Source organism: Cavia porcellus, unplaced genomic scaffold, assembly GCF_034190915.1.
Source record: "Cavia porcellus strain 051 isolate PalLab524CR breed Dunkin Hartley unplaced genomic scaffold, mCavPor4.1 scaffold_1, whole genome shotgun sequence".
In the NCBI taxonomy this organism is placed as follows: Eukaryota; Metazoa; Chordata; class Mammalia; order Rodentia; family Caviidae; genus Cavia; species Cavia porcellus.
The window spans coordinates 113977112-114265469 of NW_026947484.1; the positions used below are offsets into that span (position 1 = coordinate 113977112).

The following is a 288358-nucleotide window of genomic DNA, read 5'->3' on the forward strand; positions in this document are numbered from 1 at the left end:
TACAAAAGCTACTCACAGAAATAATCCAGGAGAATTTTCCTAATTTAGCAAAAGGTAAAGATACTCAGATGTATGAGGCATACAGGACCCCAGCTACCTACAACCCAAACAGAGCAACACCCAGGCATATAATTATAAAAATTCCAGAAATTCAATACAAGAACAGAATATTCAAAGCTGTCAGAGACAAGAAACAGACCACTTACAAGGGAACACCCATCAGAATTACAGCAGATTTCTCTGCACAAACCATCAAATCACGAAGAGCGTGGGGGGAAATAATTCAAGCTTTGAAAGATAATAATCTCCAGCCAAGATTGAGATATCCTGCACAACTGTCCCTGGAAATTGATGGAAAAACGAGGTGCTTCCAGGATAAAGAGGAACTGGGGGAATTTGCAACCACCAATTCAACCCTACAGAAAGTATTGCAGGATATTCTAAAAAAAGAAAAATACAAAGAATCCAGAAATAGTGGCAGAGAGGCCACAACGAATGGAGCAGAGAACAAAATGAAGAAGACAAACTGACAGCTACTGACAGAAAAAGAGCTCAACAGAAATGAGGCAGAGAAGATTGGATGATAGGAACAGCTATTTTGGAGAAAATGACATCTTAATAGGTAATACTGATTTAGTATCATCTTGGTTTGAAGTCTCATCTAGCTTTTGTCCTTCTGTCTCCAATGGTCTAAATAGGCTATATCTTATTGGATTTTATTATGTACGATAGTATAAGCAAAAACCTTTTAAAGACAAGGAGATTATACAGAAACCATTGTTTATTTTCTGTTAGTCAATTCTAAATACTCTATAATGCTGTCACTCTCTTGAATGGTTTTACATTGTTTTGATATACTTAATGCTACAGTATACGAAGTTGTACTCAAGGATTTCAAAGAAAGAGACAATATGGTAACTACTTTTAGGTTAGGATTATCTGGTGGTGAAACACTATTCTGCTTAAATGGTTATATTTTGATCTGCGCTGTTTCGTTGTTATGCCCTCTTTTATCTCATTCTCCACTCCATTATTTACTTTTTTATCTTTATCCTTTTAATTAAAGGAAAAAAAATAGCAGGATATATTATAGTGACCCACTTTGACTTTTCATTACCTTGATTTAAAGCCCTGTATTACTCTCACCATCTGGTTTTTAACTGATGTTCCCCTATTCTGTTTTGTTGGATAGTATCAGGTTCGAAAGTTTAGGCATCAGCTGTGAAGATAATGAGATTCATTATGACGCCCATTCTCGTTGACTTTTATCTACTTTTGAGGACCTACAATGTCTCCAATGTTTTGGTTTTGTCGGTTTTATTCTTTACTGTTTTATTCAATTGTATTATAACTAACGATATAGGCAATTCATTAGAGATAGCGGGAGGCATTATGGTAACCATTGTGGATCACCTTGTATTATGTTTTTACATTATCTATTATGCCCACCCTTTTGACTTGACCGATTCTGTTCTGTTATGTCACATTTGGTTTTACTCTCTTCCAAAAAAGTAATAAGAACCGTGGGAGCAATGAAACCCAAAATGTGTAATAGTCATGGTACAAAAGAGAGGAAAAGAAAGTGCTCCAAACTATATAACTGCATGTATATTTAAGTGTATAAGATAGAAAATGATATCACAGAGTTTTATTGGATCAATGAACAGAACTGTTTGCAGTATCATTGATGGAATGTCCACTTTACAAGCTTTAATTTTGTGACTTGAACAATTATTTCTAAGATGACAATATGTAATCCATTAACTAGTGATTTCCTACTGTTCATTTTTTTTCTGTAAATCTGTATAACTTGTACCCTTTCCCTGCTTTTTTTTTCTTTTCTCCTAAAATAAAATTAAAAAAAAAAAAAGGTGAAAAAAAAAAAAAAAAAAAAAAAAAAAAAAAAAAAAAAAGAAGTTAGAAATAAATGACAAAAGAAAACTATGCAAATGCAAGGAAACTAAACAATATTCTTTTAAATAAGCAGTGGGTACAGAAGAAATCAAGGAAGACTATTTTTAGAATAAAATAAGAATGCCAGTACAACATACTAGAACTTACAGGACACAATGAATGCAGTCTTAAGAGTGAAGTTTACCTTAAAAAAAGAAAATTAGAATACACTTAAAGAAGATGCAATCCCAAACCAGTTCACCAGAGGCAAATCCAGGGGCAATGAGGTAGGGCTATCTGAAAGCCACTCACCTGAGCACTACAAAGTGGTAACAACAAAGCAATTAAATGAGGCTCTAGAAAAAATCAAATCAGAAATAATTTCTCAGATAACTGCAGAGATGGTGTCCACAATGAAAACATGCTTAGTAACTCTAGAGCAAATACAGGCAAAAAATTAGAGGGGATTAAGAAAATTATGGAAGCCATGAATGCTCAGCATAGAGAAAAAATGGATAAGACAGAGTCAAGCAGATATCCAGGAGAATAAAAATTCTATTGAAAGTATCTGCAGCAGATTAAGCCAATGTGAGGACAGAAATGCAGATGTTGGGGCCTGGGGATTTAGCTCAATGGCCTAAGTGGTTGCCTAGCAAGTTTGAAGTTGTGAGTTCAATCCCCAGTACCAAAAAAAAAAAAAAAAAAAAAGAAAGAAAGAAAGAAATGCAGAATAGAATATAGACTTGCAGTTAGCAATCATGAAAACAAGACATTTTAATATAGCAAGGGACCATAAGAAATCGATCCAGCAGCTACTAGTTGAAGCAAAGAAGAATAATTTAAGATTAATTGGAGTCAGTGAAAAGCAGGATATACCACAAATGATATAAATATTCACAAATATGGCAAAAAACTTCTCTGGGAGAAAAAAAATTTCATATAAGTGAGGTATATAGAACTTCAGTTAGACACAATTTTTAAAAATTTATGACCAGGCATATCGTAGTCAAGATTCCAGAAATTCAACACAGGAATAAAATCCTAAAGTTGTTAGAGAAAAGAAACAAATCACCTAGAAAGAAAAGCTCATTAGAATCACAGCTGACTTTTCAACATAAACCCTCAAGAAAAGCTTAGAGAGAAGTATTCCAAGTTCTAAAAGAAAACAACCTTCAATCCTGAATGATGTACCCTAAAAAAGTATTTTTCAAAATGGATGGAAAAATAAGATACTCCCATGACAAAGAACATCTGAGGAAACTTATGACCACCAAAACAGCACTCCAAAATATTTTGAAGGACATTCTAAAAAAGATAACAAGGAGTACCACTCCATGAACCCCAACAGAAGGAATCCACAAAGCAAGGCAAACAGAGGGAGGGAAAAAGGAGTGAGAGATAACAATAGAAAAATAATATAACAAAGATAAGTCGATACATATCAGTCATAATCATCAATGTTGATGGTTTCAATCTACCAATCAAAAGACACAAACTGGCAGAATGGGTCAAGAAACAAGATTCAACAATATGCTGCACACAAGAAACACATTTAATTCAAAAAGAAATCCATAGACTCCAAGAATCCAAAGTCAAAGGATGTAAAACATTACTCCATGTGACAGGAACCCAAAAAAAGCAGGGGTAGATATTCTATTTGCATACAATGCAAATTTCAAGCCAAATCTCTGATTAAGAGAGATAAAGAAGCTCACTACACTCTCATAATGGGAACAATCCAAGAAGAATAGTAAACAATCATAAATTTATATGCAACAAAGACCAATGCACCCAACTATATAGTCTGTCAGACCACAATTGAAAATCTATGCCAAAGAAAACTACAAGAAATTCATAAACACATGGAAATTAAATAGCACCTTACTGAATAACCAGTGGGTCACAGATGAAACTAAAGAAGAAATTAGACAGTTTTTACACTTGAATGATAATGACAGTACAACATACCAGAACTTGTGGGACACAATGAAAGCAGTCTTAAGAGGGAAATTTATAGCAGTAAATACCCATATTAGGAAAACAGAACAAGTGCATATGAACAACTTAATGTTGAAACTCAAAGTTCTAAAAAAAGAAGAGCAAGCTAAACCAAAAGCTCCTGCAAGGCAGGAAATTATAAAGCTCAGAGTAGAAATTAACACAATGGAGATGAAAAATCAATACCAAAATCAATGAATCAAAGAGCTAATTCTTTGAAAGATTAAATAAAATTGACAAACTTTTAGCCAATCTTATCAAAAAAAGGAAAGAAAAAACTCAAGTCCACATAATTAGATACAAAAAGGTTGAAAAAGTCCCTGCAGAAATCCAGAAGTTCATCTCTACCTACTTTGAAACTCTTCTCAAAACTCTTTAATGAAATTGAAAGAGAAGCAGTACTTCCAAATTCATTCTTGGAAGCAAGTATTACTCTGATACAAAACCAGAGAAGAACCCAGCTAAGAAAGAGAAAGGCCAGGCTTCCTAATGAACACTGATGCAAAAATCCTCAATAACATACTAGCTAACAGACTGCAGCAAATCATCAAGAAGACTGTACCCCATGGTCAAGTGAGATTCATCCCAGGGATGCAGGAGTGGCTCAATAGATGCAAATCCATAGATGTAATACACCCTATTAACAGAGCCAAGGACAAAAATCATATGATCATCTTAATGGATGCAGAAAAGCTTTTGACAAAGTCCAGCACCCATTCATGATTTTTAAAAAGGCCTTACAGAAAGTAGGAATAGATAATCTTTATCTCAATCTCATAAAAGCCATCAACAAGAAACCAATAGCCAACATCATACTAAATGGATAAAAATTGAAAGCTTTCTCTCTAAAATCAGGACTAAGACAAGGTTGTTCACTGTCATCACTCCTATTCAACATAGTCCTGGAAACTTTAACCACAGCAATTAGGAGAGAGAGAGACAGAGACAGAGACAGAGACAGAGAGAAATGGAATAATGATAGAAAAGGAAGAAGTTAAATTATCATTATTTGTGGATGACTCTACATAAAAGACCCCAAAAACTCCACTAAAAACTTCTAGATTTAATAGGTAAATTCAATAATGTAGCTGGATACAAAGTCAACACTGAAATATGAGTAAGTTTCCTATACACAAATAACAAACTCATGGAGAGAAATGTTAGAGAAATAACACCTTTCACAATAGTATCAAAAAGAGAAATGCATAAGAGTCAATCTAACAAAGGATGTAAAAGACCTCTATATTGAAAACTTCATTACTCTGATAAAATAGATTGAAGAGTATATCACAACATGGAAAGATACATCCTGTTCTTGGGTAGAAAGAACCAATATAATGAAAATGCCATACTCCCAAAACTGTTATACAAATTTAATGCAATTCTGATCAAAATCCCAGTAGCATATCTCATAGAAGAGGGGGAAACCATCCTAAAATTCATTGAGAGCAAAAGAGACCTAGAAATAGCAAAGGCAATTCTAGGAAACAAAGGCAAGGCAGGAGGCATCACAATCCCTGACTTGAAATTATACTGTAAAGCTACTCTGATAAAATCAGCATGGCACTGGCATAAAAACAGACCTGAGCATCCATGGAACAGATTAGAAGATGCACAAACAACTCCAGACATATTCAGTCACTTTACCTTTGATAAAGGTGCAAAACACATTCTCCAGAAGAAAGATAGCCTCTTTAATAAATAGCACTGAGAAAACTGGCTCTGTATATGCTAAAGGTTAAAGTTGAACCCATATCTTTCATCATGCACTAAACTAAATTTTAAATTAGACAAAGATCTAAATATTAAAACAGAAACTTTAAATTTACTGGGAGATAGAATAGGTAAAACTCTTAAAGACATCAGTATATATATGGCAAAGACTTTATTAACAAAACCCTGATTGTACAGGAACTATCACAAAGAATCAATACTGGGATCTCATCTTATTAAAGATGAGCAAAAGAAACTACCAACAGAGTGAAGAGACAACTCACAATGTGGGAAAACAATGTTTGCCAGCTGTTCCTCAGACAAAGAATTACTATTGAGAACATATAAAGAACCCAAAACATCAGCCCTCCCAAATTTAAAAACAGAATCCAAAAATGGGCATCTTTGGTGAATACATGTTTCTCAGATAAAGAAATACAAACATCAAATAAATATATGAAAAATGTTCAACTTCACTGGTTCTTTGAGAGATGCAAATTAAAACAACACTGGCATTCCATATCACCCCAGAAAGAATGGCGAGCATCAAGAAATCAGCCAATAACAAATGCTGAAAGGGACCTAGGGAAAAAGGAACCCTTCTCCACTATTGGTAGCAGTGTAGAGTGGTTCAATCAACGTGGAAATCATTATGGGGATTCTTTAAAAAGCCAGAATTAGAGGTCCCATTCAGCCCAACTATTTCCCTTCTGGGTATCTTCCCAGAAGAATTAAAAACATTATACCACAGTGATATATGTGCACCGATGTTTATAGAAGCACAATTTGTAAAATCTAAATCCTGGAAATAAACCAAATGCCAATCCACTGATGAGTGGACAAAAAAAGGTATGGTTTTTTAATACAATAGAGTCCAAGTCAGCCATAAAGAAGAATAAACTCAAGACATTTCTAGGTAAATGGATGTAACTTGAGACCATACTCTTAAGTGAAATAAATTAGACTCACATGTGTAAACATTGTATTTTCTCACTGGTGTGAGAAATTGAAAGGGTAAATAAGTTCTAAAATACACACTAGATATTATGAAAAGGAAAGAAATTGTTAAAAAAATGAAAAAGGACCTAGGATGGGGGAAAAAGGAACTGAAGGGAGGGAAAAGAGAAAAACTGCAAGTTAATTACACTATTAGTGTCTCTTAATTCATAGAAAAGGTTTGTGCTTATATCAAGTGGAGACTTTTTTATGCTCATATCTTGTACTCTGAGTAACTACTTTAAAAATAATAATATGCAATGCATTAACTGTTGTTATTCTCCTATCATATTTTAAAATTTTATTTTTTCTTTTTTGCATAAAAAAATCCAATGGCTTTTTGTGCTTCTGGGGCTAAAAGTGAGTTCCCATTCATTTTTCATTCTCCAACAACTGTTGTCTTTAGAGAAACCAAATTTTTCGGACATGGGGTAGGCAGAGAATTCATGAACAAAACACAGACTGCACAGGAAACACTTCAAAGAATCAACAAGTCATATTATTGAAATAAAATCTCATATTATTGAGAAGTTTCTGCACTTTTCAAGTGCAGAAAATCACCAACAGAGTAAAAAGAAAACCCACAGAATGGGAAAGAATTATAGCCAGTAACCCTTCAGACAAAGGACTTATATCCAAAACCTATAAAGAATTGAAAAACATCAAGCCCCCCAAATTCAGACCCTCTCCAAAAATGAGCCTCTGAGATCCCAAATGAAGATATAAATGGCAAATTAATACATGAAGAAATGTTCACCATCACTGGTAATTCGAGAAATGCAAATTAAAACAGCACTGATATTTCATCTCACTCTGGAAAGAATGGCTGCCATCAAGAAATCAATTGATAACAAATGTTGCCACAGCTGTGGGGGGGAAAAAGGAACACTGCTCCACTGTTGGTGGAGGTGTAGACTGGTGCAACCACTATGGAAATCAGTATGGAGAATTCTCAGAAGACTAGAATTGGAAGTTCCATTCAACCCAGCTATTCCCCTCCTGGGTATTTTCCCAGAAAAACTGAAAAGGTCATATCACAGTGATATATGTGCACTCATGTTCATGGCAGCACAATTTGTAGTAACTAAATCTTGGAAACAACCAAGATGCCCATCAACCACAGAGTAGATGAAAAAGATGTGGTATTTTTATACAATAGAATATTACTCAGCTATAAAAAGGATGGTCTTGAGGCCTTCATAGGCAAATGGAGACAATTTGAGGCTATCCTCATTAATGAAATAAACAATAATCATATTTATAAATATCACATTGTATCTCTAGTGTAAAAAGTAATAAGTAATGTAGGAGTAATAAAACTGAAAATGTGCAATTGCTATTGTAAAAAAGAGAGGACTAGAAAGTGCTCTAAAGGATATAACTGCATGTGTGTTTAAGCGTATAGGATTGATAACCATATTACTAAGTTTTTGTTGGATAGTTGAACAGAACTGTTTGCAGTCTCGCTGTTTGAATGTCTACTTTGTATGCTTCACTTTTGTAACCTGAACAACTATTTGTAAGAGGACAATATGTAATTATCAACTAGTGATTTCTTACTGTTTCTTTAATTATGTATTTTTCTACCCTTTTATGTTTTGTTTTGTTTTTCTTTAAATAAAAAATAGGCAGGTAAAATGAATAAATACTTCACACAAGTATAAATACATGAGAAACTGCTCAACATGGCTGGCCATTACAAAAATGCAAATTAACAGCTGAGATTCCAACTTACCTCAGAAAGAATGGCCGTCATCAAGAAATCAAATAGTAACAAATGCTGACAAGGCTTCAAAGAAAAAGAAACCCTTCTATACTATTGATGGGAACATAAACTAATATAACCACTTTGGAAATCTTCCCAAAAGAATTAAAGGTATCATATTACAGTGATACATGCATATCCAAGTTTATAGCAGCAATAACTCATTATGACTAAATCTTGAAAGTGACCTATCTGTCTACTAACAGACAAATGGATACAGAAAATGTAGTATTTAACACAATAGAGTATTACTTTGCCAAAAAGAAAGATAAACTTGAGTTATATGTATGAGCATAGATTCACCTTGAAACCATAATATTAACTGAATGAATCAATCATACAAACTTAAATACTGCATAGCCTCTCTTGTATGAGAAACTCAAAGTATAAATTAAAACCAAATAGGACATAGGTATGGTTGGGTGTGGTGGCACATGCCTGTAAATCCAGCTCTCAGGAGGTAGAGGTGGGAGGCTGGCTGTAAATTTGAGACCAGCCTAGGTTACAAATAAGTTCAAGTCTAGCCTAAACTATATAGCAAGATCCTGTCTCAAAAAAAAAAATGTAAAGAGATCTTTCTCATAGAAAGGAGAGAAGGGAAAGAAGATGGGAAAAGGAATTAAGGTGTATCATGTACATCTTAATGATAGTTCCCACAATGAAAGTAAACATGTACATCAAACATGTACTAATAAAAATAATTTCAAATCGATAAGACAATATAAATATGTGTATGTAAAATTTTGTAAGGGAGCCAGGTAAGGTAGCACATACCTGTAATCCAGTGTAATCCAGCACTTGGGATATAAGCAGGAGGCTTGCCATGAGTTCAAGGCCAACATGAGCTACATAGTGAGTTCAAGCACAGCCTGAAGTACACAGTGAGACCCTGTCTAAAAGAAACAATTATCCCAAAGGATTTATTTACAGGATCAGAGGCAGGATAGTCCACAATGTCTGTCTCAATACTAGAGAGCCAGAGGACTAAGTAGCTACTCAATCCAAGAAGCTGGAAGGTGTGGAACAAGAGGGATTAAAGATGCAACACAAGTCTGAAGCAAAGTCTGGAAGCTCCTGGGAGAGATATAGCATGAGTCCACAATGCAAGGCTGAGAAAGTTGGAATCTATATCTACAGGAAATAGCAGATGCATCTTCTTAAGCAAAGTGGAACTTTTTAAACATAGGCCAACTTCTTCCAAAATCCTTAAGGTAGTTCTATTTCCAATTCCTTTAGTTTCCTTTCACCCATATTTTTATCAAGAATTGCTAATTTCTTTTTATTAGACGGGGCCTCACTCTATTGCCAGACGACTTTTTCTTAGATCCTCCTACCTTGGTCTTCTGAGTAGCTTGGATTACAGGCATGTGCATTACAGGCATTCAGAATAATGCATAGTTTAGCTTTCTTTTCTGATAGTGGCAATTGAACCCAGGGACTTTGTACTGAGTTATATCCACAAGTCTTTTTATATTTTTAATTTTTGATACAGGATCTCACTACATTGCTAAATTGCTCAGGCTGTGCTTGAATTCACTATCCCCACGCGTCAGCCTCCCAGTGTTGAGACCACAGGTATACACAACTATACACATTATATTTTGACATTTTGATAATACTCATTCTAATTGAGTGAGGCGTTATCTCATCGTGGTATTGACTTTCATGTCCTTGATAATTAGTGATATCAAACATTTTTTGTTTGAAATTCTATTTCATTCTTTTTTATTTTAAAGAGGGAAAAATTAAACAGAACAAAGCAGATTATAAGAAAATAATTTAAGAAACAGAGATTTCAAAGCAAGACCACCAGAGATCTTCACTGTCTATCATCTCTTGTTTTCTTCCAAATAGTTGTCCACATCTTCACACACAATGAATTCATACTGAACAAAATAGTACTAAACTGATCAGAACAAGATGATAAAAGCTTTTTAGGTCTTCAAGTCTTGACAATAGGGAAGTCACCAATGGCTACCATCATGTCTCTCATTCTCTTCAAAATAGCTGTCCATATCTTTACATATGTTGAATTAAACAAAAGAAAACAGACTAATATCACTCTGGACAGAGAATAGTAGTATTGCTAGATTTTATATTATGACGCTACAGAATTAGCACTAGGTATCTTAGTGTCTCTTCTTCAGAGTATCTGTTCATTACATTGTGCATTATTGTCTTAGTTACTTTTTATTCATTGCTGAGACAAAATACCTGATGTCCAAAGCTGGGAAAGGAAAGGTTTATTTCTGACAGATTTTGGAGGTTTCTAAAATCAGTTGGCTCCAAGGCAGGGTGGCATGGCAGGGCTGCAGTTCATGGCAGCTGCAAACAGCAAGGCAGAAACCAGCAAAAGAGCAAGATACGCCTTCTTCCTGCCGTACATCACATCGTAGCTCCACCCCTATGTGGAGCCATCAATCCAAGCACTATACAATGAACCAATCACAGATAATGTAAATGTATGAGGCCTGGGGGCCACCGACATAAACCATGACAATTATATAATCTATTCTTGTAAACTGTTTAGAAGTTCTACACATGCGTGAATCTCTACACGTATACCTATTCTTTCTGTATTAAAGGGAAAAACAAGACAACAAAACAAATTCCTAGAAAAACATGAAATGAAAAAGGCATATAAAACCACAATACTAAGTGATCTACAGTAGTTACTATGACGTGTATTGTTATTTTCAATAGAATTGTCTATATCATCAGGCACAATATAATTGAACATAGCACTACATAGCAATATTATTAAAAACAAAACATTGGAGACATTATAGGACTTCAAAAGCAGTTAGTAATCAAACTGAAACTCTGCTCTTAGACTTGATACTATCAAGCGTACCAAATTCAAATAAATTCAGTCAAGACAAAACAGCAATCTAACAAACCAGATTCAAATAAGATCATTAATAGTAAGACAGTGTAAGTAATACAGGGCTTCAGGTTAAGTTAATAGGAAATTAAGGAGCGTTACCATGGTATATCCTGCTATTTTTAGGATAGCTGTCTGTGCCCTCAAATCTAGTATGAGTAAACCGACTGGAACAGAATAAAATCAAACTAAGCAGAATGATATGACTAATATCATTTAAATCCTGATACACTATTAACAGTGTCCTCTGCCTTCCTTTTTTAGACAGTTTCTCCCCTTTCCCTTTCTTAGGGTGCTTTGCACATTTTGGGTCCCACTAACTCCTTTAGTTTTTAGATTAGGGGGGCAACCTGCTATCTACCTAAGTGGTTCTGAACCTTTTTACCCCTGAGCTTGATCTTGAGCTGTATTCCTTTACCTAGTAAATCCTCAAGGTTTTTCTTCCTTTTAGCTGAGTAGTTCTCCACTGCACAAAAGTGTCATGATTTTCCAGCTGCTGGACAAGCTACCCTTATTTCTCTCTGGTTCCCTATCACATAGAGCATTTCTTTCTCATCTTTGACTTCTGGTTCATTAACCCTCTTTCAGGTTGATTATATTCAGAGCATCTTGATGGACCCTATCTCCTGATCTACTCTGCCTGTGTTTCATTTTATTAGTGTATCAAGGCCATCTATGTTAGAAATTATAGCCACTCTTCTCTGCCTCATCTCTGCTATGCTATTTTTCTGCTGTTGGTTGTCTACTTTTCTCATTCATTCCACTGTCTGCCCCATTCATTGAAGCCTCTCTGCCACTGTTGCTGAAATCCTAGTGATTTTTTTCTTTCTAGAATGCCCTTCAGTATTTTTTGTGGGGTTGAATTGGTGGTCAAGAACTCCCACAGTTCCTCTTTGTAACGGAAACATCTTTTTCCCCATTAATTCTGAGAGACAATTTTTCAGGGTGCACCAATCTGGGTTGGAGGTTATTTTCTTTCAGGGCTTGGAATACTTCACTCCAAGCTCTTCGTGATTTGCTAGGTTGTGTTCAGAAGCCTGTCGTGATTTTGATGGGTTTTCCTTTATAGGTTACCTGTTTCTTTTCTCTGATAGCTTTCTTTTTTTTTTTTTTTTTGTCCTTTTCCTTTTTACCGGTACCACGGATTGAACTCACGACTGCCTGCTTGCAAAGCAGGCACTTATGCCGCTGAGCTAAATCCCCAGCCCCTCTGATAGCTTTTAATATTCTGTTCTTGTGATGAATTTCTGGGATCTTGATTATTATATGTCTGGATGTAGATCAGTTTTGGTTATAGCTGGCTGGAGTTCTGTATGCCTCATACATCTGAATATCCTTTCCTTTTCCTATGCTTGGGTAGTTTTCCTTAATTATTTCTGTGAATAGCCTTAGTATTTCATTTGTGTTTACTCTTGCTTCTTTGCTCATGTTTTTTATTCTTAGTTTATAGATCCTCTTGTCATCTTCTAGCCTTTGTATTGTTACTTCCTGGTTCCTTGTTATTTTTAAGAGATCTTTCCTTTCACAATCACACATTACAAATCTATCTCCAAGTTTTGAAAGTCTGACTTTAGTTTCTGTAAAGGAATTTTGCCAGCTTTCAATGGAGTTTTTAATATCCTGGTAATCTATTTGGATCTGTTTCATGTATTCTAGATTTTATTTATATTCTTCATCAAAGGTTTCTCTCCTTTTTCTGGGTTGCTCCATTCTTCCATCTGTGTTTTCTTGAGAGGTGCTTAGCATTTCTTTTATTAATGTTTATATCTTGCCTCACTTGAATTAGAATTTCAGTTTTAAGTTCATTATGAGGTCATGAAGGTATTTCTTATGTCTGATGTTGTGTCCAATACTGCATGTTTGCTGCTCTTGATCTCTTCTGTATTTACCTCTCCTGGACTTATTTTCCCTGGGTCAGTGGCTGGAGGCTTTTTCTTGTTTCTTTCTCTTGTCATGTTTCTGGTTTCTTTCAGACAGATGTATGGTAGAGGTCTTAGGACCTTTCCATATTGCGTATGGTTTTTCTGAAGTATGCTGGCTAGAGGATTGCTAGGTTGTTCCTTCTCCAGTTTACTGTTTATCTGTGAGGTGCATGCAGAGACAGTGTGGACTGGCCCCTCTCCTCTGAGCCAGTCAACCAGAGAGTGCCTTCAGCATGTTGTCTGTGCCATGTGGACATGATGGGTTTGGGATAGTTTCATCCCTGGCTATTGGGTCCTGACCAGGGGTGTGACCCAGCCCAACAGATCCCACCAGTCCTCTTTGAGCCAGGAGTGGCTGACTGATGCCACTGCAGTTCCAGGTTCAGGCTCATCCTGCCCAACTCCAATACGTTGTCCAGGCAGTCACCTCCTCCACGGGACCCAATTCCTAGCACTCACCACAAGTTATTGTGGCTCTCCATGTTGGTTCCATTCCCCACTGAACCACATCCACCCACCAAGGGCCTTGGGCTCATCAAACCCCATTTCGGTGCTACCACAACTCAATATCAAACATTTAAAAAATATCTTTTACCCATACATATACCTCCTTTTGAGAAATGCTTATTCAAGTCTTTTACCCATTTTTAAATCAGGGTTTTATTGTTGTTATTTGGTTTTGGGTTTTTTGGGGGGGGTTAGCATTGAGTTTTTTCAGTTGCTTATGTATTTTGGATATTAACTACTTGCTGTGGTTTTTACAAGTGTCCCCTCTGTGGCACTATTGGAAGATGGTTGAGGTCTAGTAGAAAGAAATTAGATCTTTGGGAATATGCCCAGCTCCTTCCTGTGTCTTTTGTTTTACATGCTGCCATGTGCTGAACTTGCCACTTCTACCATGCAGTGTTGCTATGATATACTGGCTGCCACAGGTTCAAAACACAAGGCCAAATAACTGTGGACTAAAACTGGGTCACAGACTAAATCTGAATCTGTGAGTCAAAATAATCTTTCTTCCAAGTTTGTTATCTCAGTTATTTTGTCCTAGTGATGGAAAACTGATGATGCATTATTTATCAGATGTATAATTTGCAAATATATTTTCTCATTTGTAGATTGTCTCTTAATTCTGTTGATTGTTTCCTTTGTAGTGTGAAACATTTTTGATGATTAGACATTTTAAAATTAGCTTTTGACCATATATATACCTCCTTTTGAGAAATGCTTATTCAGTTCTTTTACTCATTTTTATATCAGTGTTTTGTGTTTGTCTTTTTGGTTCTGGGTTTTTGGGGGGTTGGTATTGAGTTGATGAAATCCCATTATCTATTTTTAATTTTGATGCCTATGCTTTGGAAGACATCCCACTAAATATTTTTCCCAGACCAAAGTCATGAAATGTTTCTCCTATGTTGTCTTCTAGAAATTTCATGATTTTAAGTATTACATTTAAGTCTTTTATTCATTTAAGTTGATTTTTATATGTTCTTCTGCATATGGACATTCAGTTTTTCACACACTGTAAAACGAACTAGCTTTTTTCATCATCTGTTCTTGATTACTTTGTAGAAGACAGTTGATTTTAAGTACATAGACTTATTTCTGTGTTTTTCTTCTCTTTTATTGGTCTATTACACATTTTTATGCCAAAATTGTGCTGTTTAGTTATCATAGTTTTGTAGTGTATTCTAATGCCTGGTTTTGTGCTGCCTCTAGATTTATTCTTTTTTCTTGAGATTGCTTTGGCTATCAGGATCTTTTGTGGTTTCATTCAAACTTTAGAATTTTTAAATTTCTGTAATAAATATCATTGGTAACTTGATAGGTATTGCATTGAATCTATATATTCTTTTGTGAAACATGGACATTTTAACAATATTAATCTTTCCAATCATAAACACAGGCTATCTTTTCACTTATTTATATTTACATTATTTCTTCCATAAATGCTTTATAGTTTTCATTATAAAGATTTTATACCTCTTTGGTTAAGTTTATTTATAGATTTCTTATTTAGTTATTTGATATTTATAGCTATTATTAAAGATATTATTTTACTGATTTATTTTTCAGGTAATTATCAGCGTTCAGAAACACTGCTGATTTTTGCATATTGATTTTGTATCTTGCAACTGTACTAACTTTGCTTATTAGTTCTAACAGATTTTTGGTACAATCATTAAGGTTCCTATGTATAAGATCATATCATCTTATAGATGATACTCTTTATAAAAAGAGTAAAAATTTCACTCCTGTGAAGTTTGGGTACATTTTATTTTTTTTTTCTTCTGTGTAGTTTCTCTGGCTGGAAATTCTAGCATCATGCTGAATAAAAGTGGTATGTGTGGTATCCTTGTTTTATGCAGATCTTAAAGAAAAATTTCCAACTTTTCCTTATTTCATATGTTAATTGTATAGATTTGTTTAAAATAACATTTAGTCTGTTGTAAATTCCCATTCCTTTTATACATAAAAGATTTTTATCATGATGAAATATTGAAATGCCTTTTCTGCAGCTATTAAAATATGATTTCTTATTCTTTCTGTTAACATGGCATATCATGCTAGTGATTTGCACATGTTGAACCATTCTATGTCACTGGATGATCTTGTAGTATGCTATTGAATTTCAATTGTTTCATCTTGTATTTATAAAGTATATTGGCTTGTATTTTACATTTTTATGGAAAAAATATTTCATAACAGAACAATAGAGAATAACAATGCTTGGTACCTTGAACATTTTTATTTTCAAAGTAGTTACTCGAATATAAAACATGGGCATAAAAAAATTCTACATTTCATAAACTAAGAGACACTGGTAGTATAACTGACATATATTTTTCCCTTTCCTTTTCTTCCTTTTCTCTTTCCTGCACCCTAGTTCCTCTTTCCTTTTGAGCAGTTTCTTCCTATTTCACAATATCTATTTCACATTTTGGTCTTTATTTACTCTTTCAGTTTCTCACACCAAGGAGATAATATAATGATTACAAATGTAAGTCTAATTTATTTTGCTAATGAGTATGACCTCAAGTTGCATTGAATTACTATAAAAGTCTCAAATTCATCCTTCTTTATGGCTGAATACTACCCCATTGTATAAAAAGACCACTTTTATCCATTCATTAGTTTATGGGCATTTGGAATGTTTCCAGGATTTAGATATTACAAATTGTGCTCCTATAAACATTGGTGCACATATATCACTGTGATATTATGTTTTTCATTCTTCCAAGAAAATACCCACAAGAGGAATATCTGCGTCAAATAAATGTAGCCTCTAATTCTAGTTTTTTGAGGAATCTCCATACTGATTTCCACATTGGTTGCACCAGTCTACATTGCTACCAACAATGGATCCCCTCCCGCCCTTGTCATTGGTTAATTTCTTGAAGAAAGCCCTTCTTTCTGGAGTGAGCTGGCATCTCAGTGTTATTTTAATTTGCATCTCTCAAATGATCAATCACGTTGAACATTTTTTTCGTATATATGTATTTGCCATTTGTATCTCTTCATCTGAGAAACATGTATTCATCTTAGATGCCCATTTTTAGATTGGATCTTTGAATTTGGAAGGTCTGATTTTTTTTCAATTCTTTCTATGTTTTAAATAGAAGTCCTTCATCTGAATAACAACTGACTAAAAACTTTTCCCATTTTTGGGTTGTCTTGTTCTGTGCAACAAGTTTTTAATAGGATGTAATCTCAGTTGTTGATTCTTTGTAGTATTTTCTGTGAGATCTGGGTTTTGTTCATGAAGCTTCCTCTTATACCTATGTCTTCAAAATTTCTACCTATTTTCTCTTCCAGAGATTTAATGTTTCTATTTTAATATTTAGATCTTTATCCATTTTTATTTTAGTTTAGTGCATGGTGATAGATATGATTCTAGTTTTAGCCTTTGAATATGGAAAGTCAATTTTTCCAGCACCTTTTATTAAAAGAGGCTATCTTTCTTCCAGTGAACATGTTTGGCTCTTTTGTCAGAGATAAAATGGCTGAGTGTATTTTGAGTTACGTCTGCATCTTCTAATCTGTTCCACTGATCCTTAGGTCCATTTTGGGGGGGGGGCAGTACTCTGCTAATTGTATCACAGTAGCTTTGTAATATAATTTCAAGTCAGAGATTGCAGTGCCCTCTGCCTTGCCTTTGCTGCCAATAACTGTTTTTGCTATTCTGGGTCCTCCTAATTCCAATGAATTTTAGCGATGTGACATACACTAATGGTATTTTGATTGGGATTGCATGAAATACATATGACAATTTTGGGAGCATGTCCATTTTCACTATGTTGATTATTACTATCCATTAACAAGGATTATTGTCCCATTTTCTTATACTCTTTAAGATCTCCTTTTTCAGAGAGTACTGTAATTTTCAATGTACACACCTTTACATTAGATTGATTTCTAAGTATTTCATTATTTTGATACTATTGTGAAGTGTATAGCCTCCCCAATTTCTCTGACAGTAGGTTTGTTGTTTGTGTACAGGAATACCATTGATTTTTGTATGTTGACTTATACCCAGCTACATTGCTGAATGTGGTTATTAAATATAGAAGTTTGTTGGTGGAGTTCTGAGGGTCTTCTATGTAGAGTATTATGTCATCTACAGGTAATGATAATTTAACTTCTTCCTTTCCTATTTTTATTTTTTCTATGTCTTTCTCTTATCTAATTGCTCTGGTAATGTTTCCATAATGATATTGAATAAGAATAGTGATAGTGGACATCCTTGTCTTCCTGCTGACTTTAGAGTGAAATTTTTCAGTTTTTGACCATTTAAGATATGTTAGCTCTTGGGGCTGGGGATTTAGCTCAGCGGCATAAGTGCCTGTCTTGCAAGCAGGCAGTTGTGAGTTTGATCCCTCGTACCGATAAAAACAAACCAACAACAAAAAAAGATATGTTAGCTCTTGTTTTGTCATAGATAGCTTTTACCAGATTGAGATAAACAGCATCTATTCTAATTTTTTGTAGGGTTTTTATCATGAATGGATATTGGACTTTGTCAAACATTTTTTTCTGCATCTATTGAGATGATCATGTGATTTTTGTCTTTTGCTCTGTTGATATGGTGTATTACATTGTTGATTTGCCTATGTTGAACCATCCCTGCATCCCTGGGACAAATTCTATTTGGTAATGATATATAATCCTTTTGATTTACTGTTTTCTATTTGCCAATATATAATTGAGGATTTTTGAATCTATGTTCAATAAGGAGATTGGCCTTTAATTTTCTTTTTTGGTTGGATTCTTCTCTGGTTTTGGTATCAGGTTAATACTTGCTTTTAGGAATGATTTTGGAAGTATTGCTTCTGTTTCAGTTTCACTAAAAAGTTCCAGCAGTAGCAGAATTCTCTAAATTTCTTGTGGAATTCAACAGTGAATCCATCAGGACCTGGGCTTTTATTTTTTGGTAAGTTTAATTACATTTTCAGTTTCATTGACATAACAGGTTATTTAGAATTTTTATATCTTCTTGATCCACCTTTGGCAATTCATGTGTATTCATGTATCTGTCCATTTCTTTTGTGTTTTTCATCTTACTAGAGTGCAGTTTCTCAAAGTAGATGTTGATGCAGGATCTGTTGTGCGTTCCCCCTTTATAACCTTTCTTGCTTGAATTTGAGCTTTTTCTTTTCTCTTTTTGATGAGATTGGCTAGGTTTCATTGATTTTGCTTAATCTCTCAAAGAACTAACTCTTTGTCATTGACTCTTTGTATTGTTTTCTTAGTCTCAATTGCATTAATTTCTGTTCTTATCTTGATAATTTCCTTCTCATGTGAGCTTTGGGTTTGAATTATTCTTCTTTTTCTGGAAGTTTGAGGTTTGATATTAGGCTGTTTGAACTCATACTGTTTTCCTGATGTGATAATTTACTGTTAAAGATTTCCCTTGTAGGACTGCCTTCATTGTGTCCCATAAAATCTGATATGTTATATTGGCATTATTGTTTAATTGTAATACTCTAATTCTTTAATTTTCTCTGTGCTCATTGGAGTTTGTTGTTTAATTCCTATGTGTTTATGTAACTTTTGTGGTTTCTTTTGCCAATGACTTCTGATTTCATCACACCGTCATCAGGTAATATGCATGGAATAATTTAAGTTACTCTGCATTTACTTAAACATGTTTTATGAATTAATATGTGATTTATTTTGGAGAATGCCCAATGTGCATCTGAGAAAAATATGTATTCTAATGTTATAGAGTGACACACTCTATAGACTTCTATTAAGCCCATTTGCTCACAGTTTTGGTTTAATTCTGATATTTATTTGTTGATTTCATGTTTAGTTGATCTACTTAATTGTGAGAGTAGGGTATTAAGTTTCCCCACTACAGTTGTGTTAATGCCTATTTGATTTTTTGTGTTTGTTACTACTTGTTTTATATGGTTTGGTGCACCAATATTTGGTGCATATGTATTTATGATTATTATCTCCTCTTGGAGTTTTCCCTTAACAAGTATGTAGTCACCTTCTTTGTCTCTTTTATCAATCTTGGCTTGAAGTTACCAATGTCTGCAAATAGAATAGCTACCCCTGCTTTTTTCTGGGTTCATGGGATATGGAGTATTGTTTTCTATCCTTTTACTTCTAGTCTATATATTTCTTTTTCAGCTAAATGTGTTTCTTGAATGCAGCATATTGTTGGATCTTGCTATCTGATGTATTCTGCTAGTCCATTTCTTTTGATTGGCAAGTTGAGATCACTTTCATTGAGGATTATAACTGATATGTATTGGTTTATCTTTCTCGTGTTATTTTCCTGGAACATGGTGAGACTACTGCCATTCTGGAACATGGTGCTTTGCAGCTTTCACTTCAAAGCAAAGTCTTTCACTTTTATAGTTTTGAGGCAGTAGAGAGTCCAGAATGGTGCTTTCTGTGATGCCTCTCTGTTTAATTGCTTACTCTGCCTGGTAGTTTCTTCTATTGTTGTTCTTGTGCTTGTGTTCTTTATATTTTCTTTCTAATATAGCCTTTAGAGCATTCTACAGAGCTGGATCAGTGGTCATGAATTTCTTCAGTTATTCTTTGTTATCTTATTTCTCTTGATTTGGAAAGATGGTTTTTCAGGGTATATCAATTTGGGTTGAAGGTTGTTTTCTTTTAGGGATACAAGCTCTCCTTGATTTGAGGGCTTGTGTTAAGAAGCCTGCTGTGATTCTGATGAGATTTGCTTTCTAAGTGATTTGTTTCTTTTTTCTACCCACTTTTAATATTTTGCTCTTGTGCTGAATTTATGGAATCTTGATTATTATTTGCCTGGGTGGAGATTTATTTTGGTCATGGCTATTTGGATTTCTGTATGCTTCATTTATTTATATGTCAAATTTTTTATCCATATTTGGGAAGCTTTAATCATTATTTCTGTGAACAAGTTTCTTAAGGTTTTGTGCTATCTCCAGCTTTCTCACTGACTCCAGTCAATCTTATGTTGTTCTTCTTTGCTTCAATTTACTGCTGTTGCATTAGCTTCTGTTATAGTTGATACACAGTATCAACTTGAGAAGTTTAGAAATTTAACTAAGAGACTCAGCAGGGAGCTGGGATCCTTCCTTTGTAAATATTCTCAGCCTGTGCAAGTGAAGGGCACAGAGGCGGTATGAGTGCTACACCTGCCCAGAGAGGGGAGAAGTGTAGCCTGTTTACAATGTAAGGGAGGAAAAGAGGCTTGCCAGAAAAGAAGCTCCAGTAAAGCTGTAGACAGTAAAGATAGAGCTGAGATCTCCATTGCTGAGAAGGAGCAGAATAGAAAAGATGGCCTGCAGGTGTCACAGAAAGCACCATTCTGGACTCTCTACTGCCTCAAAACTATAAAAGTGAAAGGCTTTGCTTTGAAGTGAAAGCTGCAAAGCACCATGTTCCAGGATGGTGGCAACATAGAAAATTTGTTCCCCAGAATTGGATTCAGAGTGCTCAGTGATCCAAGAGAGAGGAAAGCCTGGCTACTACTCCAATTGGCAGCAGACCTCAGCATCATCTACATGGTGCTGGTTTTAGGTGCATACAAAATGCAAGAGTTCTGAGGTTAAAAAGGCTTCTATCCCAATTTCAGAAGGCCTGGGAAGCCAGGCAGTGTGCCCCTAAGTGGGCAATGAGTGAAGCTGTGAATGTGAGGCCAAAGCTGCAGTGGGGAACCCAGAAGTTTACAAAAGCCAGGAGCATGGGTCATCCAAGGAAAGCCACAAGAAGGGAACAAAGCTAGTCCAAGAGAGAAGCTTGGGAGCTACAACCACCAGAAGAGCCATAAGGGGGGGATCACTTAAATCCTTTGGAGTGCACAGTTTTCTCCAGCTTACTTCAGATGCTGGACATGGAACTATAGGACTTAATGTTTGCCCTGCTGGATTTTGGACTTGCTTTGGTCCCAATCCTTTGTATCCTCCTGCCTGTAACTTTTGGAGTGGAAATGTTTATCTTATGCCATTGAATGTTGGAAGTGTTTAACTATTTTTTCATTTGTATAGGGGCTTGCAGCTAAGAATCTGTCATACAATTTGGAGGAGATTTGGCACTTGGACTTTTCAACAATGCTGAAACTACTAAGACTTTGGCAACTTTTAGAGATAGACTAAATCTCTCATTTTACATAAAAGGATTGCATGAGTCTGTGGAGGGAAAGGATAGAAGTTCTAATGTGATATAATGTTGATAGACTTGATGCTGGTTCTTCAGAGGAGCTTCAGTGTTCATCTTCAGCTTGGAAATCTCTCCTGGCTTCTGCCTGGAACTCTTAAACCTTAATCATAGATTCTTCAGTCTTCCACCATAGATTCTTCAGCATCCCATTGTAGAACCTTAGGCCTGCTGATATGGACTTGCACGGGACATTGCAGTAAGTTTCAGCCATTGGACTGGACCCTTCAACTCCTAGCATGCAGACAGCCTCTGCACACTCCCTCATCTGACTTTATGGCTGACCATTGTAAGCCAATCTTGTAATTTCTGATACATTTGTATATCTTGTGTTATGTCTGTTTCTCTAGTAAACCCTGACTGATACAGATGTGAAGAGGTTTTTATGACTTTTATACTGTCTCTAGCTTTCTCACTGACTCCAATGAATCTTATGTTATCCTTTTTTGCTTCATCTTGTTGTTGTTTGGTTAGTTTCTCATGGTCTGTTGCTATTTTTAAGATATTTTCTTTTCATGGTCATTAGCTACAATACTATTTTCTAGATCTGAAAGTCTATCCTTGTCTTCGTTCAATGTGTTGTGCATACTTTCAATGGAAAATTTATTTATTTATTTGTTTGTTTATTTATTTATTTATTTTTGTACCAGGGGTCAGTGGAGTTTTTAATCTTCTGTATTTATAAGTGGATGTGTTAAATAATGGATTACATTTCTTTCCTATGTTGGACATTGACAGTTTCCATCATTATCCTGAGCACCTATAATTTTTTGTCTGTATCCACTTTAATGTCTTTCATTTCAATCATTATTTATTTTTGTACCTTAGAGATTATTTTTTCTGTAGCCTCTTTTATTATTTTTTCACTTCTGTTGTTATCAGTTCAGAGTTTTAGTGTTTGGCTTCTGATTTTGTCTGTGTACTGTGAAGTTTTCCTTAGTAGACTGGAGGTCTAGAGTTGCATTTTGTTTCTGTGTCTTGCCATTTTCTATTTTTTACTTCATTTTATTTTGTGTGGATGCTTGTAGATATCTTATGATAGATAGCTTTATTCTTAGTATCAAGGCTATGAAATGTCTATTCCTCAGGGATGTCTTCTAGATGTTGGTAGTTCTTGGTCTTTATGTCTATCCCAAGAACCTACAATCCCAGTGTATTCAGGGTAAAAAGTTGCTATTTGATTCAGCTTCTCGTCGTTTGGTACTGGACTACAGTGACAGTTATAACCCCATGCATTCACAGTGTTGTCATACCAAGGAGAAGAAATTATATCAGGTATGACATCCTAGCTAAAGTAGTACAGTTAACAATAACAATAGTCTCAAGCACAGTTTGACTATTGAAAAACAGTGATAACTATTACACTGATACCTTTAACCATAAGAGCAAATTCTACAATTAAATAACAAAATCCAACATATATCAAGAACTTGTACACAATGACTTTTCTCTTTACTGGAGTAATTTTACCTTGTTGTGGGGAGGGGTTAGGGGACAATATAGAGAGATAAATAAGGTCAAATACAGTAAGAATAAGTCCGGAGGGCAAAGTACGATCACCCAATTCTTAGGAAACTAGAAGCCACAGGAGGGAAATAATGGAAGAGAAAGCAAAGGAATATTGAAGTGAACCGGAAAGGGAACAGACAATGTTTACTTACATGAAAGTATCAAAAAATCAAGTGACATAATTGAGGACAGAGAGAAGGATGAGAAGAAATAAAAAATAAAGTTAAGAAATCTAAGTCATGAAAGAAAAAGAAAACAAACAAAAAATAACAACAAAAAACAAAATAACCCAACCAGGCAGGAAAAGAAAAACCAACCAAATAAACAGAGAAAAATAAAAGTATTTAAATTACTGTGGTATCTGAAATTCTGTGGTAGGTCCAAGTTGACTCCCAGAAATGTGTTGTGTACTCCAGCCAAGTTTGCAATGGGATTTGTGCTGGGTAAGGCACTGATCCTGGTCTGTGGATGTGGGGCTGGGAATGGTCTTTTACTGCTGGTGTTCTCCGTGAACCTTTTGATAAAATATCATGGCCTCTCCCACCCGATTCTATTCTTCCTACTTGTATGCCAAGCACAATGCTGGTTCACCTAACTTACCGACTACTGGCTTGTACTCTCACTGCTATTTCAGACTTTTCCCCTACCCTGATCCTGCCTACCCACTGTGTGCACCCCCACTGGGCCTTGCTAGGTCACTGGGGTCCCAGTTGGCTTATGCTGGTATACTTTTTTTTGTGTGTGGTTACTTCCTTATCTTTTAATATCAAGACCTTGCTGGTCTTGAGTATTCGCTCTTCAATTTCTTGGAACAGTTTGAGAATTGGCATTAGTTCTTTGAAAGTTTGGTTGAATTCATCAAGTCCTAGAATTTCTTTGATAGGAGGCTTTTTATTACTGATACAATCTTGTCACTAATGTTTAGATTTTTTGTTTTATAATACTTCCTTCATTTAATGTACATTTCTAGAAATGTATCCATTTCTTGTAGGTTTTATAATCTACTGATGTATAATTGCTCATAATAGTCACCTGTGATCCTTTATATCTCTATGGTACCAGTTGTAATGTCTCTCTTTTCATCTCTGCTTTGTATGCTTTCTATTTTTTCTTAGCCTAGCTGAGGTTTTGTTGAATTTTGAAAATCTTATTGAAAAGCCCAGCTTTTCATTTTGTTGATCTTTTGTATTTTTAAATGTCTACATGTTTATTTCTGTTCTTATTTCCTTCCCTCTACTAACTTTGGGATTAGTTTGTCCTTTTTCTTTATTTCCTTGAAGCATAACATTAGATTGCTTAAGGTTTTTCTCCCTTTCTTTAAAAAAAGTTTTATTTCTACACATATACCCCTTAAAACTATTTTTGCTTTATCTCATAAGTTTGGAGGTATTATGTTTCCATTTTCATTTGTCTGTCTTTTGTGTATAAATAAAACTGTTTCAGCCTGTATTCCAAGAAAACAGAGCCTAAGGCATATTTGTGGAACTAATACTCTTGGAGGGTTCAGTCTCAGAAAGTAATACTGAGAGAAAAGTAAAGTAAAACAGGAAGGACAAAAGTGAATGCAAGCTGTTCTCAATCATTATAAAAATGCTAGTTTCTTAGTTACACTAGCCATTTCTGGACAGGGTAAAGGAAACGTTGATCTTGGAACAGTCCACCAGGGGAGGAAAGGCAGACAATTTACTCACTCCATTCTCCAGCTATCCCTTTTCTCTTATTGCTCAAAGGTTCCCCCGTAGGTGTTAACTCTTGCTGAGTGTAACAGCCATTTCATGGCAGCTACAGGAGGATCCAGAGCTTCCATGGATCTCAGTGAACCAATATGGAATCTGTTGTGGCATGTGTAATTATAGTATGTATGATGCGCCCCATGGCAAAGTTAGCCTTTAATACTCACCTGGAAATCTTGAGCCAGCTGATGGTATGAAATAGCAGTTGAGGGGCTGGGGATGTAGCTCAGCAGCATAAGCGCCTGCCTTGCAAGAGGCAGTCGTGAGTTCAATCCCTGGTACTGATTTAAAAAAAAAGAAAGAAAGAAATAGCAGTTGAAGCATCAAGTAGGATTTATTGTTGCAGGAGCAGCATGAGCCCTTAATAGTGCTACTTAGGCTAAAAAGCACACCAAGAGCTTAGACATGGGACATGAAAGGACAAAACAATTTGGAGAGGTGAAAACACATTTTATTTAGCATTGTGGCCATAGTTAGAATTCTTTAGGCTTATGTCTTCAGTTAATTTAACATTCACTACTGGTTCTTCCTAGTGCTAGTTGGCAGAAAAGTAGCTTCAAAAAATTACTTCCTATCATTTGGTTTGGCAGCAAAGAAATCTCAGAAAAAAAAAGTTTAAGGCTAACATGGTATTTTTTGCTCTTTCTAGGTGCTAGATAATGGGACACTACATTTCTCTATAAGCAATTTGCTGTCTATTTCCAGTTTATCTATTTTATTAGAGCTCTTTTTTGTATGGATGTAGAAAAAATAGGAGAATGATGACAGAGGTAGGGAAAAGACAAGAGAAAGAGTGAATAATACAACTCTGGCTTCCTCAGATAACACAGTCTACCACATAAAGTAATAACTACAAAGTTTTTAGCTAGTACAGACCCTTTTTTAAAAATTTTATTTAAGGAGGAAAAAAAACAGAAAAAGGGTACAAGTTATACAGAATTTCAGAAAAAATAAACAGTAGGAAATCACTATTTAATTACATATTGTCATCTTAGAAATAGTTGTTGAAGTTACAAAATTAAAGCATATAGAGGGGACTTTCAAACAGTGAGACTGCAAACAGTTTTGTTCAATGATCCAACAAAATTCAGTAATATGGTTATCTATCTTATACACTTAAATATATATGCAGTTATATCTTTTAGAAAACTTTCTTTTCCTTTCTTTTGTACAATGACAATTACACATTTTGGGTTTTATTACTCCCACATTTCTTATTACTTTTTTTTTTTTTTTTTTTTTTTTTTTGGAGAAAGTAAAACCAAATGTGACATACCAGGACAGAGTCAGTCAAATCAAAAGGATGGACATAATACATAATGTAAAAACAAAATACAAGGTGATCAACAATGGTTACCATAATGCCTCTTGTTATCTTAAAAAGAATTGCCTATATCATCAGTTATAATAAAATGAAACAAAACAGTAAAGAATAAAACCAATAAAATCAAAACATTGGAGACATTAGAGGACTTCAAAAGAAGATAATAGTCAACCTGAATGGGCATCACAATGAATCTTATTGTCTCCATAGTTGTTGCCTATACTTTCAAACTTGGTACTATCAAGCATAACAGAATAGAGGAAAATCAGTCAAAACAAGATGGTGAGAGCAATACAGAGTTTCAAATCAAGTTAATAGGAAATCAAAGTGGGTTACTATAATATATCCTGCTATTTTTTATTTATTTTTCCCTTAATTAAAAGGATAAAAATGAAAAAGTAGATAATAAAAAGGAGATTGAGATAAAAAAGAGGGCGTAACAACAAAACAGTGCAGGTCAAAACATAGCCATTTAAGCAAAATAGTGTTTCACCACAAGATAATCTCGACATAATAGTAGTTACCATAGTGTCTCTTCCCTTAAAATCTTTGGGTATAACTTCGTATACTATAGCATCAAACATATCAAGACAATGTAAAACCATTCAAGAGAATGACAGTATTACAGGGTATTTAGAATCAACTAACAGAAAATGAACAATGGTTTCTGTATAATCTCCTTGTCTATAAAAGTTTTTGTTTATATTATCACATATAATAAAATCCAATAAGATACAACAAGTTAAAACCAATGGAGACGAAGAACAAAAGCTTGATGGGACTTCAAAACAAAAGGATATTAAATCAGCACTACCTATTATGATGTCTTGTTTTCTCCAAAATGGCTGTTCCTAACATCCAACCTTCTCTGCCTCATTTCTGTTGAGCTCTTTTTCTGTCATTAGTTGTCAGTTTGTCTTCTTCATTTCGTTTTCTGCTCCATTCATTGTGGCCTCTCTGCCACTGTTTCTGGAATCTTGGTATTTTTCATTTTTAGAACATCCTGCAGTAATCTCTGTAGAGTTGAATTGGTGGTTGCAAGTTTCCCTAGTTCCTCTTTATCCTAGAAGCATCTTATTTTTCCATCAATTTCTAGGGACAGTTGTGCAGGATATATCAATCTTGGCTGGAGGTTATTATCTTTCAAAGCTTGAATTATTTCCTCCCATGCTCTTCGTGATTTGATGGTTTGTGCCGAAAAGTCTGCTGTAATTCTGATGGGTGTCCCCTTGTAAATGATCTGTTTCCTGTCTTTGACGCCTTTTAATATTCTGTTCTTATATTGGATTTCTGGAATTTTGATTATTATATGCCTGGGTTTAGCTCTGTTTGGGTTGTAGGTGGCTGGGGTCCTGTATGCCTCATACATCTGAGTATATTTACCTTTTGCTAAATTAGGGAAATTTTCCTGGATTATTTCTGTGAATAGCTTTTGTGGTTCATTTGTTTGAGTCCCTACTTCTTCTTTTATGTTCTTAATTCTTAAGTTATAGATCCTCTTATCATCTTCTAGTCTTTGAATTATTGCTGTTTGTTTTCTTGTTTTTTTTAAGAAGTTTTTCATTTCATGTTCCCACCTTACAAATCTGTCTTCCAGTTCTGATAATCTATCCTTAATTTCTTTAAGCTGTTATGCCAGCTTTCGATAGAGTTTTTAGTTTCCTGGTAATCTCTTTGAACCTGCTTCATGTATTCTATGTTTTCTCTATTTTCTCCATCAAACAATTCTCCCCTTTTTTTCTGTTCTTCCATTCCACCATCTGTTTTTTTCTTAGGTGGTGCTTAGCATTTCTCTAACTATTCTACTTATTTCTTGCTTTATTTCATTAAATACTTCATTTTTGAACTCATCTATTTGGCTCTGGAAATACCGCTTTATGTCTATAGGTGCCATGTTTGATATTGCATATTTTCTGTCTTCATTCTCTTTTGCATTTACCTTTCCTGATTCAGTGTTCTCAGAATTGGGGACTGAGAACCCTTTCTTGTTGCTCCCTTTTCCCATACTTTTTGTTCCTTCCATACAAGTGTATGTAGGAGGCCTAGTTTTTTTTTTCTCTTTGTCTGTTATAGTTTGTTTGAACCCGCCGGCTAGGTATTCCTGCCCACTACAGTGTATTAGGGAGACACAGACCTGGGCTGCCTCTGCTGGGCCCACCCTCCAGGTCAACCTACTGAATGCTTCACTGCTAGGGTGCACCACCAGGCGCAGGGACCTGATTTGAGCTAGCCTACTGGGTCTTAGTCCGCAGCATCACCAGGCCAAGCGCTCCCCACCACTCCCACTTGAGAGGGGAATATGCGACTAAAGTCACTGCCTGTCCCTGTTCCGGCTCGTCTGCTCATTCCCAGAATGTCCTCTGTTGGAGCCTCCTAGTCTATGAAAGGGTCCCCATTTATCTCATTCACCACAGGTCGATGCAGGGCTCCCTGCCAGTCCCGCTCTCAACACAGTTTTCTAGTACAGATCCTTAACATGAGGCAGTGTGCAAAGAGGTAGATATCAGTTACCTTTGTCCTTTCTTCAGACAGTAATCTGAATCATATAATAAATCTGGACTAGCTTTGAAGTGAAGGTTGACTAGATTGTTTATCTAGCTCTATATGTCTTAAATATAAGAAGTTTTATGCTCAGACTTAATCATTTTTGGTATGTTGAATTTACATGCTAGCTGTTTTAAGAGCATGACAAGTTAGCTGTTTTAAGACCATGAAGACTAAAGGCAATTTCAAAATTAAGAATATGTCAAAGTATTTAAACTCTCAGAAATTCACTTGAATTCATGCTAATTACATTATACCAATAGTTGCTGAAGCACAGAGATTATCACAGCTAAGAACCTGGAGAGATTTAAGGCAAAGAAAGTAACCAGAGTGGAAAATTAAATGTATTTTCCTTTGATCATGTAATATTTGTATATAATCAAACCTAAATGGAAATAGAAAAGCCATTAATGCCAAACAACCAGCTATTTTGAAAATAACCTAAAGTTTAATTAAACTAAGCCTTTATTTTCAAAAATAATTGCTTAAATACAAACTTTTACAATTAAGAATTTATATATTGCTATAGTCTAAAATCATGAATGTCTCCTAAATGCTAATGCATTGAAGGAGTGGTTCACAGCCTGCAGCATTATTGGGAAGTAGTAGAACTTTTAAGAAATGGAGCTAGTAAAAATAAGTTAGGCCAGTGGGGGTTTGTCCTTGGGTGGGACATTGGGACTCTGATCCTCTTCTTGTTTCTTTCTTGGCTTCCTGGATGGCATCAGACAAATAGGTCTACCCTGCCATGTATTTCCACCATGATGTATTACACTGCAACAGGCCCGAAGCTACAAAGACCAAACAACCACGGACTGAAACCTCTGAATCCATGAGCCAAAATAAACCTTTTGTAATAAACCTTAAATTGATTACCCAGGTATTTTTCAATAACAGTAGAAAACTGAATTATATATATTCATAATTAAAAATACAGTATTGTGTCAGTTTTCTATATCAAAGAAAGAAAACTGATAAAAGGTTAGGTTTGAAATCAACCACTTTCCTTTCATCAGATTTCCTCAATAGTCTCCTTAGTCTTGGAGAGCTTATGTGTGTTTCCTTTTGACAGTTTACATTGTCGAGGTCAAAACACCAAGGATGAAATAGAAAATGAAACATGCATTAGAGCTCCAAAAGACTTTTTTTTAAGTATTTGCAACTGACTAACAAAAGGAAAATACAATATGTTCATTATCACAGATCTGTTGAAGCATTCAAAGCACTAAGTAGGTAAGAGACTTTACTGCTGCTTATGAAGCAGAGTCATTCACAAAAATCATTAAGCTATTCTTTTCCAAGTAGCATAATGACTTGTCATTCTGCAGCTCATGTGGAAATATAGCAGTGTGAAATTTATGAAATATATATATTTTTATTGATTCTATGCTTTCAGGTTGAAGTATACATTTCAATCCAAGAATCAATGATTTATGGAATTAATTTTTCATTAAAACTTTCTCACAGCTGCTGAATTTTGAATGTTCTGATTCTAAGAAGACTGTAAATTCAACACATTTCTGTCTAAGAATTCTAGGCAATAGTGAATTAAGTACTTGGGCATTATAGAGTTGCCAGCAAATATATTCAATTTTAATATGTCTGGGACTGAATCATATAGGCACCTTTAAAAGCACAATTCAAACAGCCTTCCTTGTTTGTTCTAGTAACAAATGAATCATAGTAATACATAAGCCTCCCGAATGAAAACTTGTTAGTGGAATTAGCTGTGAAACATTTCTAGCAAATATTGCTGACAGACTAATTAGCTTATACTAAAAAGACTAAAGTTTGAAAGAAAAGGGTAAGAATTTAATTAGAATAGACATCTCCATTTGTATTATGGATTACGGGATGGGGATAGGCAGGTTCTTGTTATGGAGTTCAGACAGACCTTTAACTCACTTTGTAGCCCTGACCTCAAACTCATGGCAATTCTCCTACGTCAGCCTCCTGAGAGCTTGGATTATAGGCATGCACCACCATACCTGGCTGGTATTATGAATCTCCTAGCTACCAATATTCAATAAAGTCTGACATGAATATCACTAAGACATGAGCCAGAAAGCATTTTACATATAAGTATAAATGACATTTCAACATTTGTGGATATTATTAGTATTTAATGGATACTAGAAACCATTCTACACGCTGGAGACTTATCAATGAACCAAAAACAAAATCCTTGTTCTTGTGGACTTTACCTTCAAATGAGAAGCAAAAGACCATAGATGATAAATAAAAGGTGACAATTATTGTGGGAACAAAAAGCTCAACTGGTTAAGAAGAATTAAGAATGGTTCTACTTTTAGCTGAAGAAGGCAGGTTAGCTTTATTAGAAAGGTGGTGATCGAGCTAAGATTTGAAAGAGGAGAGATAGGAGCTATGAAGGTGGGAAAGGTACTTCAGATAGAAAAACTGGTGCAAATGCCCTCAAGCAGGGGCATGCTGGTAGGTATAGAGAGCAGAGAGGGGTCAGGGGACTGAAACTGAGGAAGAAAGAGATAATAGAAGAGAACAAAAAGGGAACTGGATCGCATAGAGCTTTGCAGGTCTTTATACAAATTGTAGCTTTAATTGTGAGAGACCTGAGAGCCATTAGAGGGTTTTATACAACTGGAAAGTCATGATCTGACTTGCATTTTAACCAGATTAACCTGGTTCTTGTATTTATAAGGACTTCGGGGGCAAGGCATAAACAGGGAAACTCTAAAGAGGCTGTTGCAATAATTCAAGTGAAAGCTGATAATAGCTCAGACCAGGTAGATGTTTGGACTCTGAATGTTGTTGTTCGGTTGGTAGGTTTGGTTTTTGGAGGTTTGGGGATATTTGTTTGTTTGTTTGTTTTTGTCTTTTGAGTCAGGGTTATGCTAGGCAGTTCAGGCTGGACTTGAACTCACTTTGTAGCCCAGCATGGCCTCGAACTTGCAGTGATTCTCCTACCTCCCAAATGCTGGGATTACAGGCATTTGCCACCATGCTTGTCTGCCCTTTGAAATATTTTTAAATATTTAAATTTTAAAGTATTTTTAAAGTATAGGCATTGTTCTAAAAGTTTATATATTCACCTTGTGAGCTGGTATAAGTTATCCTTATGTTAAGAAAACTAAGAAACTGTCATTCATTTGTAGTCACATAGCAAAGCAGTGCTGTCAGGCTATTGAAGTTAGGCTGTTTGGCTTCAGAGACTGGGCTTTTTCTGCTACTCAGTCAAATGTTCGTTGACTGAAAGAATAAATTAAAGAAAGCAAACACAATCAACATGATCTCCATAGTCTGTGGCTTTCTGTTAAGTCATTTTGTTACTCGTGTGACTTAAATTGTGTGTCCCAGAACTTACAAATGGTTCCATATGTGGAGGAGGAGCTATAGAAGTAGGAACTGGCCTAGACATATGATAAACTTAAGCTTCAGTCCTAGCACTTATCTCACCAGCTATGTTATCCTAGCCAAGTAACTTCATCTTTGTAAGCTCCAGTTTTCTCACCTTTAAAATTAAAAGCATATATCTTACAGCATTTATGAAGATTAATGAAATCATTATGTAAACTAGTTGGTATAGTGCCTAGTACAAAGTTCTCAATAAAATTAAGTTTTCCTCTTCCTCCCCACTCTAGTGAATTGCCTAGGACTTCTGTACTTTTCTCAGAATAGACTCTACTTTGCACTTAACAGTTTCACTCCCAGGACTGGAGGATTTGCTCTCAACAAATCCAAATCTCCTTATCATATCGTGGGTAGAGAGTGAACCTACCTTGCCATCTAATTAGGGATACCTTCCTTACCCCTCCGCTGTTAGCCAGGATGTGAAGGCCCTCTAAACAAAGTCTGTGGTAACACCAAATCTCCCCTGCCCACATCAATGCTGAGTGACCCGTGAGTTCCCACAGCGAAGGATCTTTATCCTTAAGATTTATTCAGTCCTGTCTTAATACACTGTGCAACAGAGGCAGCAAAAGAGTGCATCTAATTTTGGATTAGAATTTATAGAAAATTTATAGAAAATGCCAAACTCACAAAATGGTTACTTCATAAGAAAAAAAATTTTTACATTACAAATATATGGCATATGATTTTTCCTGGAGCATTTTTTCCTTTCTTCCAGAAACATATGCTTTGCAAAGTTTTATATTTCAAAAAGTAGGTTCTAGGCAAGAGGTGACTTTCCTTTTTCTCTTTCTTTTCTTTTCTTTTCTTTCTTTCTTTCTTTCTTTCTTTCTGTTTTGTCCTTTTTCATTCTTTTAAAAATTTCACTTGAGCACCAGTGCTTAATAACTTTGTAGACTTCGGACAGTTCTCAAAATAATGGAGTTTTGAAAACCAAACACACAGATTTCCATGTTACATTTACAGCCATTAATGAAAATCTGAGTCTTTTTCATAATTTGAGTCAACTGGAGGCTACTTTGATTTTATATTTCTAATAGTACAAGAACTGTTTCTAAATTTTATAAAATTGAAATAAAACAAATCAATTCCATATAACGGAGTCTAAGATAAAAAAAATCAACAGATTGCTCGATTTATTGATTTTAAAAACAAAAAACACACAAACAAACAAACAAAACCTTGTTCTTCTTACTCGCCTAATGCATAGCAGAAATCTCTGACCTGGGGAGGCAGAAACGCGCAGCCCCGGTTAGCAAAACCTGCAGGATTTAGCTTAGCGGCATAAACGCCTGCCTTGCAAGCAGGCAGTTGTGAATTCGATCCCCGGTACCGATAAAAAAAAAAAAAAAAAACCTGCAGCTGCGCAGAAGCTCAGCGTCGGTCAAAATTAGCGGAACCTTCCAGAAGTTCGGGCCCTCGTGCAGCGCGGAGGCCCCGGATTTGGTACGTTTGAGGCTCTGGAGCTGAAGCCACCAAAAATCTATCTCTTTACAATTTTCTGTATTGTTCTGCCATTTTCCCCCTCAGACCTGCCTAGGTAAAGTCTTTTTCCTCGGACTGTGACGGCCGGCTGAGGGTTTCCTCAGGCTTCGCCTCAGCTGTTGAGCCGCCTTTTTTCGAGGCTGTGCCGCCCACTCTGGGAATTAGTGTTTGCTTCATTGTAGGCCTTGCTCGCCACCTAGAACATAAGGAATAGAAAAGGCCAGGTAGAGACTTCTCACGCATGAGGGGACTGAGCCAGGAATGTGATTTACTGGAGACTATTGGGCGATTTTGAATTTAAGTGTGAAAACAGAAAAAAAAAAAAAATCATAATAGCAAAACCCGGATCCCAGTTCCTTTTTTAGAGTGCACAAAATTACACGTTTTACTTCTGGTTAGTTAAAATGGTTTAGAAAACTTGTGTATAGGCTATGAAGATTTAAATGAGTATGTGTATTACACTGGTTCCTGATACGCGAACATACGGATAACTGCTCCAAAAAGCAATTACAACCTTTGCATATTTGGCATTTTACGGATGTAAAAGGTGACCTGTCATAAACTAGACAGTCAAATTGTGTGTAAAGAGTGGGTGGGAGGGATAAGAGTAGCAAGCTCTTCACCCACCTGGGTCAACTGATTTGCTCTCGAGAAAACAATTTTTGGCTAGTTGATTTGCTCACTCAGGAAGAAATAATTTTGAATTTCAATGGCCTGTCAAGCACAGGTTTAGGTAAACCAGGCATCTGTGCTTTCATGGAGAAAGCTAGTTAACTTGTTATTCATTCATGCAGTAAAGTAAATAAAAAAGTATGACAGCCAGAAGGAGGAAATTTACTGGTTTCAACCCAGCAGGAAGAAATTTAATTATTAGAGTTGTTCAAAAGTAGAATGAAACTGTCCCCTGAGATACTAACTTATTATCACTGAAAGTGACTTTCACTTGTAGTTTCTAAATTTTGCTTTGAACTATTTTGTGTTAAGTAGTATGGGAATATAAATTTGATTGACATTAAGAAGTTTTTGATTTAGAATGTTAAATGAAATATGTTTATATACAAATATGTTGCTCAGAATATCAAGTGCTCAACAAGAATGCTGAGGCAAATTATGATTAAGAAATTTCGTTTAATTTGAGAGAATCAGTAATAGTTTATTGAAGGAGACAGAATTTTTAATGGGGTTTGAAGGAAAAGTAGTGTTTTTTTTTTTTAAGTTTTTCAGAACAGTTTTAGATTTGCACAAAAATTGAGAATGTGGAACAATTCCCACACACCTTACACTCAACTTCTATTAACATCTTAAACACAGTTTCCCCTATTTATTAACATCTTTGTATGGTATATTTGTTACAGTTACTAAGCCAATGTTACTACATTCTTACTAACTGAATTCTATAATTTATTCAGATGTTCTTAGTTTTTACTTAGTATCTTTTAATGTACTCTAAGCTCCTTCTTGGCTATCATACTTTTTTATTTACTTTATTGGATGATGACCCCAACTGATTTAAAGAATGTTGTTCAGATAATTTGTGGTATTCCTTCCTATTGGAATTTTTAAAATGTTTTTCTTATGATAGGACTGGGTTATGGTTTATTGAGGGGAATTTTTTATCAATAATATGTAACACTGATGGCAAATCTTTTAGAGCTTTCAGTGTTACAAACAACCCGCTGTGGCATATGTGCCATGGTTTGCAACCACTGGTATATAATATCAAATTGCACTGGGTTTGGTGACAAATGCCTATAACTGTAGCACTATAGGGCCTGAGGCAGGAGGATTGCAAATTCAAGCCCATCCTCGGGAATTAGTCTTAAAATAAAAAGGTCTGGTGATGTAACTCAGTGTGAAGCCCTAGGTTAGATTCTCAGTACCACCAAAAAAACCCCTCAAAAATGTAACATTATTTGTCAATATAGACTCTGACTACCTTGGTCAGATATCATTTGTCAGGTTTCTCAAAGGTAATTTCTTTTTTCCCTTTTCACACTGTACTCCTAGAAAGAGGGTCATTACTATGTTCAGCCTCACCCAAGGAATGGGGAATTATACTCTTCATGGGGAGTTATATTCTTCTACCCAGAGGCTGGAGTATCTGTATAAATTACATGGAAATCTGCAGAAGAGATTTATCTCTTCTTCTGTTTACTTATTCAAACACTTATTTGCTTATATAATGTGAATTTATATTTACTTTATACTTTGTATTATAATATAGTACTGGTTTATTTATTTTGCTGCTCAAATTGTTCCAGTTTTATTCATTTTAATTGGGTTCCTCTGCTTTTTGTTCTATTAATGTGGTTTGCGGATTTGTGTTTTAACCCTTTCTTTCCTTTTTAACACTACAAAATTCTCTGGCCTCATCTTCTATATTTCTTGTCCCAAACCTAGAATGAGCCATATTTTCTCTCCAAAGAACCTTGGCTTCTTTTATTGGAGACTGCTACTGGAAACCAGTCTCTTTTTTTTTAAAATCAAAGTCTCAAGCGCTAGATGTATATATTGCAGTGGTGGCGAACCTATGGCATGCATGCTGCAGCAGACTATTTGTATCATGGAAAGCTCTAAAAGGTTCATTATCACTGTTCTGGGGTGCCTATTAGACCCTTTCAGCTGACAGAACAAAGAAATCTCTCTCTATATATATACATACCTATAAATATTTCACTGTGTGATCATTTAAATCTATTTTAAGCTTAGTGTAATTTCATACTGATGTCTTTAACTCTCTTCCATTCCCACAGGGTCATTTTATGAAAAATAGGATTAAAAAGAAAAGTTAAAGGTATGAGGCATAAAGTTTTAAAATGCTGTTGTTAACATTCTTGTACAAGTCTCTTGGCACACGTTGTGTATGTTTCTGTTGAGATATGAGTAAAATTGTTGATTATTGGTTATAGCTACTGTTATGGCTCATCTCTGGATGTCTCCCTCAAAGCTTTATGTTCTCACAAATGGAGCTTTGAGAAACTTCTGGATCATTGGGGCATGATATGCATCAGTGGGTTAGCCCACTGATGGGTTAATAGCTAACTGTGATTTGGGAGGTGAAATCTGGTTGGACGAGGTGGGTCACAGGGGAACTATCACCCTCTCTCCTCCCTTGATCTTTCTCTCTGATTCCTGCTACCATGTCAAGAGCAGTTTCTCCTCTGCCATGTCACCCTACCTTGGAGCTAGCCAATTATGGACTGAAACTTCTACATAAATCAGTTCGTAAATTGACACTATAACACTGTTTAATATAACACTGTTAAGGGTTTGGGACTATAACTCAGTGATAGAGCAGAATTTAATACTTACCAGCTCCAAAAAAAGGCAAAAAAAAAAAAGAACTTAGGATAACGTCTGCAGTATTTCCAACCCATAGGGCTATTAAGAAGTTCATGTATTAATATTTATAAAATGTTTGAAAGAATGAGGACACACAAGAAACAAAGTGGTAGCCATTATTAAAATGTACTTTGCAAAATGAAAATGGTGATATAAGCCTGTAGTCTCAGCTATTTGGGAGCTAAATCAGGAAGATTTTTTTAAATCTCAAAGTTTGAAACCAGCCTGGTGTGGGCAATACAGCAAGATTCACATTTTTAAAAAAAGCTTTGCAAATAGTAAGCCTCAGTAAATACTAATTAATGGTATGTAGAAGATTGAAACTTGACTTTTATCTCTCACCATATGCTAAATTAAAATAAAAATAGACCAAGGATCCAAACATTATGCCTACTGAAGGATATCCCGTCTTATGATTATTATGAAAAGGGGCGAAGATTTCTCTCTTTAACTACTTCCTGCTGGCTGAGGGCGCTGTAGGGGTCTAGGGGAGTTGACGGGATGACGGTTGATGTCTAGGTAGAAGCTGGTGTCAGGTGTTTTAGCCAGGACAACTTCACTGGTGAATGCACGTATGGTAGACTGAAAAAACAAAGATACAAGATGTTATGAGGAGACATGGCACTGTCATATTTAAGGACCCAAGTGAGGTAGAGCAAAAGGTGCCTTTGATTTAGACATGTCATTTTATCAGGACCATGTTGAGGTAGAAACATTTCCATGATAAGGCAGAATTCTGAAAATTAAACGTGGGATTAGGAGGAGTGAAGTTATGAGAGGTGCTTACTCCCCCATATGAAAGCATAAAAGTTAAAAGGTAGGTCAGTAAGGCTTGTCTCTGGTATACATAACGTTGGAGTCTGTAGGCAATACTGTTAAAAGAGTCCTGCTGTAAAATTGATCATTAGTAGAATGTAAGAAATTAGGAACCAAAGTGGATAACAAAACATGACAACCTGTGAGTCGTGGCGGTGAGGCCTTGGTAAGGCAGAGATGAGTACGAAAAAGGTAGTTAGATCTAGGACCTAAGTGATGTGAAACCAGAATGGCAGTCTAGCAACTTAGTCCTTGGAATGATTTGGTGTAACAGAACTTTGGCAAATATATCAGCAGTTTAACTGGTTGTGGGAAAGGTTTTTATGTATCCTGAAAAAGTATAAACAAAGTGAGAAGACAAAAATGTATCTGTCAGTCTGTATAAAAGGGAATAAAAGCATTTTAAGATTTAGGACTGGGACCTGCACAAAATAGGCCCTGTTTGTAAATGGCATAGGTTGACCTTTAATACTCTGTCAGATATTGAGGATTTATTATAATAGCCTGAAAACTCAGTAAGAACTCTGTATATATGGCCTCTATGTCCACAAATATAGAGAACGTCTTACCTTGAGAGTTTTAATGTGACTTGGACTCTGAGACAGATACCCACAAAGGCGGCTGTTGTTGGCCCTTTGCCCCTCTCAGTCTTCAGCAGCAATTTTTGTCAGTGATGAATCTGGCAGTGTCCTGTGAGGGCTAGAAGTTAGCCCACCCACTCTCTGGTGGCCAGGACAGCCCAGCAGCCCTGGAGTAAGGTCTCAAAGAACGCCAGGATGGGCATTTTCTTGCCCAATGTCTTCTGCTGCATTTGAGTGTGGTCCATGGGAGGGGGCAGGTAGCTCTACCTTGTGTAGATTTGTCTGTCTCAGAACTGCAAGTGTTGTAAGTGTTAAAATATGAAAAACCATATCAAGGTCTCTGAGGAGCTTGAAGGTCAAGTTTTGCCTTGTTGCTTGAGATCTGGACTACAGTAAAAGGTATCTGTAGAATTAAGTAAGTATGTAGGAGCTTAATATTGTCCTTTTAGATTAGGAAGCAGGCTTTATCTGGATGTTTTACCACTTTTTATAGGGTGCCATGTGGAATTAACAAAAAAGGCTTTAATGGAAACATTTTGCAGTAAAGGTTTACCAATCTTATGAATTAACTTAGTATATACTCTCAAGTTATCAGCCTCTCAAGCTTTTAAAAATTACATCTTTTTGAGCCTTATATAACTTTTTACATACCCTCAAGTCTTAACTAAGACAAATATACCCACAAGTTATTATAACTTAGTATTTACTCTCAAGTTATTAAACAGGAGATTGGCGACAACACAGTACAGTAGAGGCAATAAATTTAACAGAGAACATTACTGGTGGTGGACAACATTAGAATTTTTAACAAAACCCTTGTCTTGGAACAGTACTAGTGGTTTCCAGCAAAAAGGAATTTATAACTTTAGTTGTTAAACAGGTGATTGGTTGACAACACAGTATAGTAGAGGCAATAAATTTAGAACATTACTGGTGGTCCACAGCAAAAAGGAATTGATAAATATCTCTTAATTTTAGTGGTTAAAACAGGAGATTAGTGTAGACTTTAATTGATAAGCAAGGCTGGTAAAATTACCAGGTGGCCACTAACCTTGAATAAATGGTTTGAAAAATTGTAATAAAAATAGCCTCTCTTGAGTGGAACTGAATTATAAAAAAAGTATGTTTGAGTGGAGCCGCCAACGTGTTATATGTGTTTGTGTTTAAAGAAGCGCTTATATTTGGGAGGAGCCTGTCTAGGAAATGCAGTGTCCAAGACAGTTTGGAACTCTGAGACAGACAGAGTGCACCTGTAGAGAGGGCATAGTAGCGCTTGGGGGGGGGGAGATTATCTGGCATGTAGCGCATAGGTGGAACATGAAGAGTGGGCGGGGGGAGTGCCGCGACACAGTGCGCAGGGGCCGGCTGAGATCGCACCCGGAGCTGGGGGGGGGGAGCGCGGTGCCAACCACAAATGGCAGGTGGGCTCACGGTGGCTGCTGTGGTGGGCCCAAGGTGCAGGGGCTGGCCCGCTGTTGGTGATAGAGCCAGTGGCAAAAAGGGTGGCAGGAGGGCGGCAGGGTGACGGCAGCAGTGGCAGCGGAGGTGGGGTTGGCGGTAGTGGCTGCAGCAGCGGCCATGGGGCAGCGGCAGTGGGACTGGGAGACGTGTCACAGCTTGTAGCCAAGTGTCGCTCTGCTCCCAGAGGCATGTGGCCAGCAGCCGGCGAACCATCACCTGTAGGAACTGCTGGCAGGGTGCACGGCCCAGGGCACAGCATCAAAAGCTGAACCTGTGGCGCGGACCAGGGCACGGGACCTGGCCGTGTGAGAGCCGAAACACGGTGTGCGGAGCTGGGGGCTGCAGCGCAGGAGAGCCAAAAGCTGTTTGAAAAGCAGTCCTGCGGGTATCTCTCAATGGCGGAATGGGGCAGCACCAGCACCAATGGGCCGGCGCGGTAGAGAACGGGTTGGATGTGGAGCTGAGTCACCACGTGGAGTTGAAACTGTTTGTGGGGTGCACAGAAATGTCAACCCCGCGTGGACCTGGAGCACCACATGAGAGCCCAGATACTGCACAGAATTGGATCGCGGTGTGAGAGCCAAAAGCTGTTTAAAATCTAAAGCAGTTTTATGTGAATCTCTTAACATTGTTTGGTCTCTTTTTTTTTAATCTCGGTGGCCGGGGATGGATTGGTGCACACGGGAAACAAAGGGATGCTGGCAGCGCGGTGGGGGGGGGGAGGGTGGAGGGCGGAAGGAAAGGAGGCACTGAGAAAACCCTGAAAGGCTGCAAGAGAAGACGCTGTTATCTCTTTAAGTGCGGGGAGGGGGAGGGATCCTGGAGGAGACAAAGGGACAGGGACACTGGTAGGAAAGGGGCACATTCCCAAAACAAAGATAGAGAGTTTTGTAAGCTTGTCCGCAGTGTGATAAGCCATAAATAGGTATGGTTTCGGGGGGGGGGGGGAGGGTAAGTGGTCCCCGAGATAAAATCTGGTGTGGGGTCTAGCCCATGGGGCTATAATCAGATGAGACAATGGACCGTGGTCTGTCAGGATTAGAGTCGTCACACTGCACCCCAGACTGACAGGTTGGCTGTATGGCTCCAAACTCCTAATAATTGGCCGTCACCAATATTATGGGTGAACTTTGCATGGGCGGAATAACCGCTCTGCCTTGAGAACTTATAAAGCTCTAAAGTGAGGGTCTCTCAGTGTGGGCGGTCCAAGAACGGACACAGGCTTGCCCAGAAAGCCCCTAGTTTGGGCTGTCTGCCCGTGAGAACTTAAAAAGCTCTGGAAAAACGTGAGGACCTCTCAGTGTGGGCGGTCCAAGAGTGGACACCGGCTTGCCCAGAAAGGCCTTGGTCTGGGCTGTCTAAAAGATGTGAAAGTGTCATGAACCCACGCAAAGGGGGGAGAAAATCCACCTGAGCCTGGCCCAGTGGCTGTCTCTGGGGAGTTGCTCACCTCTGGTAAATTGGTGGGTGTTTTTTGCGAACCAGCAGCCAAGCTTACAGTTCCTGAGTGTAGACGTGAGGAATTAATGCAGGATGCAGTCCGGTCAGTCCTGAACAGCAGAGGACTCAAAACTGGGAACCAGCCCCAGGAGTCTCTTGCCTGCTGTTCCCGATCAGGGAACCTTCTGATAGAACTGTGGGGGGAGGAGGACTGGTGGTGGCTGAAAAGATAAGAAATATAAAATATAAATAACCTTTATTTTGGGAGTGTGGGGAGAGACACCCCTGACCCCCTGGGGCATGGCATCTCCACCTCAGGGCCGGCAATCTCTCCATGGAACATGTGGAGTGAGGCACATAAGTAGCCTCGGCTTGGGGTGGAACCTAAGGGGGGCATTAAGGATGCACATGTAGCCCATTGGTCTTAGTTTGGTGCCAGAAGTAATTCCTAAGTGTGGGGGGAGATAGGAGCTCCTGGCTTTACTGGCTACAGTATCCGGCCTGGGCCAAAACCCTTTCACTGACCAGAAATCTTTTAAAAATAATCTCAAATAATGGATTCTTTGGCCTTTTAAAATGTAAATATAGTACTTTTTCTTTCTCAATACTTTTTTTTTCCTTTTTTTTTTTTTTTTTTGAGGTAGGTTCTTGCTAAGTAGCCAAATTGCCCTAGCTGGACTTGAAGTTACAAATCCTCCTGACTTAGCCTCTGATAATACTGAGATTCAAGTGTGTATCATAAAAATCTAAATATCCTTGATCACATTTACTTTAGGTTTTGATCTAATGATTAAGAATTCCCTGTATCTGTGTTCCCAGAGGTATGCTCACTAGATCTTTAAGCCAGACAAACATTGTCATTTCCTTAGCTCACCTCCCGTTCCCAATCCAGAAAGGCAGAGTTAGCAGCAGCTTCCCTGGCTCTGCTAAAAACTCCATCTGGGCAAGGTGTGATATGTGTGAAGTTCTTGTTACTTTGGGAGGCTGAGGAAGGAAGTTCATATGAGCCCTCGGGTTTAAGGTCAACCTAGACAACATAGCAAAACTGTCTCAAGAAACTAAACAATCAGACCAACCCAACTCAGATAGTGGTGCCCTTTCCTTTTCTCCAAAAACTCTTTAATATATCCCAACTGTGGTAATTTTTGTGTTCTGAAATAATGAAAATGACTACTCCTGGAAAATATGTGGGAAATTTCTGTTTTGGTAATCAGAGCTCTTCTGTTTTACACTGTTTTAAAAAGTCTTGCCTCTAAAAGAAGATGCTGTAATAGTAAGAGATGGTATTTTTCTAGATAATCATAACTAATTATATCTGTTATAGCCTAGTTTTAACCCTTGTGCCTCATTTCTGTTTTATATGTGCCACTCAGCACCCCCCCTTCCCTTCCTATCTTTCTAGGTTAAGTTTCAATTTCCTGAGAAAGCTGTAAAAGCCTTAGGTATCAGTTTCCTGTAACCCCCTCCCCTACCCCTCATCCAGCTATCTGTAATAAAATGGGCTGTTCTTTAAGAAATGCTCTCCTCTGTAAAAATTGTAAAATCTTACCTAATTGATATGTTAACCATTATTGCCCTCTACAAATAACAGATGTGGTGCTAAAATAAGCTAACAAGGGTTGTTAATTGCTGCTAGACTTCTCTATTCTCTGCTGAGGAAACCAGGATGTCTTCTGGTCTAATTTAAACTTGTTTAAAGGCTAACTTGCTTGTATGCAGGGAGACTTGCATGTTAGCCCAACCCTTATCTAAGAATCTTATGAACTGTGAAGTAAATAAACCTGTCTTACTGTAGATTATGGGTATTGGGTACTGTGTCCAGCAGTGAGAAAGCTGATTAATATATACGCTTTGCAAATTTTTTTTAAAAAAACTTTATTTTTAAGAGAATAAAACCAAACAAAATAAAACAGAATAAAGCCAATCAAAACAAAACAGTACAAGTGATACAGAACTTCAAAACAAGGTAATAGGAAATCAACAATGGCTGCCACAATATCTCTTGTTGTCTTCAAAATAGCTGCCCATACCATCAGAATTAATAAGATAAAATAAAACAAAAGAATAAAACCAATCAAAAACAAAACAGTAGAAGTGATATAGGACTTTAAAACAAAATAATAAGGAATTAACAATGGCTACCACTTCCCCTTTTTAAACGTTTTCTCCCTTTTCATTTTCACAATATCTATGGTACATTTTGGATTCCACTAACTCCTTTAGTTTTTTATACTAGGAAGTCAACATGACATTCACCTATGTGAGTCCAAAACCATTTCACCCAAGAGCATAATCACAAGTTGCATCCAGAGAGAGGCTAAGAAGATGGCACACTGATAAGTAGCAAGGTAAAGAGCCTCTCTGAGAGAAATAGCTCAGACATTAGAATTTAATACCATGGAGAAGACCAGATGAAAGGAGAGGGATTCTCACGACCCTGGAAGAAACTAAAGAAAAAGAAAAACACATGGATGGAAGGTTGGAACCAGATACGTTCCCACCAGAGCTGGTCCCACAGTGTGCTAGGCGCTGCTGGAATCCAGCGGCTCATGGTCATGGGATTAGCAAGCTCAAGGACCTTGGCAAGAGGATGCATCAAAATGGAGAACAGAGCCAGCATGGAGATCTGCACTGACCCATGGTGAGTGCTTGGAATTTGGTCCTCCCACAGGAGGGGGTGACCAGCTTGGCAACATTTTGGCATCAGGCAGGATAGGCCTGAAACTGGAACCATAGTGGCTTCAGTTGGTCACTCCTGGTGCAGAGCAGATTGTTGGAAACTTCTTGGACTGGGTCCTGCCCCTTTGTAGGACCCAACAGCCAGAGGCAAAGTTGCCCCTGAGCTCTCCCATACCGGTTCCATCCACATGGCACACATTAACGTGACTGGCCTGGAGGGAAAGGACCAGCCTGCACCATCCCTGCTTGTACCTCAGTGATCAACAGCAAACTGGAGAGGGCAGAAATCCCTAACCAGCACACTTCAGAGTAATCATAACCAATACAGAAAGGGTATGGGACCTCCACTATACACTGGTCTGGAAGAAACCAGAAACATGACAAGACAAAGAAACTAAAGAAAGTCTTCAGCCACCAACCCAAATAATATGGGTCCAGAAGAGGTAAACATAGAAGAGATCTATGGTAACATACCTGCAGTATCAGAAGCACCATCAGCAGACATAAAGAAATATCTTTGTGACATTATAGAAGAACTCGAAACAAATACTAATACAAGTAAAGCAAGATATAACAATATTAATAAAAGAAATGCTAAGCACCTCTCAAGAAGACACAGATGGAAGAATGGACAAACACAGAAAAAGGAGGGAAACTTTTGATGAAGAATATAAAAAAATCTAGAATACATGAAACAGATTCAAAGAGATTACTAGGAAATTAAAAACTCCACTGAAAGCTGGCAAAACTGCTTGAAAGAAACTAAAGATAGGGGCCCTGGGGCTTAGCTCAGCAGCGTAAGGGCCTGCTTGACAAATGTGAGGTCATGAGTTTGATCCCTAGCACCAAAAAGAAAAAAGAAAAAAAGAAACTAAAGATAGACTATAAAGACAGGTTTGCAATGTGTGACTGTGAAGGAAAGATTTCTTAAAAATAACAAGGAACCAGGAAGTAACAATACAAAGGCTAGAAGATGACAAGAGGATCTATAACTTAAGAATAAAAAATCTGAGTGAAGAAGCAGGGGTAAACACAAATGAAATAAAAAGGCTGTTCACAGAAATAATTAAGGAAAACTTCCCAAGCATAGGAAAAGGAAATGATATTCAGATATATGAGGCATACAGAACTCCAGCCAGCTACAACCAAAACAGATCTACACCTATACATATAATAATCAAGATCCCAGAAATTCAACACAAGAACAGAATATTAAAAGCTGTCAGAGAAAAGAAACAGATAACCTATAAAGGAAGACCCATCAAAATCATGACAGACTGCTTGACACAAACCATCAATTCAAGAAGAGCTTGGAGCAAAGTATTCCAAGCACTGAAAGAAAATAACCTCCAACCCAGATTGATGTACTCTGAAAAACTATCAAAGTTAATGGAGAAACAAGATGCTTCTATGACAAAGAGGAACTGGTGGAACTCATGACCACCAATCCAACCCTACAAAAAATTACTGAAGGGCATTCTAGAGAGAAAGAAAAAAACCCCAAGGTTTCAGAAACAGTAGCAGAGAGGCCTCAATAAACAAGGCAGATAATGGAATCAAGGGGGAAAAGAAGACAACCAATGGCAGGAAAATATCATAGCAAAGATAAGGCAGAGAAGGTTGGCTATAATCTCTAACATAGATGGCCTTGATACTCTAACAAAAAGAAACACAGGCAGAGTAGATCAGGAGATAGGGGCCATCCAGATGCTATGTATAGGAAATATAATCAACCTGAAAGAAAGTTTATTGACTGAAAGTCAAAGATGAGAAAATAATGCTCTATGTGATAGGGAACCAGAGAGAAACAGGTGTAGCTCGTCCAGCAGCTGCAGATAGGTTGGAAAGACATGACACTTTTGTGTAGTAGACAACTACTCAGCTTTAAGGAAGGAAAACCTTGAGGTTTTTGTATGAAAAGGAATACAACTTAAGATCAAGCTCAAGGGTAAAAAGGTTCAGAACCACTTAGGTAAATAGCAGGTTGCCTCCCTAATCTAAAAACTAAAGGAGTTAGTAGGATACAAAATGTACAATGCATCCTGTGAAAGTGAAAGGAGAGGAACTGTCTAAAAAAGGAAGGCAGAGGACATTGTTAATATTGTATCATGATTTAAAACCCACATTGTTCTCATCATTCTGTTTCATTTGGTTATATTTTATTTCATCCTGTCTACTTGTACTAGATTTGAGAACACAGATAGCTATTCCAAAAATAGCAGGATATACTACAGTAACCATCTTTAATTTCCTATTAACTTAATCTGAAGCCTTGTATTACATACACTGTCTTATTATGACTGATCTTATTTGAATCTGGATTGTTAGATTGCTGTCTTTGTCTTGACTGATTTTATTCGAATTTGGTATGCTTGATAGTATCAAGTCTGAGAGTATAGGCAACTACTCTGAAGACAATAAGATTCACTAAGATACCCATTGTGGTTTGACTATTACCTGCTTTTGAAGTCTTACACTGTCTCCAATGTTTTTTATTTATATTATTCTGTACTGCTATGTTCAATTTTACTATGCCTGATGATATAGAAAATTTTATTGAAGTTAACAAGAGACAAACATAGTAACCATAGTAACCATAAAACAGGGTCATTCAAAACAAAAGGATGGACATATCACATGATTAAAACCACTTGTATTGTGGTTTTAATCATGTGATATGTCCATCCTTTTGTTTTGAATGACCCTGTTTTATTTTCTTTCTCATTTGGTTTTGTTCTTTTCAAAATTAAAAAAAAAGTTGCATCCGTTTACCTACAAGAACCTTGTGATTATCCTTCTTTATGATTGAGTAGCTTTCCATTGTAGAAAAGTTCTGTATCTTTCTTATCCATTCTACCGTTGATGGAAAAGCTGGTGCCCTTTTTTCTGGTGCCCTGTCACATGGAACATTGTTTTCTCTCCTTTTACTTTCAGCCTATGAATGTCCTTTTGAGTTAATCTGTTTCTTGTATACTGCATATTGATGGATCTTGTTTCTTGATCCACTCTGCCTGTGCTTTTTTTTTTTTTTCAAAAAATTGAAGCCATCTGCATGAGTGATTATGGCCAATGTCCACTGGTTCATCGCTGTCATTGGTTCCCTACTTTGCCCTTCCATTCAGTTGTCTTCCCTACTTGGTGATCTTACTCCGCTGCTGTTCCTGGTACTGTGGTCATTTTTATCTCTCTAGACTATCCTTCAGTACTCTTTGTAGGATTGGTTTGGTGGTCATGAATTCCTTCAGTTGTTCTTTGTCATGGAAGTATCTGATTTCTCCATTAATTTTGAAAGACAGTTTTGCAGTCAGTCTAGGGGAAGTTGTTTTCTTTCAGGACTTGAAATACTTCACTCCAAACTCAACTCAACTTGATGGTTTTTGTTGAGAAGTCTGTCGTGATTATGATGCGTTTTTCTTCATAGGTGATGTTTCTTTCTCTAACAGTCTTTAATAGTTTGTTCTTATGCTAATTTCAGGAATCTTGATTATTACATGTCTGAGTGTAGATTTATTTTGGTTATGACTAGTTAAAGTTCTGTATGCCTCACGTATCTGTATGACAAGTCCTTTTCCCACACTTGGGAAGTTCTGTGCTATTACTTATGTAAACAATATCATTATGTCATTTGTGTTTACTCCTGCTTTTTTACTGACACCTGTCATTCTTAAATTACTTGTTTTTGTGTCATTTTGCAGCCAGTTAATTATTATTTCCTGATTCCTTGTTATTTCTAAGAGATCTTTAGCTGCCATCCTGTCTTCAAGGTCTGAAAGTCTGTCTTCAGTTTCTTCATTGACAGCTTTCAATGGAGTTTTTAATTTCCTGCATATCTCTCTGAGTCTGTTTCATGCATTTCAGTTCTCTGTATTGTTCTCCTATGCTTGTCTTTTTTAAATGTCTTCTTTAGATATGCTCAGCAACCTTTTTATTATCTTTGTCATTTTTTTCTTTTGCCTGAGATATTATTTTTGATCTGACTTTTTTTTTTACAGCTTCATGAAGTAGTTTCTTTACTTCAGTTGCCATCATCCCAGAAATTTCAAGTGTGTGACCTTCACTTTCTTCCTTGTCTGTCTCCTGGATTTGTTGTGTTTGGGCTGGAGACCAGAAACTGCCTTTTGCTCCTTAGTCTTGACATTTTCCTGGGTACTTCCAGAGGAGTACATTGTGGGGTCCTAGATGCTTTCCACATTGTCTGTCTGTCTACATTATAAGGGGATGGATCAGGAATCTTGGTTTCTACTAATCCAGATTCCTCAGGAGGCTGTGGGGTGCATGGAAGCCTTCTCCAGACACTCACAGCTTCTCCAAGGCATGGCTGGCTGGTTCTCCAGTACTCACTGGCTACCTACAAGAGAGTCCCTATGACAATCTGCATGCATGCAGAGGCTGTACTGGCTTCTCCCCGTCATTGCTCGATTCCTGTGGGAGAGTCCTGGTGACTGCCAAATACGTTCTTCTAGTCTGTATCTTGTCTTTTAATTCTCCTGTATTTTGAAGGGATAAATTTTTAACTTTAAGGGAATTCAGCTTATTAATTTTTTCTTAATGTCACATTTAAAAACTCTTTGCCTACCCCAAAACCACAATGATTTTTCCTGTTTCCTTCTAAAATATTTATAATTTTATGTTTCATTATGAGTTTGCTTGTGTATGATGTGAAGTACAGGTCTAACTTTATCTTTAAAAAAGTAGGTATTGTCCCAACATGTTTTATTAAAAAGACTATTCTTTATCCATTCAGTTCCCTGAGAAATTAAAATGATTATATTAATAGTAATACATACATACCTATTTTTATAGGAGCACAATTCATAATAGCTAACTTATAGAACCAGCATATATGCCCACCAACAGATAAGTTAATACAGAAAATATGGTGTATGTATATACAGTGGAATACTACTCAGCCATAAAAGAGGGATAAATTTGACTCATTTATAAGAAAATGGGTAGATCTTGAGACCATCATGCTGAGTGAAATAATTAGACATAGAAGGTCATATAAGAGAACCTTGTTTCTCTTACATGAGAAACCCAAAATATAAATAATTTAAAGAGCAAAGTAAAGGAGTGCAAGTAGGAAAATGGAGTACACATTTTGGAGATGGGAAAGAAGTAGGGACAGGGAGGATAGGGAGAAGAGGAACTAAAAATGTTCAAGATGCAATATGTGTATGTACCCATTTCCCAAAATGAATGTAATTATTATGTATCACAAACATATACTAATAAAAAATTGGAAAATAATGTCTGCCTCCACAGATTACTTTATTCTTTGGGAAGGTTGGTTTAGTTTGGTTTTTTGAGACAGGGTCTTGCTATGTAGCCCAGGCTGACCTTGAACTCACTATGTAGCCAAGCTAATCTCATAATCATGGTACTCCTCCTGCCTCAGCCTCTCAAGTGCACCACATCCACAAGTTACTTTGATATTTAATGTGTACTAACTGCAGTTTTAGATTCATATCATAGGTTTTGAAATCATATTCAGTGTCTAATGGATTCGTATATACTTGTCACCTTCCACTAACCAACAACATCAACTAAATGATGGTAGAATACTTTGGTTTTCTCACTTATATTGAAAATGGTTAATCCATTTATATACCAAATACATATATTTGCCTATAAAATGCTGTAAATTCTTTTATACCCAGGCTCCATATCAATTCAACCTGATATGGAAAATTAGAATGCATTATAGATGTCTGATACTGGTTAATGCTTGTGCTAGTTCCAAGGCTTTCTCAGGTAAACTTAGAAAACATGGTTTGATTTTCCTGAAAGAAAATGACATAGTGAGTGATGGTGTCTTTTAAGTTAGGTTGGTCATCTATGAAGAAGACTTACAACATAAAAAGAAAAGGAGATGACAGACTTCCTCTAATGTCTATGGTAGTCAACCAAAACTGTCTCATTCCCAACTTGTGATCTTTATTTTGTGCCTGACTCTACTTTTTTTTTCTGTCCTGGTAATTGAACCCAGAGCCTTTGAACTGAGCCATTATTTCTCAACCCTTTCTGTATTTTGAAACAAATTCTCACTAAGTTCCCTTGGTGGAACATGAATTTGAGATATTTCTACCTCAGCCTCCCAGAGTGCTGTAATTACAGATGTGCATCATCATGCCTGCCTTGCAGACTAAGTATAATTAGCGTAAGAGTAAGGCACTGGAAATACAAAGGTGAGTAAAACATATTTCTTTTCTTTGAGGAGCCTCCAATGAGAAGTCTTTTGATTGAAAATACAGCTACATGACTGTATTAATGAGTGATATGATACAGATATATTTGGGATGCTACAGGACCACAGAGGAGCAAGGTCCTAATTATCTGTGGAGGAACAGGAAAGCTTTTTGGAGGAGGTAAATGCAAACTGCTTATTATTAAAAGTAACAGATGGCCGGGGATTTAGCTCAGGGCCAGGGATTCAGTTCAGCGGCATAAGCACCTCCCTTGCAAGCGCGCAGTAGTGATTTCGATCCCCGGTACCAAAAAACAAAACAAAACAAAAAAGTAACAGAAGAGGAAGAAAATTTTAGACTACATAAAAGTCCTATGTGTGAAAAAGCATATCATGGTTAAGGATTAAAAATTGTTCAGAATAGATATTACATATGTAATATGTAAAAGAATAGCATGATATGAGGCAAAAAAAAATATGTATCCCTTGAGTTTGGATTTTGTTTTATAGGCCATAGTGAATCACTAAAAATTAATTAGGGAAGACTGATGTTTATGGCTTTGATGGATAATGCTATTCTATTGCAAAGTCATTTATTACTAGAAAATTTGGAGGCCCAGTCATATGTCCAGTAAATTACTGGTTGTACAGTTGAATTAAGTGTGGCATATCCATATGAGAGAAAGTTATGTAGCCATTACATAGCTGAAAAATATATAAGATATATTCTTGTGACCCTAATGTTAAATGGAAATGTTAGGTTATAAGTTCTAAATATATGGAGAGATATACTATATACATAGATTAAAAGCTCAGCTACATAAATATTTTTCCCAAATTGTTTTATAATGATAAGACTAATTTTAACAAATTTGTTGATAAATTTTTTTAAAACAACTTACAAGATTCTAAAATTTTTGGAGAAGAAAACAAGCATGTCTATAGCAGTACAACAAGAATAAGGTAGAGGAATTTTCTATGTAAATAAACTTCTTGTAAAGCTGCCATAATTAAAAAGTGTGGCACTGGCTTAGAAATAATTGAAACAAAAGAGTAAAGAATCTCAATAGATCTGTGCATATATGGAAACAATATGTGTCCAAGGTGGTACCACAGATGACCAGAGGAAGCAGAGATTATTACTCAATGCACAATAGTGTTGTGGCAAGTAAGTTATCATTTTTAAAAAATAAAGTTGGACATGTATTTTAGATTCTATTTTTAAAATGTCGATGGATTAAAGACTTAAATGTGAAAGGAAAAGCTAAAAATTTAGATGACTATTAAAAATATATTCTATGACTGCAGTAAAGAAGGATTTTTAAATTGTTTTTAAACAAAGGATTTTTAAACAAATCATATTTGTTCATTCTGGGGAATTGGTATACATCTAAAACACACCTTGGTCATTTATATCTACTTTCTTTCCCTCCTTGCATTTATCCTCTTCTTACCCTGCTCCAAAAAAATCTAACCTTATTTTACTCTTTATGTATAATTGGATTTCTTGTGTAAATTATGTGCTATTTAATTTTCTGTGTCTGACTTATTTTCCTGCAAATAACTTGAATTCATTCTTCCTTATGGCTGAATAAAATTCCTTTGCATATAATACTACATTTTCTGTATCACTTCATCCATTAGTGGGCATCTACACTGTTTCCAGAACTTAACTATTGTGAATTGCACTGCTATAAACACGTATATGTATGTATCATTATAGCATGATATCTCTAGTTCTTTTGGGAATATGCTCAGAATAAGTATAGCTGGAACAAACAGGATTTTTAGTTTTAGTTTTTTGAGTGTGCATCCTGAATTCTTTTGCTGTTGTAACTAGTTTACACTCACTAACCATAAATGAAAAGATTGATAATCTGAGCATGTTAGAGATAATAATTTTCATATATCAAAATTACTCTAAAGATGAGGATAGGACACTGAACTGATAATGAGATGATGTCTGGACTATATAAAAGACTCCTGTAAACAAGGGGGAAAAAAGAAAATGTAATAGAAAAATGAGCAAAAGACACATATTTCACAGAAGTGAAAACTTGGCCTAAAGGTGTTCAATGTCAATCAGAATATTTAGAGCACAGTGATAATTTTATGCTACTATATTTGTAGCAATTCATTTTTATTTTATTTCTACCTATCTCAGCTATGTAGTGTAGAGACTTTAGCCCACCAACTTCTTGAAATTCTCTTAGTACATAATTTTCTTTTATCTTTGGTTTCTATTGTATAGTGCTTTATTTCTGTTTCCTGAAAGCTCTTCCTTCCCTAGAAACAGTGGTTCTTTTTAAAAATATTTGTACAAGGTGGGGTCCCTAGACCAGCATCATCAGTATTGCCTGTGTGCTTGTTAGAACTGGAACTATTCAGCCCTCAATGTCTGGACTATCTTTTCAAAGATATTTGTAAAGCAAATAGCTTTGTAGGATACAGTATTTCCTTCCAGAGTAGAAGGCAGATTTATTTATAATATTTGGGCCTTGTACTCTGATTCCTTTCCCACATTACAACCCACTGTGTGTGCAGATGTCACCTGACCTTTATCCCATCACACTGTAGAAACTCAGCTTGGGAGACTGGTATAAAAAAAATGATGATACTGTAGTTGTACTGCTATTGCTGTGAGTAAAATCTGTCCTTTTGTTTTTGAGTCATCTTTTTTCTGTATCCATGAAAACCTAGCAGGCTAACTTTTTAGGTTGCAAGTAAGATAAAAACTCAAACTGTTCAGTTCTTGACATAAGAACCTTATCTTTGTATTTCTTGTAAATGTATTGCAAGATACTCTTTTTGTATTGTCAAATGGTGATATTCAAATGTTGATATTACTATAAGTTTTATTTCTGCCTTAGTCATCAAACAGACATTTTCATACATCTATTTTGCTTTTAATTTTCTCAGATTCTGACATCATTAGAAACTTGGCTGAGCCAAAGACATACAGATGGCTGAAAGTGGTGAACAAGAAAGAATAAAGTGGACAACGACTGTTATTATTAGTTCATCTCTTAAGGTAAAAGGGCTTTTAAGCCAGTGACCTTTAAAAATTAATGTCAATTTTCATAGAAAATAGAATTCATAAAGCCCCTTGGCTCACTTATCCATAGTTAGTTGTGTAACAGAAAGTACATAAGCTAAATTATAACTCTTCCTAGATTTCCTAAATCATTGAAGGATAGAAATATTCTGAAGTTCTTTTTTTTTCTAGAAACTGCTGTTACAGCAATGAGCAATGGTAGAGACTGTAGAAACAGTAAGGCACCCACACACACATATATTACATCACATTTTTGAAAGACAAAAAAACAACCAGAAATTAATATGCCAACTGACTTTGTAATATAGTTTGGAGAGGAAGGAGATGAAATGTTGAAAGTCAGTCCACAACTGTTTTTTACTGTTTCCTCCCCAGTATTTATCTTGTGTTTAGGGTAAAAGGGCAAGAAATGATTGTTCTATAATAAGGAAAGAGACAATAAGACTTAAAATAAGATTTTTTCCCCTATGCTCTCATTGCTGCCTCCAGCTGCACTCCTTTTGTTGACTTTAGGCATCTAGCTCCATAACACATCCTGTATTAGCTTACTTTAACCTTAAGTCTTGCCAGAATTTTGCATGCTTCTGTCATTTTGTAGGTTCCTGGAATCCACGTTTCTCTCATGTTTAGCTTTTCTGGACTTACTCTGAGAGAGGGAGCCAGCAATCCATGCTAATTTTATCAATAGCATTATTTCTATTTCATTTACTATGTTTACTCATTTTGTTTTGTGCCTATTTGTCCCACTGTTTTCATGTTTCTTTATTCTCTCCTTTCTCATCTCATTTATAATGAATTGGATAGGTTATTTTTTCTAATTTCTTTTTTAATACTAGCTTTTAAAATTATGTATTCTATTTCTATCTTTTAATAGGTATCCTAGAAATTTTGTTATGTATACTCAGCTCCACAAAATGCAAAGTAAATTACTTTTAGCATTCTCTTAAACAAAATACCTTAGAATAATTTAATGTCAACAACCTTTTTCTATATTATGTCCCATTATCATAAATCTTGATTTTTAAATATAACACAATATTGTTATAATTTTTTAAGTTAGCATTTGTGTAGTTTTACCATATTTAAGGGGAGTTTTTTTGTACTTTTTAATTTTTTTAATTTTTTAAAATTTTATTTAAAGAAAGACTAAACAAAACAAAATAGGTAGAAATCATACATTCAGAGAAAAAAAATAAACAGTAAGAAATCACTAGTTGATGTTTACATATTGTTGTTTTAAAATAGTTGTTCAAGATACAAAAATGGAACATGTAAAGTGGGAATTCAAACAGTGAGACTGCAAACAATTCTGTTCAACTGTCCAACAAAAAATTAGTAATATGGTTGTCAATCGTATACACTTAAACATACATGTAGTTATCCACATCTTCATTTATGTTGAGATTAAACAAACTAAAGCAGGTTAAAATCATTCTGAACAAAGAATAATAGTATTGCTGGATTTCACTTCATGACACTGTGATCAGCACTGGGTGCTGTAGTATCTCTTTTTTTATAAATCTAATTTAAAGAAAGACTAAACAAAACAGAAAACGGGTAGAAATAATGCATAATTTCAAAGAAAAAAATAAATAGTAAGAAATCACTAGTTGATGATAATAGGTTGTCTTCTTAAAAATAGTTATTCAGGATACTAAAGTGGAACATATAAAGTGGGGATTCAAACAGTGAGATTGCAATCAGTTCTGTTCAACTATCCAACAAAAACTTAGAAATATGGTTATCATTCCTATACACTTAAACATACATGCAGTTATCCATATCTTCAATTATGTTGAGATTGAGTAAACCCAAGCAGACTAATATCACTCTGAACAAAGAAAAATACTATTTCTGGGTTTCACATTGTGACACTCCAGGATCAGCACTGGGTATTTTAGTGTCTCTTTTTCTTCAAAGTATCTGTTCATCTCATCATGTGTCATAAGATCAGTTTTCGTAAACTATTTATAGATTCTACACATTCATGAGTCTTAAGATGTATTTCTATACTTTCTGTATTAGAGAGAGAAACAAAACAAAGCAAGACAAAACAAAACATATTCCTATAAACACATGAAACAAAATAAACATATAGGACCATTGTACAAAGAGTTCTATCATGGTTCCTGTTGTGTCTCTTGTTATCTCCAATGCAATTGGCTGTATCATCAGACATAGTATACTTGAATATATCAGTACATAAGAGTATTAATAAAAACACAACTTTATATGTAGTATAGAACTTCAAAAATTGGCAGTTATCAAACCAGAATGTGTATTGTAGAGTCTTGTCATCTCGAGTGTAGTTGCCTATACTCTCAGACTTGATACTATCAATCATATCAGTTTTGAAGAAAATCTTCTCTGCCTCATTTCTATTATGATGTTTTGCCATCAGTTGTCTGCTTATCTTCTTCATTCTGTTTTCTGCTCCATTCATTGAGCCCACTCTGCCACTGTTCCTGGAATCCTAGTACATTTCTCTCTCTCTAGAATGCCCTGCAGTATTCTCTGTAGAGTTGGATTGGTGGTTGGAAATTTCCCAAGTTCCTCTTTGTCTTGAAAGCATCTTGTTTCTCCATTAATTTCTAGAGATAGTTTAGCAGGGTATATCAATCTGGGCTGGAGGTTATTTTCTTTCAGGGCTTGGAATATTTTGCTCCAGGCTCTTTTTGACTTGATGGTTTGTGTCAAGAAGTCTGCCGCTATTTGGATGGGCCTTCCTTTATAGGTTATGTGTTTCTTGTCTCTAGCAGCTTTTAATATTCTGTTCTTATATTGAATTTCTGGGATCTTGATTATTGCATGCCTAGGTGTAGCTTTGTTTTGGTTATAGGTGGCTGGAGTGCTGTATGCCTCATATATCAGAATAGTTAAACTGATTTTAAGTCATATTTTAGTGATTTTTGGGTAATTTATGCCTTGTAACTATCACTTCAATCAAAATATGTAGCCCTGCAAGTTCCTTTATGGCCTTTTGTAGTCAGTTCCACCCCTGCGCTCTACCTCAGTCATTAATCTTATATTCATCACTATAAGACAATTTTGCCTGTTTTAGAACTTAATATAAATGGAATTATACAACTTGTACCTTTTTGTGTCTAACTTCTTTCATTGAACATAATGCATTCAAGATTCATTAGTATTGTTGCATATGCTAATGATTTGTTCCCTTTTAACTCAGACTACTAATCCATTGTATGGATATTTGTTGATTTATTTAGCCTTTCTCCAATATGAATATTTTGATTGTTTCTAGATTTGGGCTATAATGAATTAAGATTTTCTGTATATTTATGCATAAGTCTTCATGTACATATATTTTCATTTATCTTGTGTGTACTTAGGAACTAATTTCTGGTGAGTGTGTGTCTATCTTTATAAGAAACTGCTGAGACAGAAGTGCCTAACTCTGCCCTTTTTCTTGTGACGATCTGAGGGGGGAATAGTTTGGCTGACAGCTGTCATGCCTTTCCACTCACTTCCCTTCATTCCCCCATGGTTCCTTGAGGATTGACTGGAACAACTCACATCGGTACCCTCCCATCGGGCCTAAAATAGTCTCATAGCTACTCTCCAGTCTGCCCTAACAGTAGACACTGCGTGGCTATGGGCTGTGGTGCCCCTTTTTCTGGCCTTGCCATTCCAGATGCTGCTACTGTCTCTCTAAAGAAGCAGCAAGGAAACTGTCCCCAGTGCATCAGTGATCAAAGGCAGACCCACTATTAACATCCCAAACATCTCCAAACCCCAGTAAACTGTGATCAACACAGCTAGGCCTCCTAAAGATTTCCTGATTTTATCTCTATCAATCTCATGAAAACCAAATGACTGGACCTCCTGACATTCTATGAAACTGCCTCCACGATGTGGTCTATTCTGTAGTGTCTATTCTGGAAACTCTGCACCTGCTCTGGGAGATGTCTGCCCTGACTATGGCAAGCTTGAATTTGAATTAAGTAGAATTGAATTCAAACCAATCATTAGGCTCAGATCAGAGAGATGAGTTAGACCAATTTAGCTCATTTAGCATACTCATATTCAGACCAAACAGCGGGTCAAATTTCAACCAATCAGTTTTGATTCAGTAATGCTATAAATCTTCTCATGATTTATATCTTGGACTGTAAGGGATTGGAAGGTCCTATAAACCTCAGGATTTTTATACTCCGAATTCTTATTCTGAGTAGTGTAGACAGAGCAGTTGCTTTACCAGAAATCTATAAAAACTAGAAGCTATTAGCCCTGGATAGTTTCAGAGACTTCCAGCTAGTGAAAATCTGACAGACCACAAATTGATAGTGAACAGACCACACTCAGCATTTACTGACAATGAATAGCAGTGGCTGGCAACTGTAGGGATCACCACCCAGCATTAGCCAGCAGTGGCAGAGATCTGCAACCAGGAGAGTTGGCCAGTGGTGTCTGGCATTGACCAGTAGCATCAGGGCCCAAGCTGTAAGACTAAGGTCTGAAAACCATTGGCATGTAAAGCTCTGATACGCTAGTAGAGCTACACTTTTCTGATTAATAATTTCTATCTGAATTAAGAAAAAGAACGCATAACTGATTGGTGACACTGGCAAATTGTTTTCCAAAGTTTATTAGAAGTAAGCATTGGGGATATCTCAGCAAGCAGGGGAGGATCGCAGGTTCCAGAGGCAATGCGGCCTGTGGTGAGTGCTCAGCGCACTCTGCCCAAAGCCCAGACTGTTTGGGACCCTCCAGGCTTCTGGGTGCAGTGAAGTAGAGAAGTGGGTTTGAGGCCTCTACATCCACCTCCCCATCCCAGCTGCACTTGGAGAATTGTGGAGCTTCCAACGGGTGGGTGGGCACACGCTATCCCCGGAGACCAGCCTGTTTGGGACTCTGGCACCTCACCATCGGTGTGCAGAGGAGGGGCTAGGCAGATCTGGGGCACCCCCATCAGCCTCCCCATGTGTCTGGAGGACTGTGGATGTCTCAGCAGACAGTGGAGCACTGCAGGTTCCAGAGGCCCTGCAGCCTGTGGTGAGTGCTCAGCGCACTCTGCCCAAAGCCCAGACTGTTTGGGTCCCTCCAGGCTTCCGGGTGCAGTGAAGTGGAGAGGTGGGTTTGAGGCCTCTACGTCTGCCTCTGCATCCTGGCTGCGCTTAGAGAGCTGTGGAGCTTCCAACGGGCAGGTGGGCACACAGTGTCCCTGAGGCCCAGCTTATCTGGAACTGCAGAGTTCTGAACAGGCAGAGGAGGCCATTGGTTCTGCAGGCCCAGTGGCTTTGGGTAATGGGGTGCCAGAGTCTCAGGAGCTGCAAACATAGAAGGGGATTTCCAACAGACCCCGAGGAAGCTTTCAAATAACACTTGAAACCCAGAAATATAGGAAAATGACAAAACGAAAGACCAAATTACAACCTCAAACCTCCAGCCCATCTCAAGAAACCCTAGGAGCAATGTATATAGAAGAAAATATATGCCATTCACCTCAAATATTGGACACAATAGCTACTGAAATTAACAAGCAAATCCAGGAAGCTTTAAAGAAATTCAAACTCGAAATAATCTCCCAGGTAAAAGAAGAAATGATAAAAGAAATGAAAGAGATTCTGAATATATCTAAAGAAAACACAGATAAAAAAATTGGAGGAACTAAACAAAAAGATAGAATCCCTAGACGAGCAATATAAGAAACAAACAGAATACATAATGCAGATGCACGGAGATATACAGGAAATAAAAAACTCCACTGAAAGTGATAAAAACCACCTTAATAAAAAAAAAAAACCACCTTAATGAAAGTGAAGATAGAATTTCAGACCTTGAAGACAGGATTGCAGTTAGTGAACAGGAAAGGAAAAATCTTTTAAAAGTAACAAGGAATCAGGAAACAACAATTCAACAACTGCAAGATGATGCAAAGAAAAATAACATAAGAATGATAGGGATTAATGAAAAAGAAGGAGACAACATAAAGGATGTCAAGAGGATATTTAGAGAAGTAATAGCTGAAAATTTCCCAAGCATGAGATCAGAAACCGACATCAGGATCAGTGAAGCATATAGAACTCCAAATAGTCATAACCAAAATAAAACTACACCCAGGCATATAATAATCACCATCCCAGAAATCCAACACAAGAATAGATTATTAAAAGCTGTCAGAGAGAAAAGACAGATCACTTATAAAGGAAAACCTATCAGAATCACAGCAGACTTCTCAGCACAAACAATAAAGTCAAGAAGAGCATGGAGTGAAGTATTCCAGATCCTAAAGCAAAATGATTTCCAACCTAGACTGATGTATCCTGCAAAACTATCATTCAAAATTGGTAGTGAAATACGATACTTCCATGACAAAGAACAGCTGAAGAACTTCATGAACACCAAACCAACCCTGCAAAAAATATTGAAAGACAGTTTAGATACACAAAGGAAAAAACCACTAAACAAAGCAGATAATTAAACAGAACAGAAAGATAAAGATGCAACAGCAGAGAGATAACATGTCAACAATAAACCAGCATTTAACAGTAATAACCATTAATGTAAATGGTCTCAATGCACCAATCAAAAGAAACAGACTAGCAGAATGGATCAAGAAACAAAATCCAACCATATTCTGTTTACAGGAAACCCATCTAACCCAGAAGGATACTCACAGACTGAAAGTCAAAGGGTGGAAAACAATACTTCATGAAACAGGAATCCAAAAAAAGGCAGGAGTAGCCATTCTGTTTGCAGACAACGTGAACTTTAAACCAACAAGGACCATAAAGGACAAAGAAGGTCACTACATACTCATAAGGGGAAAACTCCAAGAGGAAGAGATAACTATCTTAAATATATACACACCAAACTCCAGAGCACCCAGTTATATAAAACAACTATTAACAGAAATGAAAACTCAAATTATCAGGAACACAATTGTAACAGGAGACCTTAATAGGCCATTGACACCAAGGGACAGATCAACCAGACAGAAAATGAGCAAAGAAATAACAGAACTGAATCACACCTGCGAACAAATGGATTTGATAGACATATACAGAATGTTCCACCCAACAACATCAGAATACACATTCTTCTCATCAGTAGATGGATCATTCTCTAAAATAGACCATATATTAGCTCACAGAACATATTTAAACAAATGCAAAAGAGTTGAAATCATCCCTTGCATGTTATCAGATCATAGTGCTCTGAAATTAAAAATTAATGATAAAAGATACTGCAAAAATCCCACAAACACATGTAAACTGAATAACACACTCTTGAGTAATCAGTGGGTCACAGAAGAAATTAAAGAAGAAATTAAACAATACCTAAAAGAAAATGAAAATGCAGATACAACTTACCGGAATATGTGGGATGCAATGAAAGCCGTCCTCAGAGGAAAATTTATTGCACTGAGTTCCCACATCATGAAAACAGAACGAATACAAATAAATAACTTGATGCTACACCTCAAACAGCTAGAAAAAGAAGAGCAAGTCAAGCCCAAAGCCAAAAGAAGAGAGGAAATTATAAAAATCAGAGCAGAAATCAATGCAATAGAGACTAAGAAAACAATCCAAAGAACCAACAAATCAAAGAGTTTATTCTTTGAAAGAATAAATAAAATCTATAAGCCCCTAGCCAGCCTTATTTTAAAAAGGGAAGAAAAAGCTCAAATTCATGCAATAAGAAATGAAAAACATGAAATCACTACAGACCCAATAGAAATACAGAAGATCATCAACACCTATTTCGAAAACCTCTACTCTCAAAAGTTTGATAACACAGAAGAAACAGACAGATTCTTAGAAACATATGAAGTACCAAAGCTAGATCAAGAGGATGTAAAACTGTTGAATAACCAAATCTCTGTTAATGAAATTGAAAATGTAATTAAGTCCTTACCTACAAAGAAGAACCCAGGCCCAGATGGATTCACTGCAGAATTCTACAAGAAATACAAAGAAGACCTAATGCCGACACTCCTCAAACTATTCAATGAAATTGAAAGGGAAGCAATCCTTCCTAAGTCATTCCTGGAAGCAAATATTACTCTAGTACCAAAACCTGAGAAAGACCCAACTAAAAAAGAGAACTATAGACCGATCTCCCTAATGAACACAGATGCAAAAATCCTCAATAAAATATTGGCAAATAGGATGCAGCAAATCATCAAGAAAATTACACACCATGACCAAGTGGGATTCATCCCAGGAATGCAAGGATGGTTCAACATACGTAAATCAATAAATGTAATCCACCATATCAATAAAGCCAAAAGTAAGAATCACATGATCATTTCTATAGATGCAGAAAAAGCCTTCGATAAGGTGCAACATTTATTCATGATAAGAACTTTACAGAAAATTGGAATAGATGGTCTTTACCTCAATATAATAAAGGCCATTTATGACAAACCAACAGCCAGCATCATACTAAATGGCCAAAAATTGAAAGCCTTTACTTTAAAATCAGGCACAAGACAAGGATGTTCTTTATCACCACTCCTATTTAATATAGTACTGGAAGTACTAACCAGAGCAATTAGGCAAGAGAGAGAAATAAAAGGGGTAAAGATAGGAAAAGAAGAAGTTAAATTATCATTGTTTGCAGATGACATGATACTCTACATAGAAGACCCCCTAAACTCCATTGAAAGACTCTTAGATACAATAAATAAATTCAGTAATGTGGCTGGATATAAAATCAATACTCAGAAATCAATAGCATTCCTATACACGAACAACAAAATCACAGAGAGGGAAATAAGAGAAACTGCACTCTTCACATTAGCAAGCAAAAAAATGAAATATTTAGGAATTACTCTTATGAAAGAAGTGAAAGACTTACACAGTGAAAATTATAATACACTGAAAAAAGAAATTGAAGATGATCTCAGAAAATGGAAAGACATCCCTTGCTCATGGATAGGAAGAACAAACATTGTGAAAATGGCCATTCTCCCAAAACTGTTATACAGATTCAATGCAATCCCAATAGAAATACCATCAACATACCTTATAGATCTAGAGAAATCACTCCTAAATTTCATCTGGAACCAGAAGAGACCTAGAATAGCAAAGGCAATTCTAAGCAACAAAGACAAAGCAGGAGGCATCACAATCCCTGACTTGAAGTTATACTACAAAGCAACAGTACTAAATCAACATGGTATTGGAATCAAAACAGAGCCGAAGATCAATGGAATAGATTAGAAGATACAACTACAAACACACTCAACCACCTTATCTTTGATAAAAGAGCCAAGCAGGTTCACTGGAAGAACGACAGTCTCTTTAATAAATGGTGCTGGAAAAACTGGCTCTCCATTTGCCGAAAACTAAAGCTAGACCCATGTCTATCACCATGTACTAAATTTGTATGCTTTGATACTGTGATTTGAGCAACTATCTCTAAGATGATAATATGTAATCTATTAACTGGTGATTTCTTACTGGGGTTTTGTTTTGTTTTGTTTTGGGTTTTTTTGGTAGTTCTGTATTACTTGTACCCTTACACCGCTTTGTTTTGTTTTGTTTTTTCTCTTTTTCCTTTTAAATAAAATTTTAAAAAAAGAAGTAAGCATTGGATCCATTTAACTGTGTAACTAAAATTTTAATAAATGTGAAGGTTGTGTTTTGTACTCTATCAGTAATGCGTGGCATTTCCAAATGCTTAAAATTGAAAGGTATTTTTCACTAGGTTTACAACTGTTTTCTCTTAGCATGTTGAAAATCTTATTTCACTGATTCTAGCTTCCAGTGATACTATTAATGAGATAGTAGGCAGTTTGTCCCTCTCTTGAAGATTATCTGTCTTTCCATGGCTACTTTTTGATTTTGGAATTCTATACTTTTAAGATGTAGATTTCTTTTTAACTTCTGTGGCTTCACCAATATGAGTTGGTGTTATTTATCAGGTTCTTATCCATCATCTCCTTACTGCTTTTGTCCTATTTTCTGTCTTTTCCCCCTCTGAAATCATATTAGATCTTCTCATATTATCTTCTGCACATTTTGGGTGGGGTACCAGGATTGAACTCACGACTTTGTACTTGCCAACCTGGCGTTTGTGCTGCTGAGCTACTCCCCAATCCCCTCTGCACATTTTTGATTTCTTATTCTTCTCTGTCTTTTGAGGCAGCAATTATCAATTCTGTCTCCTTGAAATAATTCTCTCTTTACTACTATGAATCTTATCTGTTTAGTGTTTTGTTTTTTTGTTTTATTTTTTCAAATTGTAAAATATACATAGAGGATATATATATGAGAATATATATATATATGTATATATCTTTATAAACTTTTAACAGATTTATTATAAAGAGACTTCTCATATAGCCAGTTAAGTCATATAGGTCATTGCCAATTTTCCTTTACCCCCAGGACCATAATTATGTCACTGCTGAAATAAGTTTATGTTAAATGTTAAAACTTTTATTAGTTACGTTACTACAGTTTATTCACTTACCTACTGAAAGGTATCTTAGTTGTCTATAAAATTTGGTAGTTATGAGTAAATCTGTTGTAAAATTCTGTGTGCAATTTGTATGGATATCAGTTTTTTATCCCTTTGGTTTAATACAAAGTAGTGTCATTGTTAGGAAGACTTATTTTAATTTTATTTTATTTGTTTACTTTGCAGTAGTGGAATTAAACCCAGGGCATTTAAATTGTGCTACATTCTCAGTCCTTTTGTTAGTGTTTTGTTCTGAGATAAGGACATGACAAGTTGCTAAGTTGCCCAGACTGGACTTGCACTTTTGACCCTCTTGTTCAGCCTCCCATGGTGCTGGAATTATGAGCATGTACCACCATACCTGGTTGAGTATTTTTAGTTTATAGAAAAAAATCAACAAGTGAATTGAAAAAAGTCAGACCCCCAAATTCAAAGACCCAATCAAAACATGGGCATCTGAGATGAATATACACTTCTCACGTGAATAAATACAAATGGCAAATAAATAGATGAAGAAATGTTCAACATCACTAGTTATTTGAGAGATGCAAATTAAAACAACATCAAGATTCCATCTCACCCCAGAAACAATGGCTATCATCAGAAAATTAACCAATGACAAATGCTGGCAGGGATGTGAGAAAAAGGAGCCCTTCTCTACTATTAGTGGGAGTGTAGACTGGTACAAATACAGTGAAAATCAGTGTGGAGATTCCTTTAAAAACTATTTGACCCAGCTATTCCCTTCTGGGTATCTTCCCATAAAAATTAAAAACATCGTACCACAGTGATATATGTGTACTCATGTTTATAGCATCAGCGGTGGCTAAATCTTGGAAACAACCTAAATGACCATCAACTGATGAATGGATAAAAAAGATGTGACATTTTTATACAATGGAGTACTACTCATCCATAAATAAGGGTAAACTGGAGACTTTTATAGGTAAATGAATGTAACTGGAAATAATTTTCATAAGTGAAATGAATTAGACCCATATGAATAAACATCATATTGTCTCACTAGTGTGAGAAACTGAATAAGTAATAAGATCCAAAATGTACAATAGATATTGTGAATTGGGAAGCAACTGTTCAAAAGAAAATACAAACTGTTATATAGGAAAGAAGAAAGGAAAAACGGTAAAAAGAAAAATACATATTTATACACAAGATAGTCAACAGAGTTTTGCAGCTTGTTTCTCTGAGTTCATTTAAAAGAAAGATTTCTGCTAATATTGTTTGGAGAAGATATCATGCCCATATCTTGTACTCTACTACCAAGAAAATAATATGCAATGTATTAATTATTGTAACTCTCCTACTAACCTGTTTTGAAACTGTTTTATTGTTTTTTTATTTTTTCTCTTTAAAATTAAAAACAATCATGTGATCTTCCAAAGTGGCTGTACTCCTTTACTTTCTGAGGTGAGGACAGACTTAGGGCATGGGCACAGGGCTACTGCTACTTCCATAGCCATGCGTGGCTTCCTCAGTTGATTTTTTTACATTTTCTATAAAAAGTATTTTTCATTTTCTGCAAAAACCATCATGCCATCTGGAAAAAAGACCATTTTCTTTCTTTTCAATTTGTATTCCTTTGCCTCTTTTATCTTGTGATATTGCTTTAGCTAGGACTTTCAGGGCAATGTTGAAAAGCAAGAGTAAGTTGGGACATTTTCACCTTGTTTCTTATCTTAGTGGGAGAACTTGAAATTTCTTGCTATGCATAGTGTAGCTGTAGGTTTTTCCTACATACTCTTCAAGTTGAAGTAGTAGTCCCCCTTCCTAGTTTACAGAGTTTTTATTGTATATGAATGTTGGATTTTACCAGGATTAGATGTCATTTTTTTTTATCTCATTGACATGATGGATTGCATTAAATGCTTTTCAGATGTTGAACCAACCATGCAAACCAGGACGAAATCCCATTCAATTGTGTTATGTAATCATTTGTACATTGTTTGGTTGGATTGGCTTTCTTTGGATTATTTCCTTCAGAATTTTTGTAACCATGCCCATGGTTTGTAATTTTATCATAATGTCTTTGGTTTGGGTGTTCTGGAGTGCCAATATTATGATTTATATCTAGATATCCACCAAGAGCTTCTTGTGTTCATAGGTGGGCTTTGGGAAGGTGATTGGGTTATGGGGGCAGTATAACTGACTTGCTGTTAGAAGGTGGGGTTTGGTAGGAAGAGGCAGGTCCCTGAGGGTATAGTCTGGAAGGGTTTATCTCCTGTCCTAGCACTTCATTTCATTCTCTGCTTCCTGTTTACTATGCACTAAACAGCTCTTCTTCACCAGGCTGTCCTGTTTAGAAGATACTATGGACTGAAACCTCTACACAGCTGGGCCAAAATGCACTTCTCCTCCTTTATTGTATGTGTCAGATATTCTGTCCGAGCAATGAGGGAAGTGACTAAGGCAGATTTTGGTACTGGAGAAGTAGTGCATTACTGTGACACTACTTGACCATACAGTAAAGAAGCCTTTGGAACTGGTCTGTGGGAGGAATTTGGAAAGGTTAAGAGATACTGACTAGAGAAACAACCCTACAATGAGGTGGAGCTGAGTTTCATAGAAGGTTTTAGTCAGAACTCAGATCAAAATGTTGATAAAAAGGTAGAGGATTCAGACTGGGCTCAAGAGGATTGAGTTAAAAACCAGAATCCCATTGGCAGTTGGACTTGATATCACATGTGTTACACTCTGGCAGAAAATTTTTCTTCATTTTATTCATGTTCCAATACTTTTCTGAAGGCTGAGAGTGGCTCTTGAAGCATAAGGCTAATTGTCATCAGGGTGCATAAACATGGATCTGTCAGACCCTATTTTTATTCTTTAGAATACGTTTATTAATGAATTATTCATTTCAATTATATGAATTTTAGTAATAAATACATAACAGGAAAAATATGGAAATAAATTAGTAAGTTTTTAATATTGTTTATTAAAAAGCATCAAAGTTTTCAACACTGACTGGTTTTTGGTTTATGCCAGTACCATATGAACTACAATGAAAATATCAATATATTTTCAATTTTTTTTCAATATTTTTCAATTTCAATCTTTCCTTCAATTATCACATCTGAGGCAGTCTTCAAACATGAGAACAGCACATTCCATTCACAGACATCACTTACACTGACAGCACATGTCTTTTGCTTTCCTGTCCTTTGTGTAGAACATACTTGATATCTCAGTGGTGATGCTATTTTGTCAGGAGGTTCTTATTATATTATACAGTGTGTAGTTAACAGAAACATAAAAATCAGTAAAATAAGTTACTAAGTTCTTTTTTAAATTCAAAAGCAAAACAAAAAGATACAGAATTTCAAAAAATAGTAGGAAATTAACATAGTTAATGTATTGCATATTTTATCTTAGAAGTAGTTTTTCAGGTTACAAGATTTAGACATAAAAATTATCAAACAACAACAAAAAAAATGATCAGATGGCGGACAGATAGCAGCAGCTACGGAGGCTCTCTGAAAGACTTGGCTTAGAATTCAGGAATGGTGCGGACTAAGGAGTCATAAGCAGGTGGAGATATGCTCTGCTGACCCAGGAACGAACTGGGCTGAGAGAAACCAACTTGGAATGCAGTCCTGGTGCTAGAACAGGAACAGAGGGGCCTCAGTGTGGAGGGTGGAACCCGCACCATTGGAAGCCGCGATTTGGGTTTCCCGCCGCGCGGTAGCTGCATCTACATTGGCTCGGCAGGGAGAGAGACCTGAGAACGGGAATCAGCGAACGGAGTTGAAAACAGAACGGGCGGGGAGCCGTGCTTTGACTTGCGGTGAGTGAGAGAAACTGACACTCTCCCACAGTTCAATGAGACTCCAGCGGAAGACATTTTGGGACTGGGCAGACTTGTGGGAGCGGGGCGCTGCAGCGACTTCAGCCACCTATCCCCCTCTCAAGCAGGATTGGTGAGAAGTGCCTAGCCTACGTGACACTGCTGGCGGAGACCCAGCAGGCTAGCATAGCCCAGATCCCAGAGCCTGAGGGTGGCCTGGAGGGGCAGGCCCTGAATAGGCTGGCTGGTCTACAATTTCCTGGTGTGCTGCGGTGGGCGGGAACACCTAGCCAGCGCAATTCAATCAGGCTATGGCTGACAGGGAGGGAAGCTGGGCCTCCTATATAAGCTTGCATATATAAGGAACAAAGAATATGGGAAGAGGCAGCAACAAGAAAGGCTCCTCGGCCCCCAATCCTGAGAAACAGGCAATAGCGGACACCGCACCAATAGACATAAAGCACCATCTAGAGAGCCTCATAGATCAGTTCAGGAATGAAGTTATTAATGACCTGAAGCTAGAAATAAGCAGAATAGTTAGAGAAATGCTAAGCACCACCCAAGAAAAAAACAGATGGTGGAATGGAAGAACAGAAAAAGAGGGGAGAATTGTTTGATAGAGAAAATAGAGAAAGCATAGAATACATGAAGCAGGTTCAAAGAGACTACCAGGAAACTAAAAACTCTATCAAAAACTGGCATAACAGCTTGAAAGAAACTAAGGACAGACTATCTGAGCTGGAGGGCAGATTTGTAATATGGGAGCATGAAATGAAAAACTTCTTAAAAGTAACAAAGAAACAATCAGCAATAATACAAAGACTAGAAGATGATAAGAGGATCCATAACTTAAGAATTAAGAACATAAAAGAAGAAGTAGGGACACAAACAAATGAGCTACAAAAGCTACTCACAGAAATAATCCAGGAGAATTTTCCTAATTTAGCAAAAGGTAAATATACTCAGATGTATGAGGCATACAGGACCCCAGCTACCTACAACCCAAACAGAGCAACACCCAGGCATATAATAATAAAAATTCCAGAAATTCAATACAACAACAGAATATTAAAAGCTGTCAGAGACAAGAAACAGACCACTTACAAGGGAACACCCATCAGAATTACAGCAGATTTCTCAGCACAAACCATCAAATCATGAAGAGCGTGGGGGGAAATAATTCAAGCTTTGAAAGATAATAATCTCCAGCCAAGATTGATATATCCTGCACAACTATCCCTGGAAATTGATGGAAAAACAAGGTGCTTCCAGGATAAAGAGGAACTAGGGGAATTTGTAACCACCAATTCAACTCTACAGAGAATACCGCAGAATATTCTAAAAAAGAAAAATACAAAGAATCCAGAAATAGTGGCAGAGAGGCCACAATGAATGGAGCAGAAAACAAAATGAAGAAGACAAACTGACAACTAATGACAGAAAAAGAGCTCAACAGAAATGAGGCAGAAAAGATTGGATGATAGGAACAGCTATTTTGGAGAAAATGACGTCTTAATAGGTAATACTGATTTAGTATCATCTTGTTTTGAAGTCTCATCAAGCTTTTGTTCTTCTGTCTCCATTGGTCTAAACAGGTTGTATCTTATTGGATTTTATTATGTACGACAGTATAAGCAAAAACTTTCAAAGACAAGGAGATTATACAGAAACCATTGTTCATTTTCTTTTTTTTTTATTTTTCTTTCTTTTTTTTTTTTTTTTTTTTGTCTTTTTCCTTTTTATCGGTACCGGGGATCGAACTCACGACTGCCTGCTTGCAAGGCAGGCGCTTATGCCACTGAGCTAAATCCCCAGCGCCATTGTTCATTTTCTGTTAGTTGATTCTAAATATCCTGTAATGCTGTCATTCTCTTAAATGGTTTTACATTGTTTTGATATACTTGATACTACAGTATACGAAGTTATACTCAAAGATTTTAAGGAAAGAGACAATATGGTAACTACTTTTATGTCAGGATTATCTTGTGGTGAAACACTAGTCTGCTTAAATGGTTATGTTTTGATCTGCGCTGTTTTGCTGTTATGCCCTCGTTTATCTCAATCTCCACTTCATTATTTACTTTTTTATTTTTATCCTTTTAATTAAGGGAAAAATAAATAAAAAAATAGCAGGACTCCCACTTTGACTTTCCATTATCTTGATTTAAAGCCCTGTATTACTCTCACCATCTTGTTTTTGACTGATGTCCCCCTATTCTGTTTTGCTTGATAGTACCAGGTTCGATAGTTTAGGCAACAGCTGTGAAGATAGTGAGATTTATTATGACGCCCATTCTCGTTGACTTTTATCTACTTTTGAAGACCTATAATGTCTCCAATGTTTTGGTTTTGTCAGTTTTATTCTTTACTGTTTTGTTCAATTTTATTATAACTGATGATATAGGCAATTCTATTAGAGATAGTGGGAGGCATTATGGTAACCATTATTGATCACCTTGTATTATGCTTTTACATTATCTATTATGTCCACCCTTTTGATTTGATTGACTCTGTTCTGTTAGGTCACATTTGGTTCTACTCCCTTCCAAAAAAGTAATAAGAACTGTGGAGCAACAAAACCCAAAATGTGTAATTGTCATTGTACAAAAGAGAGGAAAAGAAAGTGCTCTAAATGATATAACTGCATGTATATTTAAGTGTATAAGATAGAAAATGATATCACTGAGTTTTATTGGATCATTGAACAGAACTGTTTGCAGTCTCACTGTTGGAATGTCCACTTTACAAGCTTTAATTTTGTGACTTGAACAATTATTTCTAAGATGACAATATGTAATCCATTAACTAGTAATTTCTTACTGTTTATTTTTTCTGTAAATCTGTATAACTTGTACCTTTTCTCTGCTTTTTTTTCTCCTTAAATAAAAATTTAAAAAATGATCAAACAATCAAATGATAAAAGCACAAACTGTTCTTTTTGACAAACTTACAGAGATTAGTAGCACAGTTATCTATTATATTTATAATATAATATAAAGACACACACTTATATATGTATACCTATATACATATAATCTTTTCCTTTTCTCTTTTCTCCATCCCAGTTGTTCTTTCCCTTGAGCACTTTCTTTCCCTTTCATTTTCACAATATCTATTGTACATTCTGGATCTTATCACTCTGTTTGTTTGTTTTTTTACACTAGGGAGACAGTAAGATCTTTATACATATAAGTCTGATCTGTTTCATTTATGAGCATGATCTCAAGTTGCATCCATCTACCCACAAAAGCCTCGAGTTTTTCCTTCTTTATAACTGAGTAAAACTGCATTGTATAAAACAACCACATCTTTTATATTCCTTCTGCTGTTAGTAGATATTTCAGTTGTTGCCAAGATTTAGCTATTACCAATTATGCTGCTGTAAACAAATTATGTTGCACATATATTTCTGTGGAACAATATTTTTAATTCTTCCTGGAAGACACCCAAAAGGAAAACAGCCAGGTCAAATGGGACCTCCAATCCTAGTTTTCTGAGGATCTCCACACTGATTTCCACAGTGGTTGTACCAATCTACACTCCCACTAACGGTGGAGAAGCATTCGTTTTTCCCCCTGGTCCTGCCAACATTTCTTTTTGGTTGATTTCTTGATGGCAGCCATTCTTTCTGGAGTAAGACAGAATTTCAATGTTGTCTTAATTTGCATTTGTCGAGTGACCAGTGATGTTGAACATTTCCTCATGTATTTATTTGCCATTTGTATTTCTTTGTCTGAGAAGTACATGTTCATCTCAGATGCCCATTTTTGGATTTCAATCTTTGAATTTGAGGTGGGCTGATGTTGTTCATTTATTTATATGTTCTACATATAAGTCCTTTGTTTCAGGGACAGTTGGCTAAAATTTTTTCCCATCCTGTGGATTTTATTTTTACTCTGTTGATGATTTCTTTTGAAGTATAAAAACATTTTAATATGATATCCCAGTTGTTGATTCTTTGAAGTACTTCCCATGAAATTTGTGTTTTGTTCATGAACTCTTTATCTATCCCTATGTCTTCAAGATTTATACTTGTCTTCCAGTAGATTTAGTGTTTCTATTTTAATATTTAGATCTTTGATCCATTTTGACTTTAGTTTGGTACATGGTGATAGACATGGGTCTAATTTTAGTCTTTGGTATGCGGAAAGCCAATTTTTCCAGCACCATTAATAAATAAAAAAGAGGTTTTATTTCAGTGAACATGTTTGACCCTTTTGTCAAAGATAAGGTGGCTGAGTGTTCTTTGTAGTTATGTCTGCATCTTCTAATCTATTCCATTGATGCACAGGTCTGGTCTTATGCCATTACCATGCTGATTTTTATCGTAGTAGCTTTGTAGTATAATTTTAAGTCAGGGATTGTGATGCCTCCTGCCTTGCCTTTGTTGTCCAGGATTACTTTTGCTATTGTAGGTCTCTTCTGTTTCCGAATGAATTTTAGGAATGTTTTCTCTAGATCTGTGAGTTATATTAGTGGTAGTTTAATCAAGATTGCATTAAATCTGTATGACAGTTTTGGGAGTATATCCATTTTGATAATGTTGGTTCTTCATATCTAAGATCAAGGGATATCTTTCAATTTTCTGATATCCTCTTCAATCACCTTTTTTAGAGTAATATAGTTTTCAATTTATAAATCTTTTACATCCTTTGTTAGATTAATTCCTAAAAATTTTATTTTTGGAGGGTGCTACTGTGAAAGGTGTTATTTCCATAACTTCTCTCCCATAGAGTTTGTCATTTGTGTACATGAACACAATTGACTTTTGAGTGTTGATTTTGTATCCAGGTACACAGTTGAATTTGATTAACTCTCGTAGTCTTTGATGGAGTTTTTGGGATTTTCTATGTAGAGTATCATGCAATCAGCAAATAATGATAATTTAACTTATTTCTTTCCTATCCCTATTCTTTTTATTTTTTTCCTCTGTCTAATGTTTCTAGAACTATATTGAATAGGAATAGTGATAGTGAACATATTTGTCTTGTTCCTGATTTTAAAGTTTTCAGTTTTTTTCCATTTAGCTGTTGGTTTAACATAGATGAATTTTAAAGTAGAGACCATCTATTCTGATTTTCTGTAGGGCTTTATCATGAATTAGTGGACTTTATCAAAATTTTTTCTGCATCTATTGAGGTGATCATGTGATTTTTGTCTTTGGCTCTATTGATATGGCATATTACATTTATTGATTTGCATATGTTGAACCATTCTTGCATTCCTGGGATGAATCTCACTTGGTCATGGTATATAATCTTGATGATTTGCTGCATTCTGTTTGCTAGTATTTTATTGAGGATTTTTGCATCAGCATTCATTAGGGAGATTGGCCTATAGTTCTTCTTTTTTGTTTGGATCTTTCTCTGGTTTTGGGGTCAGAAGAATACTTGCTTCCAGGAGTGAGTTGGGAAAAACTGATTCTCTTTAAATTTCATTAAGAATTTGAGGGGTATTGGTATTAAATCTTCTGTAAATTTCTTGTAGAATTCAGCTGTGAATCCATCAGGACCTGGGCTTTTCTTTGTCAGTAAGTTTTTTATTACATTTTCAATTTCAGTCTGTCTGTTTCCTCTATTTTCCAGCCTATGCAAGTAAAAATTTTCAAAGCAGGTGTTTATGATCTTCTGAATTGCAACAGGATCTGTAGAAATTTCACCATTTTCATTCCTCATTGCATAAATTTGCATTTTTTTCTTTCCTTTTCTTGAGAGGATTGTCAAGGAGTTTATCAATTTTGTTTATTCTTTCAAAGAACCAATTCTTCAATTCATTAATTCTTTGTATTGTTTTCTTAGGCTCAGTTGCATTAATCTGTGCTCTGATCTTTATAATTTCCTCCCTTCTATGAGCTTTGTCTTGACTTGCTCTTCTTTTTCTAGGAGCTTGAGGTGCAGCATTAAGTTATTCTGTTTTCCTGATGTGAGAATTCATTGCTGTGTATTTCCCTCTTAAGACTGCTTTCATTGCATCCCACAGATTCTAGTATGTTGTATCTGCATTTCAGTTGAATTGTAGATAGTTTAATTTCTTCTTTAATTTCATCTGCAACCCATTGGTTTCTCAGGAGGGTGTTATTTAATTTCCATGTGTTTAGGTTTTGCAATTTCTTTTGCCATTAATTTCCAATTTCAATGCACTATGGTCAGATACTATGCGTGGGATAAGTTCAATCGCTTTGCATTTAATTAGTCATGTTCTGTGGGCGAATATATGGTCTATTTTAGAGCATGTCTCATGTGCACCTGAGAAGAATGTGTATTCTGATGTTGTTGAGTGGAACACTCAGTAAACATCCAGTAAACCCATTTGTTTACAGGTTTGCTTCAGTTCTGTTATTTCTTTGCTGACTTTTGTATAGTTGACCTATCTCTTTGTGACAGTAGGGTATTAAGGTCCCCCTTTACAACTGTATTATTGCATATTTGATTTTTCATGTCTATTATCATTTGCCTTATATAGTTGAATGCTCCTGTATTTAGTACATATATATTTATGATTGTTTTCCTCTTTAAGTTTTATTTTTCCCCTAACAAGCGTGAGTGACCTTCTTTATCTCTTTTGATCATTTTTGGTTTGAAGTTTACATTGTCTGCAAGTAGAATAACTATGCCTACTTTTTTCTGGGTTCCTATTGCATGGAATATTGTTTTCCATCCTTTGACTTTCAGTCTATCAATTTATTTTTGAATGAGATGTGTTTCTTGTGTACAGCATACTGTTAGACCTGTTTCTTGATCCATTCTGCCAATCCATTTCTTTTAACTGGTGAATTGAGGTCATTTACATGGATGATTATAACTGATATGTTTTGGCTTAACTTTGTCATGTTATTTTTCTGTGGTTGGTTTCCTATTCCCTACCCCCACTTGCCTTGTTTAATTGCTTACCTTGCCTCATGGTTCCTTTCTGTTGTTGTTCTGGGAATCATGGTCATTTTTTATTTCTGTCTCGTATGCCTTTTAATGCACCTTGTAGGGTTGGTTTGGTGGACATAAATTTTTTCAGTTGTTCTTTATCATGGAATTATCTTATTTCTCCATTAAGCTTGAAAGAAAGTTTTGTAGGGTACATCAATCTGGGCTGAAAATTGTTTTCTTTCAGGCCTTGAAATATTTGACTCGTCTTGACTTGATGGTTTGTGTTAAGAAGTTAGGCATGATTTCAATGGGCTTTCCTTGATAGGTGAGCTGTTTCTTTTCTCTAATAGCTTTTAGTATTCTGTTTTTATGCTGAATTTCTGGGATCTTGATTATTATATGCCTGGGTACAGATTTATTTTGATTATGGCTGAAGTACTATATGCCTCATTATGTATATATCAGATTCTTTTCCCATGGTTGGGAAATTTTCTGCTATGACTTCTGCAAATAGTTTTTATGTTATTTGTGTTGACTCCTCCATTTTCATTGACACCTATCAAATTTATATTGCTTTTCTTTACATTGTCTTGGAGCTGTTCAATTTTTATTTCACAGTTCCTTGTGATTTTTAAGAGATTTTTCCTTTTGTGATTGCTAGTTGTGATCCTGTCTTCAAGGTCTGAAAATCTATCTTCAGTTTCACTCAAGTGGGTTAGCTAGCTTTCAATGGAATTTTTAATTTCCTGGATAGCTCTTTGAATTTGTTTCATGCATTTTGTTTCTTTCCTATTGTTCATTCAAGGTTTCTATCATTTTTCATGCTCTTATATTTTTTTAATCTATGTAATCTGTAGCTATGCCGAGCAACTGTTTCATTAAGGTTGTCGTTTCTTTCTTTACCTTCGAGTTTATTTTTTATCTGATTTCCTTTGTAGCCTCAAGGATTGGTTTCTTTATTTCACTTGCTATCTTTTCAGAAATTTCAGATTATGACTTCAAATAGCCTCTATTTTGATGTCTTCTGTACTTTTGCCAAATGAGCTGGGTGTTTGAGATTGCATTTTGCTTTTTTATTTTGTCATTTTCACCTATTGGGTTAATATTTTGGTCTTTTCAATCCTGCTAGTCTTGACTGTCTGTTGTGTGTGTCTTAGGGTCCTATTGTGTGGTTGATGTTCACCCAGTTGCTGGGTTCTACAGTGTAGGAGAAGGACCAGTCGCCAAATTCCTTAGGTGAGTCAGTTGTGTGAGTCCTATATTCTTCCTAGGCTGACTAGTCTAGGAGTACTGATGTGGACCAACTCTTAGCTTGTGTTGTTACTGTGGCTTCAGGCTGTTCCAGGCTGCCAGACCCACCTTTCCACAGTGTTCATCCCAGCCAGGACCCTACTGTGTCACTGGGGATTTTACAGGGCCAGTTAGGTTTCTCTGGGTTGGAGGAGGCCTCTCTAGTGCTCTCATCAGCTTACCTGGGGTTTTCTGTACAGAAGAATGACCCACCCACACTCTTATTGGCCTGCCAAGGTCCTCTGGGTAGAGGGAAGGGTTGCTGAGGCTCCCACCAGTCAACTGAGGTACTGCAGGTAGAAGAAGGGATTGCTGATGGTCCCATGGACTGCTGAGGTTGTCCAAGTGCATGGAGAGGTGACTGAGGGTTCTCTTGGCTGCCTAGGTCATCCAGTTGTGGGAGAGGGATGGCAAACAATCCCATTGACTGCTAAGGTCATCTGGGTGTGAGGGAAGGGTACAAATTGTTTAATTCTTTATATGTATTGTGTGTTTAGAATAGACATCAACATTTTCACATCAGCTGTGTAGTTGCTTACACAACATAAAAGATAACATCAGAAATAAATTCCTATATGAACTAAAATGAAAATAATAATAGAACTCTACCCCAAAAATAATTGTGTTTCAACTGTCACACCCAAGGCAGACTTCACACATGACAAACAAAGGTCTACCACAGAAATAAGCTTTGCTTCAGCTGTCAAGCCCAAGGTAAGTGACAACTGCATGTTCGGTATTAAGTATTGCTTACTGTAATAGATCAGCTTCATCATCCATCCATAAGCAATCTGATGATTCACATTTGACATCCTCCAAAACTTGCAGATCTGTTTTTCATGAGCCATTGTACTAAATTGGGCTATTTCTACCAGAAAAATCAAAAGGACACTTTTTTTTGGTATTTAATTTTTCTTTTATTCCTTTTTTTAGTTTTAAAGAGAATAAAACAAAACAAAATAAATCAAAGCACAGTAAAACAATGCAAATAACATGGAATTTCAGAAAAAGACAGCAAGAAATCAATAGTGGCTACCATAATATCTTATTTTCTTCAAAATAATTGTCATACCTTCACACACAATACGTTAATACAAATCAAAATAGTATAAAAGCAATCAAAACAAAAGAATGAGAGCCTTAACTGCTTTCAAGACCAGACACTAGGAAATCAATAAGGGCCATCATAATGTCTCTTGTTTTCTTCAAAATAATTGTCCATACTTTCATACATATTGAATACATAATTGAAAACAGACTAAAACCAATCAAAACCAAGAATAAAAGCATTATTGGACTTCAAAACAAAATGATAGGAAATCATCAATGGCTAACATGATGTCTCATTTTCTTCATATTATCACATATAATAAAATCATATTATCACACATAATAAAATCAATTCTTGTAAATACTTTAGCTGTAGTTCTAGGCATATAAGAACCTATACATGTACATTTATCTTTTCTGTATTAGAAGGAAAAACAAAACAACAAATAAGTAGCTATAAGAGCCCGAAACAGTAACAATGTAGGCTTTCAAAACAAAGTGGTAGAAACATAAAAAAAGTTTTTTTTTTTAACATACGTACCTTCAAAAGTCTTACTTGTATTACCAGATACAGTCATATAAAAATTGATCTAATCCTACAGATGTAACTGTTTTGTTCCAAGAACTAATAGAATTAGTAGTACAATCATCCTAGTAATCTTAAGTGTATATATACAAATTTGTATCTTATTTCTTTTCCTTCTTTTCTCCTTTTTACTGGGTTTTTTTTTCTCTTCGAGCATTTTCTTACCCTTTCACAATATTTGTTGAAGATTTTGTATCTTATTTACCCTTTCAGTTTCTTACACTAGGGATACAGCATGGTATTTACACATGTGAATTTGATTTATTTCACTTAGGAGTATGGTCTCAAGTCACTTCCATTTACCTATAAAAGCTTCAATGTGGTCTTTCTTTATAGCTGAGTAGTATTCCATTGTATTAAAATACCACATCTTTTTTATCCATTCCTCAGTTGATGGGCATTTGGGTTGTTTCCAAGATTTAGCTATTACAAATTGTGCTGCTATAAACATGGATGTACATATATCACTGTCTGATGTTTTCAGTTCTGGGAATATGCCCAGAAGTGGAATAGCTGGGTCAAATAGGGCCTCCAACCCCAGCTTTTTGAGAAACCTCCACACTGATTTCCATGGTGGTTGCGCCATTCTACACTCCCACCAGCAGTGCAGAACTTTTTAAGAAATAAATCCTAGAGTTGTGTGGGTCTGTTTGTCCCTCTGTGATACTTAGGAAAGCATACACAAAAACTGTTTCATTCAGGATAAAGGTGGATCCAATTTCCAATTTTCTACTTTTGCACACATGCATGCTCCTTGCTGTTCCATCATACAAAGTGAGTAAACACCTAGATTACTTCCTGGTTCCTTCAGGGAAAGGTGCTGAGACACATAGTTGGCTACTATAGTGCTAAAGTACAAATTTAAAGTAGAAAAGTAAGGGATGGGTCTGCTGGACCCAAGATTATGCTTCAAAGGTTAAGGGTGGCAAACTAATCTAGAAAAGCAAATTTTAAGGCAGCCCGACATTTCAGGCTGTGACCTGGGTATTAATGGGCAACTTTTAACCAGTTCTCCATTGAGAATCAGAAGTGAGTAACACAGTTGGGTGATTTCAGAAGTTTTGAATTTCACCAGAAATGAAGTTCCTATAGAGTTGGGCCTTGTAAAGTTGGAATAGAGGATTTCTTGGTTGCTGAAAAAAATTATTATTATTTTGTATATATATATATATATATATTGGGTTGGTTTTTTTTTTTTTTTTGTCTTTTTCCTTTTTAATCAGTACCAGGGATCAAACTCACGACTGCCTGCTTGCAAGGCAGGTGCTTATGCCGCTGAGCTAAATCCCCAGCCCCCTATTTTGTCTTTTTGAGACAGGGTTTCTATGCAGTTCAGGCTGGCCTTGAACTCACTTTGTAGCCCAGGCTGCTCTCTAACTCGCAATGATCCTCCTGCCTTAGCCTCCCGAGTGCTGAGATTACAGACATGAGCTACCACGCCCGGCTTGAAAAAAATTATTATTAAAAAGAATACAAGATTATGCTTCAAGGGTTAAGGGTGGCAAACTAGAATACAAAGGATGTTTTGAAGGTCTGCCCTGAGGATTGCTTCTCAAAGTCTTCGCTTTTCCACCCTTTAGTTTGCAAAGACCCTCTTGTACTCAAAATAGGACTTTTGGAAGATGGCTAGATTATGGGGGGCAAGATATCTAACTTGCTGTTAGAAAAATAGCATCTGGTTGGAAGAGATAGGTCACTGTAGGCATGGCCTACAAGGGTTTATCTAACCATCTCAAATCTTCCCATCTGTCTGCTTCCCTACTGCCAGGTGGTAGAGCAGCTCTCCTCAGCCATGCTCCTCTGCGATTCTGTCTTGCCTTGGAGATGGCCTGTTATGGACTGCAATTTCTACAAACTAGTAAAAATAACCCTCTCTCCTTTGAAGTAGCAGTTGTTGGATATTTTGTTCTAGCAGTAAGGAAAGTGACTGTGATAGCTGTCCTCTTAGAATGAGTTAGGTAGTATCCTCCCTACTTCTGTCTTCTGAAAGAAATTGGAGAAAATTGCTGTGATGTATTCCTCAAATGTTTGAAACAAATCACCAGTGAGCTCAGAGTGGTGGCATATATAATCTCATCTTTATGGAAGGCTGAGGCAAGAAGATCACAGTTTTAAGGCCAGCTTTTGGAATTTTGTGAGACTCCTCAAAAAGTTAAAAGGGCTAGGTTCAACGATATGTATAGAAAAAGAAAAAGAAGGAGAAGAAGAAGGGGAAGGAAAGAGGAGTGGAGAGAAGAGGAAAGGAGAGAGAAGGGGAGGGGAGAAGAGAAGAAAGGAGAGGAGAGAGGAGAGGAGAGGAGAGGAGAGGAGAGGAGAGGAGAGGAGAGGAGAGGAGAGGAGAGGAGAGGAAGAGACGAGACGAGACGAGACGAGACGAGACGAGACGAGACGAGACGAGACGAGACGAGACGAGACGAGACGAGACGAGACGAGACGAGACGAGACGAGACGAGAAATCCACAAGCTCGCCAGTATACTTCCCTAGACCTGGTACTTAATGTTTTGAAAAGCTATTACTGATTTATCCTTAGTAGATGCATGGGTGTTTAGTTTGTCTATGTCTTCTTGTGTGAGTTTTTATGCACTGTGCCTTTCAAGAAATCTGTGCATTTTACATAGATTATGAAGCCTGAATTAGAGTCGTTCATTGTCTTCCTTTATTATCCTTTTAATTTTGATGATATGTGTAGTGATATCCTTTTTCATTTCTTTTATTAGTAATTGCTGCTGTTTCTCTTTGCCTGGCTAGAGTCATTGATTTTAAAAAATTCTTTTTAAAGCCTTTGATTTTATTGATTTTTCTCCATTTCTTGTTTTTAGTTTCATTGATCTATAGTCTAATTCTTATTTTTTCCTTTTTGTCTGCTTAGTTTGGATTAAATTTGTTCTTTTTCTAATTTCCAAGATAGAAACTTAAATTATCACTATTAGATCTTTTCTCATCTCTAATATATGCATTAAATGCTACACATTTTCTTCTTAGCACTAATTTCTTTGTATTGTAGATCTTTCGATAAATTGTGTTTTTGTATATTTCAAAATCTTTTAAAATACATCTTGAGCTATTTCCTTTTTTGTATACATGTTTTGGAATTTTTCCAGGTATGCTAACTGATTTCTAGTTTAATTTCATTGTGGTCTGAGAGCAAAAATGTTTTAAGATGTGTTTTATGAACCCATATGTAGTCTGTACCAAAAAAAAACCCACTGCGGCTCTATAAATAAGTTGTACAGAACTGTACAAAAAAAAGATGCATCATAATTCTGAATGGCATGTTTTAAGTTCAAACTTTGCATCTTGGTTGTAAGTCTGAACAGCTGTTAAACAAATAGATCGTTAAATGAGGAATATTTGTATTGCTGATTGGTGATTTTCTGCTTGTCAGAACTGTCCATTTCTCACAGAGGGATGTGGAAATGCCCCACTGGAACAGCAAACTCACCTTTCTCTATGTGGTTCTATTGCTTTTTGTCTCACATAACTTACGCTTTGTTATTATACGCATACACATTATGGATTGTTTCTTCTTGGAGAACTGACCTCTTTATCATTATTTAATGACCTTTTTGTCTTTTATAATCTTCTTTGAAGTCCACTGAAATACATATAGCTACTCTTGGTTTTTTGGGGGAGGTAGTACTGGGAATTGAACTCACGACCTTGGATTTACGAGGCAGGTGTTTATGCCACTGAGCTGTGTCTTCGGCCCCTCATGCTTTTTTGATTAGTGTACAGTATATTTTTTCTTTATCTGTTTATTTCTAGTCTATGTGTGCCTTTTTAGTTAAAATAAATATCTATATAATTACTGCACATTAACTGATTATGCCACTAGAGCTCCTAAATTTATTATAGGCAACATACAGTTGGGCTTTATTTTTTAATCCATTCTGACAATTTCTTTTAGTTATCGTATTTAGACCAGTGATGTTCAATGCAATAACTGATATATCTATCATGTTTATTACAGTTTTACATTTTTGGCTTTGTTGCTTGTTTCCATTGTTGTCTTTCAGCTCTTCTTCCCTTTTGTAGTTTTGCTTGAGCATTTTATGTATTCAATTCTCTATCTGTGTGTGTGTGTGTGTGTGTATGTGTGTGTGTGAATGTGTGTGTGTGTCTTTCTCTTTTTGGTCATTTTGAGACAGGGTTTCACTATGCAGTTTAGGCTGGTGTTGAACTCACTTTGTAGTCTGCTCTGGCCTTTAATTCACAGCAATCCTCTGGCCTCAGCCTCCTGATTACTAGGGTTAAGAGATGTACCACCATGCCCAGCTTCCCCTTCTTAGCATTCCACTATATTTTTTTCTAGAATTTGCAGTGTCCATTTGCAGATATTCCATATCTACTTTTAGATAACTGTCCTGCTTCATGGGTAATGCAAGTATCTTAACAAAATATGTATCTATAACAAAATATGTGACAAAAGGTATCTATCTGATTAGCTTTACCATATCTTTTATGGACCTGTTTCTATTACTAAACTTCTGCCTTTTGTATCATTTCTGTCATTCATTTTACTTATATATAAGCATATGTACATTCTTGCATAAAATATATAGTCATTTAAGCTTAATTTATGAAGTTTTTTCTTTTTATCAGAAACAACTATACAATTTTTAAATGCATGTTTTGTGTTACTTGTTGAGAATAAATTAAATAATCTTTGCATTTCTTCACTAAAGTAGTTGGTTCTTGTTTGTTTTTTCTTTTTCCTGTTCTTAATGAGCTTGTCTGGCTAGTATTTTAATTTTGCATTGTTTTTTATTAAAGACAAGTTTATAGTTTTTCTGTGATGTTTTTGTGTGGAATACAATAGTTTCCTTTGCACTATTTCCCTTCACTTCTTGTATACTTTAGAAATTATTTATACTTTGATATATAAAGGAATTTTCCTGGGCTGCATTTGCAGTTTAGTTGTAGAGCCCTTGCCTTGTATATGGAAGGCCCAGAGTTCAATCCCCATCACTTCAAAAAACATTTGGCAGAGATTTCTTTTATATTGCCTATCCTGATAATCTATTTAGAAAAGTAAAAAAGTAAGGTTTCTGCTCTGCTAGGTTTTAGACTCTACTATGAGTCTATTTTCATAAGTAACATATTTGCAAATATTTACTCACTTCATAGAGACTGTTGAATTAGCTTGAACTATGAAATTCATTATTTCTGTGGTGAAAATTTCCATATTGACATCCTTTAAATTTCCTAGTAAATTCTGTATGTTATTAAGTGCCCTTTTCCATATCTATTTTATGTGAAAAAATCTAGATACTATACCAATTTTAAAGGAATAGACACTACATGTGTAAGAAGGATTATTATATAGATTTTATCTGGAATGCTGGTATAAACAGTTAAACAAATTTTTTTTACTATATTATACTTCAGAGCCTTTAATAGGCTCAAAAACATCCAAAGGAAACAAAATAATATTCAGTTTTTCCCAGTGTTACCTGAATAAGGAACATCTTTTCAACTTTCAAAGGACTATAATATTCCATATTTTGGACAATCTAGTTTTAACTTTTTGGTTATTTTGACGAGTCAATGCTTAAGGTCCTATTTTCTCAATTTCATACTTCCTAATTATATTATTTTCTTCTATAATTTCTATGAAAATTATTTTTAGTTGACTCCCCTATAGGAAATGACTGAAATTCATTAGCATAGGATATTTGAGTTGTTATACATCTTCAATTATTCTCAACACTGTTTCCAAATTAGCTTCCTTACATACATCTTCTACTCTCATAAGAATTATACTTTCAAATCTGAATGCAAAAATTTTCCCTGTTATTTTTTGTCAATGCTTTGCTTATCCTCCTCCGTTAACTTGCTTGCATGGAATACAGCTTTTCCTAGTTCACAAGTTTGACTCAAATTTAGGGAGCTTTCCAACCCTTTCATATCCTTTTATATATTTTCTGGTACCTTGCCAAAATTCTCAACATTGTTGGACATGACGGCTAATGCTTGTAATCCCAGCACTTGGGAGGCAGAGTCAGGAGACCTGCTGTGAATTCAAGGCTAGTGTGGGTTATATCGTGAGTTCAAGAATAGACTAAACTACATTGTAAGACTTTACCTCAAAAAAAAGATCTCTCATTTCTCTGAACATAGTAAGCATAGCTATTTTAAGATATGTATCTGATTAGCTTTATCATATGGATTAAGGACCTGTTTCTATTACTTATTATTTCTGATGATTTTCTTTCATCTTCCATGTAATCTTATCTCTTTGTGTGTTTTTTATAATTGTGTTAGAATTTGTATTTGAAAAATTGTAGAAATAACCAAGGCCTACAATAATGTTACATTCTCCTTCAGAATCCTTAATTCTGTAAGAGAATTAAACCCCTGATTCTCTATTTTCCAGGTAAAACACAGAATTTGAATTTCAAATACTAAATGATATATCCTTATACCAAAAAGTACATTATTATTTGTACTTCAAGTGCAAGTGTGCATTCTGTATTTTTATTTGCTAAATATGGCAACCCAAGCCTAAATTGCTTATTATATGTGATGAATTACTTCCTATACATGCAGAATGGCAGTAGTTATAGAATTGAGAAGATAGTCACTTAAATCCTTTTCTTTTTTCTGTAATTCAACAGACCTGATTATGAGGACCTAATTCCTAAAGTTTGCTCTAGGGAGTCCTGCTAGATGCTTAGAATACTAGTAATTTACTACCACCTTAATACAATTTCAGGGATTGAAATGGCTTGAAGCTGAACTACATTCCCTGTGAGAGCTGCTCTACTTTTGTCAGAAACTCTATTTACCCTCTCTTTTGCCTCTTCCTGAATTGGCAAATGCCCTCAGGGAAGGAATGGCCTAAATGCTAAGATCAGATCTTTGTATTTCTATATAGATTTTAGCCTTACGTGTTTTTTTTTATCCTGCTAGCTCTATGATGCATTGAAGCAGATTTTCTTTTCATTTTTGTAAAAAATTGTCCATCCAATCTTTCAAGAGGAAAGTTGGCCTAAGTTACTAAATCTGCCATTGGTGGAAACAGAGTATGATTTTGAAACCATAGACAAAAAACCATTGTTGAACTCTAGATCAGGACCTAAGTAACACAAAATACTCTCATTATAATAGAAAGAAAATATGTATTTTATGTTCACTTCTGATTATGAGTTTAAAATATACATGTTCAGGAAAAAATAAAATTAGTCTGCTTAAGGGATTTTAATCTACTTGTAACTAACAAGTTTGAGTTTTAACCACTTAGGAAATATTATTAACCACTTAAACTTTGTGTCTTAGGTAATGTGATCAATTGCTTGGCTAGAATAGTAAATTAAGTGAACTTTTGAAATGGTTAGTTTTAATTTTTAAGTTTTATTTTTTGAGATGTTAGTTTTTAAACCAGAAAGTAACTAATCTAAACAAATGAATTGCAAAATTATTTGTCTCTTGTGTATTGTGTGTCTGGCTCATTGTGGTTATAGCCACCATCTGAGAAACACAACTCATCTTGTACTTGTTCACTAGCGCATGTCAGAATCGCTTCCAAAGTGGTTATTTTTAAAAGTTTGCATTTGCCCTCATTCTCTTAGTTTGGTTGTTTAGTACTGTTAATTTCTGTCCTCAGATAACGTAGCTTTAGTATACCAACTTATTTCCAAACCTACAGACTAAATTTTTTTGCTCTCCTTTTAAAATTTTTTTCTCCATTAGAGATTTTCTCTTTTGAAGATCAAATCTTTAAGTGGTATAGTTATAAAATAAGCTATGAAATTTCTTTTAATTTTTTCAGTGTCTGAAATAAAGATTGTTGTTATCATCTCTTATGTTTGTATTTCTGAAATTCTTTTAAAGAATTATGAAATTGCAGCTGCTCTGGAAAATCAAAGCCATAAAGTTCGATATTCAGATTCAGTGGAAAATGGATCAATTATATTTTCTGTTTCTGGTACAGTATATTTGCTAACTGCCTTTGTTTAAATTTCTTATAGAGATATGAAGACAAATAATTTTAATAATTTTTGCAATTCAGTTATTTTATAACTTAAGATGTTATCTTTTGAGAGAGATAAATGTGTTAAAGTTCACTGCTGCTGTAAAAACAGTACATTTGCCCAATTAAAGAAAATACAGCATTCCTTTTTAAGTTAAAACTATTAAAATAAAATGGAACCAGTGGAGATGGGGAAAATTAGCTTTGGAACTAAGATGAAAACAGAAAAAGCCACTTTCTCAACAATCAAAGATATTAGCTAGGAATGATAATGCACCCCTGTAATCTGAGCACTGAAGAAAACTAAAGCATGAGGATGGCAATGTCAGGTCCTCTCTGGGCAACTGAGCAAGACTGTCTTAATAAATAAATAAATAAATAAATAAATAAATAAATAGGCATGGGGTATAGGTCAGCAGTAGAGTGCCCCTGTGTTCAATCTTGAAATACTTCACACACAAAAAAGTATGTTATAAAATATTAACTATATTGAGTACCCCAAATCACATCATTGACCAAAATTTATAGACAAAAATGTACACATGAATTGTTTTTCACAATTTTGTATGAGTTTACTGACTAGATACAAATACTGACTTAAAGAACTATCAGTCAACAAATAAATTTTTCTGAAATCCTAAAACTATGAGTTATGAGCAAAGCACAGGAATTAGATTAGGGTAGGAGAAAACTGAGGCAATGGGAAGAGGGCAGTTCTTCCTGTGGTTAGGAAATAATAGGATAAAAATGTTGTTATGGTCTAGAATCTCCTCCCAAAGCCTCATGTATTCAGAGGTAGAGTATGGAAGGTGATCGGATTATGGGGGTGCTTTAGTCATCAGTGGAGTCATTCACTAATGTGTTCAGTAGCTGAGTACATACTGTTAAGAGTTAGGACCTGATTAGTGCCAGTTCAGTAAGGTGTGACCGGAAAGGATAGTTCTCCTTCCCTGGCTCTGTTTTTCAATGCTTCCTGGGCACAAGGAAGTGAGCAACTTTCCTTCACCTGACCCTTCTACCATGCCCTTTCTAACTTAAAACCAGCAGCTTATGGCTGAATTCTCTAAAACAAAACAAAACAAAACGACAAAAAAAAAAAAAAAAAAAAAAAAACTATGAACCAAAATACACCTCTCCCTTTTAAAATTATGGATGTCAGATATTCTGTCCCAGTGACAAGTGACTAAGGCAGAAGTAGAGGTAAAGCAGTTTAATGGCTGCAAATAGAGTTCTACTGTGGCAGAGATTTTGGGAGATAAATGCTTTCAAAACTTCTTTGAAATACACCTCATCTGAAAATGGTCCAGCCTCAAAGCTCATCCTTTCTGGTTTAACAGAGTCCTCCAGGGGAAATTAAATCATCTTTGGTGACCTACTATATATTTTGGCTGCTTTATATTTTTCATTATTTGACCCTTCTGAAAAGCTAACAGTTCTTATCCCCATGTTATAGAGGGAGCTTGGATTTTATTGATTTTTGTTTGCAAAATTGCTATGTATGAAAAACTGACTTAAACATTCACCTTTCTAGGAGTTGCATTTTTATTGATGGATGCTAAAGAATGCATTATGTCAGCCAAAGAACTATTTGTAACCAAAATTGAGAAGTTTCTTAATATTCACCAAAATAGTTTTTTGGTTCTGTTTGCTGCTCTTTATGGGCATGAAGAATGGAAACTGATATTCAGGATTCAGCAAAGGTATGGAAAAATACAACTACAAACATTTTTATTATACTGTGTTATATTTACTTCAGTTCTTCATGCAGGTAGTTTTGTTTTGCTAGATTAATTTTATAATGTCAACTTGCCATATTTAATAACAATTAGGACAAATAGCTTTTGTATGATTTAGGGTGGTCAGAGTTCATGCTGCTTTTTCCTGCAAGACCAAAAGTAAAGCTCTGGCTGTAAAGCTACCTCTACGACATAAGGCAGGGCATGAATGAACACACACATAGTAAACAACAGAGTTGTCTCTTCTTTATACCTTTTTAAGAGAAAAAAATGTCAGTTAAGGTATATAGTCTGTGTAACCTAGGATTTTACTTTTTCAGATTCCTGGGGAGTAAATTACGGATACTTCCAGTACACAACACAGCAAATGCTGTCAATCTTATGTGCACTATAGCTAAGGTAAATCACTGAGGGGAAAACATACATGATATGTTTTCAAGTGTTTGGTTTCAGACTGCACACCCTCTTGAGCAGGAATGACAAACACTCTGTTTCTGTTCATCTCAGAGAGGTTGCTTTTTCACATATACAATCTTTCGCAATCCTGAACTCAACCTCTCAATTTACTTTTGGTAACCACTATCCATTTATGAATCACTTTGGACCACAAGAGTATTTGAGCATATATACATTGTGTTGAGCCCATAGGTTACTTATCTCTTCCTTTGAATTCTGAGGAGAGAACTGGTCAGATGGCACTCATGATGGTCTGGGTGCAAACATGTTTTTAAATGAAATGTTTTTATTAGCTATCTTTTCATGCTTGTCTTCCTCTATAAAATGTGCCTAGACTCCTCCTAACTCCTCTTGGCAGAATTAGGTCTTCCTTATTCTTACACTTGGAACATAGCCCCATTAAAGTAATTATTGTACTATTCATTTTGGCTTATATGTTTGAAATTCCTTCAAGAGACAGATCAGGTGCTTGTTACTTTAACAACTTGTATACTGTCTATTTTTTAGTGCAAAGGTGATCATGAGATATTTGCTGAATGAATTTAAAGTTAGATTTACTTTTTTATGATCCTGAAAAAAAGACTATGTAATAATGCTGCACATTTATATCTTCTTGCAGACTACCTCTAAACCATATATGGATAGCATCTGCTACAGAATGATAACAACTAAAGCTTATATTATAGAACAAAGTCCTGTTTGGAAAACACTTCAAAAGATAAAGCTGATTGGTGGTTCAATTAATCCAAATTAGAGAACTAGTTACAAATTTTCTTTTGGAAGAACAGAAAAATAATCAGACTTGTTAAGTTATAATATTTACTTTAAAGATGTTTATATTAACTTAAAATAACATGGATTCAATTAAAGGCTATTTTATTTCTGATGACTGATTTTCCTTTTATAATGTTCAAAAATTAGCAGATGTAAATTATAAAACTCAGTTTCTTGATACAAATTAAGCTGGATGGACAAATAAGAACAAATAAAATACAGAATTTTCTAATTAGCTCCCTGTATAAAAGGAAACACACAAACAAACACACACACACACACACACACACACGCAATTTAAGGTTTTCCACAGGGCAGCCTTTAATCTAAAGCTAATATTAGCAGGTACTTTCATATTAACTGCTAGAGAGGTTGTAAAAGGACTTTATTCCATAAGACTGTTTTTGAGGCACATGAAGGGAAGCCAAGTGAGGCACATCACTTTTATAGTGGTGTGATATCTAAACTGACACTAGGATTTCTAAACTGTTACACAGCACTTAAGCAGAAAGTGTATCCGTCTCTTTATAAATTCACAACTTTATTGATGAGTAAAGCCTTTCAACTCCATTTATGAAATACAAAATATTAATTTGTATCAAATTTTCAAATGTAGTATTTTTACCTTTTTAAAACCATAATCTATGACCCATAATGTATTTCTATACAATTTGACTACTGAAAAGGGTACATTAACTTTTCTAGTGATATCTCTTTTGCAGAAAAAAATTTATACAGGTACTAAATAAAGCATAATGGAAAACAGTGTTTTATCAATTTTTATTTAGGAAGGAAAACTTTTACTTTATTCCAACATTTTACATTCAGAGGTAGACTTTGTTTTTATTTCAATGAGTTCTTCTACTCGAGCTAGAACACTTTCAATCAAATCAAATGTGAAAAGAGCTGAATGTAGGACCTGTAATGCCAAGAAAAAACAGTATTATTAATGCTGCCTTTAAAAGAAGACATAGAAAAGACTAGCCAGATATAGCTTAAGAAAATACCAGATCACCTTAAGCTGCATTTCAGGAGGCATATTAGGAATCTCTTCTCTGCCTACAGTTACAGAACAAAGGTCCTTAGACTTCTGGACTGCTGTCAGAGAAGAAAAATCACATCAAACTCATCCATTAAAACAACTCTCAGATTTTAATAATACATATAATTTAATAGTATAAGTTACTTCCATCATTTAGTAACTTAAATGTTTTAGTTATTTGTATGAATTAACAAATCTTATTTAAATGCTCAGGAAATAATTAAATCAAAATATAAGCAAATACTAGATTCTGCAATGCATGAACTAATTCTTTTGTAGATAAGAACATTTTTATATTAAATATAGCCCTTTAAAAAAGATAAGATTTTTAATAATGCCTATAAAAATATCACCAAAGATATATGGAAAAGATCACATTATTATAGCAGAATTGCTGACTTAAAATAAGTCTGCATTAAGATTCTTTTTAATAATTTGTATAGATTTATTTAAGGATAAAACAAGAGTGGACCTGGCAATACAAAAGAAAGTGTAATGGCACAAAAGGAAAATGCTTATAACACAACTATATTCTTTTTTTGTTTTTGGTACCGGGGATTTAACTCACAACCTTGAGCTTGCCAGGCAGGCGCTTATGCCACTGAGCTAAATCCCTGGCCCATATAACTACATTCTTAAAAAAATTTTTTTTCACTTCGGGAGATTGTACCCAAGGCCGTGCACATATTAGACAAGTGCTCCACCCACAAACCATTTATATTTTGGGACAGGTTCTAAGTTGTTTAGACTGGCCTTGAACTTGTGATTCTTCTGCCTTAACTTCCCATACAACTACATTCTTAATCAGAATTTAAAACTTTGAAACATTATGTTTCAGTTTGGTGTAAATCTTTATTAACCCCATTTCAGTGTTAATTGGCTTAGAGATCTGCTAAGAATCAGTTTAATTATAGTGAAATGATTTAGCCCTTGTGGTTCTTCATTTGGCATAAATAATGCTTGTCTGGCATAAACTGAACATGAATTAAAGTGTTCTTTATCTTGAATGTAACAGTTCCAAAATCTGAGTAATTTTAGACATAACTAAAAAGAAAATTGCATATTACCAACCTTGGTTATTTTCTTGTCTATTTTTAATTTCTGCTTCATAATGTGCTTTTGACATATTAAGTCCTGTATGAAGTGGCTTTAAGAAATTATTTTCAATCTTTCCAAGTTCCGTCCACAATCCAGTCTGTCAGAAGAATTAATGAAAGAATTAGTTGTTTCAGTACATACTGATAGCCTACCATTATTCATGCATAGAGAGTAAAGAGACAGAATGAATGAAACACTATCCTTGCTTTTCAAGACAGTTTACTTTTAGTATATCTAGTTGAGTATCAAGCAAAACAAAAATACCAATTAAAAGAAAATGTACTTGGGGCACTGGATAGTTCCTCATTTTGAAATCTGTAACATACATCCTTGAGGAAATTATTTGATGATAATCCACACATTTTGAAACATTTCTCTTTCCCTATATACAATGACTGTACCTTAAATAGGCCTTCAATTCTGAACTTGTTTTTATGGCACTGGGAATCAAACTAGGAGCCTCACCCTTGCCCTGTAGGTGCTGTGCTGCTGGCCCTCTAGACTTTTCTGTATCATTACCATGCTTACTTCCATATGATTGGCTCTTTCCTAGTAGGAAATTTACTATACAATACTAATTTGAACTTCCCTTGTGACCAATGAATGTTAAGGGAGACTTTGCTTAGGGAAGCTTATTCTGTTACATTATTTCATTTCAATGTTTTCATTTCAAAATCATTTCCTCCTACAGTACTAAAGAAGGGATGTAATGAAATCTTAATTTAATTAAAAAATTTTAAAAGGAAAGAAAACAGGAAGAAAATCTACTAGGATTAAGTTTCTAGGTACTCTCACTGGAAAATGTCTTGGGTAAAAAAACATAATTATCCTTAACTGTAACAACAAAACAGATAAAAAGCAGCCAGATTTCCCTTTTATTTTTTATTGGTGTGTATTAATGATACAGCTTGAGATTCATGTGCTATACTGGTATATACATATAACAGTTTTAATTATTTTCATCTTGTTATCCCTTTTTGCTCTCTCTTCTGTGCTTCCCCTAATCCCATGCTCCATATCTATAAGACTATGTTCTAGTTTCCTGTTTTCTTGCCTTTGTTATTTTATTGCTTACATAAGGAGAAGCATTCCATTTTTAACTTTGAGATTGGCTTTTTATTTACAAAATAACCTTGCAAAATATCTATCACTTGTAATATAAAGGAGCTTCTATAACCTGAAGCATTCACCTCTACAGATACTACTCAAGGGATAAATTTTATTTATTTTCTGTGGTGCTAGAGTTTGAACCTAGGTCCTTGCACGTGGTAGGCAAGTACTCCACCACTGAATCACCTCCAGCCAGGACATGTTTTAATATTGGTGAAAAATAAAATGTACACATTTATGGCATATGTGTATGTGCATATGCAAGATATTTGTAGTTTTCTTCCTAGATGAACAAAATGTATGAATACATTACACAATTTAGTTTCAAAATTTTCTGATGTTTACTTGTGGATTTATAATTTCATTGTTTCCCTTGACTGTTTTTGCTGAACATTTTATAATTAGAGACTATTTATGGGGCTAGGATTTTGACTCAGCAGTGTAAGTGTCTGCCTGGCAAGCGCAAGATTGTTTGATCCCCAGTACCAAAAAAAAAAAAAAAAAAAATTTACAAAACAATGGGTAAGGAAATGGACAGGAAAGGATTATGCATACACAGAATAGAAGGTAAGAAATAACAATTATAATTGTACATCTGTGCACTAGAATAGATTATTGTAATTCAAAACAAGAAAATCCTGGGCATAGTGGTACATGCCTATAATCTCACTACCCTGAGGCTGAGGCTAGGTAGGATGACTGCCATGAGCTTGAGGCCAGCTTGAGCTACACAGTGAGGCAAGGCCCACCTGAAGTACATAGTGAAACCCTGTTTCAAAGAACCAACCAAACCAAATCAAAGCAAACTAAAGATATCCACAAACAAACAAAATTAGATATAAAAATTTAAATTGGTTTTAGTAACAGCATGGTTTACACTATCAGATTCAGAAAAAGTTGTGTGAAATGGAAATGTGGGAGAAAGTATATATAACTTATGTAGGGTAATAAAGAGCTATGTATGACATAGGGAGAGAAAGGAAATGGCTTATGAAAAGAGTAAGTCAGGTGACAGTAACGCAAAACAGTAGGAGTGAAACTTATTATTTAAATATGAATCACTTTATTGTTTTGGTATTTGAATGATTCTGTTATTATTTAAATTTCCTATGTACCTTTCTGACTGCTTTTCAGCTTTTCATCTGAGGCGTTACCCTTAGTATATTTAACTGATCAAAAATAGGAACTCGTAGAGGGTGGGGATTTAGCTCAGCAGCATAAGTGCCTGCCTTGCAAGTGTGTGGTCGTGAGTTCGATCCCTGGTACCGATAAAAATGAAAAAGACAAAAAAAAAAAAAAGGAACTCATTCTTTTGAATAAAATGTCCCCCAACTAAGTATCATTTTGTAGAGTATCATTTATTTCCTCTTTTAACTAAATTTCAAAAACAATGCCCCACTCAAAAGTTACTTTTTTTGGTCACCATGGACTGAACCCAAGGTTTTGCCCATACTAAGCAAGCACTGTACCACTGAAATAAACCCACAGTCCCAGAAGCTGACATTTTTTTATTACATTTGCCTCTCATTCAGATATATGATCTACTATAATTGTACTTGAGAGAATGTTTCCATGATAGACAGGCTCTTAAGCTGCCTTAAAGGTGTCAGGCTGCCATTTGGCCAAGATTTTTCAGGTAATTAATATGGCAAAGATTTGAAATGTTTGAAGCTTGAGAAAAAACATGGAAAACCATTAAATAAGGAAGTCCTATCACTTGGTTGTATCCTTTTCTTTACCACAGAATGTTTACGTCAAATAAAAGTGAGGAATTGCCTGTGGATATAAAAGCAGATATACAATGCTGAACTCACAGGTGTTCCCTCTCTTGTCAGAGGCCCTTCTCTGCCTCTATGTCCCACACTTCCTAAGTTTATCAGGTCTAATCAACAATTCAGGTTATCTGTTATGTAGGTACAGCTTTTTCTGATTACTAAAAAAGTAAAAACTCATTCCTTACCTAAGGACACCTTCCTGAAGGGGCAGGGCCTCTAATAATGCTGAATCTTACATTGTCCTTTGTTTTTACTACTCCTTTAGGAGTCAGAATTTGTGATGTCAGAAGTTCTGGCCACTGCCTAGAATCATAGCTATTTCTACATCTTTCTAGATATGGGTTCTTATGGAACTTAATGATCCTTTCCTGTGCTTATATTACCAGAAGAAGGGAAAAGAAAAGTGCTTTTCTTTCAGCTTTGTGATATACAATGATATACAAAACCTGGCCAGAATAGTGGTTGCCTCTTGGCAGGGCTGGCAATGGGCAATCAAGTCAGAATTAAGTAGGAAAAAGCAGGAGGATGCATTTTTTGATGATGGTAATGGTCTGTGTTTGATATGGTTTAGGATAAAATACATCTATGTATTTATTAAAACAGTGATTGCAGACTTAAAATTTGTATATTTTGGTGGCTGGAGATTTAGCTCAGCGGCATTAGCACCTGCCTTGTAAGCAGGCAGTCATGAGTTAGATCCCGATTTAAAACAAAAAATTTGTATATTTTATATCAACTTTACTTCACAAAAAACTGACAAATATTTTAAGTCTACTTAATGAAATAAGTGCTGAAATATTCTGGGCAAACTACGCTGACTTCTGCAGCTTTGAAAGGTATCAAAAAATAAGAACAATAAATGGAGAATGGATGGATACCTAATAAAGCAAGTAGAGTAAAATAATAGGAGCTACGTGGTAAGCAAATCAATGATCTGTAAAATTCTTTAAGCTTACTTGTGTATTTGAAATTTTTCACAATAAAATGTTGAAAAGAAAGAAATTAACATCTGGTACAGAGTAAGCATCAGTCTGAGAGCAATTAGTGATTAGCTAAAGAGGGATAAACAAGAGGTCAAATAACTCGCTATACTAAATCGGTAGAGAGAGAAGGAAATCGCTACTTTTCCCATTAACTTTTCATCCCAAATCATGATTCACAGTGTTAAAAAATTTCTTTTGGGGCTGGGATTTAGCTCAGCGGCATAAGTGCCTGCCTTGCATGCAAGCAGTCGTGAGTTCGATCCCTGGTACCGATAAAAAAAAAGAAAAAGACAAAAAAAAAATTTCTTTGGCACCTTTATATAGAATCAATTGCTTTCATTCTATTACTTTCTTTTAAGAAACCAGAATAACAACACATGATTCAGATGGTTACAGTTAACAGGGATGACACACATAGGGAAAGCAATTATTAGAATAGAGTAGGTAGAAAGAAGATAAAAAGCAAATTAATTTTACAGTATGACAAATCTCCTTCAAATAGTTTTCTATTTAAATACTTCTAATGAAATGCTAGTTGAAAAAATCAACTTCCTACACATTATACAAAAGATCTTATTAACAAATTCAATTTCAGTACTGAAAATGCTTCTTCAATCTGTCATGATTGATGAAGTGATATTAAATATCAGGTAGTTTTATATAGTTCAGACTTAAATCATGAAATATGGATAGAAGAAAATTAACAAGTCACCCAAATATATATCGAGTTCCACGAGATTAGTTAATTTGGGGCCTGCAACAGAGCTAGTCCACTACAGCTAAGCAATGAGACAAGAGAGGCAAAACAGGAAAAGGAAGTTGGATACAGAATGGTAAGTGCTTCTGAGAATGTAGGAGTCAGAATAACTGTTGGCACCTTTCCCAGCCTTTGTAGCTGAGTAAAACATTAAACACTGACTTACACAGATACTAAGAAAATGTGAAACATTCTTATGCATTTTAAATATACTCACAGTTTCTTTTTCAAATAATTAACTTACTTGATTGTCATTTTCATTATCTTTGATAATCAAATACCTCAATAAATTTAATGAAGCCATAATCCTGTTAATTAAAAGTATGTAATTTGTTACAGTTGTTTTATATAATCAACTGCTATTTCAATGCATGAAGAAAGTGAAAACATTAGGAATATTTGTATAATTACATTTGACATTAGAAAATTCCTGTCACCTTCTAGAATAGTAATAGTTTACTACTCTTTTTAGCATTTAAGTTTATAGAATACAATGGTGAAGATTACTATTTTTCCCCCCTCAAAAAAACCCTGTTATTCTTAATATTTGAGAGTATCACCACTTGTTTTCTGTATTTTAAGATTCTTTTCTTTTTATAAGTGCTTATAAACATTTCTCAACATCCATTCCAGTATAACAAAAGTGAAACTATATGTTCTATCTGGGGGAAAAAAACCCTGGAAAACAAAATAAAACAACAAACTCAAATACCTAAGTTTCTTATAATTATATATGAGATCTATAATTTTTAGTCTTATATGCTATAGTTACAAATTTCGGAATTCTGAGCACATTAAGGATACAAAATTTGTGTTGGTGATTCTTCTCGAAAATTTTTACTTTGTTTCTATACATTGACAAACAAATATGAAAGTTAAAATTTTATGAAGTAACTGTAGATTATATAAACCACAGAAAAGTATGTTTTATTATTTTAGGTGGTTTACTGTTTGAACCTTAGTGATAATCACCTCACCTATCTGAGTTTTGCAGTAAATCTGTTTCAGCACCTTCTGAGAGAAACAGTACCAAATCTAAAAGAGAAATCAACTGTGGTCCTGTAAACCATTTGTTAGGCGTTTTCTGAAAAGCAAAGAAAAATTGGGCAATGTTTAATTAATAGTATAAGTAATGCTTTCTAACACTTCATACTACAAAAGTAAACTCTTACATATTAAAATTTTTTAAACTTAAAATCTATACTTTATCTTCCAGACATCTAGAGTAAATCCCGTCAATCGGAGAACAAAGTAGTTGCTGTCTGTTTTCTATATGAAATTACTAAGTATTCACAAATAGATGAAGCTTTACCAAATTTTTACTTATTTTTCAAAAACACATACAAAACAAAAAGTCACTGTTGGGGCCAGGGGTTTAGCCCAGTAGCACAAGCGCCTGCCTGGTAAGCACTAAGTCGCAAGTTTGATCCCCAGAACACATAGGGAAATTATCAGAATAATTCCCCACCAAAAAACCCAAAAAACAAAAAGTCATTGTTATCAGCTCAATGACTACAACTTAAAATACAGTTAAAATTTTCTAATTCAATTTAAATAGTAGAAATAAGAATATACTTTCACACTAAATTATATTATATATTCCACATATAATTAAAATAAATTGTTAATCAGTACTTTTGCTATGCTCTTACCTTAAATGATATGTCAATTTGATTTTTGATATTTTGAATAATAAAGGCCTCCACACCTGAGTGATTACTTGTATTCAATAAGCACCTTGAAAACAAAATTACAGTACATGAAAATACACTGAACTGCATTACAACTAAATGGTGATACAAGTTTTATAAATTCAAATGGGCCATGTGTTGTTACTTCCAGGAATATAAATCCACAGTGAAGACAGTGATTAATCAAACACAAACTCAGATCTTTCAAAAAGAAATTTCTATTAATCCAATTTGAATCTGTTTGTGCATAGTTATAACTTAATAATAAAACCTTCCAAAATTATTGTTTGAAGTAGATGCATGCTGGTTAGCTTAACTGCAAAAGAAGACTCCACGTATGACTAAGGTTATAGTTTGGATCTTTAATGTTCCCTAAAGGTTCATGTGTTGAAAAAGCCTGATCACAAGATGATGACACTGTTGGGAAGTGACGGGACTTGCAGGAGGTGGGACCTATTGGAAGGAAGCCAGGTCACTGGGGTATGCCCTTGTAGAGGATTTTGGGATCCCAATCATTCCTCTATCTTTCTCTGCTTACTGGCCTGCATGAGGTGAGCAACTCCTCTGCCACTTGCTTGCAGCCATGATGTTCTGATTCTCCACAGATCCAGAAGCAAAACTTTAGAGTATTTCAATTAATTGAATTGAGATATATACTATTATTCATTATAATATGTATATATATTGTACAAAATATTTGATAAACTCCTTCTCTACTTGTCACAGGTAACTTACAATATTGCCTCCAACTATGGTAGCATTACATGTAAAATTTGCTGAAATACTGTAATGCTGGCATTTGGTTTCCCATCAGCTACATACTTAGCCATTAGTCATGCTGGATACATACCTAAATAATGTATATTTGCCTTGTGAATCCAACTTGTTAATATACAATTGAAGCATGGCTAAGCCTTTTTTCCTCTAAAATGGAACACATAATATTGTTACATAAAATGAATAAAGATTAAACTGTCAAAATTTTTCACTGTAACATTATTATTTAATCCCCCAATTTACATACCAGTGTCTCAATGGGGCAAAGTGTCATTACTTTGACTAAGCTCTGGAAATAAAAAAAGTTTAAATTGAGAATATAAACATTATATTGACTGTAAACAACTAGGTTATCAATGGTGGATACTAAAAATTCAAAGATGTGGTAGGAAATTATAGGGGTGGGAGACTGACAAAAAAGGTACATTTATTTTTCCCTGAAGTTTTCATTCTACCATTACATCTACAGACACTAACTACAACCAATTTTGCAAGTAACAAAGTGATTTTGAAAGTGAATCATAATTTTCAGTTATGTTTAGAGTGGCAAGAAAATCAAATCAAATATGCATAATATGCATTCATTAAAAATAAGCTTAATAACAAAACCTATGTTTTAGGAAATTTCTCCACTCACAACTAAGGATATACCTCAATATAATAACCAACCAAGAGTACTAATAAACCACAGGAGGGGAAAAGTATATGGTAGTCTTTCTAGTAATGAGTCAATGCATGCTTCAGATGGAATTCTAAGAACGTGAGTTATGGGTACAGTAAAGGAGCATAATTTTCCAAGATCCCTACAGATACAAAGTATTAACAAAATTATGTTTGTCACTAGATGTGATGACATAAATTATGGTAGCTACTAATAGTTAAATTTAAATTAAATTAAATTTAAAATTTAGTTCCACATTTCAACTATTCAATAAAGGCATTGGCTTTCTTACTGTGTAGCACATATAAGAGAACACTTCTATCATCACAAAAAGTTTTACTTGATAAAATGACACTAGAGTTTTCAGAAGTAGAAAAGTAGGACAGGAATTGTGACCTTACTTAAAGTTCACAATAGGCAAGGAACTATTTTTAAGATTAGAATACACATTTTATTTACCTGAGGTACAGTAAGAAAACTCTTGATTTCTAAGTACTGGTAAAGTAGACTGTTATCTTCTATTCTCAATAAACCACTCTCCAGAAGTTCCTACAAATTAAAATATATGCAGACAGGTAGGAGGCAAAATCAACAGTCATATTTCTCAACATGACTATGTATTTAAAATATAATGAGGGCCAGTCACATAGTACATGCCTGTAACCTAGCTCTACAGAGGATGAAGCATGAGGATCATTGCAAATTCAAGGTCAGCCTGGACTATATGAGTTCAAGGCCAGCCTGAACTACATTAGGAGCTCAAAGTTAGCCTAAACTACATCATAAGGCCCTGTCTCAAAAAGAAAAAAACAATAAATAAGTTAAAATGGGAGAAAACAAATCTTACCAATCCTTTGGACAAAATAGACTCTTCTGTTCTGGAAGAGAATGTTAAAATTTATCAATGACTTTATAAATTTAGAATGATTATTTAGGAAAACAAAATGAAATGTAAAGACTAAAAATACATTAATATGAAGGAAAAATTCTATTGAAGAATGAATTAAAATTCTTAATTACTTTTATCTGTGTTGATTTTTATCACATCTAATCAAATTACCCTGTACAGAGTTTATTTCTGTACTTCAAATCAATACATCTTTAATAGCAAGTACAAAAAAATAAATTACATCTGACATTATTTTATAGTTGACTTTTTAGTTCAATAACAAAATATTTTGCAAATCTCAAAAATACTAGATTTAAAACTATGTACTTTCACTGTATGAATTATACAAAGTATATGAAATTAATATACAATCATTAAAACATATATAGTGAAACAAATTTACAGAGTTAATAACTACTTGTGCCAAGAGACACCTAGAAAATTCTGCTTTGTAGGCTGAGGTTTTGGATTTGCCAAGTTACAAATTTTTCTTCACCTAGGAAAACATGGGACTGATAAACCATGACTAATGTTTCTAGTGTATAATACTGCAAGGTCCTGACTACTCTCAAGAGATAATTTAAACACAGTATAGGCCAAAAAAGAAGAGAGAGCTGTGCACTATTCTTAAATCTGAAGAAATTACAAATGCCTGTTACCTTGTCATTTTTTTTTTTTTTCCTTTCTTGGCACCTCTGATGAAAAAGCTATAATTAAATGACATCACTGCTAGTTATCTAAGTTATAAAATGTGAACTCAAGCTGCCTCTTCCTCTTGATGCAGTTCAGACTATGTCCATGCAGTGAAAACATGGACTTCTTACTCAGATGGAAGAAGTTACAGTGAGGTAAAGGTGTTTCAACACCTTTTGTTGTTGTTTTTCAGACAGGGTCTTGGTACGTAGTTTAGGGTGGCCTTGAACTCACTCTGTAGCCCAGGTTGGCCTCAACTTGCAGTGACTCTCTTGCCTCAGCCTCTCAAGTGCTGAGATTATAGGCATGTACCACCATGCCCAGCAATTTACCATCTTTTGAAACAAGGCTAACCTTAGAAAGGGACACCTAGAAAACCCCTGAGGAAAAAAAGGTATACTCAATTATTTTATAAAATAATTAGTTAATTAAGGCCTAGCAAAGAGAAGGCAGTCTCCCCTGATCTTGAGAAAAACTATTTTAATACTATTGTTTAAACCATACATACTGTGTAAATGATCTTCTCACCTTTGCAAAAAGACTTCAGTATGACCCATATTAAACTGCAAAATGTATGAAGGACTAAAATAGAAAAAAATGCATAAAATATGTGTATACACAGACAGAAGCATTTATTCAAGCATTATTGCAGTACTAGGAATTGAACACAAGGTCTTCACCCTGAGCTATACCTCAACCCCTTCTTTTATTTCTTATTTTGAGACAGGGTCTTGCTAAGTCACTCAGTTGTTCATTCTTAGCTTGAATTTACAAACCTCCTGACTCAGCCTTCCAGAGTGCTGGGATTTCAAGCAGGAATCATCAAATAGCTCACACATGTTTTTTAAAGCTTTATATATATACATAATGTTATGGGTTGAATTATGTCATAAACTCCAGTATTCAAAATATTACTTGGTTTTTAGAGAGATAATATACAGTGAACCTTTGGGGTAACTCAGTATGACTGATGTCTATTAAAAAAGGAAGTTTGGATAGACATGCATACAAAAATACCATTTTACATATGAAGTAGAAAACAGGACAAGGTATAAGCTAAAAGAACATCAAAAACTGGATGTTAAGGGACAGACATATGAGTTTTTCACAGTAGAGTAAGGAATCAGCCTTCTAAAGCAGTTTCTCTCAGACTTCTAGGCTCTAGAACAATGAGATAAGAACATTTCTTACTTTAACCATCTACTTTGTAATACTCTGTTACAGGAAGCTTAGCAAATTAATAGGTATGTAAGTTATTCTGGTGATAGGAAGGCATAACATTGGGTTCCACAAACACATCCCTTATGTAAATTTTTGGATACAGGAAGCAATCTTTGCATTTATCTACTTGATATGATGAAAGCAAGGAGTGTAGCATGTACAAAAGTGTCAAATTAGGATTTTCACACATTGCGGTCTAATAGGATTGGCATATGTTTACCTGAACATCATAGAGGGTGCCATACACCCACATCACTCTAGGATTTGTTTGTTTGTTTTTTAAAGTTTTCTTTTGATTTTGCTGGTAGAAGAAGCCTAACAAAATAAAATGGCACATGAAAAATCCAATTTGCAAGTTTTAGAGGTCAAAAGGGAATCATTATATTATTTACGCATAGATGATGGAGATGATCCACTATGTTAAAATACATGCTTTCATAACAGAAAAGTAGTGTGGATGTATGATGATCATGACAGATATATATATTATCTTAATCATTTTTTTTGTCCCTATCCTCCTCTCCCAAATCCCAAAAGTTTACCATTTTTCTTCAGTTCTGCCCTTTACATTTTTATTTTCAGTTTAAGAAAAATCATGTGATATTGAACTTTCCAATGTTTTATTTCACTTAACATTATAGACTTATCCACTTTCCTAAAAATGACTCATATTTTTCCTCTTTATGGCTGAATGAATACCATTCTCTCTCTCTCTCTCTCTCGCTCTCTCTCTCTCTCTCTCTCTCTCTCTCTCTGTGTGTATCACTTTTTTTATCTGTTCATCTGCTGATGGGAGTATATGTAGTTTCCATAATTTAACTATTGTAAATAGCACTGCTATAAACACTGGTGTATGTGGAACACTGTAACATGATGATTATAATTCTTTCAGGAAGATTTCCAGGAGAGATAGCTATGTCAAGTAGAATTTCTATTTGTAGTTTTTTGAGGAATCTATACTGATGCCCCTAGTGGCTATACTAGTTTACATTCCTGCTAACCCTATGGATGGGTTTCTTTTCTTCCTCACCAGCATTTGTTTCTTTTCTTTTCTTTTTTCTTTCTTTCTTTTTTTTTTTTTTTTTTGAGTTCTTGATGATAGAAATTTATATTGGACTAACATGGAATCTAACTGTTGTTCTGATTTGCATTCCATAACAGCCAAAGATGCTGAACAGTTTTTCATGTTTTTATTGGTCCCTGTATTCCTTTTTTGAGAAGTATACATTCATTTCAATTGTCCATTTTTTTGGGGGGGGGGACTGGGCCTTTTGTAGGGGGAGTCCTGATTTTTTTGAGTTGTTTATATATTCTACATATTAGTCCTGGCTCCTGTTATTTTTATCTGCACTTGTGCTCTATTCACAGGGTTTTATAAAGATTAGATTAACTGCATTAAAGCAGTTACATAGTAAACAAGCAAATAGTAACCTTTACTGCAATAGTTACTTAAAAATACCTCTAGATGTATTCAGAAATACATCAATTTATACAAATATACCCAATACCTGTGAGACAAATACGTAATACATATTATCGTAGATCTTAAACTCCAGAAGGCATTATATACAAAAGTATTTGTTTTTTAAATAACTTGATAAACTATGGAAAAAAGAGGTCAAGGTCAAAGTAATTCTAATGGGAGAATTCCAGCTAAATTGAGTAAGAGCAGGCTTCACTGAGAAAGTGACATTTAAGGATAAAGACAGTTAGCATTTACAACGGCCCCATAATAGGAAAGTTCACAACACATTTGAATAAGACACCAGAAGGTCTGTTATGGAAGCATACTAAACAAGAGGAAAGGTGCCAGGAGATGAATAAGGACAATCAAACAGGGACCAGATCCTGAAGAAGTTTGTCTCAGGAGTCACATGAAGGCAATGAGGAAACATTTTTAATAAATTACTTCACTTAAAGCTTCACTTGCTAATGTGCTGAGAATAGGCTGGATTAAATAGGAGTGAGAATGGATATATAAATATGTATACAAGTCATTCAGTAACGTGATGAAGGTAAACATGAATACCTAGACAGTTCCCCTGCTTATTAGTACTATCGACAGTGGCCCCAGGTTTCAAAACCAAGAATGTCTTAACACTTACCTTCCCTCCCACCCACGTATTAGGTATTGAAACTAGGATCTTCACACTGAACTACATCCCAGACCTTCTTTTATTTTTTATTTTGACAGGGTCTCACTGAGCTACTTAAGCTAGGCTTGAACTTGAGATCATTCTGCCTCAGCCTCCCAGCATGCCGGAATTACAGGGGTACACTACCACTCCTAGACATGTCCACCATCCCCTAACATATATTTTAAAAGTCATCCCTTTTCATTACTTGACTACTACCAGATTTAGTATTATTTAGAATAAAAATAGCCTTTTTTTAATACTTCATTTTAAAGGTATTATGTCTATAGTGGGCAATAGATAAATGAAAGTGTGATGCTCCTTTTAGAATTCATGAATAAACCAACACTTAACTCTTACCTTAAAACCATTGGCAGCTGATCAATTCTGATGCCCTGAACAAATACTAGATATGCCAGAGAGGCCATAGAGTCTGCTAATTGTTTGTCTTCTTCTTCCTCAAATTCAAGGTAATTCCATATCCTCTTTTTCCTTCCATGATTAAAAATGATTTTTGGAAAAGGGTGTCCAATTGCTGATAAAAAACCCTGTGAAATAGGTTTAAAAAAAAAAAGTTACCACAGACAGATTCTAAGAGGCTCCTTCACCCTATATGAGTGTGGGTTAGATCTGTGAAACTGGCTTTTAACCAATAAAATATGGATGTCATTTCTATGATTAGAAGGGACTTTTGCCAGTGTAATTTAGGTCTCTAATGAGTTGATTTTGCAGATAGTTTTTAGAGAAAGTCTAGGTTTTCCTTAAAAGCCAGAAACTCTCTTGCTGGCTTTGAAGAACTACGTTACACTATTATAAGAGGAACTATGGAGAGGACTGTGTGGCAAGGGACTGCGGGTTAGCCTTCAGGAGCTCCAAGTGGACCTGGAAGGCAATACCAAGAAAATAGGAACAGCAGTCATGTAACTTCAAGAAGATTAATTATGCCAGCAGCCTCAGGGAACTGGAAGAGGATCTTTCCCATGAAGGTTCTGATAAGAGTGCCTGATAAGACACTTAAGCAGAAGAACCAAACTGTGGCTGGACTTCAGGGCCATAGAAACTGTGAGAGAATAAAAGCCTAAACTGCTGGGTTTGTAGGAATTCATTACATAGCAGCAGAAAACGAATACAGAGGTATTTATATGGTTTCTAAATTAATTCAGAATCATAATTTAAGATACACACAGAAATGAATTTTATTGACTGTCAAATGACCTGACTTCTGGGTAAAGGCTTTGAAAAGAACAGAAGAAAATCATTTCACGTTAAAAAAAATAAATGTTCAGATATAGAGACAGAAGGAGTGGTGGTTGCCAAGTGAGAGAAAAGAGAGAAAGAGAAGTGAGTGTTTAATGGAAACAGAGTTTTAGGTGGAAGATTAAAATGTTCTTTTAGACAGATAATAATGACAGTTGCATAGCAATGTAGACTTAATGCCACTGAACTGTATGTTTAAAAATGGTTTGCTTAATTTTATGTTATGCATATTTTACAATTTTTTTTAAAAGTGCTTCCAGGATATTCAAGAGTAACACAAAAATGTGAACTATATCATGAAATGACAGTAAACCAGCTTCTTAGATAAAATCTAGTCTAAGAACAGTGAGTGCCCCACTGACCACTGCCTGCCTCAACATTAAGTGGGCTAAAAAGAATGCTGATCAGCAGCACAGGGCCTCAGGAAATAGTATAATAACAGATACAAAACAATCTTGTTATTTAATAATATAATACATTTTAATATGCAACTAAGACAATTCTTCATTTAGTGCCACTCAGGCAAGCCAAAACACCCACGTGACATCTCAAGTCATGTAGGTTCTCAAGTCGTATAGCATCAAAACTTTCTTATGAAACACCAAGTGAGTCCTGTGCTCTTCTACTATTTCTAATTCTCGTATATTACAAAGCATTTGACTTTCATTATCTATTGGAATTAAAACAAATTTTTGTGTGTGTGGTGATTCAGTGTCTCACTATGTCGTCTTTGATCCTGAACCTCTGATCCTCCTGCTTCAATCTGTTAGGCAGCTAGGAGTATCAATATGTACCACTATACCTGGCTCACTGGAAAGGACTTTTGAGTTTGGGCTCTACCACTCATTAGCTGGATGAGTTACTTAATCTCTCTAAGCTTTATTTATCTTAGCCAGAAAATAACACAATACCTGTATCAAATATTAATTGAGCAGTCCCAAAAAGTTTTAAGTTCATAACAAATTACCCTAAAATAGCTAAACAGAAATGAATGGCAGCAACAGCTAAAACAGAATGAATACTGACCTTCTCTATATTCACTTTTACTCAGTTAACCCTTTAGTCATAGATACTGGGTCTGACATTGCAGAGAAGTATAAAGCCAAATAATACTTTCCCAACTTTAGGGAGTAGAAATCGCTGATCTCAGATGATTCCATTAGTCACTTTAGAACACAAATAAGAACCATGGAAAATCATCTTCGGTGATAAGAGACTGCTATTGAGTTACCAGCTGCTAAATATATAGTGTTACACTGATTTTCAAAGCCATATACTCTTGTTACAGCTACAATACAAAAGTGTATAACACTCAAATTCTAAACGTCCCCTTAATCATGAAGCTCCATTTCTTCAGTCAGTGCTACTGGACAGAATGCTTTTTGCCAGAGGAAACTTTTAGATTCTACAGTGCTGCTATGGATATCTGAGATCTCCACAGCTATGGTCTTCGACCACACTCAAATGCTAACATTACTAACACACAATCTTCCACCATCTCCTTCCTCTCCCCTCAGTACTCTAAACCTTTCCCAGTTTCCTGAAAACTTACTTAATCCTCACTCCTATCTCTTTATTTTCTATGTGTGGTAATAGGTTGGAACCCAGGATGCTCTATCACTGCGATATATCTCTAACCTAATAACTTTTTAAATTTTGAGATAGGGTCTTGTCAAGTTGTCTAGGCGGGACTTAACTTGCAATTCTCCTGCCTCAGCCCTTTTCAGTGTTGAAATTATAGGGTGTACTACTATACTGGGCTTCTCCTCCTATCCCTTGATCCCATGACTAATTATCTGCTCTTGGGCCATATTACCATATTTCAGTTATCCCGTAAATCACTTTTCTAATAGTTTATACCCCATCAGCCTATAAATATACTCAAGCCTCCTCATCTCTCTTGTTATGTTGCTTCTGTTGCCCATGTTTTCTGGCTACAGCCAGTTTCCTTTCTTACACATCCAAGTTTTCATTTTATTTTGCTTTTGTGTTTTGAGAAAAGGTCTCACTATGTACAACTGGCCTCAAACTGGCCTCAAACTCACAATCTTCCTGCCTTAGTTTCCCAAGTACTGGGATTTCATCCAAACTCTTTTAAAAAGAATTGCATATATGAACCAGGCATGGTAGCATACCCTGTAATCCTAGCTACTCAGGAGGCTGAGGCAGGAGAATCACAAGTATGATACTGGCCTGGATAATTTAGTGGGACCCTGTCTCAACATAAAGAACCTAGGATATAACTCAGTGGTAGAGAGCTTGTCTAGCATGTTCAAGGCCCTACATCCAATCCCTAGTGCCAGGGGCAATGAGTGTGTGTATACTTGTTTTTGTGTGTATATACAATTCATTTCTATTTTCTTTTGTGTCATTCCTTCATTCACATGTCTCTAACATGCAGTGGCATTCAAACTAGTGTTGTCAAGATTATCACTGCCATCTTCCTAAATCCAGTAGGTGCTTTCAACTCTTACCTTTTCAGTTTTTTCTGCTATATTTAACAGTACTGATCACTACTTCCTGAAACTATTACTCTAATTTCTATTCTATTTCTGCCACTTCTTTGACTCTTTCCCTGGTCTCTTGGGGTGTCCTATTAGTAATGACAGTTTCTAGAGTTCATTTGTAAACCCTTTTGGTGGTCTCATTTTCTCTTATTAAAACACTTCTCCTTAAACCTTGTTCCTTTGGGGTATTAGATAAAGATGGTCCCCACCTTACAAGGTTCAATCCTCAAATATTTTGCCTTATGGTATGAAATGGGAAGTGTTAATAGTATTTGTCTTTAGATAATGAAAATTACTGCTGTCTTATTTTCCACCTTTTTGTTTATATCTGTTGTACAAAACCACATACTGCTTTATTAGTAAGTTATCAATTTACATGTCCATTTAAAGTACACAAGTAAGAAATAATAGGGTAGAAGATTAAATCTAGCTGTACTTACTATTATTTCAGATGCAAAACACCTTAAAGGATCATTTCCTGCTTCAGATTGTTCAAGGAATTGCGCTGCCAGTAAAGGGCATTTCAAGCTTTTGAAACAACTAAGACATAAGAAATAGGTTAACTATGAAACCAATACTTTTCAAGTATAAAATGCCTAGTCATCATGTACAATATTACATTAAAAAACAAAATAAGGACTACTGGTTTGAATGTTTATCCCCTCCAAAACACATGCTGAAATTAAGTTGCCACTGTAATAGTAACAAGTAGGAACTTTGATAGGTGTTTAGGCCAGGTGGGCTTCACCCTCCCAGGAGGAATTAATAAAAGAGTAAATTCACCCCTCCTTCTGTCTTTCTACCATTCCACATTGTGCCAAGTGATAATACAGAAAAGCCTACACCACATGTTGGCACCTTCATCTTACATTTCTCATTCTCTACAACTGTGAGCCAATTTATTTCCATCCATTATAAATTACCCAGTTTCACATATTCTATTACAACAGCACAAATGGACTAAGATAAGCACCAGTAATTCAATGCCTATAAAACCAAAGATGTAAATGTCCCAACCTGACAGAATAGAAAGTTTACAATAGCTTTAGACTTCAAAATAAAGTTATTAGTTCATGTAATGCAATAATCTAGTCCAGCATTTCCCAATAGATATATAATGCAAGCTCTCTATATATGATTTCTTAATTGTCATATAAACAGCAGAAATTATTTTTCATAATTTATTTTAACCCAATATAGCTGAACTATTTTAACATGTTATCAATATAAAAAACTAACGTATTCTACTATTTTTTTAAATCAAGTTTTCAAGTCTAGAGGGTATTTTATACTAAATTAGACAATTCAGGTATTAAGTGCTTGACAGTCATAGTGAACACTGTACGTTTAGTCCATAGTACCTTGAGAGTGAATGCTATTGAATAAGTGCTTTGCTGTTTTTGTGCTGAATGTTCAACTGTATGGTGATTCTCTTGCTCTTTTCATAAGAACAGTAAAAACACAATTTTATCACCAAACAGATTCTTTGAATTACCTGTATCAAGTTCCCCCGCTCCCATTAAGATACTTTCTATTGGTGAGTAAATGCAATATAAAGAAAACGTAGTGAAGTAAGTTAAATGAAGTAAGTTAAATGAATGGATTTGGTTTTCTGATTTTTAAAAATATCAATGCTTCACTAAAAGCCTTTTCTATATCAGGTGACCTCTAGTCTTCTAAAATTCAAAGTTCGAAACTAATTTGTGAAACAGATAACAAAATCACTGAACTACCAATTACTTAAATCCATTGTGAAATGTCCTTTGAAATATACTTACAATTTCAGTAATTCATCTTTTAATTTTTTGTTTTCATCTTCCTTGTTTTCTTTATTAACAATAAATTCTTCCACAAAAGGTTTAGTGAACTCTATTAAGGCCTTGCAACACTGACAAAGGCCATAGTCATCTGTTTGTATTTGTTCTTTTGAGTAAGGAACAGGAAGAAGAGACAGTTGATTCCAAAGGGTAGACAATGCTAATCCAACTGAATATGCCTTGTTGTTAGGAAGTTTCTGAATCACTAAAACATAGACCAAATTGTTACTTGAGGAAGCTTCATCAAGTTTGCTAAATGTAGGACAAAAAATTCATCACGTAGAATTACATGAAACATTTTTCCCTCACATTTTAGTAACTCTGAGATGACATAGCTTAATTGAGAGTATTTTTTTTCCTTCTTGGTGGTATAGAAATTAATGAACCACCTTATAACAGAAGCTATGATGTTTCTGTGTTTTTATAACTGGTTATATACTTAAAGCACAAACACATTCTTTTCATATTTTTTGGTCTTAAGCACAAACTGTAAGTGGTAAACTGTAAGGCACTGAACAAATGGGCAGCAATTTTATTCTGCATAAGATTTTGAATATTTTAAGTGGCACAAACTTATAAGCTTGTAACCATTCATATTTAAAATGAATTTGCTCTAATTTCTAATTCTGATTCATTCTATCAGAGTCTGATATGCGTATTTCCTTAAATGAAAATTAGCTTCTACTCATCAATACTGTCCATCTTTATTGCCAAGACCTATTACTTACCAATATTATTATACTCTGCCATTGTGCCTTAACTCCATGTATTTCCTAATTTCAGTCATAAAATGTACCTTCACTATTTTCAATCCCAGTTTCCCAACGTAGAGATTTGGCCGTACCCTGCTTGGTACTCTTCTTAATCAACATATAGGCCTACCACAATGCTATCAGACTGAACATGTTACATACTACAGAGGTAACCTTTTAAATATGTTTAGAGGGAAATTTTAAAATATAAACTGCAGATAGGAGTGTTAACCAAAAAAGCTATAGGTTACAACACAGCACAAGAAAAATAAAAAGTGAGGTAATTCTTGTATCTAGCATAATATTCACTGGGTAGCCATTTTGTCAGGTACACTGTACAAAATTCAAATTGGCACTGTTATTACTACTATAAGCACAGTGCTCAATAATTTATCCAGAACTTTACTTTGGTGTCCTGTTGACATTTTGGGGTAAACATTAAGACACATGAGTAAAGCAGGTACTCTGATATAAAAATGTTCATTACCTGTTTGTAATGGCTGAAGTAAAAGAAGAATAATTTGGGATATCTGTTTTCCAGAGGGCTCTTCAATCAGTTCAAGCAAGCCCAACAATAATTCCTTTGGATTACATAACTATAAAAATATTCACAATTGAACCTGTTTAATACAAGTTTTATTTAAAGCCATGTGATTACTATTTTTAAGAAAATATGCTAAGAAAATACAGTTCTTTTTATTTAACAGTAAAATGTCTCATAGAATTCTTCAAAAGAAAAGTTAAGAGTACAGAAAGGGAGAATGTGATCATCAGAGCTGAAGTTTCCTTTGAGTTTCACCTACTCTGCAAGCTGAGTTAGCTACTCAGAGTTTCCAGCAGGGTATCCCATATTGGGGTACTTAGACTAGTCCAGAGTGTCTTCTGTATTTTATGAACTTTGCATGCTGATTGGCCATATTTGATTACTTCTCTTGCTTTGTCTTCTGTTTGGCTTTGTTTTTGAAGTGCTGAAGGTTGAACCACAGCTTTACACATACTAGGCAAGCACTTCTACCACTACCTCCCCAGCTTGTCTGCTGCCTTCTTCTTCTTTTTGGGAGGGAAGTATCAGGAACAGAACTTAGGCTCTCACATTTGCCAGGCAGGCACTGAGGCACTGAGCTAAACCCCTGGCCCCTGTCTTCTTATTAAATTTACTTTTTGTTAGTTTTTTTTGAGTCAGGGTTCCACTATGTAATTCAGACTGGCCTTAGACTCATGGCCACCCCACCTCAGCCTCCTGAGTGTTGGGATTATAGATATACATTATGATAGTATTAAGAGACAGGACTTCTGAAGGACATGGCTAGCTTTATTTGTCTTCTTTGTTAAAAGCCTTCACAGTCATATCTAGAAGTTTAGTCTGTGTGAGTGTGTGTGTGTGTGTGTGTGTGTGTGTGTGTATTTGCACTGACTTCTAAACAGTTTCCTACAATGTTTTTTTCTCAGAATTTATCCAAGCCATTATATATTTACAAAATTCTACTATCCTGGGGCTGGGAATTTAGCTCAGCGGCATAAGCGCCTGCCTTGCAAGCACATAGTCGTGAGTTCGATGCCTGGTACTGATAAAAATAAATAAATAAATAAAAATTAAAAAAAAAAAAAATTCTACTATCCTTTTTACCAGTGGTCTCTTTCTAAGGTTTAAAGGCACAACTAATCTGTGTTCAACTTCTTCTTCATACTTCCTTGTGATAATTTGCATTCTAAACTTAGGCCTTCCAGACGACAGAGCACTGACTTGTTTTTTTTTTTTTTGTCTTCCTTTTTATCGGTACCAGGGATCGAACTTATGACTGCCTGCTTGCAAGGGAGGTGCTTATGCCGCTGAGCTAAATCCCTAGCCCCTACTTTTTATTTTAATGAATGTTGCAAAAAGATCCATGTGGCCTTGAACTACCTCTCTGAAAACTGAATTCTATGACTATACAATAATGCTACTTGTTAAAATACAGCTTCGTTGGTCTCTCCCTGGAGACTGAATCTTAGGTCAAACATAAAACTAGGTAAAAATATCTAGAAAATTGGAGAAGCCTGGGCATGGTGGCACATGACTATAATCCCAGCACAGGGCATGCTGAGGCAGGACTGCCATGAGTTTGAGGCCCATCCTGGGCTAAATAGTGAGTTCAAGGCCAGCCTGAACTACACAGCAGGATCCTGTCTCAAAAAAAAAGAAAAAAAATTGAGGAATGTTACAATGGAATTGCTCATTCAATTAAGCAAGATTATGCTCTTCTCCAGAGTTTTCTTTTGCATGTATTTTCATAAGTTAAAAATTTTCTTACTAAACTATAAAAAGTAAACATTAAAGGAAATTGTAATATAACCGTATGTTATGACAAAGTGAACTTAGTTTTATTAACTTACCTTGACCAGTAAATCAAGCATTAGAAAATAACTTTTTCTTTCATCATTTTCTTTATCATTCCTTAAAAGGCACCGAACAACAGGACCAATAAGATTCCAGCCCATAGTCTTGATGATAACCTGTAAAACCATTTATTGTAAAACACTGACACCTAGAGGACTCTGACAGTATATTTCTCTAATTTAGAAGAACAGAATTTTCTGTGAAACAAGGAACATGAGACAAGTGATACCTATTAATATTTCACCACTGACTTTCTAGGGTTGGCTGCTAACAGACACCAACATTTTAAAACTGTTTAACACTTCCACTGAAGAAACACAAAAGAATCTTTGCTTTTTATCAGGTAACTTAAGTGTTTTCTGGGATTCAAACAGTTTCTCTATTTCTTACAAGAGAGTTAATTTGTTTAAGATGAATAAGCACTTAACAGAATTCTGTTCTTCTGATTCATATAGAGACCAATGCTTGTGCATCTTTAGAGACTCTTTGGGGAGTCTCTAATATAATCATTATAACATATAAAAGGAGATTCGACTTCATTAATTTTCCTTCCTACACACAGTTTGTTTCAATTTTCAAAACTATTTCAGAATACTTACCATACAAATAAAAATGTATAATTAGTGATTCACTTCCATTACCAAAACCTCTGATTTTGAAAATTACAAATAATATACTTCAGATGTCTGGTCTTTCTTTTTCAACTCATTAATATTTACCAAGTATGTAATATATAATATTCTAGGTGCTAGAAGTAAAGTGAAGAACATATCAAGATCTCCATTCTCAGAATTTACATTTTAGGATGATTCTTTCAAAAAAAGATCAAAGAAGATGAACAAATGACACCTACAATACCTCCTCTTGATCCCAGTCTTATAATAAAGGTACAGTATGAGGAAGAATAGTCATCTGTGTCTAGGAAAGGCAAGAGAGGTTTCCCAAAAGCTAAGTTAAGCATTCTTGGAGAAACAGAAAAATCTAAGGCACAGCTCTGTGGGAAAAACATTCAAGCTTCTGAAACAGCAATGTGTAAAGGTACAAAGATTAACAATTCCTGGAGAACTATATTAGGGTATGTGAACAGATACTGCAGTTGGTCATTCAACAGTAAGTTTCTAAAGAGGCATGGCAGACTTACCAAGATTTCTGAATATTGCATTCAAAAATTTTTTTGTTTTGTTTTTTGAGACACAGTCTCAGACTGTCCTTGACCTTGCTGCATAGCCCAAACTGGCCTTGAACTCACAGTAATCCTCCTGCCTCAGCCTCCCAGTGCTAGGATTACAAGTATGCACTTTGGTGTCAAAAATTTTTTTTAGGGGCTGAGGATTTAGCTCAGCGGCATAAGCGCCTGCCTTGCAAGCAGGCAGTTGCGAGTTCAATCCCCGGAACCGATAAAAAAGAAAAAGACAAAAAAAAAAAAAAATTTTTTTTAAAAATTATTTTATAAATACAATTATCAGCTGCAGTATAGCCAATCACTCACTACATAAATGGCTTTAGTTAGTGGGAAGGAAGAGTAGTGAATAGCTATGAAGGCAAAATACTGACTTCTGTTAAGGGAGCTTATATTACTCTTTAATACTAACTACTACACAGAGTAAGATTGTTATCTCCAATTTACAAATGAGAATGCCAAACTTCAGAGGGTAACAACATCCCTCATGTTCAAGAACTAAAATGTGGCAGAGTCAGGACTTAAGTCTGTCTAGCTCCTATGCTCATGCTTTTATCAGTATTCCAGTGGTATTGCACTGAGGGTAATTTTGCTCCCTACCTCCCAGGAGACATTTGGCAAGGTCTGGAGACAAGTTTTATAGTTATTACTTAAATGGGGTTGGGAAGGGTTATCACTGGTATCTAACAGGTAGAGACCAAGGTTGTTGCTGGATACCCTGCATATCCTATCTAAAATATTATACATTAGGTAGGTGATTTTCAAGCTATTGAGCTTAAGATTTACTATGCTTAAATCCTATCAGTTATTTAGAACATGCTAAATATAAAGCACTGAAGCCTTTAATGCCTGCAGAACAGTTGGTTACACTTCTCATCTCCCCCTCATTGATACCTTCCTGACCCTCACCTCTTTGGTAGCCTCTTCTTCCCCAGCTGTTCCTTAATTCCTCAAGGAGAGACTCTCAGCCTCTCCTCTCCCTTTTTGTGGACTCAAGTAAACTCTTTTTTAAGTCCCCAAATGCTTCAATTACCTAATCTTGAAATAAACATCCATCTAAATCTTCTCTTTTTTCTGAGTTTAAAACCTTACTAAGTGTATGCTACATCTTAAACATAAAATTTGTAAAAATCAACTCATTTTCTTTCATACTTGTCTTGTCTTTTTCTGTTCAGAACATCATATACTATATTGTCCTTTCTGAGGCTGGAAACCCAGGCATCCTTGATACCCCAACCCTCTCTTACCCTGACCATCTCAAGTGTCTTTTATTCTACCCTAAAAATTCCTTTTAAGTGCTACTGGGTGCTAACCAGAGTGGTTAAGAGATCCAAACCAAGCCTTGGGAGTCTGAACTGTACATGTCACATAAAAGTTGAGTATATTTAGGGAACGTCACTTAATCATTCAGTGATTATTTTTTATTTACAAAATGAAAAGAAAAAATTTCTTTGAGATAGGGATCTCACTGTGTTACTCAGGAAGATGCTAGACAAAGTGACCCTCTTGTTGCAGCCCCAGGAAGCTTGAATTACAGATGTTACAAAGTGTTACCTGTCTTATAGGATTTTGGAGGCTAAATAAGTTAATAGATGTGCACTTAAAAGAGCACGTATTACATAGTAAACTTAATTGTTATTATTAATTGTATTAGCTAAAAGCTAGGTAATCTCAAAAAAATTGTCTTTTGAAAATGCAATTGGAAAAAATGGAGAAATGAAAAACATGAAATTTACTATATTTGAAACTACGAAGGTATTTAAAAATTTAAAAAGGGATAAACTATTCGAACTAAGAAAATCTACAACAATGTGTGATTGTTGTAGTAGTCATCAGCTAGGGGTGTCAAGCTCAGTGGTAAAGTGCTTGCTGCCTTGGGTTCCATTCCCAGCATTACAAGAGAAAAAAGAAAAAAAGAAAAGGAAAAACAATTTAGGAATCCTCCACAACACAGCACGACTAGACTATAACGTCACAAACAAAATAAATACCACTATAAAAAAATATTCAGGGGAGGAGGAGTCTTTCCAATGCTATTAAGGAGAGTCCAAAGACAAAATTTGGCAGTGTTGTGGCCAGGGATTTAGATCAGTGGCTCAAGCACTTGCCTGGTAAGCACAAGGTCATGAGTTTGAACCCTAGCACAAAACAAAACACCACAAAACAAAAAATTGGCACTGTCACTAACATTGTGTCCCAGGAAAAAGTTCTTCACGATCCACAATAGGTCCTTTCCCATGGTAGAATGATTTCTCCTACTTGTATACTTTGATGATATTGGTCAACTCTCCCCATTCTGATTCTGTATACATAAAATACTGTTTGAATTAAAATGTGATTTCCTATATACCTCTGGCTAGAAGTGGGCTGATTACAAGAAATGGGTAACTAGTAATCTACTTATATTTCTCAATGTAATTTGATTTACACACTATTTTTTTGATCTCCTTAACCAGAAATAGTCCTGTTTCTTCTAGCCTTTTACTTATTCTGTAAGTACAGTACTTATTTACTCGGCCTCCTGATAGCTAGTTGTTTGCATAATTATCTCTTCCACAAGACTGTATGTACCTGAACATATATGAATATTACTAATTCCTTTTTTTGTTTTCTACTGTAGAAATTTAAGTAGATTCTTAAATGGTTGATGGATAAGTGAAAGGATGAATAACAGCGACACATACTTACTCTCTTCCCAAGTAAACAGAAAAACACAAAAATTGTACTTACCTTATTATTTTCATTTTTAATAATTTCTAATAGCTGGTTTATATGCCCTTCTTCTATGCATTTTTGGCCTGCTAATTGGAACAGGCCAAAATCTTCTTCTTTGAAGTCATCCTCATCTAAGATTTGCTAGTAAACACACACATAAAAAAAGCACATACACAAATAAAAACTCAATTTGGCAACTGAAATTTTAAAAATTTGTTTAAAGTCTAGATAATTTACACATAAATACATGTATGAAAATTAGGAGTACCACAATAAGTTCTTTAATGAATAACCTGGAAATCCACTATACTGAAGAAATCCATTAAAAAGATCAGCATTAAAATTATTATCATTTGGTGTTTTGGTGTTTGTTTTGTTTTGTCTTTTTGAGACAGGGTCTCACTATGCAGCTCAGCCTGGCCTTGAGCTCATTTTGTAGCCTTGGCTGATCTCAAACTTGGAATGATCCTCTTGCCTCAGCCTCCTGAGTGCTGGGATTACAGGCGTGTACCACCAGGCCCGGCCCTATCATTTAGTTTTTTGAGACAAGATCTCACTATACACTTTAGGCTGGTCCTGAACTCGAAGTAAGCCTCTTGCCTCAGCCTCCCAAGGACAAGGATTATAGGTATGCCCCCACCACACCAATCATAACTCTTTTAATTTTAATGCTAATTAAACCCGTTTTAGTGGCTCATTCTTGTAATCCTAGCACACCAGAATCTGAGGCAGGAGGATCTGAGACAAAAGAATCACTGCTAGTCTGTGCTACATAGTTGAGTTCAAGGCCAACCTGAACTACATAGTGAGATTGCCTCAAAAAACAAACAAATGAAAAAAACCCCAGGGACTGAAGATAAATAATTTGAGTGATCACAAAAGTAACAGAAACTAACTTCCTGTTCATAGTTTGAAAGATACTTAATTTTACCAACAAAACATAACAACACACACACACAAATACCCACTCTACTTACACATTTCTTTATTATGGACAGGAGTTCCTCCACAGCCATTCTTAATTATTTTTCCTAGCTTTGATTCTGAAATACTATACAAACACAATTAAACTGTGACAGTACATAACGTTTCATTCTGGTTATGTAAAAATACAATAAAGAAAATGTTAAGTTTTAATTGAAAGTAAAGTTATGACTGGCTTTATTGCACCTTTTTTTCTTTCGCAATTTTAAAGGGTATACGGTAGTTTTGAAAGGTACCAGAAGTTAAGAACCATCTAGAGTACTCCCTAGGGAAAAGACAAATATTGAGCAAAGGGCTTTAAAAAGTTAAAAGTATCTCTTTTCTGAACACTTCTTCCAAAAAGCAGACTTAAAATTCAAATTCTAATCATTCGGGAAATTTTTAATGTTCCACTGGACTAAAACTGGAATCCAACAGAATCAGGTCAGCCAAAGGGGATGAAGATTCATAAGTCCTCCACTCCACTTCTCTGTTGAAGCTATGGATCCCAGTAAAATCCGCGCCTTACACCGAGACCCGGCAATCAGCTGTCCTCAAGCGGTCACCGCCCGCGCCCGCCGACCATCATTTCCCCCCGGAGTGTTACGCAGCGCCTCGCGCTCGCAGGCAATCGGACACCCTAGCCGCAAGTGAGCGGCATCCAGAGGAAGCCATTTCTCCCAGATTCTCGTTTCAAGGCGATCGGGCCGCACCGTTTGCAGGGGGGCTAGCCGACCCTCGGCGCCGAGTTCTCCGCAGCTCACAGGCAACCTCTAGGTGAGCCTGCCCTAGACCTATCCGCGTCTACTTACCTGCCGGACCTCGCGGCTCTCTCCGTGGCCTTCGGCACCACTGGCAGAAGAGGCCGGCCCCGCCCCCTGCGCGCCCGGCCACGCCCTCGCCTGAGAGGCGCACGGAGGCGGAGCCCGACCGTCTGACGACGCTTCCCATGGCTGACAGTGCTGTGCGTAGTTCTGTGGGCCTCGGTCCCCCGCTTGCCCGTGCCTCCCGGAAGGCTACAGGTATGAACAAGGACATCCTCCCAGGTTTGGACCCTGCGAACTGGACCCCCGACCAAGTTCCACACCGAGGAGCACGCCGTCCCAGAGGAAGCTCCCCGGGGCTGTGAGCCCGAGCGCTTCTGGGAAAGACTTCCTGGCCCGACCCCTATGCCTTTTTACTGCAGTATCGGGGTTTCCTTCTACTTGGGCCGCAGCCACAGGGAAGAGGGAGTGGAGCTGCTGGGGACCCCCACGTGACCAGGGCACCGTCAGCGGGCCGTGTGCCTCTGACCCGAAACCTCAGTAGCCCCCAGTCCGGGCAGCTTCGGTGTGGAAGGACTCCCCTAACCCAGGGAGCCAACATTTGGGAGACTAAAGAGACGCAGTACCCAGATCACAGATTTTTTTAATTAAGTAACTGCGATAAAAATTCAAGCCCAAATCCTATCATTTTTTAATCAAGGAAAAATCAATTTACTGAAACAAATCAGATATTTGTATTTCATTTTGATTTGTGCACAGGGTTGAAAAATGTATAGCAGTCTAGAGTTTGTTATTTATGCAGGAATGTATGTAACCTGTACTTAACGCATTTGGGTAAGCTTGACCTTTTTATAAAAGTATGTTTGAGGTAGGGTCTCACTTGGTAGTTCAGGCTGACCTGGAACTCCCTGTGTAGCCCAGGCTGGCCTGTCACTCAGGGCAGTCCTCCTGCCTCAGCTTCCCAGAGTGCTGGGATTACAGGCTTGGACCACCACACCCAGACTGACCAATTTTTTTTGTTCATTTGTAGGTATTAAACAAACAAGTGTCTTGAAAAAAGAAGATGCTTCCAAAAGGTATGAGAACCACTTGCACAAATGTATCCACTTATCTTTTAACTCATGGCAGTAATTGAATCTTTTTAAAACAGTTATGTCATGTTTTGGAAGAAAATTATGAGAGACAAAATCAAAATTGGGGCTGGGGATTTAGCTCAGCGGCATAAGCGCCTGCCTTGCAAGCAGGCAGTCGTGAGTTCGATCCCTGGTACCGGTAAAAACGAAAAAGACAAAAAAAAAAAAAAAAAAAAGAAAGAAAATCAAAATTAGGAACTACTGGTGAAGGTATATCTGTAGCAAGGTGACCATGGGAACACTCGAATTAACTAGGTACTCCTTTGCCACCTATTCAGATACACTCTTTATTACTGTGTATGTCAGATTCACAGTCCAAGTTTTTCTCTTTAGCATTCCAAGAAACCATTTCTTTTTGTTACATCAAATCCAGGTTTTTATTTAAAAAAATAAAAGGTATTCTATACTGTCCTTTGGCTCCTAAAGAGGCAAAATATTATGTCAGAAAAGGTTTCTAGAATAGCAGTCTATAAAGAAGATCAAGATATGTGTATGTGTGACATCACTTTATTGAAGACAATTTTTTATTGGCTTTCGTCTTAATTTATTAATTTTTTTAAAAAATTATTGTCTTAATTTTTTTGTTGCTGAGACAAAATGTTACACCCAAAGTTAAAGAAGGAAAGATTTATTTTGCTCAGTTTAAAGGGGCCATAATCCACCAGCTCCAAGGCAGGATGATACATGGTAGAGGGGCAACAGGTCATGGCTGCAGAAGACAACAAAAGCGGGGCTGGGGATTTAGCTCAGCGGCATAAGCGCCTGCCTTGCAAGCAGGCAGTCGTGAGTTCAATCCCTGGTACAGATAAAAACAAAAAAGACAAAAAAAAAAAAGCAACAAGGAAGATAGTCATAAAGACTCTTTTTGTCTCTTACATTATATGCAGGGTATCTTCCTAGGGCAAGTGTAGCACTCACACCCTAATTGCAGCATCACACTCTGTAGTTTCAGTCACCTCTAAACCCTGCCCTCCCCCTATGAAACTTGGTAGAGACATACACAAACTACAACAATTATTTACTGGTCATAGGATATTCCAGACTTGGGTTAGGCCGTGTGACTATGATGTTGCTCAAAACTGATACAGTTCTTGCCTAGTGGAACAGAGAACTATCAAATAAATGCATAATTACAAATCATAATGAGTGCTATAAAAAAACCGTGATATTAGGAGGAACTAATAAGCTCAATTTAGATGAAAGTTGACTGGGTTTTCAGGGAAAGACTTCTCTAAGAAAGTAAGTAACAAACTGAGACCTGAAGGCTAAGTAAATGTTCACCAGGCAGTTAGTGATGAAAGACTTCTAGCCACAGGTGACAGCATGTGTGCAGACCCTGAAATAAGAAAAGGCTTGGCAGCTTCAAAGAATGCCTAGGCTGCTATGTGACATTCTGAGGAAGGGAAGAAAAGAGGTTAGGAGATTAGAGAGACAAAATTCTGTTCACATAGTACTATATCTAGTAGAAATGGTGAGAAGTTTAGAGTATCTAAGTGTAAATGGCAAAACTTTAAGAAACTGAATGATGAGATTGAAATTTGAAAAGTTTTAAGACATTAGAACTGGTGATCACCCAGTAATAGAGAAACTGGATAAATTTGAGAATCTATTTTAGAAAATACTGTGTGATTAACTTGGCTTTAGGAATTGCTGTAAGAATATAGTTAATATTGATTCCAACAGTGATTTGCAACTGCCCTCAACACTAATTAACCACAACATGTGAAGATTACATTTTGTACAACTTGAGAAATACTGTTAAACCAAATGTTTGGGGTTGTGGGGGTTGTTTGTTTTTCAAGACAGGGTCTTGCCATGTAGTTCAGGGTGGCCTTGAATTCACAGTGTAGCCCAGGCTGTTCTTGAACTCATGGTGATCCTCTGCCTCAGACTCCTGAGTGTTGGGATTACAAGAGTACAAACCACACCTGGCCAAACCAAATGTTTTTTGGTATGTTTCTTATTTTGTGTAGTGCTGGTGATTGAACCCAGGATCCTAGGTATGGTAGCCACAGTGCTCTACCACTGAGCTCAAGCCCCAATAAACACTTTTGGGTAGATAACTCAGGATAATGAAACAATCTGTAGGACAGCAAATTGTTGAGGGGAGTGACTATAAATTTATTTAAACTGAAATATAGTACTTTCAATCCAGCTAATTACTATTAAGACAGACATTGAGGAGATTTGCACAAATATAAAACAATTCAATTCTGTAAGGGTCAATTTGGACGTGACTCTCCCAGTACCTAACCTGTCTGCCAGTGGAGGCATTGTTCTCAGCTTAGCACTGGTGCCCTCGGCACACATAGGATGTCTTAAAGAGGTAAGATGGAACACAGACTCTTGTAAGGATTGATAACCATATTTCTAAGTTTTTGTTGTGTAGTTGAACAGAACTGGTTGCAGTCTCACTGTTTGAATCCCCACTTTATATGCTCCACTTTAGTATCTTAAGTAACTATTTGTAAGAGGACAATCTATAATCATCAACTAGTGATTTTTTACTGTTTATTTTTTTCTTTGAAAGTATATATTATTTCTACTCCTTTTGTGTTTTGTTTAGTCTCTCTTTAAATAAAATTAAAAAAAAAAAAAGACACCACAGTACCCATTGCTGATCCCGGAGTGTCATGATATGAAATCTAGCAATACTATTGCTCTTTGTTCAGAATGATTTTAGCCTGCTTTAGTTTGTTTAATCTCAACATAAATGAAGATACGGATAACTGCATGTATGTTTAAGTGTATAGGTTTGATAACCATATTACTAAGTTTTTGTTGGATAGTTGAACAGGACTGTTGACAGTCTCGCTGTTTGAATTCCCACTTTGTATGTTCCACTTTTGTATCTTGAACAACTATTTGTAAAAGGACAGTATGTAAACATCAACTAGTGATTTCTTATTGTTTATTTTTTCTCTGAACATCTATATTATTTCTACCCGTTTTCTGTTTTGTTTAGTCTTTCTTTAAATAAAATTAAAAAAAAAAACAGTGAACCAATCACAGATGCATAGTGTAAACCCATGAGGCCTGGGGCCACTGACATAAACCACAACAAACAGCATTAAAAGCTATAAACTTACAAGATAGTGGGTTAGGTTATTGTTGGATTTTTTTTTTTTTTTTTTTTTTTTGTCTTTTTGAGACAGGGTCTCGCTGTGCAGTTCAGACTGGCCTTGAACTCACTTTGTAGCCCAGGCTGGTCTCAAACTCGCAACGATCCTCCCACCCCAGCCTCCCAAGTGTTGGGATTACAGGCATGAGCCACCACGCCCAGCTTATTGTTGGATTTTAAAGCATGGAATGTTGGAGAAATAAAATTTATACAATAAACATACATAAAGGTATGTATTTATATGCAAGATAACTGTAATATCCACCTTCATCAGAAAGAAGTTTGTGCTCTCATTGTTTATTTTTATGCCTAGACTTTGTAATTGTAATCTGAACAACTACTTCTAAGATAACAATATTCAATTATTAATTAGTGTATATTATAGTGTATAGTATACATTATAGTGTTTAGTGTATATTATAATATACAATATATTAATTGGTGTTAATTTCCTTTTAAAAAATTCTGTATCATTTGTATTCTTTTTTTTCTGTTATGCTTTTAAAATAAAAAATTTGTACAGTTAAATACATTAATGTTTTATTAAAATTTTAGGAAAGCAGAACTGGAAGCAGCTGTGAAAAAGAAGATTGAGTTTGAGAGAAAAGCTCTGCATATTGTCGAACAGCTATTAGAAGAGAACATTACAGAGGAATTCCTAGTGGAATGTGTATGTGTTGAAAAATTATTAGTGTTATAGTATAATACCTTTAAATCTCTGCAAAATGACACATCTTTTATTGAAATCTTAAATTTGTTCTCGGTCATTAGATGCTGGTACATACATTATAAATCATGCATTTTAGCTGTCTTCATTTTTTCATTTTTTGAGACAGGGTCTTGCTTGTAGTTCAGTCTGGACTTGAACTCACTATGTATTCCAGGCTAGTCTTGAACTCATTCTTGGCAATCCTCCTGCCTCAGCCTTCTATGTGCTGGGAGTACAGGTATGAGCCACCAGCCTGGCTTTAAATCATGCATTTTAAGATAAGCAACTACTTGTGTCATAACTTTGAAATGCATTAAGAAAAGAAACAATTACACTACAAAATGACTATATTTGAAAGTAATGTATGTGTTAAAATTACTGAGAATGAATTTTAAATGTTCTCACCTGAAGGAAATAAGTATGTGAGATAATATGCATGTTATATCCTGATTTGCTCATTCCACGATGTAGATATGTATCAAGATATTATATTGTGTCTCCTTAATATATATAATTATGAATCAAAGTAAATTTTTAATTTAAAAAATTAAGAAAATTTACATTTTATTTCTAATTTATAGTTCTTGTAGTCTGCTATATCCTTAGATTTCTCTCTATAGTAATGATTACAAGTGTCAGTTTTCTAATATTCTGTTTTATACTATGTTAAGTAACAGATTTTTCTTAATTATTTCATTGATTTTGATTTTTTTATTTTGATATTTTAAATACTCAAAATATACTTTGACTTAACTCACAACAGAATTAACTTTTGTTTTCTTGAAAAGCTTTATTAAAATTTTAAATGAATAGCAAAATTTCTTTTATATTCTCAGTCCTTAAGAGAAAAATTAAAACTCAGAGATTTTTTTTTAAGAATAGAAAGAATTTGAGAGAAAAAAACTTCTGTCTGAGAGGGGCAGAATGGGGCCCAGAAAGTGGATTGAAAGTAGCTTAGGTAATATGGATCCAAGGACAAATCATCATCATAAAAAAATCTTGAATACCAAAAAAAAATATTTTTTTAATTACCTCAACAAGTTACAATCTAGGACCTGTGATACAAAAGCAAACTCTTACCTCCATCCAATTATCAGCTGCTTATTGGTCTCTTTGCTTTCTCTCCTTGGCATTCTCCAAGTGTTGATTATATCTTTTGTGACTTTTTTTTTTTTTTTTTTTTTGATGGTTGGAAGGAAGTCCAGGATTGAAAAGAAAGGCCAAAATACATGTGAACAATGCAAGTCAAGAGTAGGAAGAATTTATTGAGAGAAAGGAAACTTCTGTCAAAGAGAGACAGAAGGAGGCCCAGAAAGTGGGATGCCCTCAGAGATTTTTCTAAACAAGAAGAATATGAACATAAACATGTTGAAGTAGATAGTGATAACTGCATCTGAATCTATATATGTTAAAGAGACAAACCAAAACTGTTTCATTTGAAACGTAAAACTCTTATTCTCAATAGAGTACTTCAATCCCTGTAAAAACAGAAAGATACCTTGTTGAAAAATATTTGAAAGTTAGAAGGATTGAGATTAAACATAAAGTCAAAAAGAAAATATTTGGTATTAATTTATCACAACTTCATATTCTCCTACAGTTTTTTAAAAAGCAGAAAGATTTTTGCACAAAATTTTGTTTAGGAGTCATAACACCACCTTTTATATGCTTTTTAAAAAATTATACTTTAAAAAGATAAAATTACATTTTATTACTTGATGTGGTTTAGGTGAATTTCTAGAATAGTGCTTTTTTTAAAAAATAGTACTTACTTTAAAATAAAAGATACTGTCATCATTTAGTTTTAGTATAGTTATGACCCTACCTTTTCCTGCTGCCCCAGATTTATTTCAATTGTGTACTGTACAAAGATGTTTAATCTGGTATGACAGTTTAATAGTAATTATCATTTTATAATGTTTATTATATGTCAAACACATCTTTGAAAACTTTTCCTTCATTTTCTCTAATTTTAACTTCAGACTTATGAAGTAGGCACCTTTTTTTTTTTTTTTTTTTTTTTTAAGAGAGTTCTCACTATGTAGTTCAGACAGACCTTCAACTCACTGTGTAGTCCAGGGTAACCTTGAACTCAAAGCAGTCCTCCTGCCTCAGCCTCCTTAGTGCTAGGATCACAAGCAGGTACCACCACACCCAGCGAGATAGATACTGTTATTATCCGTGTATTTTCAGTTGAGATTCTTAAGAACTAGAGACCCAAGAAATGCCTTTTTCCATAAATCTGAGAGTAAATGCCCTTCTGATTTCATTATAGGGGAAGTTTATCACACCTGCTCACTACAGTGATGTTGTGGTTGAACGTTCAATTATCAAATTCTGTGGTTATCCTTTATGTCAGAAGAAGCTGGGCATCGTAAGTACTACTTTTTTTAAAAAGGCTTTTTTTTTATTTACCATAATACTTTGTAGAAGGAACAGGAAAAGAAATGTAAGGTCATTAATAACTTGGGTAAGCCAAAAATATGTCATGTAGATGACTTAATCTTATAATTTAAATTCTTGTTTATTACTCAGATTCTTTTGTAAGCTAAACTTTCTTTTCTTTAGGTACCAAAACAGAAATACAAAATTTCTACCAAAACCAATAAAGTCTATGATATTACTGAAAGAAAGGTAAGTTTAAAGGCTTCTTTCAATGTGTCAGTTAATTTTTAATATAATGTTGACTAGAATTTAAAAATAAAACTTGCCTGTTAAAAAAGAATCATGTCAAAAATTTGTTGTTGTTTAAAAGTACTTGAATTAAAGTAGTACTAAAAATCATTCCTTGTGTAAGCTTTAATTAAAACTTGAATACTTAAAAATCTAAAGTGCATATTGGCAAAAATCTGGGAAAGTAAATCATAGAACAAGATCCAGTAGCAGACTCGCCACATATGTGGATACATTTGATACATGACGGTAGAAATATTGGATAGTCATTGGGGAGAGGAAGGGCTTTTCAGTAATCCTGATACAGTTGTTATCCAGATGGAAAAAATGAAAATGACCCCATCTGTCATTCAAAGCAGATAGATTAAAGAACTAAATGTAAAAGTAGATCTTTTTTGAAAGTAGTATGAAAGATCATAAACTCAGAGAAGAATATCTTAATATAGAAAATTATAATCCATGGAAGAAGAACCGATATACTTTCTACATTAAAGCTTAAAACTTTCATTTATTAGAGGTTTCCAAAAAGTGAAAAGCCAGAGGTAAATATTTCCCACCTATAATAGACCATAGATTCATATTGAGAGTATATAATAAATAAACTGATAGGAAACTTTTATATAATACATTTGAATGACTAGTATGACTATATTAAGTACATTTTTTGGTGATGCTAGAGATTGAACCCAGACCCTTAAGCATGCTAGGCAAGTTCTCTTCCACTGAGCTACATCCCCAGCCACTTGGCATAATGTTTATGAGCACATCTTTCTATTTCTTTGTACATACCCTAAAGCAACTTTAATTTTTGCCTGTGTACACCAGTATAGTATGTTTATGAGAGAATGTTCATAGCTGGGTTAGCCAATGTGGTATATGCATACATTGAAATATTTAGTCTTAAAAGGAAGGAAAGTCTGACATGTTACAATATGGTTGAGCCTAAAGGACATATTAAATGAAGTAAGCCAGGGTAAAAAGACAAATGTTACTTGATTCCACTTAAATGAGGTATGTATTATAATCAGATTCATAAATAGAAAGCAGAATAGTGCTTTTCAGTGAATGGGAAATGTGGAGTTACTGTTTAATGGGGATAGTGTTCAGTTTTGTAAGGTGCAAAGACTTCCAAAGATGAATGCCAGTGATGATGCAACAGAATGAATTTAATGGCACTGAACTATACAATTAATGGCTCATATGGTACATTTCACATTATGTATATTTTACCAAAATTTTAATAAACTGTCACTAAAAACTTCATAAATAAGGGGCTGAGGATTTAGCTCAGCAGCATAAGCACCTGCCTTGCAAGCAGGCAGTCGTGAGTTAGATCCCCGGTACTGATAAAAAGGAAAAAGACAAAAAAAAAAAACTTCATAAATAACACTGAAGTGATAGCAAGAAATTAGAAACAACTCAGTGTCCATAAACAGTAAAGTGTAATACACTAATATAGTTCAATGTAATATATGACGAAAAAGCTATAACTACAAATTTTAAAAACAAAATTTGAACAAAAGAAAAGAATAACAATACTATTTCATTCAGATAAAGTTGCTGTATAACCAAAGTTGAATGCTGTTCTACAGGGATATACAATAGGTAATGAAGCTAAAGAAAAGCAAAAGAATGATTAATACCAAACGTATTATCTCTGGGAAATGTGGAGAGCTATACTGTTAGGGAGGAACACATAAAAACCTTCAAAGGTACTGTACCTTATTTCTGACCAAAGGTAATAGAAGATTCATGTGTTTTTGTTTTGCTCTTTCAACTATACATTTGTGTTTTATTCTTTCTTCTTTATATTGGTTGTTAACATATACTCTTCAGTCTTTTTGCAGCAATTTTTGTTACAAAGCATCTAAGTATTTTGAAGCACAAATTCCCAAAACTCCAGTATGGGTTCGAGAAGAAGACAGGTAATTTAAATCATTATTAATATACATTCATTCATTTTTCTAATAATTTCTTTTTTTTTTGAGCTAAGTTGAGAATAGGTTTAGTTTTCAGTAGTGTTATTTTTCACACATTTTTTGGGGAAATGTTTCCATTTTTAGAATAATTATTAAGAATTTTTGCCTCAGCCCATGTAGCTCTTGAGGTTCTTGGGGTGAAGGACCCCAAGAGGGTGAGAAAATAAAGAGACAAAAGCTAGGGTCAGGTGGAGCCCTTCCTCTCCTGATAGAAGAAACTGCTCAACCAGTGTAGCATGTTTATTTAAATACTTAGAAGAATGATGTCAATTTTAACCCCTCTGTAACCCACTGCTGGTATTATCTAGGGGCTTGGTGTTTTTCTGGATGGAAGCAATTTCTTCAGGTGGCTTTCCCTGGGTACTCTTTGTTTTTAGGATGACCATGCCACAACCACGTGGAAGCCCTGCATGTGTGGTCAGTTTCCAGCTTCAACAGCTCTCAACGTATTTTACACTTAAAATCCGAATACATGCAAATTCTATTTGTTTACTGTTTTAGCTTTAATCACCAAACTGGAGCTTTAACTTTAACTTTCTACTGTGCCAGAAATGTGTATGAACCTTGATCATCTCATAGTTCTGAATTAAGAATAGTAAATGTTTTTAGAAGATACTAGGTCTTGGAATCCAAGTGAACTCACTTAGAAACTGTGTATACTAAAGTTAAAAAGTTTTACTAATTCATTTCATTTTTATTAAAATTAGCACACTGTCAGCAGCACAAGCACTTGCCTGGCAAGTGCAAAGTTGTGAGTTCAATGCCTGGTACAAAAAAAAAAACAGCACAATGTTTTATAGATTTAAAGAGACCCAGTTTTTTTTTTAAAAAATAGAGTTTTGTTTGTTTGTTTGTTTGCTTGCTTGTTTTTACAAAAAAAAAGTTTATGGTCATTGCAGAGGTTTTGCCTCTTGGGGGATACTTAAACATCTGCAGTATTTTGCTAGATGCCAAATTTGAAAAAATTTGTCATAAAGAATGAAGCAATGTGATTCTATATAAAGGTAGCAAAAATCATTATGGTAATTGGACTATATTGTCTAGAAAGTTCAAAGGCTAAATGAGATTAAATAATACCCCATATAATTCATAGCTAAGTGTTACAACAACTCATTGTGGGAATAGAGTGAAGATCTATACTAACTAACCAAAATGTAATGAGATGCAATTAACTAAAGCACTTTGCCTCAAATTAAGAAAGCTTGAAGTCTTACCTGATGGCTATTATATTGTACCCCACTCTTAAATTCAACTGTGGTGATGACAGTGCCTCTGATAACAGATCTTTGCCTGTCAATCCAATCCTGTGTAGTTTCAAATATGTAAAATTTACCCATGGCCTTAATTGAATTAAACATAATGAGGACTAAATTGTTCATTGTTTCACAAATAACTGTCAAATTTCTCATCTGGGGATTATAAGATTATTGCGTTGTCCAAGATAACTGGAAAATTGCCCTTTTTTTACTTTTCACTCTCTTTTTCTCCTGTTTCAATATTTCTTTCACCAGACACCCATTTCAACCTTACAACAGTGATATATTCCATTCCCCAAGACCAGTGTTTTCTTAAATTATTGTTAACTTTGTTTCCAAAAGGCTCCTATATGCATTAAATTTAACCCTGTGTGCGTGCCGTCTTACATATGCCCCAAACTGTTTACCAAACCACCTTTTATGCTATCTCTTATTTTTTTCCTCATACTTACTTTAAACATAGTTATTGGTACTTCTTTTAGCTAATTTCTTTCCTTTAATCTTTTCCTAATATCATGCCATATTATGTTCAGAAGCCTACTTTCCCCCAGAAATTAAAACCCTGTCACTTTGTTCTTAAAATTCTTACTTATATGTCCTTGGCTACCTCACTAAAAAAAATGAAAATGGAATATGTTTGCCTAATCTAAACTAGTAATTTAAATCCAGAATGTGCATTATGTGCTTAGTTCCTGGCAGGAGCTACACATGGACGAGTACATACACACGCAAATGTATAAAAATCAACCTGTTTCCAGGCACTGTGGTGCACACATTAGTCTTAGGAGGTTGAGCTAGTAACATTGTTGTGAGTTCAAGGCCAGCCTGGGTTGTATAGTAAACTTGAGGTCAGCCTGAACTGTATGGTAAGATCTTGTCTTAAAAACAAACAAACAAATGAAAAACTTGTGAGTTTAATAATTAATTGAGATCGCAGAACAATTTTTTACCAACTGTATTGGGTATATGCAATGTAAGTGACTAAGATTAGGAAGTCGCCTAATGAAAAATAGTAAACAAAAGTAAGAAAAATTAATGGCGGTGGATTGGGGTATTGAACACAAACTCACTTGAAATAAGGAGTACATAGTAGTCCTCTCTTGGCCATGGTTTCACTTTCTGTTTCAGTTAACCCACTGTCAACTGTAGTCTGAAAATGTTAGATGGAAATTTCCAAAAATAAACAAAACTTGATATAAGTTTTACATTTCACAGCATTCTGAGTGATAAAAAATCTCCTATTTCTGTCCTGCCAGAATATGAATCACTTCTTTTTCCATTGTATCCATATTGTATACACTACTCACCTGTTAGTGACTATTAAAAAACAAACAAACACACACATATATGCCGTGTATGGTTTGGTACTATCCACAGTTTTAGGCATCCTCAGCGGGGTGGAATCTTGTAATGTATCTCTCATAGATTAAAGGAAATTTCTGTATATTGGGACAAGAAAAGGATAATGATAGCCAGTAATAAGAGGCCAAGTTAAGTTTGGTTTATTCTCAAGTACTGGGAAACCAGCAAAACTTTTTTGAGCAGAATTTAATATGGTGTTGGTTTAAAAGAAGAATTCTTCTTTAAGAAAGAATTACAATTAAAGAGCTTAAGGAAGGAATCCCTAGACTTAACCTAACAGCTTCATTAAACAATCTCAAAAAGGCTAAATTTTTTTAAGCTAGTGATAGATTCTGAATAAGACCAGGATTCTGTTCATTTTCCACATGATTAGAAGAAACCAATAAGTAATCTATAAATATATATTTGTCCCATTGTACATACTATAACAGTAACCCTTAATTTTATATTTTATTTTTCAGTTTTATAACCGTATCAGTTTATTTTTTATCTAGATGTAGCAGTGTTACTTTCACTTTACATTGTTAGGGACAAGATTTATTCCAATATCATTTAATGAGTCCACTAGAGGTCACTGTTTTTTGCACAAACTTTTTAGGGATTGTTTTTTGGTGTGTTGTTTTTTTGTTTTGTTTCATTTGGTCTTTCTTTTCCTTTTTTAAATTTTTATTTATTTATTTATTTGGTTTATTTCAATGTTTGTTAAAGATCAGAATCCTAGAATTCGCTATTTGGAAAAATTTGTTTAGCATATAAAAGTTGTTGAGACATATAAGTTCTGTGGAATGTGACACTTAAAAGAAGATCTCTCTGTTCATAGATGGTAAAGGGAATAATATTCAGAACTAGTCTTTTTTCTTTAAAGGGAAAATGTGACCCATTTTAAATAGGTATCATTTAGTATTTAATGCAGAAATATATTATTAGCTTAGTCATTGTACTAAGTAAAATTATTACCATAGTAGTAAATTAACAAATTTTAAAATAAAAGTAAAAATTTAAATCTACTGAAAGAATTAGATACCTTGTTGCAATGACTTCTAAATTGACTACTATCATGAATGCATTTTACACTGTGACCTGATGTATGCATATAACTGGGGGGAAAAGTTATTGAAATATCCATGTTATTTTCTACTCTTGCTTTTGTAAAATGCTGGTGGCAGTTCCCTTCGTCTGAAATTTGTTAACTGTTGCTTAGGTTTTTAAGTGTTTTATTGTAGAAGAGCTGCTTATCAGCATTAGACCTCATTCTGTCTCCTCATTTGGAAAAGTAGAAAGTTGCACTTAACCTATTCCTTTTAGTTCTATTATTTAAAAGTTCTGAGTCATTGTGTCTTTAGTCACTGCTACTGTCGTGAAGTTTTTTAGATAAGGAAATGTCTTATTTATAAATGAAAATTATCAGCGTAAGACTAGATAAACATACTATCTTATAACGAAGTCTGATTAAAGAATAAAAGTTACTGGCTTTAATAATTTGAATTCTTTAGTCTATAAAGATAAAGGTGATAAAGGATGGGACCAGTTTTTAAATTACAAAGAAAAGTCAGAAATATTTTAGTTTATATCCTGAACAATCTAAAGTTGACCTCTTTGGGGACACCCTGGTCTTATACACCTTTTGGAAATAGAATATCAATTTTGATCCTTCATTATTATGAACACACACCAGTATAAGTTTATTTTTCAGATTCTAAATTACTAAAATCTAGTAGTGTCCCTTAAAATTTATGAGCCATAGCATAGTATGTTTATTTTCTTATCAATACAGATGTGTACGTGACTACAAGAACAATTTAGACAAATTCATAGTAAATTTTAGTACCATACTTAGATCAAGACTTTGGAATCAGAAAGGCTTTGAAGTCCTTCATTTTTAAGATCTGAGAAAATATCTGAAATTTATCCTTAAAAGACAGGGAGAGCAACAGAACCTTTCACAAAATGAGTCTTAATCTCCTGTTAAAAACAAAGCATTGACCTGGAATGGTTTAGGTTATAAAGCAGTATGATGTTTCTCCTTGTGTCAATTAGTAATTTTTTACCCATTTAATGGCCAAAAATAGACTACATACAGTTTTGATACACTGAGGCTGTGTGCTGATTTAGGGAGTGATATGTTTATGTTTATAAGTCATCTTTGGTTCAGTTTAGGCTCAGAAAAGTTTTTGAAGGAGGAAATTTTCATGAATTGTGAGCCAGAAGCTATAAAGGAAGAACAAACAATGAAAAACAAATGTGATTTTGTAGACCAAATTGGAGTGAATGGTTAATGCTGACAGAGCTAAAAGCGCCATCATGTGGTCCAGAGTAGGGGATTTTCACACATCATTTCTTGGCAATAAACATAGTATAATCTCAGAGATGCGGAAGCCAAAAACCTCTGCAGAACTAACTTTTGTAACCTCTTCCTGAAGAGCCACCTCTGTTGCTCATTGTGCAAAATAAAAGCTTTCCAAAACAGATTTTAATATCTCAAAATATTTTTTGGAAAGTTCCCACTATGGGGGAGTTATAATATGCTGCTTCCATTGATTGTACGTTTTATATACATACATATATATCTCCAATAATAAAGACTGTACAAAAAATGTATATATACCTACACACACACTTTAGGAAAAGAAAAACTTGTGTGAATACTTTAATATTAAATGCCTTAAGACATTTGAGATTAATGGTCAAAAGCTACCTTTGACCTCTACAGTTACAGGAGGTGCTCAAGTGGTGGCCATTAGCTTCCAACATTTATTAGCACAGTGAGCTGCTGCTTGGGTAACCTGGATCATTGAAATTGCTCCACATGGTTTTTCAGTTTCTTCTCTAAGGACTGGTGGTATAGTGGGTTTTTTGCAATATACAATATTCCCTAGAGTCTCCCATATAAGGGTAATACCATCTGCTGAAAAAACATCATACTATATTTCTTTTCCTGAAGTGTGTATACATTTTTTGGCAGACTCTCTATATGTACACACATGCATGTGTATATGTACATATTTTAAGTAACATGCATATACATTCATATATACATACATACTCAAGTTATTCCTAGTTTTAGGTTTACTTTGGTAAACTTAATCATTTAATTTATGTCTTAGTAGAAATAAAATGAAACATGAAGGAAGTTTTAACTGAGCTGGCTACTTGTTTTTTTAGTTGACCTCCCAGAACCAGATGCAGGGCAGTTTGAATTGTGAAAAAGGGAATGGAAGATATTTAGCATAAAAGAGGAAGAACGATTTTAACAAAAAGTTAAAAGTTCATCCAAGAAGTACAGAAAAGAAAGCTAGGTAATTTAGAGCCTTTAACAAATTGAGATTATATATTGAACCTTTCCTCTTAATTCCTGAGTAAACTCAAATTTATTTTAATATCTGGTACCATTCTCTATTTTATACATTGGGAATCAGGAGTAGTAGTGTCAGTTAAACAGTTAACATCAAGAAATGGGGGTTGGGGATTTAGCTCAGCGGCATAAGCGCCTGCCTTGCAAGCAGGCAGTCGTGAGTTCAATCCCCGGTACCGATAAAAAGGAAAAAGACCAAAAAAAAAGATTCTACTAAACATCAAGAAATGACAATGAGTGTTTTCTTTGCCGGAAGTCAGAAAAATTAAACAAAAGAGAATTAAAGTACAGAAAATTCCTATGAGAGGGATTAAGCAAAGGCGGTGTCCTCACAACCTTTTTTGTGGTATCCTTTTTAGGAATCTTTTTTCTGACATTAATCGCAACATGCTGAGGAAAGATTGAAGACTTAAAAATCCAGCTTGAGTTTTGAAACTAGATTTATTAATTGTTAGCTATGTGATCTGAGGAAGTCAGTTAACCTCTCAAAGCTTCAGTTTCCTTACCTGTAAAAAATAAAGTTGTAACCTGTGTGAAGATAAAATAATATATAAGCTACCAAGGGTGCAATTTAGAAGAAAAAGTATTGGAGAACAATGATGGTGACAGCTGTACAATACACGTGTGCTTAAAGTAAATGCACTGAACTATATACCTAAAAATGCATGAAATAATAAATTTTTTTTTATCTGTACCGGGGATCGAACTCATGACCGCCTGCTTGCAAGGCAGGTGCTTATGCCGCTGAGCTAAATCCCCAGCCCCAATAAATTTATTTTTATAGAAAAAGGTAAAACAAAATAATAGAATAACAATAATGTGTTACATGTTATCTTTAAAGTAGTTGTTCAGGGTAAAAGATATGGGCACAAAAATTTCTCCAATTGATATTAGCACAAATCTTCCCTTGTAATGAATTAAGGAACATGAATAGTATAACTTGCATTTCTTCCCTTCTCCCTTTCCTATCTATTTATATCCTTTCCCCCTTGCCTATTTATTGTGCATTTTAGACCTTATTTACTCAAAGTTTTTTATACCAGGGAAACAATGTGATGTTTATACATGTGAATCAGATTTATTTCACTATGAGTATGGTCTTAAGTTATATCTATTTACCTATAAAAGTCTCAAATTTATCCTTCTTTATGGCTGAGCAGAACTCCATTGTGTAAAAATATCACACACTTCTGTTTTATCCTTTCATTGGTTGTTGGGCATCTGGGTTGTTTCTAAGACTTATCTGTTATAGACTGTGCTCCTATAAACATGGGTGCATACATATCTCTGTGGTATGTTTTTTAATTCTTCTGGGAAGATACCCAAAAGGAGAAGAGCTGGGTAGAATGGAACCTCTAATCCTAGTTTTTTGAGGAATCTCCACACTGATTTCCACAGTGGTTGCATCAGTCTGCACTGCTACCAACAGTGGAGAAGGGTTCCTTTTTCCCCACACCCCTGCCAGTGTTTGTTATTGGTTGATTTTTTGATGTTCGACATTCTTTCTGGGGTGAGATGGAATCTCAGTGTTACTTTAATTTGCTTCTCTCAACCTATAATGTTGAACATTTTTTTCAAATATTTATTTGCCTTTTGTATTTTTTCTGAAAAGTACATATTTATCTCAGATGCCTGTTTTTGGTTTGGGTTTTTTAATTTGGGGGGCTCTGGTGTTTTTCAGTACTTTATACGTTCTCAATAAAAAGTCCTTTATCTGAGGGCCATTTGGCTAAAATTTTTCCCATTCCATGTTGTCTTTTCACTGTTGGTGATTTCTTTTGGTGTGTAAAAGCTTTTTAATAAGACAAGATCCCAGTTGTTGATTCTTTGAAGTTGGATTAGTAAATTTACTGTTACATATATTTTATCACAACTTTTAAATTTAATACATTTTTATTTACTTAATTGTGTAACTTGAGCCTAGAAGCTGGTGCATGCTAAGCACTCAGTCTGCTAATGAACTACAAATGCCTCTGGCCCTTTACCTACCTACTATGTAGTAGGCACTTACATATATTAATTTTTCTTTTATGTTCAGAAACTAGATTTGCTTTTAATTTTCAAAAATATCAGGCCTGGTGCAGTGTTGTGTACTGCAGGCCTACTTACTTAGGAGGCAGAGAAAGAAGGACTATCTGAGTTCCAAAGGTCAAGGCTAACCTTAGCAACATAGTGAGTTTTCATCTCCAAGAGAGAATAAAGTTGTGGAGCTGGGGATTTCTCATAAAACTATTTTAAGTTGTTGCATCACAATAACATTTATGCTAGGTGTGGTGGTGTACACTTGTAGTCCCATTACTCGGCAGGTCCAGAGGCCATGGCAGAAAGGTAACTGAATTTGAAGCCAGTGTGAGATACATAGTGAGTTTAAAGCCAGCTAGAATGGTAGAGCAAAACCCTGTCCCAAAAAGACAAAAAAAAAAAAAGTTTACATTTTGATTAGGCATACTCAGATCTCATTCTTTTTGGTATTCTTTCAAGATCTTAAAATAACTTCCAGTTTGTGACCACAACCTCCATCTCATCTGCAGCTATTAGTCTGTTTTTAACCTCATTTTGACCTCTTTGTCTCCCCCAGCTTTGTTCTTCTGGATTGGCAGACCCTTATATTTTTTTCTTGGGTCCTGTCAGCCGTTACAGTTTTGTCTTCTCAAGACTATGCTAGGTGGTTTCTCCTTTAACCTTTTGTCCTGTCTACCTTCTCAAGCTTCAGACATATTTTATTTTTCTGTGATAAGATTGCTAAACATGATTGGAGGAAGCTCTCAAATTAGAACATTAGTACTTTAAGCTATCTCACTTAATACAGTTCTCACAGCATTCTTAAGGAAATATTATATTATCTGTTTTATAGATGGTTGAACTGAGACTTGGAGGCTTGTAGTGATATAGGAAAGGATACCTGGCTGAGATAGAGAAATTTGACATTTAAGCCCAGTAGATTTGTCTGGCACCAAGCCTACCCTCTGCATTCTTTTGGCCTTGTTCACCATTGTTTACTCCATTTTCTCCTCTTCATTTCTTACTAGCTATGTGATACATTCAGATCTTTTCTGCTAAACCCTGAAGCTACTGATTTATTGAAACAGTTGAGGACATTGAGCAGCATCTCTTTCAATATTATTTTCTTCATATGGGCTCTACTTCTCTTTCTCCTCATTGCTAATATATCACATTCCTCTTTGTTAGTGATTATATTCTCTCTTCAGGACTTTACCTTATGACTTATTCTCCCTCTGTTGAGATTTCCTTTTATACTGATTCTCCTCCTTAAAAAACAAAAAAAGAAAAATATCCATTAGATTTACCAATCTTATAATAATTGGTGATAAGTTACCAAGAGCCATTTCAGAGGAGTGATTGGTATAGAGTCCACAAGGCAGAGAATTGATAAGTGAATAAAAGATAAAGGAATTGAAAATGATGAGTGCAGTCTTCTTTACTGACAGGACCCAAGAAAAACATATAAAGGTCTGCCAATCCAGAAGAACAAAGCTGGGGGAGACAAAGAGGTCAAAATGAGGTTAAAAGCCTATGTGGTTGAAGGACAGGGCTAGGATTTTTTGTTTTTATAGAAGTAGAGTAGCTTTAAGCATCACAGCATTTTTTTTTTTAAAGGAAGGAGTGTGACTATGTGAATAAAACCCCAACACAAGATTCATAGGGTTAACTTCAACAGCCTTTGTATACAAACTGATGTCTTTTTTTTCCCCCTTTTCAGGTAGACTGATTTTCTTGAACAGCTTTAGGTTCACTGTAAAAATTAACAGAAGGTAGAGAGAATCCTCATAGATCCCCCCTGTACAAAGTGATCTATATTTATAAGCCCAACTGAAATGATTCCTCTCTGAAACTTTGATTGGCTCAGGAACAAGTTTTTCCTTCGTCTCTAATTTACTATTGCAGCATTTCTTGTGGAACTTAACAGATACTGTCTTGAATTATTTGGTGTAACTGTGATTTAAAATTTTTTTTACCATTACAGTAGCTTATATGACTGACAGTTAATATGAAAACTTACACAGCCCAATTTTTAAATTATAGTAAAACAGTCCCTTTGGAGAGGGCATGTGGACTTCTCTGCTGAACAGCTATTATTTGTACTTGTTTCAAGACTTATAACATGATACTCTTTCTTAGTATTACCATCACGTCTTTCCTAGTATTACTATCACGTCTTTCCTAGTATTACCATCATGTCTGTGACTAGCTAATTATAGGTAGCTGCTATGACTAGAATTTTATTGAGTGGAAAGCAGTGGGCAGATAGGATAATTGGAATGCATGGAAGAGCATCCTCTTAGCTAAGAGGTAACGGAAAATTAAAAGTAAATCACTTTGAAACAGTTCTGTGCTCATCAACTTTAATTTTTTAATTTTAGTCTTAGAGATTCTTGAGCTGCTTAAGAATCTCCTGAGCAGGAATGGCAACTAATTGACCTAACCCTATATGCCTCCTGATTTGTGGTACTAAGAAGCACTATGATAGGAAAGAATGGCTTAGTTAGTGGGGCTTTCCTCAACTGAGAAGATTGACAAGAGAGCCCGTTCCCTATCATGCCTCCTGTGTTTGAACAAAAGACAAATGTATTGTCTAGAGAATAGTTTCATCATTGATGTTAATAACACAGATATTTAATAAGATGTTGATGTTTAATACAGAAAAATAATTGTGACTCGCATTTTTTACTGGTAGCCTTGAAATGTCATAATTCAAAGGAGTTTGGCTTTCTTCATATATTAAAATATGACCTTTTAATTGAAAAATGTGCAGCATCACAAAGTCAATGGACTCTTACTTCGGGCCATAAATGAGATTTATATGTCAAGTGCATTACCTTGTCTGTAATGTACACATAGGCCCATATCAGTAAGTGTGTTTGCAGATATGTGGGTGTAGGGGGGTTTTTTGTTTATTTGTTTGTGTTTTTGTTTCTTGGCTTTTTGAGACAGGGTGTTCCTATGCAATTTGGGCTGGCCTGGAACTCGCAGTGTAGCGCAGACTGGTCTGGAACTTGGAATGATTCCCCTGTCTCAGCCTCCCGAGTACTGGGATTACAGCAGTGTGCCACCATGCCCAGCCAATGTATTTTATAAGTACTGGTGTTTGAACTGAGCCATTTTTAAAAAATCTTTAATTTGAAACAGAGTCTTACTAAGTCGCCCAACCTGTCCTTGAATTTTGAATCTTCCTGCCTCAGCCTCCTGTGTAGCTGGGATTATAGGCCTGCACCACCATACCTAACTCTTAGTTTCATTTTGTATATTATGTTTTTCAGTTTTTAGAAGGCATATTTGGGGATTTGGAGGTATAACTCAGTGAAAGAATACTTTCCTGGTATGTACGATTCTCTGACTTCAATCCCCAGCACCAATAAATAAGTAGGTAGGTAGGTAGGTAGGTAGGTAGCATTTTCAGAGTCACTTTAGAAGTATTTTTCCTGTCCTTATGAATTCATTTGGTATTTGTTCCTTTTTTTGTCTGGTGTGAGTATGTGTCTGCATGTCACTGTCTGTGATGTTTGGAAGAATATGCCTCCCTTTTTAATATCATGATGGCAAATGAGATTTCTGATATTGAATAGCCAATTTGTTCTTAGAGTTAAAGTAAATCACTCAAACTACATAATGAGGTATGTGATCATAATATATATACACTATAAATGTTTAAGTGTTTTAAAAGATTTATTACAATAAGACACAATGGTAGTAATCTCCTTCAAAACACTTCTCTTTGCTATGAGCATACTTGTTTCATCATCTTTACCACTTTTTGAAGCAGTTCTAGAAATCGTCTTTGGTAAGTGTCTTTACAAGATGTTATTTAAAATATAGTGAATGAGCCAGATGTGGTACCAGTGTGCACCTATAATCCCAGCATTTGGGAAGCTGAGGTAGGCAGTTTGAGGCTAGTCTGAACTATGAAGTGAGGCTCTGTGTCCAAAAACAAAAAAATAGTGAATAGTGCCGAGTGCCATCCAATGGAAAAGCTAACTTATAAAAATGGTATAATATGGCCTCATCTACCTTATTTACTGGATCTGTTTAGTTGGGATCTCTAGCTCTTGCCCAAAGTCAAAATGACTGTGAAAGGTAAATGTTTTTAACTGATGTGTAACATTAAGGCAGCCATGACAGTGTGACTAAAGATACTCAAGAAAGAAGACTTCCCAAAACTGTTTCAGACAATAGCAAGAACAATAGAATAAGTGTTTTTGAAGCAAAAAGGAATATCTTGAGGGAAATTAATGGCAATCTGTCTTTTTCTTAATGGGACTTTTTACATTTAAACATTCACCGTATTTATCATACCTCATAATTCACACTCATAGTACAATATAACTGCTTTCTCAGAAATTAAAGATACTTATTGGCTATATAACAGTATTATAAATGTACTGTAAGCTACCCTGAAGCAGCTTGAAGAAAATATCCTTATTGGAACTGTTCTCTATGTTGTCTACCCAATATAATTATCAAAAGCATTTGAAAGCATTTGACCTGTCAGTTGCCTTCAACTTTCTATTTCTATGTTTTTGTCACAGACAACCTGATTTTCAGCTCCTAAAGGAAGGACAAAGGTATGGTTAAATCAGTATCAATTACCTTCTATATAGTATTCATGTTAATAAAAACATTAGGAGTGTCCTAAGTGATATGAGCTCTTAGATTTCTGTGCTGATGCATTTTAAGTGTCCTATTCTAACGCACAGAAAGAAATATTTGATGTGTTCAGCTTTTGTGATGGTAAAATGATGTATTTGATCTGTATGATTTATTGTACAGCTGTTCCTACTATGGAAGTCTAATTGAACATGTTGAAATATGGCCCAAACAAAACCTCCATCTCAGATTCTGTGTTTCTTTGTCAGCTAGATTGTGCCAATTACATTTGTTGAAAGGTCTTTATGATCTTATTTTACAGGAGTTCAAGACATTGTTATATCAGTTATTTAAATATTTGAAAGCACATCTAAAGCATTAATATAAATCCCAGGTTGTGATTTTTTTTTTTTTTTTCTGAACCCTCCTCATAGTATTCCTTGCCTAACTTTGGCTATCCAAATATCTCCTTTGACTCTCACAATAAACGGTCCTAGTTATTAGTCACTACCTTAGACACATAATAGGTACCATAGTAAGACGTTTATTAATGCATCTTTTTATAGCTTCAGCCTTGAATGGGAAAAATAAAATTGCTTTTAAGTTCTGAGAGAAAGTATGAAATACATGAAAGTTGAATTGATTTTTTAAATCATGCTTACTTTTCTTTTTATATGATAGTTCCCTATTTGATTAGATTCTAACTTTTTTAAAAATGACAATACTGAAAAAGTGTGTCATCTTTTCTCCATTCCCATCCACAAACTTGCTTTCAGCTTTCTTTTCCCTACCTTTTTTATTTTATACTTCCCCATAGCATATTTTTCTTGGCCCAGAAACTTCCCCATTTTATTGTTTTAAAGTTCTGCTATGTATATTTGCATGAAAACAATTGCTTACTCATCCTTAATTTGTTTCAGGTTGAATTACCAAAGCTACTCTACTCTTTGCCTTCCATCTTTATAATTTCTAATCTTATTCAAATCTAATATTAAAAAACATAGTTAAAGGAACAACTCTTGTCTTTCTTTGTTGTCATTCTGTTGGAACTCTCAAAAATTTTTCAAATTTAAATGTCTTTTATTAGAAAATGTTAGCTTGCCAACTTTATTTTCTGCTATGACTTTCTTGTGTTTTTCATTCTATGGAATTTTCTGTATGAAACAGTGAGAATTAGAAAATATTCCTCTATCTTTCAAACTTTAACAGAGTTCCTATAATGTGTTTTTTGAGAAGCCAGTAATGAAATTCTCAAAACATAAGCTTTTTAAAAATGTCTACTGAAAGCAGACGCAGAAACAATAGATAAAAACTCAAATAACTCAGTAAAATAGAATTGTTAAAGTTTTGTTCTTATTTTGCTTTAACCATTTAAAAATAATTGGAGGATGGGGGAAATGGGTAAAAAGAAGAAAGATGAAAGAACTATATCAAATATATATTACATATAGAAAAATTATAGCATTTTAAAATGTATATAGCAGCACTTATAAGTAAGAGTATGCCTAGGGAATAAAATTTCTACCTTAAGAGTTACAAATTGTAAATAACCTTGGAAGATTTTGCTTTCCTGTTATAGTTACTGTGTTTATCTTTCATTTTTTTGCAGTGGCCATTCAGGAGAAGAAGTACAGTTATACAGTAAAGCCATTAAAACATCAGATATTGATAATCCTGGTCATTTTGAAAAGGAATATGAATCTAGTTCTTCTACCACTTGTAGTGATAATAGCAGTGATAATGAACAAGATTTTGTTTCCTCCATTCTACCAGGAAATGGGCCAAATGCAATGGGTACAGGGCCACAGCTGCACAAAAAAGGCATAAGGAAAAAGAAAACTGGTCAAAAAACTAACTCCGCACTCAAAGACAAAGAACAGACACTAGTAGAAGTCACTGAGCAGTTAGGCATTTGCACATTAGATAATCAAAAGAAAGCTGCTGCTTGTGAACTTCCTTTTCAAAAAGAAAGAATTTCTTCAAAAAATCCTTCACATGCAAGATTAAATGCTTTAGGATATTTTGAAAACAAATGTAATACATCAGAAGTAACTCTTGTAGGTATAAGTAAGAAAAGTGCTGCGCATTTTAAGAAGAAATTTGCCAAATCAAATCAAGTTTCTAGTTCAGTGCAGATGTGTCCTGAAATTGCAAAGATGAACTTACTTAAAGTTCTGAGGGAGACTTTGATTGAGTGGAAGACAGAAGAAACTTTGAGATTTTTGTATGGCCAAAAGTGTGCTTCTGTATGTTTGAAACCCTCTTCAACTTGTGTAGTTAATGAAGAACTTGATGAAGATGACATAAACTCTGATTCCGATAATCACTCCCTTCCTTTACGGGGACCTCAGAGTAGCCTGGATGAGTCTTTACCTTTCAGAGGCTCAGATACAGCTGTTAAGACACTACCAAGTTATGAGTCCTTGAAAAAAGAAACTGAAACATTCAATCTGAGGATCAGGGAATTTTATAGAGGACAGTATGTTTTGAATGAAGATACCACCATATCACAAGACTCAGAAGAGGTATGTCTTGATGAGTTTTGGGGGTTCCTAGCATTTGGAAAATTGATCATAAACAAATCTTGGAGCAGGAATATGTATATTAAATGTTAAATTTTAAACTTTTTTAGTAATTCTATCTTTTGGTTTAACATACTGTCTTCACTATTGGCATTACTATTTTATAATTGTGTTGAAGTTTGTTCTTAGTAAGTTTTCTTAAGCGTGTAATACATGTTTTTTTCTCTGATTGGCAAGAGTAGACTAGAAAGATTAACTATATTTTCTTAAAATTTGTTCATGTAATAATAGTGGACTCTGAAGAGGCTTCTTCATTGTTATGAATTCTTCAAATTCCTATGTGGAATGTTTGTGTTTTATTTTCCATGTGACTTAATGCAATAGAATAGACTTATTAATTGAATAGTAAAATATTCATCTGAATAATATATGGCAACCATGTACACTTAATATATTAGAGGTGAAATAATAAAGGAGACTTACTGGGAAAATAATGGGTATGGAGAATGGAAAATACATTCAGATAGATTTAGATTTCAGTATCTGTTGTGATTTACTTGTTGTACAAGAAGTTAGTTTCTTGAGTCTGTTTCCTCATCTGTAAGTGGTACTACTAATACCTTCCCTTGCTCAGTTGTTTTAAAAATAACATATGGCACTTACACAGTGCATGATGTATGATAGGTTTTCAGTTAGTAGTCTTAATATGTCAAAACTGAATGTATGCCACTAATATTTAGGAAAAATCTTTTAGTATTTCTAGTCCCTAGTTGTGATAGGTACTGTCTGGGAACCAAAATCATTTGGTGTAAGAAAAAATAGGTAATAACCTTGTTTTTATCATGAAACTTTGCTACTAAAGACTTCTGAGTAAGCATGGCTCTAAATTTAAAAATATATTTGAAGATTTGAAAAGAGGATAGAAGAGGAAACATAGTAAAACTTTAGAAACTTCTGGCCAGGCATAGTGGTACACACTTCTAATCTTAATACTCAGAAGGCTGAAGTAGAAGTATCACTGCAAATTTGAGTTTGACGCCAGCTTGGGCTATATAGTGAGCTCAAAGCCAGCCTGAATTATATAGCAAGACTCTCAAACAAGGAACATAAATTTATTTCTATACAATTTTTTTCTAGCCTAGCACATATTTGAACACACATTAACTGTATTACTAGACAGCATCCAAAACTTATATTAAGCTGGCAGAATCAGTGGCATCTCACACTACGCTCCATAAACCTACTATTTTATATCACTTTTTAAAATCATTTCTTTGCTTATAAAAAAAGGGAGAGGGGCTGGGGATTTAGCTTAGTGGCATAAGCGCCTGCTTACAAGCACGAGGTCGTGAGTTCAATCCCTGGTACTGAAAAAAAAAAAAGGGAGAAAGTAATACCTGAAACTTACTATTTTTTCTATTGTTCCATAATACTTTAAATATTTTCATTGCAATATAAATGAGAGGACCAGGGATTCAGCTCAGTGGCTTAAATGCCTGTGAGAATATAGCTCATTGAAAATTCACATATGAATACACCCATATGATCAAAACCAAGAAACCAATCATTACAACTAAACTAGATTCCACTAACATCTATTCTTAATCACTCTTTCTAAAATTAATGACTACTATAATAAATTAGGTATCCATCTTATCTGATGTAGTGTCATGTTTGTGAGTCATTTGTGTTGTTATATGTAGTATAGTTTATTCTTTTGTTGCTGTAGGATTCCATTATATGAATACAGTATACCCTCATCCTTCGGGGATATGTTCTGTGACTCCCAGTGAATGCTTAAAGCCAGGGAGAATGCCAAGTTTTGTATGTTTTTTCCTAAACATCTACACCAGGAGTGGCACACATGCCTCAGCAGGCTGTTTGTATCATTGAAAACTCTAAAAGGTTCTCCATCACTAATATACACCTACAGTAAGTTTAGTTTTTTAAAATTGGCACAGTAAAAGATTGACAGCAATCACAATAGAACAGTTGTAACTTCACAAAGTTGTATGAATGTAGTCTTTCTCAAAATATTTTGCCACATTCATCTTTCTTGTCATGATGGGAGATAGTACAGGGCCTATCTGATATACAAAGTAAGGTGAATGATGTAGGCATTGTGGTGTAATGTTAGGTGTAATGTTCACTTTCTAATGATGTGTCCAGAAAATCATCTGCTTCAGGTGATTCTGGATCATCATCAAGCCATGATAATGTCAGTCATTGGATGTCAGTTACAGATGATATCAGTCATTGGGGATCTTTGGTAGTTGAAGGTATATTTTGCTGAAACATTTTGGAAACATTATTATGATCCTTCAGCAATGATGCAAGTGACTTTAATGCTGTGTTCCATCCAAGGATGATATTCTGTAATTTTGTCCACTAGTATCTGTGATTTGAAACACTTGAGCAAGTTTGAGTAGTGGCAGTTTTTGCTGATTACTTCAGTTTCTTCATCTCCCACTTCCTCTGTAGATGACTCAAAAGTTCTTCCAGTTCCTTGCTTGCTTATAATTTTTGATAGCCTTCATTAAGTTTCCACTTCATCAAACATATTAGTAAATCTTTCTCCACTAAACTGCACAAGCTATTTTCATAAATTCTCCATCAAATCTTAAGCCTTTAAAATTATTATGACCTCACTTCAAAAGTTCTTCAAGGAGGCATTTACAGTGTCTGGTTTCAACTCATCCATTGCAGCTTTAGTGAATGCTGCTGTGTCAGCAATAGCAAATGATTTCTGGTACTGTCATTAAGTCCATATTAGGATCTGCCTCTATTGCTAATCAAATAGCTGGTGGGTACATGTGGATTTGGGAAAGCAAATAATACCCTGACAGAGGGGCTGAAATCAGAAGGTTGTATTTAGAGATTAAAGCACAACTTTATATACTTCACATTTTTGCTTTCATAGCTAACAGATTTAGGACAGTCAGGTGTATTGCCTTTTATTAAATCAGACGTTAATTCCAGCCCTTCCTCAACTGGGATAAAGCATCAGTGGATCCATTCCACAAACAAGGTAGTTGTCCCTTCCATTTTCTGATTATGCAGCTAGAACAAAGGCAGAAATATTTTACTATCTTTCCAAGAGTGCATGAGTTCTTACTGCTTGACTTACATGTCTTAGTTGCCATATCCAGATTTAATCTGTCCTTCCATGTTTTATGTGCTGTACTTTTATGAATGTAGGTTCTATTGGGCATCATCATTTATGAGGCCCCAGTTTCATCATAGTAGAGGACATGTTTTGAATGGTGCTTTTCTCTTTAATCAATTCTGACAAAAATGTGGCGGTAACTTCTTCATTGGCAGGTGCAGTCTATCCAGTCCAAACTAATTTCTGAATCAGTGTCACTGCTTGATATCACTCATTTCAGGTATCCCTTGCTAAAGTCTTCATACAAGATTAATATTTTCTGGAACAACAAGTTGCTGTCATTTGGAACATATTTTCTGTTCTTGTCTTCTACTTGCAAGTTATAATGTCTTTTCCATGTTAACTTACTAGTCACTAATCATTGTAGATGAAGCTTTTGGAGTTTGCGATGTGACAGCAAAATTAGCATGAATTTCTTTTTCTTTCACAATTTCATGATATTGTTTATTTTTACTGTAGATATTAGCAATCACAGCATACTATAGTTTTTCTTAAGTGAAGAATTTTCACATTTTCGCTTAAAGCACTTTTCAGTTTCTCTCAAGCTTATCTGAACTGCTACCATCACTACCCTTGTACTTCAAGCCATTTCTAAGTAAAATAAAGTCTACCTGAACACAGAATCTATGATACCCACCGCTGTTGATCTGTAGCTACCAAGTGACTAACAGGATAGAGTGACATATAAACTGAATATGCTGGATAGAAGGATGTTTTATGTCCCTTGCTAGGTGGAGCAAGAGTTTATTGTGCTACTATGAATTTCAAACATCCATTTTTATGGGACTTCTCCGTCTAATATTTTTGGATCGTGATTGACCATAGCTAACTAAAACTTTGAAAAGCGAGACCTCTGATAAGGGGAGACTACAATTTATGTTAATAAATATTTAAACTGTTTTCAAGTTGGTACTATTATAAATAGTGGTATAGTGAATTTTCTTGTCCATATCTCTCCTAATGTGCATGCAGTTCTGAAGGAAATGTAGCTAGTACTGTAATTACCAGATTGTACATATATATACAACTATTGTTAATGTTCAACAATTTTCAAAAGTGGTTGTTCAATTTAAAGTTGTACTACCACTGTATGAAACTTGATTTCCTTGCAGACTTTTGATAGTATTTGTTTTAGCTATGCTAGTAGAACTGCTTGGAACTAACATATTTGTCTTACAATTAATGAATTAAACACATTTATTGCTTGAAATGTTTATTAACCATTTGAATAGTCTCTCTTGTGAGTACTTCTTCAAGTCTTTTTTTCCACTAGAGTATCTTGGGCTTTTGTCTTAACTGATTTATAAGAATTATTTTTTGTAGTGGAGATTGAATCCAGGGGTTCACACTGAGTTATCCTCAGCCCATATTCTTAATTTTTTAAAATTATTTTTTATATTGAAACAGTTTCACTAAATTCCCCAGACTGAGCTTAAACTGGTAATCCTCCCACCACAGCCCCACAGAGTGCTGTTTTTATAGGTAGTGCACTACTATGCCCAGTAGAAATATTTTAGGTTTGCAGTTTTAAGTCTTTTTGGTTTTATTTTTGTGGTACTGGGAATTGAACCTAGGGTGAGCTACTTCCCCAGATCTTTTTATTTTTTAGTTTGAGATAGGATCTTACCAAGTTGCCCAGGCAGGACTTGAATTTATAAGTCTCCTGCTTGAACTTCCCTCAGTGCTTGGGATTACAGATGTGTGCCACTGTGCTTAGCAGTTTTCACACTCTTTTTGTTTTTTACATGCATTGCAAACATAATCTTTTATTGAAACTTAACATTTGAATTTCATACATAGCCTTTTGATCCATTTTTCTAATGTTCCCTTTAATTTTTTATAAAATTTATGCTTATTCCAGATTTTATCTTCTAGAAACTTTTTCTTTCACATTTATATTTTTTGCTTCCTGTGTGGTAAGAAGTATGTGTCAGATCTCATTGCTTTCTCATATGTATATTCAATTTATCCAGCCCCATATATAAAGATTTTTCTTCTCAATGCTCTACAGTGTGAACCTTTTCATAAATGAGATGTTTATAAATGTATGATTAATTTATCTGTTTATCTTTGAACCAACACTATGCTAACTATAATAGAATAGATCTCTCTATCTACTTTATTTTGTTTTATGGAAAAAAAGATAAAACAAGATGATAGGAGAATAACAATAGTTAATGCATTGCATATTATTAATTAGTACACGATATGGACATAAAAAGCTCTTCAGTTGATATTAGCGCAAACCTTCCTTTTCTAGAAACTAAGACATTAATAGTATAACTAACTTTAGATCTTTGATCCACTTTGACTTTAGTTTAATGCATGGTGATTAACATGGGTCTGTTTTTGGTCTTCAGAATATAGACAACCAGTTTTTCCAGCACCATTTATTAAAGAATCTATCTTCTAGTGAACATGTTTGGCTCCTCTGTCAAAGATAAGGTGGCCAAGTGTGTTCATAGTTGTATCTACATCTTCTAGTCTGTTCCACTGGTCCTAGGGTCTGCGGGGGTTTTTTTTCCCACTACCATACAATAGCTTTGTAACACAATTTCAGGTCAGGGATTTTGATGCCCCGGCTTTGTCTTTATTGTCCAGAATTGCTTTTTGTATTTTAGCTCTCTTCTGGTTCTAGATTAATTTTAGCAATGTTTCTATATACTTCTATGGGGTATGTTAATGGTATTTTGATTGGGATTGCATTAATCTGTGTAACAGTTTGAAAGTATGACCATTTCTATGAGCAAAGGATATCTTTCTATTTTCTGATATCTTCTTCAAGCTCCTTTTTTCAGAATACTGTAATTTCCAGTGTATAGATTTTTTTTTTTACTTCCTTTGTTAGAGTGATTCCTAAGTATTTCACTTTTTTGGATGCTATAATGAAGGCTGTGGTTTCCCTCGTTTCTCTCAGTAAGTTGGTTGTTTGTGTGTAGGAAGGCTATTGATTTTTGAAAGTTGATTTTGTATCCAGCAATACTACTAAATGTGGTAATTAAATCTGTAAGTTTTTTGGTAGAGTTTTTGGTGTCTTCTGTGTACAGTGTCATGTCATCTGCAAATAATTACAATTTAACTTCTTCCTTTCCTATCCTCATTCTATTTATTTCTCTCTTGTCTAATTGCTCTGGATAATGTTTCCAGAACTATATTGAATAGGAATGGTGATAGTGAATATCCTTATCTTGTACCTGATTTTAAAGTGAAAGCTTTCAGATTTTGAGCACTGATGTCATGATGTTGACTATTGGTTTGTCATGGATCACTTTTATCAGATTGAGGTAAAGACCATGTATTCTGATTTTTTGCAGGTTTTTTTTTTTAATCATGAATGAGTGTTGGACTTTGTCAGAAACTTCTGCATTTATTGAGATGATGATGTGATTTTTATGTTTCACTCTGTTGATATGGTGTATTTCATTTATTGATTTACATATTTACATATTTAAATATGATTTACATATTTACATATCTGCATCCCTAGGATGAATCTCACTTGGTCATGGTGTGTATTGTCTTCTTGACAATTTGCTGCATTCTCTTTGCTAATATTTCACTGAGGATTTTTGCATCTATGTTCTTTGGGAATTGGCCTATAGTTCTCTTTTTGGTTGGGTCTTTCTATGGTTTTGGTATCAGGGTAATACTTGCCTCCGGGAATGAATTAAGTAGTATTACTTCCCTTTCAATTTCATTAAAGAATTTCAGCATTTGCAGAATTCTCTAAATTTCTTGTAGAAATCAGCATCAGTACCTGGGCTTTTCTTTGTTACTAAGTTTTTAATTACATTTTCAATTTCATTAACTGATATTGGGTTATTCAGAATTTTTATATCTTCTTGATTCAGCTTTGATAATTAATACATATCCAGTAATCTGTTCATTTCTTCTGTATTTTCCACCCAATGAGAGTAATGATTTTTGAAGTAGGTATTGATGATCTTTTGAATTTCCACAGGATCTGTAATGATTTCACACTTTTCATTTCTCAGTGCATGGATTTCAGTTGTTTCTTTCCTTTTTTGATAAGGTTGGCTAAGAGTTACCAGTTTTATTAATTCAAAGAACTAACTGATTCATTAATTATTTGTATTATTTTCTTAGTTTCTATTGCATTAACTTCTGCTCTGATATTCATAATTTCCTCCCTTCTGAGAGCTTTGGTCTTGACTTTTTTTTCTGGAAGCTTGAAGTACAACATTAAGTTTTTATTTGTGCTCCTTCTGTTTTACTAATGTGAAAATTCACTGCTATAAATTTCCCTTTTAGCATTATTTTCATTGTGTCCCACACATTCCAAAATGTTGTATCTGAATTTTCATTTAATTGTAGGAATTAATTTCATCTGTGACCCATTGGTTGTTCTGGAGGGTTTTATTTAATTTCCAGGTGTTTATGGAGTTTTTGAAGTTTTTTGCCATTAATTTCCAATTTCATTGCACTATCATCAAATGATATGCATGGCCAATATGAATCAGTTATAACCATCAGTGTAATAAGTCACCTCAATTCACCAACCAAAAGAAACAGACTGGTTGAATGGATCAGGAAACAAAATCCAACAACATGCTGTATATAAAAAACATATATAACTCAAAAAGAAGTTCGGAAACTGAAAGTCAAAAGGTAGAAGGCAATATTCCATGCCCCAGGAACCCAGAAAAAGCAGGGGTAGCTATTATGTTTTCACACAATGTGAATTTCAAACCAAAAGTGATTAAAAGAAACAAAGAAAATCACTACATTCCTGTTAGGGAAAAATTTCAAGAGGAAGAAATAAAAAACATAAATATGAGGGCCGGGGATTTAGCTCAGAGACATAAGGACTTGCCTGGCAAGCACAAGGTCGCGAGTTCAAGCCCCAGTACCAAAAAACAAAAACACATAAATATGCATGCACCAAGTATGAGAGCACCAAACTTTATAAGGTAAATACTAATAGACATAAAAATAAAAAAATAGCACAATTGTAATGGGGGACTTTTAACCCCCATTGTCACAAAGAAATAAATCAACTAGACAAAATACCAGCAAGGAAATGTCAGAACTGAGCCAAACTTGTGAACAAAAGACTTACTAAATATTTACAGTGTTCCATCCAACATCACAATACACATTGTTCTCAGCTGCACAAGGGATGCTCTTTAAAATAGATCATATACTGGCTCATAAAACATGCTTAAATAAAAGCAAAGGAACTGAAATTATCCCATGCATATCATCTGATGATAGTGCAGTGAAATTGGAAATTAATGGCAAAAAAAACTGCAAAAACTCCATAACCTGGAAATTATTTGGTATTTTTATTCTCTCTTTTAAATTCTACAAAATTGTAGCTGATAGTTGGATTTACAATATTCTTTCATTATTTTATATGCCTGCCTGCATTATCATTTATTCATCTGCATCATTTGCCTTGTACCTAAAGGATATCATTCATTTGTTTTAATATCAGTTTGCTGATAATGAATTTTCTCATTTTTGATTGTTAGAAAACTATTTTGGTTTCACTTTTGAGAGATATTTTCCTGAATGTTACCATCTGCATTAGCAATTCCCTTAAAAAAATGATTCCCTTTTCTTTTGGCTTGTATATATATTTCTCTTATTACTACTCTCTTGAAAATGTAAGTTTTCTTCCTCTAGCTACTTTTAGGATTTTTGTGTCTTTACCCTCAGTTTTACAATGTTTTGCTAGAATATGATTATATTTCTCCTTTTGGCTGTTGCAGCATCTGAATCTATGACTTGATTTTTTTATCAGTTTTAGAATATTCTGTTATTGTCTTTTGAGACATTGTTCTTGCTCCTTTTTCTCTTCTTTACCTCATACTCTGACTACAAATGTTAGTAGTCATTTTTACTGTATCTTTTTTTGTCTCACACTCTTTATATCCTTTATATTATGTGTGGGAGGTGACTGCTTCATTCTAAATATTTTCCTATTCCCTCTTCTCTCTCTGTCATTTCTACTTTGCTGTTAAGACTATCCATCCTTTGAGCTATTACTTTCAGATATCAATATTTTTCACTTCTAGAACTTTAAACCGGTTTTTTTTTTTTTACGTAGTTTCCTGCTCCCTACTGAAATTTTCAAATTTGGCATTTTTTTGACTATATTAAACAGTTATTTTAAATATTGTTTATAACTTCATGTTCCAGATTTCCTGAGTGCTTGATTCTATGGATTAATATTTCAGATTTTGATTGTATTGACTTTTAGGTACCAAACATTGTATATTAAAATTTACAGAGATAACTAGAGCTTCAGCATGGTGTTTTCTTCCTTTAGAATAGATTTGCTTTTAACATGGTTGTAGCAGGCCCAGATCACCTTAATCTAGTCAGGGCTTGAGGTGATTTGAAGATGCCATTCAGTTCCTTGTAAGAATTGGTCTATTTTCTATACATTCTTCTCCCTAGAGTGTGGTTCTTCCAAGTCCCAATCCCAGTCTCTTCTTAGTTCCAATTTGCAACCCTCTTGGGGAGGGTTGCCCATCTCTCTTTTTGTCATGCCCTGAACTTCCATTTTTATTAGTGAAACTCTACCCAAGTTCTCAGTACCTGAATCACCCTCTCTTGAAGTACCTTCCCTGTACTCTCAGCTCATTGTACTTTACTGCCTTGTTAATTTTCTGATGCTTTCAAACAAACATGGGGTTTTTTGTCCCCCAGATTTTTCAGTTCTCAGAGAAAGATTTGAATTATTTTATCTATCATTTGTTATTTGCTTTTTTTGATTCTTTAAAAATATTCAGGACTGAGGAAGTGAGGATATAGCTCAGTGGCAAGTACAAGGTCCTGAGTTGAAAAAATTAAAAATTTTTGTAAAAATAAACCACAAGGAAGTGGAGAGGTAAGGACACACAGAATGGAAAAACAGTGACAGTGGGAAATTCTGAGATCCTTTGATAAGGGCAAATGGGCAATCAGATACTGGATGGGACCTGGAGAAAACTCAGGAGCAGTAGAAGAAAGAGATGGTTAGAGAACTGAACAAAGAAATTCAGAGCTATTCCACCAAACTCATTTTATACAGGAGATATTAATGTCCTGTTACACAGGAGAAAACTAACTTTTTTTTTTTTTTTTTTTTTTTTTTTGTCTTTTTCCTTTTTATTGGTACCGGGGACCAAACTCACGACTGCCTGCTTGCAAGGCAGGCGCTTATGCTGCTGAGCTAAATCTCCAGCCCCTGAGAAAACTAACTTTTAAAAGAGGGCAGATGATTTAAGCAAGTTGACATCAGCTTAATGGTTGAACTGATACTCAAATCAAGTCTAGTTTTTTACTACTGTACCAGAGATATAAAACTTGGTATTTAATGTTTGTTCTGCTTATTAAAAGGAAGAATGTTATCCTAATTATTCTGTTTTGCTTTGTTGAAAAATTTGATTCAGCATGATTCCACCTTCCCGCTGATAGATTCAAGTTCCCAGAATCAGATTAGAAAACGCATCGTACTTGAAAAATTGAGTAAAGTGTAAGTATATGGTTACCATTCCAGTTTTATAATATTTTAAGATTAACTTGATATTGATGAGCTCATAATTGATAAATGTTATCAATTTGTTTTGAACATTGTAGAAAATACAAAAAGTTCACATGGCTTTTTTCATCTGGGAGGTTTAGATTTTTTACCATACTGTGTTCAGCAAATAAAAGATTTTGTCTAGAAGACATAGAGGAACATTGTAAAGAAGAAAGTTGAGATTATGGAGTAGAAAACCAAACTACTATACCTCACTCATACTTATAATCCAGTGCCAGCGAAGTCAGGGGAAAAAAATATCAAAGCTAGACCATTTAAATACTGATTTGTGGTAAATGTGTCACATCAGTTTCATGAGTAAGAGGTTATTAACAAGTTTTAAAGGTCTGTTAACTCACTCTGCAAACATATTTATAGAACTATTTCACACTCAACAACTTCAGTTTTTGTTCACCTACTTTACCCTTTAACTTTAGCTTCCTGTGGTAGAAGTGATTGTTCTTGTAAATAGCCCACTCATAAATGACACTTAAAAATTACTGTTTTGATTTTTGTCAAAAGGATTTGAAAACCTTTTCTGCAGAAGTATGAGGGCTATCTTAATTTTTTTTTTTCAGACAGGGTTTCACTGTGCAGTTTCAGGCTGGCCTTGAACTCACTTTGTAGCCCAGGCTGGCCTCAAACTCACAGCAGTCCTCCTGCCTCAGCCTCCTAAGTGCTGTGATTACAGGCATACAAAGCCCTGCTATCTTAAATTTTTCAAACTGCATTTTTTCCTTTAGCTTCTAGAAAACATGAAAAAAGCATATCATTGTTTAAGGATTCTAAATATGCAAAAATGTTAATTTTGTAGCAGCTTGAAAATAACATTTTCTGTATGTATATTCATTCCCTTTGGTTCTCTCTGATACAGGAACAAATCTAGAAGGAATAAAATATATTTGGTATGTAATATGTACCAAAGCAGTATGTATTTTATAAAAATGAGATAATACTATGTATACATTTTTCAATTTGTATTTATTGTATCTATCCATGTAAAGATATAGATTTACATTATTTTAAAGGTTTTTATTTTATTAAATATCTCTGTCATAATTTATTTAACCAATGAATTGATATATATTTGTTTCCAATTTTTTACTACCAAAAAGATTTACAAAACAAGCATTCATGTTCTCACCTATCCCTAGGCCTTTGCTTTATTTTGAGATAGGGTTTCCTAAATGGACCATGCTAAATTAGAACTTAAAATTCTCCTCAGCATGGTTACAGGTGTGTACCACCATGCCCAGTAGCTAGTATGGGTATGGTGGTACACACCTGTAATCCCAGCCCTGAGGATGAGGCAGGAGGATCACTGTGAGTTCAAGGCCAGTCCAAACTACAAAGTAAGTTTAAGGGCAGCCTGGACTGCATAGTGAAATCCTGTCTTAAACAAATAAAAGTATCTACAATTTAATAATTGTTTATATACTGTCAAATTGCTCTTTAGGCAAGAAAACCCAAGGATAAAAATACAGATTGCAGCCAAAATGAGTTTGCATTTCATTGCTTTATATTTATAACTGGTTACAAAGTACAGTATAGATTTACTATATTTCTTTAAGACTTCTTCCTCATTAATCGTAATCTAGCTTTACTTTTTATTTAAAATCACACTACTTCCACCTAAGTACCATAATTGCCTATGGAAATTCAGAGATAAGCTTAACCCCCCAAAATGTTTCTATATAATTAAATCATATTTTAAAATGAGTGTAATTTTTTTTAATTTTCAGATTGCCTAAACTTTTAGGTCCTCTTCAGATTCCCTTAGGAGATATTTACACTCAACTTAAAAATCTTGTCCGAACTTTCAGGTTAGTGTTATCATTCTGCTTTTCCATCTCCGTTATTCTATTTTGATTTTAGCAGTAACCTTGAGAATACATGGGCAGACTGAAGCATGAAGTAAGTAATTTATCTTTAATGTCTCACATCTAAATATAGTGTTCTTGTTTTCTCTTCCCCTAAACATTGCTTCTTGTCTTCTATTTATTTGGTCAAACTTTGATTTGGATCATTTATTTATAGAACGTTTGGTATGGATCTTTTATTTATAGAATAGCCTAAAATTAAGGAAAATTAAATTTATGAACCAAAAGCAAATTTTAGCAAAATAAATATGCAGTGGTACCTCAAGTCACAAACTTAACTCTTTTCATGTTTCTGGTTGTAGAATTCTTTCCATGACTCTGATTTGCAGTTGAATTACAAGTATATGTTAGAATTAAGTTCATGAACTGAGGTACCACTGTATAAGATGACCACTACTTTTCTAGGCAATATGGCAATAGAAAATAATCATAATGCCAACTTTCAAGGAAGAACTCTCCTATGAGAAGGTAAGTATAGTGAACGATAAGATCCATTGTTTCCCCTCCACCTCACACCATGTTACCTCTCTTCTGTATTTTTCTTTTCCTTTACAAATTGCCCACAGGGGTAATAAGTTTTACTCCCTTACACAACAAACATTTATCCATTTCCTGCTATGTAGCAGGCACTGCACAGACTCTAGGATATAATTCCTGCTTTGAGCATTTTTCTATTGATTGCATTCTGAGTTGCATAGAAAAGCTTTAAGGTGCTAAGCATTACAGAGAAAGGAAATAGAGAATTGGTATCAGTCAAAAGGAAATAGAGAATTGGTATCAGTCATGAAATAAAACAATAGAGATTTTTCTAACTGATCAAACTAGCACATAAGGACATTTCACTTCATCTTATCTGGGATGTTCATAAATTGATTGATTCATTCATTCATTTATTCATTTTTCCCCCTTTTGGTTTTTTGAGACAGGGTCTTACTGTGTAGTTCAGGCTAGCCTCAAATTCATGGTGATCTCCTGCGTCAACCTCCCAAGTTCTGGGATTACAGTCATGTACAACCATGCCTGGCTCTAGGATGTGTATATTTAAAAGTGAACTGGGGCTGGGGATGTGGCTCGGTGGTAGAACTCTTTTCTTATATGTTCAAGGCCCTGGGTTCAATCCCCAGCACCAAAAAAAAAAAAGTGAATATTTAGGTAATAATAAATCTGAACATGATATAATTACTGAGATTGTTACACTGCTTAGTTGTCATGGAGACAATGGAGTCTCAATATCATTCATTACACAAAAATTAAAGAATGCTAGAAATGATCCTCAAGTTTGCCTAGTCTTGGATGATTTAACCAAATGCTCTGCTACTTAGTTACTTTTCTTGTTGCTAAGACAAAATACCCAGTGCCCAAAGTGTAAAGAGGAAAGGTGTATTTGGCTCACAGTTTGTAAAGGTTTCAGTCAGTGGTTGGCTGGCTGCAAGGCAAGGTGGCATGGCAGAGAAGCATCATAGTAGAAACAGTCCATGGCAAAAGAGGGCAGACAGAAGGGTGGCAAGCAAGTGACATGCAATTTTAGCAGCTGCTTTCTTCCCCTTTTATGTAAGCTACCCCACTTAGGTCGAGTGCCAAACCAATCAGTGAACTAATTTAGTAATCACACATGCTTAATCCTAGCATCACACATTCTAGATCCAGCCGTCTCTGAAAAAGACTCCATGAGGCTTTGGTGGGGGGTGATCTAGACAAAGCCATAATAGCCACAATGAGGGTTTGGCCAAATAATAAGGCCAAAGGTAAATTTCTCTGCACTGATGGTAAATTTTAAAGAGATAAACACAATGTGTTACAGTGAAGTTTAGAATTTGTTCAAAAGATTTATCAGAAAGTTACTATCATACTAAGACAATATTTAAGAGTAGAAAGATGAAAATCAGGTGCACCTCTGTGTTTTATCAGCTTGTTTAAGGACTTGCCATTCAGACCCTTGTGAACAAGCTTATATAATCACTTTCTTCTGAGAAAACCTGGTGAAGTCACTTAGAGACATCAGAAGAAAGAAGAAGCCTTCTTGTCGTGATCTATACATTTTCACCCTGCTTTTCTAGAATATGTAACAGTTTATTTTGATTACACTTTGTAGAATGATTTTTTTCTTATATCTAATATGGTATTTTTCTTCTTCTAAGAACCTATTCTGAGGTTATCAAAACTTAGTGGAAACTCATGGAAAAAAATGTTAAACTCTCAGAGGCATTTCTAATCAGTGAGGTTTGGCCAAGTGTGGAAGCTGATTGTAATCACTTTGGGAGCTTTAAAAAGTATCATCTGAGTTCTACTCTTTGGTCTTTTACCAAGGAATCTGATTTCATTGGTCTGGCATAGTGCCTTCAACAGGGCAGGCTTTTGAGTACTATGCAGGAGATTTAATTAGAATCTGCTCTAGAGCACAATACAAAAAAATATGAATTAAAAACTGTTGGCCCCTTCATTCTCATATTCTTTTCTTTCTGCAACCAATCAATAATTTTAGAATTTTCACCAAAGGGAAATTATATTAGTACTGAAATTCTATTATAGTGATTCTTCGTAATTGTTTTGCTTTGTTTTTCACTTCTAAGGAACTCTGTTTTTCCATCACAGACCACAAATTATGTTTTGTTTTCCTTTTTAAAGATAAATATATGTATGTGTGTGTGTATATATGTATATATTTAATAAAACATTTAACTGCAGGTTTCAAACAGCATTTCGATAGCTGTTATCACAGCAGGTATTGTAATTTTTAAATTATTAGTACATTTGCAGTACATAATGATTATATTAATCATGAGGAGTTGGTACCTGTGCATAAGACATCTTAATTCTCTTCACTTTCCCTTCCCTCCTTCAGCAAGTTATTAAGCCCAGTACTCCCTTATTATGGGTGAGTTTTCTTTGTTTTAGGGTAACTTATATGAATTATAGTTTTCAAAACACCTATAAGATTGCTTTACTGTTACTTACTTATGCCTTGGAAATTTAGATGTTTCATGTTTCTTCTGGTCTTTTGAAGCAATCTTAGTAATAATGTTTGATTCAGGTCAGTACATACGGTTCTCACTGAGCACCAAACTGTACTTGGCACTTTACATGTTAATTTTTTTTAAATGATAGCACTGTACACATGACAGATGAGAGGTTAACCTCTCTCAAATCACACTAGTAGTTAGGTGTTAGTCTGACTATACAATCTGTACTTCACCATATCCTGTTGCTTCTTGTAGTAGATGAAAAGATATTAATCACAAAAGAAAATATGGAATTTAGGCTTTTACAATAATCTACTTAGTTTTTCAGAGAAAGTTTCTTGCTTTGATATAGAAAGTCAGTGTCTTCTGCACTTGGTTTTCTGTCTGGTCATTTTGTTACCAAGTTAGACCATTAAAATTTCTTCTAAAAACAGAGGATATATCTTTAGTAGGAGATACCATGAGGCCGTGTGTTCAGTCCTCAGCAGCAAAAAAAAAAAAAAAAAAGAACTTTTAAAACTGGATTAAACTGAATTGCATCCTCATCCCCAAAAGTAACTTCAACAAAATGTTATAGTTTTATCTTCTATAACTATTTGTATATTGAAGATTGTTACTCTATTCTGCCGTCTTCTAAGATGTTCAGATATAGCTGTTTAAAAAAATGTTCCCTCAGCAAAACATTAATTTAGCCTTCAAATCTTAAAAAGCAAAACAAGACAACTTTTGATTAGATTGGGATTTGGGATAAAGGACGTGATTACATCTCATTTATTTCATTGTCTGTGTCTAGGCTGTAATTAGCCCTGTTAGTAATTAGGAGAAAGCCAGGTTTATTAATTCTCAATCCAATGTTTGTCTTCTACCCCAAACTACATTACCTTTCTTCTATATTACTCTTCCTTTACAACTTTTCCATGGGGGAATAAATTTACCTCTATACTCAACAAATGTTAATTTGTTTCCTGCTGTGTGCTAGGCCCTCCACAGGCACTGGGATATAATCTCTGCTTTACACATTCTACTGTCTACAATGGAAGACATTAATTACATGTGTATACATTGTCATGTACTTGGAATTTGCTAAGAAAGAGCTAAGTATTATCACAGTATACACAAACATTATATAAAGTGATAAATATATTAATTAACTTGTTAGTAATCATTTTACAATATAAATGTAAATCATAATATATATAAATTTTTGTTATGGAAACTTACAACAGGAAACTGGCCTTGTTAACTGGGGAAAACATTATATCTTCCAAGACACTTCTCTAAAGAAATGACATTAAAGGACCTGGAAAAAAAAAAGTAAAAGTAAGACCTGAAGTATAAATAAGTAATTTAGACTAGGGATATGTCTCAGAGTGTGTGCTTAGTATATGTGAGGTCCTGGATTTGAATTCCTAGCACCATAGGAGAGAGTGTGTAGGTATTTGAATTGCATTATTATCTCCCCTTCTCTCAAATGACAGCCTTTCTGATCACCAACCATTTGACTACTTTCCTCACTTAACACACATCAAAGGAACATCTAACAGTATGTTCTGAATATTTAGTAGGGTACCAGTAATCTCACAGATCAAAATCTCAGATTATTCCTGTCAGGAGAATTTTAAAGACCTAGTGAGCCTAATGGAGTTGTTATAAAAAGATTTTGTAAACATCTATTATTGATTGTCTCTGCATTCATTAATATCAAAGGTATACAACTGTGTTATTGTTTTTTTAAATTATTTGTTTCTTGTCAAGACTTTCAAATAAGAACTCTATTTAAAGGGGGTCCTTTTACCTATGAAACTAAGCTTTGTGACATCTGAAATAGCCAAGACAAAAAGGCATGTCATTAACAGACTGCAGTTATAACGAGAATTTTTTTTCTTTCTTTTTTTTTTTTTTTTTTTTTTTTTGGATACAGGGTCTCACTATGTAGTACAGGCTGACCTCAAACTCATGGCAACTCTCTTGCCTTAGTCTCTTGGGTTTCAGGATTACAGGCATGCACCACCATACCAGGCTGAGAAATTTCAAATGTCCTTTTCCTCTAATCTTTATAAACGATTCTATCACCTTTTAAGGCCATTTTTATTATTAACTTTTAAGTCTCTTCCAGTTACATTCTGCATTATTTATAATAAATTTTAAAAAGATTAGATGAAATGATGAAAGTTGTTTATCTCAAAATTATCCAGGTAGGTAGGTTGGTAGTCAATAAAAAGCTGTGTAGATGAAATAGTTAGTTGATCATTTTCAAAGTTATGATGAAAACATAGGAATTTATTTCATATTCTCACTACTTTTAATAGAGAAATTTAGTACAAAATTTGGAGAAACCGAGCCAGAAAACTGCATTGTTTTTGATAAAATTCTGTTCCCCAAAAAGAATTTGATGTTAAATAAATTATTTTTTAAAAACTTTACTTTCCATTACAAGTGAGTCAAAATACATGGCTCAGTAAACATTAGTTAAATTAGCTCTGCTGACTTTCAGAAAAATATTGGGTGCTTAGAGTATAGAATGATCCCAGGAAAGATAACTAATTAGAGTCTTCAGATTCTGACAGGATATGACTGCTTATAGCTAAGGTTTCCTTTATACTAGTCACTAGTATGATGATAGTGACTAGTATCGATGATAGTGACTAGTATGAAGAAATCTTTTCAGTCAGTTTGACAGTAGGGAAAAGTTGACATTAAAAAACTATATCCTTTCATTTGAAATGACAATCAATAATAGGAATTAGTAGAAAAGTGATTCACATGCCACTTCTGTGTCAGAATTACCTGAGTTGTTTTACAACTACAGAGACTTGGCTCTACCCCTGGAGATTGAGATTCATTTCACTAGGGATGAACATATACATTAGTATTTCTTTAAAATTCCCTACACGATTCTGATGTGCAGAAAGAATTGAAAATCTATTTTAGGACCTAAACATAAAGCAGCTTTTTCAGCTCTTTGAAAAATCTTTCCCCAGGAATAGAGCTGTTCTTTCCACAGAATTTCCTTATTGTCTGTTAACTGGATTGTTACAATATTTACCTATCATAGTATAGGTCAGGTTTCATCACAAACTGCTTGGTAGTAATTCACAATCTTCAGAATTGAATCAAGATTTTTTTTATAGAGTTGAATTAAAATTATATTTTGAGCCAGCACTTGGGAGGCTGAGGCAAGAGGTTCAAGCTAGCCTGTGCAAGTATAGTGAGTTTTAGGCCATCCTGAACTACGCAGCAAGACCCTGTCTCAAAAAGAAAAATTGTATTTTGACACAAAAGTCCCTTTAAATTCCATCAATGATGAATTAAGGTGCTGTATTTTTCTAAATTTATATGAGCTTCAAATTACCATATTTTGAAGATATGCTTCTTGAATGTTTTCTTATGTTAGATATTACTATTGTTGTTTTTGAATTATCAAACATTATTTGGGCTCATCAAAAGGAAAAATATGAAAAAATTTGTTGTTCTACTAAAAGTACTCTTAAGTACTTTTATTAATACTTAAGTACTCTTATTTATATTTCCCCAGTGCCTGGAACAGAGCCTGAAGCAGTGAGTGAATAGGCACTCAGTATATTTTTTGCCAAATGACTAGACAATTTCTTAAATCTGTGTTAACTTTGGGAAATTTGTATACAGAAGGATTTTTTGAGGGGGAAGGGGGTTTGGTTTTTTGAGACAGGGTCTCTTGTAATGCAGGTTGGCCTTGGGCTCACTTTGTAACCCAGGCTAGCCACAAACTTGAGGTGATCCTCAGCCTCCTGAGTGCTGGGCTTACCGATGTATGACAGCATGCCTGGCCTTAGAAAACAAAGTTCTTTTTAACTGATATTTTCATTTTTTGTTAACCTGGGAACTATTTTTTGGTTATATGCTAGATTCTGCTTTAAATGCTGCAGAAAACAAAACTGAAGAGCCTCTTCTGTCATGGAACTCACATTTTAGGAAGGGGCGATCTTTTTTAAATGTAACAGGCATCATATTATTTTCTGGTGATACACGCTTTTCCCTTTCCCAGTTTATTCTACTTTCTTCCTAGAAATAGAAAAAGGAAATGGTACTGAGAAGAGAAAAAGTTATTATTTTAAAGAGACCACTTAGGTTGGACATGGTGGCATGCACGTATGATCACAGAATTTGGGAAGCTAAGGCAGGAGGATTGCCAGGATTTTAAAGCCAGCCTGGGCAACATAGTTGAAGGTCAACCTGAACTACATAGTGATACCTTGTCTCAAAAAAAAAAAAAAAAAAAAAAAAAAAAAAGGTGCCTAAGGAAGACCTCATTGAGAAAGAGCCATTTATGTAAAGATCTAGCAAGTATGGGAGGAAACTGTTGCTATCTCTGAAAATCTCCCTCAGATAGAGGGAGCAGCAAGTGCAAAATCCTGAAGAGAGGATTGGGCCTTGGATGGTCTCAGAATATTTAACATGTTAGTAATCTTGGAGAAACAGGCAAAGGCAAGAGCAAAAAAAATTTTTGTTGAGGGAGTGTGGGTAAAGTGTTTATAGGTCATGTATAACCATTGCAGTTCTTTGACTCAGAGAAAGACTGAGAATAGTTGGTGGGTTCTGAAAAAAACAATGTCTTGCCATGATCCAGTACCTTTCCTTAACAGTATCATTCTGTTTGCTGAGTTAAGAATTACAGATAGGCAGAAGCAAGGAGACCATTTAGGCTTTTTAGGTAATCTAGGCAAGAAAGATAGAAGCCAAAATGAAAGAAAGCAGTGGAAGTAGTTTTTTAAAGTCTTAAAAAATAAAATAAAATAATAAGTCAGATTGTGCTTTTAAGATAGAACCATCATGATTTGATGACTGGACATGGGATATAAAGAGACAAATTTAGCCATAAGAATTTTTGACTGAGCAGCTGGATTCTGAAAGGATGGGACAGCCATTGACTGGTACCAAGATGTAGATATCCGTAGGCAAGTTGACCATTTCTTATAGAAATCTGAATTCAAGGAAGAGGTTCAGATAGAGATAATACATTTGAGAGTTGCCAGTACATAGTTAACTTAATATTTAATGCTTTGAGAATAACTCCAAAGTGGAGCAGTATTTATAGAGGAGAGAAGACACCTAACAGAAGAGGACCTGGGACTATCTAGTGTTAAAAGTTCTGAGAAGGAGTGCCAGTGAAAGAGGTGAAAATGTCCCACAGAGAAGGAAATGATCCACTCTTGTCAAAATACTACTGATAGATTAAGATAAGTCAATTGGATTTGGTATTATGGATGTCTTTTATACATTTAATCCTCAAAAGTTCTGAAAGGAGATATTACTGTCCTCGTTTTATCAAATTTTTTTTAAAAGGCAGGGTGTGGTGGTATACAACTGTAATCCCAGCATTTGGGAGACTGAGTAAGAGAATTGCTGTGAGTTCAAGGCCAGCTGGGCTATTTAGCCAGTATGAACCATATAACACGACCCTATTTCAAAAAAAATTTTTTTATAAAAAGGTTTCAGCCCTCAAATAACATGTCCAAGACAAAACATTATCAAGCAACATATTTAAGTATTAATCCCATATCTGTCAGACTATTAACACTATATGTATATATTTTGTTCATTTGTTTTTGAGACAGAGTCTCAGTATGTCATTCAGGCTGGCCTTGAACTCACTATGTAGGCCAGGCTGGCCCTAAACTCATAGCAGTTATTGCTATATTTTTTTAATTTTGAAAAATACTTTAAACTATGGAGAATAGATTTTAATATTTTCTAAAATTTTATTCAGATATACATTCTTCAATAAAAAATAAAAGTTAATTCATTAATTCAAAAATATTAATTAAATGTCCTCTGGTTGCCAGTTACTTATTCTATAATACTTGGGATAAATAGATAAAGAATGCAAAGATTCCTCTCCTTGGATGAAAGAAAACAAGTAATAAATAATACGTTAGAAGATGAAAAGTGTTAGAAAAGGAAAAATAGAATAAATGAGTTGGAAGTATTGAGTTCGGAGGTGAGGGGCAAGTTATATTTCTTTCATAGAGCAGCCCAGGCAGTCCTTATTACAAAGAGAACATACAAGGAAATTCATATGAAGGAAGAGAGAGACAGTGACGTCTCCTTTATTTCCTTTCCTAATCCATTCTTTTCTCCATAGAAGCGACTTACACTGTGAAGTAAATGTGCATCTTTTTTATACTATTTTTATATTGTCCATTTACAGTATTTAGTGTTAACTGTATTTATATAAGCATTGTCATACCATATTTGCTTTCTCTCACTCAGATTAGGAGCAAAACGTAAATCTAGATCATTTTAACTATTCAGTAGTTTATGAAGTGTCACTACTATTTACCCGTTACAAGTAGTATTGTCTTCTATGCATTTCCTTATGCACAAATAAGAGGTTTTAGGTTTATATCTAAAATTAAAACTGTTGAGTATTCATATATATTTTTCAGCTTGCTAGAAATGGGCAAATTGTTTAAATGCTCTCATCAACAGTATGTTAAGGATACTATTCCTATTGCCTTCATATTGTGACTCAGTGATGTTTTTAAATTCTTTTTGAGAAACTAAAATGTTTGTAATATTTTGTTGTCATCAATGGTTAAGTAATAGATTTTTCTGAAACTTAACTTTTCACTAATAAACATGTCCTTTCCTCACTGCTGAAACAAAATACTCAGCACCCAAAGTTAAAGAGGAAAGTTTTATTATAGTTCACAGTTTGTGAAAGTGGCAATTCGTAGTTGGCTGACTCCCAGACAGGATGGCACGGTAGAGGGGTATCACAGAGGGAAACACTCCATGGTGGGAAAAAAAAGTAGCAAAAAGTCAGCTGCCAACATCCCTTCTTTTTGTCTCTTTATGTCCATCTATGCTACCTGCCCTTTGGGTGGTGCCATCCACACCCAGGATGGTCCTTTCCATTATCCACACCAAGAACTATACTAGACCAATCAGTAGATTGATACAGTAATCACACACCCTTAATGACATACTCTAGATCCAGCCACCTCTGAAAAGCTCCACATATGACCACATAAGGCTTTGGGAGGCTCATCTACATACAAACCATAATAAAGACTGTTATTATAATTTATTAAGCTAACTTTCATTTCTCTAAATTATGGTTTATCTGATGACATCCTAATTATAAAGATGCAAAAGACAAATTAAAATCAGAAATTACTTAGCTTCAATAAAATGTTTGATTGGGGAAAGCATAGAGAATGTTGTTACAATGTGTATGTGTGTTGTGTATTGTAATAAATCTTGTAGCTTAGTTTCCCCCATTGTTCCTATATTTCTCTGTTATTTTAATAGTACTATTATAAATATAGCATATAAGTAGGGCTAGAATACTTTCTTGAGTGTTATCAGATACAGAAAAAAGAGCCACAATTCTATACTACTTTTTCCAGGTAAATAGATACTTAAAAAGTATTTCTTATAAAATGTGATATAAGTTGATTTCATCCAGAAATAAAAGATTTTTTTGTTTAAATGTAAAAATCCTTGAGTAAATGTTATATTACTGTCTTTCAGATTAACAAATAGAAATATTATACACAATCCTGTAGAATGGACTTTAATTGCAGTGGTGTTGCTGTCATTGTAAGTACTTTTTCAGACTTCAGCTCTAAATACTATATATGAATTTTGGTTAAGGAAAAAGTTATTTACTGACTTTTTAAACTTGGAATAAATATTGTACCTTTATTTTTCCTTTCTTATATGACAAAATAATTTTCATTTAAAGTGATATGCTGTGTTTTGATAGGCTATAATCATGACCTTTATATTTTTACTATCATTTATTCTGAAGATCCAGTTCTTCACAAATAATATTTGAAAGAGAAGAATATCCCCAAATGTGATATTTACAGAATACTCTTAGTTTCATTTTTAATAGTCTATTTATATTTAACAGTGAGTGAACTGATTATCTTATATCTGTATTTTTACATACCCAGTACTTACTTAATTTTTCTTTATCTTTGATACAGTCAGAAAAGCATTATTTTCTAATTAATGTTCACTTTAAAATCTAACATATTTGAACTAAAACAAATACTACATAAGCATACATAAAACATTTAATACTCATTCACCTTTTAAGAAACCACTAGCGGTTTCTAAAGCTATTTTTCAATAAAGTTAAAGCCACTTAATAAATGTAGTGTTTTTCAGGTTGGATTGCAAAAATCTTTTGAGGACCATTTATTATTGCATTACTGTTGTTACCTGGTGCTTGTTAGGTCATTGAAGCCCATAGGACATTGAATACTTACTGGACACTCACAGGTCAAGAAATGTTGTGAGTCAGCCTCGTAGCATCTCAAGCCCTGCTTTTTCTTTCTTTGATATTACTTCAGTCTGACATGTTATTCTGGCTTCACTGTCCCAAGGAAGGCCATGCTGGAAGGCATTAGAGTAGGCTTCAGTGAACCAGAATCTGTGTCACCCAACCAGATACGATGCACATGATTCATTAAATCAGAACACAGAAAATAACTTTACTTGATGCCATGATATAAATTTTTTATCAGCCATAAGAACAAATCTTTTGTCATTTCTCCTATTTCAAGTGTTCCAGTTGAATTGGTAATTTGTGAAACAGATCTTATTAATTTTTTAAAAAGTTCTTTTTATTTTATGAAATGTATAAATATTTTGGTCACTGACTGAGAAAATATTGTATCTTTGCACACCCACCATATCATATGTCTGCTAATAAACCCTCATAGACAACTGTTTGACCATACTTCTGCAATTCATTGTACTAAAAGAGAAGTAACTTGGTCAACAAGTCAGAAGCCTAAGCCAAGCAGTAATCTAAGGATCTTGCTTTCTAATCTAGTGACTGGAAGTATTGTCTTCATGAAGAGCTTCTTACTAAGGACATTTTATTATCTACTTTTTTTGTATTAAACAATTGCCTCATCTCCAAAATGTACAACAAAGTAGCAAAAAAAAAAAAAAAAAAAAGATGGAAAACGATAATTAAAATTTAAAAAGCTGCTACTGAAAATTAGTATGATTATTCCATATAAAACAAACAGTATTTGATTTTTTTTTATAGAGGCACCTATGTTGCACAGAATATTGAAAGCTGTGCTAGTCCATGTATGCACTGTTTGACTTCCCTAACTTTGGGTTTAATATAAAGAACCCTTATTTCAAGAGTTAGTGATCCAGAAAAAAATAGTAACTTAATTGAATTCAAGAAATAAATTGTACTTCTTAGGTATAACTTGTTTCACATGTGCAGTCTTGAAGTTGTAGCAGTAAACTCTGTGTTTGTCATTCGCTTTCTCTGTCACCAAGTCCTCACCCCTAAAGCTGAATCTAACGTTTTTCCTAGTCATTGACTTTTTTGCTCCCTGGAAAATTTTCCCTGGAAATCCTTTACATATCCTGTGGAAACTAATTCAATGATATAATTAAACTTTATATTCTTCATTCCTCCCATGTACAATTCACAGTTACTTTTTAGAAAAGACAGCATTGTCACTGTGGAAGCAAAAAGTAGCCATAATGGCCAGCATTAAAAGAGCTTTACAGTAACAAAGACACATACACTAAGTAAATAAACCAACTAAAACTTAGAAACAAGCAAACAAAGAAAGACATGCATAAATAAAAGGGGAAAAAACCTATTTGTAGAACAGTCATCATTTTTGCACCTATTGGTAGAACAGTCATCATTTTTGCATTATAGTTTACTGCCATTAAGAATGAATATAGGTGTATAAGAAAGCATCTCTTTTCTTTTTAATAAATGTTTAATTTGGAAAACTTTCCTCTCAGATTCCCAGTAGAATTGTTTTAGTCCTAGCATAAGCATTTCCAGAATTCATGTTAAAATTTTCTTTTAAGTTTTTATAGCTGAGAAAAAGATTGAGAGTGGTAGTTACAGTCATTGAAGAAGCTATGTCTGATTACATTATGTAGTAAGTACTGTTGTAACCATGTGCTAGTCCTGTATATGAATATTGTGAGGTTTTACTATTAGCATGAATGCATGAAAGACTGTTCTCACAATTCTTCATGTAAATGTCTTAGAAAAGGATACATACAGTATGGACATCTATGTATAATTATATTAAATGTTGTGATGATACCAGCCTCTTATTAAAAGGTTAGGGAATCAACATTTTGGCTAAAACCTGATAGTCCAGAAAAACAGAAAAGCTTTGATCTCGAATTTTCACATCAGATATGTGTTTTGTTTTGTTGGTTTAGTTTAGTTGTTTGAGACAGGATCTTGCTATGTAATTTGGGCTGACCTTGAACTCACTATGTAGCCCAGGCTGGCCTAGAACTCATAGAGATCCTCCTGCCTCAGCCTACTTAAATGTTAGAATTACAGGCATACCCCATCACACCTGGCCACATCAGTATTCTTAAAAGTAAATAAAATACTTCTATAGCAAATTATCTTTTTCTTTTGTCTTGTACTTTTATAGATGTAATAGCATTTTTTAGAAAATGGACCACAATATGTAATTTAGTACGAATTTTATACCAATATAATCTCACAAAGAAATTTGATCAAATAGTGTTAGTACAGTACACTTACTTCACTATGAAGGACTTAATGTCCCTTTAATCCTCTCATTTTTATTTAATGTTTTAAAGATTTTCAACAAGTCATTACACATATCTATAATAGTAATAAATGACCGACCCTGTATTTTTAAAAACTGATTAGAAATGCAGTAGTGACCCAGTAACTACTGAAATTTATTGCTTAAACCCTTAGTTATAATTTTGAGTCAAACTTTATCTATCAGACTTTATTCTTATATCAGGTTTTGTTTCTTAAAAAGGCATTTATGTTGAAATAGTAAACTTGAATCGTGTTTTCTTAAAAAAAGCCCTAATATCAGCCTCTCTTCACAATCTTTGATGCATGAATTTTGATAAAAATATATATGAATATATACAATTTATTTTCTATATTTCAGTAGTTATATGCTCTATTTCTAAAAATGTACTGATGTATTTATATATTTTGAAATATTTGTAAACCAATTTAGCAAACACTGTAACAGATTGCCTAAAAGTGCATTATATGGTAGAATGTTGTACTATATTATATACAGTGGTACCTTGATTGATGAATGCTTTGATTTACAAACTCTGCATCAGATGATGAACACAGTTGTGGTCATGTTTCCCTCATGAACACAAATGTGCCCATCTTTCCCTGTATTGTAGAGCAAACTTAAGTTCATAAACTGAAGTACCACTGTATTCCTTTTCATATTCCTCATAGTTCCCATCTTACCACTGTAGGAAACTTCATCATGTTAACAGTATTTAGAATACTTTCTCAGATTTTGACTGGTCATCTTGAGAAGATTTTGTAGACATAGCTCTGTCCCACCTCATCTTTCCTTCATCTTTCCTTTTAGTCATCCTGTTTTCTTTGATTACTGTCATTAAACCTACTCTTACAAGAGGAGACTCTACCAATGCTGACCAAAATCTGGGAAGGTTTCAGATAAAAACCAGCAGCCAAAGTGAAGTATCAAGAAACAGCTATCTGGCCCTTTATGTATAGCCTACTTGCCAGAAATGGGAATCAGGTTTGCTCAGGTGTATTTGTACTTAAGATGTAACTTTTTCACCAACATTTAATAGAGAACCTTTATAAATAGTCCACCACTTTGTATTCCTGTGGTTAATTTTAGCATAAGAATCGAATGTCGTCTCTTAGTGGGTAGCCAGAGAAAGAGTTGTGTGTTATGCTTCATGTGAATCATTTAGGTATCTAATGAAGGAGATGAATACTTAAACTTCGTATTACCCAGAAAAGATAGAAGATAATGGAACTTGTAATCTAAAGCAGATACCATATGTGCTATTTCTACTTTTATACCCCTGATGTTTTCTAATGGAAAGCTTTCAAGACCATCTTCAAAAATGTCTGCTTTCATTTTATTTATCTGAACTGGCTGTTTCCAGTGAACTGTGGCCCGCTTCCTAGGCAGAGACCATGCAATAGTTTATTCCCTCTAAAAGCTTTGAGTATTCCTGTTGTTCAGGGAGTAGCATGTAAGTCCTGGGAAATGGTATTTAAACAAGCTCAACTTGGCCATGATCGCTAAACAAAAGCCATCACTGGACATGGGCAGCCACTTTAGGTAACCATCATACAGATAAGATACTCTGGAGAGTCTCTTCCCTAGGGCTACCAGGCATGAATGGAAAGATGTGACTAAGGCTTTTTACCTCAGCCAGCTGTATTTTTAAAGCCTGCCCATCAGTAATTCCCTCATAAAAATTAGTGAGCACACCATGAAAAACAAAGAGATGGTTTTTTAGAAATGTATTGGTTCTCAGAAGTAGTCCCAGGTCTTTCTCTTTTAACATTTCAAATGTAGTTTTGGGTATTTGAGACCATATTAAAAGGTGACTGAATTTCTTTTTTTACATTTCCTTAGCATCATGGAATTTTTATACTTAATTGACTTTTATTGAAATACTTAATAAACGTTACCATTTAAAGTGTGGAGTTCACTGATATTTAGTATATCCACTGTTATGTAGTCATTAGTACTGTCTTTAACCTTTTTTTTTGGCACCAGGAATCAAACTCAGGGCCTTGTGCTTGCCAGGCAGGTGTTATGCCACTGAGCTACGTGACCAGCAAGCTGTTTTTCTTCAGCTCTATTTTTTTAGTACAAGCTAACAACAAAACATTTTTCTCACTCCAAAAGTTCTGTCATGTTAACTCAGTCCCAATTTCCCTTCTCCAAGCATCTAATAACCACTTAACCTTCTCTCTCCTTTTGTTTCCCTCTCCCCCACTGCTGTTTACCTATTCTGAAATTTCATTTAAATGGAATCATATAATACCAGACCTTTGTGTCTAGCTTCTTTCACTTAACATGTTTTCAAGGTTTTTGTTCATGTTATATAGCATCTAACTGTATTCTTTTTTACAAGTACATAATACTCCATTGTATAGATATACCACATTTGTCTATCCTCTCATCAGTTGGTGGTTATTTGGATTGTTTCCACTTTTTGGCTATTTTGGATATTGGTGCATAAATGTTCATGTATGGATCCTTTTGTGTCAACATGTTTTCAGTTCTTTTAATTCCGTTTCTAAGAATGTAATTGCTAATGTTAGCTGAAGCAATTACACAAGAGAAAGAAATTAAAGGAATAAAAATAGAAAAGGAAGATGTTAAACTATTGTTATTTGCAGATAACATAATACTGTACTTAAAAGACCCCAAAAACACCAAAAGACTTCTAGATTTAATATGCAAATTCAATAGTGTAACTAGTCACAAAGTCACTATTCAAAAATCAGTAGCCTTCCTGTACACGAATAACAAACTCACAGAAATCAGGGAAACAATACCTTTAACATTAGCATCCAGAAACATGAAATACTTAGGAATCAATCTAACAAAGGATGTAAAAGACCTCTACATTGAAAACTATAGTACTCTGGAAAAGGAGATTGAAGAGGATATTAGAAAATGGAGCAGTATCTCATGCTCGTGGGTAGGAAGAACCAATATAATGAAAAGGGCAATACTTATAAAACTGTTATACAGATTTAATGCAATCCCAATCAAAATTCCAATAGCACATCTCACATAATTAATAAAAACAATCCTAAAATTCATCTGGAATCAGAAGAAACCCAGAATAGCAAAGACAATCCTGGGCCATAAAAACAACAGGGGGCATCACAATCCCTGACTTGAAATTATACTGTAAAGCTACTGTTATTTCAAAAAAACAAAAAAACAAAAAAACAGTGTGGTACTGGCAAAAAAAAAAAAAAAAGACCTGAAGATGAGTGGAACAGATAAGAAGATACAGAAACAACTCCAGACACACCAAGCCACCTTATCTTTGACAGAGATGCCCAACACATCCACTAGAAGAAAAATAGCCTCTTTAATAAATGGTGCTGGACAAACTGGCTCTATACATGCTGGAGATTAAAATTGGACCCACATCTTTGACCATATACTAAGCTAAAATCAGAATGGATCAAACATCTTAATATTAAAGAATGGAATTCCTGGTTCACATGGTAACTCGTATTTAACCTTTTGAGGAACTACCAAACTTTTCCTTGCCAGAGCTATGCCATTTTACATTTCCACTTAGCAATATGAAAGCCCCAAAGATTAAATGTAAAAGTCATCTTACCTCACAGTTTTATGTAATTTTCTCTAGAACTTAAATAGTCTTATTCTAATTGATTTTTTCTTTTGTACTTTTATTAATACATGTTTGCAGTACAGTGATTATATTCATCATAGGAGACTGGTTCATGTACATAACACATTTCACTTCCTTTCTTTCCTCCCTCTTTCCATCTCACTTTCATTTTTCCAGCATCAGATTCATTTATTTTATATGACCTGATAAAATTAATTATCATATATATGTTAAAAACTAGATTAATAGGCCAAAGAACATACTAAACATGGAAAACAGTTGTACTAAGTCAAGTTACTTTTAGATACATTGTCCACACTGGATTACAATGCATTTTTTTTCTTTTTTTCCTATTATCTGTCATTCATATACATACATATATATATATATATATATATGAGAAACATATTTAAGCTTATATGTCTGAGTTACTTAGCATTTTGAGCTCAAAGCACATCCATTTTATTACAAATATCTCAGGTTTATCCTTTTTTTTCCAAAAGAAACAAAACACTGTCATCTTCCTTTTAAGATTCAAATGGTTTATTAGACAATAATTGAAAACCTTGGTTTAGAGCAAATTTCTACCATGACACTTTTTTATGGAATGAATGCAGTATGTTTTCTAATCCATCATTTCAAGGCCATTTCTACTCCTCAATTTGGAACGTACTTTTAACACTGCTTTTTTTGGAGGGGGAGGGAGTAAGGAAAAAGAGTAAAATAGAAAAACTTAAATTGATTAATACATTTATTGCTAAGTGATAATTTGTATTATTCTTTGAAAGAAGGAAAACCTTACTACCTCTTTCTTGTTTCTTTCATTATTAGTTTATTACTATGTTTCTTTTTTAACTTTAATTTTATTGGTACAATTTAAGTATACAGGATGACACATTCCTTATAAGGAAGTTGATCGTTTTTATGGCAGAATATTACTTCCATGTGTTTACTGCATTTTTCTGTCCATTTACCTACTGATGAACAAACATATCAGTTTCTTTATTCTTGAAATTTCTTTCATATGTACAAAATAGGTACATGAGCCCCACCCACCCAAAAAAAGAAAAGTTAAAATGTTACTATCTGTACAGTATCTTCTGGTGTTTCGTTTGGATTCCTCAGTATCCATAAAATTCCTTTTTTGTTTGCAATTTAGTATCTTATGATGTTTGCTATTATATTACTTTTTATCACTGGGAAGTTTAAATGTTTATTTACTCTTACAGTTTGGATATTAAATGTTCCCTTCAAAGGTTCATGTGTCAAAGGCTTCATCCCAAGTGCACTCAAAGGTGAGGCATGGTGAAATCAGTGGATAGTAAGCATGCTAACATCATTAGTGGATTAGTCTATTGATAGATTCATGATTTGATGGCATTACTTGGAAGATGTAGAAGCTTCAAGAGGTAGGTCCCATTGGAGGAAGTAGATCATCAGAATTGTACCCTGGAAGGGTGTGTCTTCTCTCTAGCTCCTTCCTTGCTTTTTCTTTCTGCCTTCTGTGTACTCTAAGGTGAACTGCTTTGCTGTACAACAGTCTCCTTGCTATGATGTTCTGCCTGACAGTGGGCCTAGAAGCAACAAAATCAGGTAACCAAGGACTAAAACCTGTCAAACTATGAGCCAGAATAAACCTTTCCTCCTTTGAGTTGTTTTCTCAAGTATTTTACCACAGTAACCGAAATCTAATGTACATACTTACTGAGGAGTAAACAATAATGATATTATGACAGGACACAATGCCGCATACCTGTAATTTCAGCTACAGAGGAGGCTGAGTCAAAGGATCTCAAGTTCAGGGCCATCTAGACAAGCAACGAAGAAACATTACTTGTTTAAATGTTTAATCAAAACCTAATGTCTACAATTTTTCCCTCAGAATTTCCAATATCTCCTATAATTTTATAATGCCGGGGTTTTTTAATAGTGTTTTTTTTTAAATTTGAGGAGAAAAAGAAAAAAACAGAAAAAGGGTACAAGTTATACAGAATTTCAGAAAAAATAAAAAATAGGAAATCACTAGTTAATAGGTTACATATTGTTATCTTAGAAATAGTTGTTCAACTTACAAAATTAAAGCATATAAAGTGGACATTCAAACTGAGACTGGAAACAGTTTTGTTCAATGATCCAACAAAACTCAGTAATATGGTTATCTATCTTATACACTTACATATATATGCAGTTATATTCTTTAGAGCACTTTCTTTTCCTTTCTTTTGTACAATGACAATTACACATTTTGGGTTTTACTCCCACAGTTCTTATTACTTTTTTTTTGAAGAGAGTAAAACCAAATGTGACATAACAGAACAGAGTCAGTCAAATCAAAAGGATGGACATAATAGATAATGTAAAAACAAAATACTAGGTCTTTTTTGTTCCTCTCTATTATTAAGGCCCTGGGATCTATCCCCTAGCATCCTCCCTGACACCCCCACACACAAAAAGATATACCCTCCAAGTTCACTGCAGTTGACCCATGCTTGATCACAGCCTCAGTTCAGGAGCCAATCCCTATATAATACTAATGTCATCTTCAGTGTGACTGAGCTCTCTGAGAGCAAGGAAGCATGAGATTTTGGCTGTTATCAGTAGCCTCCAGTTTTGCACTGTAAGACAGTGATAATCATTGTCAGTGCACACCCCTGGTTGATTTCACTTAGTCTTAGAGCATTGGGGGAAAAAAGCTGGAGCCACTAGTCTGAGAGAATTGCCATACAGTAATAAATATGGAAGAAAAAAAGCTTCTCTAGCACTCAGCTACAGAACTACTCCATAGACTTGTCACAAACAGGATTTAGATATACTTTTAATGCACTACAACCCAGCCTCTTAAGTAAACATACATGTACTGTGTCACTACAAAGTGATTTACAAAGAACTTGTTTCTTTTGAATTAGAAATATCAATGGAAAGAATCCTGGTTTCCTGATTAATAGGTAATCCTAAAGCATTGAATGCAAATATTATCAGGATATAAGCCATCTGTTTTAAGAAAAACATTTTATTTTATTTGGCTGTCACAGTCTTTTATAATCAAAGTTTTTATCTCAGTTTTCTAGATAATAGTTCTGAAATAGAAAGCCCATAATTACGTATCTCTTCACGGTATAGTCTTCATGTCTGCTTTCTGTTTCTCTTATAAATCCTTACTAGTTCCAGCTTTCTATGCCTATCAACATTTTAAATTTTGGGACTTTAGCTTTATACCTAAGAAAATTAGTTCTTAAAATTTTAATTTATGAAATTTTTATTAAGTATTTATATTAAATGTTTTTTGGGGTTTGTTTTGTTTTGTTTTGTTTGTAGTACTGGAGATCGAACTCATGACCTTACACTTCCCAGGCAGGCACTTACACCGCTGAGCTAAATCCCCAACCCCTGTGTTAAATGTAATTATACCAGAGAAACAACCTTTAACTTACGTGAAGGTCTCTTGAAACCCTAGACTCAGTCTCATTCCTGGTAATAATCTTGTTTTTGTCCCTAACTACCAATATAGCCTTTTACAAATTATTCAACGTTGTTCGGGTTTTGGTTTCTTTTGTTATTAACCACGTGAAAGATTACACTAAATGCAGGTTAAACCATGTTGACAGTGCGAATTCAACTGAGACGTTAAGCTGTTATAAATAAAAAACTTTGTTTTTAATGAGACAGGGTCTATGTCGCTTAGGCTGGCCTCAGAGTCCTGAGCTCAGGTATTCTGCCTCAACTTCCCAAATAGCTGAGACTGAGGAATGTAGTATATCAAAGCCTACTGAAAAAGATAATGAAAATGAAAACACTTTAATTTTGCTAGTAGAAATCCATGATGACACTGCCTAGGTATTACACTTTATTACATATCTTAGTCATTAAGCTTGGCAAAGAAATATATTTAAATGATATGGCTAGTCACTTATTCTGTGGAAAGAGTACAGAGTTCACATTTAATAAATGGGAGGAACACCTCCAAGATTGCTTTATTCTGTGGTGTACTTTAATTGACATATTACTGTCCATTTCAAAAATGAACTTTATTAGATACAGAAGGAAGCAGTGAAATATTTTTGTGCCTCAGTATTATACTAAAGATGATAAAGAGAAAAATAAAATGAGTAGGTTGATTTTTTTTTTTAAATATTACTATAGCTGTGGGCCTTTATCCACTTTCCAGTTTATTTTTTATGCTTCATCTGGGAATAAGGCATCAATGAATAGAGAAGCCTAGAAAAATTTTAATGTGTTTTTTTTCATATCAGGAATTATTTTAAAATAGCTTTAGAATCAAGAGCTGAGATGTAGTTCAGTGATAGAACTTTTTCTTAACATGCATAAGGCATTAGGTTCAACCCACAATACTCCTTCACATACACACAGAGCAAAAGCTCTCAGTATAGGATAATGTTCTCCATTTTTACTCCCTACTATCTTTTCATTGATGTAAAGATTGTATGTGTTCATTGGTACTGCTTCTTTGAACTAGATTATCTAAAGTAACCTGAATTTCTTCACTGAGATACTGTCTGTCAGTTGAAGGATAAATACATTACTTAAAACTCTTATTTTTCTTCTAAAGAATTTATTTAAACATTTTTGTCTTTAATATTATGCAATGCAAAGGTTTGTCAGTACAGCTTGTGTATACCTGAAAATATGAGACTCAGACTTTGCCCTAATTATAAATCAGTGTTGAATCAACCATCTACATAATGATGAAAAATTTTTTAAATGCTTAAAATCAGATGCAAAAAATATCCAACATATATTTTAAGCAGCACTGGCTGCAGAAAGGGGGAGATTAGTATGCATAAGATATAAAACACCAAATATGTTAAGTGCTTAAAAAGAAGCACAAGCTAAAGTTAAGAGATATAGTCAAGAGTATAAGGTAACTCAGAAGAACAATTGAGTCTATTGTAAGATAGGTCCTTTAATGGCAGGTAAACTTAATTCAGGGCAGAAAGTAACATGAAATTTGTGCTTTGGGAAGATCATTCTTGGAGCGAAGATCTCGGAATCAGAGCCAGTCATGTCTTCCACCTTGTACCAACCTTCCAAAGTTTCCAGTTGCTCTTTTTTTTATATAAATGTATTTGAAAGACCTTGTTTTGAGAAGAAAGTCCTGAGGAACCCTGCTCCTACATTGATTTATGGTTCAATATTCAGACATCTAAGCACACAAAGGCCACTGCAGCCAAGCTCCAAAGAGGCCTAGCTACTCATCCTGCTAGTAGCCAACCTGAGCGTCATGTATGTGGTGCTGGGTTGTTTTTTTTTTTTTTTTTTTTTTCCTTTGGGTACTGGGGATTGAACTCACACTGGCATTTATGCCACTGAGATAAATCCCCAGCTTCCAGCTGCTCTTAAAGAAAAAGCCTCTTACTGTGACCCACGTGGCCTATATAAGGTCTAGCCCTGGTTCTCCAGCCTCATGTCCTCACACCTTGTTTTCTCCATTCCTCCACTCTGACCTTCTTTCATACCTTTCCTTAGTACACTTTCTTTCATGACAGGACACAGATTCAAAATGTGCCTACTTTTTCACTTCTGTTAATTCCCCTTCATCATTCAAGAATTTAAGGAGATGTTTCCTCCTCAAGTAACTTCCTGACTTCCCTGACTAGATCCAGTATCTCTAAACAGGCCCTCACAGTTACAATTTTTAAATTTTATATTTGTCATTACTTTCAATTTTATATTAAATTAAACAGAATCACATACATCCTTTGTCTTTCACCTGAGACTATTCGCCTATGAAGCATCTGGAATTGTTCATCTGTTCTCAGTGATTCTAGTCCTTGCATTCTGATCTGGCCCCCACCATTTCTGAAGTTATCTCAGCGCTACCACTGATGACAATATAGTAAAACAGAGATAGACAGTGAACTAAAGCAATTATAGTACAAATTAAAAGGACAGCCAAATAATGAGAGATACTACACCTCTAGAACCTACAGGATTTAGCAGTGGAGGAAAAATCAAACAGAACTTCAAGACATAAGACAAATGAGTAAAAAGGTACTGTGCCTTTAGAGGAGTAGATAAGAACTAGTTGAAGGAGGAGATAAATTTGGTTTTAAACCTATTCCACAAACACCAAGACTGCATTCAGTGTAAGATTTAAGTATATTAGGGGCTGGGGATATAGCTCAGCGGCATAAGCACCTGCCTTGCAAGTAGGCAGTTGTGAGTTCGGTCCCCAGTAACCGATAAAAAGACCAAAAAAAAAAAAGATTTAGGTATATTGTCCAGTTGTATTATTCTCTAGCAGATAGTTGAAAATGTGGAACTGGAGTTGAAAAAAATGGTGAGGAAAATAAGAGACCTAGACTTTGGAGTCAACATTAAGATATATGAGATGACAGAGGTAGAGACTATTAAATGCAGAGTCAAAGTGAAACAGAAGCATGTGGGACAGCCATATATATAGGCCTAGGGTGCTTATAGAAATGCAAATGGATTTTTTTTTTTTTTTTAGAATACAGTGACACATTTTTCATTTGATTTTAATTAGTTATGTCAGTAGTGCTGTTCTGCCTACTAAAGGAAGAAAAAGACGGCCACCTTGCCCAAGCTTGTCACAGCTGAGATTCGGGCTCGTGCATGTCTGCCATCAACATGGGTAGTCACTGCAGAGTGCCTCAGAGAGGAACACATAACTGCTGTGCTGTTGAGGAACCTGAAGTGGTTTTAAGGTTCAAGAGAGCAGTGGTGACTGACTCTTTTGAAGATTAGATGGTTGTCCTCTGCTTAACAAGGATTGAGGACTGAAAAACAGCTGTAATTTTGGCAGGTAAGCAGTTGTGGTACATAACCTTCAAAAAAAAAAAAAGCAATTTCCATTGAATGCGAGGCATTGAAACCAGATTACAAAGGTTGCTGTGGTAGACAGGTGTTGAGATACTAGACATCGCAATGCTTGACCACTCTTTTCATTTGGTTGGCAGAAGAGAAAATGATTATAAACCAACAGGACATGGTAAACCAGAAAACTTTTCAAGGTAATTGAGCCTTATGTTGATATCAGGGGGAAAAGAGACACTAAACAGAGTTAGAAAAATAAAAAACTGAGGGTACCTGTAGAATGTGGCCCATGAAGAGACTGGCAATGTCATGGAAGGCATATTTGCCTCTCTTTTCCCCCCTAGTCCTTTTTGCCTACTTTCCTTTTCCCATGTGTTTCTTCTGTTCTTCTACTATTTCATTCATGTTTCTCTATCCTTGAGTTTCAGTTTTATTTGGTAACATTTTGCCTCATAGGCATTTTAAAACATAAGTGAACTAGGGCTGACACTGTAAATAAGTGGTAGAGTTCTTGCCTAGCATGCACCAGGGCCTGGATTAAATCACCAGTAGTGAAGAAAGAAAAAGGGGACAGGGAGGTCATGTGTGTTTCTTTTTCCAAAACCCATATTACCATTTTCATTAGTGGCTCTGTTTGATCGTTTCCTCTTCCACCATATAATCACCAGGCAGGCAAGGTCATTATCTGGGTTACTTTTGTCTCCCTGGTGCCATGCCCACGTAGGGCACTTGGTAACAGTGGATATTCATAGAATAAATCAAATAAATAAAGGTGGAAAACTTGGATAAATTACTGTTGATATTACAGACAAACATAGATTTCATTGCACTGATACACAACATGTAAAAAAACAAAAATAGTTGGTTACTACTGTAAATGAAAGACTTTCATTACAGAAATATAGTTTCTATGATTATATTTTCTAGGGTAGATATAGGCTGATAAAGATATTGATATTTAACATAAAGAGAATTTCTGCTTTTAAACAAATCTAGCATTTTTTGCAAATAATTTTATGATATTTAATAAAATTATTTAAAAATTTAGATGTATGTGTGAGACTATCTTTTGATTCATATTATAAAATAAATGAACACATAATTTTTAAATGTTTCTGTTGTTCAAAAACTTTATTTCAAAAGTTACTTTCTCCTGTTTTCAATGGATTTACCATTTTATCCTCTGTGGACTAATAGAATTGGTTATAGAGCAATCCATTATCTAATATTTACATCTTTTGTTATATATCTGATTTATCACAGACAAAATTCTAGAAAATTCTTTAAATGTTTTCATGTTTCTATTTGTTCACTGAATTGGAAGTAATTATAAATATTACTAGATCTAAATGGAAATTTTTACATTAGAGGCCATTTTATTAAGTAGTCTTACAAAGTTGAACAGTGTTGTAAAGAGAATAAAATCATTATTCACAAGTATATTGAGTGCTTCCTAAATCCAAGATCCTGAATCTAGTGAGATTTTTTTTCTTTGTTGTCTCTAAATACTTTCACTTGTATTTTTTACAGATTAGGTACCTTTTAAATTTTCTTCCTGTCTCTGAGCTTTCTTTCCCCATTCTGATCATTCTAGTTCACAGTAAAGTCATATGGCTCTTGGATATAAAATCCAAATGCTTCTGGTTTTTTGCTGCTATCTTAAATATTTTTACAGACTTTTAGAGAACATCATAAGAGCTAAAGGGTGAAACAAAGCTTGGAATTCCCTGATTCTCACTATTATTATTTGTGTCATCCATCATCCATTTTAAATGAATTTTGGAGTTACTTAGCTGGATGTGTGTGTGTGTGTGTGTGTGTGTGTGTGTGTGTGTGTGTGTGTGTGTAGCTCAATTATACTATGCCTTAAAAGACAGAAAAATGTATCAGAAAACATAGGCTTAATATTGAAAATCGCTATGCAGCAAAAGTACTTGGGAAATTGCCACAAACTGCTTGGTGAACACCTGCAATTTCTGTGGTGGTGAAATCACATTACAGTAACTGAAACTTCTGGACTATTTCAGTTTCATTTAGTTACTGATTTTTTCTGTCCAGTGAGTTTTACAGGCCCCACATTATGATGTTTCTCATCACATGGAGGTCACATAGAGGCAATAAGTAACATCATACTTCAATGCAAAAATGTTTCATGAGAACAAAGAAACTGTCAAGTTTTAACCATTGTTCCTCTGATTTCAGTACAGAGAAAATATTCTTCTAAAACACTAAGATTGTGCTCACTTTGGCAGCACATATACTAAAATATTAAACTGCTAAGATTTACATCACTTTCTACATGCTCTACAATAAAATTCCCAAATCTATAAAATGTCACTGCTACTTAGGTGGCACTGAGATATGTGATTATGCATTGAAGTTAAGAGTAAAGACATGTCTTTTTCCTCTGGGGAATGAGGGAGTATGGAATTGAAAAATAAAGATCTTTTATTTAATTTGAAGAAATTAATCACTCCTTATATCCCAGCTTAAAATATGAGATACAGTCAAGTAATATAGTCTTCCCTTTTGAGAAAGGGTAGACAAGGGTGGGAGAGGCTGAACAGTTACAATTTGTTTTGGATAGAAAGAGACAAATATATTTATAGGGCATGAAGAATGAATTGATAAGGGAAAGTAATTTGAAGTTGAAGACAGGGTGAAGGATAGATACGCAGGATGGAACAAGGCACAAAAAACATAGTACTGGTTGTGTTGTCCCCTATCCATTTTAAATAACGAGTTTTGGAGTTGGCTATTTGTCATTTGACAATAGCTACAATCTCAGCACTCTGGAGTCTCAGGCAGGAAGATTTCTGTGAGTTTAACGCCATTCTAGACTATATAGGAGTTCAAGTTCAGCATGAGCGTGAACAAGGGATGGACAAACAAGGGAAGGACACATGCAGATAGAATAGCTAAAACGAGAAACTATTACTATATCTTCTGAGACAAAGAAATTAAGAGAATAATACAGCTATTGAGGTGAATTCATATAAGTACAAGGGGAAGATGATTAAACCATGCCTGGCAGCTTCATTTTTTAATCAAGTAAAATACAAGGTTGTGTTCTAAAAATATAGAGGTGACAATTACATAGAAAAAAGGATAGTTATGCAAATGATATGATGCAAAAAAGGAGCTTACCAAGGTTAAGAAAAAAATTGACAAGTGACTTTAAGTGTCCAGATGAGGCCAGAGTTTAGTATTTGTAGAAGTGGTTATCTGCTGGGGTCCTTTCTTCCCACTCCAAACCCTACCTCAGTAATTTTCAGCCATCTTACAGGTATACAAAGAGATTTCAGGATTGATCTCACTATAGCTTTGCTGGGTAGGATAACTAAGACAGGAAGCGAAAGATTCAAGAGTGCTGATTAGTTCAAAATGTTAGAAAAAATATAATTGGTAAAGGATAGTGAAGTTACTTTAGAAAAAAAATTGATCATCCTAATCAGGTATTTTTTGTGTCACTCATAACTAAAATTCTAGGTCTTCAGCTCTTCTCTCTCTTAGGTTGTAGGTCAGTTTTTAACATCTCCATTTGGGATTCCCTCAAGCATTTCAGATTCAAGATTGATTTCATCTTCCCTTTTAGATGTCTCTGGTATATTTTGGATGGATTTTCATCTTTTTAATTACCTGGAATTAGATGATTTATCTTTTATGCTTTTCCTGCCCTTTTTCTTCCACATCTACTCAGTCTGCCTTTTATATAATTGCTTTTCTGGATTCCTACTACTAGGAATCCATGTCAGGTCTTCATCAGACTGCTACAAAGATAGCCTTTAAAACAGACCCTTTGCCCTATCTCTTCTCTGAATCAATCCATCCTTCTTCCAGCTGTAATAATCTTCTCAATTCAAGATTAACCCTGGGAGGAGGGGGAGACATTTAGAACTACTAACTTCCTAGCTGTGAATGGTGGTACATGCCTGTAATCACAGCACTTGGGAGGCTGAGGCAGAAAAATCATGAGTTCAAGGCCAGCCTGAGCTACATTAAGTTCAAAGTTGGTCTGAATTCTAGTAGTGAAATTCTGCCTCAACAAAACAAAACAAAAAACACTGGCTTCCCAATTCCTACCAAATAATTTAGCAAGAAATTGAAGGGCCTCCTGAAGTGACCTCAAGCACCCTAATTTATTTCTCTTTTAGGTTCTTAAGTTTTGTTTGTGGACTAGTTTACCCTTACATGTAACTTTTGTAGCACCGTGATATGCCTGTGTCTTCAAGGCCTAGCTCAGTGTTACTACCTCCTTACAAGTCTTCCTTAAACCCCACTCTCATCTTAGGTAGAAATGATTCCTAGCTTTTCAGTGCCCATCAATAAGACATCTCTTTTGGACAGTATTATCTAGGACTTTGCTACACAATTACTTTTTTTTTTAATTTTATTTAAAAGGAAAAAGAAAAACACAAAACAAAACAAAGCAGTATAAGGGTACAAGTAATACAGAACTACAAAAAAAAAAAGCAGTAAGAAATCACCAGTTAATAGATTACATATTATCATCTTAGAGATAGTTGCTCGCTACACAATTACTTACAAAAAAATGACATTTCCTCTCTCTTCAGTTTCTTACAACAATGCAGTTAACAACTTATAACAAATGATTAGAACTTTACAGATACTCCAAAGGTTAAGCCAGGAGGATTGCTTGAATTCAAGAGTTTGGGCTAGTGTGGCTAATGTTACAAGGCCCCATCTCAAAAAAATTAAACAGAACAGAACTTAAACTTTGTGCTTCTTAAAACTTAAATCAAGATTTTTTAAAATATTAATGATTAATTCAAATATTTTGACTTCTTTGGTGGGACCTGGACATAACTGTTTTTTAAGTTCTTCCAAATGCTTCTAATTGGTAATGAAAAGTTGAGAACTAGGTTTTTCATTCTGGTGCTTATTGATATGCCAAGGAAAAAATTGCTAAACCAGTTGACTTAACTGTGTCTACCAAAACTTTGCTTAAAGGTGTGCAACTTCCTTCTAAAGTCTAAAATCTTTTTAAACAATGTTAGTTATCACAAAAAAGGATGAATTAGAAGTCGTAGGCTTGTCAGTTTTCATTGGCATGTTTTATTTTGTAATGACAGATTTTCAAAATTATTTGAAGAACATGCAAGTGAGCCCTTGCAAATCATAAGATCTACTCATTTCTCAAAATGAATCAGACATGTGAGCTAGTGTGGTCTAGTGGTTAAAAGTGTAGACTAGTGGGAGTACTTCTGGGGTTATTTGCTCATCTTTTACTGACATATGTGATCTTTAAAAAGTCACTTGAGCTCGTCGGAGTTAACACTTGCTACAGCCTTCAAAAGATCAAAGACCCAACAAGTTAGTCTCATTGAAAAATGTTTGTTACAAACTTGGAAATCACTATACTTTAGTGATTTCATTCAGTAATGGAGAACCTGCAACAGAGGGAACAGCTGGGAGAAAAAACTGGCATCTTCAAAAGAACAAAGTCATTAGCTGCAAATATTTGAATTTTAAATTCTGACTTAAAACCTTGTTTGCTCTATTTTAAAACATGACATAATCTGTGTTACTTTAAGGAAAAGAAAAAGCTGTGTGACAGGATGACTTTTTGGTCATTTTCCTGAGCCCAACTGGCTGTTTTAGTTTGGAGAGGAAAGGAAGGCCACAGACTAGACAAGTGTTTTCAGGGAGTCACCGATGGAAGTTGAATCTTCTGCCTTCTCACCAATAAGTGAGGAGGATAAAGAATAGATGTATAAATATGAAGTCCTAGTTACCTGCATATAAAGGAGGTATAAGTAATAGTTAAAATTCCCTTTGAAGGTATATACCAGAATTTTTTTTTAAGTATCTGAGATAGACATTTCACAAAAAGTCTTGAGGTTTGTGTGAACCCTCAACTTTCTGAAAATAAATGACATTTTGACCCTTTGTGTTACTAGTCACAGTTTATCTTTTGTTTCAGTTTTAAGTGTATAATTCTGCAGAGATACTCTTGTTTAATGCTTTATCATTTGGCTCTTACTCATGTAAAGAAGGGAAAATCCCAATTCATTTTTCAGAAGACAACAGAATATGGGTAGGGTGGTAATTTTTACCAACACAAGGAAAAAATGAATATCAAGACTTGATAGATAAGCAGGATATTTTGTGATAGCTTTTAGAATTGTTTATAACTGTATGACCCTGGATAAATCCCATACCCTCTCAAAGCCTCAGGAACTTTATCTGTTAAAAGTAAACCAGCTGGATAGCTTTAAGACTAAATCACATTTGAGAAAATTAGGAAGTACAGCCTCATACAACAAGACTACACAGCTAAACCTAATCTTTTTCAATTCTTTGTTTATACCATTATTAATAAAAGTGCCTCATCTGTCCTAGCAGGCTTTTGCTTTTGCTCTTAAGCACCCAAAGTGTCAGGCACTGTAATACAGATTTAATTGGTAAAGTGTTAGACACAGTGCTCATGCACAGTGCTTCCTTTTCCTTTTCCTCCTTAACTTCCAGAGAATGAGAGAATATTAAAAATATTCATAAGTCTAATGTTACTTATATTTTAGCAGTCTTTGCATCCTCGTCATCTTTGTGTGATAATCACCGAAATAGGTTTCCCTGCTGCAGCAGAACTCTAGATGAACCCAGTAGTTTCTCAAATCTGATAGATACAAAAATGTATGTAGCTTTTCACTTCCTGAACCTTCCTCCAACCCCAAACCATAGAGAAGTTTGCTTTCTGGTGACGTTTGTCCACATAGATCTCTTCACCACTTTTTGTTCCAGTAATATTATGCTGTATATACGCATGTCATCCTACAGTTGCCTACCAGTTTGATTCTTTGAATTTGTAAATCAGTATGAATTCTCAGGAAACTGCCTTAAAGAGTTACTGTGTCAGTTCAGTTTTGAAGGTCAGGATTGGAGATACAGTATCTGTGCTGCATCATTTCATGCTGGTTGTATGATATGAAGCTTGTACATTCCACCCAGAATTGCTCAGGAAACAGTAATTCAGACCAGGCTGTGATTTGCAATATTCCAGGGGCTGCAGTACAGACTTGCAATAGATAAATGAGTTCATTGAGCAGGGTAATAGGGACTAAAATGGGAAAGGCCGTTTAACAAATCAAGTTCTTTATTAACTTCTGTTGCACTATAGAATAACATAGTTTAGTTAGTTATTGAGCTATAGTTGTTCAATTAAATTACAGCTGTAACTTTTCATATACAGCTTTCTCTGTTGGTATAATACAAACCAGTGATATATAGGTGAGTTATTTCTAAGGCCTAATCAAAAGTTTGTGCTGCTCTAAATCCTCATACTACAATGATTTGTGTAAAAATGACAGTTTCTACTGAAAAAGCTCTCTTGATTGAATTGTCATGCCCAAATATTGAAACTCTTCTTAGTACTGTAATTCCTGTTAACCAGATGTTGTTTGATAGCTCAGTAATAATAAATGGAAGGTACTTGTCCTAGCCTGACTCTCCGTTTGATGTGTAACATATGTGGAGCAGTCAGCTAAATAAAGGTCTTATCAATGAGATGCTGTTTGACACTTGGCTTTCTGCTTTTGTTGTCATGCTACTTACCATATGGTAAAGAACTGGTTACAGAAGTCGGCTGTCTTTCAGAATTGAGATTTGAATCAGTGGTATTTCAGGAGACAGTTCTTCCATTATTTGTGATTTATAGATTATAGATTTTTTTTACTACATAGTTTTTTTCAAATTATATTCTCTAACATAGACTGTGTTGTCATCCTCTTTGTGTCATCTTTATAGGTTTTTACTCATACTTGTAAGCATATAAATTTAAAAACAAACCCTTTTGTTTTTATTCACTGCCAATCACATTCTTTGTTTTTCATAAAGATATGTCCTATAGGAGACACATTGGTAAGTATCAACTCTGGCATATTACTGTTTTAATAAGTAGAAATTACTTGATTTCATAGCTTGATATTCACTACTAGATAGTTTAGGATGAAATAGTGGTTGCAGTCACTTTCAATGTATAATGAGCATATTATATAATGAAAAGTTTAAACAAGTATATAATCAGATTATAGTTAATACTACACAGAAAAAAAATATTAAGAGGAGAGAGGAGCCTGGAAAGTCAGTTTAACAGGCTTGGGGATTTAGCTCAGTGGCTCAAGCACTTGCCTGGTAAGCACAAGATCATGAGTTTGAGCCCCCAGTACCAAAAAAAAAAAAAAAAAAAAAGTCAGTTTAACAAGAAGAGGGTGTGATTATTTGTAAGATTCTGCAGTTGAGCTTTAAACATCATGTACAAGTGAAAATTTTATCTTATGATATATTTCTGTGAATTGGGAGGTGTTTTATATATTTTTAAGTAGTAAATTTGGACAATATTTCTATTATGGAGCACTACATTTTTAAGAAAAGGAGAACTTTAAAAGGGAGCTATAGAAAAGAACACAAATCAGTATAAGAAGTGGTCATATGGCATTTGTGAGGAAAAATGAAAAAGACTTGGAATTAACTGAAAATCATTTTTAAGACTGAAAGGATAATTAAAAGCTTGCTCCCCAAACTCACAGAGGTCCCATAAAGGAAAAAGTAAAATTCTGCAAGAGATTCAGATTGTATATGAAAAACAATATCTAGAACTTCAGGAAGTTAGAGTTTGTTAACTATTGAAGAATGCTATACATGAAGGTGTAGAATTTCCATCCTTTGAGATCGTAGAGGTAGTTTGTTGGCAGGTGTTCTTTTTTAAGTTTAAATCAATAAATTAAGAAAAGCTCTTGAAGCTGGGCATGGAAGCCTGCACCTATAGTCCTATCTACTTGGGAGACTGAGACAGGAAGACTACTTGAACCTAGAATTTTGGGACCATTTTAGTCAAAACAAGGATATAATCTGTCCCTTTTATTAAAAAAAAAAAAAAAAAAGAAAGAGAGAGAGAGGAGGGAAGGGAGGGGGAGGACTAAATCGTTTTTTCCCTTTTTTTTTTTTTTTTTTTTTTTTTTTTTTTTGAGACAAGCGCTGTTTCCATTTGAACTAAAACCTTTGGGCTTAAGTGAGCCTCCTGGGGGCTGGGGATTCAGCTCAGCGGCATAAGCGCCTGCCTTGCAAGTGTGTGGTCGTGAGTTTGATCCCTGGTACCGATAAAAAAATACAAAAAAAAAGGGAAGTTAAGTGAGCCTCCTGCCTCAGCCTCCTGAGTCATTAAGACCACAAGTGCACATAGTCCAGTCTGGCTAATTCTTAAAAGGAGGTGGCTGAAATGAAGTATAGATTCCAAAAATAGCTGAGTCTTCATTTTGCTGTTATATTCTGCTACTCTTGTTAACCTAAAAGAAATGAGAATATCCAGCACCCAGAAGGCTGAGAAAGGAGGAATACAACAACCTAAGTGTCCATCAGCAAATAAATGCATAATAAATTTGTGGTGTATATGGAATATTCTCATCCTTTAAAAAAACAAGTAAATCCTGTCTTATTTTTTTAAACATGGATACCAAAGTTGGTTAGAGCAACAAAGTAGAATTGGCCATGATGTCACATGCCTGTAATCCCAGCACTCAGGAAACTGAGGCAGGAGGATGACTATCAGTTTAAGGCCAGCTTGGACTGCATAACAAATACCTATCTCAAACATAAAAAATCAGCAGCAGAGAATAAAGTGGTCATTGGTAAGATGAAGGGACAGAGGGAAAAAAGAGATAGAGTAGATATATTTATCAAAGGATACAAAATCTCAATTAGGAAAAATAGGTTAAAGAGCTATATTGTATAACCCAATAACTACAGTTAACAATATACTGTATATTTCAAAATCAGCAAAACAGTAGCTTTTAAGTGTTCTCACTACCAAAAAGTATGGGAGGTAATGCATATGTTGGTTAGTTTGACATAGCCATTCTATAAGGTGCACATACTTAACATCATATTTTATACCCTAAATGTATATAATTATTGTCTTAGTTACTTTTCTCTCATTGCTGGGACAAAATACCTGCAGCTCAAAAGGAAGGAAGGAAGGGTTTATTTTTTACAGTTCTTGGAGGTTTCAGTCCATACTCAGTTGGCTCCAAGGCAGCATGGCATGGTGGGGCTGCCCTTCATGACCGGCTACAATCAGCAAGGGTGAACTGGCAAGAGAGAGAGGCACACTTTCCCACCATGACATGTATGCTGGCTCCACCTCTAGGTGGATGTAGCACTCACACCACCAATCCAAGCACTACACAATGAACCAATCACAAAAGCTAGAGTTGGTCAAGTCCATAATTGCATGAGGCTTGGTGGCCACTTACATAAAGCATGACAGTTATTATTGACCAATTTTTCAAGTAATAATTTTTTTTTAAAGAAACAAGGGCTGGTACTGTAGTCAGAGGCAATATTGCTTACCTAAAATGCACAAGACCCTGGTTTGAAATCCTAGTATCATATACAAAAAGATACAGGCTTAAAATATAAATTTCTTAAATTATTTCTACTTTGCCCAAGTAAATCTCATGTTATTTAGAATGAAAATATCCTTTTCTTTCACATTTCACCTAGAATAGTGATGGCTGTTACAGTCAGGGATTGCAAGGAAAACAATTACATACAGGACACCAGCCTGCTAAACACACATAGGGACCTACCTTGCTCACTGCTATATAATTTACAAAGCCCCCTCCCCTGCTAACAAAAGCAGAATCTGGATAGAACCCTTCCTTCAAGCTTAGGGTAATACCTATCTATGTCAGACAGGTCCTCAAACTCTGCTCAACCCTGGATACCTGTCTTTAGGGCAGCAGGTTCCTAAAAACAATCCCAGTGGTTTATTAGTAACATCTTTTGCCAGTAGCTACAATCATCTCTTAGCATTAATCAAGGTCATAGTAGTCTACTAAAATGTTATGATCTTGCCTCTGATTAATCTGAGCAAGCAGTCACAGAGCTTCTTATGACAGAAATGACACAAAAATTTAGAAAATGCCTAGCAGGCAGACAGGCTGAAAGTGTAGGATATTAAGGAATGAAACATGTTAAAAGTAGATGAGATAAGGAATTTGGAAAACAAAGATTATACGTAGCCTACATTCACCTTAAATGTAAATTACTTTAAAAATAGAAGCAAATCTTAACTTTGATGAATGAATCATTCATATTATACTCTAGGTCAGGTTGTTAAGGGTCAGCATCTTTCTTAATGTACTATTATTACTTTATAACTTGTCAAATTCATTTTTTATATTCATGAACCTGGTTTTTAGAGGACAAAATTAAAGGCAAAGCACAATCTCTACATGACTCAAAAGGCAAGCTACTAGATTTTTAATATTTAGAGGTACACAGGAACTTTAAGAGCATGCATATTTGTAGGGCTGGGGATTTAGCTCAGCGGCATAAACACCTGCCTTGTAAGCAGACAGTTGTGAGTTCAATCCCCGATACCGATAAAAAGAGAAAAAACTTTAAAAAAAAAAAAGAGCATGCATATTTGTTTACATCTCACCTTATTCCAAAAAACAATTTAAGTAGAGATAACTCTTGGAAAGTTAATATTATATAGTCCTGTAACCATTTTATATTCTGTATTAGGGGCTGAAGGTAAAAAGAAAGTCTTTTCAATTAAAGATTAAAAAGGAAAGATGAGGGAATAAGAAAGGAAATACCATTAGCTAACTTCCCAGGTGTGCAATTGTGTACCAATACATAAAGCTCAGGTGTTTAGAATAGTCAGCGAACCTGGCTCCAGGTGCCTGAAGACTGGTACCTATCTGTATAATGACTTGCAGAAATCTTCCCACCCCAAGTTGATACTCCTGTCTCTTTTAACAGACACAAAACCTTGTGTAATTTCTGTCAACACTTCCTTCTGCCTGCCAACCACATGCCATTTTTTAATTTGCAATTCTCTAAAGAAAATTTAAATCATTCAGTTCTTCCTGCTATTCATTGAGGGCTTAGCATATTTCAGTAAAGTAAGTAAAGATCACATTTAAATAGTGTTTGATAGCCTATAAAGAACAAAAGCATATTGTCTAAGAGCTTTGGCTTTTTAAGATAAATTGCTTTCTTAGGTTCAAAGCCTTGACTTAACTATATTTGTGAACATGGGGAGGTTCCATTTTGTACTTTTGTTTCTTTGTCTATAAAGTGGAACTGAAAACTACATCCCTTTGCATCATTATACAGTTAAAGTAGACTGTTCAAGCGCAAGAACCAGTATACAGTAAGCACTCGTAAGCAGTACATGGTAAATGTTAGTTGATATTATAGTTGTACTAGTTGATGAGAGCTACTCACCCACATGAATTTGTAATATTCTTTTAAGATACTTAAGTATTATTAGCCTACTTTGTAGACCGGCCCTAAGATTTGAATGAGCATTCAACCTCACCCAAAATCACACCAGCTTTCTTGGCAAAGTTTAAGGTTAGATCTGCATTCTGTATTGTATAGTACATAGTTCCCTTGGGGCTCTCAATTAGGTTGGTGAATAAGTAGGTTTCATGTCAAAATCAACTCTTTAAAGATTTGAGTTTGTTGCTCAGAGTTCTGTTTTGAGAATTCTCAGAGCAGGTCCAGTTCATTAAGCAAAGAATGCCTGATTGATGAGCATGGTGCCATAGACTCAAGCATAGTTATTAATTTATAAAATCATTTCAGCCTTGTAAACTTGCCTGAGAGGTATACTATTCCTATTTTCTAATGAAGGTAGTTGTTAAAGAGGTTCTCTTACAAAACATTTTCCCTATAATGACTCCTCATTTTTTTTTTTTGCTCTTCTAAGGAGCATACAGGTTGAGAAATCAGGAAGTCATCAGTTACTTCTAATTTTAGGGTTAGTTTGGGAAATTTTGAAGAATTGAGAAAATCTTTTATACATGAGCTGAATAGTGTGGTCTCCTTAAAAGGCAAAGAAACTTTTGAATGTATGACATAATTCTGTTTTAAATATACAAGCTCACTTTCTGTGGAGTTGGCTATTATTTGACCTCCCTTAATTGTTTTCCCAGAAAAAAACTCTGTTGACTTCCCTGGACTACTGTAGTCACCTAATCTTGGCTTCTAATCAAGACAGGTTAAGAGATATAAAGAATTAACTTGTCCCCCAGAAATGTTACTATCTTTGGACAGTTCTGACAAATTTTTCCTTATACTTCTACTTTCTGTATAAGACAGCCAAGCAAGGAGGAAGACTGTCTCTGAGAAAACATTTCCCATTCCACACACATTACCACAAAACTGATCAATTCTGATTTCTTGAGCTTCATTAATTTAAACCCAGCAGAGTTTTTCTTTTGGGGGGGTGTTGTTTCTTTGTCTTTTTGAAACAGGGTTTCACTATGTAGGCTAGCCTTGAGCTCACTTTTTAGCCCAGGGTGGCCTCAAACTCAGAGATCCTCCTGTCTCAGCCTCCCAGGTGCTAGAATTGCAGGGTACACCACTACACCTAAACCCAAGAGTTTTTATTAATATTTGATGTGTCCAGTGGCAGCAGCCAAGTTTAAGCATTTGAAAGAGCTTTGTGAGAAATATAAGCCTACTGGGGGAAAAGTAGTATTTTTTCCAAAAAGCTTTCCAGGAATATAACTTGCAAGGACTCTGGGAAGCATTCTCTCTAGAGATAAAAATATTTATGAAATTTTCTTGAGTAATTACTATTCTGTTCTCCATATAGCTATACTGATATAGTTCCCACCGACTATCACACACATGTTTAAGATCAAGTAAAATGCAACCATTGGCCAAGGTTTTGTGTTTCAGGTGACATCATACTTGGTGCATAACTCATCACCAACATACACTTGGCCCTTGATTTTGCTGTAGAAAGTTTCCACCTCAGGCTTTGGTTTTGTCAAGGTTTCCCTATCAATATTAACATTATGGTGCAGTGTTGACATTAGCAGTACTGTTTATTTTTCTTTGCCATGTATAAGGCTAGTGTAAATCTTCCTGAAACCCACAGATTGTACCATAAAAATATTTTTAAATTGAACATTTCATTCGGAATTTTTGCTTTGTTTCTGCTTATGGTTCCTGCCCTGATCAACTTTCACTCCGTTAGCAAATGTAACATCAATTGGAAACTGGTAAACTAATGTTGAATGTCACATTCCAGTTAGTTTGGGAGATGGGAACAAGTCTTTTCACAAGATCGTTCAGTTTATTACTATATGAATAAGGACCTAATGGCTGAGTCCCAGGATAAATTTTTAAATTGAAAATGTAAGTAGGACCAGGGATATAGCTCAACAGCACAAGCACAGCAGCAAGCTTAACATCCCAAGTTTGATTCCCAGTACTACCCCCCCCAAAAAAAAACATAAGTACTCTTTGTATCTACAAGGGCATAGATTTTGTTTTTTTGCAAAAGCGACTTGCTATGTTGCATAGGCCGGTCTTGAACTCACAGCAATCCTCCTGCCTCAGCCACCCAAGTGCTGGGATTATAGACGCATATCACCAGGTCAGGCAAAGTTTTATGTCATGTTTTGACCCATCACTTGTCTTTTATATTCCTACGATTACCATGAGAAACCCCTGCTAAGTAGAGCAGTCCTATGAATGCTTTCAGTTCAGCTAGTGAAGTGTCATAATAAATACATTTTTGAAGATAGCTGTTGGTGCATCCAGAGCATTTTGCTTGTATCTCAACCTTTGTGTATTTCATAGCATCTTCTAGTATTTTCAATTTCCAACACTGAATGGCAGTGCTGGCATTCTAACCAATAACATTTCACCCTTGCCAAAAAACCTTATTAATATTTTCAGACCTAGTTCTGACATTGAATTGTTCTATTTGGTTGTGACCGTTTCACAACATTTCAGCTAGTCAAATACATACTCATATTGCTGTTTTCTTTGTCATCTGAATCAGAGAGGTCTGTGTTCCCTGTGTCTGTATCCTTCAATTGCTCTGTTTCATTGTCACAGGAACTTTGCCTCACATGACCAGCATCAGTCATCATCATATACTCACACCTCTCTTCTATTATAAAGCACATATTTTACCATAATGGATTGCCTTCATCACCCATGCATTATTAATCTGATGATTAAGTTTTCACCTTCAAAACTTGATTTTTCCATGTGCCATTGTACTAGATTAGGCTACTTCTACTAGAAAAATCAAAAGAAAACCTTTAAAACAAATCCTAATGGAATGGGTGTTTTTGACACTTTTGATCATTTACACACACCTTGATTTTTATCATACCAAATGGGTAAATACAAAAAATTGCTTCCTATATTCCTCACGCAAACGTACTGACATGTGCAGCCAGCTACTATTACACTAAAGTAAAAATTTACATTGAAAAAGGATGTGTTTGTGGAACCCAGCATTATCCTCTTCCTGTTTTTAATGTAGGGACTCATGGCTATAAACTTCTCCCTTAGTACTGCTTTTGTTGCATCTACAAGTTTTGGCTTATTGTGTTTCCATTTTCATTTCTTTCAAGCAATTTTTATTTCCATCTGACTTCCTTAGTAATCAGGCTTTTTTTCAGGAGAGTTTTGGATGTAGGGTGCAGACTTCTAATCTCAGTAGTCTGGCAGGCAGACACAGGAGGATCACAAATTTAACCTTAGGCTGGGCAACTTAGCAAGACCCTGTGTCATAAAATGATGAAATGAGATGAGGAGAGGGAGAAGAATAGGAGGAAGAAAATGAACTGCTCAGTACAAAAGCTTTTGATTCAATTCCCAGACCACACTCACACACAATGTTTTGTTCAAAAATTTATAGTGCTTCTGAAGTTTTTGTTGTTGTTGTTGTTGATTCCATTTTATTCTATGGTGATTGGAAAAGCTATGATTTTGTTTTTTAAAATTTGTTATGACTCATTTGCATCCTAGTACATGGTCTAAGTTCTATCTGCTGATAATATATATTCTGCAGCTCTTGAAATGTTCTGTTGTAATAATTTAGAACAGTCAGTTTGGTTTATAAGTATAGTTTAACTCTGGGTTGTTGTTTGTTTGTTTTGGTATATGCCCATTGATGAAAGTGGTTAAAATTCCCCACTGCTGCTATAATGGAACCTCCCTATCTCTTTGGGGATCACAGCATTTATTTTATAAAATAGACTACTCCAACATTAGGTGTATATAGATTTACAGACAATTATATTTGTTGATCTCTTGGTCATTATTTAGTGACCATCTTTGATCAAATATAAGTATAGCTACTCTTGCTTGCTTAGGTTTCTGCTTGCTTGGACTACCATTTTGTGTGTGTGTGTGTGTAATGATGAGGCAAGTATGTTGTAGGTAACATTTTGTTGGGTCTTTTTAAATTTATTCAGCCAGTCTGTATCTTATAATTGGAGGATTTAATCCATTTAAATTCAGGGGTACTATTGATAGGTAAGGATGTACTGCTGTTGTTTTATCTTCTAGTTGTTTTATCTTCTAGTTGTTTTGAATATTCTCTAACAGATTTATGTTTTATTGTATTGATAATGTTTGATTCTTGTGTGTGTGCATCTGCTATTCTAATGAGATTTATACTTTCATATTCTTTCAGGATCATAGTTATCTCTCACTTATAGATGTAGGATTTCACTAAAAATCTTTTGTAAAACTCATTCAGTGGTCATGAATTCTGTTTTTTTTTCCCTAGTCTTAGTCTTTGTTTAGTAAATAATTTAATAAGGCTTTATTCAGAAATTAAGGAGTAGCCAGGGATTTAGCTCAGCAGTATAAGTGTCTGCCTGGCAAGTGCAAGGTCATGAGTTTGATCCCTGATATCCTTCCAAAAAGAAATGAAAAAGTAATATAGTAATCTTGGTTGGCAGTTATTGTCTTTCAGAACTTGGAATATGTCATTTCTTTCCCTTAACGACTATAGCATTTCTTCTGAGAAGTCTGCTGTGTTATGGTACTACAGTTTTGATCTTGCATATCCCATGTGTTAAAGATTAGGTCCTCAGCCTATGTTCCTAATGACTAGAAGAGAGTGAAACATTTAGAAGCTGGAGCTTAGGGTGAGAATTTAGCTCAATAGCACAAGCATCTGCCTGACCAGTGTGAGGTCATGAGTTCAATCCCCAGTACCAAAAAAAAAAAAAAAAAGAAGAAGAAGAAGAAGCTGGAGCTTAATGAAAGGAAATGACATCATTGAAAGTGTTTCCTTAAAGAGGATGGCTTTTTGCTGTGTCTCTCTTCATGATCACCAAGAGGTGAAACTGATACACCAAACATGTACTCCCACCCTGATGTACTGTACCTCCACACACTCAAAGAAGTATATGACCATCAACTAAAACTTCTGAAACTGTGAGCTAATGAACATTTTATTAAGTTGACTATCTCATGTATTTTGTGTCTCTGATAGCTCACTAACCCAATGGAGATATAACCCTTCCATATTACTTTTATCTTGCAGATTTTAGTTCTGTCTTATACTTCTGACAGTTTGACTATAATATGCAATGATGAATATCTTTCTGAAAATGTCTGGTGGGGGTCCTATAAATCTCAAGTACCCGGATGCCCTGGTCTTCCCTAAATTAGGAAAGTTGTCTGCTATGTCACTGAATCTTACTGAGTAGATTTTCTGTGCCCTTTTTTCCCCTTTGCTGTCAGGTGTTCTGAAAACACAGATGTTTCTTCACTTAATGATGTCTTGTAGATCTAGTCTTATTCTTCCACCTTTTCCCTTGTTTTTTTGGATGCTTTTGTTTTATGCTGGTGGTGGTCGTCATTATCTAACTGGGATATTTAAAAAATAACTTGTCAAGTTCAGACATTCTTCTTGTTCTGGTCTTCTATTGAGCCTTTCAACTGTATTTTGTGTTTGACTTATTAAGCTCTGTCGAGGTCGCTCCCGGCCGGCAGGAAAGACACACGACAAAGTCTGGCGGTGTGCAACCTTGCCTTTATTTGTCTCCACGTGGGCCCCGCGAGGCCTCCTCTCTGCCACCAGCCCTTTCTCGCCGGTGGACTTTCTCTATCCCTCTTTGTGCTTCCTGTCTGTGCTTCCTCTCGTGGCGGGAGAGGCATTCACTTTTATAGGGCAACAGTAGCCAATCAGTTCAAAGCGCGCGATGCGGGCTGACTGGCTAACATCAGCTGTTGCTAGGCAGACTATCTTACAGAGCGGGTTGTTTAAGTCGCCAGCGCAATCAGGGGGCAGGAAGCAGGCGCCAACTTGACTCACTCGATGGGAGGGGCAATCTAGCTCAGGCTCCGCTCCCACCCACAGGCCCTACGTCCGCCAAGTAAGGCGACCGGTGTCGGCGGCTCCCAACAAAGCTCTTCATTTCCAAGATTTTTCTTTTTCAAAATCTCTGAACTCATTCACATCTTACATTGTAGTCCTAATTGCATTTAACTGTTTATTTGTATTCTCTTAAATTTTATTGGGCTATTTTATAATAATTTTTTAAATTCTTTATCAGGCATTTCATGTTTTTATTTCTTTAGAATCTGTTAGGTTTTTTGGAGACATTATATTACCTGGGGTTTTTTTGTATTTTCATGCTTCTGTTCATTTAGTGGAGCAGTTCTGCCACTTAATGGGGCAATCTTAATAAGCAGCTTTCTCTTGAAGATGTGTCTTAGGGTGATACTTATTATACACTGTTGGCCTTGATTCTAGATACACATCATAATATAATCTCCTTAAAACTTCCTGGTGGCGAGGGCTGGGGATTTAGCTCAGCAGCATAAGCACCTGCCTTGCAAGCAGGCAGTCGTGAGTTCGATCCCCGGTACCGCTAAAAAAGAAAAAGACAAAAAAAAAAATGTATGATAGTATAAAACTTCCTGGTGGTGATTAAGCACTGTGCATACCATTGCAGAGTCCAAGACCCAGGTCTCTATGGACAGCACAAGAATGGAAACACTAGGAGTTTAGGCAAATACGTGTGAGGTTCTCATTATGTGGCTAGTGCTACAATGGTTGTGGTGGCCCCTATAAGGCAATGAGTGTCTCTTTGGGCATGTTTGATGCTAGTTCTACTACTAGGAAAGGTCTCTAGCAATGGTGGCCCCAAGCAGTGGTAAAATGCCTGACACCCTTGTCTTCTGACCATTCAGTTGTTTGGCCCCAGATGCTGAACAGAAAGAGGCAATGGCAAGAACTGCAGTGCCCCCTCTATAGTACTCACACTCTGTTCCAACAGTGCATAGTCAGACAAGGTGCAGGAGCAGGACAGCAGCAATAACTGCTACATAGGAGTGTAGCAGTGGGAACCACGGTATTCCCTTTTCCCCTCTATTGCTTCAGTAGCAATGCCTACTTGGGAATGGGTCTGTCTTAGTTACGTTCTTATTGCTAGAGCAAAATACCCAACACCCATAAGTTAAAAAGAGGAAAGGTTTATTTTAGCTCACAGTTGGTAAAGGTTTCAGTTCATAGTTAGCTGGTTCCTAAGCAGAGTACCATGACAGAAGAACATGGCAAAGGAGAAACAACTCATAGTGTGACAGGCTGAAGGCAGCAAGCCTTACTTCCCCTTTTTATTCCATTCAGGTTACAAACTTTTTGGTCAGTGCTACCACATACCCAGATTGGGTCTTGTTATCCACACTCTGAATTATGCTAAACCAATCAATGGACTAATCCAGTTTATCACACACCCATGATCCAGCCAGCTCTGAAAAGCCCCACCTATAAGTGCATGAAGCTTTGGGGAGACTTGTAGAAATAAGCTGTAACAGAGCCAATGGACAGATGAGCAGAGTTCCTCTGGAGAGGGGGGCCTTTGGCCACACATGGTCTTTTAGGCAGGGAGCAGCAGGAAACAGTGTTCCCTCCCTATTCTTGTCAGTAACAGGCACTTGAATACTGCACAGGAGGGTGAAGTAGCTAGAGCCAGGTGGTTTGACTGCTTTCAGTCCTGGCGTTAAGATGAATCCATAGCAGCTGGCACCACCCCTGGTCTCAGAGAACACATGCCTGTTCTCAAGGCTGGTGCCCTCCATGGCACATCACCTTTCACTTAAGAGTGCAGGGCACCCAGCAAAAAATAAGATCAGTCACCCTGCTGAGCCAAATTGGCTTTACAAGACAGCTACTCTGCAAGCCAGTGCAGTAAGATGTCTAAGGAATCCCTGAGATGGTAAAATACAGGCTGTTTGGATCCCTAGAATAGTCCAAACTCAGTACCTCATTTCTCAAAATAGCCCCTGGCTACAACACTCTGGGGGAATCCCTAGGAAATTAGGTGAGATCCTTTTCCAAAGCAAGGCTATTGTGCAGATTTCAGGTTACTTATCTAAGCTGCCAGCCTAGGAGATTGTAAACGTCCCAATAGCCAGGATTACAAGCACCCCTCAGTGATACAGTTCAGAGACTCTTTAACCCTTAACCCTGCAAAGGGGAGATTCCCTCTACTCTGGCTGTGCGACTGGGATGGCAGTTATCAGTGTATTTGATTTTTCTTAAAATGCTGTTGTCTTAGGTCTCAATCACTTAAGATTCCATTCATTCCCATTTTCTCATTCTATATCTGTCTTGTCTTGCCTTTCTCTGACTCTCTCCTTCTCTCTCTGTCTCTGTCTGTCTCTCTCTGTCTCTCTCATTTCCAATGTTCTCTCAAGGTCATTTACCTCAAAATACAGGTACTCAAAATACAACTATTATTTTTTCTTTGTGAAAAAGGAGGTCTTGAGCTCCAGGCATCTGTCTGTGTTCATAGTCTTTAATCTTTTAGATTGCTTACCTCACTTCAATAAAAATTACTTTAACAATTCTATTATATGCAGTCACTTCGGTCATTGAGTTATTTATCTGAAGAGACTAGTGAAAAAAAGCATGATTCCTTATGAAGTTGGTATGCAATGCCTTGGGACACATAATTCATTTATTTAGTGTTCTAAGAACTACATTGTTATTTCATGTAATAATTCATTTATTTGGTGTTCTAAGAACTACACTGTTATTTCATGTAAAAATAATTGTTTATCTTTTTCTAGCAATGCAGTCCATATTCCATATAAATTATTTTTAAAACAGTACTCAGCTTCTCTTCATATCTTCCCTCCCCTAAATGGAAATTCATTTTATTTACTAAAAGGAATTTTAGTAGGCTTCACTGACATAACAAAAAAACATGTTAACAAATTCAAATTTCTTGGTCCTGGGATTTAGCTTAATGGCATAAGCACTTACCTAGTAAGCGCGAGGTCGTGAGTTTGATCCCTAGTACCAAAAAAAAAAAAAAACACCCAAATTCAGATTTCTTGTCTTATTTAGTATTTGCTCTTTTTCCCTGAGACTTTGCCGCCATTTTAAGTAAAGCTTTTCTCTGGGAATTTTGTTACATCAGAGACCTCAATCCTCCCTGCCATGTTGAAGATGAATCCCTTCACTCATCTCATTTAGTATTTTTGGTTGTTTCAGACTCACCTCAGTTCTCGGCATTCAGAAGCACTCTCCCAAAAATGTGTTATTTACACAGTTTATAGCCACCATGCTTGAAGAATTACACTTAAAGAGTGAAGACCTTGAAAGTTTAACCATCATATTCAGAACTAGCAGTTAACCAGAGTGGTAAGTTGGGTTGTATTTCACTTTGTATTTTTCTCATTTTGTTGTCTATGTGAGTGCTTCTTTTCATTCTAGAAATCGGGGTGGGGAGGTCTGAAATGTGAGGTGTTGTGCATGCTGGACATGCATCCTACCACTGAGCAACACCCCCCAGCCCTTTGTGGAAATTTTTGAAACCAAGTACTATATAGAGTTTAAGATGCCGTCAGCTTGCTAAGGGGATACTCTCCCTTCGTTGTCAGCTATCCTGGTCACTTATGTCTACAGTACTTTTCTTTGTCCCCCATCCTTGTTGCTAGTCTTCCTTTGTAGACTGTGGCAGTTAGTTCTCTTTTTTTTTTTTCAGTTCTATCTCTTACATGCCAGAAAACTCCTCACTTTTACTGAAATCTAGGCTATCCCACATGTTCCAATGTTCTTTCTTCCCAGGAAGTAGAAATTTACTTCAACCCAGCTACTGCAATGGTTCACAGTGAATATCTTCATTATAGTGCTCCTTTCAATGAAATCACCTACTACCCAGGCAATACCTTAATCGTCTTACATGCTGATAAGCAGGTGAATATATCTGCCTGGCTTTGCTTAATCTTAATTTGGCTCCTGACATATCTTTCTATGTCTCAAGTCTCTTCCTCTTTCAGAACTGCCCCTCTCAACTCTTCCCTTATTTCACATCTTCTTAAGTACTTAGATTTAATGTTATAATTGAAGGACTTCATTTTGAATTACAAATGAGACCCTCTCAGGAAGCATTTTCTTTTTTTATATTTAACTTTAAATTTTTTATACATTTATAAAATCAGTACAAACCCATAAAATAAAAATACAAAATTCTGTATGTAATAAAAAAAAAATCCACTTTTACTTCTGCCTCTAGTCTTACTTGCTTTTCTGAAGCATGTAATACATATTATTTTATTTGAATATTTATAAAACAATCTTTAAGAAAATCTTTACACCAGGATAGAGAAGTGTCTTTCAGGTAAAAAAAGGAAAGAAGGCTAAGGATATGGCTCAGGTTTTAGATTTATTTAGTATACACAGGCCCTAAGTTCAATCCTCAGTACTATTTTTAAAAAAATAAAGCATCCCTAATGAACATAGTTAGAAAATAGAATATAAAGAATTAGGGGCTGGGGATTTAGCTCAGCGGCATAATCGCCTGGCTTGCAAGCAGGCAGTCGTGAGTTCAATCCCTGGTACCGATAAAAACGAAAAAGACAAAAAAAAAAAAAAAAAAAAAAGAATTACCTGTAACTGCCTCCCAAATTATACTCACTGGCTTTTCAAGTGCTCCTACTACTCTGAGAACCCTCTAAAGCAAAGACTTTTTACTTAAGAAGTGAGTTCAGATGGCTTATATAGGCATAGCATTCAAAGGCCCTTAAAGAATACAATGAAACTGGAATCTTCTGTCTTATTGAATATTAGGTACAACTAATCATACTCCTTAGTTCAGTAACACCTCATGTCCTTTGGTTGAAAAGTTTATCAGATGAAAAGCAAACAGTGCCTAATTAAAAGTCCTTCTAAACCAGCTTTAATAGATACTACTTCAGAAAAGTTTTAATTAGTATATGTTAAATTTTTTTGTAAACAAGTTTTATTAAAATGGTTTTAAAGACTTTCAACAATAGATGTTTTAAGTGGACTTAATAGTTACCCCCTGATCATTATTTGCATTGCACATTTTGCTTAAACAATTAAAAGTAAATCTTGGCACAGACTGTCGTTATGAAGAATTATGAATGAGGTCTTATTACATAATTTTTTCTATAAGGGACATACAGATGGTTTTTCAGTAGGTAGACAGTTTTTATTTGCATGATGTGTATAAACTATGGTAAATTTGAGTCTATAAAGATTTTAATATCTAGGAGTCTTTTCAAGACTACTACTAGTAAGTATATGTTAATATGCTTTTAATTCTAAATAGGAAAAAAAGTCCAACTGCACCTAGCTTTTGTTAAAGGTGGTACACTAGTGTTTGGTTTTTTGTTATTTTGTTATACAGTTCACTACTGCAGGTGAACCCAGGGCCTCTCACATGGTAGGCAAAGACAGCTACATCCTCAGCCCCTCTCCATTTTTTTCAAATTTATTTTGAGGCAGGGTCTCACTAAGTTGCTCAGGCTGGCCTCCAACTTGTGATCCTCCTGCCTCAGCTGCCCACATAGCTGGGATTATAGGCATGTACCACTGTGTCTAGTTTGGATATCTTCTGCTGCTTAAAAAATCCCTCCAAAACTCAATGTCTTAAAACATTTTATTTCACATTTTCTGTGAATTAGGAATCTGAGCTCAGTTGAGGTCTCTAATTCAGGGTCTCTAACTATGTTATAGTTATAACTATGTTATAGTTAACCTGTCTCCTGTGGCTAGAATTTCACATGAAAGCCCAACTACAAGATGCTCTTTTAAGCTCACTTGTGTGGGTGGCTAGGATTTAGTTCCTCACAGACTGTTGAATTTAGGGCCTCAGATTTTCACTTATTGTTGTTCAGAGACCTCCAATAGTAATCTTGCCATGTGGGTATTTCTATAGTGCACTTCATGACATGGCATGTATCTTCCCACACAGTGAGCAAGTGAGAAAGCATAACCAATGTAGAAGCCACAGTGTTTTTGTAACTATTGTCAGAAGTAACTACCATCACTTTTGCTATATTTTATTAGAAACTAAGCTTAGATCCATCTCACATTCAAGATGAGAGGGTTATCTAAAGACAGGTAGGCAACAGCCATTGAGGGGCCATGTTAGAAGCTGTATCAGAAGTATCAAAATTGTCCAGTAGTTCCCAGTTTTATATATAACGTACCACACTGTCCTTGGGAGTCTTGAACTTTATACTGATCCAGGATATCACTGAACTTACCCATGTGGTCATAGGAATGCTGTGAACCATGATGTCTAACTTTTGGCTTGCATGAGCCACAATGACTTGTCTTGAACTGTATATAAAATATATATAATGTATGTAAGTAACAAAACTTCCTTATTAAGTACATTTTTATTATTTTTTAGAAGAGTAAGCAGCCTATGGGCCTCAGATTAGACATGATTCTATGAGCTATCCTATTCTGGTAACAAATGGGAAGAGAAATGGGATTTTCTGTTGGACCTACATCAGTCAAGATCCCTGGAACTGCATATGAAGCTGGGTTTCTTCTATCCAAGTGACATAATGGGAAAGAAATGGAACATGTACTGGGAAGAGAGCACAGTATCTACAATAGCTGATAAAACAGGTGTTTTATTCAAACTATCCTTTTTTGCTTTACAGGTATAATTCAGGAGAAGAGCATAGAAGATGAATTTCTACTCACCATATCTAAAATTCTAGCAATAGTCATGGCTTGGTGGTGACTGATAACTAGCTTTGTTCCAAGAAAGATCTTTACCTTCTCAGACTTCATTCCCCATCTCTCAGTGCCTAAATCCAGAGGATAAGTGCCCCAGAGGAGAATCATTACCTCAACAAAAATAACCAAAGTCCTTGCATGACTCGCTAAAAGACAGTATTTTTATTTGAAAAAACTGAAGTCTTAAATTGAAACTGGAATCAATATTTAAGAAAGTGTAATGACTTCTAGTTTTTCTGACTGATACCTGTTATCAAGGCTTTTGACATACTTACCATTTTGACCTTCTAGTATAAACTCTAGATGCTAAAGAACAGTAAATAATTGTCAATAAACAAAATCTAAGATAAAGTCCTTTAAAAAAGTCTCGTCATTCTTTTAAAGAAAATAACTATATTATAAAATGATTTCAAGCAACTTGATTAACCTTACAAGCCCAAAAAAAGAATCCTAGGATAGTCTAGAATCAATTTTTTTAAAAGGGAAGCATTTTATTTAGATTGCTTTTTAAATATGTAGCAGGCTGTAAGTTAGTGCCTCCACAAGAGTCAATGAGAGATCTCAGACAATTTGAAGAACTTTAGACACAGGAAGAAATGATAGATGCTAACACCCAGCAATGACAGAAGGTGGAGACCCGAATTCAATTCTTATCTTTGTGGTCAAGTCATCTAAATGGTTTGTTGTTTCTTCAGGTCTGAGAAAAGAACCCAGGGCTTTGCACAAACTAGGCAAGCACTCTACCTCTGAACTATAGCCCCAGCACAAGTCACCTAAACTTTATGGGTTTCACTTCATTTGTCTAAAAGCAATAGGCCATACAGCCAGTAATGAAAGGAACTGAGTGCCACTGCTATATTGGTCTGGAACATCTTTTTATTTTTTTAAACTTCATCTGACTATGAGGATATAACCATACACACAAAAAAAAATTATAATGTCCTAGAATTAATAAAGTTCAGCAGGAACAAAGATTACAGTAACAATATACAAAAAAAAAATAAATTGGAATGTCCAATATTGTTCTCCCACTATGATATTTCAGAACCTGAATACAGTATGTGCTGCTCTAAGCAAGGTAATCAACATATCCATCTCTTCATAATTACTTTGTGCTTAAAGCCTTCAAATTCTTCTCTAGTTATTCTTAAAATACAAGTTATTAGGAACTATAATCACCCCTGCTGTAGAACACTAGAATTCTGTCTCAGTATCTATTATCTACCTGTCCTCTTCCCAAACCCTTCCCAGCCTCTAGTAATCACTATTACATGTTCACATTGACTTTAAAAAGCATCCAGAAGTAAGTAAACATGTTATACTTGTCTTTCTGTATCTGACTTATTCCACATAACGTAATACCCTCCATTCCCATCTGTTTTGCTAATGATAGAATATTCTTTTTAATGAATGAATAATCATGCATTGTGTATTAATAACACACATTCTTTACCCACTTACCCACTGATTGGCATCATAGATTGATTTAATATCTTTAGCTGTTGTCAATAACACAGCAGTAAACATGGGTATAACACTTCCTAATTTCATAGGCTTTGGCTTGTATACCTAGGGATGGGATATCTAGATCATGCTGTATATCTAGATCATACTATAGAACTCTAAGAACTCTATTCTTAGTTTTTTAAGGAACCTTCAAACTGTTCATTTGGCGAAGGCCTGTACCACTAGGCAAGTGCTCTACCACTGAGCCACACCCCAGCCCACGTGCTATCTTGGTTTTTTTGTTTGTTTTGTTTTGAAATAAGGTTTCACTAAGTAGTTCGGACTAGCCTTGAACTCACTATGTACCCCAACCTGGCCTCAAACTTGTGGCAGTCCTCCTGCGTCCCAAGTGCTGAGTTTACAGGTGTACACCATCATCCCTGGCTGTCAGCCCCTTATTCTTTGTCTTTGTGATTCTACCTATTCTAGCTGGGATAAGATCTCCTTGTGATTTTGATTTATATTTTTTCTGGGAGCAAATTATAGTAATCAAAAGTTTTAAAAATATTCAGAGATGAAAACCTTAATTATTGTGGTTTGATCTTTATACACTGTATACATATATTGAATTATCAATATTATACCTTATAAATTTATATAACTAAAATAAGGAAAAGGTTTTTTGTTTTGTTTTGGTTTGGTTGTTTTTTGTTTTTTTTTTTTTTGTCTTTTTCCTTTTTATCGGTACCAGGGATTGAACTCACGACTGCCTGCTTTCAAGACAGGTGCTTATGCCGCTGAGCTAAATCCCCAGCCCTGGTTTGGAAAAAGTTATAGCATGCTTATTTGAAACATTGACAGGCTGATCCTGAAATTTACATGGAAATGCAGAAAATTCAGAATAGATAAAATAATTTTGGAAGTGATCACTTCCTGATTTCAAAATTAACAGTGACAGTAGTCAACAGTGTTTGTTAATATAAAGATAGGAATACAGATTAGTGAAACGATAGAGAATCCAGAAATAAACTTTCATGGTCAACTGATTTTGAACAAAAGTATCAGGATAATTTAATTCACTGGGAAAAGATCTCTTCAAATAATACTAGGACATCTGAATAGCAGGTGCAAAAAATAAAAATATTAACTAAGTCCTTTACCACAGTATACAGTTAAAACAAAGTGGATTAGTAACCTGAATGTAAGAGATGGAACTAAAATGTTTACATGAAACAGAAAATTTAGATGAACTTCATGTGGGAAAAGAGTGGTTAAGACACCAAAAGCGCATAAGATGGATTAAAATATGCAAATTTTGCACTTCAGAAATTACCATTAAGAAACAATTTGACAAACCTCTGACTGGAAGAAAATGTTTCTGAATCATGTACCTGATTGGGGATTTGTATGCAGAATATATAAACCTTAAAAGGCAAATTTTAAAATGGACAAGCGATTCAAATAGACATTTCAGCAAAGATCATATACAAACAGCTTTACATATGAAAAGATGTGTATCACCACATGTATCAGGAAATGCAGATTAAAACCAAAATGAAATAGTATGTCATTCTCACTAAAATAGATATGGTATAAAAAACCAAAGTTTAAAATTTTAAACATAAACTTACTATGTTATCCCCCAGTTCTAGTCAGTATGTCATCTGAAGAGAAATGAAAGATGTATTCAAAGAATTTTGTATAAGTGTTCATAGCAGTATTATTCACATTTGTCCAAAAAAAGTTGGAAACAATTTGGGTGACAATCACCTGATAAATGGATTTCTTAAAATGACATATCCATAAAGTGGAGTGGTGGTACATGCTACAAACATAGATAAACCTCAAAAACAATTTGATAGGTAAAATAAGCCTGATTAAAAAGTCACATAAAATACCTATTAAATCTCTGAAGCAGACACCTGGTTGCATGGGCTTAGAGAAAAGCAGGGATTGGCTGCAGATAGATACAAGGGATTTCTTTGTGCTGATGAAAATGTTCTAAAAATAAGTTGTGGTTTCTGCACAACCTTGTAAGCTTTAAAAATATCTGTGCACTTAAGACGGGTGAAATATAGATACATGTTACATTTCAAGTAAACTCAACAGAAAAGGATAGAAGCACATCAGAGGGACAATGCCAAACCAAAAGGATTCCCAGTGACTAATCTTGAAATTATTTCAACAACAAAAGAAAACATAGATTATAATCCAAAATACAAAACATAAATATAAAACATAGCTGAGTCCATAGTGATAAAAATTACTGAATAAATGGGTAAGAGGTATCTTCCTTAAAGAATTCCAAATAATATATGTAGATCCCTGCACACTACCCAGAAAGGGATCCATACTACGTTGCTCTTGGTTCTCATAAAAATGTAAAGAAAAACTCATGGGCTAGGAGTATAGCTCTATGGTGTTTGCATACTATGTATAAGTTCCTGGGTTTTATTCTTAGTACCTCAAAAGAGAAAAAATAAGTGTCGTGTAAATGGAGAAGGATGTCTTCAAATTCCTTGCAGCAGGAACTCACTTAGATGGCACCAACTTTTATTTCCAAATGGTACAGCTACAAAAGGAAAAGTGATGATACCTAGATCATAAATCTGAAGAAAACCCAGGAGAAACATCTGCTAGTAATTTACACCACTGAAAATTCCAGCTGATGCCAGTGTCACATTCTCCAAGCATACTGGCTAACTGGCTGTGTTTGTTAGTGCTACTGACGTCACTCTTGCTGCAGGATACTTCACTACTGGAACCTTCACTAGCCTGATCCAGGCAGCCTTCTGGGAGCCTTTCTTTTGCAAGTAACCAATCCCAAGGTAATGACCAACCTTTCAGAAGCATTTCATGTTAATATGCCTGCCATTACTGTATGTAACCAATTCTTCTCTATGGACACCGCCATCATGTGACAAGGGACACTCAGCCTGATGTGATAGTAGTCTAGGAGTCTAGGAAGTTCTGTGTAGTCTCCAGGGAGCACCCAGGGAAGTCGAGCCTGATCTCTGCTTATAAGGAGATTCTAAAGAGACTAGAAAAATAGGCCAGTGCTGAAAGGCTGTGAAAAGGAGAAATTCAGGGTAAGTGGACTCCACAGCTCATGAGTTTACTGCTGTGCATCCCAAGGTACAGACTTGCAGACACCCTGTGCTGATCTTGACTGAAGATGAGCTCTCAGGCTGCCACTGAAGACTGTAGCTCCCACTGTACAAGCCACGTAATGGGTAAGAACAATAAAAGCCATTGTAAGCTGTTTTCCTACAATTTCTTAAACTAAAAACAGAAATAAGGCTGTTGGAAAAAGAATTATCCATTTCTAAATAAATATGTATATAATACTCTTCCCAAAACGTAGGCCTCAAGCCTATTCTTTGAGGGTGAGTTAAATTTAGTGACTGGTTTCCAGAAAACAGAGAGAGGGAAAACATTACCTTTTTGTGTGATGAGGATTAATGTCAGTGACAGAATGTGGGCATCACATACTGCCTAATATTAATTATAATATTAGTATGCTAATATTATAGTATGCTCCCAAAATCCCATAACCTGTCTTAACTATGAGAAAACAAATGCAGTTTGGGGCACATTCCTGCAAGGCATTCTATTCAGTCAGTATTCCTCAAGACTGTCAAGGTAATAAAAAACACAGAAAGGCTAAAAAAGTGCCATACATGGGGAACATATGAAAATAAAATAAGTGCACTACCCTACTCTGGATTGGAACAGAAAGAAGATATTAATGAAAATATTGGTTAAATCTGAATAAAGTTTGTGGTCAATAGTAATGAACCAGTGGGCTTCCTAATTTTGACAAACGTAGTCTTGGAAATGCAAAATATTAACAAGGGGGAAAAGATGAGTGAGGGACATACAAAAACTCCATTATTTTTGCAACTTTCTGTAAATCCAAATACAAGTTTAAAGAGAGAAAGGAAGGAAGACCAACCAGGCATGGTGGTGCACGCCTGAATCCCAGCACTTAAGAGGCTGAGGCAGGAAGATTGCTATGAGTTTAAGGCCAACCTGGACAACCCAGTATGTTCAAGGCCACCCTTAGTTATAAAGTGAGAGCCTGTGTAAAAAACAAACACTGGTTGGATGCAGGGGATCCAAAGACTGCTCTCAAAAGCTGCCTGTCAATGGGATGGTGTGATAACTAGGATAAATGCACTGACACTGGACATATAATCCTGGTTTGCCTTGGACAGTTCTAATTTATGCCTGTTATCCTGCAACTTTCTTAATTGAAAGGCCCTCCCCCTCCCCCACGGTTTTTACTTCCAAAAGTATTCTGGTTTACAGTTTTGCTGTTATAGCCAGAGTTGGGAGGGGACTTCTATGAAGGCAGGAAAGGATGGGCTGGGTATTATGATGCAGGGCAGAAAGCAGAGGCACCCTCAAGGGGAAAAGACCCAGAAACAAAGAAGGTATCAAGTATGAGCTTTTTAAAACACAGAAGTCTGAATCTGGAGGAAATTCAGAGAACAGTGGTAACCATGTTTAGAAGACGAAGTCAACTAGAGCTGAGAGCCAACTAAAATAGATAAAAGTCCTCAGCAATATATTTTCAAGGACATAAGAGGGGAAGTTACTAAATCTCTATAAATGAAATGAATTTCCATGATTCTTTCCTGCCGCCTGTCTTCCATTCTCTCCCTAAATTTTCCTATACTTTTTCTAGAACCTTGAGCACTGAGCTCCACCTCTCCCAAGCCAACACTCACAGATATTGCAGCGTCCTTCTAAGCACTGATAGTGCCATTTTGCGGAGTTCTCAGCCTTGGCAAGAATGAACACCCAGGGTTTCCAAAGCCCTGGGTCCCTAACCCAGTCTGTGGTTCAGTCATGTGTTTTGCTGACTCAGAACACACACTGTGTTATCCCCAGATCCCCATCCCTTGATCCTCTGTGACATTCATTATTGAAGTGACATTCTACAATAAAAACATTACTTCCAGTTGTTCTTAAGAATTTCCAAGTTTCAGAGTATGGAAAGATGTTTTGCAAAAATCCTGCTGTCCTTACATAAAAACAATTTGAATTCTAAGTAATTTTTACTATGAATAGTAAACACTGAGTCTGAGTTTCACTTCCATTTAAATACATATGCTGTTATATTTGCAGAATACCACCTTTATTTAAAAAACCTTGCCCTTTGAATATTTCTGTTCCCATCAGTTCTTAAAAACCCTACTAGACTGAATCTACTTAGTGGAATTTCTTTTAAGATACTAGCATCTTGTCCTTATAAGTCATTTCCATGACTTATTGTTCTTCATAGTTGTTAATGAACAGAAACTACTTCTCTATAAAGATTTGCCTACAACCAAGGAATATGACACCATTTTAAATCTTGGAAATCTTTAATAACCTGACAGTACAACTCCTAGTAGAAGAAAAGGGGTAAGGATGTCTAGAATACAAGCTTGCCTCTGCTGAGCTAAGTGCAGGTGGGGGAAACAAGGGGTAACTTAACTGAAAAATGTACCCAGAGAGACCTCAGGCTGAGGTTGAGACTGACTCCTGGATTTTGCTGTCCATCCTGGAAAGCACAAGCCAAAGTGTGCACATACTCATCAAGGCCCCAGTGGGGAATACTAGCCCCTCCTCGCATGCATAACACAATCTGGAGCAAACAAGTTATGGGGCAGTTACTGCTGAGGACTGCCCTGCATGATTCCTGCAGAAGTACCGGTATGATTCCTGATGAAATCCCCTTTGAAGCTTCTTTTCCAAGTTAAACTAGCAAAATACAAATTTAAATATTTTCAGCCATCCAGCCTTCTATAAATCTTCAAGCCTTTCTTGCTTTTCCTTCAGGAAAAATATTTACATTTTGGAAAACCAATTACCAGTGAAGAATGGAGACTAAATGGGATCAGAATACCTTTCGATACACACAAGCTCTTTCCTGTCAATGAGATGCTTCTGGGGCCATAGCAAAAAGCCCAGTCCAATGTGCTAGTATTCATTTTGCTTCTCAGCACCTCTGCAGTCATAACCAAAGCAAAGGAGACTATTGCATGACTTCAGAAGAAAGCCAGCCACCTTGCAACATCTTCAGGAAATTCTGCACTCCCTTAGGTCTTGCAAAACTCCTCAAGTGTTACAGACTAAATGCAGGTTTTCAGTCACCTCACTCTAGTTTGCATAATTAAAGAAAGTGGAAGCTGGTTTTCTGGGTGACCCTTGACCCAACCAAGCTCACAGAGCCTCTGACAGGAATAAAATAGCAAATAATGTGTTGCAGCAGTGAATGTTTTCATTCTTCAGATAAGCAGGCAAAGCCAGGGCCCTGGATGTGCATCTAACCTCTACCTACTGGGACCAAACAACCCAGTGTCTACATCATCAGGCACTGTACTGTTTTGAAGCTGACATACATATAACTTCATATTATTTTGTGTAAGACTTTCCAGAAAAACATTTTGCTAATATCTTCGCAATAGCTTTATCTTCATTTCTGATACACAAAAGTATAGCCTATTGATGTTGCTTGTTCCCACATCCTTATCTCTTTTTTTTTTTTTTTTAATCGGTACCGGGGATAGAACTCACGACCACTTGCTTGCAAGGCAGGTGCTTATGCCGCTGAGCTAAATCCCCAGTCCCCACATCCTTATCTCTTGTTCCCACATTTTCCCACTAACACCTTACCCATCTGTGTACAAAAACCATCTTTTGTATAAAAAAGAACTTTCTAACCCACTTCTATAAGGACCAACCAGAGTAGCTCTAACCTTTTCAGTATTAAGCATCCACATAAGATTTCTTTTGTATAGAGTCATGTTACTAAGCAAATTTGAAAATCACTGAGCTAGTCTACACACCTTAGTTTAAAAATGCACAAACTGAAGCTAGGTGTAATGGCACACATGTGTAATCTCAGCACTAGGAGGCCGAGCCAGGAGGATCACTGCAAACTGAAGGCCAGCTTGGACTACCTATTGAGTTTGAGGCTGAACTACATAGCAAGACCTTACCTCAAAACAAACTAAAAATGTACAGACTTAAGACTGGGAGACATTTACCTGAGACAAGGACAGCCAGTTTTAGTAGACCAATTGCTATAACCCAGTTCTCAAACTTTTTTTTCCTATGGTTAACCCTACTTAAAAAAAAAAAAAAAAAGACACAGCAAATAAAAAATCACAGTGAAGAGAAAAACCTATAGAATGAAATATCTGAAAACTATACATCTGACAATGTGTTAATGTCCAGAATATATAAGGAACTCTAAAAACTCAATTGTAAAAAAGTCTTAAAATGGGCAACATAACTTCATAGACATTTCTCAAAAGATATACAAAAAGCCAACAAGTATATGAAAAAATGCTCATCATCATTAGTTTTCAGGGAAACAAATCAAAACTAATGAGACAATCTCAATTCCAGTAAGAATGGTTACTATCAAAAAAAGCCAGGTGATACTGATGAGGTAAGTACTGATGAAGATGTGGAGAAAGGGGAACCTGGGTATACTGTTGGTAAGAACATAAATTAGTACATATTTGAGTGAAAACAGTATTAAGGTTCCTCAAAAAATTAAAATTAGGGCTGGGGATTTGGCTCAGTAGTATAAGCACCTGCCTGGCAAGCACAAGGTCATGAGTTTGATCCTCGGTACCCAAAAATTAAAACTATAATAGGATCCATCAATCCCACTACTGGTTACATATCCAAAGAAAATAACATCTGCATGTCAAAGAGATATCTGCACATCCATGCTTATGACAACACTATTCATAATAGCCAAGAAATAGAAATAACTAGTGTCTATTAATGGGTGAGTAAATAAAGAAAATATGTTACATATAAAACAGAAAACTAGAGGAGTTTCAAAAATGGCGACTTGATAGGAGATTGGGTGGACAGTCTCTCCAGATAAATCATATTAGATACTAGAATATGACAACACGGAGAGGGCCAGACGAAGGGATAATGATTCTTATTAACCAAGACAGCGTGGCTGGAGGATTTAAAGTCGTGCTGAGACTGCAATGGCTGATAACGGGAGTCTGTAAATCCCGCACCTTTAACGCGGCACACTGACCAGTGGATCCAAGAGGAAAAGCTGTATTGGCTTTTGGCAACTGCTGGAAATTGAGACCTGGGACCCTGTAAAGCAGCCAGGGCTGCCCGGCTGCACGGGAGGAGATTGTGAGAAGCTCTGGAGCTCCAAAGCCAAACACTGTGCAGTTTTCTGACCGTTCTGCACTGTGTCGGGAATGCAGTGAAGGCAAGCAGCATAGTGTGCAGTAGACTCAAGAGGAAGACCTACACTGAGTCCTGATGAGTACTAGGGACTGGGTCCCACGGCTGCTGTGGCTGGCTGGAAGATATCTTGGAATTGGGCAGAGCCTGCCACCACGGTGACATCAGTAACACGGAGTCTGGTGGAGGACATCTTGGAGTTGGGCAGAGCGCAGCTCGGTGACATCAGACAGTAGCCCCTGGTGTAGAGACGTCTGGTAGAGGACCTCTTGAAATTGGGCAGAGCCCAGCGCTGTGACGGCGTCAGTGATATAGAGAGAACTAGTGGAGGACATCTTGAAATTGGGCAGACCCACTGCAGCAGTGACATTAGATAGTCGCTCCTGGTATAGAGAGGTCTGGAAGAGGACAGCTGGGATTAGGGCAGATCCCTGTGCCATGGTGACATTATTCAGCTCCTTCTGGCACAGAGAGAACTGGCAGGATCTGCTGGGGCTGAACCAAGCCTCTGGTTGGGACCCAATAAGCAGATACAAAATAGTTGCAACTCTATGACATCCACAAAGTATAGCCTAATTTGCTGATTGACTGGCACAGAGGCTGGAGGCTAACCTGCACCGTCCCTGCATCCCTGCCTACCCCAGATAACAGCAAATTGGGGAGGGCAGCAAAAACTCAAAGTCAGCACAATTCAGAAAGGCCCTAAGCAATACGGAAAGGGCAAGAGACCCACAGGACACTCCAGTCTGAAAGAAACCAGAAACATGACAAGAGACAGAAATTTTAAAAATCTCCAGCTCCCCAACATGAGAAAATAAGCCCAGGAGAAGTAAACACTGAAGAGAACAAGCACAGTTACCATCCAATATTGGACACAGCATCAGGTGAAATAAAAAAATACCTCCATGACCTTATAGATGAATTTAAAGCTGTACTCTTGATCCAAGTGAGGCAAGATATAAAGAGATTAGTTAAAGAAATGACAAGCCTCGCCCAAGAGAACACATATGGAAGAACTGAGGAAATCAGAAAAGAAAGAGAAACTTCTGAAGAAGAATTTAAACATAACTTAGAATACATGAAACAGACCCAAAGAGATTACCAGGAAACTAAAAACCCCATTGAACACTGGCAAAATGCCTTGACAGAAACTAAAGTTAGCCTTTTGAAACTTGAAGAGAGATTTATGATATACGATCATGAAAGAAAAGATCTTTTAAAAATAACAAGGAACCAGAAAGAAACAATTCAAAGGCTAGAAGATGACAAAAGGATACATAACTTAAGAATAAAGCATGTGAGTGAGGAAGCAGGAGCAACCAAAAATGAAATACAAAGAATATTCACAGATATATTAAAGCAAAATTTCCCATGTATAGCAAAAAGAAATGATATCCAGATAAAAGAGGCATACAGAACACCAGCTATCTACAACCAAAACAGATCTACACCCAGACATATAATAATCAAGATTCCAGAAATCCACCAAAAGAACAGAATATTAAAAGCAGCCAGAGAAAAGAAGCAGATTACCTACATGGGAAAATTATCAAAATAACAGACTTATCAACACAAACTCTTAAATCAAGAAGGGAATGGGGAGAAATATTCCAAGTCCTGAAAGAAAATAATAAGCAACCAAGACTCATCTACCCAGAAAAACTCTCTCTCAAAATTAATGGAGAAATAAGATGCTTCCAAGACAAAGAGGATCTGTGGGAGTTTGTGGCCACCAACCCAACCCTACGGAGAGTGCTGAAGGACATTCCAGAGAAAGAGAGGAAGGGATACCAGGATTCCAGCAACAGTGGCAGAGAGGCCTCAATGAACAGGGCAGACAGTGGAATGAGGGAGTAAGGTGGACAAATTATAGCAGTAAAGTAGAGTAGCAGACATGAGGCAGAGACGGTAAGCTATAGCCTTTAGTATAGATAGCTTTGATATAGAATAAAAAAAGGCAGAGGTCATTGTTAATAGTGTATCAAGATTTAAAAGACACAGTACTCTTATCACCCTGTTTAGTTTGAATTTAATTTATTCTTGTCTGTCCACTCATATCAGGTTTGAGGGCACAGACATCTGACCCAAAAATAGCAGGTTATACCATGGTAACTATCCTTAATTTCCTATTAACTTAAACTGAGATCCTGTATTACTTACATTGTCTTACTATGACTGATCTTATTTGAATCCGATTCATAAGACCGTGGTTTTGCCTTGGCTGATTTTATTTGAATTTGGTATGCTTGATAGTATTAACCCTAAAAGTAGGGGCAACTAATCTGAAGATAACAAGATGTAAAAGATATCCATACTGGTATTAATTATTAACAGCTCTCAAGTCCTACAATGTTTTCAAAGTGGTGTTTTTATAAAAATAGCTAGGTAATACTATGTTTAACTATATTAAGTCCGATGATGTGGACAAATCTATAGAAAATAATAAGAAAAAGCATAATAACTATGGTAGATCACCTAATATTGTGGTCTTATGTGTCTTATTCATTGCATGTTTTTCTAGGAATTTGTTTTGCTGTCTTGTTATGATTTGTTTTTCCCTATAATACAGAGAAGATAGATATACATGTAGAAATTCACACATGAGAAGATTTTTTTAAAAAACTATTTACGGAAACAGATTATATAATACAAGATGTAATGAACAGATACCTTGAAGAAGAAGAGACACTAAGAAACCCAATGCTAATTTTGTAGCATTATGATATAAAATCAAGCAATACTATTATTCACTGATCAGAGTGATATTAGTCTCTTAAGTTCAATTTCAGCATATGTAAAGATAAGGACAGCTACTACGAAGAGAATGAGAGATGCGATGGTAGTTTTTATTGTCTTCCCCAATGTCAAATCTTGAAGACCTAAAAAGCCTTCATCATCCTGTAATGATTTGATTAGTTCTATAATATGCAGTATGTATTTAATGTGTGTGAAGATGGGGACAACTATTTGGAAGAAACTAGAGACAATTGATAAACAGTGAAGATCTCCAGTGGATTTGCTTTGAAATCTGTATTTCTTTAAATTGTTTTTAACTGTTTTGTTCTGTGTTGATATGTTTAATCTTACCCTCTTTAAGATATAAAACAAGTGTGTAAGACTGATAACCATATTACTAAGTTTTTGTTGGATCATTGAGCAGAACTGTTGGCAGTGTCACTATTTGAATGTCATTTTACATACTTTAATTTTGTAACCTGAACAGCTATTTCTAAGATGACAATATGTAACTTTTTAAAAAGGAATACTAGTTAGCCATAAAAAAGAAAATCTGTTATTTGTGACAATATGGATTGAGGTAAAGATCATATGTTAAATGAAAATAATTCAAGCACAGGAAATACTACATGATCTCACTCATGGCATACTAAAAAGCTGATCTCATAAAAGTTGAGAATAGAAGGCCCATTATCAGAGGTTGGGGAGAGGGAGGAAGGGAAGTAAAAGTTGGTTATTAGATATTAACTTACAGTAAGATAGGAGTTCTTGGTATTCTACTACATAGTAAGGGAGCTACAGATCACAATTTCATATCTCAAAAAGCTAGATGAAAGGATTTTGAATGTTTTCACCAAGTACTTAAGTGTTTAAGGAGATATTTTTAACCTGATTTAAACATTGTACGATATGTACATGTATTGAAACATCACATAATACCCCATTAATACGTCTAATCTTTTAAGTTTTTATGTATCACTCTAAGTAAAAAGAAAAAACCAATGGGCGGGAGCACAGCTCAAAACGGGACTCTCAATCAAAACCCACCTGGGATTACTGTAGCCGTCTTGGTGAACTAAACTGAGATTCCCTCCACCATCGCTTCTGTTGCACAAAGGTCATCACCACAGAAAAGCTGAGCTTGTATTAAGAGGTGCCAGTTTGAGTCAGAAAACGCTTTGGTTTTTAAGGCTCAGAGGTTTTTATATTTGGAGCGTATGCATTTGGTTATAGGTTGAGACACCATAGAACCAGTGAGCAATCCTTAGCTTTTAAGAGTTTGGGAAAACATTTCAGTTACTTCAGGAGCTTCTCAGAGAAAGCCTCTAGGGCAAAGAAGAAATATTTACCAAATGGGAGAGCAGGTATTACTAGACTTTTCTAACCCTCTTCTGTAAGGATCAACTCAATAAAACCAGCAAACACGCCTATCACAACTTTGATCTGTGATGAAAGCCTTGAGTTTTTGTGGGAGGCACCACACCCTCATATTGGCAATGGAAGCAAAGATGTCTAACAGAATAAAAGTTTCCAGCTATTTTTAGACTAAATACTTTTTCTACTATTTATTAATTCTTGTTTTGTTGGGGATTTTGTTTTCTGATGGAATTCCTAAAATTGTCTACATAACCGTGTCATCAGCAAATAAAGATTACTGTTGTACTTATTTGTCAATCTCTAGTCCCTGTCTTATTGCCCTGGCTAAGATCTCCAGAACAATACTGAACATTAGGGGAAGTGGGTCCTGTTCCAGTCTTAAAGGGAAAGTGTTCAGCTTTACACCATTAAATATTTCTGGTGTTAAGTTTTTCACAGAAACTATCAGGCTGAACAAATTCCCTGGTATTTAAGGTTTGCTAAACGGATTTTGGCTTTTTAGGTAACAAGTATTAAATTTTGTCCAAGGCTATTAATGTTTCTATACTAATGATTTTTTTCTTCTCCTTTCTGTTGTTATAATTTATATTTACTGATACTTAAAATGCTAAATTTACCTTGCATACTAGGATAGGCTTTGCTGGATCATATATACTTTTATTTCTGCTTATTAGTATATTATGTCAGTAGTTGGTTAAGTGTTTTGCCTGTTCTGGGATAATGGTTTATAACTCTTCTTTATAACACTTTTGTCAGATTTTGAAATTAAAGTATTATTGGCTTCAATAAGTTAGAAAGTATACTGCTTAGTTCTAGTTTCTGAAAGTTCTGCATAGGTGGAGGATTGATATTATTTCTTGCTTAAATATTTGACAGAATTTATGAATGATTCTGTCCAGAGCTGGGAATTTTCTTTGTAGGAAAACTTCTAATTATGAATTTAATTATTTTCATTGGAAATTATTACAAACAAAAATAATGATTTCAAAACAGTGAGAGGGATAAAAGCATTTTCAATAGTTTACCAGGGTATCTATGGTCAGCTCAGGACTGGCTTGAGCCATAAATCAGATTTCACATCCAGTTGTTTTCTTTGCTTACTTTTAACAGGATCTTTTAATAGTTTTTGTGCTATCAAGTTTTCAAGCACCTTAACAGGAATATCTTACATACAAGGTTTGACTGAAAAATATAGTGAATGTTTAACAATTTATTACAGTAAAAGATACAATGCCATTAATCCCCCTCACTTTGAACATACTTATTCCTTCTCTCTCTCTCTCTCTCTCTCTCTCTCTCTCTCTCTCTCTCTCTCTCTTTCTTTCTGTATCAAGGATCAAACTCACGATCTCATGCTTGCCAGGCTGGCACTTATGCCACTCAGTTAATCCCTGGCCCTATCCCATCATTCTTATCACTTTCTGAAACAGTTCTGGAAGTCTTCTGTCATGAATGTCTTCAGCTCTTATGGCTGCCTCAGTGTCCTAAGTCTAGTCAACATTTACCTTTCATGGTCATTTTGACTTTGGGGAAGAGCCACAAGCCACACAGTGTGAGATCTGGTGAATAAAGTGGATGATGATGCATTTCAGTGTTTTTACAAGCCTGCCTTTCCACTGGATACTCAGCTGCAACAGCAGTCATTACTTTTTTTTAATTACACCTCATAGAAACATTCACTAAAGGAGTCTTACAGAACTGCTTCAGAATTGAATTGGTGTATTTGGTACAAATGGCTTTAACCGTGATGTCTTTTTCTGTAATATATTTTATCTTTTTGAGACAAGGTCTATCTCTATGCAGTTCAGGCTGGCCTTAAATTCTCTTTGTAGCCCAGGCTGGTCTTGAACTCGCAATGATCCTCCTGCCTCAGCCTCCCGAGTGCTGGGATTACAGGTATAAGCCACACGCCTGGCTTTCTGTAATATATTTTAAACGTTCACCATAATTTTTAGTCAGCTTTCATATTTTTATTCTAAGAAGTACAATTTTAACTGATATCCCTGTAATTTTGGTCTCTATCTTTCCTAACATAATCAGTTTCCTAGGTGTATTCCTGAAAAATATCAGTTGATACACCAGAGAAGTAACTATACTTTGTTTGAAAATTGTGTCAAAATCTGATAGCTTTGTAGCATTACAGGACAATGTGTCACAAGAAAAAATGCACTTTGGAACCACTCACATCCCCATAAAGTCCAATTTTTAGATATTCAGCACTATATTTCCCATTTGAACAAAGCTATTGTGCTAAATTAACACTTCTGCAGATTATCTATACTACATCATATAGATTCATCATGTATGCCTAACTATATTAATCAAACTAAACATTACATTATTCTCTACTGCACTACTGATATTCATCATTAATTTTACTGTTCAGTGAACAATATCAAGTGATTTATTGCAATCAAATAGTAACAACAAAAATGTTTTTTCAGTAGAGATGCCTCAAAAAAACTAAAAATAAACATACCATTTGTTCCAACTATATTACTGTTATATTCACAAAAGAATTAAAAGATAGCATATTGATACACGTGTATGCATATTTATAGCCGAATAATTCATAATAGTTAAGCTGTAGAAAAAAGCCTAGATGCCCACTAAAGACAATATGGTATATTAATCAGCAATAAAGAACAAAATATCATTTGCAGAAAAACTGATAGAATTGGAGACCATAATGTTAAGTGAAATAAACCACTCTCAGAAAGCTAAATATACCATGTTTTCTCTTACATGGGCAATCTAAAAATAAATGTTAGATGACATGAATGAGAAAGTAGTCTTTTACAATGTGGAAAGAGATGGGGGAGGGACGAGGAAACAGGGAGGAAAGGGAAAGGGAGGTAATGGGAATGAAAATTATCAAAAAATATGCAGATATATACCAAAATGAGTCTCACTCTGCATTAGTAATATGTATTAATTACAATTTCTATGATTAAGAATTTATGATTAAGAATTTTTAAGTCATAAAATGAAACATGCCTAAAATAATCAAAATAATCTATAATTGATAACTAAAATTAGCTGTGATGAGTTGACCAATACAGTTCTTAAGAGTAAATGTCATGAAACAAGGAAGTAATAGAATGACCATAGAAATGCTAATGAACTATTAGTTGAGTGAATATAAACAGAATTATTTCATTAGTTTTTCCTCTGAAGTCATCAAACCACTTGCCAGAAATTAGTTTCATGAACTACCTTTGAGAATCCATAGTCTGGGATATATGTTTGGGTCTACTCAGTGGTAGTAATTACAGATTGTCAGTAGCCACTATGTGAAGTCATCTAATACCCATGTAATAAATTATTAATTAGCATTTACAGGTTTATTCATTTGGGTTTTTTTTCTTCCTTTTTTTTTTTTTTTTTTTTTTTTGTGGTACCAGGGATCAAACTCATGACCTCACACTTGCCAGGCAGGCGCTTATGCCACTGAGCCAAATCCCCAGCCCAGGTTTATTCATTTGTTAGACATAATTTTAAGTTCTGAGAATAACAAGATATTGTTTCTATCTATTCAGATTCTCAAATGTCATTGTTTCTATCTGGCGGTGCTTCCTCTCTAGCAGAGAAAAGCAGACAAAACAAGGGAAACAAGTAGTTCAGAAAAACAATGATATAAAGAATACAGTGAAATAAAGTGTGAATAAGAAGTGCAAGTACTACTTCAGAGTGTGGCCAGGAAGACTCTGCGGAGGTGATGACACTTGAATAGAGAGCTGAGTGACGAGAAGGAGGTGGGCAGTAAGGAGCTGAGACCTTTCTAAGCAGAATTAGTAGGCACAAAACCCCAGAAGTAGGAGTAATAATTTGGTCTTTTTGAGGAACTGAAAAACAGCTGAAGTCGCAAAACAAAAAGCAAGAGGAATGATGAAATGAGTGTGGGAAGGTAGCCAAGAGTTAGATTAGCAGAGCCCTGGAGGCTGTGGTGGGGTGTTTGGGAAGCTACTGGAAACTGTAAGCGGGAGAGTGACCAGAGCTAAGATACCTTTTAAAAGGCCACTGGAGCTAGACGTGGTGACACACATGCATGCAATCACAGCTCTCTGGGTGGCTGAGACAGGAGGATAACAAACTTGAGCCTAGCCTAAGTAATCAAGAGTAACATAGTGTGTCTCAAAGAGGGTGAGGGGGTATCTGAGGAAATAGCTCAGTGTGAAGATCCTGGGATAAAACCCCAGTACCGCAGAAGTAAACTGTCTTGTTTTATTTTTGTTTGTTTGTTTGGCTTTTTTTTTAAGCCATTAAGCACTGCATGGAATACAGAGAGATTGGAGAGAAGCAGAAGTAAGGTCAAGGAGACCGATTACAATAGTATTTAATAATCGAATCAGGAGGTAACTAGGGTAAAGCAGTGGAAATGGAGAGCAGTGGATGAATTTGGGAAACAGAATAGTTAAGGCTTTCTGATACATGCTTTAATTAAGGATGAGTTGCTAAAATAGGATATCTAAAAGCAGAAAGTTCAGTATGTGCTGTAGAAGTTAAGTGAGGTTTCCTAAAAGGGACAGAATAAAAGCTGGTTTGAGAGATAAGCTATGTCTTAAGGGGACTTGAAAGACTAAGGATCCAATCTAAACAAAATCAGTGAGGCAGGAATTCGTTTCCCTGTGTTTGTGGGAATGTGAAGGACCTACCTGCTAACTTGGTGTGTTAGCTTTAGAGAAAGAAACAGGAAAGTGGGTAAGGTGAAATGGGGAGGGGCTTGATCATGGAAGACCTAGAAATCTCAGAAAGGTGTGCAGTCTGTACCTAACCTCTGCCCAGTCCTCAAGAGGGCTCAACTGGCATCAAGCCCCTTCTTCAAGTTCTGTGTCTGGACTCAGACCACCCCACTGCTTCCCAGGAGAGGCTCAAGTGCTCATTGGCCGGCCCAAAGTCAAGGTGACTGATGAGTCAGTGGGCTGGGAGCTGGAACAAGTCTTTGCCACATTTACCATCCTTGGAAAATATGGAACACCTACACTCTATAAATGCCTCAGATAACAAGTAAATTATCCCATAAACTCTGAGCTGGAGGGATCAGGCTGTCTTGCCAAAGTTAGTGGGTTTTACCAGCAGCAGATGGGAAGCATCTCCAGGGCCACCAGGCTGACCCACCCCCACCCCATACCACTACCTGTGCCACCTCCTCCTCCCAGTAGTCCAGCAGCCCAGCCACTCCTCTACCCCTTTCATCAGGGAAAGTGTGTGCCTTGCAATCTGAGAAGAGGCCCAGATTCTCAAATGTCAGACTCTCTAGCAGCTCCTATTGAAGTGGTCAGGCTTATATTCTCATATTCTGTGACCTCTGTGACAGTAACAAGTTCTTTACTGCCACATGGTGCCAGTTCAAGTATGAACTGTACAAAGGCAAGTACATTGTCCACCTCATACATGCTTATTGTTACACACTGACATAGTTGGCACTTAGAATGCATTTACTGAACCAATGAACATATGATGGGTTATGATGTGGATTTGAAGACTGATGCAAAACCTACTCAGTGCCTAACTAGCTTCTCTCAAAGTGCCTGACTTCTCCAAGAAAACTGGCTTTCACTTGATTGTGTATGAGGATATTAAAAACACTGTCTCATTTAATAGTCAAATAGCCCACACAATTCACAGTAAGCATTTCTATCCACATTTTTTTCTGAAGAGGAAACTAAAGTTTGGGCAACTCAAGATAACACTGCTAGAAGCAGAGCCAGGACTCTCACCCAGGTTCAAGTGATCCCAAAACCCTCATCCTGTCATCTCATAGTCCTGAGGTGCTTCTGTGGGCAAAGTCACCAGAGTTTTCCACCTACTACTCTGGAGGGCAATCCAGAAGCTCTCTAGTTTACCCCTCCCATCTTAGCAGGAAGCCGTTTATCAGATTAACAACCCTCCTGTTCCCACAACAGACAGCAAGGCTCCGAGGAAACTGAACTGGGGCTCACTAGGCCTTCTGTGGAAGAAAAGGACCCAGGAGTCACCGCAAGCATTGAATCTGGGAAGCCACCTTGTTTTCCCTTTCCCAGAAGATCATAACATGTCCTTTGACATCAATGTCAGTATTATCAGGTAATGGGGTCTGGAGCCAGATAAAACATGGGTCTGTGTCTGAGAGATTTTATGTCCTGAGATAAGCCACTTAGCCTCTCAATGCTCAAGTCCTTCTGTTAAAGCAGGGTCTAAAGCCACCTATGGGGGTTTGTCTTGGGCACTGGAAGAAATGACATTTAAGGAGATCGCACCTTAACTGGCACTCAGTAACACTCTGAAGAAAGAGTTTGCCTTCCTCTCAATAGGGCAGCTATTACTGGTCCCACCTGTCAGATAAGCAAACTAAAGTGCCAATAGCTTCAGTGGTCTACACCTAGGAGAAGGGTCCCAAGATTGTTTCTACTACTTTGCCATTCTCTTCTCAAAAGAAAAAAAAAAATAGGCTGCTTTCTCTAAAACTATTAATTTGGAGTTGAATATGTAGCTATCTAGGTCTCCTTGCTCCCCTTCCCCAAATTCACATCTTTCCAATATCTTTATATCTATATCTTCCCCAAATTCATATCCTTCCTATATCTTTGCACTTAAATTATACTAATCATCATAAAGCAAAGAGAGGACTACAGACAGAATGGGAGGAAAAGACCAGGAGGCTGAGGCAAAAGGATCACTGTTCACTGTGCTGCAAGCTGGAGACTAGCCTTGGCTACATGAGTTCAAGACCAGTTTGAACTACATAGTGGGACCTTGTCTCAAAAAAAAAAAAAAAAGGAGGAGGAGGAGGAGGTAAAGGAGATAGAGGAGGAAAAGGAGAAGAATGGGAGGGAAAAGAGACTAGGAGGTAAACACAATGCTCTCCACAAGCAAGACAAACCCTCTCTGTTGGCGCAGTCATGACTCACCTGAGCCCTTTTATGAGGGCCAGATGCTGAGCATGTCTAAATTGCTTCAAATTGCTGCTTCTTCAGTGTATGTTAGTGCTAGGGAGGGGAACAACCAACACCATATATGTATTTATACATTTACCAGGAAATGTGTTTATATTGTTTTCCAATCAGGATTTACCACAAGTCAGTAGTACCACACCTAATGAATAGAACAAACCCAGCCCATTGTCAACAGAGAAAAGTCCATCTCAAACATAAGAGATTTTAAATCAAAATGGGTATTAGAAGAGCATGAATCTTGGCACTGTTGATTAGTCAGGGTTGCCTCTACCAGCTGAAAGAAACTAATGATATTTTTAGGCTCAGACTTCAAATAGGCTACTTTAGAAGAAAGGCAATGAAGACTTCCAAAATAGGAAAGAAATATATATATACAGTCCATAGCTACTGCCCCCACAGACCTGTGGAAATTCCAGGCCTTTCTATCACTATGGGCCTATCTCTGAGATGGCCTACAAGGCAGCAGGTCCTGCCTCAACACCAGTTTCTGGGGCACACTTTATGACCTCTCTGACACAACCTGAAACCAGACATCGGTGTGACTGCCTCATAATACATTTTTTAGTTTTTAGACACCATCCAAAATACGTCTTCTCATTGTTAGGTCACTCTCCCCTGATTTCTTCAGCTTCTGCTTGTCTCCCATCCCCCAAAAAGCAACTTAGCAAAACCCTGTCTCAAAATATAGAAGGGTTGGGAATGCAGTACAGTGGTAGAGTGTCCCCAGGTTTGTTCTTCAGTTAAAAAAAAAAAAACTGGAACTTTATCATCAAACACAAGAAAAGGAAATGGGGAAAGTAAGCAATCAAAATTACAACACACTTATATTTAGTAATAAAAACACATTAAATGAAGAAAATATGTTAGAAAACATGAAACAGTAGATAGTATAAAGTATGCCATGATCTTGCAGAAGATGATCTACAAGCTTTAAAATGTCAGTTTCCTCAAAATTAATTGAATTCATTCCCATTGAATTCATTCCTATTCAAATATCAACAAGATTTGTAATGAAAATATTTGTGTTTGTTTTTGAGAGCCGCAGTCTGTAATTAAGGTTGGTCTTAAACTATACAGACCAGGCTACCCTTCAAATTGAGGTAATCCTCCTGCCTTGGCCTCTTGAGTGTTGGTATTATAGACATGCACCACTACACCCAGCTCTGTAATGGAATTATATAAGATGTATGTGCAGAATACATAACTAAAAAATCACTAAGAAAATTACAAAAAGAACAATAGGAATTTGTCTTACCAGAACATATTATAAAGATAGAAACAGATATCATAAACAGGTACACATTCTCTATGATGAATGTGATCATTATGTATCTAATATATACCAATAAAGTTTGATTAAGGAAAAAAAAATCAGAAAAAGAGAACTAGGAGAGCCAGATATGGTGACACATGCCTATCACCATAATACTAGCACTTGGGAGGATCACCAGAAATATGAGGCCAGCATAAACTGCATAGAGAAATGCTGTCTCAAACTTAAAAAAGAAACAGATCAGTAAAACAAAATAGAAAATCAGCAATAAGTAAAAATATGTAGGAAAAGTTAACAATACATCTGATAGTTCAGTTTGGTAGGAAAGAAAATTTACTTTATGGTGTACAAAATATTTTGATGTACATATTGTGGAATGTCTAAAACTAATTTACATATTCATTACTTGATATCTATACATATATGTATATACCTATATACATATTACATGTGTTGTAAATATACATTTTATATATTTTATATATAAATGTTTACATATTTTAGATATGCTTTTTATATACATTTTATATATTTTGTGTACTTGTTATTTTGTGTATTTGTACACTTATTACATATGTACAAATATTTGCATATGTGTGTGTATATATATATATTTGTGTGCATGCTTTTTTCTTTTTTTGGTGAGGACATCTAAAACCTAATATCTGGATATTTTTTTAAAAATCAGATTTTCATAGCATTGTGTGGTGGTGCAAACACTTGTAATTCCAGCACTTTAGAGGCTGAGGAAAGAGGACCACCATGAGTTCAAGTCCAGCCTGGGCTACACAGGTTGTTCAAGATCAGCTATATAGAGAAAACTTGTCTCAAACCCTCCTCCCCCCAAAAGTCAAACTCAAATACAATTGAGTCAAAATCAAATGCTTTTTTAGAATAATCATTTTAGTAAAAAAAGAAAATCTGGGGTTCAAACAAAAGTACAAAATACAACCCTTTTTTGTGGTTAAACTATTACATTTTTAATAAAAATAAAAATAAACCTCTAGTAGTTACATTTACCAAAAACATAAAACCTGCCTAAGTTTCTTACTATTGCAACAAAAACATAACAAGTAAAGTTTTACCCAGGGATTTCAAGCCTCTTTCATCAAAGGGAAATTCACAGGCCAATTTCTTTTTCAAACTAAATAAGAGCAAGAGTGGAATAAAGAATAGCAGCTAAATTTTTATCTTCATTCACAGGTTTTCTCAGTGCCAATATAGTTTTCCACATTCATAAAATGACATCTCAATTATACAAAGGCATGCAGCTTCAACCTACTGTTCAAGGTCAGGCACACCAACATCAAGGCAAACCTTTGGCCTATTTTTTTTTCTTTTATAATAGGGTTTCACCATGCAGTTCAGGCAAGTCTTAAACTTACATTGTATCCCAGGCTGGCTTCAAATTCACAGCAACCCTCCTAGCTCAGCCTCCTGAGTCCTGGGATTACAGGTGTGTACCACCACACCCATCTTGACCTATTCTCTTAAATATCCCAAAGCTAGTTTTGCTTCAGTTCTGCTGGAAGAATTTCGTGATTTCTCTGATTAAGCAGAAAAAGCAATCCTACTGAAGGATTCCATTAAGTAAATAAGTAAAGTTTCTGTCTATACTTTTTGGGACTTCTGGAAAGATGGCAGAGCAGTAAACAGCAGGAAAAACAGCCTGTCTGAGAATCACTGTCCAGGCGCTGGAATACAGCATCGTGAGCAAGACAAGAAGGAAGGAAATGGGTCCACTGGACCCAAGAAGAATCTGAAGTATGAATTGAAGCCCACAGAGATAGTGAAAAGAAAACCTTTAAGAAGAAGCAGCAGCCAGTAGCTGGCAGTGCTTCTTCCCTGAGATAAAACTCACTGCAAGAGAGGAGCTGTTCAAACCTGGGGGTACACAGTCATGCTGACAGTAACAGTGACAATGACAGCTGGCAACTCTAGAGACCTCTGCAGAGAAATGCAGCAGTGAAGGGAAGTGGACATGGAGGACTGCACTGGATGACAGTGAGTACGGAGGATTTAGTCCTCCCATTGGGAGACAGCAATTAGCTAGGCGCTATTTTGGAGATGGGCCAGCTGAGCTCAGAATCCAGAACTGCTGCCAGCTTCCTCTAGCAGCTCCCAGCTGGGCACAGACCTATGGAAATTGCTTGGACTGTAGCAAGCCCAACGAGTATAGTCTCAGGGCATGCCTGCTGAGATTATCCACTACCCCAACAAAAAGCGCCTCTAGGCTTGCTGGGATAAATAGGCCACAATTTGGGACTCTGTGTCCACAGGTTGTCTGTTAATGAAACCAGAGAGTATCCTGGAAATGGACTGTTTGTTTTCCCCTTCTTTTTTTTCTTTTTTCTTTCTCCTTCATTGTTTTTATGAGTGTGAAACTGGTTCCTAACCTCATTGTGAGTATGGTTCTGTTCTTCTTTTACCTCTTCCATCTCTCTGTTCCTTTAACTTCTGCACCAGTTTTCTAACTGGTCTTCTGCACCCTTTTTTCTCCAACTAATTTCTTTCTCTACTTCCATGTCTCTATTTTCTCTTTAAGCCATTTTAAATTTTAACCCCCAAGGGCAAAATTGACACATTACACACTTATATATTGCATAATTAGCTGATTTGTTTTACATTTTGTTATATAATCACAAATCTAGTTCATACAGTAACAGTTGCAAATTAAGGGTTGACTCTAGGCTGTGCTTGATACTATTGGTACCATTATAGACAAAATTGACATAATTGTTCTAAACAGCTGTTGGTCCGGATAATTCATGACTACACCAGGGGTATAGCTCAGTGGTAAAAGCTGACACTGCCTGACAAGTGTGAAGTCATGAGTTCGATATCCAATACAAAAAAGAAATCACTGATAATCCATGACTGAGGTTAACTAAGGATCACAGAAAATATGGTGGCACAGTGCCAAAGAACCAGGGACTAGGCCAAACAAGCAACAATTTCTCATTTCAAACAAACTGAAGAGGTAAGATCTTCCAAAAGACTCAAAACCCAAAAATCAGCTATACCTAGGAAGATACCTCAGAGAAGTAATTACCACCTCAGTGTTCTAAATGTTACCAATAAAGCAACCCAATATAGGCAACTTACAAGTATCCATGCAGGAATTAAACTAAAAAAGACAGAAAATAAAATGAGAGAAGACACTAAAATAAATGCAACCCCAAATATCCAGTTCAACAAAGGCAAATCTGGGGGAAATGAGGTGGGACAATCCAAAGGCACCCCTACCAGGTCTCTCTGAAGTGGAAACAACAAAGAAATTGAATGAGGCTCTGCAAAAAATGAAATCAGAAATAATCTCTCAGACAATGACAGAGATTACCAAAATACACACCATACTTGGTGACATTAGAACAGGCACAGACAAAACAATAAACAAGCTTAAGACAATTATAGAAGCTCAGCCTAGGAAAGAAATGGAATCTATAAAGCAGATTCAAGCAGGAACCCAGGAGAATAAACACTCTATTGAAAATATTTAAAGCAAATTAGGTCAATGTGAGGACAGGATCTCAGATATTGAAGACAAGCTTGCAGTTAGCAACCAGGGAAAGATTTCTCAAAAATAGCAACGGACCATGAGAAATCAATCAAGTAGCTGCTAGTTGAGACAAAGAATAATTTAAGATTGGTTGGAGTCAATAACAAAGCAAGAGATAACCACAAATGACATTAAAAAATGTTCACAGGCATATGACAGAAAACTTTCCTGGTAGAGAAAAAGAATTTGACATCCAGATAACCAAGGCATACAGAACTCCAATTAGCAATGATTTAAAAAATCCACAGCCAGGCATATCACAGTCAAGAGTCCTGAAATTCAATACAAGAATAGAATCCTAAAAGCTGTTGAAGAAAAGAAACAAATCACCTATAAAGGAAAGCCCATCAGAGTTACAGCTGACTTCTCAGCACAAACTCTTAAGTCAAGGAGAGCTTGGAATGAAGTACTCCAAGTTCTAAAGGAAAACAAACTTTCAACCCAATTGACATACCCCACAAAACTGTCTATACTGTTCATTTCTTTTCCTTTGTTTTGTTTTCATGGAAATGGAAAATGTCTTGACATGACATGCAAACTACAGCTTAGAAATCAAATTAATAGCTGAAGATGAACTGTCTGGACACTATTTAAATATACATACCTGTTGAAGATACACAGAAAACAAAGCACAGTAAAAAGACTTTTAGAAAACCAGGTGCTGTGGTGTACCCCTATAACACCAGCACTAAAAAGGCTGAGGAAAGAAGGATGCCACAAATACAAGGTACCCCTGGGCTACACAGTGAGTTCAAGGAAATTCTGAACTACATAGCAAGACCCTGTCTCAAGAAAAAAAAAGACCTTTAGAAACCAAAGCAAGGAATATGTTTTGTGATAATCAATGTTATAACCACTGTACAGTGTGATTTTAAACACTGAAAAAAATGTTTGATGTTTACACTGTTACAGAGGAGTACATCTAGATGGTAAACAGCACATATTTACCTGATGTTTGTAGAAAACTCCCTAATCTATGAAAAAAAAGAATAGTTTAAAAAAATTAGTACAAGAAAGTTTTTGGAGACTATACATACAAACTGAGACTAGGTGACATCTTCCTAAAAACAAATGCAAAGTTTCAGGTTCTAAAAAATATGAAAGATATATTTGTACCAATGTTCACCACTGTTATATAAACAAAGCCATAAAGAAATATCTGGCATCAGAAAGCTGGGAAGATGGCAAAGTAAAAAGCCTCTCTGAGAAAAACAGCTCAGATGCTGGAATATAGCATCCTGGAAGAATACAGCATCCAGATGGAAGGAGATGGATCCTCTCAACCCAGGAAGAAACTAAAGTGGAAAAAAGAAAGAAAAGAGAAGAAAAATGTGGACAGAAGGCTGCAGCCAGACACGCTCTCACTAGAGCCCATCCCACAGTGTGCTACACACCACTGGAATCCAAGGATGTGCAGTCACGGTAAAGTTGGGAGTTGGCAAGCCCGAGAGCTCAGCGGGAGGATGCAGTCGTGGAGGGGAGTGTCAGACCAGAGATCTGCACTGACTCGCGGTGAGTGTGGGGAGTTCATTCCTGTCACACACAGGTGACATTTTGGAGTCAGGAAGGATAAACCCAGAACCAGAACTGCAGCTGGCTTCATTCTACCACTCCTAGCACAGAAGACTGGTGAGAATTGCTTGGATGGAGTCCTGCCCCTGTGCATGATCCAGTAGCCAAGGACGAGGTCTTCCTGAAGCTATACCTAACCAGCCTTGTCCATGTGGCACACACTAACATGGTGAAGATGCCCAGTGGTAGACCAGCTCAGAAGGGAGGGGCCAGCTTGCCCCTCTTGCCCTCCAGTGGTCACCAGCAGACTGAGGAGGACAGCAATCTCTAGTCAGCATGCTTCAGAGTAATTGTAACCAATACAGGAAGTGCCAGGGACCCCCACCATCCACTTGTCTGGAAGAAACCAGAAGCATGACAAGAGGAAGAAACAAGAGGAGGTCTCCAACCTCCAACCCAAATAGTGCTGGTCCAGAAGAGCTGGACATAGAAGAGATGGGAAGTTGCATGCCTACAGTTTCTGAAGAGGCAGTATCCGACATAAAGAAATATCTTCGTGAAATTATAAAAGGACTTAAAACAGAAATACTAATAAAAATAAAGGAAGATATAAGAAAAATAATAAACAGATGCTAAGCACCTCTCAAGAGGACAGAGATGGAAGACCACAGAAAAAGGAGGGAAACTTGCAATGAAGAGTATTTTAAAAAATCTAGAACACATGAAATAGATTCAAAGAGATTACCAGGAAATTAGAAACTGCATTGAAAGCTGGCAAAACTGCTTGACAGAAACTAAAGATAGACTGTCAAACCTTGGAGACAGGTTTGCAATGTGTGACCATGAAAGGAAAGATCTCTTAAAAATAACAAGGAATCAGGAAGTAACAATACAAAGGCTAGAAGATGACAGAAGGATCTATAATTGAAGAATAAAAAATGTGAGTGAAGAAGCAGGGGTAAATACAAATGAAATACAAAGGCTATTTACATAAATAACTAAAGAAAACTTCCCAAGCATAGGAAAAGGAAATGATATTCAGATATATGAGGCATACAGAACTCCAGCCAGCCCACACCCAAAATGGATCTATACCGAGATACATAATAATTAAGATTCCAGAAACTCAACATAAGAACAGAATATTAAAAGCTGTCAGAGAAAAAGAAACAGATCACCTATAAAGGAAAACCCATCAGAATCATGACAGACTTCTCGACACAAACCATCAAGTCAAGAAGAGCTTGAAGTATTCCAAGCCCTGAAAGAAAATAATCTCCAACCCAGACTGATGAACCTTGCAAATCTATCTCTCAAAATTAATGGAGAAACAAGCTGCTTCCATGACAAAGAGGAATGGAGTGAATTCATGAAAACCAATTCAACCCTACAAAAAATACTGAAGGACATTCTAGAGAAAGAGAGAAAAAGGCTATGGCTTCAGGAACAATGGCAGAGGGGGCTCACTAAACAGGGCAGACACTGGAAATAGCAAGTTGCCTCCCTAATTTAAAACTAAAGGAGTTAATGGGATACAAAATGTACAATGTACCCTGTGAAAGTGAAAGGGGAGAAATTGTTTAAAAAGAGAAGGTAGAGGACATTGTTAATCTTGTATTTTGATTTGAAACCCATATTGTTTCCATTGCTCTGTTTAGTTTGGTTATATTCTGTTCCAGTCTGTCTACTTGTACTAGATTTGAGGGCATGGACAACTATTCCATAGATAGCAGGATATACTATGGTAACCATTTTTAATTTTCCTATTAACAGTCTGAAGCCCTGCATTGCTTTCCCTGTCTTGTTTTGACTGATTTTATTTGAATCTGTTTTGTTTGATTGCTCTCATCTTGACTGATCATATTTGAATGTGTTATGTTTGACAGTATCAAGTCTGAGTATAGGCAACTACTTTTTTTTTTATTTAAAGAAAAGGAAACGAAAAAAAATACATGGAGATAAAAAAAAGAGGGTAGAAATAATACAAAATTACAGACAAACAAAAGATAAGAAATTGCCGGTTGATAAGTTACACATTGTCATCTTCGAAATAGCTGTTCAGGTTATAGAATTAAAGTATTTAGAATGACATTCAAAAAAGTGACCCTACAAACCATTCTGCTCTATGATCGAACAAAAGCTCAGTAATATGATTATCAGTCCTACACATTTGTTTTACATCTCAAAGAGGGTAAGATTAACCATATCAAAACAGAACAGAACATTTAAAAAAAATAAAAAAACAATTTAAAGAAATACAGATTTCAAAGCAAGTCCACTGGAGATCTTCATTATCTAACTGTCTCTAGCTTCTTACAAATAGTTGTCCCTATCTTCACCCACTTTATATACTTATTGCATATTATAGAACTAATCAAATCATTACAGGATGATGAAGTCTTTTTAGGTCCTCAAGTTCCAAATTAGGGAAGACAATAGCAACTACCATCGCATCTCTCATTCTCTTTGTGATAGCCGTCCCCATCTCTGCATATGCTGAAGCTGAACTGAAGAAACCAGTCCAATGTCATTCTAATCAGCAAACAATAGATTGCTAGAATTTATATTATAATGCTATAAAATAAGCCTCGGGTTTCTCAGCGTCTCTTCCTCAGAGTATTTGTTCCTTACATCTTGCATTATATAATCTGTTCCCGTAAATAATTTAAGAAAAAAAAAACCCATGTGTGAATTTCTACCTTTATATCTATCCTCTCTGTATTATAGGGAAAACCAAGTCATAGCAAGACAGCAAAACAATTTCCTAGAAAAACATGCAATGGATAAGACATATAAAACTACAATATAAATGATCTTCCATAGCTACTATGTTTTCTCTTGTTATTTTCAATAGATTTGTCCACAACACTGGCTTATTATAGTTAAACATACTATCACCTATTTTTATAAAAACTTAACTTTGACTGCATTATAGGATTTGAGAGCTGTTACTGATTCATACAAGTGTGGATATCCTTTACATCTTGTCATGCTCAGAGTAGTTTCCTCTACTTTTAGGGTTGATTCTAACAAGCATACCAATTTCAAATAGAATCAGTCAAGGCCAACCAATAGTCTTATGATTCAGATACAATTAAGATCAGTCATAGTAAAACAATGTAAGTAATACAGGATTTCAGCCTAAGTCAATAGGAAAGTAAGGATAGTTACCATGGTATAACCTGCTATTTTTAGTTCTAGAGGTCTGTGTCCTCAAATCTGACATGAGTGGACAGACCAGAACAAATTAAATTCAATCTAAATATGGCACTAGGACTACTGTGTCTTTTAAATCATTATACACCATTAGCAATGACCTCTGCTTTTTTTAAAATATAGTTTCAGAGCTGTCTATACTAAAGACTAGCTTACCGTCTCTGCCTCATGTCTGCTACTCCACTTTTCTGCTATAATTTGTCCACCTTATTCCCTCATTCCATTGTCTGCCCTGTTCACTGAGGCCTCTCTGCCACTGTTGCTGGAATCCTGATATCTCTTCCTCTCTTTCTCTGTAATGTCCTTCAGCGCTCTGTAGGGTTGGATTGGTGGCCACAAACTCCCACAGTTCCTCCTTGTCTTGAAAGTATCTTATTTCTTCATTAATTTTTAGAGAGAGTTTTGATGGATATATGAACTTTGGTTGCATATTTTTTTCTTTCAGGACTTGGAATATTTCTCCCCACTCCCTTCTTGACTTAAGAGTTTGTGTTGATAAGTCTGCTGTTATTTTGATAGATTTCCCGTTATAGGTAACCTGCATCTTTTCTCTGGCTGCTTTTAATATTCTGGGGTTTTTTGGTGGATTTCTGGGATCTCGATTATTATATGTCTAGGCGTAGATCTGTTTTGGTTGTAGGTAGCTGGTGTTCTGTATGCTTCTTTTATCTGGATATCATTTCTTTTTGCTATACATGGGAAATTTTGCTTTAATATATCTGTGAATATTTTTTGTATTTCATTTTTGGATGTTCCTGCTTCCTCACTCACATTCTTTATTCTTAGGTTATGTATCTTTTTGTCATCTTCCAGTTTTAGAATTGCTTCTTTCTGGTTCCTTGTTATTTTTAAGAGGCTTTTTCTTTCATGTTCATATGCCCTAAATCTCTCTTCAAGTTTCAGAAGGCTGTCTTTAGTTTCTGTCAAGGCATTTTGCCAATGTTCAATGGAGTTTTTAGTTTCCTGATATTCTCTTTGGATCTGTTTCATGTATTCTAAGTTATGCTTAAATTCTTCTTCAGATGCTTCTCTTTCTTTTCTGATTTCCTCAGTTCTTCCATTTGTGTTCTCTTGGGCGGGGCTTGTCATTTCTTTAATTAATCTCTTTATATCTTGCCTCACTTGGATCAGGAGTACAGCTTTAAATTCCTCTATGAGATCATGTAGGTACTTTTTAGTTTCGGCTGATGCTGTGTCGAGTAGTGGATGGTTACTGTGCTTGTTCTCTTCAGTGTTTAGTTCTCTTGGGCTTATTTTCTCCTGTTGGGCAGCTGGAGATTTTTTTTTATTTTTATCTCTTGTCATGTTTCTGGTTTCTTTCAGACTGTCCTGGAGTTCTCTGGCCCTCTCTGAATTGCTTAGGGCCTTTCAGAAGCGTGCTGGCTTGAGTTTTTGCTGTCCTCCCCAATTTACTGTTATCTGGGGTAGGCTGGGATGCAGGGGCAGTACAGGCTAGTCTCTAGCCTCTGTGCCAGTTAGTTCATAAATTAGGGTGTACTTTCTGGTTGTCACTGAGTTGTGACTATTTTGTATCCACTTATTGGGCCCCAAGCAGAGGCTTGGTTTAGCCCCAGTAGCTCCTGCCAGTTCTCTTTGTACCAGAAGCAGCTGAGTAAAGTCACTATGGCACAGGGTTCTGCCCAAATCCCAGCCGTTCTCTTCCAAACCTCTCTGTGACAGGAGCACCAGAATAGCAGATCCGCCCCAAACCAAGATGTCTCCCACTAAGTTCTCTGTGTGGAGCTGAAGCCAGCAAGTAATCAGGCTCTGCCAGGATTCAAGATGTCTTCCACCAGCCCTCCCTACAGGGGGACCTGGTGATGTCACCACGCTGCAGTTTCTGCCGCCAGGCTAAAATGTCTGCACCAGACTCTGTGTTATTGATTTCCCCGTGGTGGTGGGCCAGCTGTTCTCTGGCCAACCCCAGCAGCCGCGGGGTTCCCAGTACTCACCAGAGTCCGGTATAGGTCTTCATTCCGGGACCACCGCATACCAAGCTGCCCACCTTTCCCGCACTCCCGGCACAGCGCGGAACGGTGCACAGCGTGCGCTCCCGGCACAGCACTGAACGGTCAGATATCTGTGCACCGTTTAGATTTGAACTGCCAGAGCTTTGTACATCCGCTCTGGTGCAGCGGTGCAGTCCTGGATGCTACTTGGAGTCCCGGCCCGGGTCTCAGTTTCCCGCAGCCCCCAAAAGCAACTCAGCTTTTCCTGCTGGGTCCACGGGTCAGTTTGTTGATTTAAAGGCGCGGGATTTGTAGCCTCCCATTATCAGCGTTCACGGTCCCAGCACGACTTCAAATCCTCCAGCTGTACTGTCTTGGTTAATAAGAATCCCTATTGATTTGTCTGGCCCTCTCCATGTTGTCATTTTTTAGCTTCTAGTATGAATTCTCCGGAGAGACTCTTCGCTCGATCCTCTAGCAAGCCACCATTTTGACCTCGGCAACTACTTTGAAGACAGTAAGATTCACTAAGATACCTATTCTGATTTGACTATTACCTTCTTTTGAAGTCCTATAATGTCTCCAATGTTTTGTTTTTATTGATTTTGTTCTGTACTGCTATGTTCAATTTTATTGTTCCTGATGAAATGGGCATTTCTATTGAAGATAACAAGAGTCATCATGATAACCATTGTAGATAAACTTGTACTTTGGTTTTAAGTCATGTACTATATTCATCCTTTTGACTGACCCCATTTTGCTGTTTCTCATTTAGTTTTATTCTCTTCAAAATAAAAAAATCTGGCATCTGAAATGAAAACATACTTCTCAGATGAAGAAATATGAACAGCAAATAAATATGTAAAAAATGTTTAACATCACTGGTTATTCAAGAGATGCAAATTAAAACACTGAGGTCCCACCTCATTCCAGAAACAATGGCTACTATCAAGAATTCAAGAGGGCACTGGGAAACCAATCAACCAGCCGCCTCCCTGGTAAGCAGCCATGAGGCTACTGGCACACAGGCTGAGAATCAAACATCCCATCTGCACCCCCGCCTCCATTAGCAAATGGGAGCCAGAGGTCTGAGCATCTCTTGGGAGGCTGACCATATGCAATATAGCAAATAGTGGGGATTTCCTTCTATCATCTCTTTGAAGGCAAATATTGTTATCATTGTTTTGCTTTGTTCTGTTCTGTTTAATTGTATTGCTCTATTCAATATTGTTAAGTTCCACAATGTTCTGTATTTGGTTTGATTTTGCTATACCTGATTGAAACAACAACTATTGTGAAGATAACAAAATATACTATGGCACCTATTACTGTTATCACAACTGATACATTCTGTATCAGTTTCACTGCACTATCTCAATTGGCTATGTTCTGCCTTGTTCTGTTGTATTTCACTACTTTCAAAATAAAAATTTTAAAAATGTCAGTTGGCAAAAAAAAAGGCAATAACAAATGTTGGAGAGGCTGTGGGAAAAAGGAACTCTTCTTCACTGTCAGTAGGAATGCAGACTGCTGCAACCACTGTGGAAATCAGTGTAGAGATCCCGGAAAAAATAACCCCTAGGATTAGCAGTCCCATTCAACCCAGTTATTCCCCTTCTGGGTATCTTTCCAAAAGAATTAAATACCATACCACAGCAATATATGTACACCCACATTTATAGCAGCACAATCTGCCACCTAGGCAGCCAACAACGAGGAGGAGGGAGCTGAGCTGTAGAGGCCCGAGACCTTCTCTTGACCAGGGAATGCTGCCACTGCAGCTGCCTGGAGAACAGAGCTGCCCTGTGGAGGCCTGCTTGGACCTTGCCAGGGACCATCTCTTGGTCTGGGGAGTGCCGCCGCTGCAGCCACTATCTGGAGAAGGGAGCTGAGCTGTGGAGAAGGTTTGGGGCCTGTCTAGGCCACACAGGTGACCTTCTTTCAGCCCAGGGAGTTTGCCACTGAGGAGGTGAATGCCTGCACAATATCCGATCCCCGGGAGAGTTTGACACCCTTACTCTGGAGGGTGGGGCCCCACCCGGCTTGCGGCCACACTAGATTGGGCTTGGCAGGATTCAGGCCTGCCTAGATAGCACCTGGTGGTCTTCTTTTTGTCCAGGGAGCTTTGCTGCCAGAGCAGGAAGCTGTGCAGCTAGAGGAGGCTTTAGACCTGCCTGAGCCTCAGCTGGTGACCTTCTTTTAATCTGGGGGCCTCACTGCCCAAGAAGGGAGCTACGCTACCAGAGGAGTCCCAGGACACCAGGACATAGGAGACAATTTCCAACATGCCCAGGGGAAGCTTTGGAACAACACTTGAAACATGGAAATATCGGAAAATGATAAAACAAAGACCAAAATGCAATCTCAAATATCCAGCCCAACTCAACAACACCTAGGAGCCATGTACATAGAAGAAAATATATGCCATACACCTGAAATACTTGAAATAATAGTAATTGAAATAAAGAAGCAACTCTGGGAAGCTTTAAAGGAAATAAAATTAGAAATAATCTCCCAGGTAAAAGAAGAAATGATAAAAAATAATGAAAAACATGCCAAACACATCTAAAGAAGACATAGTTAAAAAATTAAAGGAACAAAACAAAAAGAGTCCCTGGATGAACAACATAAGAAACAAACAATACGTAAATCAGATTCAAAGAGATATACAGGAAATCAAAAATTCCACTGAAAGTTGTCAAAACCACCTCAACGAATGTGAAGATAGAATTTCAGATTCGAAGACAAGATTGCAGCTAGTGAACAGGAAAGGAAAGATCTCTTAAAAATAATGAGGGGTTGGGGATTTAGCTCAGCAGCATAAGTGCCTGCCTTGTAAACAGGGAGTCATGAGTTTGATCCCTGGTACTGATAAAAAAAAAAAAAAAGTAATAAGGAATCAGGAAATAACAGTTCAACAGCTGTAAGATGATTCAAAGAAAAACAACATAAAATTGCTAGGGATAAATGAAAAAGAAGGAGACAACACAAATGATATCAAGAGACTATTTACAGAAGTAATAGCTGAAAATTTCCCAAACATGAGAATGGAAACTGACATCAGGATCAGTGAAGTATATAGAACTCCAAATAGCCATAATCAAAACAAAACTACACCCTGACATATAATAATTACCATCCCAGAAATCCAACATAAAAAAGAATATTAAAAGCTGTTAGACAGAAGAGACAGATCACCTATAAAGGAAAGCCTATCAGAATCACAGCAGACTTCTCAATATAAAAAATGAAGTCAAGATGACAATGGAGTGAAGTATTCCAGATCCTAAAGGAAAATGATTTCCAACCTAGACTGATGTATCCTGAAAAACTGTCCTTCAAAATGGATGGAGAAATAAGATACTTCCATGACAAAGAACAGCTAAAGAACCTCATGATCAACAAGCCAACCCTGCAAAGAATATTGAAAGACAGTTTAGATACATATAGGGAAAAAAAAACACTAAACAAGACAGACAAACAGAATAGAAAGATAAAGATGCAACAGCAAAGAGATAACATGTCAACAATAAACCAATATATAACAGTTACAACCATTAATGTAAATGGTCTCAATTCACTAATTAAAACAAACAGACTGGAAGAATGGATCAAGAAACAATATCCAACCATATGCTGTCTACAAGAAACCCATCTAATCCAAAAGGAAACTCACAGACTGAAAGTCAAAGTATGGAAAACAATACTACATGCACCAGGAACCCAAAAAAGAAGCAGGAGTAGCTATTCTGTTTGCAGACAATGTGAACTTCAAACTAAGAATGATCAGAAAAGATGAAGAAGATCATTACATACTAGTTAGGGGAAAACCTCAAGAGGAAGAGATAACTATCTTAAATATAAATGCACCAAATTCCAGAGCACCCAGTTATACAAAGCAAGTACTAATAGAAATGAAAAACCAAATAAACAATAACACATTTATAACAGGAGACCTTAATACACCATTGACACCAAGGGACAAATCAACCAGAGAGAAAGTCAGCAAAAAATAACAAAACTGAATCACACTTGTGAACACATGGACTTCATAGACATATACAGAGTGTTCCATCCAGCAACATCAAAATATACATTCTTCTCAGAAGTACATGGGATATTCTCTAAAACAGACCACATAGTAAACCACAGAACATATTTAAATAAATGCAAAGGAGTTGAAATTATACCATGCATATTCTAAGATCATGGTGCCATGAAACTAAAAATTAATGATAAAAGTAACTGGAAAAACCCCACAAACACATGGAAATTGAATAATACACCCTTGGGCAATCAGTGGGTCATGGGTCACAGGGGAAATTAAAGAAGAAATTAAACAGTACCTACAAGCAAATGAAAATACAAATACAACTTACCACAATTCATGGGATGCAATGAAAGCAGTCCCCAGAGGAAAATTTATTGCACTGAGTTCCCACATCAGGAAAACAAAATGAATACAAATAAACAACCTGATGCTACACCTCAAACATCTAGAAAAATGGGGCTGGGGATTTAGCTCAGCAGCATAAGCACCTGCCTTGCAAGCAGGTGGTCGTGAGTTTGATCCCCAATACCAATAAAAAAGAAAAAAAAAATCTAGAAAAAGAAGAGCAAGTCAAGTCCAAAGCAAAAAGGAGAGAGAAAAATTATAAAAATCAGAGCAGAAATTAATGCAATAGAGACTAAGAAAACAATCCAAAGAATCAATGAATCAAAGAGTTGGTTCTTTGAAAGAATAAATAAAATTGATAAGCCCCTAGCCAACCTAATTGAAAAAAGGAAAGAAAAAGCTCAAATTCATGCAATAAGGAATGAAAAAAGCGAAATCACTACAGACTCTGTTGAAATAGAGAAGATCATCAACACCTATTTCAAAAAACCTCTACTCCCATAGGCTCAATAACACAGAAGAAATGGACAGATTTCTAAAAACATATGAAGTGCCAAAGCTGGGTCAAGAAGATGTAAAACTGCTGAATAACCCAATTTCTATTAATGAAATTGAAAAGTAATTAAGTCCTTATTTACAAAGAAGAGCCCAGGCCCAAGACAGATTCACTGTGGAATTCTACAAGAAATACAAAGAAGACTTAATGCCAACACTCCTCAAACTCTTCAATGAAATCAAAAGGGAAGCAATCCTTCCTAAATCATTCCTGAAAGCAAATATAACTCTAGTACCAAAACCTGAGAAAGATCCAACTGAAAAAGAGAACTACAGGCCAATCTCCCTAATGAACACAGTTGCAAAAATCCTCAATAAAATATTGGCAAACAGGATGCAGCAAATCATCAACAACATGATACACCACGACCAAGTGGGATTCATCCAAGGCATGCAAGGATGGTTCAACATACATAAATCAATAAATGTAATCCACCATATCAATAAAGCCAAAAGTAAGAATCATGATCATTTCTACAGATGCAGAAAAAGCTTTTGATAAGGTCCAACACTCATTCATGATAAAAACCTTACAGAAGTGAGGCTGGGGATTTAGCTCAGCGGCATAAGCACTTGCCTTGCAAGTGTGTGGTCATAAGTTTGATCCCTGGTACAGATAAAAACAAAAAAAGAAAAAAAAAGAACCTTACAGAAAATTGGAATAGACGGTCTTTACCTTAATATGATAAAGGCCATCTATGACAAACCAACAGCCTCTATTATGTGGCCAAAAATTGAAAGCCTTTACTTTAAAATCAGGCACAAGACAAAGATGTCCCTTATTACCACTCTTATTCAATATAGTACTGGAAATACTAGCCAGAGCAATTAGACAAAAGAGAGAAATAAAAGGGGTAAAGGTAGGAAAAGAGGAAGCTAAATTATCATTATTTGCAGATAATATGTTACTCTACATAGAAGACCCCCAAAACTCCATTGAAAGACTCCTAGATATAATAAATAAATTCAGCAATGTAGCTGGATACAAAATCAATGCTCAAAAATCAATAGCATTTCTATACACTAACAATAAAATTACACAGAGAGAAATAAGAGAAGCCACACTCTTCACATTAGCATCCAAAAACAATGAAATACTTAGGAATTAATCTCACAAAAGAAGTAAAAGATCTATAGAGTGAAAACTATAATACCCTGAAAAAAGAAATCAAAAATAATCTCAGAAAATGGAAGTTCATTCCTTGCTCATGGATAGGGAGAATAAATATTGTGAAAATGGCCACTCTCCCAAAATTGTTATACGGATTCAATGCAATCCCAATGAAAATACCATCAACATACCTCATAGACCTAGAGAAATCACTCCTAAAATTCATCTGGAAGCAGAAGAAACCTAGAATAGCAAAGGCAATTCTAAGCAGCAAAGGCAAGGCAGGAGGCATCACAATCCCTGACTTGAAATTATACTACAAAGCTACTGTAATAAAATCAACATGGTACTGGAATAAAAACAGATCTTAAGATCAGTGTAATAGATTAGAAGATACAAGCACAACTACCAACACGCTCAACCACCTTATCTTTTTTTTTTATTTTATTTAAGGAGAAAAGAAAAAAAAAGCAGAGAAAGGGTACAAGTTATACAGATTTACAGAAAAAAATGAACAGTAGGAAATCACTAGTTAATGGATTACATATTGTCATCCTAGAAATAATTGTTCAAGTCACAAAATTAAAGCTTGTAAAGTGGACATTCCATCAATGATACTGCAAACAGTTCTGTTCAATGATCCAATAAAACTCTGTGATATCATTTTCTATCTTATACACTTAAATATACATGCAGTTATATAGTTTAGAGCACTTTCTTTTCCTCTCTTTTGTACCATGACTATTACACATTTTGGGTTTCACTGCTCCCACGGTTTTTATTACTTTTTTGGAAGAGAGTAAAACCAAATGTGACATAACAGAACAGAATCGGTCAAGTCAAAAGGGTGGACATAATAGATAGTGTAAAAACATGATACAAGGTGATCAACAATGGTTACCATAATGCCTCCCGCTATCTCTAATAGAATTGCCTATATCGTTAGTTATAATACAATTGAACAAAACAGTAAAGAATAAAACCAACAAAACCAAAACATTGGAGACATTGTAGGTCTTCAAAAGTAGATAAAAGTCAACGAGAATGGGCATTATAATGAATCTCATTATCTTCACAGCTGATGCCTAAACTTTCGAACCTGATACTATCCAGCAAAACAGAATAGGGGAACATCAGTTAAAAACCAGATGGTGAGAGTAATACAGGGCTTTAAATTGAGGTAATGGAAAGTCAAAGTGGGTTACTATAATATATCCTGCTATTTTTTTTCCTTTAATTAAAAGGATAAAGATAAAAAAGTAAACAATGGAGTGGAGATTGAGATAAAAGAGGGCATAACAACGAAACAGCGCAGATCAAAACATAACCATTTAAGCAGAATAGTGTTTCACCACCAGATAATCCCGACCCAAAAGTAGTTACCATATTGTCTCTTTCCTTGAAATCCTTGAGTACAACTTTGTATACTGTAGCATTAAGTATATCAAAACAATGTAAAACCATTTAAGAGAATGACAGCATTACAGAGTATTTAGAATCGACTAACAGAAAATGAACAATGGTTTCTGTATAATCTCCTTGTCTTTAAAAGGTTTTTGCTTATACTATCGTACATAACAAAATCCAATAAGATACAACCTATTTAGACCATTGGAAACAGAAGAACAAAAGCTAGATGAGACTTCAAAACAAGATGATACTAAATCAGTATTACCTATTAAGATGTCATTTTCTCCAAAATAGCTGTTCCTATCATCCAATCTTCTCTGCCTCATTTCTGTTGAGCTCTTTTTCTGTCAGTAGCTGTCAGTTTGTCTTCTTCATTTTGTTCTCTGCTCCATTCGTTGTGGCCTCCCCGCCACTATTTCTGGGTTCTTTGTATTTTTCTTTTTTTTAGAATATCCTGCAATACTCTGTGTAGAGTTGAATTGGTGGCCGCAAACTCCCCCAGTTCCTCTTTATCCTGGAAGCACCTCGTTTTTCCATCAATTTCCAGGGACAGTTGTGCAGGATATCTCAATCTTGGCTGGAGATTATTATCTTTCAAAGCTTGAATTATTTCCCCCTACGCTCTTCGTGATTTGATGGTTTGTGCAGAGAAATCTGCTGTAATTCTGATGGGTGTTCCCTTGTAAGTGGTCTGTTTCTTGTCTCTGACAGCTTTTAATATTCTGTTCTTGTATTGAATTTCTGGAATTTTGATTATTATATGCCTGGGTGTTGCTCTGTTTGGGTTGTAGATAGCTGGGGTCCTGTATGCCTCATACATCTGAGTATCTTTACCTTTTGCTAAATTAGGAAAATTCTCCTGGATTATTTCTGTGAGTAGCTTTTGTAGTTCACTTGTTTGTGTCCCTACTTCTTCTTTTATGTTCTTAATCCTTAAGTTATGGATCCTCTTATCATCTTCCTGTCTTTGTATTATTGCTGTTTGTTTCTTTGTTATTTTTAAGAAGTTTTTCATTTCATTCTCCCATATTACAAGTCTGCCCTCCAGTTCAGATAGTCTGTCCTTAGTTTCTTTCAAGCTGTTATGCCAGTCTTCGATAGACTTCTTAGTTTCTTGGTAGTCCCTTTGAACCTGCTTCACGTATTCTATGCTTTCTCTGTTTTCTCCATCAAACAATTCTCCCCTCTTTTTCTGTTCTTCCATTCCACTATCTGTTTTTTCTTGGGTGGTGCTTAGCATTTCTCTAACTATTCTGCATACTTCTAGCTTCAGGTCGTTGATAACTTCATTCCTGAATTGGTCTATGAGGCTCTCTATATGGCGCTTTATGTCTATTGGTGCGGTGTCCGCTATTGACTGTTTCTCAGGATTGGGGGCCGAGGAGCCTTTCTTGTTGCTGCCTCTTCCCATATTCTCTGTTCCTTATATATTCAAGCTTATATAGGAGACCCAGCTTCTCTCCCTGTCAGCTACAGCCTGATTAAATTGCTCCGGTTAAGTGTTCCCACCCACTGCAGCACACCAGGAAGTTGCAGATCAGGCAGCCTACGCGGGGGTCGCCCCTCCCGGCCACCATCAGGCTCTGGGATCTGGGTTGGGCCAGCCCACCGGGTCCGCCAGCAACGTCACGCAGGCCAGGCACTTTTCACCAATCCCGCCCAAGAGGGGGATGTGTGGCTGGAGTCGCCACCGCGCCCTGCTCCCGCAGGACTGCCGGGGCCCAGAAAGTCCTCCGCTGGAGTCAAACTGTTGTAGAGTGTCAGTTTCTCTCACTCACCTCACCACAAGTCAGTGCACGCCTCCCTGCCCGTCCAGTTTTCGACTCCGTTCGCAGACTCCCGCTCTCAGAGCTTCCGTGCGCCTTGCCGAGCCGCTGTAGATGCAGTCGCCGGCCGCGCGGCGGGAAACCCAAATCGCGGCTTCCAATGGCGTGGGGTCCAGCCTCCACACCAAGGCTTTTCTGTTCCTGTTTTAGCACCAGGACTGCATTCCAAGTTGGTTTCTCTCAGCCCAGTTCGTTCCTGAGTCAGCAGAGCATATCTCCACCTGCTTATATCTCCTTAGTCCACACCATTCCTGGCTTCTGAGCCGAGTCTTTCAGAGAGCCTCCGGTAGTTGCTGTTATCTGTCCGCCATGTTCTCCCGGAAGTCCACCTTATCTTTGATAAAGGGGCCAAACATGTTCACTGGAAGAACGACAATCTCTTTAATAAATGGTGCTGGAAAAACTGGCTCTCCATATGCCAAAACTAGACCCATGCCTATCACCATATACTAAACTAAAAATCTAAATGGATCAAAGATCTGAATATTAAAACAGAAACACTAAATCTGTTGGAAGACAAAGTAGGTAAACATCTTGAAGAGATAGTGGTAGGTAGAGAATTCATGAACAGGAATCAAACCACACAGGAACTATTTCCCAGAATCAATAACTGGGATCACGTCTTATTAAAAAGTTTCTGCATGTCAAAATAAATCTCCAGCATAGTGAAAAGAAAACCCACAAACCGGGAAAATATCTTAGTGAACTGTCCCTCAAAGGACTTCTGCCTAAAACATAAAAAGAATTTTAAAAAATATCAGACCCCAAAATTCAAGGATCCAATCCAAAAATGAGCATCTGAGATGACTACACAGTTCTCAGATGAAGAAATAAAAAGGGCAAATACAAGAAAAAAATGTTCATAATGGTTAGTCATTAGAGAAATTCAAATTAAAACAACACTGAGATTCCATCTCACTCCTGAAAGAATGGCCAGGATCAAGAAAACCACCAAAAATAAATGCTGGAGATGCTGTGGGGAAAAAGGAACTCTCCTGCACTGTTGGTGGCAGTATACACTGGTGCAACCACTGTGGAGATCAGTCTTGAGATTCCTCAAAACGCTGGGATTGGAGTCCCATTTGACCCAGCTATTCCACTTCTGGGCATATTCCCAGAAGAACTGAAAACATCATACCACAGTGATATATGTGCACCCATGTTTATAACAGCACAATTTGTAATAGCCAGATCTGGAAACAACCTAAGTGTCCATTAACTAGGAATGGATAAAAAAGTTATGGTATTTTTATACAATGGAGTACTACTTAGCTATAAAGAATGATCACATTGAGATATTTACTAATAAATGGGCGCAACTTGAGACCATACTCATAAGCGAAATAAATCAAACTCATATGTATAAATACCGTAGTCTCCCTAATATAAGAAATAGTAAGAGCACATAAGAGTTGTTGGTAATCATGATTCCCCATTACATTGTTTTGAAGTCTTATAATGATCGCATTAGTTAGTTGTAATGGGTTTGTCATTGTTTAATTTTATTAAGTGTGATGGTATGAACAGCTAATTTGAGGGAAACAAGTCATTATAATAGCGAGTAGTGATATAATATCATCTTACTCTGAAGTCCTACCACACTTTTGCTCTTCTATTTCCATTGGCTCTATCATGTTGTATCTTATTGGATTGTATTATGTGTGAAAGTATAAACAAATTTTCTATGGAAAATGAGATAATATAGTAGCCATTGTTTGTTTTCTGTTATTTGGTTCTGAATGCCCTGTAATACTCTCATTCTCTTGAATGTTTTTATACTATTTTGTTATGTTTGATACTATTGTATATGAAGTTATACTCAACTATTTCAAAGAAAGAGACATTGTGGTAGTTACTGTTAATTACGGGTTGTCTTCTAGTGAAATTCTGTGTTGCTTACATTGTTCTGTTCTGATCTGCTTTGTTATGTCCTGTTTTGTCCTAATCTCTTTAAAATAACAGAGGCTACTATGGTTTGGATGTGCTTAATTCTTCAAGGATTTATGTTTTGGAAACTTAGTCCTCACTATGAAGATGTGAGATGTTGTGGGACCTGGTGGGAACTGTTAGGTCACTGAGGCCACTGCCCTCAAAAATAATTAAAGTGGTTCTGGCACGAAGTTTGTTACAAAATGAGCAAGGCTACCTACTCCCCGACCCCCTCTACTTCTTGAATAGCAATGCAATCTCTTCTTCACCCACATTCCTGCCATAAAGTGCTCAGGCAAAGCACAACTTAATGGGGCCTCACAATCCCATACTTGCCACCCCCAAAACTGTGAGCTAAGTAAAATTTTTATCAAGTTATCCAGACACAGGTAATGCCATTATGAAAAACAGCTGATACAGAATCTAAGTCCACTAGCCTGGACTACCCTAACTGTCCCCTGTGAAGCCCCTCTACTCAATGCTAGGTCACCCACAGCCAGGTGTGAGCAGCCTATCTCTTTTCTTCATTTGGTCTCATAGCAAAAAAAGTGATTCCTACATTAACTAGGGAGTCTTTCAGTTTGCACTCTATACACAACTACACTGCAACTGTCACAAGTATGTGTTAGTTATATAATTGAAAAGTAAACATTTTTAAAATAAATGAAAAAACTAATGTGTGGCTACAATGTGTAGATCAAGTTGAAATAGGATACCTGAAGCAAGGAGACTAGATACAAAGCTACTGCAAATGACAGAATAGTCTTTAATTTTATTCATACATTTTAGACATAATGATCACATTCATCATAGGAAATCTGTACCTGTGCATGATATATGTTGATTCTTTTTTCCACAATCCCCTCCTCTCCCTACAACCCATTTCCCCCTCATTTACTAAAGCTTTGTTTCCATTTTGTCCTTCTTTCCTTTCCCTTCCTTCCTTTCACCCTCCTCCCTTCCTTGTTCCCCTCCCACTTGAACATTTTCTATTTTCCAATATATTTTGGATTTTATTTACCTTTTCAGTTTTCACAAGAGAAGCAATGTGATATTTACACATGTGTCTGATTTCTTTATTGGAAGAGGTGGTACTAGGAAATGAACTCAGGACCTAACACTTGCCAGACAGGCACTGCACCACTAAGCTAAATCTCCAGTCCTATATGTGCAATTTATTTCACTTAGGAGTATGGTCTCAAGAATTGAAAGCATCATACCACAGCAATATATGCATGCCCATGTTTATAACAGCACAATTTGTAACAGCTAAATCTTGGAAACAGCCCAAGTGCTCATCCATGAATGAACTGATTAAAAAAAGATGCTCTTTCATACAATGGAGTATTACTCATAAAGCAAGATAACTTTGAGTAATTTCTAGGTAAATGGGTATACCTTGAGATACATACTCTTTAACCCAAAAGAAAGGCTGGGAGTAAGGGAGACAAGGTAAAAAGAAGGGTAAGTCTAGTTTCAAGATTGTACAGGAACTACATGGGTGGTGGTACCTTTATTGAGACAAAGACCATAAGTAAAAACAGATCTAGGTTAGGAGGACTGGGGAGATTGAGAGACAATGAGAGCAAGTTTGTCCATTTGACAGCTGAGGCATCTATGGGATATACAAGTGGAGCTACCCAACAAATAAACTGAATATAGGGTCATAATGTTTGGAGAGAGACAAGCAGGAGATGTAATTTGAGAAATAGCATTTAAATCATCAAAACCACAGGGATGGATGACCTCAGGAAGAACAGGGCATAAGACAAAGAGTGAAAGTATGGGTGAATATCAGCTTTTAAAATCAAGGAAATCAATCAATCATTCAATCAAGGAAAGAAACAGAACCCATGAAGATTACATCCTGGGAAAGGTATTGCTGCTAACTGGGCAAGACACAGTTCCTCTACCAGCCCCAGTTTTCTCATCAGTAACTAACAGGGTACCAGGGGATGATCTTAAGGCCATCCTTCCAACTCTCATTAGTCATGATCTACACAAAGAAAGATTCTTCCCTAGCTTTTTCTGAGTGAAGAGCATTTAAAATCTTGATAGAAAAAGTTGATCAGAGTTCATAGGCTACTGCATAAATTAGCCATGGGCAAGAAAATGCAAGGCCAGTCTGAGTAGTTCTCCAACTCTGTACCTTGACGGAGGACCTATAGTAGCAGTGGTGAACCTATGCTATCTATTTTGTAAGGCTGATATAATGAATAAATGAGTTAATGTTTATAAAATATTTAGTACAGCTGGCACATTAGAAACACAGGGCACAATTATTAAATGAAACAGCAACGCACAGGTACATATTACACATATGTTGATTCGCTCTGTTGTCTCCATTCTGTCTTCTAGAATACCCATTTTGTCTTCTACACATAGCTCTTAGGTGACTTTTCATGCTAGCAAAATGTATAAATAATTCTAGACTTCAAATATTTATACTATCATACAAAAGAAGATAAACACTCTCTTCTAACTGTTGGTACACAAAGCAAGCCCTTCTCTCCAGAAAATGTTTTCTAGTTTGCTACAAACTGGGTCATGTAGCCATTAAATCCCTGAAGGTGGGGTTAAACTGACCCACCCAAACCTCTGGCTCAAGAAGAAAACAACAGACAGACCCCAGCGGAAGATTAAGGTATAATTTGACTGGAGAAGGGAAAATGTTTGCTACAGCTCTCTACTAGATCTGTCAAAGACACAATTCTTGCCCTTTAGGAGTTGATGCACAAGAAAATAACACAACACAAAGAAAAAAACACGAACCCAAACTTCATAGAAGAGGGTCGCCCTACTCAGGCATTCCAAGGGGTGAAGCAGCATAAAGAACAGGAGGAAGGAATTGTCCTGAGGTTCCCAAAAGAGGTACAGTATAATGAAACATGAAAGAGGGGTAGAGGATCTCCAAATGCAGAGCATCACATGAATGAAAGCAATGGAAAACTCAAAACAAAATAAATACAGTAGTTCAGAATGAGTGGCATATAAAAGGAGAGGTGAAAAGAGGAAAGAGTGGCAAGATTTTTGTAACAGTAATATAAACACAATAATGGCTGATCTGAGTAAGTAGGGAAAATGAGGGGAAAAAATAAGTGCAAAGAACCAGGGAAGAGCTGAAAAAGCATTACTACAGAGGTTAATGGACCCATGGAAAAGAAGGGGAAAAATATCTTTAAAGAAAAAGATAGCCAGGTGATAGCACATACCTATAATCCCAGCATTCAGAAGGCTGAGGCAGAAGACTGCCTTGAGTTTGAGGTCAGCCCAGGCTACGTGGTAAGTTCAAGGCCAGCCTAAACTGCATAGTGAGATCTTGTCTCCAAAAAAATTTTTAATTAAAATTTAAAAAATAATTGAGTATGGTGGCACACATCTGTAATCTCAGCACTTAGGAGACTGAGGCAGGAGGATCACAGTGAGATCAAAGCCAGCCTGGGCTACCTAAGCAAGTTCAAGGCAAGTCTGCACTACACAATGAGACTTTGTCTCAAAAAATTAATTAATTTTAAAAATTAAATGTTATGCACGGTGTTGCACACCTGTAATTCAAACACTCAGGAGGCTGAGGCAGAAGGATCACAGTGAGATCAAAGCCAGCCTGCAATACATAGTGAGTTCAAGGCCAGCCTGAACTACATACTGAGACTGTCTCAAAAAGCAACAAAACTGAAATTTTATTAAAGAAATAATCGGGAGTATGTACAAATATTTAATCATAAATAGTTATAGTATATTTATTGATTATAGCAAATAATTAGATATAACCTTGTAATGAAGGTTTAAATGGCTAAATTATAATTCACCCATCAATAAAAAGTTAAACGCAATGACTAAAAATAATGTTAAAGAGGGGCTGGGGATTTAGCTCAGCGGCATAAGCGCCTGCCTTGCAAGTGGGCAGTCATCCCTGGTACCAATAAAAAAAATGTAAAAGAATACTGACATAGAAGTCTTGGATTACAAAACACATCCAGAATGTTCTCAATATTAAAACAAATATTGCACATAAGAGAAATAAGATTGGAATATACACCAAAATGTTAATATTAGTGGTTATCTCCAGAAATGGGATTATGAGTCTTTGAAGTGCACCTGGTTATTTGTATCTTCCAAACTTTCTGCTACAAATATTAAAAAATACATGACTTTTGTATTGAAAAAACAGCATGACAGTAATAAAAGAAGAATTAGCTTTCAGGGAAATATGTTAGGACTTCTTTAAACTAAAGAAGATCTAAACTTGTTTAAGAGAAAGGGAAAGAAGGCTCAAATTACAAGCACTCAAAGAGGCAAGGCCAGAGAGAGAGGAGACCTGGGGAAGAGATGAGAACCACAGAGAGATAAGGTAAAAATGCCAGAGGACCAACGCAGCACAAAAGGAACTGGTGGCCAACGCACACTCCACCTGCCACGTATTACATCAGTAACAGGGAGAAGGTTAAGAGTTGGAGGAGAATGGAAAACGTTTATAAACAGCTGCTTTAGGGAATTAGGAAGTCAATTAGCAATAAGAGAAGGGATTGCAGAAAGGCTCTAAGAGAGGCCCCAGCTGCCACTGAGGAGCAAGACTTGATCCTTCTGCCAGTTAATTTATTAGCTGCAACCAAAAAGAACCTGTGTGGCCTTGATCCATCCAATAAATATCCAAACAACATCCAGAAATGTGACCCAGGGTAACTGCAATCACTAACTACACTAATGTATTAACTAATTTAAGTGCTGTTTGCCTCATCTACTTTGGTCTCAGCCAGTTATATATTTTCACTTTAATTATCATTTTAAAAAATAAAGTGAGCAGACTAGGGATGTAGCTCGGTGGCACTGCACCTGCCTGGCAAGAATGAGGCCTTGGGTTCAATTCTCAATATCAAAAAATAAAGTGAGCAAAGGTAATAAAATGAAAAAAGCTTTAGGTGTAACAGTACTTTATCAGCCAAAATGAAGACCTAAAACATCACTAACTTATTGAAACAAAATATATAGTCAGCTATTTCCAGGGCTACCAGTGACTGCTCCCTTCTAGATGAGTGACTGTAAAGTCTTCCTTCTGTCTGATGGTAAACAGTTGCCTTGCAGATAGATGATTACAAGGTATTCTAGTCCTATAAATAAATGGTAGCAGGACAGGGTGTGATGGCATACACCTCTAACCCCAGCACTGGGGAGAGGCTGAGGCAGGTGGATCCCTACAAAATCAAGGCCAGCCTGGGCTGCAAAAATGAGTTCAAGGCTATCCTAAATTGCACAACAAAACCCTGTCTCAAAAAGACAATCAATTGATCGACTGATAGATAGATAAAACGAACCACACTTTAGCTAGCTGACTGGTATAATCATTGTAATTTACCTTAAAGAGGAAGCACCAGGCAATTCAAGACTATTAACAACCAAGGCTAATCTTTCTGTAACTGTGCTAATGGGGATCACTTTTGAGATGAAGAAAAGACCTATTAGAGATCTACTATGTATACATTCTTTACTAACCTTTTTATGTTCACTATCTGTAATTAATCCTTACAACAATTCTATAAAGTAGATATAATTTCCCCCATTTCACATTTTATCAAAGATAAAATGGTGAAAATGACAACACCTGTTTCATAAAACTGTTCAGTGTATTAAATATATGTAAAGCATTTAACATGTAATACTTAGCACACAGTATACTCCCCATAAACATTACTCACATTATTAGCCATAGTAATATACCAGCAATTATTCCTAGGCAAAAAAATGGCCTTCTATCACCATCCTCATTTTATGACAAATGAAAGTGGTTAGCCAAGGTTTCATTAAGCTTTCCGGAATTAACATCTCAGCCAATCACTTTCACTAGGTTGTACTTGGCCACTATGCTCTTCCTCTAGACTTGAGTTTATGTCTCCCTGTGATCCTATGCAAATAGTGATACAATCTCTTGAGCTCTTACCAGCATGGGGGGTGGGAGTGAGAGAAGCGGTCTAGGCTCCCACCAGAATAAATCTGGCCCCAAGAAAGTGCAGTACATACAGAAAGTCTTTTCAACAAACAGTGCCAGGAAAAGTCCAACTCCAAAAGAATAAGGTTAGACCCTACACCACATACAAAAATTGACTCAATGGATCAAAAATCTTCAATCTGTAGATGGGCAAAACGTGTTCATAACTCTTTTCTTGGCAGTGACCCTTAGTTTTCTTACAAGATCTAGAAGAACTCCAAAAAGGCTAAGGAACCCTGCCACACCCCCTTTACTAATCATCCTGTGCCTCTTTAAAGGACCTTTTTCATATCTTTAGTTGTACTGTCATGGCTTGATATTCTGAATCAATCCAAAAACATTTACTTTAGCCGGATGTGGTGGAGCATGCCTGCCTCAGGAGGCTGAGGCTGGAGGACTGTTGCAAGTTTGAGACCAGCCTGGGTTACAAGTGAGCTCAAGGCCAGCCTGACCTGAGGAGCAAGACCCTGTATCAAAAAAATTTAAAAAAAAAAAAAAAAAAAAAGATTTAAAATTTTACCTTTGTGATCATTTTGAATAGAATTTGAGGAGCCAAAAGTTACACTCACCAGATCTAGTGAATAAGATACCCAAGGCACATCATAGAGGCATTGGGTAGCAGCAATCACCAGTTTTTCTTTAGCACATCACACCTCTTAACACTCACAGAAGACTCCAGAACCGCTTCAGAAAGTGGCAGAAGGATAAATACTCCATGCTGGTAAGTGCTCAAAGCAAGAATTAGTACTTTGAAGAGGGTAATGGCAATGTGCCACTTACTGTAATACATTTGTCAAATTTATGCTGGACGTGGTATAATTTCAGCACTGGCAAGGCTGAGGCAAGAAAATCACCGTTAATTGAAGGCCAGTCTGGCTGACATGGTGAGTTCAAGGCCAACCTGAACTACATAGCAAAACCCTGTCTCAAAAACACAAAAACAAATAAAATTTAAAAATTCACCATATTTTTTGGACAACTCCTTGCAAATTCACTCACTGAAATGCAAAACCTTTATAAGACACTGGGCGCAGTGCCTTATTTATTCACTGTGCCTTGAGCCAGAGCAAAGTCTCTTAAAATAACGAAGTACAGGGCACAAACCTTGAGAGGAATGGCCTCACCTTTCCCCTCAAATCGTACCTCTCACCATGAGTCCCTGGAAGCTTTCTGACCCTGAGCCATTATGTCCCCACACCTCCAGATGGCCTCAAGCAACCCTACTGAGAGCCTGAGCAAAAGCAGCACACGCTCCACAATGTAAGAAACTCCGCTAACCCAGCTTCACCCTGACGTGCCTCGACTCACCTCAGCTAACTATGGAGTTCCCAGACCGGAAGCAGGGGGCGGGGCTCACGCGAGGGCTCACGCAAGAAAGGGGTGGGGCTGCAACTTGAGCAGCTGCACTAGCCCTGATTGAGAGATGATTAATGGCACCTATTTCACGCTACTCCCTGTTACTGCAATTGAACTGGCAAATATTTACCTTGGGATCCGAGTGACTGAAAATATTTGGCTGGAGCCATATGCATCGCGTGTCTGTCCCTGAAATATTAGCTAAAGGAGTGATTTAACAAAATAAAATGGTGGGTGGGGCACCTGCCTGGTGTAACTGTTTACTTTCCTCCAGCTCCTGCAGAGCAAATGGAGCTTCTAACAATCCCAGAGGGAATGTGAACAGCTGGGAAGCAGGCCAAATCGAGAAAGAGAAAGGGTCTGTTTTGGTTGGAGCTAACAGTTACATAAATCAGAGATGTGGAAATATACATCTTCCTTAAAAGGATTTATGAATACATTTGAAACAGCTGGAGAACTAAAGTGTGACATGGTGGTGATGGCTGTACCTTCTTTACTTGTAGATCTCCCCTGAAATAAGGTAAGGAAATACTTGGGAATTGACAACTCCACTCAGAAATGTTAGTTCTGTTAGAACACATCATCTAGCAGTTCTCACAACCAGCACAAACCCAGATGAGGTATCATTAGCTCCATTTTATAGATGACAATTAGCTTCAGAGAATCTGAGTGACTTGCCCAAGATTTCACAACTCTAGAGTGAGCCAACAGAGTTTTTTGTGACAGTCAGACCCTCTTGGCTCTGTGATTCCTTCTCCTTGAAAGCTCTATTACTGACATCCCTCTGGCCTGCAGTTCCACATAGGGGGCAATGCACTCCTGGGACTTTGTACATCTGGCGCCAGAGGTAATCACCTGTTTTGCTGATCTCTGTTACTATTATATGCAATGCCCACAAATGCTGCTTATGAGTGAAATAAAATTAAAAATAAAAGCAACTACAATAAGCCTCCAGTAAAGAATTAAACAAGTAAATGAGTCATTTAATTACTTTTTCAGACAGATAAACAAGACAAGTGATTGATAGTCTTCGGCTCCCAAGAGTAGAAACTGTTTCAGTGGCAACAAACTGAGTAGCTGATACCATTACAGATTATGTCCACGTACTTTTTCCAACCCTAGTTAATGTACTTTTTAAAGCTATGATCTGTGTATGATTTTTGTTTAAGAGATTACATTCAATCAAATGATTACTTTGAAAACCATCAGTTTTTGTTGTTTTGTGCTGGGATGGAACCCAAGGCCCAATGCATTCCAAGCATGAGCTTTACCACTGAGTTATACCCCCAGTTCCTGACATTTTTATTGAACTAATTAACTTTTCTAGACTTTTGAATCTCTGTTAACATAAATCATGTAATATGAAATTAGAGTTATCAAAATATAATTTCCAGCTTCCCAATCCCTTATCCTAGAAACCTTCAAATTATTTTATTCCCTCCTTCAACTTCCCTACTCAGACTCTGCTCAAACTTTAGGGGGCTTTCCTCTTCACTGAGACAGCTGCCTGGCTATAGCCTGACATTCTAGGCACTCCCTGCTCTGTTTTTCAGCCTTTCCAGAATCTAAGAGAGCTTCAGGTCTGTTCCTTCCCTACACTAAAGACCTGAATAATGTGTACTGATCATTAATTTTGTGTTTCTTTTTGGTAGTACTGGAGATTGAACCCAGGCCCTGGTACATGACAGGAAAATGATCTAAACAGCTACATTCCCAGACCAAAATCATTGTCTTCTTTTTTGTGTGTGTAATGAGATCATACTTTATATAACCATTCATCAACTTGCCTAACTACATGTCAAATTCCCAGCATCACAGTAATGTTCTCCAGCCATCTGTTAGTGGGATCTTGTCAATATTCCACTGCTTTAAACAATACTCTGATCAGTTAAATACTATTTGGTTTTGTATGAATTCACTGTGTGTGACAATATGGACAACTATTTAGAAGAAAACAAGAGACATTATGGTAGCCATGGTAGATTTCCTGTTGTCTTGCTTTGAAATCTGTGTCACTTACATTGTTTCCTTGTGATCTACTTTGTTCTGTTTTATTATGTTTAGTTTTACCCTCTTTAAAACAAAAAATACATAAATAAAATAATTTAAAAACAATACTCTGAGTTAGTTGTGGTGGTGCACACCTGTAATCCTAGTACTCTGGGAGGCTAAGGTAAGAGGATTCAAGTTTGAACCCATCCTGGGCAATTTAGAGATTGAGTAAAATCCTGTCTCAAAATAAAAAAAGGCCTGGTTGTAGTAGTGGATGCCTGTAATCCTAGCACTCAGAATCCTGAGACGGGAGATTGGCTAAAAGTCTGAGTCCAAGTCCATAGCAAGACCTGTCTCAAAAAACCTAATTAATTAATTAATTAATTAAAAGGATGCAGCTCAATGCATCAAAGGATGCAAAGCCCTAGCTCAATCCCCAGTACTGTGAAAGAAAGAAAAAAAGAAGGAAAGAAAAACAAAGAGAGGAAGGCAGTTGGTGAATATCCTTGTGTACTACTAAACCCTTTTATTTATGACATTGCTTTGAGACAGAACAGATCCCATCTTCAAAAGCTGCAGAGAGGAGATTTGGCAGATTTATGAGTGATAAAGAAGTCATCGGTGTAATTTCAAGACAGATTAAGTAAACTAATTCTTGGGAATAGCAGAAGAAATCACATCATACCACACCCAAATTCAAAGAAATTTTCTGTGAAGCTTGGCTACTCCAGCTCTTTTCCCTCCTGCCTGAGCACAGACCTGAGGATGAATGAGTTATTTTCCATATACGTATTTTTCAAGCTTCCTTGGGCAAACCTCCACCTAGAGGGCATCAGAATTTGGGGGGGGGTTACAGGGATCAAACTCGTGACCTCACGCTTGCCAGGCAGGTGCTTATGCCACTGAGCTATAACCCCAGCCCCATCAGAATACTGATATAGGAAAGCATAGCAAAGCTATAGCTGGGGAAATTGAGCCAGACTTGTCAATTACAAGATTACAGAGCAAAGCCAGGACCCCATATGTAGAACTTCTCCCAGGCTCCCATGAAATGTGGATGGTGGGGCTGAGGATTTAGCTCAATGGCATAAGCACCTGCCTTGCAAGCACGGAGTCATGAGTTTGATCCCTGGTCCTGATAAAAAAAAAAAAAAGAAAGAAATGTGGATGGCATAAAAGAAGACTGGATAGCACTAGAATCTATTGTGAACCCCCATGATGGTCCATACTGCATTTCCCAAACACGTACCTTTAGTTTTGCTTTACCTTCTTTTTCTCTTTCTCTTATTCTGCCTGTTTGCTCAGCATAACTAGTTTCTCCCATACACATTCACCCCCTTGCTATTCTTTTTTTTTTTTTTTTTTTTTGAGACAGGGTCTCCCTATGTAGTTCAGGTTAGCCTTGAGCTCACTATGTTGCTCAAGCTGGCCTCGAACTCACAGTGACAGTCTTACTTCAGCCTCCTGAATGCTAAAATTGTAGGCATGGTGCCACCAATCACTTTTGACTTTTTTTTCACTTTTGTTTGTTGTTTGTTTGGTTGGTTGGTTTGGTTTTTTTGGAGACAGGGTCTCACTAGTTCAGGCAGACTTTGAACTCACTGTGTACCCAAGGCTGGCCTCAAACTCATGGCAATCCACTACCTCAGCCTCCTTACTGGAAGTACTGTAGGCCTCTGTCACCATGCCTGGCTTCCCTCTCCCCCAGTAGAGGTCTCAGATTGAAAACTTGAGGTCATGCACCATCATGCCCTCTCTCTACTCATCACGTGCTTGTAGAAGTGGTCATGTTGGACTGTGTATGGCTCACACTCAGAAACACATGTCAGCAGGGTCCCTGCGATCAACTGTTCCACTATCCAGTGCACACAACTTAACTGTGCCAAGAAATATGATGGGCTGCCCCCTTCACTTTGGAAATAAACTTTTGGCACCATTTTTGGTTTATCTCCTCCAATTCCTTGTTCAAGGCAAGAAGGACTGTACAGTACTTAAAATGCATAAAGGGCAGATGTTATGTGTGAATTACAACAATGCAAGAAGTTCTGCATCCAAGAAGAGTTTCAAGTTTCTTTTCATTTGAAAAGTCTATTCCTGTTTCATGTGAACTGAACTTTTTTTTTTTTTTTTTGTCTTTTTCGTTTTTATCGGTACCAGGGATTGAACTCACGACTGCCTGCTTGCAAGGCAGGCACTTATGCCGCTGAACTTTTAAGTGCTTATAGTGCAGCTGTCTCTGTACCAACTCGTTTCACCTCTTTCTGCTTTCATTTTTTGGTTTGGTTTGGTTTGGTTTGGTTTGGGTTTGGGTTTGGGGTTTTGGAAGGGGTTGGTTTGTATGTTTGTTTGCTTTTGCCAGTCAGATACTCTTTCTTTTGGTTAACAATTGAATAATAATATACAACCATCCAATTTGAATTTCCACTCCCTCATTTTACAAATGAGACCACAACGCAAGACTGGCTTCAGACTATATACCTAGTAAATAATAGAGTTTTTTTTTTTAATTATTCTTATTACATTTTTTTCAATGTTGGTGGAAGTTGTACATCCACCAATTAATCATATTAGGCAAGCACATTACATCTGATAGTCCTTAATAGAGCTTTTTAATTTCTCCAAATTACTCTCTTTTAAGGAGTATTAGCAGCTTGTTAACATCAAAAAGCTAGCCAAACTACTAGAACTTAATGTGTTTAAGGGTCCCTGTCTTGAATATCATGAACAAATTAATCAAAATAGAATAACAAATCATATGCATTATTTAGTATAATACTTATTTTCATAATAACATGCCAGGCACAAGCTAGTGTCTAGACTCTATTACTATTACTTTTTTTCCTCTCTGCTTTGCTTTCTCTTAAACTGTCTTTTCTTTTCTTTTTCTCTTTCTTCTTCTTTTCTTTTGAGAGACGATTGAAGCCAGGGGCCTGTGCACTGAACTGCATCCCCAATTCTTTTTTATATTTTTATTTTGAGGCAGGGTCTCTGTTATGGCTTGTATCTAGATAGCCCCCCCAAAGCCTCATGCACTCAGAGGCAGGCCTCTTTAGAGGTGGCAGGATGTAGGTGTATGGTGCTGGGATTAAGTGTATATGATAACTAAATTGGCTTAGCATATTCTGTGTGTGGTAATGAAAGCCCCACCCTGGGTGTGGGTGGTACCATCCACAAAAGTAGTCTGAGTGGAATAAAAGGGAAAGGAGGCTGGTTGCTGCTGCTTGCTGCTTGTTGTCATCTGCCTGCCACACCATGAGCTGTTTCTTCTCTGTGTTGCCCCTCTGCTACGCCACCCTGCCTTGATATGAACTGAAACATCTACAAACCATGAGCTGAAATAAACCTTTCCTCCTTTAACTTGTGAGTTTTGGATATTTTGTCCCAGCAACAAGAAAAGTAACTGAGACAATCTGGTTAAACTACTTAGTTGTGTGGACTGGGTTCCAATTTGGGATCTTCCTGCCTCAGCCTTGACTTCTCTTTCTTATTCTAATTGAATTTCCCCCTAGTTGTTTGGAAAGTGTATGTAATGTGTGTATTATTTTGTTTACATTGGTTAGTGTATGTCAACTGGATTTAAGTCTAAAGTCTTTATCCTGTTCCCAAATGATCAAGGACTTTCGACAAACTTATTTCTGGTATAAATCCAGTATGTTAGTCATAGTCTATTTTTCCTTCAGAAATTAGACATTGTCAATGTTTGCTGAGATACACTATAATTTACCATTTGCTTTTCTCATCTTTCTTTCTTGAAAGTTGGGATTTTCATTTTTTTAAATATTTTCTCTCTCTTTTTTTTCCATTTTTTATATTCTAAAACAAAATTTTTAGCTAGGCATGGTGGTACACACCTATAACCGCAGCACTTAGGAGAGCTGAGGCAAGAGGACTGCCTTGAGTTTGAATCTAACTTACAATATGAATTACAAACTCTCAAAAAACAAATGAACAAATATACCTTCTAGGATTTCCTTTAATAAATGTCCTTGGGTCATAAATCCTTTCCACTCTTGGGTTAGATGTTTTTATGTTTTTTGCCTGAAAATACTCTACGTAACCTTACTTAAAATACAGCTAGATAGATAGGCCACATTCTGGCCATAGAAAAAAATATTAATACTGGTAAAGTGATAGATAGATGGAAAGGTACCTAACGTTGCTCATCATTAGGGAAATGCAAATTAAAACCACAGTGATATCACTTCACCCCAGTAAAGATGCTTATCATTAACAAAAATCCAAAAAATAAAAAATGTTGTTGATGATGAACAGAAAGGGTAATCTTTGCACTTTGTTGGTACCAATGTTAGTGCAGCCAACTGTAAAACAGCATGGAGGTCTCTTGAAAACCTAGAAATAAAACTAGCATAAGATCTAACAATCCCACATTTGGGTGTATATTGAAAGGGACTAAAATCAGTTTCAGAGATATCTGCTTTCATGTGTTCATGCAGAAATATGAAAAATAGCCTCGACATGGAAGCCACTGATGGATGGTGAATGGGTAAAGATAATCTTTGAGATCTATATAGACAGGTAGATATAGATACAGATGATATAGATATAATAGAGTACTACTCAGCCTTAAAAAGGTGAAAGTTCTGCCATTTGCAACAACGTGGATGAATTGGGAGGACAATCCTCAGCGAGTTACTAGCATACTGGACAAGGACAAATACTGCATGATCATTAGCTTTCTGTCACTGTAACGAAAATACCTGGGACAATCTATTTAAAAGTAGGAAAGTTAATTTTGCCTCCTGGTTTTAGAAGTTTCAGTCTATGGTCACTTAACACTGTTGGTTTAGCCCTATTATGCCGAGTATGTCATGGTGGGAAACATGGGATAGAGAAGGTTTATTTACTTCTCTATCTAGAAATTGAAGAGACAGGAAGGGTCTGGTGTTCCAGTATCCCCTTCAAGGGCACATCCCAATGCCTAAATTCCTTCCACTAGGTCCTGTGTCTCATAACAATGTGACAGGCTGGGGACTAAGCCTTCAACACACAGACTTTTGGGAAACATTCAATATCTAAACTATAGCAATATGAGAACTAAAATAGTCAAAGTCGTAGGAGAGAGTAGAATTGTTATGATTAGTGTCTAGACATCCTCCCAAGCCTCATGCAGTTGTAGGGCTTTTTCAATGGTGGCTGAATCTAGAATGCATGATTGATTGATGGTGTGATGCTGGGATTAAGGGCAGGTGAGGGCTGAATCAGCCCTAATCCCAGTAGACTGGATATAAGTGACAAAGAGGCTTGTCTCCCTCTTCCCTTGTTGCTTTTGCTGCCTTGTGGGTCTCATGAACTGTTCTCTGCCATACCACCTTGCCTTGGAACCAGCCAAGTATGGACTGAAACCTCTACAAACTGTGAACCAAATAAATCTTTCCCAGCTTTAACTTGGGTGTTAATGAGAAAAGTAACTAAGGCCAGAATAGTGATTTCCAGAGAGTGGGAGGAAGGGAAGTGGGGAGAAAAGAGTATGTCAGATATCCTTTAATCCCAGCACTCCAGAGGCTGAGGCAGGAGGATTTTTGCAGGTTCCAGACCAGCCTGGGCTACAAAGTGAGCTCAAGGCCAGCCTAAACTGCATAGTGAGACCCTGTCTAAAGAAGACCCCCGACAGAATACTAGAAATATTTTATATTTTAATGTCAGTTATTTCACCATTTGAAATATTTTTGAATCTATGTTTGCTGGAATTTTCTTCTAAAGTTTTTATTTATGATGTCCCTATTTTTACTGTATACTTTGAGATTTTTTTTAAAACTATAAGACATTCATGTTCCTTGCAGTTCAACCTATAGGCATTCTTAAACATCTAGTTTAAAGTTAAATTCCTCCAAAGAAATCTGTATTTGTTTCTATCAGTTTCTCAAGCTACTACCATAAATTAATTAAAATTTTAGAGTTCTAACTGGGTGTGGTTGCACAGCCTTGTAATCGAAAAACTCAAAAGCCTTAGGCAAGAGGATCATCATGAGTTTGAGGGCAGACTTAGCTACATAGTAGGACTCTGATTCAAAAAACCAAAAGAAAAAAATTAGCATTCTATCTTCCATAGAGTGAATTCTGACAAAAAATACAAGTGAGGGCCAACAGGGAAGATTTCTATCACCACCACAAGCATGAAAGCGGAAAAGGCATTTCTTTATTATCTCCTTTGCGCAATGTGATTTCTTATCCACCTTTGTGCTTGGTGTGGAGCCAGGTGGGCTGCCTAATAGATTCTCCACATCAGTCAGCCCTAAGCTCCAACTCCTAACTCCGTGCTCTGCTTCACACAGCCTCAAAGGTGGAAGGAGTCTCCAGAATTTGAAAAAACCTCAAGGCAACACCAGTTTGACACCTGTTCCCAGATCAGATTTCTACTTTACTATTGGTTGGTTTTGTGCCATTGAAGATTGAACCCAAGGCCTTTGCACTGAGCTCCATCCCTGATCCTTTATTTTGTTTGGGGTTTTTTTGTTTTTGTTTTCGTTTTGTTTTGTCTTGTTTTTGTTTAATTTTGAGACAGGGTCTCACTAAATTGCCCAGGCTTGGCTCAAACTTGTGATTCTCCTGCTTCAGCCTCCCAGAAAGTTGGGATTACCAGGGATACTCACTACTGTTTTTAAAATTAGCAAATTCCTTACTTCAGTGATGTACTTACAATTACTTTAAAAATCCTACCTTAAATATTAATTGCCTCAATCTAAAGTTATTTAGGATATCAAATCCACAATACTGCCAGAAATGGAAGTTTCCAGCCCTATTATATTTCAAAATTATTGATTAAGAATAAAGGATAACTATTATATGTTGATTATCTTGTATGGAGCTGGCATTTTGCATCCATTATCTTGAATAATCCTACTAGTAGGCATTTTTCTTCCAATTTAACACAAAAGGCAGCTAGCGTTAAGTTGTCCAAATTTATATAACCAGTCAGCAAACAAATTTCAATTCTCTGTAATTACCTAACCTCCTTTTCAAGCTGCAGAAACTTTTTTCTTAATATCTATGTACAAAATGTCTTTTATATTTTAGAAGAGGCACTGAAAGCAGGTTAAGGACAGAAGAGATTTTTTTCAGGCTACGGCTTTCCACTTTAGGGTCCAACGTATGGGTTCCCATTAGCACACTCTATATCCATGATTTATTTTTCATCAGATTCAAAATTCTCCACAGTGAAACAATCATGTTGGAATAGTCAGGAATTATAACATTAGCAGTCAAGACTTCCAGATGATTCTGGTTCCCTGCTATTTGCCAAATTCCAGATAATCTTTGTTTGCCTGAGACAGAAAACCAGTTCCTTTATCTGAGTTCTCTGTTAGACCCCAAGGTATGTAATAGGACTTTCTCACAACTGCTGCCTTCAGATGTCATTTTCTTAATTCTGGCGGGTTGGTGGCTTTTGTCTTCAGTAGCTACTGCCTTAGATTTTATCTAGGTTTGCAATCAGGAAGCCGTGATACTTCCTGAGACTGTTCTGGGTACAGTTTACACAATATGAGTTCACTTTCTTCACTCTGGAGCTGCCCTGGAAAGTCTGGCTGTGTTTTCTACAGGTTGAATCCAACAGTTGGTAAAGAAAGCACCAAGCTCTGTGGTTTATAATTACTTGAACTTCCTGAGCAACATGCATGGAGAATTTGGAAAGAAGGCAATCATTAAGATTAGAGTCCAGAAAGCCGTTAAGGAGGAGGAAGTTAATCAACTCGGTGGGAGTAAATCTCCAGGCCACCCTTGAAACCTCAACATATACACACACTTTCTACTATCATGACCAATAAGCAGGTTATTGAAGGAAATCAACCTAATAGCAGAGGCAAAGAAAGAAGTTGGAGAAAAATTGTCATTTTTCAATATTTAAAATTCTCTGATCAAATGAATAGTCAAGAGTGGCACTGACAGGTGCTACTTTTGCATTTTGAAATGCTCCCAAAGCTCTTAACCATCACTCTGAGTTTAAAAGTTGTTGCCTTGAGGCTAGAGATTTTAGCTCAACAATGTAAGTGCCTATCTGGTAAGCGTGAGGTCATCAGTTCGATTCCTGGTACCAAAAAAAAAAAAAAGTTATTGCCTTGCTGGCCAATTTCTTAGGACTCTCTGATAAATTAACTTGTATTTATATTTATTACATTTTGTTCTATTTTAAAGCATTATTGGGTGCTGGGAATATTGTTTCTCAGTCTTCATTCCAAGTCCTATCTTGTAACATTTTGGTGAGAAGATGTGGGACAGGAGGGAAGGAGAAGGGCAATATGCAAGTCAGTCTGTATGAACCCACTGGCTAAATCAACAAGGTAATCTGAAGTTTGAGATCATGCCTAAATTAGAGGTAATAAATTTTACTTGTCTCCATAGCAACTATGCTACAGAACTACTGATCTCTCTCTGTCTGACCATCAGAAAATAACATAAATAATGCCTCTGATCACTATAGTCCCTGTCCTCTGAAATTCAGGTGGTTATCTCCCGAGTCCCCACAATTCCCCTGTGGAGTGAATAAGATAGCACCACCTGAAATAGGATGAGGGAGAAGGAAGAGGAGGAAGAAAGTCAGACATCTAGGAATGAGATGACCTGACTCTCATGACACCCATCACACTTCCAACAGGTTTGGTCCAAATCTTGACTCTACCACTTAGCACGAGTTTCAGCCTTTTAATCTATAATACAGACATAATGTTACCCACTCTAAAGCTGGGCACAATGGTGCGTGTCTGAAATCCCAGTTACTCTGGAAGCTGAAACAGAAGGATCCCAAGTTACAGGTCAGCCAAGGCAACAGAGAGAGATCCCATCTCAAGAAAACAAAAAACAAACCAAAAGACAATTACCTAACAGGGATACTGAATTGGTATAACAATGGGCATAAAAACTGTCTAGGAGATGTATGTTTCCTCAGAGTCTAAATTATCATTGCATGTTTTCTACAAGTGGAGTAAAATAAAAGTGTTAGAATATCCCTGAGGTTGACTGATTTTGCAGTCAAACAGTACTCCATTGAAGGCATGCTAAAGAAAGTATTTAAGAAAGTATCTGGATGGGAGAATAAAAGAGACATTTATAATGGCAACCAAAACAGAAAAACCCACCAGGACATAATGGACACTGAACCAGTGACCTCTAAATAGCATATACTTGAGTGTATGGGAAGCGAGAGTTTGAGAGGGGGTACCCGCCACGGAAATCCAGCTTATTTTCTTGAAGTTGGTAGAGAGAACTAGAACTGATTTTTTAAAGTTATAAAACACTTCAAGTCTGTGTGCTTTTAGAAAAAAAAAGTATGCAATTAAAAGAAGCAATAAAGAATGAGGCTCAGGTAAATGAGCCATGGTAGGAGTATATAGGTAGAATCAATGGTATTGATGAAATTCTAGTTTTTAAACTCAAATTGGAATCATAATTGCTCAATTTTATTGGTATACTCATAATTTAGGATTTTATTATGTATGTTCATCCACATATAGTAAATGCTATATAATATATTTCCAGGTAAATCTAGAAATAGATGTTCAAGGAGTTCCACAGCAATAAAGAAAATAATCAGTACCTGTGAGGAGCTCTGTCTTGCAGTCACAGGTGTGATGTATATGTCTACTCCTCAAATGCTACAAGAAAATGCATTTGTATTTCTCATTTTTTTTCTTGCTTTTGCAATGCTGGGAATCAAACTTAGAGCTGTGAGCATCCTAGGTAAATTTTCTACCACACTCTCTAATTTCTTCTTTGAGATAAGTGGAGAGCTCACTAAATTGCCCAGACTGGTCTTGAACTTGCGATCCTCCTATCATAGCCTCCTAAAGAGCTAGGATTACAGACATGCACCACTATTTCCAGCTGCATTTCTAATTTTAGTAAGTTATTCAGTAAGTTATTTAAAAGAGAGAGGAAGAGGGAATAGAGCTTTGCACCAGGGCATCAGTAAATTGCTGTTTCCAATGTCTTAAACAAATGTGCTTATTCAGGAACAAAGAGACATGGAAACGTCTCCCTCAGGCAAATAGAAATTACCTGGGTGAGGCATAAGCCTGCAAAGAAGGGGTTGACTATAAATTGCTGCCATCAGTGATGTCATTAATTTGTTACATATGCTTATGAATTGATTGATTGACTAGATATGCTTGCAATTGAATGTATGTGATTTAATGCTAAGATTACCAGGGTCTTCAGAATTAAAATTTGTCACAATCTAGTTGAGAAATAAAATCAACCAATGAAATGAGATAACCCAAAAGAAGGATGCAAATAATCTGAAATCAGCCTTAAGAGCTAGACTGCCCAGCTAAGTCACATGTTGACAGTATGACTTCAGAAAGATATTTACCCTTCCTGTGCCTTAGTTTACTCACTTATAAAATAGTGACAATAATATCAGATGCTTCATAGGAATATTATTAGGATTAAACAACAACATGTATGCAGGGCATTAAGCACATTTCTTTAGCACAGAAGACAGTCTTATTTTTCTTTTTATTGGTAGTTCTGGGATTAAACCCATTGTCTTGTACATGGTAAGCAGGTGCTCTGAGTTACACTCCCAGGCCCAGAATGGAGTCTTAATAAACTATAGCAGTTACTGGTATAGAAGATACCAATAATGATAAAAATAATTATGGTGGGGTCATTTATACCTACTCTACACCAAACTCTTACTACATAAATGATATATAGTTTTTTTGCTGTGAACTTGTTTTACAAAATGAGATTTTAATTTTAAAGGAGGGATGATGAGTAAAGGAAACCACTTTTCAAATAGACAAAAGTCATAGTGAAACTGAAAGCATAAGCTAAGGAAACATCAATCACACCATTTTTTTTTTCAGGGGCACAATAAGCTTCAGGATACCTAGATTTTTTTTTGTTTGATACACACTTAAGGAATAAGGTTGTTTCCCATATTCCACTGAACCTAAAAATATGACAGCTATTCTCTATAGTTTAGCAAAGCTAAACCCTGAAATTGACTGTTGTCTCATTTAAGTGTGGCTTGGCACTTCCCCATTATGATGATACGGAGAAGGTGCAGGGCAACTGAATACTGACAGAAGATGTTTCTCGCTTGAAGAAATAACAACTGCACGCTTGGTTTTAACTGTTTTTGAGGCCCCAAACTCACAATAAGCCAGAAAGATAATCTGTAATTGCTTCGTTTATTATTCTGAAATTCCTAGTGTCAACAAGATAGACTTAGGCAAGATAAAACTTACTAAGGAGGTAAATATATGTTGTTCTCAAGTTAGACGAATTTTTTCCACCAGTGACAGAGAGGAGGGGATCAAATCAGGGGTACTCTATCACTGACCTATAGGACAAGACCTGGGAAGCTGCCTACACTGGCCTCAAACTTGCAATACATCTCCCTCAGCCTCCTAAGTAGCTGGGATTATAGGCACGTGCCACTGTACCCTACTTAAAGTTTTTTAAGTAATTCTTTTTGGGAGCAGGATTCTGGGGATTTAACGTAGTATCTCATGTGTGTTAAACATGTGCTATCCCACTGAGATATATCTCCACCTAGTAATATTTATTCACGCAAAAAATATTTACTTTGTGCAATGCACTATTACAGATTCTTGGGATACAGCAGTAAATCAGACAGATATGATCTCTGACTGGTGAAGAGTTCAGTTGTAAACAAGAAAACAAATACATAAATAACAGTCATCAGAAAATGTAGAAAAGAAGATAATTTGTGAACTTAATTACCCTGACATAAGCCAGTGTATATTTTTGTTTGTTTGTTTTGAAACAGTGTCTTGACATGTAATTCAGTCTAACCTTAAATGCAATATGTAGCATAGGTTGGCTTTGAACGTGTGGCAATCCTCCTGCCTCAGCCTCTCAAGTACAGGAATTCCAGGGATGTTTCACCAAGCCTAGCTCTAAGTCAGTCTTTTGTGATGCTCTCTTCTAGGCTTATCTGGGGTTAGAATGTAAGTAGTCTTGACCCCTCCCTGTTAGCATGCCAACATTTTAGGGATGACCCCAAGGAATCATCATTATTCATAGCATGAAAATGAGAAGAGGAGATAAAAGGGAATTGTCAGGTTGAAGATTAGCTCAGTGGCACAGTACTTGCCTGGCAAGCACAAGGTCCTGAGTTTGATTCCTGGTATCAAAAAAAAAAAAAAAAAAAGGAATTGTCATGGCTATGTGAGTATTTACACACACAGGAGGGCTGGCACTATGACCTAAGGTAAGGCTATAACCTGGGCAGGGAGTTGATTGGATTGATGGGAACCTCAAATGGTACATGAACTTTTCAGAGACCAGAGGTGTTGGCTACAAGATTCTTGGAAAACTCTGATCATTGTTCCTTCCCTTTGGGCTGAGGTAGACCAGCTCTAGGCTGGGTGTTTTTAGGGCCCATTCAGGGATTTTCTAGAATCATAGAATTTATATAGTCAGAATTAGATATTTGGCTTATCCTCCTCACTTTACAAAGAAGGAAACAGAGCCTGATCCTGTACCACTAATTCTTTATAAATTTTATGTATCAAAGACTAGACCTGTGGTTCTCAATTCAATATTTTTTAACAAACAATTGTGCCTTTCAACTAATAGAAGAGTCCTGAGGAAACTTCAGATATACTTCCCATACCTGGAATTCCATAGTCTTGAATCAACAATGACCAGCAGAAAGTCAGCTCCACTTAGGCCCTCAGAAGTCCTCAGTGACACACGAAGGGAAAGCTTGTGAATGCCTGGAACCAGTAGAGCTTTGGAGCTAGTTTGGGCTACAAAGTGTCTCCCAGTCCACTGTCTACTCTTTCCTGTGCTTGATAAGAAAACAAGTATCCAAGGTCTGAGCAGTGCTCCATTACATGATGGTGACCCAAGGCTTGGAACAGACTGCATTGTGAATCACTAAGTACAAATTAAAGTTTTAGTGTTGTGTGACTTGACTAATCGATTTTTTTTAAATTCAGTAATCAATATGTGATATGTACAATGAACCATGATCTATGGACACAAATTTATAAGCATCTTTTAATCAGAGCTGCTCGTCCTTGATCTCTCTGAACAACAGATAAACAGATACAATAGTTGTCCACAAAGCTTCCATCCTTGGGCAGTTGGCAGAATGGAATAATCTGGATTTCTTTTCCCACAGCTTCCTGATATCAACTCTGTCCTGAGTGGAAGGATATAGTTGGACACATCTTAAACATGCCAAATAGTCATGTCAGTTTCAATTTTAAATTCAGAAAAAAAGAAAAGTTTAAGCATCAAAAAAGTTGGATTAAAACTTTGGATTAAATCAAAAAACTATGGATTAAAAAAAGTTTTGAAGGTCACATGATTCTATATTTTTAAGATTTAATTTATATGTTATTTTATATAGTAACTAAATATATGATGTAACCAATAACTACACAAAGATAAAAGAAGGTGTGCAAAATATCACGATGTGGTGTGACTCTATCACCAAGTTAAGAACTTGTTACTCTTATTTACTAGTCATGAGTAGTGGTTTTAATATAGGGAAAGAGGAAGTTAAGTTTCCATGAAATCTCTGGGAAGGCATTTTTGAGAGGTAAAAAGCAGAAAAGTCTACCTAAAATTCATGAAAGGATGGTTCCCAACCTTCCCCAAAAGTCACAGAGGACACTCATTCTGACCTTCCTAAAAGCTGAAGAATGGCCCTTGCAGCAAATTTGACAGGCACACCAATCAGTTCTACTTCTCAGGGAGGGTAACCTAGGAAATTGTCTAACTCATGTTAAAAGACAGAATTAAAACTAGGCTTGTGAATTTACAAAAAAAAACCTCAATGAAATTTGTAAAACCAGCATCAAGAAGTAAATCTAAGTTCTTGCTTTTGCATTTCCTCCTCAGTTACAACAAACTCAGGCTTGAAAAATACTTGAGAATTAGCATTCTGCTTTGAACATCAGAAAATGAGCTGTCAGATTAAAGCAGTATCTAGTCCTTTGGATAAAACAACTGATTTATATCCTTTTACCCTCTTTCAAACTCTCTGTCTCTCCCTTCCTCCCTGTCATAATTTTTTTAGTACTAAAGCTTATTGAAAATGAGAGATCAGCAGATTCCTCTAAGATTAAGTTACTTAGAGATCAAGTGTTTGGGTGTGCAAATACATATACACAATCAATATATTAGTTTCAAGTGGAAATCTATTTTGCATATGTCTGCAAAGATATAAAGATAAATGATAGTTGATATTATTTATAAAGATATAAACATAAAGCATAGGGACTAAAAAAGATTTTAAAATAAAAAACATACAAAAATACTATGCAAAAACCAACCAAAAAAAAATTGGCTGGGTGTGGCAGCACATGCCTATAATTACAGCCCTTGGGAAGCTGAAGCAATAAGACTGGTTATGAGTTCAAGGCCAGTCTGAGCTACAGAGTGAGTTCAAGTCCAGCTTGAACTATACAATGAGAACTTGTCTCAAAAATCTCATTCCCAAAAAAAATGACTTAAATGAAAGAATTACTAAAGATAATGAGCATTATAGAAATAATTCTCAAGAAATATAACAGTTTATAATTTTATGCACCTAATGACAAGCCTCAGAAGGGCCAAAAATAAAAGAGTTAATATAATTCAAAGAAGGCATACATAGTTTAATGACATGTGGTGGGGGGGCTCATTGATAGATCACTTGCCTAGCATGCACAGACTTTGGGTTAAAAAAAATCACCATGGTAGATTCTGATGTCTCAATGTTTCATTTATCCACTAAAAACCTACCAAAGACTTTACATAAAGTTGCAAAACTTTAAAAGCATTTCCCTGGAATTTAGGAATAAGATAAAGATGTCTATTTTCTACCTCTATTCAATATCACTCTGCCCAGTGCTACTGGCAAAGCAAAGACAATTGGAACGGGCAAGTCAAAGCTATGGTCATTTGCATATCTTGTAATTATTTTACACAGAAAACCTAAATATTTTACAAGAAACTGAAAAAGAGAGTTAAGCAAAGTTTCAGGATACAAGACTAACATGCCAAGAAAACCAATTTTCTATCTATATGCCCTCAGTAATTAGAAAATGTAGTTAAGAACTGAGAAAAAATTAGTAATTATGCAGAAAATTACACCATGCTATTAAAAGACATAAAATATCTAAGTAAATGATTGATATACCATATTTATGGACAGAATCAATGTTAAAGTAGTTTCAATTCTCACAAAATTAAGTAATAAATATAAATCAAAAATCAAGTTTTTCACATGCAAGAAAAAGGGGGCAAGGTTACCCCAAGATATTCCTGAAGAGGACTAAACAGGTCAGAAGAAAGCCTTCCATACTAGCTGCTAACAGTTTATTGTAACTTAAATTATTTAAGACACTGTGGCTTAAGCATAGACAAGCTAGACAAAATGACCAGTGGAACAGATCAGCGAGCCCAGAAAGTGAACCATATGGAAACAGAAACTTGACATATAACAGAGGCAGCATTACAATTAGAGGGGAAAGGGTGGAATTTGCCATTAATAAGGTAATTTGTTACCCATAGGGATATCCCCCCACCCCCGGCAGGGAAAGTTTTTAAAAATTAGATCTTATTCCATTCCATATACATACCACTACATAAAAAAGTAAATGTAACAACCAAAATTTTAAATAATTTTAGAAGAAAATACAGGGGATAATCTTATAACTACCAAGTAGGGCGAAGGTCCTTAATTAAGATATAAAAAGCAAAACAAAACAAAAACCCACAGAGGAAACGATCACTTCATTTAACTACACTAACATGTAAACAAAAACAATCCTCCTTTCAAAGTGAAAAATCAAGCTGCAAGCTAGGATACATACAAAATGCACAAATAGGTATAGTCTAACATGAGTGTTTAGAATATATTTAAAGAACAAATTGATACAAACCAAGAAGCCTAATGGAAAAAATGGATGAAGCATAAAAAAGAACACTTGCCAACCAAAAAAATTATGAAAAGAATCAGAAATCAGAAAATGCAAATTACAATGACAGTTCCCATCTGACTGCCATTTTTACTGTTTGACAATAACAGCTGTTGATGAGTGACAGGAACTCTTCATCCCTGGTGAGACTGTAAATTAGTGAAACCACCTGAGAGAACAATTTGGTACTATACAGCATTTCCATTCCCAGGCATATACACTAAAGAATCTCCTTCACAAGGATATAAAAGGTTGCTTGCTCCAGAATTATTTAATAAGAAAAATAACAAATGACTCAAAATCACCTAACAGGAGAACAGATAAATAAATCGCCAAATATTCATAGCGTGAAATTCTATATACAGCAGTAGAGTAAAATAACAAAACCCCAGATATCAACATGGATAAATCTCAAAAACAAAAGTGTTGATGAAAAAACAAAGTGCAGAAGGACATTTAAACTATATACCATTGATATAAAGTTAAAATGTACGAAATATTGTTACACAGTTTATGGAAATATGTATAAATTAAAGGCATAAAATTATTTCTGGCAAGCATATACATCAGTTTTGGAATAGTGATGCCTCTCAGGAGAAAGGCAAAGGAGAGTCAGGGAGGAACAGATTCCAGCAGATACTCATACTGGACTGATATACATATATATATGTATGTATGTATGTATACGTATGCATGTTTTGAGACAGGGTCTCACCATATACTACAAACTGGCCTTGAACTCACTATATATCTCAGGCTTGCCTCAAACTCAAGGTGATCCTCCTGTCTCAGCTTCCTGAGTGCTGAGATTACAGATATGCACCATCACACCTGGCCTGGGCTTATATTTTTTAAAAAAGTGAATAACATAGAGCTTTTTTTTTTCTTTTTTGTTTTTATTGGTACCAGGGATCGAACTCACGACTGCCTGCTTGCAAGGCAGGCGCTTATGCCACTGAGCTAAATCCCCAGCTGCTACATAGAGCTTTTCTTAATAGAGCTTCAAAATAAAGATATTAAAGCTTCAGGGGGCAGGGATTTAGCTTGGTGGCGTAAGTGCCTTCCTGGCAAGTGCAAAGTCATGAGTTTGATCCCCAGTACCCAAAAAAGAAAAAGTAAGGTTTCAACAAACTGTCTACATTCTCATTGTAAAATATATTTCGATTTTAACTATGTGCCCATATTGTGAACAAAAGAGCTACTAAGACATAAATTGTAAATATGCAGATCACAGAGTAAAAAATTTTAAGTACAAATAAATATACCTGTGGATAAAGATGAGACACACACAGAGGCAAAACTAACTTTAAAGCTACAAGAGTTTGGGGTGAAATTTGTTTGAATTTTTATTTTTAACGTCAATGTCTAAAAAATTTGTTAAAATAAATGTACTGTATTACATACTTTCTGAAAGTTTTTAGTGCAGAAATAATATAACAATACAGCTTTAAGTAATAATACTCCAGAAATGCAAAGTAGTAGTAAAGTTTTCCTCTGAGTTTTTTTCTGAAAAATGATCAAGTAAATAAACAGACACATAACAAAATTATTTGGGTCAAATTATTGGGTCTGCCCAATTTTCAGGGACAAGACAGTCAAAAGTCACTGAGGAGTGATACTTTGCCATCTCTTTAATTAGGGCGTGGCTTTTAAAACTCAGTTGTTCCATTTGTGTCTCAAAACAATCAGATGAAATTCACCTTTTACGTGGCCTGAATCCTGATAGCTCAGCACACTCGATAGGTAATTTAATCATGTCTGGCATAGACCAACACAAACTCAAATTAGCTCCTGAAAGAGTTGGGCTTCTCAGAGATAGCTGTGCTTTTCCACTTTTATGCAAGAGCTGAGCTTCACCAACTGGCTAGCTGGAGGTGTTATTAAAAATTTATTGAAAGAAACAAAGGTGTGCTCCTGTGTCTCTTGTTACCCTTTCTACAGTTACTCCAGCAGACAAAAGGCACAGAGCCTGCCTCATGAATAATGTGACATGGAATATTTACAATCTATTTTTAATGGAGTTAAGTAATAACATTAAGAGAGATATTTACAATCTTCAAATTTCACACGATAGCAGGCACAGTAATTTGTTTTGATTCTGAACTGTGGCTATCAAAATAAATTTTAAAAAAGATAACAGTTTTCAAAATTACAGCTCCTTACTTATGGCATAAACAAGAAAAATTAAAATGGACCAGATATTCCAAATGTCATCATGGAATAGCTGTAGAGGGCAGACACTTAGATTTCAATCAGTTCTACTTACCCCTTGGTACAAGATCTTTACTTTTTCAAACCACATTGGCAAAAAACAGCCAGTGTGTATGATGACTTTTCTGGGGAAGGTTTCATCATCATCATTCACAGGAACTCTGGCTCGCTGGACACCATGGAGAGGTTCCTGGAAGCAGTAACTAAGTATACCATCCCTCAGTTCGGGAGAAGGATCCTAAACTGTACTATGAAGTAAACTAATTTGAATTTTGAATGAGAGTAAACTGACATGGAAAGACATGGTATTGGAAACCACAGGAGGATAGCTAAGGACTGAGATTTGGAGACACTAGAGAAAAACAGCCTCAAAGCCCCTCTGTCCCACCAACTTGGAAAGTCTTTTGTGTCTTATATCTAGGGCACTTAAGTGATTTCTCATGTCTTTGTGCTTTACAGAGCACAGTCAATCTACAGGATGAAATAGTTTATTTTTGATCACTATGTGTCAGGTACTCTTGTAAGGGCTGAATATTTAGCAATAAACAAATCATCAAAGCTCTGCAGGACACTGTCCTCACTGCTGTGTTTCCACCACCTAGAACCTTATTGGATCCCCAACACTATGTGTGAAATTGATTTCAATGGGAATGACAATCTGTGGTAGTCACCATGGGCCACGCATACCCTTCGTGTCTGACTAGAAAGTGTTAGAACACAGGGAGGGGGAGTAGGACAAGACTGAATCTCAGCTTCGTTCTCTTAAAGATTCCACGGGTAGGACACAACAAGAAATAACCCAAATTCAGTTTTACTTTTCCTCATGCATCTTATTTTATGTTTGGTTGGTTGGTTTTTGCTTGCGTGTTTTGTGGTACTGGGGATTAACCCCCAGAGAGAACTGAGCCACATCTTCAACTCTTTTTGAGACAAGGTCTTACTTGGTTATCCAGATGAGTCTCAAACTCAGAATCCTCCTGTCCTGGCCTCCTAAGTAGCTATGACTCATCCAACTTTAAATTTGTAATTTGCTTACAGTGAATAGTTAGCCAATCTCCTACTTTTTCTCCTCTCTCATTTCCAAAGAATCAAAGTAATCAAGTTGGACTGGAATGATAGGACCACATCCACATTTTATGGTATCAGGAAAGTCAGAAGGTTTGCTCAAATCAGACCAAAGGCCTGTGATTACTTTATTCATCTAGGAGCCTCTGGCTGTAAAAACATAATTTGAAATTCTCAAAGATGACAGCTGCTGTACCTGTGGAACTATCAGAGATTCTATAAGGTAGGATCTTAGTTTTCTCTAACTCCTAGTTTTTTCGTTAGGAAAAATATTTTTGTGAGACATAAGAGGAAAAAAAATGGAAAAAAAGAGCAATTAGATTTTATGTTGCCTTGTCTGCCTCACTTTTCCATTCCACTGTATTTTTCTTAAATGCCAGTTTCCCCAACAGGAAAAAACAAATTCCCTATCTAAATGAAAAGCAAACTGTAATAGTCTTAAACTTTATTAATTTAAACATTACTCTAATAAATATGTATTAACAAACATAAAACACTCCAGAAATCTAAAAACATGTACAAACCTAATCAAAGTAAAAATATCATTTCCCCTTATATGATACACATGGAAGCCTGAGGAGTTAAAGACAGAGCCTTCGTCTCCACACACACATTCCTACCATTCAGACACCTTAAAAATACCAGGTTAACAATAAAAACTTTGAAGTAACTCTTTAGTTACTTTCCTGTTTACACTGTATAAAATCTAAAAGGATTGAAAAGGCAGGTTTGAGATTCTCGATTGTCTTCTCAGAAACCCACTGAAGGACAAGAAGAGACCTTCATCTGAGGTAAAACTGTTAGATTTTGAGAGACAGAGTTATGACTTTACTTTCCAGATCCCCAGTGCCGGGCATGAGCCTGGGACCATGGTAACAGTAGTCAATGAACAGTTGCTGAGTGAATGAATGACATCATGTCCACAGGCATTGTTCCATGTTTTTTCATTTGTCTGTTTTTACCTCTTCTGATGAGCCTCTCACCGGCCTCTTCCAAGAGGACCTCAGATCCTCTCTTACCAACAAGTCCACTTTTTTGCTTCTTCCTGGGTGAGCACAATGGTGCATCTGGTGATTTTGGAAGAATAATGCTCCTTCCCCAAATCAGTTTCTGAACCAGTCCTCAAGAAGGAAAAAGGATTCATCCAAAATTTACATTACAGGCATTGCCCAACAGATAAGGATGAACAGAGTTCCCAGAATACAGAAAAAAAGAAGAAAACCCACTCCTTTTTTTCTAGACAGAAGATCAATGTGTGTCCATTTGTAAATGGTGATTGTTCCTCTTCCATCAGTTGTCTGGGGATTCAGGAAGAGGAAAACACCTGAAGGACTTTTCTGCCTATGGAAAAGGATGACTATGGGAAGGACTCTGGGGCCAAGCTCTCATCGTACCCCCTCTTGACTGCATCTTCTTGTAGAAGAGGATAAGGCCTAGCAAGCTGCTGCAGTTCCCACTCTGGGCAGAGCTCCGAAAAGTACGTTACCTCTGGCAGCTCCAGGAGGTAAGGTGAAGGAGGGTCACTCCAGTGGGATCTGCAGACTGGACTGGGGGGGCCTGAGAAGTCCAAATGGGCTGCCTATATAGTGTTGTGTCACTGCTGTTTGCAGCCAGCAAAGATGCTCACTTGAGCCCATGCTGCATCTCTCGGTGCCTCCTGAGATCCACCTTCCTCTGGAAACCCTTGCCACACAGGTCACAGCCAAAGGGCTTGAAGCCTGTATGCTTGCGGCTGTGCGTGATGAGGTTGGAGCTCTGGCTGAATGCCTTGCCACACACCTGGCACTTGTGGGGCTTCTCACCTGTGGGAATGGAAGGGGGAGGGGAGAGTATGAGTCTGTGATAAACTAGAGGGGACCCACTGTGACCCACATGCTCTTGCAGCAGCTGGCTACACCACAATCGAAGACCTTCGAGCAAGTTGAAGGGTGATGTGTTGCAACATAAACTGACTCCCAGCCTGCAACTCGGTCCTGGGAAAGCATGGGTGTACCAGGTGGAAGGGAGACTTTCTGAGTGGGGGTTCCCAGCTAAAGGCCTCAAACCGTTTCCTGCTAAACAGAAACAGAGCAAAGGCCACGTGCCCTCCCCAGCTGAATTCACCCTGGGAGGACTCCCCCAACTTTAGAAGCAGAGAGTACCCAGAACAGATGTTCAACAGGAGGTGGGAGGAGCCTGTCCTACAAACCTTGTGATTCTGTTCTAATTCAGAGGAAGTTTTCAAATCTGAGTTTCCAAGTGGGTGTTGGTTTAGTATGGACCAGTGAGCCTGTCCTTCTTCTTGTTCTGGAAGGACTACAGATGTATCTGCAGCGTGGAAATTTCTGAGACTTATTTTAAAAACCCACATTTAAGCCACAAAATATTTCATAAAATACTTGATTTTTTTTTGTCTTGATTTTGCTTTCTTTTTATGAGGTTAATCACTGGACTGTAAATAACAGCAACTCTTTGGCACAGATTAATAAATGACAGACTTGTCTTTGTCTCATTTCATGTGCTGTTTAACACGTAGGTAAATTCCAAGTAGTCCCTGTATGGCCTTAGTAGGGGCTCAGCTTTGGGGAAAAATGCAAAATAGATAAAGTTTGTTTTTGAGGAAATCTCTTCCCTCATATTGCATTCTCTTCTCACTTCAAGCTTCAGATTTCTTGGAGAAACAATCATCCATCGAAATGTAACCTATCCCTTTAGGGTCAAATAAATCTGATAAACAAATTGTAGCTATAATGTAAATGTCTGACAAGGCATTATTAACATTTCAGTCAGTCAAGATCCTAGTTACTTTTTATGTGTCTTGAATTCTTTTACTTATAAGAAGTGAATTACATGGCAATTTTGGGTAAGAGGAATGATTGAAGTAGGATATTTTTCTGAGTATTTTGATAGGAATATCTATATAATCGGCAAGCATATTATTAACATCAATGATGCATGTTTAGAACACAGTACAATTTGTTATAAGTATTTATATTCTACAATAAAATTGTCAGAAATTTCAAGTCTAATGTAAATGTCCTCTTGACTAATAAATAGAGCACTTACGGAGGTAGGAGGGTCATTTGGTTTGGCATTAAAACCCTCATTTGCACATAAATTGTTAGGAAAAGGACCCAGAGTTGGAAGCCAGAACATCTGATGGCTCCATGATCACTCTGATTTTTGATAAATCATTCAATGTCTGAGTTTCCAGATGGTAAGAGCAACCATTTCCACTTTGTGAGGTAAAAGTAAGGATCAAATAAAAGGATAGATTTGAAAACCCTCTGTAAACTATAAAGCATAATAGGTAAGGAATTATCACTACTAAGGATTGCAAAGGGCAGTAAGTAAATAGAGGCTTTCTGTGTCTATTAATTCCCATGACTGTGGAAGTAGAATATGATAAACAGGTCAAGAGCACAGACATCTGAGAGGTCAGACAGATTTGAATTTGAGCCCTGGTCCCACCTCTTGTTAACAGTGTGACCCTGGGCAGTTACTTAATCCTTCTCTACCTCATCTTCCTCATCACCAAAATGGGAATAAGAAATGGTTTCTGTCTCCCAGAGTTGTTGTGAACCTCAGATCATCCAAGTCAGCTGAAAGCTTAGTAATATTTGCTACTGTTATTCTCCTCACATAAAATAAGTTCTCAACACTCTGATAGGATCCTGGGGCCTTCTTCACATTTGGCTCACAGCAGACAGCAGTGGAGTAGCTGTTAAACTCAGGGAAATATTCTATCCAAGAACAGAAGCTGGGAGCTGAGCAGCTGGTCCTACAAACACAATCGCAAACCAAGACTCCTGGGGAAAATCACAAATCTGTTTCCTTTAATAGATACAGTGATTAACATGACCTGCAAAGCCCATCCCCCAGTCTCTGCAGCTGGAATATCAGAGAAGGTAAGTTATGTCGACCTCAGTGACCTACAAACCAAGCACCTTCGGCTTACCCGTGTGGATGAAGGTGTGTTTCTTCATGTCTGACTTCTGGTGGAATCTCTTGCCACAGTACTGACAGGGGTAGGGCCGAGTGTCTGAGTGGATGAGCAAGTGTGTGGACAGTGTGGATGACCTCTTGAAACTTTTGCCACAGATCTTACAGTCAAAGCTGCGTTCCTAGACAGACAGAGACAGAAGCAGACAGACATGAGTACTGTACTGCAGTCACCCAGGATGTCACCCTCCTCACCACAAACCTGACCCTACAATCCCAAAAGCCATGGCTCCTTTTCCATACAACCATTTATGTTCTATTTCCACACTCTCCACCCTTTCCTTTAACACTTTTTCTACCAAAACACTTTTCACCCACAACCTTCCACACCCCATGGTAGAAACTTATCCCCACCCTGCATTTTTGACACCCATTATACACACTTCACCCTCATTTAACAGGCGGCTGAGTCACTTGAGATGCCCCCACCCTCAGCCACTGTGGGTGCTGAAGATGGGCAGATACTCTTTACAGTCAATAAATCTTTACAAATAAGCATTCTCCTTTAATAGTCATTTGTTATTTACCTATTTGTTCTCCTTCCACTACACTCTAATCTGCATGCAAATGTCCAGGTAAGAACCAGAAACGCTACAAAGTACTCAAATACTTAGGAGTAGACAAGAAATAGTTTTAGACTAATGAATGGAAAAATAGCAGGGTGAATGTCCTACTGAATGCTCTCAGTGAACTGAGATCCCACCTTTTCAGTCAGGAGGGGATTGATAAAAATTAAGTAACTATTTGGTGAAAAACAAGCAACGAAACTAATACACCTAATACATCAGTAGCAAGCGTCAGAGCACACAAAGCTTCCTGAAACCCACAAGAATGATCAGAATCAACTCTGAAGGCTCACAATAACGTGGCACCAAAATCTAAGATTGCCTGAAAGGCTGAGCTGTCTACATCCACTTTTCTCTCCATATCTATTCCAGAGCAAAGGGACCTGCAGGAGGAGACCTAAAGGTAGGAGACTGGAAGCAGCCAGGGAAAAAGCTACCAGGCAGAGGGCGGCTGGTGCTGCTCCAAGGCCGAGCAGAGGTCCCCAGAGCGAAAACTGCGCGGGACGCGCGCGGCGAGCATCCTGCGCTTACCTGCGAGTGCACGGCTTTGTGCTGCTCCAGGCTCACTGCGTGGCCGAAGGTCTTGCCGCACATCTCGCAGGCAAAGGGTCTCGTGCCGCTGTGGGACCTGCGCACGTGCACCTCGAGCCCGTGCGGCGTGGAGAACACCTGAGGCGGGTGGGGCCGGGGAGAAGGCCGCTGAGAGGGGCCGCGGGGTGCAGGCGCTAGCGGGACGCGGGCTGGGGACGCAGGCGCGGGGCTGACCAGGCCGGGCGCGCAGGAGCCTCACCTTGCTGCACTTGATGCATTTGTAGGAGCCGCCGCCCAGTAGCAGGCGGGCGCACAACAGCTCGGACTCCACTTTGACACCAGCGCCCTTGTCCGCGTGTAGTTCGTGGCCGCGCTCTGGGTACAGCCGGCCCGCTGCAGGCGGCCGCTCATACAGCCCAGCTGCTGCAGGCCCGAAGTCGCCGTAGAGCCCTAGGCCTGCGCCGCCGCCGGCACCTCCAGCGCTACAGCTTCCCGGGGTCCCGGCCCCAGCGCCGCCCGCAGCCCGCTCCGGGCCGTAGAGAGCGGCTGGGTGGCCAGGCTCCGGGGTGCGCTCGCAGAAGAGGCTCAGACCGGCGCTGCGCTCTAGGGCCGCGCACGGCCGGTAACTTTGCACCAGGTGCCGCAGGTCGGAACCCGCCAGGCCACTCCATGAGTAGGGCTTGAAAGGCAGGGAAAAGGGCTGAGCTTCGTCCAGAGACGGACACAACGACTTCTCTGAGGCTGCAGAAGCACAAGAAGGCTTCCGGTCAGATTTAAGGCTGCGGGGCGGAGTCTGCCGCGTCTGCTTGCCGAGTGCGCTAGCGACTGGCGGGTCCTGAGCGCGTGCAGGGCTCGCCGCGCGCAGGTGCCGCGCCAGCTGCTGGCGACGCCCCTTGGTAAAACGCAGCCCCTGGGGCCCAGCTGGCCGATGGCAGGTAAGAAAACTGATCGTAAAATGACAGACCGAGAAGATAGGTAAATAGTTTGAGGGCAGCGGAAGCGCCTGGCGTTCGAAGTATCTTTTGTGGCAGGACCCACACATCTGGCGGTCCTATGGAGGAAAAGCGCATCCATAAAAGCTGTGAGATAAGAGATCGAAAAAGCGGGATCCTTGGGTATGAGATGCTGTTAGTGGGCAGAGGGTCCCGCCATCAGCGCCCCTAATCTTCAATCCTTTTTCCTCTTAGACTCTATAGTGAAATAAGGAGAGGGGCAAGAAAAAGGTCCTGGAACTACCACAGACATACCTGTCTGGAGAAAAATAGAAGGCATGGGGTTTCTGAGTTGTGAACTGCACAGTGCAGATAGCAAAGGAGCAGCGAGAAAGAGGCATCCAGTACTCCTCGTTTCTGTCACAGCTTACTGGGGCAGGGATGAATTTCCCAGAGAATAATTTTACAATTAAAAAGGTTTAGTCACCACTTTCAGGATAGCTTTCTGATCCCACCCACGTGAAGTCCTCTAAAACTAGACGTCCAACAAATCCGAGCGCATACACAGTTAGGAATCTGTTCCCACGTCTGTACACTCCTGTCTAGGCTGCAGTGAGGCGCTGCACCCCTAGTTTCCATCCGAGGGTCCAGAAAGCACCTAATCCTGCACGAAGACCCCTCCACCGCTGGCTTCCAGACCCACCCGCTGAAGCTGCGGTTCTGCTCAAGCCAATCACTGAATACGGGCTGGATAGTTGTCTTTTAAAACTAATCAATGTAATCTGGAAATAACTGGCTTTCAGCAGAACTGGGAAGGTTTGTGCCTTCTTTACACTGCCCGGACACAGTCAGTCACTTGGTTTGCAGGAAACTCAATTGCTCTCTGGAAATGAAACCCAGCGGGCTGGTCCCCGATGCTAGGCCATCTTGGCAGAACGAAAAATGAAAGGAGTCCCCAGTTTGTTTCTGCGGAGACCGCGGCCGCAGGCTGTTTTCCTCTCTTTCGGCGCAGAGCGCTCTCTGCCGAGGTTGGCTCTTCGCCTCCATTTGTTTGAGGCTGGGGTTTGAATTCTGAGATCCTACCACTTTTAAAACAGTCGCGTCTGATCAGAAAACGAAATGTCGGGGTTTTTGTTTTGTTTTGTTTTGAGCCCCCCGGTTTGTTTTATCTCACGGACCAGCTCTGCGCTCACGCACAAGAACTTTCCCAGGGTCCTGCGGCAGAAGATGGAGACCGCAGACCCGCGGCCAAGCGGATAGTCCTGGGCAACCGGATGCTTCCTCGCTGGGCCCATCCCCCACAAAGGAGCCCCGTTCACCAGGCGAGCCTCTTCGCCACCCATTTGCCATTTCTGCTCCCAAGGTCTCGCCAGCTCCCCGCGACCCCTGCCACAGGGCCCCCCACGATCCCTACCTGGAGACGCAGAAGGCGAAGGCGGCCTCCACAAGTCCTCGAACTCGGAGCTGGCGTCGCAGACGCTGCCCTCACAGCTGTCCGGGGACGTGGAGGCTCTGTCGGGAGCCTCAGTCAGCTGAGACTCGGGGGACAAACGGTCCCCGGGCTCCGCTTTCCGCCCGCCTGCACTCGAAGTGCTGTCTGGAGAGAGGAATCGGGAGATGAGTGAGGTGGAGCCGGTTTGAGCCTGGGGGCCCCAAGTGTCCCCAGCCCATCGTGACACACGAGCGTCCTCCCGGGTCCTCTCGGATCTGACTAGGAGCCTTCCGGGATCAGAGCATGGGCGCAGGGAGGTACCGGCGCCTAGACCACAAGCTGGGGAGGAACCAGGACAGTTGGAAACGAGACAGCCAAGAGGCGTCGGGGGCACGTCTCCTGGTCCCCGAGAATGAGGTGGCCGGGTGCGGAGTCGCTGTCCCGAGGGGCGGCACCGCCGGGCCCGCGCGCGCCTCGCACCTGCTCGGCCGGGCGCCGGTGCGTTCTCTAAACGCAAGGAGTAGTCTGGCCCCGGGGAGCGCGGCTGGTGGTAGCTGTGCGCCTTCTTGCTCTTGACTAGGAAAGAGCGCGGCATGGTGGCCCGCCGCCTCCCCCACTCCGCTCCAACGGTTCCTGAAAGCCGCTGTCCCCCGCGGTCACTTGGAGCGCTAGTGCAGCCTCCGTCTGGCAGAGATCTGAGAGGGTACAACAGAGTGGAAACGCCGGTCAGAACTCTCAGGGCCAGGACTGGGCACCCAGATGCAGAGACTGCGGCGGCCAGGGAGGAGCGAAGCCCGCGGCAGGAGGAGGGGCTTGGCGCCCCGGGGCCGCGCTCACCAGGTGGCACTCGGACAGGTGGCGCGAGCTCTGTCTGCCGCCGCACTGCCAACAGCTCAGCGGTAAAACCTGTCGCGGGGCCGGATGGGGGTCTTTTCCTCAACTCTGTCCACACCCCCGGCCCCTCCCCTTCCTAATAAAGCCATCAGGAGCGCACTCCGCCGGGTCGCGGTCCCCAATGGGTCTGTTACCTCCGCTCGACCACTCACTGTCTGGTTTGGGGGTTGGGGACGGAGGCACAGATCGTCTTAGGGGCGGAGGACCCAGAAGGGGCAAGAGGCCAAGCTCTCCAAGAGCCCGCTACTAACGGAAGTGAAAGAGGGGCGCGCTTAGGTTGGACTGGGTTGGACGGGGACAGTAGCAGAGGGACCGGAGGCAATAAAGACCCAAGAAGGGAAGCGGGATGGCAGAGGGACAGGAAGAAGGGGTGGTGGCAAAGGACCAAACCGAGGCCGGGTGAAGACTCATATTTGGTTGATCTTGCTCGTACCCGACACAGGGAAAACTTGGCCAGAAATGGTAGGCACCAGCCGAGCAGACACCCAGGACCATGGAGGTCTAACCTCGAAAACCAGGGCCCAGGGAAAGAACTTCCCTTTCTGCTCACCAAAAATTTTGTCCTATGAAAGGAAATCGAGCTCGACTCGCGCACGGTGACTGGGGAACGCGCGATGTCCTGAGTCCGTGGAGCATCGACGGTTTGGAGGACACGTGAGATGGACGCCGGAGGCCTGCGCTGCTGGGGGCCAGAAAGCCGGGGTCCGGGAGCCGGCTGTCCGCAGCGTCGCTCTCATTAACCCCCAATCAGTTTGCCTAATCTCAGGTCGAAACCTGAGCCCGGCGGGGAGGCGGGGCTGCGACTGCTGCAAGCTCCTGGCAGGCTCCGGGGCGGGACCCTGCCGCCGCTGAGGTCCGGAGTAAACGAATCTGCCTTCTTTTCTGACCTGGACTTTGGGGGTCGGATTCCCATACAAGCTGAGGCCTTTTCGGGCGCAGCAGACTTCGTGAACGAAACCAGGGCGCAAGGGGCTCCTAGTCCTCTGGTGTTGTGCGGTTTAGATTGCGGGAGGTGGAGCCTTTCTGCCCCAGGACAAGATGCAAGACGCAGTTTAAATTTGTCTGTCTATCCTATCAGAACGAGTCACTGCAGACTCGGGCTCTGAAGTCGCACCCCCAACTCCAGATCCCAGTCCCTGCGGAATGCATATATATGTCTGGGAGAAGAGATGCTGGGACGGTCACCGGCCGACCAGGGACGTTCCGTACAGTTAGGTGCCAGAATGGCCCCAGGCTGAGGGTTCAGCCCGCCTCCGCCTGGGTTGGTTCTCAGACCCCAGGCACTGCTGCTTTAGTTTTTCCAGAACCCTCTGTCCGTACAATTAGACTCACAAGTGCAAAGAACAATCTGTAAAACAACTATGAAACTTGGAAGAAAAGGAGAGCAAAGTGAAGCCATCCCCAGAGCCGCCTCCGGCTTGGACCCGCCTTGGCCAGAAGCTGGACTAGTGGGGAGCTGGAGAGCCCTGTGCTCCCGCGCAGGGTCCCACTTAGCAGGGATCGCACAGGAAAAGGTAGCCACGGGGGCAGCCTCCTCACCCACAAATCTACGCCTCTCTCGCACCCTGGCCGGCTTTGCTGGTTCCGGGGGTGGGGGGAAGTGGTGGGGGTAAGTGGTAGGGCGAAGGGCCGAAGTGTGTGGGAAGGCGACCTCGCGCTGCAGCTGGCGGCCAGGGGCGGGGCGGCGCCATCGGCGCACGCGGCCCGCGGTCCTTCTTCTCCGGGTCTGGGCCGGGGGAAGGCGGGAGTTGAAGGCGCTCGGGGGAGGGGGCGGCCTCTTGAGCCCAGCCGCCCTCACCTTCCTACCAGATGTTTCCTTTTCAGGTGGATCCCACTCCCCTGCAGAAACACCAAACTTCAGGCGCGCGCGCTAATGCAAATTCCCAGCCCTGCTACGCGCCTGAATCTGGTGGTGGGCGCTCTGGCGGGGTGCACGCAGCAGTGGGCAGCAGGTGGGGCCACCCGAGCCCTCGGGACGCCCCGCAGCACCCCGGGCCCGCCAGCCTCTCGCTGGTGGGCGGCACAGAAGAGGCTCGGGGCACCTACCTGCCGGGTCAGGGCGCGGGCAGCGCGCCCCGAGTTTTCAAGCAGATTCTTGCTTTCGGGAAAGACGGCTCCGTCTCTCTGACTTTTTAAAAAAAATCTCCTTCCTAGCTCAGCCCCCAAACCACAAGCTTCACTTCCTGAGCGTTACAGAGCAGCTCGCTGCCCTCTCAGACCTCCCCCTAGCTGGGCGGCCAGGCGCGCTCCACCTTTGCGCGAGTGGCCAGGAGGAGGCCCGGCCCGGGCTTTCCAGCCGTCGCCCGCTACTTCGCCGCTCCCCCCACTTTGCCTCTGTGGGATTGCGAGATAGGAGGGAACCCGGAGGTCTGCACATCCAGGCACTAGAAATGACTCGAAAGAAAATTGAACTATTCTTGGCTGCTGGGAGGCTTCCGCAGCGAGAAGTCAGAGATTCAGGACACAGATTGACTGGAGTGGCGGGGGTGGAGCGCCCCGCCGCGCTGTTCCTCTGGCGAGGCCACCCTGCCCCCAAGCCCGCCGCCGGCTTGGGTTGCGGTCCCCGAATCGAGCTGTGAATCACCGACCCCGGTGCCGCCGGCCTGGAGCCCGGCGAGTGGCCGCGGCGTCCGCAGAGCGAAACCTGCCCCGAAGCCCCGAAATAGCTTGTTGTGGAAACACTTCGGGATAAATACGCCCAACGAGGCTGAAAATACCTTGACACCCAATCCGAGAGGTTTGCTCATTTCCCTTCGGATTTAGGTAATGGTTAAATTTGGAAGAGGTGGGCGAGCGCCGAGCCCCCGGCGGAGAGGGTGCAGGCGGCGCGTCCCGCGGGCGCCCGGCCGTCGTGGAGCTCCCCGTGCTCCGCCGGGGTCCCTCGGCCTTCTGCTAATTTCCGGTGGTCGGAGCTGCAAAATTAGAGGGTGCGCGGGAGGGAGCGCGTGGGGACCGGGAGGACGGCTGCTCGGCTGACCCCGCCCTGCCGGGCCGTGGCTAGGAGAGAGGACCTCGTCCGCGGCCCAGCCACAGCCTGCAGGCCGCACCCGCATTTGGTCCTGGGGGAAGCAATAAAGCTCCATAATAGCAGGACCTCGGTGGTTAATGGAAAGTAAACCTTTGCCTGGCTTGTGTGCTTCCTGAGGGTAGACATTGATCTTCATGATTATGTCCATGGTTGTAGGCTCCTGACAAGTGTCTGTGGACGGGGTAAGTGAATACATAGAATTAATTAACCTATTAATAGAACAAGAAAACTCTTCCTTAAAACAAATTATCTATTAATAGAACAAGAAGCCCTCAAAATCTCTTTCTTAAATGCAGCAACCTCCCACTCGACTCTATGTCGTGATACCTAGTCTGTAACTTGTTATGTACACTTGAAGGCCATAGATTTATGTGACAGGAAAGAATATCTTGGAATCATGTTACTTGTCTAGTATACCTGCTGCCAAAGTTAGCACAATCACGTTACTTTTCTGAGTGAATTGCATTTTGGTCACTATTTCATGTACAATGATTCTCGAGTATCAGCCCTTGGAAGGAGGGGCAGTCCTCCCCAGTTCTTGGAAAATGACTACGATATTTTAAAGGTTTGCCTTCTTTTATTGCTTCTTGGGATTGAACCCAAGGCCTTGTGAACTTGCTAAGCAGCTGCTCTACCACTGAGCTACATCCCCAGTCCCAACTACCATATTAATTCAAAATCGACACGAGAAAAAGTCCATAAAGCTTTTTCTCGATAAAAGGTTGTTAGATGATTGCTTTACACTGTACATTTTAAATTTTGCAGAAAATATTTGGTTTGCACAGCAATGCTTCAAGTTATGTTTTAATAAACCAAACATTTTATTCACAGTTGCCTGGCAAGAGGCACACTTTATCTGTCTGCCTAGCTGTGCTCCCTGCACTGATTATTTGCTCAACTCACCTTTTCTTTATAAATAAACTCAGAGGTTAACTAAAGAGAAATTAAGCATTTTACTGATATTTTATTTCATGTGGTTTTTGCCCTGGACTAAGAAATAAAAATTTCAAAGTATCCCAGAAAACAAATTTTTACCTTATTCCCTTCTCTCCCTCAACAGGAGAAAAGATCATTAAAAAAAAAAAAAAAGAAATGATAAATAGGACAAAATAGTTTCTTATTAGTCAAGATATGGAGAAAAGATGGGACCATTTCCTTTGTATATTAACAAGTTCAAAATCAACTGTCTCGACAAGGTGTTGTAACTAGGAGTAGTACATCAGTGTTGCTGTCTGGGGGACAAATCAGCACCTTTCAGCGTATCACTTTAGACTAAATCCCTTTCATTTAGATTAAATCGAGTAGTCTTGCTTTTCATTTGCCCTTCAGTCTCTTGGGATTTCTGAGCTTGCAAAATAAAACTGGGAACTGAGACAGGGATACTCAGAGAGGAGCAGGTGGGAGGCAGGTGGCATTGAATCCCCCTTTATGTCTGTACATTTGAACTATGTAGCTGTATGACTAATTAAATAAATAAGTACACATTAAAATATTTAACTGGTAA

General features: G+C 36.6%; 4 protein-coding genes across 12 annotated transcripts; 2 read left to right on the forward strand and 2 right to left on the reverse strand.

Annotated features, from left to right (window-relative positions):
* Nucleotides 1-53234: 53234 nt before the first annotated feature.
* CUNH1orf146 (chromosome unknown C1orf146 homolog) lies at nucleotides 53235-88422 on the forward strand. Its single transcript, XM_063254219.1, has 5 exons — nucleotides 53235-53348; nucleotides 85226-85319; nucleotides 86896-87064; nucleotides 87421-87499; nucleotides 88176-88422. Exons 1-5 carry the CDS (start codon nucleotides 53280-53282, stop codon nucleotides 88308-88310), a joined length of 546 nt encoding a protein of 181 aa, XP_063110289.1. The 5' UTR covers nucleotides 53235-53279; the 3' UTR covers nucleotides 88311-88422.
* Nucleotides 88423-89091: 669 nt separating this feature from the next.
* Nucleotides 89092-117629, reverse strand: Glmn (glomulin, FKBP associated protein). 2 transcript variants are annotated; one of them, XM_063254218.1, is made up of 19 exons: nucleotides 117543-117629; nucleotides 116745-116818; nucleotides 115783-115908; nucleotides 111869-111988; nucleotides 109983-110091; nucleotides 108705-108948; nucleotides 107367-107466; nucleotides 103523-103710; nucleotides 100335-100388; nucleotides 99072-99102; nucleotides 98684-98773; nucleotides 97811-97852; nucleotides 97637-97710; nucleotides 96748-96832; nucleotides 96073-96179; nucleotides 95340-95403; nucleotides 90444-90567; nucleotides 89346-89425; nucleotides 89092-89249 (listed from the first exon to the last, which is right to left on the reverse strand). In XM_063254218.1, the coding sequence occupies exons 2-19, from the start codon at nucleotides 116781-116783 to the stop codon at nucleotides 89136-89138; spliced, it is 1791 nt and encodes a 596-aa protein (XP_063110288.1). In that variant the 5' UTR covers nucleotides 116784-116818; nucleotides 117543-117629; the 3' UTR covers nucleotides 89092-89135. The 2 variants fall into 2 exon arrangements, with proteins under 2 accessions (XP_063110288.1, XP_063110286.1); XM_063254216.1 differs by having other exon boundaries at nucleotides 89346-89428.
* Nucleotides 117607-203879, forward strand: Rpap2 (RNA polymerase II associated protein 2). 3 transcript variants are annotated; one of them, XM_063254211.1, is made up of 13 exons: nucleotides 117607-117752; nucleotides 118525-118570; nucleotides 122304-122418; nucleotides 124733-124831; nucleotides 125026-125091; nucleotides 126967-127055; nucleotides 139625-139660; nucleotides 141292-142207; nucleotides 152774-152856; nucleotides 154647-154727; nucleotides 165260-165328; nucleotides 200019-200168; nucleotides 203450-203879. In XM_063254211.1, exons 1-12 carry the CDS (start codon nucleotides 117680-117682, stop codon nucleotides 200158-200160), a joined length of 1815 nt encoding a protein of 604 aa, XP_063110281.1. In that variant the 5' UTR covers nucleotides 117607-117679; the 3' UTR covers nucleotides 200161-200168; nucleotides 203450-203879. The 3 variants fall into 3 exon arrangements, with proteins under 3 accessions (XP_063110281.1, XP_063110283.1, XP_063110284.1); XM_063254213.1 differs by lacking the exon at nucleotides 165260-165328; XM_063254214.1 differs by lacking the exons at nucleotides 200019-200168; nucleotides 203450-203879 and adding an exon at nucleotides 169135-169951.
* Nucleotides 203880-274209: 70330 nt separating this feature from the next.
* On the reverse strand, nucleotides 274210-286004 carry Gfi1 (growth factor independent 1 transcriptional repressor). Of its 6 annotated transcripts, none has more exons than XM_063254222.1 (8): nucleotides 285873-286004; nucleotides 283413-283627; nucleotides 282915-283097; nucleotides 280828-281309; nucleotides 280569-280706; nucleotides 279428-279593; nucleotides 277679-277797; nucleotides 274210-277292 (listed from the first exon to the last, which is right to left on the reverse strand). In XM_063254222.1, exons 2-8 carry the CDS (start codon nucleotides 283525-283527, stop codon nucleotides 277011-277013), a joined length of 1485 nt encoding a protein of 494 aa, XP_063110292.1. In that variant the 5' UTR covers nucleotides 283528-283627; nucleotides 285873-286004; the 3' UTR covers nucleotides 274210-277010. The 6 variants fall into 6 exon arrangements, with proteins under 6 accessions (XP_063110292.1, XP_063110291.1, XP_063110294.1 ...); XM_063254221.1 differs by lacking the exon at nucleotides 285873-286004 and adding an exon at nucleotides 284377-285244; XM_063254224.1 differs by lacking the exon at nucleotides 285873-286004 and adding an exon at nucleotides 283770-284296.
* Nucleotides 286005-288358: the final 2354 nt, after the last annotated feature.

Coding starts and splice junctions, on each gene's coding strand:
- CUNH1orf146 (XM_063254219.1), top strand. CDS start 53,280: ATGGCTGAAAGTGGTGAACAAGAAAGAATAAAGTGGACAACGACTGTT. Junction 53,349..85,225: donor TTATTAGTTCATCTCTTAAG/GTAAAAGGGCTT, acceptor ATTCTTTTAAAG/AATTATGAAATTGCAGCTGC. Junction 85,320..86,895: donor AATTATATTTTCTGTTTCTG/GTACAGTATATT, acceptor TCACCTTTCTAG/GAGTTGCATTTTTATTGATG.
- Glmn (XM_063254216.1), bottom strand. CDS start 116,783: ATGGCTGTGGAGGAACTCCTGTCCATAATAAAGAAATGT. Junction 111,989..115,782: donor TTAAAAATGAAAATAATAAG/GTAAGTACAATT, acceptor ATGGTTTTACAG/GTTATCATCAAGACTATGGG. Junction 103,711..107,366: donor GTTTTGCATCTGAAATAATA/GTAAGTACAGCT, acceptor CCTATTTCACAG/GGTTTTTTATCAGCAATTGG.
- Rpap2 (XM_063254211.1), top strand. CDS start 117,680: ATGGCTGACAGTGCTGTGCGTAGTTCTGTGGGCCTCGGTCCCCCGCTT. Junction 127,056..139,624: donor TGGGTTCGAGAAGAAGACAG/GTAATTTAAATC, acceptor TTTTTGTCACAG/ACAACCTGATTTTCAGCTCC. Junction 139,661..141,291: donor CTCCTAAAGGAAGGACAAAG/GTATGGTTAAAT, acceptor ATTTTTTTGCAG/TGGCCATTCAGGAGAAGAAG.
- Gfi1 (XM_063254222.1), bottom strand. CDS start 283,527: ATGCCGCGCTCTTTCCTAGTCAAGAGCAAGAAGGCGCACAGCTACCAC. Junction 283,098..283,412: donor ACCGGCGCCCGGCCGAGCAG/GTGCGAGGCGCG, acceptor TCCTCTCTCCAG/ACAGCACTTCGAGTGCAGGC. Junction 277,798..279,427: donor ACACACCTTCATCCACACGG/GTAAGCCGAAGG, acceptor TCCACGCTGCAG/ATACATCTGTAGTCCTTCCA.